General features: G+C 33.7%; 16 protein-coding genes across 20 annotated transcripts in view; 9 read left to right on the top strand and 7 right to left on the bottom strand.

Annotated features, from left to right (window-relative positions):
- The first annotated feature begins 11,754 nt into the window (after positions 1-11,754).
- LOC111517253 (retinol dehydrogenase 11) lies at positions 11,755-15,700 on the top strand. The gene is made up of 4 exons (XM_023173334.2): positions 11,755-12,018; positions 13,063-13,386; positions 14,874-15,202; positions 15,263-15,700. Exons 1-4 carry the CDS (start codon positions 11,841-11,843, stop codon positions 15,452-15,454), a joined length of 1,023 nt encoding a protein of 340 aa, XP_023029102.2. The 5' UTR covers positions 11,755-11,840; the 3' UTR covers positions 15,455-15,700.
- A 295-nt stretch (positions 15,701-15,995) lies between these two features.
- LOC111517252 (uncharacterized) lies at positions 15,996-28,501 on the top strand. Its single transcript, XM_023173333.2, has 5 exons — positions 15,996-16,152; positions 22,660-22,849; positions 23,141-23,459; positions 26,872-27,264; positions 28,323-28,501. Exons 2-5 carry the CDS (start codon positions 22,684-22,686, stop codon positions 28,450-28,452), a joined length of 1,008 nt encoding a protein of 335 aa, XP_023029101.1. The 5' UTR covers positions 15,996-16,152; positions 22,660-22,683; the 3' UTR covers positions 28,453-28,501.
- A 266-nt stretch (positions 28,502-28,767) lies between these two features.
- LOC111517227 (uncharacterized) lies at positions 28,768-77,244 on the bottom strand. Its single transcript, XM_074175476.1, has 6 exons — positions 77,024-77,244; positions 53,529-53,765; positions 49,627-49,865; positions 37,679-37,859; positions 36,090-36,454; positions 28,768-33,163 (listed from the first exon to the last, which is right to left on the bottom strand). Exons 1-6 carry the CDS (start codon positions 77,090-77,092, stop codon positions 32,974-32,976), a joined length of 1,281 nt encoding a protein of 426 aa, XP_074031577.1. The 5' UTR covers positions 77,093-77,244; the 3' UTR covers positions 28,768-32,973.
- Positions 40,780-41,464, top strand: LOC141482447 (uncharacterized). Its single transcript, XM_074175772.1, has 2 exons — positions 40,780-40,907; positions 41,025-41,464. The coding sequence occupies exons 1-2, from the start codon at positions 40,896-40,898 to the stop codon at positions 41,379-41,381; spliced, it is 369 nt and encodes a 122-aa protein (XP_074031873.1). The 5' UTR covers positions 40,780-40,895; the 3' UTR covers positions 41,382-41,464.
- Positions 43,887-44,636, top strand: LOC111517251 (uncharacterized). Its single transcript, XM_023173332.2, has 2 exons — positions 43,887-44,015; positions 44,230-44,636. The coding sequence occupies exons 1-2, from the start codon at positions 44,004-44,006 to the stop codon at positions 44,578-44,580; spliced, it is 363 nt and encodes a 120-aa protein (XP_023029100.2). The 5' UTR covers positions 43,887-44,003; the 3' UTR covers positions 44,581-44,636.
- On the top strand, positions 47,268-48,142 carry LOC111517250 (uncharacterized). Its single transcript, XM_023173331.2, has 2 exons — positions 47,268-47,425; positions 47,722-48,142. The coding sequence occupies exons 1-2, from the start codon at positions 47,414-47,416 to the stop codon at positions 48,067-48,069; spliced, it is 360 nt and encodes a 119-aa protein (XP_023029099.2). The 5' UTR covers positions 47,268-47,413; the 3' UTR covers positions 48,070-48,142.
- A 3,654-nt stretch (positions 77,245-80,898) lies between the features above and the next one.
- Positions 80,899-141,942, top strand: Syn (Synapsin). The gene is made up of 10 exons (XM_074175779.1): positions 80,899-81,020; positions 85,313-85,586; positions 96,407-96,622; positions 96,728-96,949; positions 98,234-98,344; positions 98,666-98,770; positions 135,239-135,461; positions 137,280-137,440; positions 138,018-138,276; positions 139,843-141,942. Exons 1-10 carry the CDS (start codon positions 80,899-80,901, stop codon positions 140,004-140,006), a joined length of 1,857 nt encoding a protein of 618 aa, XP_074031880.1. The 3' UTR covers positions 140,007-141,942.
- Positions 97,802-130,928, bottom strand: LOC111517249 (Tissue inhibitor of metalloproteases). 2 transcript variants are annotated; one of them, XM_023173330.2, is made up of 5 exons: positions 130,737-130,928; positions 109,401-109,521; positions 101,984-102,178; positions 101,533-101,735; positions 97,802-99,834 (listed from the first exon to the last, which is right to left on the bottom strand). In XM_023173330.2, exons 2-5 carry the CDS (start codon positions 109,516-109,518, stop codon positions 99,700-99,702), a joined length of 651 nt encoding a protein of 216 aa, XP_023029098.2. In that variant the 5' UTR covers positions 109,519-109,521; positions 130,737-130,928; the 3' UTR covers positions 97,802-99,699. The 2 variants fall into 2 exon arrangements, with proteins under 2 accessions (XP_023029098.2, XP_074031570.1); XM_074175469.1 differs by lacking the exon at positions 130,737-130,928 and adding an exon at positions 110,619-110,639.
- A 1,398-nt stretch (positions 141,943-143,340) lies between the features above and the next one.
- On the top strand, positions 143,341-161,052 carry LOC111517248 (uncharacterized). 2 transcript variants are annotated; one of them, XM_023173328.2, is made up of 6 exons: positions 143,341-143,906; positions 146,162-146,311; positions 151,170-151,352; positions 152,437-152,631; positions 156,049-156,334; positions 156,953-161,052. In XM_023173328.2, the coding sequence occupies exons 1-6, from the start codon at positions 143,579-143,581 to the stop codon at positions 159,354-159,356; spliced, it is 3,546 nt and encodes a 1,181-aa protein (XP_023029096.2). In that variant the 5' UTR covers positions 143,341-143,578; the 3' UTR covers positions 159,357-161,052. The 2 variants fall into 2 exon arrangements, with proteins under 2 accessions (XP_023029096.2, XP_023029097.2); XM_023173329.2 differs by lacking the exons at positions 143,341-143,906; positions 146,162-146,311 and adding an exon at positions 147,305-147,445.
- Positions 161,053-161,720: 668 nt separating this feature from the next.
- Positions 161,721-168,639, bottom strand: LOC111517247 (glycine dehydrogenase (decarboxylating), mitochondrial). Its single transcript, XM_023173327.2, has 8 exons — positions 168,307-168,639; positions 168,172-168,250; positions 166,139-166,305; positions 165,640-165,997; positions 164,737-164,897; positions 164,366-164,593; positions 163,137-163,842; positions 161,721-162,824 (listed from the first exon to the last, which is right to left on the bottom strand). The coding sequence occupies exons 1-8, from the start codon at positions 168,487-168,489 to the stop codon at positions 161,743-161,745; spliced, it is 2,964 nt and encodes a 987-aa protein (XP_023029095.2). The 5' UTR covers positions 168,490-168,639; the 3' UTR covers positions 161,721-161,742.
- Positions 168,640-169,743: 1,104 nt separating this feature from the next.
- On the bottom strand, positions 169,744-174,987 carry Sec61alpha (SEC61 translocon subunit alpha). Its single transcript, XM_023173325.2, has 7 exons — positions 174,814-174,987; positions 174,619-174,686; positions 174,366-174,431; positions 174,094-174,304; positions 172,218-172,677; positions 171,416-171,847; positions 169,744-170,815 (listed from the first exon to the last, which is right to left on the bottom strand). Exons 1-7 carry the CDS (start codon positions 174,818-174,820, stop codon positions 170,629-170,631), a joined length of 1,431 nt encoding a protein of 476 aa, XP_023029093.1. The 5' UTR covers positions 174,821-174,987; the 3' UTR covers positions 169,744-170,628.
- Positions 174,988-176,611: 1,624 nt separating this feature from the next.
- LOC111517245 (transmembrane protein 65) lies at positions 176,612-184,985 on the bottom strand. Of its 2 annotated transcripts, XM_023173323.2 has the most exons (5): positions 184,515-184,981; positions 182,770-182,895; positions 181,372-181,413; positions 179,066-179,133; positions 176,612-179,017 (listed from the first exon to the last, which is right to left on the bottom strand). In XM_023173323.2, the coding sequence occupies exons 1-5, from the start codon at positions 184,834-184,836 to the stop codon at positions 178,694-178,696; spliced, it is 882 nt and encodes a 293-aa protein (XP_023029091.1). In that variant the 5' UTR covers positions 184,837-184,981; the 3' UTR covers positions 176,612-178,693. The 2 variants fall into 2 exon arrangements, with proteins under 2 accessions (XP_023029091.1, XP_023029092.1); XM_023173324.2 differs by lacking the exon at positions 182,770-182,895 and having other exon boundaries at positions 184,515-184,985.
- A 2,716-nt stretch (positions 184,986-187,701) lies between these two features.
- On the bottom strand, positions 187,702-190,226 carry CSN5 (COP9 signalosome subunit 5). Its single transcript, XM_023173322.2, has 5 exons — positions 189,876-190,226; positions 189,394-189,628; positions 188,521-188,715; positions 188,197-188,467; positions 187,702-188,131 (listed from the first exon to the last, which is right to left on the bottom strand). Exons 1-5 carry the CDS (start codon positions 190,061-190,063, stop codon positions 187,947-187,949), a joined length of 1,074 nt encoding a protein of 357 aa, XP_023029090.1. The 5' UTR covers positions 190,064-190,226; the 3' UTR covers positions 187,702-187,946.
- A 2,736-nt stretch (positions 190,227-192,962) lies between these two features.
- Positions 192,963-196,231, top strand: LOC111517242 (sugar transporter SWEET1). Of its 2 annotated transcripts, XM_023173321.2 has the most exons (6): positions 192,963-193,222; positions 193,291-193,508; positions 193,854-194,136; positions 195,733-195,852; positions 195,907-195,982; positions 196,073-196,231. In XM_023173321.2, the coding sequence occupies exons 2-6, from the start codon at positions 193,339-193,341 to the stop codon at positions 196,090-196,092; spliced, it is 669 nt and encodes a 222-aa protein (XP_023029089.1). In that variant the 5' UTR covers positions 192,963-193,222; positions 193,291-193,338; the 3' UTR covers positions 196,093-196,231. The 2 variants fall into 2 exon arrangements, with proteins under 2 accessions (XP_023029089.1, XP_023029088.1); XM_023173320.2 differs by having other exon boundaries at positions 192,965-193,222; positions 195,907-196,231.
- A 2,588-nt stretch (positions 196,232-198,819) lies between these two features.
- On the bottom strand, positions 198,820-201,487 carry LOC111517241 (uncharacterized). Its single transcript, XM_023173319.2, has 2 exons — positions 200,915-201,487; positions 198,820-199,416 (listed from the first exon to the last, which is right to left on the bottom strand). Exons 1-2 carry the CDS (start codon positions 201,378-201,380, stop codon positions 199,061-199,063), a joined length of 822 nt encoding a protein of 273 aa, XP_023029087.2. The 5' UTR covers positions 201,381-201,487; the 3' UTR covers positions 198,820-199,060.
- A 3,972-nt stretch (positions 201,488-205,459) lies between these two features.
- The window catches only part of LOC111517240 (G-protein coupled receptor 143), a 5,859-nt gene continuing 3,862 nt past the window's right edge, over positions 205,460-207,456 (top strand). Inside the window, exons 1-3 of the mRNA XM_023173318.2 lie at positions 205,460-205,953; positions 206,985-207,096; positions 207,296-207,390. Coding sequence (XP_023029086.1) covers positions 205,804-205,953; positions 206,985-207,096; positions 207,296-207,390 — 357 coding nt within the window. The 5' untranslated portion in view covers positions 205,460-205,803. The remainder of the gene's footprint in view (positions 205,954-206,984; positions 207,097-207,295; positions 207,391-207,456) is intronic.

Raw genomic sequence — 207,456 nt, 5'->3', positions numbered from 1 at the left:
CAAACAAATGTAAATACTCAAATATAATGTTATTTCTCATGATTACTGCATAAATAACACACCTCTTCATATAAGCACTCATCAAAGGGATCTTGGTGTCACATTTGACCCTAAACTTAGCTTCTCCATCCACTATGACACAATAACATGCTCAGCCAAACGGATGCTAGGGCTCATTTATCGTAACTGTAAGAACTTTCCTAACAGAGACAGTTTTTTAACTCTTTTCAATGCATACGTCAAATCTCGGCCGGAATATGCCTCCCTCATATGGTCACCCATATACAATGTCCACATAAACAAAATCGAGTCTATACAAACAGGCTGCAAGTTATGTATATAAAACCCTCCTTTATGCTTATTCATCAAATGCTGACTAAGTTATAATAAACTTATAAAAGCTAGCCATCTTGAAGGAGGAGTCAGTTCTGTTAGTACGATTGTCAGAGTAACTTCTGTACAATAAAGTCTGTAAATCTAAATAAAGTCTTTTTAAAAAGTGGTTCCCGTGGCCCGAAACTATAATTGGCGCAGTCGATTGTAGGATAGTGGAAGAAAATCGATCCTGAATTTTCTTCAGTACCAACTGTTTGTCCACTACAAGAAACCAGCTTCGTCCACCAACCACCCACAAAAAGGACCGGATCGTCAGACTCAGCTACTACAGTCCTCCAGGAAAGAATACTGACACACCATCGAGGTAAGTCGAGTTTTCCTACCTGATTCCAAAATTTCCTTAAATCTTTATCGTAAATATTTGTGGAAGTTTCGGAAAAGTGATTATTATAATCAAAAAACGAAAGCAGACATCATTTTCTCTTATAGCAATTGAAATTGGTGACAGGACTATAGAAGTCACGTAGATTAAGAAAGACAATTTAAATACCGATTTAAATTGAAGCAATTAAGTGAAAAACGCCGAATCAAAATTTCATACATTCAAATCATTTTTCTCTTTCCTCACTCATAGCAAACAATAAATGCATAGTGTTCACTAAATAGTAAAACAAAGAAGCTAAAGAATAACTTGCTGCTACTTATATCATATGCTTAATAGACAGAAAATAATCTATTTATATCACACGCTGATATAAAGAGAGTATTCATTTCACACACACACAACGACGCTTCAGAAATATTCTTGTGATAAACTTCGCAATATTATTACCGTGATTCTTTTCTGAATAAATGAAGAAAGCAAACTCTTATCTTGAATAGATTCGCTGAGTAATCTTTTCCGATAAGATCGCGACAATAATACATGACCGAACCTGAAATTGAAGATTTAGTACAGTCGCTTGTCTCTCTATCCGTTTCAAATATGTCCACCGAAATTAATTATACTTTATTTAAAATTTATTCTGACACCATACCTTTGTATGATGGATCTCCAGACACCCTCGAAATTTTTATAAATGCAATTGACAAATTTCATAATAAATATTATAGCGCTGACGATACACTAAATCAGTGTATCTTGAGTATTATTATTGGTAAACTCAGAGATAGAGCACAATTATTGATTGGTGCAAGAACGGAATTAAACACATGGATTTTAATAAGAAATGAATTAAGAAATACATTTGGTGATAGACAAAATTTAGATAACCTTGAACAACAACTTTTTACACTTGTCCCTAATAGAAACGAACACCCCCTCGATTTTGCGAAAAGAATACAAGTACTGAGAAGTAAATTAATCTTTAAAATTAATTCTATTGCCGCTGTAGACCCACAGACTAAAGCGATATATATTCGTCAATATCAATCACAGTCTTTGAAAGTATTTATGAGAAATTTAACTATTAGATTACAAGATAAAGTAATTGTTCAAAAACCAGATAGCCTTGAAGAAGCAATGAATTTAGTTTTGGAAGATGAAAATTTTAGACAAACACAAAATATGGTTTTTCAGAACCGCTCAAGCACTAACGTTCAAAAACAACACCCACCAAAACAAATAAAACCAAATTATAGTAATTTCCCTGTACAGAATTATTCACACTTACAAAATTTTCAACAAACTAACTTTAGAAATCCTACACCTTCTACTAGTCAAATGCCAAATAGACCTTTTAATAATTATCAACAATTTAACCAAAAACCACAATTTCCAAGCCAACCCATAAATATCCAACCTAAACAAGTTCAACATAAATTTTTAACGAATAAACAAGTGTTTGGACCACCCCAAAATGTGTTTAAACCAACAAATAAACCTGATACTAGAATCATTCAACCAATGTCGACTACTTCTAGAAATCCTACGGTTAGTAGATCAAATATGCCTTACCACCCAGCAAATAACCGATCTTTTAGGCAACCCCCAAGACAAACCTTTATAAGTGAAGAACTTTACAACCATAATGATGACAATGAATACGACATGACACTAGGTTACCCCATTAACCAATACCCTGTCGAAGACCAATACCCAATTGAAGACCAACACCCTCCAGATCAATATCAATTAACTGATGAATTAAATGAATATTACTTTACTCCCCAAGAAACGACTGAAATAACTGACTCAAACACTGAATACGAAGACGAAAATTTTTACAAACCGCCTCCGATAAACAAGACGGTATAATAGAACTTTATTCAGGCTCTATAAATGGATTACCTTATATACAAATCCAAAATCCCCCTATTAAACTACTAATTGATACCGGATGTCATACTTCCATGTTAAGACCATCTATTGTAGAAAAATATTATCCAGACAGAATATTTAGAGAACCCTCTCAGTTAAAAACTTCATTAGGTGAAAAAGAAATTCAATATAAAGCTATTATCCCAGCTTTTGAAGAATTTCAAAGCAACTATGAAACGGAATATATTTTATTCCAATTTCATGAATTTTTTGATGGAATTTTAGGTTTAAAAGAACTTAAAAATCTTGACTTAAATATCGATTTTAGCAATCAAATCTTAAGAAATGAAATTGTACAAATCCCTTTCTACTATAGACAGCCTCACGAAACTTCTTTTACTATCGAAATACCACCATATGAAACTTTAATAAAGAAATACCCTGTCGATATCAGTGAAGGAGAAATAATAATTCCAGAGGGATTTATTGATAAATTATACGTACCTGAAACAATAACTTATGCCAAAAATTATCGCGCAACTTTCGAAATTTTTAATAAAACTAATAAAACTATCTCTATAACAATGAATGAACCGTTCCCATCCAACCAAATAAATAAAGAACAATTTGAATTTTATAATATTGAACAAGCCTTACCTGAAAATTATAATAATAATTCCATAACTGATATAACAAGTAAAATTAGGACCGACCATATGAACACGGAAGAAAAAAACGCAATTTTAACAGTTTGCAAAGAATTCTTAGACATATTTCATGATGAGAATACTAAACTTTCTTTCACAAACAAAATAAAACATGAAATTAAAACGACAGACGAAATACCAGTACACACTAAATCCTATCGGTTTCCTCATTGCCATAAAGAAGAAGTAAATAAACAAATAGAAAAAATGTTGAATGACGGAATAATACGACCATCATCATCATCTTGGAGTAGCCCTATTTGGATTGTACCGAAGAAAGCGGACGCCTCAGGAAAGAAAAAATGGAGAATTGTCGTTGATTATAGGAAATTGAACGAAAAAACGATTGATGACCGATACCCCATTCCTAATATCGAGGACATACTGGATAAACTAGGGAAATGTAACTACTTCACTACCCTAGATTTAACTTCAGGATTTCACCAAATAGAGATGGAAGAAAATTCTATTGACAAAACAGCCTTCAACGTAGAACACGGCCATTACGAATATGTCAGAATGCCGTTTGGATTAAAGAACGCTCCAGCGACGTTTCAACGCGTTATGGATTACGTTTTGAAAGACCTAAGAAACAAAATATGTCTCGTCTATATGGACGATATAATAATTTTTTCGACCTCCCTTCAGGAACACATCTCTAATCTAAAGCAAGTCTTTAAAGTATTAAGAGAAGCTAAATTGAAAGTACAATTGGACAAATCGGAATTCTTAAAACAAAATGTAGAATTTTTAGGACATATTGTAACACCCCACGGTATAAAACCCAATCCGAATAAAATAAAAGCAATCCAAAATTTTCCCATACCAACTACTGCTAGAGATATTAAATCATTCCTCGGTTTGCTAGGATATTATAGAAAATTTATTAAAGATTTCGCGCAATTAACAAAACCGCTAACTCAATGTCTAAAAAAAGGAGAGAAAATCCTTCATTCTGCCGAATTCCTAGAAACCTTCGAAAAATGTAAACAAGTTTTAACTAATGAACCTCTTCTTCAACATCCCGATTTTAGTAAACCTTTTATCTTGACAACCGATGCTTCTAACGTAGCAATTGGAGCTGTGTTATCACAAGGCCCTCTAGGTAAAGATAAACCCATCGCGTATGCCTCAAGAACTCTAAATCCCGCAGAACAAAATTATTCAACTATAGAAAAGGAATTATTGGCAATTGTCAATTTTACCAAATACTTTAGACCTTACCTTTTTGGTAGAAAATTTACGATTGTTACCGATCATAAACCACTCCAATGGTTATTCAATTTAAAAGACCCCTCTTCAAAATTAGTAAGATGGCGCCTAAGATTAGAAGAGTATGAATATAACATCATACATAGAAAAGGAAAAAAGAATTCTGTTGCTGATGCCCTATCCAGAATTGAACTACATCCATTAGAAAATTATTCTTTACTAGGAAATTTCGATACGGAAGAAGACCGTTTAGAAGATTTCGCAGAATATTGCGTAGATGAAAACGATAACCCTGAGATTGATGAAATTGCCAAAATAGTGCAAGAAATAGATGAACTCGCCAATGAAGAAGTCGAAAAACATCAATCAAGAGAAGAACCCCAACCCGAAAATTACCACACAGGACATTTTCAACCAGCTAAAGAAAAACAAAAACTCCCAGAGAAAAGAAGATTAAAATACTTTCAGACATAATAGTCGTACCAGCCCAACAAGAAGAACCGAAAATAAAACACTCAAATGAAACACAACATTCTTCGCAAGAAGACCCAATTTTAGAAATCCCAATATCAGAGCAACCATTAAATAAATTTAAAAATCAAATATTCTTAATTCAAAGTAACGACATAATTTCACCAAAAGTAAGTATAACTAAACCCTTTGATAAGACACGTTTAAAAATCGTAATATCTAATAGAAACATTGAAAACGATATAGTTAAAATCTTTTTAGAATATTTAAAACCTAATACTGTTTATGGTATAATATTTCAAGAGGAACTAAAGAATGTAATAATTCCGATAATCCAAAAACATTTTAGAAACTCAGCCTTTAAACTTGTTCAAAGTAATATACTATTGAAAGACATTTTGAAGAAAAATGAACAACAAGAAAAAATTAAATACCATCATGAAACAAAAACTACACATAGAGGCATAAATGAAACAAAACTGTCTCTATCAAAAGTATACTATTGGCCTAATATGATTCAAGACATAACAAACTACGTAAATACATGCGTAACATGTCAAAAATCAAAATACGAAAGGCACCCTAATGTCATAAAATTTAACCCAACACCAATTGGAGAATACCCGTTTGAACATATTTATGTTGATGTTCTATCACTTGATAGACTAAAATTCCTAACAATTATTGACAGCTTTTCGCGCTTTGCACAAGCATACCCCATACAACTAAATGCGACAGACATCTTAGATGGTTTATTAAAATTCATATCCCATTACGGTATTCCAAATAAAATAACTTGCGATTCTGGCACAGAATTTAAAAATAACTTGATTGAAGATTTTTGCAAACTTCATAAAATTATGTTGCATTACATCACCCCAAAAAACCCGAACAGTAATAGTCCGGTAGAACGTTTTCATTCTACTCTAATTGAGGAAATACGAACTTTAAAATTAGAATTTCCTAATCGACCAATAACAAAACAAATGTTGTATGCGATTCTAGGATATAATAATACTGTCCATTCCGCAACTAAATTCACACCCTTCCAAATTATTAAAGGTAATGTAGAACACCAGAGCCCTTATGATGTAACGTTAGAAAAGATAACCTCAAACTATATAGAAAAACATTCAAGAAATATGAAAATATTAAAAGAAATAGTAGAACAAAACAATGAAAAAGCCAAGAACCTATCTAAAGTAAATTCCAACAGAAATGATCCCCCAGAAATTGAAATTGATAAAAATACTTTTCTTAAAGAAACTCCTCGAAATAAATTATCACCCTTATATAAGGAAATTCAACCAAAAAAAGATAGTAACTTCAAAATTGAAACTTCTAAATCAAAATACCATAAAAGTAAGTTAAAGCCACAAAGAAAAATCATTAAGAAACAAATTGTTTCAGATGACAACGTTATACCTTCTACTTCTCGGAATCCTTGCGACGACAGGACAAGACATAATAATGACGAGGATAAATAACCCTATCCTTCCCTTTTCCCTTGGAAAAGCAAGATCCACTACACAAAAACATACGTTTATAAAATACATTGACTTAAAACAATTTGATTCTCCCCTAAACATCTTAAATAATAATACAAAAACAATCGCAGAATTTATCTTGATCAAAGACCCTTTATACCCACAACTACACCACATGTATAATCATCTGAATTATTTGCTAGACAAAATCAAAGTGAAATTAATCAATATTAAACCTCAAGAAAATAATCGATCGAAAAGGGCACTTATTAATATAGTAGGCAGAACAAGTAAATGGCTCTTTGGTACTTTAGATGATGAAGATGCAGAAAAATATAATAAAGCAATTTTCACTTTGGAAAAGAATCAGAACATGCTTCACCATGATTTAGAAAATTACCTAACTATCACAAGAAAATTTATGAATGAAACTACGAATAGCTTACAGCAAATTGTTAAAAACCAACAATTAATTGACGAACAAATAAAAAGTATTGTCTTAAATTTGAATAAGTTCACGCTATTCTTAAGACTTCAAAATTCTCTTGATACAATGATAATAGATTGTCAAATTATATTATCAATACTTAATAACATTGAAGATTCAATTTTATTTGCAGAATTAAACATCATTCATAGCACGATATTACCATTATCTGATATCGAAGAATTATTAAAGATAATGTCAAACCTTTACAAAGGCAGTTTACCAAACTTTAAAAACATTCAGTCGTATAATAAATTACTAAAAATTGAAATTAATTATAAAAATGGAATTATTATATTTGCAATTCATTTTCCGATACTTCTTGAAAATGTTTATGATTACTTCCATTTGTTCCCAATTCCAATACTCAACCAAGCTATCGTTCCTTTAAAACCCTATATAATTCTTAACTCGACTTACCATCATTATGAAGATGAACCCTGTACGAGAATTGAAAATACCTGCATATACCATGTTGACAACCAAATTTCAAAAGAAGATTGTTTACCGAAATTACTAATTGGTAAAACCGATCATCAATGCCAGACGATTCAAATTCAATTAGACCAGGACATAATAGAACCTGTCAACGATGCCTACATGATTATTATTCCCATTGATAAGATCATGATTGAGAAAAATTGTAAGGAGCATGGATACGAAAATATCAGACAACCACAGTTGATCCATATCCCACATAAATGTAACCTCACTGTTAGAGGCGAAGTTTATTCCAACGACGCCACTTCCGTTCAAGGAAACCCTCTACAGTTACCCGAAATAGATACTATCCAGCTACATCCTGAGAATAACCCTATGAAAGTTCCTGAAAGAGTAAACCTCGACGAACTAACCCGACTTCAGGACCTTGCTGAAAAAACCCAATTACATCGACTAGAAGCCTTAGAAGAAGACAGCACTTCTTATACTTTAATGTATATTTGTATATTCATAGTTATAATACTTATTACATATTTTATTTTATATTCCAAATATAAGAACAAATTCAAATGTTTTAAAAGGAAAAATAAACAAGAAAATATTCATTTAGAAAATGTTGATGAAAATAATGTTAACGTATTATTTTCATCTTAGGGATGGAGGAGTTATGTATATAAAACCCTCCTTTATGCTTATTCATCAAATGCTGACTAAGTTATAATAAACTTATAAAAGCTAGCCATCTTGAAGGAGGAGTCAGTTCTGTTAGTACGATTGTCAGAGTAACTTCTGTACAATAAAGTCTGTAAATCTAAATAAAGTCTTTTTAAAAAGTGGTTCCCGTGGCCCGAAACTATAATTTGCATGAAATATATTACTTACAAGCTAGAAGGAGTTTACCCTGAACAAGGCATCGACAACAGAATACTACTGAATACATTTAATCTAATATCCCTTCAAAACCGAAGAAACTACTACTCTATAATTTTCATTTATAAACTAGTGAATAGTCTGATTGACTGTCCCGAACTACTCTCCCACTTCAACTTTAATGTTCCACGAATCAATTCTAGAAATGAACTGACTTTTTATCTACCAAATTCTAGAACAAACTTATCACTCAAGTCATCAGTTGTTGCAATGAGCAAACTTTACAATCAACTCTGTGGAAATCTCGACATTTATTATGAACCTATTGGTCAAGTTAAGAACCACGTTGAGAAACTTTTACACTCTAGTCAAAATACATAAGCCCAAATTGAAAGTTATTCTACCATGTGAGCTCATTACTACTACTGTATTACTGCTGAATTATGTTTTTTTTGTAATACACCTGAACTATGTTTTTACTTGTAAGCTCTATATCTGACTTATGGCTTTTTCAATTACTCTCCTAGCTTGCTACACACAAGTGTTCCATCTAATTTTTTTCTTAACTCTTCTAAATGTTTACTTCATTTTATTTTTTGTTTACTCGTTTCAGGTGTTTCTAGTTGATAAATTAGTATTGTATTCATGTATATGTGTATGTATGTATATATGTATGTGTATTGAGTGTATATAGGCAGATATAAACTGTAACATGCTTGTTAATAATATTAATATGTCTTGTTATTGGGATTTATTCCAGTTTAGACATCAAACATTCCTTTTAGTATTATATTTCAAAAGTATTATAAGGATATCATATCACGAAAATCATCAACACTATCTCTGATACTGACTATAGAATTTTCGCAGCGAATTTTATTTAAGGAGCGTTTCGCTATACAGTAGCTTCATCAGTTGTCATATTCGAATAATATGAACGGTAACAATAGCACTCAGATTGTAGTGAACATTTCAAATGACCCCTTGAGAGAGTTTGTGAAACTTTTGGTATCCTGTTATGTATGGTGTACCGCCGCTAATGACATGATGAAGCCCCACAAGTGTAAACTTGTTAGGAATTATGAAGCGGAAAATCCAGTGGCTACGTAATATGATTATCATCATCATTCGGAAAGTGATACTGATGGTAATTGTCGTTGGTGATGGATCCCAAGGGAAAATTTACTGAACATTTATGAAACTTGATTAAAAAAATATTTCGTTTCTATAGGACCCAGTTTTGTAAATTATGTATTATAATAGTAATTATCATTAATCAATTTCCTTAATCAATATATTGATTTTCTATATTTTTTCCTGTGTTCACTCTGTTGAGAATTCCTTTGTGGAAACTATTAATTAACTACATTTCTCAATTATTTATTGAGATTACTCTTAGTTGTTTTTTCCATTATTGTCCATGGCTTCGTTTTCGTCGTGATAATCCAAGTTAATATTCATCTTTATGAGTATAAAAAAGGCGGGGAAGTTGGAAAAAAAGGAACTGTAGCCAAACATATTACAACTAGAAACAATTCACAGACATAAAAAATAAGGAAAGTGATTGAGACAAAAAAGAAGTTACAAGAAAATATAGCTTTCATAGTAGCTAAACCAGTTCAGAAGCAAAATTCCTTTCTCTTCAAAAATTTCGATGAAGTAGCTAAAAAATCTGAAAAATTCTCACTTACACATAAGTATTTTGAAAGATTCTATTCGATTCTAGACCAGGGAAATGACTTTTTCAATTTTCATAATAATGTGAAAAATATGCAGTTGAGGAGAATTCAAAAATACATTTGGACTTTATAGATCCGGAAAAAATTTTAGATGAAGGAAAGCCAACACCACTAATGGAAAGTATACAAAAAAAGGAAACACGGAAGGCATATGAGGCAGTTTTGGGGGTGAAACAAGGGTGCATTTTGAGCCTCGTACCGTTAAAGGAGGTGAAGAAATACGAGAGAGAAGAATAGTAAGTTTGGAACTTGTCGTGATAATAATAGTTGGATAGAAACCTGAACGATAACAATAACTGGAAAAGTAAGCAACATTACCCAATAAATATGAAGAATACGAATGGAAAGAATAGAAAACAGAATAAAATGGAAATAATAATATGTACATCTGCTCCAAGTTTTGAACCAGGATTTCAAATCAATTTTATTTCCTGCTAACATTTTAAATTTCCTTTTCTGTATTGATGATTTTCTGTTTTAGAAAATGCCTTCTCTGCGTTTATGACGTTTTCACCCACAAACGAGAAGTCTATGAATTCAAGGCAAGTAATCCGTTTCCCAGTCACTCCTTACGCCCTGGAAAATCCCTGCATTTCCCTAGTTACCCATTTCATGTGGTAAATCCATCATTCACCGATTGATTCGTCTAATGGCCAATTCCTCTATCGGCACTCCTATGATTTATTCTCGGCGAATTCAGGATGTGGGTCAAAATAAAGGGCAAAGGAAGCGTGTGCTTCCACGAATATCTCTCCATCTTCATGGCTGGGTGGTTTATTCTAATTGCAACAAATTAACAGCTTGGTACAATGGATGTTTGTGGATCCAACCAGAAAGGAATTTGTCATTCTTTGTTATTCATTACCATCGGATGGTTTTCATTAGTTTGATCATTAAAGACGTGCTGAATCATATGCCTTTCAAATTTCGAGTTTCTTCTAAGAATGTTTGTATAACCTAATTCAGTTTTGTTGACAATTTGTAAAGATTTTGGAAAAAATTTAAAGTATTTCAGTACAACATCTTTTCTGAGTAAACCCGTCATTTTTCTTCGTAAAGAATTTTTACTTTTCATTACTCACTTGTTGGTATTATTCGTGAAATATCTCATTTCTATTTTGTTGAGGAGTGGCTATGTTAATACATATAGACGTTGAAGCAATTTCCAATCCACTTTTATCAACGACTTTGTAAAATGTATATCAATATTGGTGAAGCAATTATTCAAAAGCTTACTGTCACCATAAATATTACTGCAGTTTTTTCCCAACACCAAATCGTTATTTTTAACACCTCGACACGTGTTTCGATCACCAAGTGATCATCTTCAAGAGGAAGATCAAACTGTTTGATCTTCCTCTTGAAGATGAAAACTTTTTCAATTTATTCATTCAATGAGAAACTTCTGGTGTAGTCAAAGCTTCTATAATAGTTATATTAAATTCATCATAAATATTTATGCAAATGCCTTGGAAAATTTCAAATTCAAACACATTATTTGTGTCAATGACCGTCAAAGAAAGATACCAGTTATTGAGTTCATTTCAACAAAAACATGCACATCCTTCGTTCTCTTCAATTAAAAACTCCGAGGAATATATCAACATCCTCATAAAGACGCACGATGGTTCTTCACCTCTCCATCAATAAGAAAGTATGTCATATCCCACATATCCACCTCTAAACGCCTTTGTATCAAGTCCCATTTCTCCGGTTTACGGTTTGGTGAACTCTTCACTTTCTTCGAGAGATTAATACTTTCACCGGATAGCGACTGGTTACAGTTGATGCTACGGTGTTCAAGAGTGAAGTGCTACAGAAAGATTGAAGATGATTGTGTATAGTTATCCATTTTATTTGAAGTATATCATCTTCGCAGTTGCGCTGGCCATTTTTCCTGTTTTTGCTCTGATTTTCCTCAAAATTTTCCAAAAGCTGAGTGCTGGCAGGGTGAGAAGCTTGGTTTGTTTGACGGGGAAAACTGCCATAGTGACAGGAGGAAGCTCAGGTGAGTTTCGGGCTTCATTTTCATTAACAACACTTGATTTTGAGAAGTCACAAGCTAAAAAATTGTTCAAGCAGCATCCGGAATATTTTGAAAGGTTTACTTGAGAATTTGCAATAATTCGTAGATGAACAGTTCAGTTTTTGCCAACGTTTCGGACTTCATTAAATCCATCATCATTCAATAGAGTCCGAAAGGTTGGCAAAAACAACATTGTTCATCTACGTAGAATTATTGATCCCTTTCCCAACTGATAAGCATTTGAAAATATTAATACTAATGCATGGAAAGTTTACTAACATGTTCTTTCTCAGGCAATACCAACTGTTTACTGCAGCTATTTGAAAAGATGTGCTTTTAAAAATTCCTACCGGCAATAACTGTTCTTCAATTTCTTCATGCTGGTTGTTTATTCGTGTGGAATTTCATTTGAAGTTCTAGAGTTTTATATGAAACTTTTCAATGAGCTTTCTCTTACATTTGTAATATGCTTGTATCTGCAAGAAAAATTGCAGAAATTATTGCAATTGTATAGTGAAATTGCAATTTTTACTCCAAAAATTATTTTTGAAACTTTGAAAAGAAAAATTATAGATATTTTAGATGAATTTTTTCAAGAAATAAGTAGAAGTTTGAGAAATCAAGTATTCTACAAAGTATTTTCCGATCAACAACCAGACTCTTCTTGTGTGTCATAGCAAATACGAGCACTATGTTCTTTGAAACATACTTCAACAGTTCATTAAGTTTGCCCAATATCTCAGTCTACGCAACAAATATAATTCCTCTGCTTGATTTTCGCATTGTTTGAAATTTGTTGTAATGCATAAAAAGTCAAAGAATGTCAGTTAGTGTCCATGATTTTCTGAACCTCTCAAAGGCTTCGAATCAAAATGAAACATTTCCTTTCCAGATTCGAAAAGCGATTAGCTTCGAAAACTTTACAAAATATCTACGCTATACATTTTCTAGACTTGCCCTGATTATTGCATCAATTCTGCTGGTCCACAATTTTCAACAAATATATCGATGCTCATTTTGTTCCAGGGGTTGGCTTCGAAACAGCCCTGTTGCTAGCCTCAAGGGGATGTAGGGTTATAATAGCGGACAGAACCGACTCTTCGAAAGCCAAATCCAAAATAATATCCTTAACAAACAACACCAACATTGAAACGAAGCTACTCAATTTAACATCATTACAGTCTGTGAGGAAGTTTGCCAAAGACATCAACGCCACGGAGGACAGGCTGGACATTCTGATTAATAATGCGGGGGTGGGAAGTCAGGGGAACAAATACACTGATGACGGTCTACATGCCACAATGCAGATTAATCATTTTGGGCCGTTTTTATTGACGCATTTGCTGGCAGGTAAGTGTACAAGGTTTTAATTCCGTGGAAACTACTTCATATTATGGAAAAAATTGAATGCTCAATGGAAGATGAGATGGATATTTGGGACAGAAACTCAATAGGATTGAAAAAAATCAATTGATCATTTAAATAAAGGCTGGTAGAATGTAAGAAAATAATAGACAACTTCAACATTTCACGCAGGCATTCAAAACCTTCCCGTTCAGAAACCATTTTCGAAAAATCAATTTCTTCAAATAGAATTAAAAAATATTGAATAACTTCTCCAGGAAATGTCAGTGATCATTCAAAAAAACTGACTGGATTCAAACCACAAACACACTTGTTTAAGGCTCGATTCTTAACCAATTAATGCGTTTTTCAAAATTATTGATTAAAAATAAATTTCCTAATGGAAAAAATCCACTTAGATTCCATTCCAATACAGGATGCAGGATGCTTATCATCCTGCATTGGATATTACAATATAAATACTGATAGACATGAACAAAAGCAAAACCTAAAGGAATTCAAATACAATTACCAAATGTTCGGAAGTTATCTTGAAAATAGGTTTTTAGTGGTTAAGCATAATGGAAATACCTCGGGGAAATATGAAGCTAATTCTGAAGTACCACAAGGATCCAATTTAGGACCCTTGCTCTTTGTTATGTTTATTAATGACTTGCTCCCAGTTCTCAGGTACTCAAGCTGTCTAGCTGCAAATTTTTAAGATTGTTGTACTACAAAAAATATCGAATCTATCCTGACTACAGAACAGTTAGAACAGCACAATTGAGAAATGAATTCAGAATATTGTCTCTGGATAATAGAAGAAACCAGAATATATTAATATTGCTATTCAAAATACTGAATCATGTAGTCAAATACATTCAACTGATGGATATAGATTGGACAGTTTCATTCAGCGCTTTCAAAAAACTCGTTACACAGTTCATAATAAACTACAATTGAGCATAAATTAAGTATTAGAATGAAAGCCATATAAATGCATCTATTTAAATTTATATTTAAAAGAAAAATTTATTCATGTAATAAGGCCTTGTATGCCTGTTTGAATAATAAATAAATAAATAAACACAAATATATTATTTGATTTCACAGAAATCTGACACAGTTTTTGTGGTTCTCTGCAACATCTATTCAGTGATGAAATTGTGTATAAATCCCAGATAAAAAAGAAAGCTCCGACATATTTATATACAAACCTCTTTAATGAATTAGCTGTTGAGGTTAAGACAGAAACTTCTGAAAATTTGGAAAGTCTGCCCTCGATTTTTATTGTTTCCCAGCTTCAGAATTGCAATATATCCATAATTGCATCCAGTTTCTGTGCATTATACAGGACAAAGTGAAAAACAAGACCGATATCTCATACTTTGCGTTCAGAATGAGTCAGAATAAACGTTTCATTTTCAATTAGCCACCCTGTATAGATATAACAGACTGATAATGGTTTTTGATCGATTTGTTTCGATTCACAGATTTGCTAAAAAAATCCGCCCCAAGCAGAGTGATATTCGTGAGCTCAGCTCTCGCCTTCTGCAGCAATTTAAGCGTGGAGAACCTCAACTACCCCAAGGGTCACCCCTTGAATCTTTTCCGCACCTCACTGATATACGCTAACTCCAAACTCGCCAACGTAATTGCTGCAAATGGCTTCGCCCAAAGACTGAAGGGATTTGGAGTCACAAGCAACTCCCTGCATCCAGGAATGGTCAATACTGACATCTTCATGAAGTCCGCCAAGTTCGTTGGTCTGGAAACAGTTGCAAGTCTGGTCCGGAGTGTCATTCTCTTCTTTTACGGAAAGGTTAGAACTGAACCTGATTTTTTTTTGAGAGACACACTATAGCGTTTTTTTATGTTGTAGAGTATTGAAGAAGGCGCTCAGACCACAATTCACTTGGCTGTGTCCAATCAACTGAAAGGGGTTACTGGTAGACATTTTTGGGACTGCAGGATGTTTCCAGCTCCACCTGGCGCTTGGAACGAAAAGTTCTGCAACGATATCTGGGAGGCTAGCGAGAAGCTGGTGGAACTGAAGATGGAAGAAAAACTGTAACTGTGTTAGAAAGTATACGTTAGAATTAACATTTCAGTTGAGAATATTATTTAATTTTTAGTATTACTTTTGATTCTGTCGTTAGAGTAAGGCAAATTCAGATACTTTTGAAGGCACCTGTACTATTCTACATAAAAGAGCAGCATACATGTATTAAATCTAAAGTGAGCTTTACATCTAGTGTGGAGGAACTCACTTTTACATTTGTGTTTTGTAGGAGTATTCAATAGAAAACATTTTTGATTACTTTTGTATTTTTTCTTTCTTTTTTATTCATACCTATAGTTTGAAATGTTCTCCCCTGTATCGTATGACTTTCTGATCAAATATTTTCTTTGTTGGGCCGGGTACTTCTGGCTCACCCTCGTAGATTAAATACTTTATCGGCTCCTTCTTGGATAAGTCGCCTTGGTTAAAAAACCATCGTCGCAACACACAACTCACGCGCACGCACGACGTGTTGCCTACCCTCGCTTCCTGCCAATTTTCCTGCGAGTCGCGCTCCTGCTGGCGCTGGAATTCAATGGGGCTGATGTCTCGGCAACGACCTTCCCGAAAGCCGAGCTCGACCTAGACACTCGTCAAGGACCGCGCTTCAACGGGCCATCGAGAGTCCACGTTCTTCGCTGTTGAAGAGTACGCGACAGTGTCCACTTGAATTTCGACCGTTTTGGACAGTGACATACTAGCACACATCGGTGAGTACCTTATGGGGGATGCTCGATTGTTTTTCTATGAGAATAATGAGCTTCTCTTTTTGGAATTTTTTTGGTAAAATAGTAGTTCAAATAAGTGGAAAACCGTATTCAAGTAATACTGAATTTTTCTTGAATAATTACCAATTCAAACATTAGGAAACTAATTTAACAAGCGAACTCATTGAAATATATTTGAGATAAAATAAATTCAACTAAGTAACAATCCAAAACCTTTATTTCCAAAAAATTCATTTCTCATAAAACTATGTCCTTTTCAATTTACATTCAACTAAGTTTTTGTACCAACAAACTGCAATTTAAAAAAAAATGTGATGGATTATTTAATTCCGTTTGGTCATTAAGTGAATGTTCCCAATTCTCAAACTAACTGGTTTTCAAGCATGCCAAAAGATTGAGTTCAAAATTTTTTTCTTCTGAATATAACACTTCATATTCGTGATTGAACTCATGATTTACAAATGTAGTCTCAATATTCAAGAAACTACTGCTATGTTCTTTCATTCTTTGGGAAACATTTCTTTCCGTTTGGCCAATATAACGTTTGGGCAAGAACCGCAAGTCTAATCATTTACTCCTGATTTTTAAACACCAAAGTTTTTTCTTCATTGGTTCCGAAACATTTTCTTGAATTATTAGTATTTGTTCTTTTTCAAAAAACAGGCGATATTTTTGGTGGATTAACCAAAGTATGAAAATGAAATTGTTATACCACACTAATAACAATCTTTATGCTCATTAAGATGCGAAAAACAAAAATACACATGAATATTTTTAATTTTTTGGAACGGATGTTTTTTCAACAGAAAGCCCTGTATGGATTTTTTTCATGTGCATATAATATTTTGGTTATGAAAAACCAATGATATTTTTTCTAAACTGTGAGTGATAAAGAAATTGAAATCATCAAATCAAAAATTTTTGAATTTCTGATGAATGATAATAACAAGTCTAATTTTTCGTTTCTTTAAAAAACAGCACTTTCAATGTTTTCCGTTATGAAATAAAGAATTCCACACAAAATATCAAAAAACGCAAAAAACAAAAACTTTTTATACAGGGTTTGTCATGTAACAATGGCCAATATTAACTTCCTTACTTTGAACGCAAGACGCTGTATATTTTTTAATTTTCAAAATTGACAATATCTTCAGTTGTTTCGAATTTATTGCAAAATTCAACTTTAGAAAATTATTTGATAACTGATATCTGCTTTAACAAATTCAAAAAGTAATCAGTGATACTGTGTGCTAAGTCTGCTAAATCAAGGAATTTCATTTTTTACATTTTTTTTACCTATACCCATAGGAAGATGTCTAATGACACCAAATCAGGGGATCGTACTGGCAACTCCATCAATCCACGCCTCCCTATTCGGTAGACAGGGATATATTCGATTGAGGTACCTACTGCTGAACATTCATTTGGTAACAGGATGGCACTTTGTGTCTAGAATGTTATGAAGGATTCAAAAACTTAGTAACCCAGTCGTTGGTGAGACTTCGAGACATAACTTTCATCCTCGCGGTCAACGCATATTCCATTGATGATACCTGCCGCAGTAGTAGTCGAAACATACACCGATACTGATTGGTTAATTTCTGAAGCATTCGATGTAGTACAAGGTGTTCTCTGATATTATTCTGATGCTATTTCGCCATTATCCAAATCTTCCTTCAAGACAGGTGGTCCATTCATTAGGAGCTGTTTAAAATACACTTTTCTTCAGATATAAAAGTATATTCTGAATCTTTGAGCGTGTGGTTCATCAGCAATCATTTTCCATTCCACTCGATCTTCAACGTCTGATTTCAAAATGACTTCTGGCAATTTTGATCATGTTTATTGTATATTTCTGAAAGAATTTCGATGTTAATTCTCGCGCACTTCTAATGGTCTTGAAGCTTTAACAATATAAATTTCACTACAAGAAACACGGTAATTTTAAAAATGCAATTTTTTGTTATTTCTTTTGTGTCGTTTGGTTTCGTTAGTAGGAGTATACTGTATTTACTTGTTTTGTAAGAAGTTCCAATTCGTTTTATCTTTTCAGATATTTCTGAAATATTGAGTCGGTAATTGTTGAGTTGCTGATTATTGAATTGGCGTTGCTGTTTGTAGAGTGACTTGATTTTCAATTAGCTGTTTATTATCAATTGCATTGAACGTTGAGTCGACCAACGAATCTGAAGAAGCGTTCTTTTTCAGATTTTATCACTGCTACTTCTTTATCAAACTTTTCAGCGCTGCTTTGCAAATTATTTTTACTCTGCTATAAAAATAATTCATTACAGTTTTCAATACTCGCATGATGGTTTGACGTGTAGTGGAGGTGATATAAATGTTTCCTTTCGATGTATTATTAAAATGATCTGACTGATGAACATGAATTTCCACAAAACAAACAAGTCGTCAATCAAAGAAGTAAAATGATCTGAGACTGCTTAAGCATTACATAAAGGGAAGGGGAAGTTGACCATCATGTTCAATCTCTATTGTGAACGTTATTTTCGGTTACTGTACCAATTACCACAGGTAATTATATTGTTGAAGTGTGTGTCACAAAGATGGGTGGATTTGAGGGCAGTATTTTTCGGTTCTTAGTAGGAACTGACAAGCCAAGATAGAAAAAAAAATTGAGGAAATATTGTAATAATTTTCACTCCTTCTTTCTTACTCTATACCTCGTAATATTGAAATGTGTTTGGCGAAAAAACTTCAGAAATGTAAAAAATATCTACTTCAGTATTCATTATTAGGGCTGGCGATATTCGATGATGAGAACAATATTTTTCTGAACTTCACGTGAGTGTATTTCAAGCTCGAGTCTGTATCTTTTATTCTCTAGTTTCGGTCGACCCCTTTCGTGTTATTAGTTCCAAAAACATGGGGGGAAATCAGTGGTTCAACCGGTTGCTTCCAATCACTTAGCAGCAGGTAGAGGTTTGTTGACATTATTATCACCTTGTATTCTTGGAAATCCATTAACTTATCTCTCGCCGTTGAGAATTTCCATTTTTGCCTTTGGATTTCGCCCACTATCATTTCTGCTGATGAGGGTCTTCTTCTTCTTATTGGCGAGCTCATCTTCGATGGCTCGCAGAGGTCGATAAACTTTACATTTTTCAACCGTTCATAATGAGTGAAAAATAGTGTTAAGCACTTTGGAATCAAAAGTTGCGGTATGGTGAGAGGTCAGACGTCTTTGTTCTATATGCTAAGCTGCCAGTCGCGTAATATTTCACGTTTGAAATCTTAATTATTGAAATTAATTTAGGAGTGTTCGTTTATTTATGATTGATGGAGTTTGAGGTCACGGAGGCTAATATACTTCCTGCTTCATCAAAAATATTTCGATGCGAGCGATAAGGTTCTGTTGTGATTTGAGGAATTGATCAGGTCTTTTGGAAAAAGCTCGGTTAGGTTAAATTATGTCAATTCAACTATTGAGGTGTATTGGTACTCAGAAAAAATACGCCAAAGAACTTTCCAGAGGTGTTCAGAGTGAGGAATTATCCTGCATTATATTCATCCATTCATCAATTTATGAATACGAAATTGTGAAAGTTTTCTGGCAGGCTTAACATGGCTGAGCTGAGGAATATTTGAAAAATTCAGTATGTTGGTGTAATAAAGTAGCTCATTTTTCCATCTGGTAAGATTTCCAGATCAAACATCACTGGATTTTTCTATAGTATTTGAAAAAAGGAACTCTATAATGAACCTGTGACACTTCCCGTGAAAGTATCTTTAGAAGAGTGACAAATCCCCAAACTTTCTTCGTTGTTTCTCAAAGTTCCAGACTATCACGGTTTCAATTCCTGCAAATGCCTAGAAAATACTGTTTGCGTCTCCAATCAGGCAGATGGCTCTTTTCTGTATGGAATTCAGCATCTTCAGGGTATGCCTAGATTAGCCGATCTAAGCTTTACAAAGCATCAGAAGTTGCTGAGATGTGTGTAGTTTTCTGGTTCGGAACAGTGGTCCAAGTTTTTGACAAGCAGCATTTGCGGTTCTACCAACATGATTGTGCCAAGACATATTGTTGTCTATTTCACCCCCAACAAAGTTATCGAAGCAGAAAGCGGAATTGTCTGTTCTAACATTACTGAATCCGGTTCGGAACATTTATCTTTTTGGAGAAATCCGATGCCTTGGTTTTGGTGTCATTGAATTGAACCTGGTAATGGAATGATGAAACAAATGTGCTGACATCAGCGAAGTAATATATTGGATTCTTTGTTTTTTCCAATAAGTCGTTTATATACAATGAAAAGAGGTTTGAGAACAATATGGATCCCTGGGGAACACCAGCGTCGATGGTATTTTGGGTTGAACTGATACCTTGAAAGACTTTATAGACTGTTATATAAATATGAAATGGAACAATTCAGTATTCCACTATTTATCGTATTTTTGTAATGGAAAATACTAGAAACTTCACTTCTTTTTTGGATAACCTGAAGATAAAAAATTGAATATTTGATTGATTGATAATGATTTTAAAATTTTGTCTTTCACATGATTTTCATAGGTATGATGTTGAGTTTTTATAAGTGGTGAATATAGGGGTTGTTAGTTTTCAAAGATTTTATTATTGTTTTGAAGTATAAAAAGGTGTGATTTTTCATCAATGTTCACCAAAAACTTATGAAAAGTTAGATATTCTTCCTCCCAAATTCTAGAACGTATGATTTTAAGTTGTTATCGAAGTTAAGTTATCGAAAATTCAAAATATGACAAAACATTCATTAGACCTGAAATGCAAATTCGATAAACTTGCCAGACAATAAACACATTGTTTTGAATATATTTTCTGAAGGTTTGATCTGCTCCTTGTCGATCAAAACAAGATAATCAAAATCTGAAAAAATAACGCCGTTTTACGAATACTGAACCTTGGATCCTGATAACCCACCTATTATTAGTTTGAGGTGCATAAAATCGATTTCTTTGTTTTCAATCTGGATTTTCAGGTTGTTGATCATTGGGTGGGGAATCCTACATGCTTTTGTTTTTATTGTCCGTCACACCTCGAATTTAATCTTGTCAATTAGGCCTGCTTGAAATGCCAAGGCTGTTTATGTATGATAATTTGAAAACGAGATTCTGAATTGGTGTTCATAGATCAATTTTATTTGATACATTTCACTGAAAATTAGTGTATCAGTTTTCGAAAATAAATGAAAATTTCATTAGGTAAAAGTACTGCATTCACAGTCATTGTCATACTCTGATCAAAAATGAAATGAAATCATTCAACAAAAATTAAACAATGAACTGCTTATTGATGAAAGGAGTTTGATGAGATACCAATAAAAACGTATTCTGCAATCAAATTACCATATTTTTTTTATATAGGTACATAAAAAATATTTTCCACAACATTTTTGTAGAAAATCTTCATGAGAAATCCAATATGAATTTGTAAATTTGCGGTTGAAAATTTTTTGTACAAGTTAACTGCGTTTCTTGCATGAATAAATCATTGCTTTTTTATTGAACTTCTCAGAACATGAATCAGAGACCAGTACAATTGTTATTCATGTCTGTTAATATGTTTATCTGATATCTCAACAATTATTCAAATTTTTCAATTATTCATCCAACTATCTGTTGCTTTTATACAGTCAATCAACTAATAGTCAGAAATATATGAATAATTTCTAGCAAAATGTTGTTGAACTTCTTTGTGACAGATTAGCAGCACACTAAATGATTTTCAACTGTTCTGCCTATTATGACCTTTCAAAATTTTCCTCACTATGAGTCTGAAAAAGAAATTTTAGGCTCTAGATATATCACTATAGTCTTATACTTTCTTATTCCGTTCAAAGACACTTTTTCTCAAGGACCGTTCAAAAATTGGAAATGTATTCCAAAAAGTTCATAGAAGACATACTATAGTATATCATTCAATGTTGGAAACTTTCTTGAAATTTTTGAGATTCACCTAATAATAAAAGCAGGTATTGTTTCATTACCATCAACATTTATTTCAAAAAAATAGTATATAGAAATAAAAAGACAACCTGTTTCTGGAGAATTTTCGTTATTATTGTTTATTTAGTTCCTAACGAATGTTTTCGTTAACTTCGAACGTACTGTATAAACACGTGCATGTATTTGAGCTATTTTTTATATAATTTATGATCAATCAAAAATAAATTCATTATAAATATCATTTACATTGACGAAAAGTAACGTAATAATGTAATTCAATTTGCACGATAGCAACACTATCATTAAATTGAACGAATCATCATCGTATATTCTAATTTGACTACAAAAACTTGATCAATATCAAAGAATAACGTGTTATTTAAGGAGTGTGCTGAGTTTAATCATGGTAATTAGCATAATCATTTAAGATTACATGCACTGTTGTTGTTGAGAATGATTAGAATCAGTTCACGATAAAAGTGATGTTAGTTTTAATGATACAAACTCATCCTTACTGCTGAATTTGATCAATATCATCATTTTTAGATCCAACTATAGTTCCTTTTTCCAATGATCCGTTCACTAGGAATTATCTTACTGACCCTCAGTTTGGGAGAACTAGTTCTGGGACATGGACGACTCATGGATCCTCCTGCCAGAAATGCCATGTGGAGATTTGGTTTCCATACTCCTATAAACTACAACGATAATGAGCTGTTTTGTGGTGGATTTGCAGGTATATTCTATAGAAACTCATAGTGCTTTGTATAAGCCTTCAGTATATTGAAACTGCATGACTTACTTTCATTTCATTTTTACTTGATGGTCTAGTTCTTGCCCCTACAGTAATATACGAAACAACTCTCCCTCTTTCTATCACCACTAACTTATAGCTCTCTCTAATCTTCCGTTTACTCCCCAAGTCAAGCGCACGTAAAGAAGTTCTACTTCAATGATAATGTTCAACAATGTACCAAAAAAATACAGTCAATGCTGAAAACTATTTTTCAAACCACCGTTTTTCTAGTGCAATGGCAGCAGAACAAAGGAAAATGCGGCGTCTGTGGAGATCCACACCACGTGGAAGACCCTCGTCCCCACGAAGCTGGTGGTCAGTTTGCCAAAGGCGTCACCAGCAGACACTACAGTGTGGGTCAGATTATAGATATAGAAATCGAGCTTACTGCTAACCATTTGGGCCGTTTTGAGCTGTTACTTTGCCCGAATAACAATCCTGCTCAAGAAGCCACGCAGGAATGTTTTGATCAGCATCCGCTGTATCTGGTGAACACCAAAGACGTTTTTTTCCAGATACCAGACGATGGAAGGAAGAAAGCAGTTTTCAAGTAAGACTAGATGATATAGATTATAGAATAGAACCTACCGGAAAGGCAGGAGATGATTATGCTGAAATCTGTTGAGCCCATTAGTATGCAATTGAAATGTTTTTTTAAACCTATTAGATTCTGTTGGAAGTTTCATTAAGTTAATATTTTATTTGAACTCTGAACTCTGAACAAACAAAATTGTCGAACTTGGAACGATACCAATCCACATGAGATCCAAAAGCGTCCAATACACCTCGAAAAAGTCACTGCTTGGTGTGGATTTTGGGATAGCGGGGTCATCGCTCTATATTTCTTTGAGAACGACGTTGGCCAGGCAATCACTGTCAACAGCGAGCACTATAGGTCGATGATTTGAACAATAACGACAATATCTGGACAATATCTCCGCAACCAATTATTTGTAAAACTGATCTTTTATACATTTCCGTTAATCTAACCATTTGTCAGACTTGAAGTTAACGAACTTTATAGCTTGAATTAAAATACTGACATCTAGTGTTGTAACATACAAAAGAAGTTGACAAGGCGTTTTAAACTAACGTTGCGACGAAAATTATTTACAGTTTTTTAAAGGATACCATCTGAAAAGAACATTGCTAAGGTTTTTGCTTACTTTCTTATTTATCAATGCCTCAATATGCTACGCAAAAGGGAGATTCAATAAAACTCTTTTTACTTTGTGAGAGAGTTTTGAGAATTTCTTCATTTATTTTTCAATCCTTCCTACACAATACATTGAAAAATATCTTCTTTTCTGTCAATTACTGAAATAGGTACATTCTGGATTTAAAAAAAGAAGATTTTGATACCGTTTACTCAATTGAATACAATTCCGGTAGAATCTAATAAACAAGTTACTTTAATTTTCTGGGAAGGCAGCTATATATTCGGGAATTTGACGAAAAAAAAAAACTAGATTTGTACTCAACCAGTAACATTCGACGGAATGGGTTACTTTGAAAAATCCCAAAAATAGTGAAATGAGTCATCGAAATGTACGATACTGATCATGAATGTAGTAACTCTCAATAATTCTGTTGAAATGAAACGCCTGTCGACACTAATTGAATGCCAATGAGCATCGAATATAACATTGCATTGATAATTCAATATATGAAGAGTGTTTCTTGCATATTGATAGCCGAAACATTGACTGGCGGTTAATTTAACGGGGTCAACGACGGAGACAATTATTGGGGTTTTCATACTCTGCTAAGATAGCTTTTTTTTAACTAAAAACACTTTGAAAGAAGACTGCAAAAATTCACTTACTGATAAAAATGACAATGGAATCATAAAAAGGTCACTAAATCGAGTAGTTCTTCATCTACAGCGTCGGTATTGTAGTTTTCCTTTCTGCGGGAAGGAAAAAAGGATTATTTAAACCATTTTCGACCGTTCCCTTTAGACTTTATAGTTTTTGAAGTTACATTTTCTAGTATTTAAATGTTTATTCGAAATTTTCAAGTAATATCGAACTACAGACAAGTTTGGATTAAAGAAATTCATTGAACAAATAAGTTAATTTTTGTCGTTCTCTTTCTTTTGTGAAAAATATCATTCAAAATAAAGAATGAAAAATGGAAAAAATTATCACCAAAGACATCTTTCAAATCCTAATTGCCAAATGTATAGATAATTCTCATACTAATGACAAAAAAACTGAGCTTATGTTGAACAACAAAAAATTATCATCAATAATTTCAAGTCATAAAATCCGAAGTCCAAATGTTAATTCCATTTAATGGATTAAGGAGTCATTCAACCCAATTCTAGTCCTATAACGAACATAAATAATTATCCCGTTCAATATGGAAATCGCTGCATGTATTTCAGAAATATAATATTCTTTATTAAACCAAGATGCAAATATCTCGCATTCCAGTATTTAAATTCATGATATGGAATGAGCCAGAGGAGTTTTGTTGATTAGGCAAATAAATTCGTGAGTTGTTATTTATACAGTGTTTGTTTCCATCTATTTATCTTGAAAAAATATATGCAGAATCTGAAGATATTGTCAAAATGAATTTTTGCTTGATTAGAATTACCAATTATATAACCAAATTTCACACAGCGTGATACTTAAAAAACAGCAATGAGTTGGAAATATCATTTATTTCAACTTTTGATATCAGTTATTCAGAATTTTTCACAGCAGTAACCCAAAAAAGGGAAAACACAATTAATGGTATTTTATGAAAATATAAATATTCAGTTTTATTACATATCTCTACTCACTGTCTTCTTTTTTATATTGAACCTTTTTTTCTCAGATCAATTTATACATCGTAGTCGTTGTCTCAATTTCGTCACACTCTGTCTTTGTTTTGAGAATTTCTAAAACAGTTCAATTTATACAGTATAATTTAAATCCTTAAAATTAATAGTACTGACATATGAGATACACTGTTACTAACCGAAACGTTATTGTGAGATTTGCGACAAACAACTTCAACAAACGTGGCTTTTAAAGGCTCATTTTTTGTTTTAATTAACTCAACTACCATAAAATTATATTTTTTTCCAAGCATCTTCTACCTTTACCTACCAACAAATAACTGAATTCAATTGAACCATGTACCACCTTTGTAGTTTTAGATCCTTGAATTAGATTTGTTGAAGAAGGAGGACATTTTTCTGGACAAAGAATTAAACATGGACATGAAAATTCGTATAAATGCTTTTTTGGAAACATACACATTGAACTTCCTCCTCCAATATGAAATTGAGACTCAGATAAGGATTATGATGTACAAATTGGCCTTAAAGTGTAATTTGTATTTCATATGGTGTAGCAGCCTACAAAACTATACTAAACTATTTTCTGATGTAGAAAAAGGATTTTACATTACCCTCTATTCTTATGTATGGTTTCCAATTCGAAGGTTGAGACTCATGATATATAAATTGCCCTAAAAGTGGTATTTGCACTTCAGACGTTGCAGCACCCTACAGAACTATTCAGAATTATTTTCTAATGTAAAAAAAATCATTTTATTTCACCCTCTATACTTATGTATGATTGCTTAAGTCGAATAAGCTGAAAACACTCACTCTGTCAGTATCAAAACACTTCAATTACCTTCGTTAATATATCAGTAACAATATTTGTGAATACTAAGTGAAAGAATATTATCTTGAAATTTGAAAGTTGTTTCTATTCTGAAAAAAGCAACTTTGAATATCAGAAGAACATGGTGACAACTATGAAACCAAAAGAATATTTATCTTTGAGAATCATTTCCAAGTAAACTGTTTCCTGAAAAGTAAAGACAGAGAAGAGCAAACCTCACTAAAAAACTAATCTCTCCTAAAAATCTCCCTCATGGGAATATTCACAACTAAAAATATATAAGCCACATAGTATGAGATAAGACAAAATTATGATTTCAACTCTCTTCTCCAGTTACCAAGTCCAACTCCCACCCTACGTAACCTGCACCCAGTGCGTCATGCAGTGGACTTACTACACTGGCAACCAGTGGGGCACCTGCCCCAACGGCACCGAAGCCCAGGGATGCGGTGAATCCGAGACTTTCAGAAACTGCGCAGACATTGCAATCCACTCCAGCACGGGGGGCGCCGTTCCACCTCTATTCGTCGAGAATCTGAACCCCCACCAGCTCTACTACAAGGACCATAGAAGACCCGCCCCTTACAACGTGGTGCCTCTGGTGGTCAGGGACCAGATGTGTATCCCTACGGGGTTGTACAAGAAGATCCCTGGTGTTAGGGATTGGTGCATGAGTAACTGCTTGAGGTATCCCCCCAACTGCCCCAAGGATATTTGTGAATGCCCGTAAGTGTTTTATTTTTTCGTATTATGTTCATCAGTGCGATAAGTCTTGATTGTTTTGGTACTGGTAGTGTATATCTAAGTCATCCAAATGATGACAAGAGATGATAATCTCTTGTCAAGGGATGGGACAAGAGATGAGAATCTCTGTTAAAGAATAAGAAATGATAATTTCTTGCCAACGAAAAGCTCTTGTTGAGAAATGAGACGAGAGAGAAAATTTCTTGTCAAACGACAAGACAAAAGATGATAATCTCTTGTCAAGGAACAAGACAAGAAATGATAATCTCTTCTTAAGGAATAAGACAAGAGATGACAATCTCTTGTCAAGGGATGGGACAACAGATGAGAATATCTGTTAAGGAATAAGACATGATAATTTCTTGTCAACGAAAATCTCTTGTTGAGGAATGAGACAAGAGATGAAAATTTCTTGTCAAACGACAAGACAAAAGATGATAATCTCTTGTCAATAGATAATAATCTCTTGTCAAGGGACAAGACAAGATGAAAAAAGAGAAACGAAACTTTCCATGGTTTTCAAGACAAGAGGTAAGAATATCTTGCCATTGGACAAGACAAGAGGTGATAATCTCTTGTTATGGAATTAGACGAGATGAGAATATTTTGTCAAAGGACAAGACAAAAGACGATAATCTCTGATCAAGCGACAAGACAAGAGTTGAGAATCTTTTGCCATCGGACAAGACAAGAGATGGAAATTTTTTGTTAAGAAATTTGACGAGATGAGAATTTTTGTCAGAGAACAAGACAAAAGACGATAATTTCTTGTCAAATGAAAAGACAGGAGATGAACATTTCTTGTCAAAGGACGAGACAAGAGATGTCCCATGACAAGAGATGAAAATTTCATGTTAAGGAATATGGCGAGTTAATAAGAATAGTTTTCACGGCTAACGGGATGTTCAATTCTAGTTTTAGTGTATTTCATAGTTTCAGTAGAAAATGAATAAATTGTTGAGACCCAGTACTTCGAAATTTCGAAAATTTCAGTGAAATCACTTTTTTGTGGCAAGTACTGATGATGATTTCATTTTCAGAAACACATGCGAGGCCATTGGAAAATACAAAGGAAAGTTGGGAGCTGACGTCCACTGTATCGATAAATGTTTGGTATATCCATCCAAAAATTGCCCAACTTCAGAGTGTGCTTGCTACGAAGAAAAATAAACGATTTTTTGTGAAAGGGATTCGACTGAAATAAATATTTTGCTACTTTTATTTGCTTCTCATTTTCAGATGTAGAAAAAACAACAAAGACCCCAAACCTAAATTTTATTCCATCTTGGATGAATATTATTATTATTATGTTCATTTTGGATGATTCATTCAGCACATTTCCCACACACAAGATAATATTGTTGTATATTTCTTTATTGTGTAGCTTTTACTCCGTAGACCACTTTTTAGTCTCGTTAAATTTCACAAAGTTTCATGGTTAGAAAGGAATAAGTAATCAAAATCGTTTCAAGCAACAATAACCAGTTGATGATGTAAAAATATATTTACAATATTCTCAGTTCTCTTTACATTTTTTCACACATTAACATTATAAATTCTATAATAAATGTACATGATTGATTCATCTATAATTAATTTTCACGTGAATCGAACTAGGGTTGGGAAGTTTAAACAAAAATTCTGCCTCTATCTCAAAAACTCACTTTCATTGTCCATAACCCCAGTACGATTCTGCATCATAAATTCATCCAGATATTTCTCGAATATTCTTTTTATATCACAATAATTACAAGACAGTACACTGAAAAAATTCATTCTAAATTCTACATGAGCATATAATCGAAGTTAGTGTAAATAAGCATGGAATTAAATTAAAACTAGAAATAGAAAAGCTAGCATAGAGTTCGAAAAACGGTTAAAATAGTAGTTTGAAAGATGAGAGTAGGATTATCGGTTACTTTCAAAAAATGAAAATTGATCAAAACAATTTGAATGGTCGAATACAAAAATTGCATTCAAACCACTTGGATTTACGTGAAATTCCTTTCATTCAACAGACACAGAATTAAACTTGTTATATAGAAGAAATTGGGGGTGAAAATGTTTTAATTTTGAATTTTTTCCCAATTGTCAGATGCGTTTCACAGTTTTGTAGGGGTGGCAACAGAATATTAACAGAAAAGAATACAAATACTCTTAATAATTTGATTTTGAAATTTTCCGATCAAAAATAAATCAATTTAAGGTATCTTAATGATATGAAATTCATCATTTTTATTAAAACTCCAGTTCTAGGAGTTATTTTCCTTCTTATTATTTTGATATGTTCAACCCTTATATATTTTTATCCAAAATGAAATGACATTTTGCACTAGGAGATTATTTGATGTTTCTATTATGGATCTTTCGAAAAAAAAAAATCTATTTTAATTGAGATAACATATTTCCATTTGAAATCAAATAGCAGAAATTTGAAATCGATTACACCTCTGCCTTCACCAGAATAGCAAGTTTATATCACCGGTGCCTTCGCCAAATCTACCATAGTGGTCTTTCGCCAAATTATAGCATCGGGTTATCAAAATATCATTAAAAATAAAAGCTTTTGTTCTGGACATATTGTTACACTGATTACTGAATTCTGCATACAGAACACATTATTCTTCCTTTTTTTGAGTAAAAAAACAATAAAAATTCAAAGTTCTTGTTAACGAAGTGATAAAGAAAGAAATGTCAAAACTTTGGTATGGTTATATCCAGTTTTCCTTCAGTATTGTGATAATATTCCAAGAAACTTATTACAACAACTTATTACATTGAAAAATCAAGACTTCCTTAGTAGCCGGCCGTGTTAATTTTTGTTTTTTTGAAGTTGTCCGACACAATTTTCATAAACAATATTTCAGACTGCCAATAGCTTTGAGTTAATGCAATTCGACTCATCAAATCTACGTAAAAAAAAGATTTTCGTTTTTTTGAAACAACTTTTCTTTTATATTTTTAAGATAACGAAAATATATGATGTGTTGCTTGTTCCACTGAATTACTCGCTTTTGTCTTGAAAATATTTATCTATGAAATGGGTTTTCTTTCGTAGTGTTTGTAGTACTTTGGGTTGATATTATTTCCAACCTTACAGAGGAGTACATTCCAGAAACTTGAATCAAATTTCAAACACAATCTGATTGGGAAAATTCATTTCAAAACTTACTAATGGGATTTATTTTGATTTTCAGTATACAAGGTTAACAAAACCTCAACACTAGCTCCTCAAGCAGAAGTTGATGAACTTCTTATAGACTGAAACATTCAATATTCTAAAAATATCACTATAATTGTTGTTAATGTTCTATGTTTTACATTACTGGAAAAATATTTAAAGCACGCATGAAGGAACATTGAAAGAGTTTCCAGAATGGAAAAATTTCAAACCTCCTGATGGTGGGTAAAGTAACTTCTGTTCGAAAAAATTAAAAGTTATCAACATTAGAACATTTCAGACCAATCAGTATTCGTCCAACTTTCTCGAAGATTTTCGAGTATCCATTTTAAGAACGTCTGTACGATTTTATCGGGTCAAACAGTATTCTGACTCCAATACAGCATGGCTTCCGATGTGGTAAATCAATTCAAAGTGCCCTACTATTCTTTCTAGAATGACTTGATAGATTTTGTTGACTCAAGCGAGGGTCCCGCTATACTTCTATATGACTTAAGCAGGGCTTTTGAGACTGCGTTAATCATACGAAGCTATGGACATTCTGGATCGTTATGGAATAAGGGGAAATTCACATGGGATTCATCTTTCCTCAGCAACAGAATGCAGTGTGTTCCACTCAAATTTGACAAAGGTGATGTTTATTCTGTTTAAAAAAAACTGTTCAAAATCTGTTTTTCCGTTAATCAGCTGTCGCCCCCAAACGAACGATAATTCTCAGAAATTGAGAAACTTGTGCGAGCTAAAAACCAACGAAGTCTTACCTTTTACCACTCCATCTAGTGGATGAGGTACTAACCAACTGCATATCCGAAATTTGCCCGATTCCTCTGAATAAGGAAGAAAAACTTTCTTATTAGTCAGTGGGCTATGTTTGAAAACTGGCAGTAAACAAATCTAAAGAAATGAACATTGAATGTTCAAGCCAGTCTCGGATATACCTACACAGTAGGTATGCAGTTGGTTAGTATCTCGTCCACTAGATGGAGTGATATTTTGTTGTTCGCTCCAACTTAGGAAGAGGATTGAGATATTCTGAAAGAATTCCGATTTTCAATTATGGAATATCACTGAATTCAGATCGATGATGGCCAATATCTTGCACTGATGAGTGGCTAATGAGCCCGAAACCAGTCTGGTTGAAAAAACCAGACATCACCAGAAGATGGCAAATGAGACTTTGCCGAAACGTTGTGAAAAGAATCCTTATGGGGATGAAATACACAGAACACGGAGCAAAACCCGAGAAAACAGCTCATCATACTTTATCCGTGAGAATCTTCGAGTTAACATATATATACAGCAAAATGGATTAACGGGGTCTCTCAGTCGAAAAATCAAAAATTAAATCTCTGTTCTACTTTGCCAAGCTTTCGCTTCTAATGGGAAGCTTCTTCAGGGCAGTAAAAATGAGTTAAAAACAATAAATTGAACATATAAACTGACGGAGAAGGTTGAACAGGTTTTTTTTTTACAAAAAAATCTTATACATGTTCCGTCAGTTTATATGTTCAATTTATTGTTTTCAACTAATTTTTACTGCCCTGAAGAAGCTTCCCATTAGAAGAGAAAGCTTGGCAAAGTAGAACAGAAATTTGATTTTTGATTTTTTGACTGAGAGACCCCGTTAATCCATTTTGCTGTACATTTCTCCAGTCGCTAAGATATATATATATATATATATATATATATATATATATATATATATATATATATATATATTGTTTCGTCCTTTAATGTATAATGATTATTTCCTCTACATTTTCTGTCATTTCAGGAAAAAGTGATTTGAATTTGAAATGGAAATCAATCAGTACAAAAATTACCAATATACATTGAAAGCTCAAATTAAGTTGAATAAATTCCCATTACTCGATATTTTCTTACCTGACAAGCATGCTTTTTGTCGCCCTTGAATAACTGATAAGTAATAATAATCAATGTATCTACTTTTTTCCCTTAATTTCTGCTGTTGATTTAGTATTTTCATCTGTATTACTAGTTAATCAAATTATTGTATCCGCTAGTTGAAACTAGATTGGAATTAATCATCTGATCGGACCGTAGACCATAGCAATGTTTTTGGAATATAAAGTGTTACTAATTACCACTCCATGTTGTTTTTTTTTGTAGCAAGATGGAGTAGTAGAATGCCAAAAATTTCCTTTCCCAAAAATTAGTTACTCCTAAAAATATAACCCTTTCAATTTGTAAAGTGCTACCCCATCGCTTTTGCTAATATCTACCGCAGTATTAGACGAAAAGTTAGGCATAAAAACTTGCAGACCACGGGGAAAAACCCTAAAAACTGCTTTGACATAATCTTGAAGTAGTCAAACAAATCCTGCTTGGGAAAGCTAAGTCTCGCTTTTGTGAAACTTTCAATCAAGTATCTGCCAGTTCCAATGAACCCCTACAAAACTGTGAATGCGACCTCTGCAACAATTATTCTCGAGTCGCAGTCTCTTATTGAAACGGTGAACACAACTAGCAGATATTATCGGGATTTCGGATTATTTGCCGCTGTAGTGACTGCCGATGTGGGAAGGAGGCCCCCTGTGCTTGTTGTAGCCCCTGCTGCCGGGCCTGGAGTGGACTATGGCGTAGTGGTCGCTGTGGGAGGAAACCGATCGGGCAGAGTTCAAGGTGGAACCTCCGGAAGTGTAGCCTTTTGGGTGTTGGGGAGCACCGTTCAAGGAGTACCTGAAAGCATTTTGGATTCATTTGATTACAATTTTCGAGTCATTCGAATAAGTTGTCAACTATATCCCACAGACAGATTCCATGTGCACCTAAGTGGCAATCGTTTTTTATTTGCACACTTTTATGCTTTTCAATATTCAATGTAATACTTCTAAGAAGATTTGGCAAATAAATACTATTATTATTACTTCCAGCTGCAACACCTTGAAAATTATATTATTATTATTCAGTGTTTGAAGGTGATTGACAATGTTTCATGATGAATTTCACTAGTTCGGACTTCCATTGTCTACTATATAAAATGATTTGAAATTCCTGAAACAACTAAAAAAGAAGAATTGAAAATGAATAGCTGAAAATAACAATTATATTAACCAAAATAAACCTGAAATGAAATAATAGTGAAATAAAATACTAGTAAAAATAGAACAATTGAATAAATGAAAATAAAGAAATGAAAAAAGAAAAAATAAAAATAAAAAGTGGAGAGATTCCAAGTCACGTTAGTTCACGACGTTTCGATTGTTAGTATCTACAATCGTCTTCGGGTGATGACTGGACTGATTCCTCCGATAGATGACTATTTATAGGTCGTTCGAGTACTTTCACTTATCCCCACTTTCCATTTTTCCGCTTCACTGGTTCAGTGGGAGATGACCGTTTGGCGGGAGTTGGCCATTTTTCGCTTGATGATAGGTTTCCATATGTTGCGTATCTCTACGCTAGCTCGGCTGAATACGTTGTTGGACAGCATGTATGCGGCTTCCTTGAAGTTTCTCCTAAACCAATGTTCCTCTCTGTGCAAGATCTCAGCTTGGGACCACTTGATGTTGTGTTGATGGGTCCAAACATGGTCTGCTATTCCTGTTTTGCTGGTTTCCCCTCGCTGGGTGTGTTTCTTGTGCTCGGCAATGCGAACATTTAATGGCGTCTTAGTTTCACCAATATAGGATTTTCCGCACTCACAGGGTATTCGATAAATGCAATTCTTGGAATCGCAGTCCGCGTTTGGTGGCCTGGTTTTCGTGAGGCTGCTACGGATAGTGTTACCGGATCTGAAGCAGGTTCTGATGTTGTACTTGGAACTAATTCTTCTTACCCTCTACGTTATTCCTCTGATGTAGGGAAGTACAAGCACTGGTTGTAACAGCATCTCTTCCTTGCGAGGCTCCTGCTGTCTTTTAGCCAAAGTCTTTTCTACCATCGCTTTGCAGTAGCCATTCCGTTGAAAATCATTTTTGATGATGCCTAGTTCCTTCTCGAGACCTTCCTTCGTATTACAGAGCGAAGCACGGTCTAATAGAGTATTGATGATTCCTCTTTTAGTTGATTGATGGTGGTTGGATTCGTGGTTCAGATACTGTCCCGTGTTTCCGGTATACAGATGTTTCCCACTTAGTGTCGGTGTTCTTCACCAAAACGTCTGAGAATGGCAATCCGTTGTGGATTTCCTTCTCCATTGTGAAATTGATGGAAGGTCTCACGCTATTGATGTGTTTCAGGAAGGCGTCTAGTTCAGTATTCCCATGGTTCCATATTATGAAGGTTTCGTCAACATATCTCAACCAGACCCGAGGTTTCTTGTGGGCTTCTTCAATGGCCAGAGTTTCAAACCACTCCATATATATGTTGGCTATGACTGGTGAAAGTGGCGATCCCATTGGCAGTCCCTCATCTTGTGTGAAGAATTCGTCCTTCAGTTGGAAATAACAGTTTCGTACACAGCATCCTAGTAATTCCATAATTACTTCTATAGGTAGATTCATTCTCTCTTTCAGGTTCTCGTCTTCGGATAGCTTTCTCTGTATGATTTGGAGTGCTTCTTCGACCGGAACGTTAGTATAAAGGCTTTCCACGTCGAATTCTTCACAAAAGACGATGTTTTTCCTTATAATGGTTGTATTATGGGAAGTAAAAATTTAGACAAATTTTGAGTAGCCGAATCTCTGGAGCTGATGATTGGTCTTGGTGGAACGTCCTTCTTGTGGATTTTGGGTAACCCATACAAGTGGGGGGCTTACTGTGGTGCGGTGTTAGCGATGATCTTTCTTTATCCCAAAAATAGACTTGGTGTTTTTTCAAAATCTGGTACAACTTCCTTTCAATTGATGCAGTAGGGTCCCGTACGATCTGTGTATCGTCCCTTCTGAAGAACCTCTTCGATCTTCTGTTCGTAGAGAACAGTATCCATCACCACAGTACCGTTTCCTTTATCTGCAGGTAGGATCTTGATTGTGTTGTCTCTACGTAGGCCATTCAGAGCTCTACGTTCTTCATTGCTGATGTTAGATGTTGGAACTGGTTCTCGATCTAGCTGTTCTCTGATTTTCCATCTGAATTCTTCTGCCTCGGTCTGGTCAATAAGGGAACTGGTGGATTCCACTGCCGTAATTATCTCCAAAGTGGGCACAGATGTTGGCGCAATGGCAAAATTTAGGCCTCTCCTCAACAAGGATTCCTCTACTCCCGTGAGCGAGCGGGAATCATTTTTCATATTAGACAAATGTAAACTTTATTCATTATTTTATAGGGGTGCCATATGTAAGTGCAAATGAGTTAACCTACAGTTGAGATAAGCTACAGAGTAGCTACAATATTTCTGTAATTTACTGTAGATAGAATCCAAATGATATCAGTTGATTTGAAGACTCCTTTCAATAATTTCAATTGAATTCCTATAAAAATCGAAAGTCAAACCATGTCCTTACCTCCACAAACACAAGATTTCCATCTCGGCAATACTACTACTATATTACTGAATTATAAAATAGCAACAGTTCGTCATAGTACCAAATGTTATATTATTCAAGATATCAACAAATTTTCCTTCATCTGATAGATATTCAATGTGTGAAGACTTCATTGAGGTTCAACTATGTCATTCAAAGAGAATTATCTCCTGCGCTGCTCAAAACAAAATCCCTACCTGGAACCGTACTGACTCCCATGCCAGCTCCTGTACGGATCATAATCCTCGATGATACTGGGTTCCTTCTCGATGATCTCCGTCCTGGCGCAGGCGCAAGTCATAGCTGAACACAGGAAGATGTTGATGATGAGCATGAGCAGGAAGAGAATCCCCAGCGCTACGCACAGCCACAGCAGCCAGGAGGGACGTGCTCCCGTCTCATCGCAGAGCTCCTGGATTCGAGGAGCGTCGGTCGGCTCCACGACGAAGACGCTGGTAGCGGCCATGAGGATGCCTTCATCGTTGTTCAGGGCCCGCGATTGGAGCAGGTCCCCAGAGCAGGAGGGGATCAAGCAGCTGCCTTTGCAGAGGCCCACGTCACACTAGAACACGGATATGTTTCTTAAATTATATTCTTTGAAGATATTTAGTGCCTATAAATCTAAGCTCACCACTAAGATTAAGGTAATAGCTGCAAATATTTGTTCAGGGTAATATTCTGGAAATCTCTTCTCGCGGAAAAAGTGTAGCTTATGCCAGACGGAAATACGTAGACTTAGAAATCTACGTATTTATGGACGAAATATGCTTGAATTGAAATATGTGAAGTTAACAAATGGGATGATATTTAGAAACAAACATTATTTGTCTTCGAATCAAAATTCATTAGGAAAATGGCTCACTTGAACAGGAGGCTTGGATTGAAGAAACGAACACAAAGTCGGAGAAAGTTATCAACATGGTTTCGAGTCAATATTTCGATGGGAATCAACTTGATCTATTGAAAAAGTGTTTGAAATTTGTTTTGAGTCCCTCGAGCAAAGTCTTAGAACATGTGATCAGTGTTGAAAGTGCAATTCAGTACTTACCTGAGGGTTTGTTCGGAAGGCTTGCAAAAAACAAATTTTTAAATTTCATTTTGAATAAATCTTTGACATTTCTTATAGTTTAATCCAACAGAGAGAGTTTGGGAAAGCTGAATCAGATTCACAAGGTTCAATCATTATTGGAACGCAGTATCTTTATATGCTTTTTTGATAACATAATTTGTTTTGTTTTAATTTCAATTCATACCTCTCTTAATTTATTTTTGAAGTTGAATGCCTTGTTTTATTTTTTATATAACTTTATTCTTCGTTTCATTGTTTGCTTCCTTCTCATCGAAGGGTTCCATACTCATTATTATATCATTATTATTGCGAGGATTATTGAAAAATTCAATAAGTAAAACCCTTCTTTATAAAAAGAGTACGAACATTTTCTCTTTGATGAAAATTGTTACCAGTGGAAATGAACTCCATAGTAGTGGAGGCATATTTATCTCACTTCATATACCGAAAAGTGGATGACTAATCATCAGGGTTCGAAACCCTGATGACTAATCAGATTTAAGAACCCATCTCAATAATTGTGTATCATATATTCAACATCAAACCCATAACTCAACCTGTCATAAGAACTGTGGTGGAATATAAAAACACACCTGGAGAAGCTATTGTTTAACGAAACATCTGTTGCGTTTTTGTAAAACTGTTTGGTGAAGATCTCATGATGAAGTATTTCTTGAATCTGTTATGAGAGTGTGGTGCGTTTATTATTTTTCTCACCTGAAAATGAACTTCGGAACTTTCAGGAAATCTGAACATTGATTTCAGAGGTGCATTTGCGATTCCATTTTTCTCGTCATAGGTGAACGGTCCTAGGATATTTTTGTCTACTGGGCAGCCCCTCTCATCAATGAGTGGGACACTATCATTGAGCTTGTTGAAGGCAAAACAGTTTTTAACCCTGAAATGAAGAAAAATTGCAATGTTCGTTCATTCACATCAAATAAGTTATAACATAAACAACTGAGAACAATTCAAAAAAAATGTCTAAGGCAACTGAGGTTTCTCAAGAAATATCACTTATTATTCAGTTCCATTCAAAATCATATCATTCGGAATTGAAATTGAGACTTTTATCAGTAAATGAAAAGGTTGAAATTTTCGAAACTTTTTTGAAGATATTTCAGAGAATATGATAAGTCCACCTCTACTCAATACCTGGTAAAGTATTCCGCATATTGTTCCAATCAAAAAGATTATATTTTTCTGAAACATTTCAAATTAATCAGATAACAAGTAGAGTTTCACACATATCTAGTCAGCAAAATTGAATTTATGAATCTTTTCAGCAACACAGAACTTATCTTATTCGACGTTTGGAATGTTTTTCATCGAAAAGTTTGTTTATCTGTTGAAGTCACGATCAGATAATTGCAAAATTCTGAAAACTTCAGAAACTGGATTGATTCATTTATAAATTTTACTATACAAAGCAACACAAAGTGACAACATTCAATGGTAATTTTGACCTTGAGACTATTGAGTGACTCAAACATTTTTTTATATGTTACACATTCATCATTGGCTTTTTATTGCTTACAACTACATTAAAATGTACTTCAGTGTACTAGTGTTTCTGGAAGTCTTCATTGATAGATTGTGTGTATGTTTCTGGTACGTGCACCACGGAAACTGATTTCCTACGTCATATTTGAGTTGGTGACATAATTGACAACTTCCTTTCGTCGATTTCCATCAAATGTACCAAATAATAAAATCAACGTCCATTCATTAAAACAGTTTTTTTAAAATCATCAATTTTAGTCAACACTCTGAATGCATTTTTGAGATTCTTCCAAACCTCAATTGATTTTCATATGAGCCATTCCTCAGCTGAATGACTATATAATCTTTAGAGGAGAGGAGCTCACATAGAAAAATAAAAATTTGAAGAACAGAATGGTATGATTTATTGAAAAAAACATTTTGGCTTTCTATTTCTCCATCTTTATACAAAAATGTGAAAGTTTGTCTCCCGATGACGCCATTTCACGTTGTGAGAAGTGTTGCAGTTCTCGTGTATAGAAGAAGGAATGGATTCAAATCATGCTGCTGTTTAGAAAACGGATTTCACTGAGTATATTTTGGTTTCAACACAATTCCAAAAGCTACACTCAATATTACGAATCCTAAAAATCCGATCATTCAGGCTTGACTTTTGATAACATCATGACTGTTCGCAACCATACCAGTGATACTTCAACATACCCCTCGTATATTTCACTTAATACCAATGCAATACCAACTATATGAAAAACTAAAAACTATAAGGTAAAGGGTGACCATGAAAGATTGTCGTGTTCAGTTGAGTATGACCAAAGTAGTTGTTCCAACACACCCAATACTCGTTTGTAGCTTTCCTCCTACAGTATATATGAAATTCTTGATGTTCATTAATATTCCATTCTGCCGTGAGTTTGTTATATAAGAATATGGTCGACGATTTTTATGGGTTCACTTTATGTCGACTGCGTATGTTTGCCAGAGGAAACAAGATGATGCAGAAATGAGTTCAACTTTCTGGGAAATTGTTCCAGCAGTAACTATTCGAAGCAATTTTTTCAATAAATATACCAAAATTTTGCCGGCTTACTGATTTGAACCCTCTGGATTCATTTGTGGCGATGTTTCAAAAACGAAATTTATTCTACTAAATTTCCAACAGTGGGGATTATTCGTGAGAAAAATGAGACTATATTAAGGGGAATTCAAGGAAATATTTTTCGAATTGTTACATTTTTATTAAAACAACGATAAAAATAAATTAAAAAACAACAATAAAAATTAATTGGCGCTCCGGGCCGACTTCATTGATTCCAGTGGCGCATTTGCTTTTTCAGCTACAGGAAAACCCGGAAAAACCTGCAGTACCACATCATCTGAAGATCTTGATCTAACAATGTCCTCTCTCTTATGAAACAAAATGTAGGGTGTCTCCAGAGGCTCCAATAAATTCAATGCATCGCCAGAACACTTCGTGACACGACTATCGTCAAACTTAAACCAGTCCGTTTCTTCTTTGACCAAGGCGTAATAATGACCAAATTCAACGCCAGAACCACAGTGAAGGAAATGAAAATAAAACCAAAACAAAAAATGAAATGACATTGATGCAGTATTGAAATTTTTCAGAAAAAAAATATATTGGGAAGCCTTCCACTTTGCTAGCATCACCTTTAGAGAAATTTTAAATCGAGTAAAATACCCTAGATTTTTTTAAACTGGATGATTTTTCACTATAACAATTTTGAAATTTTTTAAATTGTGGCAGGTGAAAAAGAACCCAAAAATTGTCGAATTCCATTCAATACATTTCAGTATGTGATATCGAAATATCTTTGGTCCTCTAATTGTCATAGTTTGAACGTTTGCAGTACATAAAGACAATGAACATGAATCAAACTGAAAATTTTACCAAAAAATGGCGAAGAAAAGTCTAATTCAGTCTCCTTCCATTTTTTGTAAAGTAATAACTATGTATTTCCACCAAACTATTGTCACTAACCAAAGGAATCGATATAATAAAAATATTGTGTTTGTGAACTTGAAACTTTTTTATACAAAAAACATCAAATAGAACAACCAAAAATAACCATTTTATATAAATAATTCTACACACGTTTTCCACAGATATTCAAAATCAAAACACGCCTATAACAAAAAGAGAAAATGCCCAATAAATCCGTTCGGGTCTAGTTGGTTTCATTTATTTTATTTCAATCAATTTTCTTGTGCATACATAGTCCTTGGAATTAATTCAAAGAATTGGAACTGGGAACTCAGCAAGACTAGAATAAGTCACGTAATTTTTGAATTTTATTGAATGTGATGCCAAACGACAAATTGTGGACAATTGCATCATGTATCAGCAGACCTATATAGCCCAGGTACTGCATACTAACAGCATTAGTTGCTTGATTCTACCGATCACATCAACATGAACTCTCTGGTAAGACATATAATCTTCAAGATAATTCTGTACAACTAGTTTTTCCATTATGGTGCAATAAAAACCATTTTTACCAAAAATTCTCTCTGTTTTTGAACCCAAACTCATTTTTTTTAGGTTGCTTTCACGTTCATTGTCCTCATCGCCTCTACCGCTGCCTCAGGCATCGGCCTAGGACTTGGCGCAGTAGGTCTGATCAACCCCTTGGCCTTGAGCCCCATCGGTCCTTCCGGAATAGTCACCGGAGCCGGTGCTGCAGGACCTTCCGGAGTTGTTACCGGAGCCGGAGCTGCCGGACCAGCCGGAATCGTCACCGGAGCTGGAGCTGTAGGACCAACCGGACCTAACGGAGTTGGAATTGCATTGGCACCCGCTTTGGGATTGGGACGCGTAGGACTTGGAATTGGTGGATTAGGACTTGGAGTTGGTGGATTGGGACTTGGACTCGGTGGTGTGGGAATTCACGGAAGATAGACTTTCGATTATTGATTTTTTTTGTTAGACTGGAAAAATGAATGATTTTTGATAGACTGGAAATATAGAATTTTTTTACAATACTTTATTCTTTTATTTGGTGAATGTTCGGGAAAATAAAATATATATTTTCTCGTGGTGATGAAAAAATAGAAAATCGACAAGGAAAATATGCAAGTCATTCAATTCGAATGGAAATATCAACAGAGTCCTGACATTATTAACTATTTACACGATTAGTAGGGATGAGGATGAATTTGTTCATAGAAAAAGTATATATTTCTTGTCGACGTTTCGAAATTTTTCAATTCATCATCAGGGCTTCACAAAGAAAAATTTTGCTTGCCTCTGGCTTCTATACAAGCGAAACAAAATTTTAAACTATTTCACATTTGGGGGTCGAGATTTATCATAAATGTTGAAGTATTTCCTTTATTTAAAAAATACCCATAATTTTGGGTGTCTTGGTGTTTGAGTAATTTTCTCAAACACACCACTGTTGCTGGAGAATGGATATAGGCTGAATCTCCAATATTATTTCTTTAAAATAGATACATTGTATCACAATGATTACCAATAATTTGAATAATTTTGCTATTCCTGCGGAAATATTATGAGATTTGATTCAATTCAACCCACTGCTATATCATGAAAGTAGAAACTTGATGTAATATAAAATTCCGGATCCCAGTTTGATTCATTGTAAAAATAGGAAATTGAAATAGTCATTTTACTGTTAATAATCTATTATCAGTATTGTTGTAAATATATTTTTGACTGTAGAATGTATAATTCTAGTTAATGGACAAACATTGTAATGCACTTCTCTAATATCTTATTATCAGTAGTGCAATTTTCGATATTCATCTACCGAATCATCATACAAAGATGGTTTTATTTTTCTGTTTATTTCAAAAGTTAATTAGTAGTCCATTGCAACTTAATTTTTGTAATATATATTGTAATATAGAAATTCGCTGAGATTTAAATTGAAAGAGCATGTTTTTAGGAGATTGGAAAAGGAAGTTTTCGGCTTTCTACTACTCCATCTTGATACAGAAAAAAGTGAGAATCTTCCAAAGAAAGGAAGGAAGCAATATTAATAATACATAGATGTGTAGATCATGCAAAGAAGTAGCTTTCAGACAAAAACTGGAAGGAAAAAACCCTCTCGAAATATCTGCTTTCAAATAAATATGAATTACACGGGAGAAAAAATAGTTTCCAAACAACTCACATGGAACACTGTCATCCTCAATTGCGGACATCTGATGTTTTGGAATGAGACACATGTCTTATTGCCTCTTCAGCATCACCCAGCATCACGAAATGGAGCATTCAACTTGTTCAAAAAATTACGACTCTTCATGTCTGGAATGAGTTAAATCTACTCGTGCCATCGATTTGATTCAATCCCAGCCATAGTACTCTTGTTTGAATTGAAAGGGGTTTACGTTCAGAAGAGATCAATTTTTAGGAAAAAAAGATTTTGGCTTTCTCCACCCCTATATTTATACATTAAGATGTTTCTCATCAATAATAATTTTGAGTGAATTTTCCAGAACTCTCTTTTGACGAAGAATCTGTGTTATGGCTTTCTCTAAAAATATTCCAGTTGAATTTTGGTTTTACACAAAGTCGAGTCTTACAAAATATACTGTTCGATTTGAACTATAAAATAAAAGCGCTTCAGAGAGGAAGGAAACTTGTTTAGTTCCTTTTCTTCTTCAGAGTAGAGCTTACTTATCGAACCCATTTTACAATTGAACTCCGTAGAATTGATGAGAGTAAATTGAAATTTTGGTCTATTTCATTATACAATATAACTAAAACTTCAATAGTACTGTCATTAAGAAAACTATACTAAAATGGTTTTCAGTATCAATTCCACTGAAAATGTCATACTGTCTCCCTTACTTTTGGTGATTACAATTTCAACTTCAAATTCCAAAATCATTCAGAGACGCACTTCTATTTTCAGTTTTCCAAAAACAACCTGAAATAATCAAGATATTTTCTGTGATTATTCCAGTTTTTTCATCTATTTCTCTAAATTCGCCTGAATTCCGTTCTATATCAATTGAAATTGTTATGATGTTACGAAATCGTTCAAGATCCCCTATTTACATTTTTCAAAATGATGAAAATGTCTCCCTTCAGTATCTTCTAATTTGCACGAGGAATCAGTTAATGTTTTATGAATAGGAAATATTTGACTTAAAGTAATATGTTGGTTCCAATTTATTGTTGAAGTAGAAAGTTTTAATGTCTATTTTAGGTTGAAGGTGAAAATTCAGACTATCTTCATATTGCCTATCGTATTATCTTCAATTTGCCTATCCACGTCTCATTATATGTCATACATGTCACTAGAACAAATAAAATGCATTATTTTGTGCATAGGAAATTTCGCCTTGAACACGATTTGATTTATTGAAGTGAGTTGCATACCAACCTAGGCCGGCAAAAATTCTAGGGTAAGTCACGGACTGTTTCATTTTCATACGAATATGATAGAAAACGATACTTTACTAACAATTGCATCAGCTAATCTGAGATCTATATATACCAGGATCAACATATGTACAGCATCAGTTACTTGATAAATCAAATCATATCAACATGAACTCCTTGGTAAGTTACCACAATAATCTGACTATTCCTTGATGATGCGTCAAGGTTTCTTGATATTTTCTTCAGTAAAATTGTTCTGAAAGATCATAAATGTCAAAAATTTCAGAAAAACTCCTTTCAGAGAAAAGTTTGTTTCCATAAACTTTGCCAAAATTATTCTTTCTACTACATCCCAAATTTTAAAAATGTAACAGTTGAATTTTTATCCGTCAAGGTTGCTTTTGCCTTCGTTGCCCTCATCGCCTCCACCGCTGCCTCAGGCATCGGCCTAGGCCTTGGCGCAGTAGGTCTGATCAACCCCTTGGCCTTGAGCCCCGTAGGACCTTCTGGAGTAGTTACTGGAGCCGGTGCTGCAGGACCTTCCGGAGTTGTTACCGGAGCCGGAGCTGCAGGACCAGCCGGAATCGTTACTGGAGCTGGAGCTGTAGGCCCCACCGGACCTAACGGAGTTGGAATTGCGTTGGCCCCAGCTTTGAGATTGGGTTTGGGACACGGTGCCGGTTTGGGACTTGGACTCGGTGGACTTGGGCTCGGGCTCGGTGGTTTGGGACTCCACGGAAGATAGACTTTGAAATGTTAATTTGATTATGAATAGGCTGCAAATATATTATTTTTAATGATGATCAGTTCTTTAAATTACTTTTTGATGAATGTGCTATACTGAACGTTTTGTAGAAATCGACCCATTAGGATTTCAATTGACATATGAATATATTCAAATGAACTCATTATGTCACAAGATCTGTTCTTGGTTCTCATATTCCATACGACCTCAAACAACAGAGTCATCATGAAGATGGGGTACAAATCTAGGTTCACAATTATTTTAAACCTTGGAACCTACTTGGGATAAGAAGTTCTACAAATTCACTGATCGATCAGAAATCTCTGTGTATACAGAAGTTTCAACAGACCTGTATAACAGAAATGGTTCTGTTATTGAAGTGAATTGATGATGATGTGAATTGATGAAAATGTCGATGAAAACATACTGAACTGGGATAAAAAAATATTTTTAATGATTATACTTCGGCCAATAATATTGCTCTGCTTTTGAAAGAAAACTTGGACTTGGCGTACACAACAAATAATGTCAATTTAAGAAATTTACTGAAAATCATGAAAACAAAACTTCAGTATAAGATAGATGAGGAGTATGCAATTCTACTTTTGGTTCTTGCCTAAAGCTATATATTGTCCAAACGAGGAAAACCTTCTCCCAAAGAATAAAAGAGCATAGAGTTGAATGTCAAGACAAATTCCACATTTTCAAACCATTTTTTGGTAAAGGGGCTTGAGCTCGATCACAATTATGATGATTTACATTTAGAAGGTAGAGGTTTGAAACCTAAACTCATAACTCCATATTTGTTTCAGGAAAGTAGTCAATCTGAAATTTTTACTTCCATTGATATAAATCTAAAAATGTCTATATGAATTCCTAAATCCTCAATCTCAAACTTGAAGAAAAGTTTATAGAAAATTACATAATATTGAACACAACATGAAAATTGCAAAAATAAAATTGATGTAAATAATTAAAAGCAAATTTTGCTTTAAACTACGGAAAAAATTCTGGAAATAAATTTATGTTCCAACTTTGACAAAAAAGTTTCCGCGATCAAGTTCCTCTTTCATATAAATAAAGATATACAGAGTCAGCTCGTGTTAGGAATCACACGTTAAAAGATAGGACCTTAGCTCGCACAAGTTTTGACTTCTGAGGGTTTCGACTTCAGATTTTTAACAGATTTTGAACAGTTGTTCATTGTTGATTATAGTCTGTTATCGTATCGTTTTAGGACATTACCATGCTGTGTAATATTCAGCAAAAAACCGAATTGAATCTTCAGCGTAGTACTTTTACGTTTGACTCGAATAGATTCTGAATATTCTCAGTTTTTTTTGGTATTTTTACGTTTTTCAGTACCTAAATATGTTTGTTCATCTGTTATCAATAATGGAATGATTAAAAACTTCCCCCTCTTCCATTTCGGGGCCACGCGAAGTCAGATATCTCCGTTGAACTTAATGTACAAAACTAGCTTCGTCAGTTTATTTATTCAATATCAAATCAGATTCCATTATGCTTATTAGAAGCGCGAAAAACTATTTCGAACGAGGAAGATGTATACAGCTCAGAAACTTTCAAAGTTTTATAAAGCTCAAGTCTTTGGAATATCGCTCAAAAATATGGAGCTCCTTCTCTAAGCATATCCTGAGGTTATTAAATACAATTGAGGAAAAAAGCATCAGCTTGATTGGAGATCCCCACATCAGAAGTAACCCTGATATTCTGGAACATCCCAGAAAGATTGGGATCCATCTTCTTTGTATAGATACTTCCAGGGGAAGTGTTCGGTCTTGGGTATCTTCGTGAAAAAATAATGGCCAAATATTCTTCGTTATTAGAACGGTCTTATGAACAGTAAAAACAATCAGAGCCCAAGCAACGTATATTTCAACAGGAAAGTTATTCTGATATTTCTCCGTGTTGAAAAGTTTTCAAAACTACGAACTGCGGAACATTTTTTCCAAATTCTTGATTTGCTCCCCTCGAATGTGAAATTTTCATTTTTAATCTGAATTCTCACAAGACGCATCCATGTTAGATAACTGATCATTTTCCAGTTGAGAAAATTATTCACATTGAAAGATATTCTTCAAAGATTTAATATTGAGATACCACTTGCTATCTTAATGTTTTCACGTCATGTTTTTGACCATCCTGTACATCCAGGTGAACTTTTGGTGGTGCTAGAGCATTCGTGGAAGGTAGGCCGTTTCACAAACTGAATTGATTGATTGTTGAAGTAATTGAGTTGAGTTTGAAAGAGTTTTTGAACACTCCTTTGAAGGAACCCTTCCAGGTGTTCGTACAGACAGAAAAAAAGAACTCACTCCATTTCCACAATTATAAAAGACCCATTTCAGGTAATGTGCGTAGTCATTGAATGAAAATGGAAGACTAGAGCAAAACTAAATACAAAGATCGCATTTGAAAAGTCGGCGTAACGACTAATAATGCAACCAAGGTTGAACGTCGGAAGACCCATAAATACCACAAATAGTGCGAAATACCACAACAACAGCTAACGCCCATTCCTTTCACCAAAGCGGATATGCGACAGATCTACATATAATACATTTCAAATAGTTATTACAGAGGTTTTCAAGGGTGTAGCATTATTCAGAAAAAATCCTGATACGACCGTTCGTAATGGTTCAATAATTATCAACATATCTCAGAGAAACCGTTATAAAAGCTGCATTTTTTAAAATGGTCATTCCGCTGTGTAATCAAGGTCGTTTACCCACACTTCGAGACCTATATATACCGGAAAAACTGTAACAACTTTATCAGTTTACTCCTGTGACTTGAATCAACAATCATCATCATGAACTCCATGGTAAGTATCTGAACATTTCAATTGAGGTGGTTTTCACTGACCAAACTTTTGGTTTACTAATACCCGATTCTTTCAGCCAATACACATATTATTTCAATTATTTTCATTTCACCTCCTTCTCAATAATGTAAATTCAATCCAATTAATATCTCAGTGACACCAAATATTCAGTTTCAACCAGAATTTGTGTCATTTGTTGGACAAGCCTGGCTCTGGAAATGTGATGGCGTCTTCATAGGAAAAGATGTCACCTCCTTTTCCTAACAGAATGCATTAACATCCATCACTCCTTCTAGGTTGCTTTTGCTTTCTTGGCCGTCGTCGCCACAGCATCCGCTTCCCACATCGGTCTTGGACTCGGTGGATGGGGAGGACTCGGTCTGGGACATGGCGCTGGAGTCATCAGCCCCTGGGCTTTGAGCCCTGTTGGACCATCTGGGGTAGTCACTGGAGCAGGTGCTGCAGGACCTTCTGGAGTAGTTACCGGAGCAGGAGCAGCTGGACCAGCCGGAATCGTCACTGGAGCCGGAGCTGTAGGACCCACCGGACCTAACGGACATGGTGCCATCGGTTTGGGATTGGGACTTGGAGGTCTCGGTTTGGGACACGCTGGTTTGGGACATGGATGGGGTCTTCATGGTTAGACGCTCTTGATAGGATACCTCTTTTGTATATTTTAAACTGATGAAAAGACCGATAATAAATAACTGTACATAACCTTACTTTCTTTCAATAAAGGATTGGCATATCGCCCCTAAAGGCTGCAAAACTCCGGATATTATTTTGAAGTGAAGTAAAAGGAAATGAGTTGTTTGTTCAATACAAGATATATCATACATAGTTTCGTAAGTAAGTGATTGATTCAGCTGTATTGCCGAATGCACAAATAAATTTTATTGTGAACGTACGACAGGGTCAAGACGATATTAGCAGTTGAAAATAGAGTTAGAAATAAATAGTTCAGAGATGGCTGAACCAACTGAAAAAATTTTCTATTTCAATACATACATTGATAGATATAAAAATTGATTGAAACAATGTTTGAATTTCGATAATGCTTGAAACATTATTGAAACATTGAATTATAAATTTTTATGAACTTTTATCGCAGGATCGTATGAACTATATATATCAAAAGGGCTCCACGAAGTTTAAAATTCATAGGCCAATTGTTTATACCTTTTAGCCCATTTTATTTATGCCAACGGAGATTGGGAAAAAATTTCTTAGTTAACAATTGAATAACTTTTTGAAAAATGGTGATGAAACTTTTTTTCTAAGGGACTCGATTCATTCAAGTGTTAAGAAGATACTAGATTTTTTTCAAATTTTTAAAATGACATTTTATGTTATAAAAAATTTATTTCTTTTGATAAACTCTCTTTAGCGGCACCGCGCTCATGCCGTAACAGCCGCGCGGAACCCTATTTTCAACGTCAAATTAAAATTATAAATAATGAAGATAGAGTTTCGGGAGTCCAGACTTTTTTATCGGAAATTTCCTCCTCTTTAACGAGCTTTTTTCAAAATTGCTTAAAAATTGATATTTTTTGAGTTATTGACGAAAAACTAAAAACCATTTTTTTGACTCTTATGTTGTTAATAACAATTGCAATTTTTCACCTGCACCAAAATCCTTCAAAAACATTTTTCTAGAGATGATTCTGAATCGAATTTTTTATTTTCAGGGCCTTTATCTCTATTTTTGTACTTGTTGATTAGACTAATGAGGCGCTGAGACAACAGAAAGTCTAGGAGGTTCATTATTAACCTCCCAATGAACAGCGAAAGTGTCTTTTTCATTGGAAGCAAGATATTATACTCATTAGAATGTGATGTTGCGAGTTTCAGATACTCACTTAAATATATATCAATAAATTAAGTTTCTATAGTTTCTGCAACTAATCTTCTTCCATAATTGTTAGAGGGAGGTAAAATAAAGGGCATGACTAATTGACAGTATATTTGAAAGATCGGAAACAAGTGAATTTCCAATACCTTCCACAATAGTAGTACCCCAAGGTTTCATTCGGAGATCTGACCATGAAACAGGTTCAGACACAATGAAATCTTCCGTTTTTAAATGTTTCATTTCTATTGAATCTTTTTGAAATTTGAGTAGGCATCGTCTAAATCTGCACCGGCATGTCTAGGTTTATCTCCTGTGAAGGCAGATGAAAAACGTAAGTATATGTACTGACCTGAATCCGTATGTGCCATCCGGCCTTGATAGTTCAGTTCGAAGTGTATAAGGACGATGGATAACTGCTTCCGTGATCTTCCTGTTGTCGTCAAGGAGCCGAAGAGAAACCAGAGACGTTTCGTTCCTCGCGTTCCTGAAGCCTGCTTTACCACAAGTAATGACGTAGAATTTGTCGTCTGCCAGCTCGAGAGTGCGGTGTATTCGGACTGCTATGGGCACAGAACGTTCTTCTGTTTTCTGAAAAGAATATGATTATGTTGGATAATTCTTTGAGATCAGTTGAGAATCACCACTATTCAGTTGGAAAAAACATCACCATTTTCGTAAATTTGAATCAGATGTACATTGGAACGTGACCCAGAATGTTTGTAACTACGATTTTGCGATCGGAATGGGTGTTATCTGTTTTCTGCAAACCTCTATTGAAGGAAATCTTGGGAGTGTTTCATGCCCAAGAAGAATAAACACAAGAATAGATTTGAGTTTGACAAAATCCGTACAATTTATCGCTTTCTTCTTTTCTTTGGAAGATTTCCACATTTTTTTTTGTATAAACATGTGGAAAAGAAGTAAGCCATTACTTTCTTTCTCAGCTATTGTAGTAACCAATAGAAACGAACTTCTCTCATCAGCAATCACATTGACCATTAAGAAATTCGCGTGATCACAATATAAAGACAGTATGTAGTGGTTCCACATAACTTGTGACACCTTGTTTAAATACCTCAGGCGCATAGATAAATAATCGAGCATTTACTGTCTTTATTTTCCCCGGCCCCGGCGTATACATGACATGCATCCATATTCTCGAAGCGTACCTTCTTAGTGACTAACCTCGCGCACTATCAGGCATCAATAAATAAAATTTTTCCTTTGTGCGGCATACCAAGATGTCCACTTAACTGAACCCACTTACATAACTATTGTCGGACGCATGGACATATTTAATACCGTATTATGACTTACTTATGTGAAGAGAGATAATTGGAACAGTTACCATGAATATTCAGTACTTATTTTGTATGCAGAATGTGGGGACAGGCGGCTCTATGACATTGGAAATTTTCGGTTGAAGAAATGTCCAGACTAATGTACATTTTTGTCTCAATGCTGGATACAGATCTACTCTTCATTGAGTGTGGATAAGAATAATAGAGTAGAAAAGTGGAAGACAGGGTTAAGTGGAAGAACACAGGATTGATTGGAAGAACACAGGGTTAAGTGAAAGGATACAGGGTTAAGTACTGTAGTTTTTTTCTTCCGAGAAGACTTAGCTGGTTTTGGAAGTTTCAAAGAAATGGTGATTTGGGAAAACAAGAGAGAAAGTGTCAGATTGTAAAGACAAAATTTCAGTAAAGCCTTCACAAGACGCATAAGCTACTTTTCCATTCAACCACGAACTGTTGTGATTCGGAGGATCAAAGAAGGTGAAGTGATTCCCTTCTTTTGTTCTCAGATTAGAAATAAATCTAACGCAAGCATTCTAGATTTTTGAGTTTCTCTGGATGTTTAGAATTTTTGAAATTACAAACTTAGGTCAGGTTGGTACAATTGAGACTAATTTATAAAAAAAAAGGAAAACTTCAAAAACCTTCAGAAATAAAACAAAATAGATAAGCTAAGTTCGGTTACGGATTTAACTTCACGTGGACATCTTATGTTGTCCTAAACTACACTTTTTTGTTATTTCATTGCCTCTAGATGCATTTTGCATAAACAAGTTTGGCCAGAAGCACACGAAGTCGACGACCCAGTCGAATAGCAAATATCTCAAAAAACGATAAAACCTCGTTCGATTTTACAACATCGTAAACGCATAAAAGGTGTCTCTTTCATCTGGTGAATGTTGGAAGGAATATCAAAACAATAAAATTTCACAATCGTATTGTTCAACCGAACCTATGAACGGGTAATAAAAGAACGTTCTGGCGGAACAACTGCTGATGTTACAGGGATATTTGTACTGCGTCAACTTAGAATTGGTGTTTTTATGATAACGAGCTTGCGACAGTGACTGCCTGGATGAAATTTACTTCATCTAAGCAGGCACTCTAGTTAGAGAAAAACCCCTTCCACATCCGTAATACGGGCCTTGAATATACTAACTCTTCGGATTTACAGAAGTTAATAATCAATTTGAATGTCTTTAAGGCATCGCCTAATAAATAAAAGCGGTTATAATCGTCTCGGTGTTGCATAATAAATTTATATGTAGGATAAATGAGTCATTTGTCACTTCATGAATATTGCATCGCAATTATTGGCATGAAAGAACGAGGTTATTGGGATATAATTTGTTGGTAAGTAAAGTCCCGCATGTAATGCCACGAGTATTCAATAATTGCCCTGTTCTGTATTTTTGTGATATGATTTTTATGATTACAAGTATTTTCATCATAAAAGACACACCAAAGCATTTTGTGTATTCCCAATCAAAAATTGAACCACCAAATATTGTATTCTAAATGATGAAAATGTCTTATAAAATATTATTTTATTTCGTGTAGAGGGACAATGAAAGATTTCAGATATAGGATAGAAAAAATAAGTTTCTTCTAATTTCCACTAAAATTTGTATTTGTTAGGACCGGTTTCGGTTTATTGAACCATTCTCAAGTAATCTGACGCATTCTCAAGTGAAGTGACTGCGTCAGATTACTTGAGAATGAGTCAATAAACCGAAACCGATCGCAACAAATAAAAATCTTAGTGATCCATCTACAACTGGATCTTTTTCATCTCGTTTCATATATATTTTATGAATATCCTATGAAATATTCGAAGCCTCCGGTCCTGCAGCATCATTCGCACACACCCTGCTCTGTGGTTCGTCGACCATTGTCATCAATAATAACAGTTCATTATGGTAGTTGGAAAATTCACCGTCAATTACTATTATCCACGTTGCGGTCACTATAAATTGTGAATGTTATATTCTGTTCCCTATAGCGGGTATGTCTTCAGGACGACGCAGGACAGGCAGTGATCAGGATTTATGAGAGCCGTTCAGGATTTACGGATGGACGCCGTAAATCGTTACGACAATGGTTATTTATGCGTCAACTGAGTGAGAGGACCTCATACACTGAAATTTTGAAATCATCATCAGACAGTTTGATCTTCCTCTTGAAGATGGTCACTTGGTGATCGAAACACGTGTCGAGGTGTTTGGTATTGGTAAAAAACCCCAGCAATATTTATTTAAAAAGGTTGTCGCCTGGAAACAGAGAGTTGAAGCTTACTGGCCATATAAATATAAGATATATAAGACATATTGAAGTGTTTTTAGAGCTTTAGTGTTTTTTGTGCCATCCTTCTCTCCTTCTTCATAGAAAAGATGATGACAGGGAGCACCTATCACTAAATAACCGAAATTTGCTAAACGATTGGAACAAGTTCTCCAAGTTTCCTAAAAAGAATGGATGAGACGGATGCCATTTAGGACCCTCTGTATATTTGGATCTCCAAATGAATAATGGGGTTCTGCAACACAATGACTGGGTTCTAATTTCGAAGCTGATGCTGCTTTCAGTGGGGTACCACGGTTTGTCAGTCATATTTCTAATATTCCGCATGTTATCGATGTTACAACATTCCACTTCGGTAGATTATACACGGGCGTCTATTGTACACGCCTTGTATATAATTGCAACGACTTAATAACACGTTATTCTCGGTTCCGATAAATACGTAGGATCTCAGGGCCGATCTCAGTGGGTGTTCACAAGTTAGTTTCTATCGCCTGTCATTATACGACAAACGATGCATGTATGTGGTGAAGAGAATACACCTATTTTCTCTTGAATTGAAGTGGTTGAATATTGTAGGACAAACACGTAACCTTCCAGTCACCCGTTTCAGAGAACACCTGTAGTAAATTCACGTTCGAAGTATACTTACATTGTTCACCAGAAGTCCGCAGTAATCTGGAGCTCCTGCTTGAGCTAAAAGGTTGATGTCAAGGTTGACCATCTTGGATCCGTCGCCATTTTTCATACAGGATGAAGTGCGAAAGTCCCGCGCGTGGACAGTACCACTGAAGGAACTGTTGAAGTTCACTTTGATGTTCATATGGCCGGCTTTGCAAGTGGCTGAAACTTGTGGCAGGAAATCCGTTTCGATCAGTTGGCTACATGACTGAAAAAAGAAAAATATATATATAAATATTTTATTTCATTCAGATCTAGTATATGTTATTAGAAAATTCATATGAAAGAGGTAAGAAATTATATGTTGAGTGGTGAGTGTTGAAACATTCATTTTTATTACAAATGTTACACTACTAGGTATACTGAAACAAACTAGATAGTATAAATAGAGTGAAATTTGTTCTAATCACTGTGATCGTTTATACTATTGAAGTTGTTTTCGATTATATTTATAAAAATCGATTTCCGTTTAAAGATTGACAGTTTTCTTCATATTAACGGGTTGGCAAACCCAACTTCAAAATTTAGCATGATTTAATACAGCTTGATATTTTTTTTGAAAACATTGAAAAAGTTTATCCCAATCTGTTGGCAAATATCGGCAAAAATCATAACACCAGTTATGATAAAGATGAGTCGTATAATATTCTAAAACGTATAACGCTAACATTTTGATAACTGTGTCATGATCATTTAACTTTTTTATTTCCTCCTTCACAATCTTCAATCCTCAACAGCTTATTCTCACAACAAAATCCTGACATTAGACTCATTATCTGCATGAACTTGACTTTCGTCAGGCGATAGCGAAAGTGATTCTTCGGAATGTTTGAATGATATGGAGGGAGGACTGATGGGAAATATTCAGTAATTACTACATGATTAACTAGTCAGGTGTATGATACGAAGTGAGAGGAACAGGAGAATATGTTTTATAGAAGTGTAATCGTTTTGTAATAACAGAGAGCAATAACAAGCGGATATCCGCATAAAACTGTTTTATTTGCAAATTTTTGTTGAAGAACTCATACCTGATATTGTTGTTGTGAATAACACATCTGAATGTAGACAGATCTTTGTTGCGTTGGAGTATATATGTTAACTATGTTCAAATTCTAAAAAACTACAAGATTTTATTTATTCAATCCACAGTCAATAAAATTGAAATGTAATTCAATCACTCTCAAGTCACATGACAACGTATATCATAAAGTACATAAGGCTACATTAATTTATTTTATTTCATCAGTTCGGGCTTCCATTGTCTAATAGAATACAAATTGATTTGGAATTCCTGAAAGAAATTAAAAATATCAACAGAAAAATAATAATTTGATTTTTAAGACATTGAGGCTAAATCTCATTATTTAATTAAATTTAAATCTTATTATTCACATAAGAATTTTGTAGAGTAATTGGAAAATTAATAGGTATAATGTAATTTAAATCTTATTTTTATCTGTTTTAATAATTATGAATGGTCTTGAATTTTTTTCCGTTCAAAAGCAAATAATTTTCCTACCTCTTTCATAAACCAACTGCATTTTATTACAAAAAATAAACATGTTCTACTTAAATACACTGGTGTAATGAAAATCTCACAATAAAGTTTACTTGAAGAAAAAAATAGTCTTTGATTCAAATGAAACATCAATTTCTTACAATACACAATTCATATTCATAGAGACTTGTCGTGAAATTTACCTTTGTAAAAGAGCAAGTTTCTTATCTTCTGTTTAGAAAATGTAAATGAAAGTTTGTTTTCGAAACAATTTTTTTATTATTCATTCTATAATTCATCTCAACTGAATTCTACTTGATTAAACTGTAACCGATGCCCCTCTTGACAATTTTTTTTTGATACGCCTCTGCTCGCACCAAAGGTTTTTGATTAGATTCAAATTTTCGGTTTCTGTAACCGAAATAAATTTGCATCTCATTACGTAGAACAGCCACCAAAAATAAACTGATCCCATTCTAAGCAAATTCGTGTGGGAAGCTGTTACATGATCGCTGACATTGAGAGAAGCATTTAGAGTTTTTACACCGATAGGTTTTCATAGACGATACACGTGAGGATTGTCGAAGGTAGTTATTAGCTGCTACACAAGGTAGGTGCGCCTGGTTTGTTAAAACCAAGGTTCTTAACATTCTATTGTTCGACGAAGGAATCTAATGCCGAGTTAAATTACTAACCATTGTATTACAACTTGTTGTACAGATTATGAATTCTGACTTTTGATGTATTTCGACAGCAATAAAGTTCATTTCTTTAGAGCATTAACTACATCCTCTTCCTAAATTGAAAGGGTATAGTTTTAGAAAAGAATAATTCTTGAGAAAGAAAGTTTTTGGCTTTCTACTTCTCCATCTTTATACAGAAAATGTGGAAAGTCTTCCAAATAAAGGAAGAAAGCAATCAATATAAAAAAAATTACATTTTACAAAGATATAAGGCTGAAAAATGGATTTTGGAAACTTTATACAACATCTCTAAATTTTTTAACTTCATTTGTTTGTGTGGCGGTAATTTAGAGAATTTCTACTTGGGGAATCTGAAAAAAAATCTATATAGACATTAGTTAGCTCAGTTTATGCTACTGAGAAAATTTCAAAATGGGCTGTATTCTTCGGTATTTCTATTCAAATGTTTAGAATTGAGTATCATTATTGAGAAAAATTTCAATATCGACTTATCCGATAACAATAGCATCTGCATTTCAAATCAAAATTTGATCATTTGGGAACAAGAATTGGAGTATTCTTTAATTCCTTCATACTTATCGTCAGAATCGTCCTTCTGCAATAATGGTTCTGAATTGATACGATGATGAATTTGGTTATCCAGGGACTGGCAGTGATTTTTCCAGTTCAGGCATGCGTCAATTTGGCAACCAAGGAATGTTACACAATTAATATCACTGGAAAGATAAGTATATAAAGGAATTGATATTGTGAGCTCTATTATTTTCTACGTGTGTTTCACTTTATACGCGTGGAACTTTCAGAAAATTTCTGAACTGAACAGGTGAATAGGATTAGATTCAACTTTTCATTCATGGCTACAGAAACCGAGTTATTCAGAGTCTTGAAAGAGCAATATGTTACTAATTCAATTTCTTTGTACACACAAATCCACTTTTACCTATCGCCTGTAGCTGAATTGCGATTTGAAATCGCAGAGAAAGTGAACGTTTCTTATTTAAAATCATCTTAGAATGAGTGTTCTTCGAACATGTTAGGAAGTTATTCCTCCTCAGCGGTACGAGTTGATTACTATAATTTAAACGTATGTAATTGTGGAGTGTCTCTTAGAAATGTCTTTTACACGGAACTACTACAAGCTATTTTGAATCTTGACATTCTAGAAGTGATGCCTGAGAAAAGTTTCACACAGATCATTACATAATTTCATTTTCAAGGTGCTTTGTATGTTTTTTGCACACAAAAAAACATTGTTTTTTGAGATTGACATTAAAAACGTGATAACAAATATGGAATTTCTATATTATTCAACAAACAATCACTCATTTGCTGTTTTTCAGTACATTAAGAATTGAAGAAATAGGCAGATTACCCCTCAATTTATTTGAACAGATTCGTTTCAACAGCAGAATCTAAAGATAATTCAGTTCGTGAATTTATAATTGGAAAATAGTGTGTGCATTGAATTAGTTTTCGAAAAACACAATGAAGTTCAAGCTCAGTAAACCACCATATCCTTAAATATTTATAAGACTTCTACATCTTGAGCGATCATCAATATAGCTTTCGGAAAAAAAGATCAACAGGCGATCTTTCATCGTATGTCACCCATATTTGGAATAACTCAATCGAGAAACATAGAAAGTCAAGAGGTGTTGCGCTCGATATTTCTAAAGCCTTTGACCGTGTGTGGCAGAAGGATTTGCTGGCTAAACTCCGGTGCTATGGCTTGTCGAATCATTTCTATGTATGGCTCTTCAGCTTCCTGAAAGATCGTTCCTTACGAGAGGTCATCGATGAATATTTCTCGATTACTTTTACCATCAACGGTGGTGTTTCCCAGGGATCCATATTGTCTTCAACCCTCTTTTTATTGTCTATCAACGACTTATTGCTGACGACAGCACACTTGTCTCTTCATTCCATTTGGATTCCAGGACATCAGCTGCACATCTTCACTGGCACCACGTGGGTGTATATCTTAATGAGGATCTAAGGGTGATTTCAAATTGGGGTGGAAGTAACCAGGTTCAATTCGATGCCAAAAAGATAAATGACTCCGAACCAGATATAATAATGTCAGGACACCAATATGTCTTGTAACAATCATGTTGCTGGAATTGCAAAGGCTTGCTTCTTGAAAGCTTGGAACACTGTTCAGAAGCAGAAAATTGTACAAACCTCAGCAACTTTTGCCAGGCAGACAATCGGTTGGATGGAGTATCAGTGGAGTTGACCTCTAGACAGCTTGTCAATGGACCACCAGTGAGGAAGTGATCGGTAGTTCAGGGGAAAAGGTCGTTGGGATCCGAGGATGAAGGGGATAAAGGAAGAAAATTGCTGGAAAACCTATAAGAATAATGTAAAAATTAACAACTCGAACAGAATCATGTTACAATACCTTGAAGCTGGAGACTGCAATAAACCAAGCTGTTTTGCTGTAAAAACTGTAGGTTAAATACTAAATATATTAAAATAATAATTTTGATGACAGAAGCCTACTACCGAACAATCATACCATTGCCTTTTTACGAAAAAACATCTGAAATGATTTCTTCTCACAAAAATTTTGTTCAAATCTGCCTTGTTCGAAAATTAAGAATGGGGGGGGCGTATTCACACAGTAAAAAGAAAAATGTAAAATCACATGAAAACGGTATATTATGTACTTTTACATTCGATTATGTATAATAATCACTTGATGTATATTTCATTACATGATAAATTATGTGGATATACTCATTGAATTCGTGAGTTTTTATGAAATTTTTGTATTGAAATTTCAATGATGTGCGAGTTTTACCGCATGAAATTACACAAAAAATGTAAATTTACTAATAAAATTTTATTGTAGAGCCTCCAATTTTGTAAAAGTGCATTGTTAATGTTTAAATTTCAGAAGTAAGTTCAAGTTTGATATATAATATATTGTTGCATTCTTCACTTCGGTTGAACTTGAGTTCCATAATAAGTTTTCACAATTTCTGCAGAAAAATGACTATTCAAGATAAATTCCATCATAACTTTTGATTGGCCATTATAAGCTAATCATTATTTTCAGTAGAATATGTTCCATAATATGTTTTTACAATTTCTGCAGAAAAATGACTATTCAAGATCATAATTATTTTTGATTGGCCATCATAAGCAAATCATTATTTTCAGTAGAAATTAATGAATACTGCTTCACAAAAACTTGAACCCAAGACTTACAAAGACCCTGAGCATCTTGTCGCATTAAAGTATGCGCCATATTTCAAACTGTTCCTCGAGAACGGACAGACTTCATAACTATAATGCAGTTAGACAATAATGACCTGACAACTGGCTATTCATCAAAGATATTCATTTCCTCGTCGGTAAATTGACCATTGGATTCGTGCTCCTGCTCTTCAACTAAATACAGTTACAACTGTTACTATTGTTTTGTGGACACACCTAGACATAAATTCCCTGAATGACCAGCTATTGCAGGAACTCGTGTTTAACGAAGTTTTAAATATGTAAGCAAATCGTAGATTATGAAATTTCATGTTGAGCATCATGAGGTGTTACCAATCCATTTTGATTTTGAGTAGAAAAACGTGTGATAGCGGAATGAAATCTTATCTTTTGTCAACGGCATCTACTAGTCTATGATGATTAGCCACGTGTACTGCGCCATTTTTTCAATGTTTTTTTTTAATTCAGTACAAAGGTATGTTATATTTTTTTTAGCAATTTTCAATTATCCTCTATTAATACTTCAGTAGTTTCATAATCGTGACCATTTGAATCGAATGAAATGGCAATGAATCAATAGTTTTGTTTTTAACTCATCGATATATATATATATATATATATATATATATATATATATATATATATATATATATATATATATATATATATATATATATATATAATAATCCCTTCACTCTTTAAAACAATCATAAATCAGCTTGATACGTGATAGAGTCATAGTTGGTCCTGATCTCTTCACGTACTCAAAATCGATCAATAATCGTGACGACATGATGTTATACTATGATCGGAGGATCATTACGAGAAATACAAACCACATTCACATTCATTATTTTGCAATGATGTTTCACCAAATGGAATCCAAATAACCATATCAATCAGTAAGTTACCTCATTATTCATTAAATTTATTGCTCATATAACTCGTTGCAACATTCTTCTATTCGCTCCGATGATAGAACTATAGCAGAACCGCTAAAGGAACGGTTTAATATCGAATTTCCTGCTGAGAGTTAACATTCCAGCTGAGAAATCAGAGATTATTCCAAATTACACAGCGTGGCGGGAAAAAATGTTATAAAAGCTCTATACTAATTAATTATGATCAGTTGAGGTGACTCCAGTCACTTTCATTAGGAAATATGAGATACCACAGAAATTATTTGCATTACTCCTTCAACTTCTTTTTTTCAGATTATGGAACCAAACAAATAATAAAATGTTCAATTCTTATCGGTAAAAAAAGATGTTGGAAAAACGAATAAATTAAGTTTGTAACAAACACTTCATATATAATTGAAGCAGTGTCAATGGTCCGGTAAATTTTAACTTTGCTTTTGAAATAACTGGAAATACATCAACAGCATTCCTTTCTGTTTTGTTTATTAAACAATTACCACTGTTCTGAATATCATAATGAATGGTTCTAATTCGGTTGTAATGATATTAGTTTCATTCTTTTTTCTCCATCTATCATTTCAGATAAAATCAGCCTCGCCCATCGTGAATACCATATTTTACAATTTACTATTGTGTAATGCACTAGAAAGGATACATGCACAAAAATCGATGAAGCAACTAATTTCGCGTCTCACGAATTCCATGTTCCCCATTCTAAACATAAAAATGGGATTGGAGTTTTGTTAACAATAGAAATCTATGGCCAAATTCCAATCAATATTTCTCTGTGTGAAAAAATAAAGAAACATTGATTGAAAATTGCTTTAATGATTACTTTCACTTCGAAAAAAAATAGTAAACATGTTCAGACTCTGTTTCAGTTATTCGAAATATTATTTGATTTTAACGTTTCTTACTACGATTCACGATTTACTGGTAAATCTGCAAATGAAGGTTTTTCTTTTAATTTGAAAAATAAACGTTAACGTTAACAGTTCATATTCATATATTATTCTAATATTCATCATTTCAGTACTACTGACTAATCATTTCATGGAGTGATAAGTGTGGAAATTGAAATTTGAGTGCTACGGTTGATGTTTGAAGAAAGTGCTGTGATATAATCACCAACTTTTATTACCACAACAGTTTTACCAAAATTAACCCATTTCTTAGGGTCGAATAATCAATTCGAAACGGAATATAATTGTGCAGCAACTTCATTCGAGGAATAAATTAATTTATTTGTTTCTTCGCATAATATTTCATGGAGGTTGTTGATATTCATGCTTGAATGATCGGTAATGAGATGAATAAATTATCTAATGTAAGTATTTAATTATTTTTTCACTGTATTATCAACAAACTCTTATATAATAAGTTTTGAAAGCAAGACGTAAAACAAATCATCAGCTATTTTCCTGAGATTCAATTGAAGTCGACATGAAATATATAGATTTGTCAAGAAGGACTTTACTTAACGGTTTTACACAATCTCTAAACGTTTTCCGCTATAAAATAGCTTCTTCAGAGTTGTAAAGGTGTAAAGGCAAGTAAAGACTTGCTGAAGAAGCTATTCTATAGCTTGTACAGCTAAAATTAATGATATCATTCAAGATACACCCTGTATTATGTTTCAAAACTAGCTAATGAACATCTTCTATTCGTTTCACGTCCATCTCATGAAAATAACTTCAAGATGATTCAGGACAACAAAATACCTCTGGTCTGAGTGATCGTTACAAAACAAACATCCATGTGATCGTCACAGTCCAACCATTTTGGTGGAGTGACATCACTGTATTTACAAGACTACCACATTTGCATATCAACTGCGAAATCACTGAATCGCAGTCATACGTGGAAATATTATCGAATCATCTGTTATTGGAAAAGGCGTTGACTTCCTACAGACAACAATCAGCGTCATCGCCGGTATATACATATCCAAGTGTTGTTTTCTGAAATTTCTTGAAGATGGCTTTCTTTCAGTCACTTTCACGGACTTACTTTCCATCCTCACTGTGTATGGGCAGGAAACACAAACGACTATTCAAATATCTACATTTATCTATCAACCTCCAAACATATCATTGAAATGTTTGTTCTGAACTAGTCAATAACGAGGTACTTGTTTATTTATGGATGTTTGAAGAAGAGCATCATTAGTGCGAGAAAAGAATTGCTGGGAAATGTGTCACCTATTAACACTGTTTCTTTGTTGAATGGAGAATTATATTATCCAGGAACTTTTGCCATAGCCACTTTTAGTAACTGTAGAAAAATATTTTCTACAGCTGGTATTCAAGAAAAATAAAGAACGATTATATTTTAGAGATGAAGAAAAGGGAATTGAAACTTTCTATGTTTTTTTCCACTTTTATTTGTAACTAGTGTTACTGCAGTTTCGTCCTATAAGGACATTTTCAAACTTATGCATTGAACTAACAATGGTTGATTACATTAGGCCTTATATAGCACCCTTGTAGGTAATAATTGAGGTACTTGGCTTAATTGAGCACCTAAATTTTGTTTACTTGTTACAAAACATAGGAAGTTTCAATTCTCTTTTCTTCATTATGATCTTCTACCACATAGTATAGATATTTTCTACTATCTTCCAAATGATTTTGATATATTTCATGACAAAAGGTGTTCGAAGTCGCCACCAAATCTGAAATCAAATAATGTTTCTTCTTTGCTGTAACTTTTCAAAATACCTGTGTTGATACATAAAGAGGTGCTTACTATGATATTAACCCAGGAACATTTCATATGTAGGAAAAAAATCGGGCACAGACTTCATTATTGTCAGGTAATGAATAATAAACATTTTGAATATTCTTCGAAATAAACTGGAGTGAAATTTTAAGAATTTCTTTCTTGCATATTCTTGAAACGAATATAAAACTGCTAATCACTCTGGAACGGCTAAGTCGATTTCCAACAGTAAAACAGCAGTGGATAGATGATTGAAATACTTTCCAAACGAGTTATCACTAAAGCCCCCTTTCTATTTTAGAAAAATTTGACAGCACTCTCTCGTTTCACATGGAATCTAATCAAAATTCATCATACTAAAATTTGTTTTTGGAAAAATCCTGAAAGAAAGTTCTGTGCCGTTATTTTTTCCTTTCTTTTGAAGTATTTCCGCATTTTTGTTCAAAGATGTAGAAGTAGAAAGCCAAAAACTGCTCTCTCCAAATAATGTCCCTGTCAATGATCAATAGAATGTATTCCAGTCCAGATTATGGCTGAATTTATAAGCAAAAATCAGTAGTGGATTCACAAATTTCTCAGTATGCACCTTATCTCGATTCCTTAAAAGGAGAGACCAGAGTGAGAGTGATCTGGTCTTTGCCATTGGTAGGTTGGCTATGTCAACTTCCCACAAGAGTTTTCAACAACTTGTAGCGAACAGAATGCGATATCGGATAATATTCTTTTCGAATTGCATTGTTTTCGACCGCCTAAACTAAGAAAAGTGAAGTTGTTTAAATACCTTCAGTAGTCAGTCGTGTCGAATTGTACTAAAAAATATTGTCAATGAAAAATATAATCATTATTCCAGTGTTATGAGAAAATTAGTGACATATTTTTCCTATCGCAATAGAAGACAGATCAACATGAACAAGTTGATCGATAAAACATATAATGACTTTTTTCAGATATGTTAAAACTTGATATTTTTTTCAGAGGTCTAGATTCATCAAATAATTCATTGGCTGGGTAAAATTCACACATATGAATACTTTCTTCTGAATCGTGTTTGCTGATTACATTTCAATCACTATATCAAGACAATAAAATAATTATCCGAGAAAATAAATATCACAGACAAATTTTGTTGACAACGTAAGATTCTTATTCTGATTCTTATGAAATTTTGAAAACGTCTGCTACCAAAACTGGAGTAGTAGTGTACAAAAATTGTCTCACAGCTATCTTCCGAGTTTGTTGATCGTTCTGAAGGTTTTTTTTAAAACGTTTCATCTATAAGTATGGCACAAACCCGAAAAATAGCTTCGACACAAATATTTCTGCGCGTGAAAGCTTACAGAAGCGTGTCTAGATGAATTGCCTATTTTAAAGTATTTTGTGAAGGTGATTTTTTGCGGTGACCTTTCGAATCTTCCCTTCATTATATTTGAACAGATTTTTGTTGTTCTAGGTCTAGATTCAATTACTTTGTAAGTTGTGGAAGTTCCAAAATAAAAAAAAAACCGAAAACATTGACTTGTCCACAAAAACTGTCTCTCACATATGTAATACACTGTATTTCCTTCATATGACTTTTGAATTAGTTATTGCCAGGACACGTCACCTGAAGTTAGTTTATTCAAATTACATCATTTTGGGCGGAAGTACGGGTTTTACAGCATCGAATGGCCGGAGAACGAGAGATAAGTGGATTGAATTAATGTAAAAGTCGTTTTTCACACGGTCGATTCATTTCCTGAGAGTTTACAGGAAGTAGTAATCGACGGTACTGGTCAAGACTTGTCATATTTTAAAGTTACATAACTAAAAAACTACAGCTCTGTATGGGAATTAATACATCGTTGACATTCATTAAAATTCAAACGATCATCGGATGGAATATTTTCATACTATAAAATGTACTACATAACTGAGCTGACTCTGAAGAACTTATTTTAATCCTGTTCATTTTGATAATGTATCTGGTGGAGAATGTCATGCACGTTGCCCGTATTATTCCATGCTGAGCATTATTTATGCAAAGAGCACGTATACGAGCAAAAGAAACAAAAGCAATTTGAACAATGTGAGTTCAAGTATAAGTTATCACACCTCACTTTAATCTTATGACATCTAATTCTAGATAATAAGTAGGTTGTATGATAATATACCTATCGAAACAGATTAATGTTGCGGAATAAACTTTTCGCAATTCTATCGGGTATTTTTATGATGAAAAACTGGTATCACTTTTTGTTTCATCTCTCATTCATATTTGTCATTATCATTTGAACTTCAATTCTTCATTTTGTTTTCATGATTGTTTCGAAATACTAATTGGATTCAATTCTTATTATAATTGTATGCAGAACAACTTCTATGAACTTGAAATTTTTTAAGCGTTAATTAACTATGATTTTCTTGGATTTCAGTATTTCATTCAATACTTTCAGTCTTGAGCATAACACATATATGACGCTAGTCTTATTGTATTTACCGCTTTTCAGTTGGTACTGAAATTTTGGGATGTACATGGTGTAATATTCATCGACTATCTTGAGGAGGAAAATACCATCAACAGTGAATACAAAATAGCGTTATTGGAGCCAATGAAGCCAATTTTGAACAAAAAATGCGATTTATTTTTAGAGTCGGCAGTTCCAAAGGATGGAGTACTTTTTGAAGATCACACTAGAATTCACATTATTGATTTAGATGGCGAAACAGTTTTTCTTGAATGCATATTTTGGTTCTAGAAAAAAAGCTGAAACCGACTTTCCTTAAGACGGGCGTGACATTTCCTGGCCTAGATTTTCAAGGGCCGGTACTTTTATGCTGATATCAGCCCTGTATCAACACACCCATGAGATTACTATCATTCTCAAATGGTCGGTCTCCATCATTAGTTCTCGTTCATCACAAAACAGTCATATGCCGCTGCATATCATGCTAATGCGAATTGGACAACTATAAGTAACTGTACCTCGAGTATTAATGATTTACATGGTGTTGTGTTTAATGTTTTTCCTGAAGTTTAGCAACTGAACGTCTTTCACGTGAAGGTGCACGTTTCGTGGAGAAATTACCCGTGAAATTCATGGTTTATCTCAAGCAGTACTGTTATTAGTACAATACGTAAACTGCAATGTTCAACATCAGAATTTCATAGTTGTAGTTGAGCGTTTAAATACATCTGGTCTAAAAAGTAGAGTTTGGTAAGTGGAATATGGGAGAAACGTTTGTGGTGGATGTTACATGTTTGAACTCGTTGTCTAAAATTAATGTAGGAATTGGTTAACATATTAGATAGTATCAAAAGTTTTGTCCATTCTTATGCAATGTGTTTTTGTACCTTTATATCAATAATCAATAAGTATTCATTATACTGTGGTATATAATGATCGACAGATGATTTTGTACTCTACACATTGATGTAGCTCATTTATTGGCTCTTTTCAGCTTATTATTATGATGTCGTTGAGCAATTTTCCAGTCAATTTTTCTATATGAATTCAGATTGAACCAAAGCACTGCCAAAACTGCCCAAAAAATCAATCAGACATTTGGCAATGATAGTATTAATAAATACACTGTTCAACGTTAATTTGCGAAACTTCGTTCCAGAAATTTTAGTCTTGAATGTGGGCCTCGAAGTGGTCCATCAACAGTAACCTACGACGAGGATTTGAGCTCCCATGCGGGTTTTCATGGTTTAAAAAATTTCACATTGTATTGTCTATAATTCTTCATTAAATTTCTATGAAATAATTGGTTACCCGCTGTTACAATAAACTTTCCTTATTAAAAATGAGAAGGGCGTATTACATCACCGCGTTTTTCAAAACCCGTTGAAAAGTACACCTTCTGATTTATTGTGCGAAAATATCACTTCCTTCGAGCAAGTGCGGTTTCTTCACTCTCAAAACCACGCATCTCCTTGTCCTACTTACAGTTCTGCACGGAACGATTACGTTTTTCAGTTCCTTTCAGCATTTTATCTATAATTAGATATCTGCATTGACAGAGATATGGCGCTATAAATCAAACTGCAGGATGTTTCTTTCGGTTTATATGGGAATTATCGGGAAAAATTTAAAAATCTAAGGTTGTTGCTTTGAATCTTAGCTGGTCATCCGAAGTGGGAATGTATGAGACACCCTTGAACTTGCATATATTCCTTCAGCTGATATACACATTAAAACAATGGCCTCTCTTTATTACTGCTCGTCACTTCTTTGGAAAGAGCTGATGATGAAACTACATCCATTCCTCGTGACTCTCCATATCTTTCCAATTAGAAGATTACTGTAAATACTCTAAATACATCGAATAAACAGTGATTCAAACTATCTATAGATTCCAAGGAAAAAAATCTAGAATTACATGCTTGGTTGATTTTTTTATTTACTCAAAGTTCTGTGATCAACAGAAAACAAATCACATTTTTGATTGGTAGATTTTTTGTTAACTGTTAACCTTCCATACTATATGGTACGTTCTACAAAATGCAGTATTATCATTCTACTACAGAAGCATGCGACATTATTATATAGAGGTTGATTACAGATACCATTCTGAAATTCAATTACTATTGTAGTGGAATGTAATATGTTTTCAAACTCAAAATTATTTATAATCACTTTATATGTTGAATAAATGTTTCATTGAATCTGTTCATAGTCTTTCGTATCGGAATATAACTAACCAATATGTTTAACGAATTCATCGTAAGTTTTGTTATTCTTCACCATTTTTCATGGTATTTCGTATGTTGTAAGGTTTATCCAAAAATTAATTCTACGTCTTCAACGTCAAATGTATTTTAAATAATTTATATCGATTTCCATTTTTCTATGCACATCTCGTTCCGAAATTCTTTCTTCGAAATTCAATCCACTCAAAATAAATTTGGACCAGTTTTCTATAAAAATTCCATAGTTATTCCCCTTAGCTCTTCTTCTACACTGACGTTGGAAAACAATTACCAATTTAGGCGTTGATTGAGGCAAATATATATATACGTATAGAAAAACTTTAAAAAACAAAGTTCCTGAAATAGATTGAATCAATTAAAATCCACTGTGTCAAGATTATTGAAGAAAACATAAATTTGGTATATTTAAATGTATAGGCAAAACCCGTTTAATTGCTGTGGCACGATTTTTGATGAGGAATAGCAGAAAAGTGAAATGATACTCAAGGATTTTACATTTGTTGTCGTTATTTCGTTATAACATGTTAATCATCATCTACTTCATTTGATGTGTCAGATAATTTAAGAGAAAATTCGAAATTTAAATAGGTTACTGTTGTACAATAAATGTGCAAGAATATTTTCTATTGTGTTCATACACAAAAAAACCTTGGCCTTCATTTTCACAATGCCTAAATACTAATAGTATATTTTATAATGTAGAAATAATGAATTATGAATAGGTTCTTTTAGTTTCAGCTTCAATATAATCATTTAACGTTTCGTAGATAAAATTCCTGAATCAGCGTGTAAAAAATTAGCCAAAAACTTGAAAAATATCTCAGATGAATGCCCATTTTTCAAACTCAATTTTTGTTATTCTTGAGCAACACCAATGAATAAAGTTTTAGTTTAAAATTGAAAATCAGTTGATAAAATTTTGAGGTATGGCTGTGATAAAGAAAGTATTTCATAATCGTCAATAATATCTAAATTCACCATGAAACAGCTAATTTCCATCAAACTCACTTTCATACAAAAACATTCTGTTATCATGTAATATTATCTCGAGACATGCTGGAATTTATTGTTGGTTGAAACAGAAAGTTCCATTCAGAATGCAAGCAGACAATATTCCCAACAACGCTAGATAATTGACTTTGCAATACCAACAGTTGGCATTTGTACTGAACATGTGACTGAGATTTACTCCAGTGGAATCTCATACAAATGTATGCGCGATTGTTATAGTCCAGTCAAACTGGCATTCATTATATCAGTGCTGCAAAATAAATCAAAATGAAGGGTAATTACTCCAATTGTCCAGAATTGTTATCACGTTTAAGTGATTTCTAGATGGAGATTCGTCCACCAAGGTGTACGTAACAATTCTTACTATGAATTTAAGTTATATATTCAAAACCAGAAAATATATGAACTTTGAATGGAAATATGTTCCCTTAAGATGATGTTTCTCGAACTAGCATTGTTTCTTTCTCAACTGCTTGGAGAAAATTCATAATTATAATCTTCGAGGTGCTCCGAGAGCGGCGCGCCTGTGCGAAAGTAGCGATTCACATTGGATTTGAACCGCTGGAGATTAAATCCACTTGGAAAAACGTTCTCAGAAAGTTTACTCCACATAAACGCCTGTTGATCTTTGTTTCCGAAAACCTTATTGACGATCACTCAAGCCTTCCAAATATTTGAGGAAATAGCGGTTCAAAAAGAAGTATCATTAAAACACCATTGTGGAATTCAAACATAATTTTGTGGATAAAACAAAATTTCCTTCATTGAAAATGTTCTGTTCTGTAATTTGGAAGTATATTCAAACAGGTGATAGCTCATTTCCCTGATATTTCTGAAAAGATGAAACGCATTTGTTATGAATTCAATTAAGGAATGAAAACAAAAACTTGGTCGTAGTTCATCAGTAGTCTAGAAAAAAACAGAAAAATTCAATAAACATTTCCTTTGAAATCAAATCTATTTCCGAGCCACCATCAACCGCGCTATTGAACTGGGCGTATGCCTGGAATACAAATCATAAAAGTTAAAAGTTGCGGTAAATTATGGCAACACGGAAACGAGTGCAAGCAGCTGGTGGAGAAAATAGTTCGCCGATTTTTTTAATGCTAATCTAATCCATCAACTTTTATATTGTCCCGCTCACTGACTATGATAAACGATGATTGTGGTTTCTTAATTATATTACTTAACTGGAAATACAGATTCGTTTATAATTGTTGCACTAGGCCAATCGCAGTTTTTATCGATTTTGTTGCAGAAATCAGAGTTTTGTTATGCATCAAGATTGATGTAATGATTGATGACATGAAAATTTCAAAGTGGTTTAATAAAAAATAGAAAAGAATTAATGCGGGTCAGAAGTATATGTAAGTAGGTAAACAGGTAGATTTTATTATAATACAATATCAATTGTGAGTAAACAGCAACTTTCATTTTCATCCTTTCATGAACAAAAATTAGCAGCTTACCATAGTATGTTCCATAGACTCATCTTCAACCGGAACATCCTTAGCAAAAGACTATTCAAACAGGTCATTAACAAGAATATCCCACATCGAAAATAGTACTAATAGCAACAAAACACTCAATAAAAAATAAAACAACAACATGTCATATAAGACAGGTCATATGAAGAGTGAGTCAAACTTTTCAACAGTTCAATCTTCCTATTGATATAAACAAGAAACGTAAAAACCTCAAAAATGTTATCACAGAAAGACTCAAGTCAATCTTCTGATCGTTATCATTTCTAAAGCACCCCACTAATGAATAATTATATCGAATCTTTCCAGATAATTGGTGAAAAGCTTAGTGAAGGAAGCGTTTAAACCAAACAGTCGGACATCAAAGACCCTATTGCCCTACTTCCACTTGCAAACGCTTTGAATGTATAATCGTTCGAACCATCGGAGATCCTCATTAATTAAGTAGGATAATAATTCTACCGTTATTTCACAAACGGAATGGATTAATGGAAGTGAATAAACGTAGACTTCAACAGACGAGTTTAAGTTATTTATAATTGAAGAGTTGTCCTGCAAATGAGTTTGTCGACTGTGTTAATGATAGTTTTGAAGTAGGCATTTGAAGACATTTCTGATGATGGTTTGTGTTTTAATTATTTGACATAAATGAAAGTTGAAAGATTCCAAAACAAGCACTTTTCCTAAACATCGGAACTGTAATATTCTTCTCGAAGCGCGCTTTACCAGTTTTCTTTATCTCCTGAAGTAGTCAACTTGGCTGGTGTTTGGAAAAAGTTCTTTTTTGAATTCATTATACTCGAAAAGTTCTAGTTTTACCTTTTATGAAAAAGGAAGTATCAGAAACTTCATTCTTACGAGTAAAATGGATAACTAGAAGGTGAACAATTGGATATGACTTCGAGTTTATGCATCTTGTAGTTTAGAGCATAATGATCAATTTGAATAATTTATAATATAGTGAGTATCAAACAAAAATATTTCCGATTTATTCATGGAATATCTTTATACAATTATTTTCATTCCTTGCTCCCAATATGCTACAATTTCAAGTTAGCCAAGTCAAACAAAACAAATTTGTTATTTCTTTTGCATCATTATTTAAATAATAACGTATCTTATATCTCCCCTTTGTTTTTAGGCTACAATCATCTTTGATCACTTTTGATATCCCTGAAAAATTTGATGTAGTTCATTAAATATATGTATATAATATATGAGTCTATAATTCTCTATCAAAAAGTTTCATCAGTTGAAGTCTTAATTGAAGTCAACTTGAGAATATCAGAAATCTAATCTTCAAAACAACCAGTATCTAGTTTGTTTCTCTTTCACATCGGCATACTAGTATAAATAAACGCTATAATTAATAATTACTAACAGATGTTGTATGCGGGTCATTAATGATTCTACTACTGAGACAATATTGAATTTCGTTAGTTTGATATATCTTACATCACCAGTCATAAACCTTAAGCACCGAGTGTGGTAAATCTACCAATCCAATCAATTATAATACGGAACTTTCTTTCTTAGACATAAAAATCTGATCAAAGTGAATTACGTCTACGCCTTACACGGAATACAATTATAAAAACCAAAAATGTTAATCCCGTATCAATTATCATCAATCTATTTGTTGTAACCGTAACAATAACTGATGAAAGACTACGAATAAATACCACAATATATGCTAACAGAAGTGAAAGTTGACTCACAAGAAATTATCGCCGAATGGGTTCAACGTGTAACATTGATTGAGAGGTCGACAAATTGCGTAAAAATATTGGTAAATGTAGTAATATCAGCTTGTGATGGTTAGTGACGTGATGGTTTGATCTTGCCAGTTTAAATTTCAATATTGAAAACGTAGGCGTCGATTGTTGCACAATAGTTTTTCCATTACTATACATTTCCTTTTGGAAATTTTTCTAGTTTTCATAGCCAACAGAGTCAATAAAGATTTGATCATTCATTTATTTAATTTCTAAATTTTTCGTAAATGAATTATTCCATTTTGATACCACAAAATCGAAAAATTTACATTTTGCAGCGAAGGCCGCGAGTCTACAGATGAAACGTAAAAGTAAACCTTCAGAATTGAGCTACCTGAAATATATCTGCTGACATACTGGCAGTAGTCGTTGTTATTCGCTAAAGTCAGTAGAAAAACGCAGCAGAGTAATTTAACCTTTGGAAAATCATAAAAGTATATAATTTCTTGATGAAGGAATGAAATCCTGCAGAGGATTCACAAAACAAAATTTGGGCCTGGCATTAAATGGCAGTTCTGCATAGTCTTATAAATGTTTCATTCTCTCTTTTCGTTTATTTATTTGTTGACCTGTTCGCGTAAAAACGAATCATGTCAGGTGACAGAGCAGACCACTTTGAATCACGACGTTTGCCTAACCATAAGTACTGCTAATCTTACTTCGATAAGTACTGCCAACCACTGTAATGAAGAATACACTTTGATACTAGAATACCTTTCAATTGGGTAATCAACTGAATTTGGTGTAACATTATACTATAACATAGCATATCGAGATATAACATTCTCTTGCATAATTTTGAGGTGGTTTAATAACTAGCAGCTTGGTACAACACCTGTGGATTTTGTTTGTGGCTTAGAATACTTTTCAAATTATTTTAGATTCACGACTAGATGCCTTCAGTGCTTGAAAAAACTTGTCGGTTCTCTGATGAACAATGGATAGTTTCTTTTGGGAAGGATTGCTTTGCACACGACTTTACATCATGCAATTCTGTCTGAAAGATGGAGAGGGTTTTTCAGAGCTAGAATCTGGTTGTCATTCATTCCCCAACCTTTTCATATATCTTAGAATCTTAGACTAACCAGAGAACTCACATTCTCCTCGGAATCCTGGCTGGCCGAAATTGAGGTGAAACTCAGGTAATCATTGGTATGATAATCATCTGATATGCCCAGTAGATGATTGTTGGTTTCTAACTCCATTCATTTTTGAATCCTCTACTACATATCCAGCTTGCCGCTATAGCTTTGTACAGAATTTTGATGACTTTTATCGGTAATCACTCTCACGTATTCCACTTTCCGTTTATTCTGAAGCAAATTCAGATCCAAGATAGAGTGGATGTAAACATTGACATGCTCTACGCACGTGATATTGAAAATCCCAAGAATTGGCCAGGGTCGTACTCAGAACCAACATCTTGTTGATCGCAAATGCTATATCATACTTAGGAAAACTTTTTTATAATAACGAGTGAAATGCACAAGTTTTGCAGTTTAACGGGAAAAATGCAGATGATATGTGTAATATAAAAAGATTTTCATTGGATTTTTCACAGCGCACTCAAGCATTATATGAAAAGAGACGTAATTATTTCTTTATTGATAATTTTTATTTCATGTAAAATCAAAAGGAATATTAATCAAAATTATTCAACTGGATGAATTTATCTCTTCATCAGTAGTGTCATCCTCACAAATCTCAATTATCAGTGGCTCGATTTGTGCCTCTATTATGTTATCAAGCTTCCACATCTTTGTCTCGACTTCCGATATCACATGCCGAACACACTTCTCCCATTTCTCCGCTGTGACTCTTTTCAAAGCCTCATCAAAAAGTACTTTGAGATCTGCAAATTTGAACGTGGTGTTATGCTGAGCTACAAAATTCTTCACATCCGCCCATATTAACTCGATGGGATTGAGCTCACAGTGGTATGGAGGCAGGCGAAGGACAATTTTGTTTTGGCCTGCTGCCATCTCATCGACTATATATTTTTGGTATTCAAGCTTGCGCTCTTTGACAATTTTTAGTAGCTGTACTCTTAGCATTGAGTCTTCAAAGCTAATATTCTTTGATCGCAGCCAATTTTGGATTTCTTCTTCTTTGAAGACGTTGTTGGAATCTTCTCTAACCGTCACGAATGATAAGGTGCATTGTTCATTACAATAACAGCATTATCCTCCAGATGGGGTAGAACTTTGGAAAGATTCACCGTTCATTTTTTCGTGATAATCTCCAGTTTTCTTCGACTCGAAACACCACAGCCCTTCAGCAACAAACCCATTCTCATTGCCGATGTGATAAATAAAAAGCCGTTTTCTTTTACCTGAAATTATGAAGAGGTATGTAAGTAAATGAAACAAATACGCCGGTTACTTTTTATATATTGAGATTGAAGCAGGTCTTAATATAAATATAAGTTCACCTGATGGATTTGTTAATCCGGTGGATAGTCCATCTAGAAAGGCCCTCCTAGATAAGGTCACAGTTTCATCGACCCATACTTAAGGGGTAGTATGACCAGCATTAACCCAGGTTTCATCCATATAATAAATTGTTCTCTGTTGTTCCCTATAATATTTAATTTTGGTCAAATACTCTCTCCTCCATAACACAATTTCCTCTCTATCCAATAATAAACTACTGCGCCCTCGTTTTTTCCATACAAAATTCAAATGTTTCAATACTTTATGGAATGTTGGCCGCTCAAAACTTGGCAATAAAACATCTTCATTTATTTCTGTGAGTACTTTGTCTATCGTGGGAATTTCATTTCTGAAAAAGTACTCATGCACTTCCCTCCTGATTGTATGTTTATCAGCATCATCTATTGATTTTATACTGGTTTGACTGATTTGTATTCGGTTTGGAAAATGTATGATTTTGTTTATATTCCCGTGAAACACTGTAAATCGAAGCGCAACACACTCCAATTTTATCGTAAACTTTCGATACGACTTCGTCGACAGTCGATGTCTCAATTTCTTCCATCTCTTTCTTGAACTCATTTAAAATCACTTCTTTCATCTCTACACTCAAATGTCTTTTTTTGAATCGTTTCCTGGCTGAACTCAGAGGATAGCTCATAGTGCCATTAGCAGTGTCTGTACTAGACATCTTGGAAAACAATTTTAAACAATATACTATAACGCACACCACACAAACACGCAAACGACTGATTACAACCCTGTGCTGGTACCGAACTCGTACCAAGAAGGCGAATTCACCAATGAACGCTGCCCTTTCCATCTGACACTCGGCGATCACATGAACATCACGCTTCGGTTTTGTTTTGTTTTACTCTATCTTGGATTTGGACAGACTTTAGAAGGATTTATGTTAGAAGAATAACAGAATTCTTTGTACCAACTATTAAAACTGTGACCATCATTATTGATATTTTTGGGGGAGTATCCAGAATAGTCACTAATATGATTATGAGTTTCTCTTCTGGAGTAAAATTTTTTCTGAATCCTTCGTTTTTATATGAACTAAGTGGTTACTAATTCTGACTCACGCACGGTTTCAAAAACATCTTAGTCATATATTATAGTTCATATCTCGTATCGTAACTACAGAAGGCTAATTACAAAAATATATTTCAAAAAATGAACCTAGGAAACCTTCCGTCCTTCTGAAAAAAATGTGTATGTCCTCTTGATTCCAAGCGAATCATTTTCATGCCACATTACATCTAGAATTACTAAAGTGGAATTTTATTTGTAGACAGTTACTAAGAAAATAACCATTCATCGCCGATGACACATAAGTCGGAGAACATCCTAACTTATAAAATATATATGTACGTTTATTCTTTACCGATTCAATGTAAATATGCATCATTGTATCCAGTGAGCTCGAACGCATAGTATTTGCGTCATTTATATACCTATTCCACCAGTCGCCGCATGTGAAACATCGAAGGCCGATTGTCTATTGTGCTGGAATGTACAGGCGTTATTGAAATTCCTTTTAATTAATTTATAATGATTGGTCATTAGAGAAAAGGTAATTAGTGGTAACAGAAGACAATAAACAGAATAACTAATATTTGTTTAGAGATAATCTGGTCTACTTTGTTGTAGGTTGTTGGGTATTATTATGACTAGATTATTGTGGAAACTGGAGTTCAAAGAGAATGAAACTCATGTTTTGATACAGTTGATTCAGTCTGGAAGATTATTGCAGAAATGCAGATGACCAGACAAAGCAGTCTTTCCTAATTCTGTGCTATATTCTGAAATGTTTATCGAAATTCCTGAAATTTCGGCTGTCATAATAAATAGTAATTCGTCCATGAGCTAGTTTTTGATAGTTTTCTCGCCATTTTCAGATTTAAAACGTTTTTGGATACTTTTACATTATTGAGGATCTAAATTACAGTTCAACAAGTAAAACACTTTCACTTCCTTGAGTTTTGCTTTCCTCAGAACCGAATTCAATAGAAATGATTGCCAAATAAAAAATATTTCATCTAGATGTGAGGTTGAAAATCAACTTTGGAAACTATGAACAGAAAAGTTGTTTTTTGATCTTCCTTTTTGGGAATTTTCACCATTTCTAATCGGGAAAAAATTGATGGAGAACTTTATACAGGCATAGAAAAGATAAACTTGTAGTTTACTCCAATAAGTTACTGAGTGGATTCAACATATGGATTTTTTTCTTTCTATACTTACATAAAAATTCTCAAGACTTTTGTTAGACTGTGGAAGGCTAAAACTCTTGAAAATGTCAATGGAAAACCTTGTCTCCTTCTCAAAAAAGACTTCTATTCCATTGAAATATGTAGAATAGTAAAAATTCTAAAGTCATTAAAAACAAATACAAGATTGTAACAATAAATTAAAATGAAAGTAAAATTATATTATCTTCGAACTGATTCTGAACAAAAGATCCCGTACCCCAGCTGTAATTGGAAGTATTTGGAATGGTTCCCATTGAATTCTTACTTTTTGATATATCTCACCTCGTACCTTGTGCATAACACAAAGATGACGTCTTTTTTTTAACTACCTCGAGAATCATTCCCGAGTTATTCGTGAACTATGAAAGACTATTTCACATCAACCTTTGCAATTACAGCAAAACAAAGTAACTCTATTGCTGGAAGGTTTCAAAACGAATAACAACGTAATTGTTCCGATGCTCCAACAATCAGTTGCGAAAAGCTTTACAATCATACCCAATTAAGGAAATACAATTGCTTATATTAAGTAGTCCTGCAAAAGTAATAATAAATAACTTGGCATTGTTGCACTACTGAGTCACAGTCGAACATAACCTTAAAAGGCGAACTTTCACGGTTCTGGAAACTGCGGGGGAAAATACAAATGGAAACTGTTGTGTTATCGAAAAGTGTGGTACAAATCGGGAAACTATCAGCGTATCCGATCAAAAAGTATAATAAGAAGTTATGAACGAGATACCTTGTGTATGCATCCAACAATCGACAGCACGAGTAAAATCCTTGAAAAACTGTCACTTTTCGCGTACATTTCGTTCGGATTTTCGAAAACAAACTAGGAAATATTCACTAGATTACGAATATCACATGTTAGTCCCACGAATCGTCCCAAATTTGACAGCGACCGCGCAGTTTTCTTCGAAATAACTTACTAACTGAGCGATGAAAGTTTCAGTTTGCAGTCTGCCGCACTGTTGAAATCTTCAGAAGACAGTTTTGAGGACCCTCACCTGTGTGGATGCTCGCAGGTGGGAAGGCGGGAGTCGATATTTACTTCTGCGGCGTGCACCGTGTTGATTATGCTCCAGAGAAATTAGTCAATTTCTTGATAGAAATGAGGTTATGGCTATTGAAGGGTAGTTTTTTTATTTACTCAGTAGTCCATGCCGTTGACACCGAATAAAAGTCATTGGGTGATTATTACTTGAAACCATTGAAAAATTTGAAAAAAATCTATTTTTCCGTTAACCAGCTATTGCCCCCCCTACAAACGATAACAATCAAAAGTTGAAACTTGTGCGAGGTAAGGATTAAGGACGTCTTATATTTTAACGTGTGATTCCTAACATGGGTTGGATGATAGTAAGTGAAAATCGATCGTCCAGCCTCGCGGTTTGAACCACTGGTTCACACAGCGGTCGATTAAGTGAGTGGAGCAAACCACCCACATTAACCCACCAGGCTACCGTCCTACAACTGTTTATATATTTTGAAAACTGAGATATGTTTTATGTTTCCTGATATTTCAATTATTTTTCCGGAAATTGAAGATAATTGATGGAATAAATCCGATATAAAACTGCTTGTTCTAACAAAAATCGTACATGTAGAATTTTACATAGCAACTTGCTTCATTATCAATAATTACTTCATGTAATAACTAACCAGAATATGGCGATTCATATTGGAAAGTATGCGTTTTGGAGGCCAATAAAGACCACACATTCGATATGGTCGAAAGAAATTGCAAGATTCAGGATTCATCAAATCATAGATGAGAAATATTCAACATTACACGTTAAAATTGAATTAATGTTTGTGAAATATTTTATTTTATGAGTCCTCGAAAATATTTCAAGTTGTATCATTACTCTACTTTTATATAATTTCAGCTCACTTACCGTTTCAACAAGTTAATATCATACCACCCACAGCCTGAACGGTTTTGCGGTTCATTCACTATTTATTTGTATTGTTTCGTTCCATTAATTTTATATTCTTTGAGAACACGCGAAAAAGATATTATAATCTCTTACACCAAGAGTGTTAGAGAGTTCAGTTCTCGAACAATTACTATTTTTAGGGTAGGTTACTACATTCCCTTTTCGTATATTAGATGTAACAATATCACCATAACTCTATCTGACCGAAATGCAAAGCAATATATCATATCAAACTGTTTCTAGATATCCCATAATTATCATTTGTGAATGTCCACTGGAAAAAATATGCCTAATTAATTATGCTTTATTGATTAGAAAAAAAGGATTTTGGCTTTCCACGTCTCCATCTTCATACAAAAAAGTGGAAATACTCCAAAGGAAAAAGAAAGCCATTAATTTCGAAACAAACTCTTCACAAAAATTACTGCACAATATAGTCTCGACATTTCCGTTTGTTTTGACTAATACAACTGGAGTACGACAGGCTTGTGGATTTGGCTCTGTCGGTTTTCTGTTGGATACGATTTTGGACCCTAATCTTTCGTGTTATTTGGTAACTCTTCAATAGGCATTTAAATTGATGAAACAAGTACTCATAAATGAGATTGTTGGAGTATTGTTAACTGTTAGGGTTTTGTTTCGTAGTCTGGTTTGAGTCACTGTAATTCCGATGGGATTCATTAGATTACTAGTTTTATTTGTATTTTTTGTAATGAGTATTGAATAAGAATGGTACAGAATGTTTTCATTTTTAAGTTAGCCAGCTATCGTTTCAAACGGAAGTATAACATCGGGAATTGTTAGAGATGAGGATTAACGAGGTCTTACGTTTTAACGTACAATTTTCAGCCAGGGCTGTAAACTTTCAATGGCATTACAAAGAAACTGTATTACTGTTTCTGTTCAGATCCAGAAATGACGAACAATCAATAGAACAACGGTGTGAAGTATCGCGAAGTCACATCGTCACCATGACAACGTATATTATCAGGATTCAATAATGATCGAGAAAAGTGACATGTATTTTCCGATCGAAATGAAAAATAATTAAAAAAATAGTAGTCAAGGGACCCGTATTCAGTGTCACATTTTTTTCCAAAAAAATACTAAAGTGATGTTATTTCTCAGTCTATCAAATGGGGAAGAGTATTTCTAAAGGGAGTCAAAAATTATAACATTATTAATAAATAAAATATTATTTTCACCAGAAGGAAATACTATTTACAGACGTCAAAACGTTACAGAAACGTCATAGATGTATTTTTAATGTGTTTTGTCTTTTGTAACTCAACATAGGTGAAAAAATGCTACTAGTTTTTCAATTTAAATGAACTCGTATCTTCAATCAGCCTGAAACCCGAACAAAAATACATCATCAGTCTCTTATATTACCCGATTTCAATAAATAATGAATTATTATCAGGGAGCTCCTCTTTCCAAACAGTTTTTTATGTCACGGGCCATTCTCTATTACTCACGTCCAATTTATCCTGTTTTCTTTTCCAAAACTACCCGCGAACGACACTAGAGGGGATGCGTTCCATTATCGATTAACTAGTTCCCAATTCCCCCGTACCAGGGCGCGAATGTCAACTCCCTTCGACCGCCCGACATTCAGTTGTTTCCGTACATTCAGCGAGATCTAGGAATCCGTGATATTCCCAAATTCGTAGGTGAATTCAGTGACTAATAAACGTCCGAAAGCTCTGCTAATCTGTAAGTAGATATGTGACTCACAATACTTTATTTGCAATAGTAAGAATTGCCTATGATTTAACGAAATATCTAGTGGAAGTTGCTTGTGCAAAAGCCACTACGGTTCAGTGCCTTCTTTGAAGTCCTGACTCTCAGGAATCTCTCGAGGATCTCTAGATATCCTATCAGAGGGAATAAAAGGATCACTCGATCGATAACAACTTTTTTCCATTTGTAATATCCCTCAGGGTGTCCTAAGCACACGGCTCTTATTGAAATATGAAGTGGGTTTAGTATCTGGAATCGGTAAGTATCTATCCTCGACCCTTTTTTGCTTCCTTTCTGGTATTGGAAAGGGATTTACTTGTTGTTAGCCTTGGGTGATAAGGGTTTTCTTGTTGATAGAAGGATTTGAGCAGTCCTTTTGGAGAAGAAAAAATATTATTCTGGTGTGATGAAGGTTGGATCTTTGGCATTTGATAGATGTTTTTTGTTTGACACTAAGTAAGACGTTTTACAGGAATTGTTTTTCCCGAAAGACCTTGCCAGTGATTTATAACATCAATATAAATTACATAATTTTACGTTGTACTTCAAAAAATAATTCAAAATGAACGAATGAAAAATATATTAATAGGGAGTAATTTTTTATTTATCTTGGTAGATAATTTATATTGGACTGTTGCAACTGTTGTGTGGTGCATATAATTTTTATTATCGGATCAAAAGCATCTCCTGTTACCTGACACCGTGTAAAACACTCGTTGGATCAGTCCCGTTTGAGACCAAATATCATTTCAATTTGTTACTGAATCTACCAGCAGAAAAATGTAAAATTGTACTCCTGCATAACTATTACAAATGATGTATTACATTTTTTTGTAAGTGGAGTGATTGGCAAGTCTCAGTTTTTTGCTTAGTTCTTCCATACGAACCAAAACACACCAACAAATTTGTTCGAATTTCTGAAAAATTGAATATGGTAGGGGCTCTCAAAACTGTTCGTATACCTCAACAAGTGTTGGACAATCCGAAAGACCAGACGACAGTAAAATATGTGAGGATTGAAATAAAAAGTATGTTGGCCAAAATGAGTGGACTGTAATAGTTCGTTACAAGGAACATATTTCATATATTCGGTTCCATTGACCAGAAAAATCTAGTGTTGCTCAGGTTGAGTTTAGGTGTCAATCAGGTGGCAAATAATACTAGGATTATAAAGAAAACACTTGATTGATTGAAAGAACTTCATTAAGTTAGATAATGATTCGACTAGATACATATACAAACATTACCATAGCTGCATCTGTTTGTTTTAGTTGTGCTAGAAATGATGATGTTGTTTTCAACTGAAGGAAGATACTCGAAATATTTTTGAGACTTTTTAATGAAACACCAGAACAGCTATGAAAATAATGTATCTATGATAATTCATGATTCTGATTTGAAATGAAACCAGGTCATCCAATTATTTTTCAACAAGCTCGCTATTCTGAAATATACCTTTTACTTATCTCATGAATTTTTCAAAGCTTCTGACAAGATATCCAAAGCCATGTCGAGCTGCCAACCGACATTCTTCTCCCTGCGGAATAAATATTTTGAATTACAAAGCATGTCAGCAGCATACCTGAAAAGCCCTATTTATCACAGCAGGAATTTTTTTCAGAGAATCTCATCGTTTTAAGTGATGTTCTGAAATCGTATATTCAGATTTAGATGGTTGAAAATACCTGCCAGGCTTCCTTTCCTTCTCTGTTTCTTCTTGTTTCTTCAGATTTGTTAGCTCTTGCTCACTTGAGTCACAATAAACTATATTCGAACCATTTTTAATACAATGTGAATCAGTGAAAATAAATTGACTGATTTCCCCCACAATATGTTACAACAAACATTTTCAACACTGACTGATTCTGAAGTAGAAGTAGAAAATGATTCGAATGTAAAATATAATGACTTCTCCAAGTTGAAAGATAATATTCCAGCCAATCCTGATATGCTAATTGCTGTACAATTTTTTCATAAATAACTAGAAGGAACAATCAAAAGATAATGAATAATCTGATATATTATTCTCTCTTTCTTTTTTATAAGGTAGGCTAGCTTCCCCAAATTCGATTATGTAACAGGAAAGGGCCCAAGAGACGGTGATATTTTCAGTGGGAATCAGTGAGAAAAGCAGAATAGCTTTCTTGAGATATATGACTACTGAATATAGTTACTCTCTTTTCCTCTGGGTCCTGTTAGCTCCCAAATATTCATTTTATTCTTCGCAGGATCTCTGTTAATGATCCTGGGAAGTATTTCTGAATCCCACGACAAAATCCAGAGGTGAAGACAGCATTCGGAATATTTTTCTTGTGCTTAACTTGCTCTATATCCTAGCTCTGTACACTGTTGAATTCACAAAGAAAGGCTACAAATATGTATCCAAAAAAATACACATTCATGAAGAAAATTCCTTTTCTCCGGATTAATTTTCCTTTTTCTTACAAATTCAGTGAAAATTAACAGTAAAAGTATAGAACATTCGACATATCTCGAAAAGAGTCATAGGAATAATCAGTTATCTCCCGCAATGTGATGAAAACGATGACAAAATTGGAGGGTTGGCAACTTTTACAGGGTCTTACAGCACTGGACAAGACAAGAATATTTTTGACAGGTAATTATAATTTTCGGAATCTAATAATTTTCAGATAGTTCACATAAATTCTGAAATTTGAAAGTTTTTTGAGTTTATATTCTTGTTTCCTCTTGATCTACGGTCCCAGGATTTTATAAAATTTTCATAGGCTCCAGTATCTGAAAGGAGTACACACCTCATCAACTTTTGAAGCTTTATAAAGCTCAGATCAGACCTTTTTTGAAGTAGTTTTTGGAGCCAGGGAAGTAGTGGATAAATTGAAGTTCATTCAGAAATTTTTCTTTTCTCAATGCGTACGTATGATTCAGTAAAATTCACCCTTTTTTAATTGTATCCACTTTTCTCCTCTAAATTATTTTGCAGCCGTGACAGAAAACTGAAAATCTAATCGGGCAAGTTTAACTTGAGAACAAGATAATTCAATTTCCAGAATGTAAGACTGGTTTAGTCCGCGTCTCTGCAAGAACAGAAACGCTTTCATTACAGACACTTCACATTCAGAAAAGGCAATTCGCATCCCTTTGAAAAATCGATGTAATCCTGCAAACTCCTTCAATTCTATTTCAATCGGTGTGAATTCTGCTTTTGACAGGCGACATGTTTGGAAGGAGGGGAACTTTCAAGACTGACAATGTAAAAGATAGTAAAAGATATTCGATAGCTTGATGAAATGTTTGTGAATTTAGTTTTAGAATAGAATTCTGGTCGATCTCTCTGTAAATGAATACAGTGATTAGAGTATAAGATATATTTCCTTTTTTTACAGTTATGAATTTTCCAGAGCCACACTTGGAAAAACCGTTTTCATAAACAACTCTCAAGTAGCAAAATATATCAGCGTTATTTTCATCTCCAGCGACAAAACTGCTTCAAAGGACTCCTTAATTCTATATGCAATGAAATTGTACTGAAACTGGAGGTCAACAGTTCATTAAGGAACGTAAAATTCAATACTTTATTTGAAAAAATTATGAGCCATCTCAAACAACGAAAGCTCAGACAATTTTCCATGACACACTTGCACTTGAGCAGAATGAAACCCTTTCAGTATACTTTCATGAAAATACGGCATTTTACCCCTTTGTCGGAAAGTAGCAAAGGACTAATTAACCTTTCATGTTCCTAAAATGGAGCTATACAATTCCATTGTATGTATTATTCGCATCAACTGAGTGGCTGGTAAAAGCTCGCACTCTCTGCTTGAAAACTACAATTGAAACACCTAAATTGGATGAGTCTCATATAACGAAGCTGCATTTTAGTTATTCATTTGTGCCATCAAATTTCTTTTTGAGTTTGTTGACTCATAGACCTACTTTCAATTAATGTATTCTAAAAACACTTTATTGTGTGATTTTCACTAGATAGTTTTACAAAAACGCAACACGTGTTTCGCCATACAATGGCTTCCGGCCGATTCCATCATACTACTTTCAATTTCTCGAATACTACATTGATTTCCATGGAACTACTCCATGAAAGAAGTGTTTTTCAGAGACAAATTTCAAAATTCTGAAATACTAAATGTGACAGATTAGAATTATTAAAATGTGAATGGAACTATTTCTGTCGCAAAAATTCCACATGAATAAATTCAAAAATTGTAGATTGACTTTTCCGGAGCTTCTGAAAGAACCAACCATAAATTTTTATTCGCAGAATTTGATTCATAAAAAATTAAAAAATGTATAGAATGACAGTTTTCTTTTATGTGAATTATTCAGCCATTTCACGAATTATCGGTCCCATTTTGATCCATCATCATTAGATTTTTTTATGAGTCACCTGAATTAATTTACAAGCAATAATTCATTCTTAACGTTTTATGATTACTTGAAAATGTTCAAAAAAGTTCGATACGACATTGACCTTAACATAAAACAAATTTCAAAAGTTTCGGAATATTTTTCACCAGCCCCATTGAAAACATCCATTACCTATTTATTATGGTACAATGAATAGGAAAAGATATTTTAGATACGCTCATATTTGAACAAATCTTGTTTTCATTAAGAGAAAAAATAGTTATTGACAGTTCAACATTTTATCGATTTTCATCAATCCATTGAAGATTAATTACCTTCGTGGTGAATTATTCTATTGTAAATATTTTAACAGTTCCTGTATAGAGTAGAAATGGACAAACCATGGTGTGAAAGTCGAAAAATGAAAGAGCCGATGACGATATTTCAATATTAAATGGAGGAGGGTGAATTAGACCCTCCTTTGCATCCCTTTTGTTCTTCCGTTGCTGGAAAAAGCGTGATAATTGGGAAACGGGATATTCCGACCCAATTTACATGTAATCACCAAGTCAACATTCCGAATTCCAATCGGGAAATGTAAAGTGGGAAAGAAAATATTCAAATGGCACTATTTTTTTTTCGTGAAAGAGAATGCTTTCAGTAACTATGGACCCAAACATACTAGAGCTAGAGCATACTTAATTCAGAAAACAAAAAAAATACAGCAGTTTTGAAAAATTACCATTTTTTTTGTTTTAGATTTTTATATTGACTATGTGCATAACTTGTGAATGGAATTATTGATATTAGTGTGGTTCTCATATCTATTCGCTCTATTATTCCCCCGTTACATTTCTTGTTGCAAAGACAATTTTTTAACTTTTGACATTGAGTTTCATGAAACTCATTGTAGAATGCGTTTCAGATGGATTTAATAATGTGTAAATTGTTTCATCATCATGAATAGTATAATCAATCCCCTATAATTTAAAATTTTTCAGAGAAATCCAATCGTCCCTTCTCTGCGACCCCGTTCCGTGGTGCGTGATCCTAGGGGAGCCCCCGAGAGCCGGCAAGATTAGCGAGTGTGGCAAATATTGCGGCCCTACAGCCAACGGCCCCACCATTTCGTTCAGCAGCTTCCGACAGTCCTTCACATCGAATGTCAATTACCTGAAGAGGCGCTTCAGCTCCGGGGACCTGTCTTCGGAGTGCGAGGACGGAGATGCCCCGGTCGACCCCTACACGAAGCCTCCCGTCACGTCGCAGCCCCAGGTGAGGTTTCTATCACGTTTAAGTATAACTTCCTGTCGCGGCGAACTTCATACCACATTAGAATTAATGAAAGTTACGCTTTTAGCAGGGTTCTGATAACTCATTTTTATTATGTTTGTGAAGCACACGGCCGGTGTTGCCAAGTCGTGCTTGTAGTAGTGAATTGATATAAAAAACAGTAGAAAATACATTATATAGATTCATACTAGATACATGGAAATTTCCACTATCCAAAATCATTAATTAATTGTTATAAAAAGTAAACTGAGTCATCAGAAATTTCAACTCCCAAACAGTACAACAGTCGAAAGAGAAAACAGCACGTCTACTGCAAAAATAGTAGACCTGGCAATATTGAACACGGCGCTCTTATAGTGCGACTTCTTCTTCATCTGCGGTGAATTGATTCGCATTTTTCCACAGTCTAAATGCATTACGGCTATTTTGTAAAAGTTTCGTAGTATGTAAATAATACTGTAATGTCTACTTCAACATTTTATGAGCTGAGGGAGATGCAATTTCTTCTGTGATAGATGAAGCAATATAAGCAAGTGAAGCTCACTCTCAGACCTATCCCAAGTATCGATTTCATAATAAATGAACTTTAAAATTCAAGAACAAAAATTATAACAACAAATACATCCACAGATACTCTCTATATTAACATTATCGAAGTAAACATCCAACAATGGGCGTATTGGAGACAATCTACAAGGATCATGATGTCAAATAATCATTCTGATATCTCAAACGTCGTGAAATGGTATCTTTAGAGCCGTACACTTTGCTAGAATCAATACTTCGGGGGCTGTAGTTGGAGAAGTTGGGGAGTTCGGAAGCTGGGGAAGCGATAAATTTTGTGACAATCGGAATCTTCCACGATTACAACTGAAATGCTACGAACAAGAAATGGAATCGAAATTTCGAACCGATTGTATATTCGAAAAGTGAAGGAAAGACAAAAGGTAAAGCACAAATGGAATTACAAGAATCAGGTTCATGAAGCTATGATACAATCAGAATCATTGTTTTTTTTCCGAATCGAAATTTATAGAACCTTTCTCTGTGAAAAATTAAATGAAACGTATCGTGCTCAACGATATTGCGCAAGGTGACCGTATTCACGTGTCCCCAAACACATACAGCGGAAAACAATAAAAAACCAAATCATTATCTCACACGGTATATCTGATATATAAGATAAAACATCGTGTCAGGTTCACCATTGATAAATCAAGAATGATTCGGCTGGATTTCATAATTTTTAATGGAGTATTTTGATTCATTATTTGAAGTTGCAGAGAACATAAAACGAAATCCTCTAAGAAGTTATATTTTCCAGCTTATTTCATAACTTGGCTTGAAAAATCAACAAAACCAAGTTTTCATTTTTATGGAGTTCAAAAATTTCGATGCTATAATTTGGCGAATGAATCGGGAATAAATTTTTAATATTTTGGCGAAAGACACGGTTTTTTAAATTTTTTAAATAATCGGTTTCATTTTGTATAATTTCATTATCCTTCTCTCCAATGCAGAGAACATGAAACGAAATCCTCAGTGGAGTTATATTTTCCAGCTTACTTCATAGCTTGGCTTGAAAAATCAACAAAACCAATTTTTCATTTTTACGGAGTTCAAAAAATTCGATGCTATAATTTGGCGAATGAATCGGTAATAAATTTTCTATATTTTGGCGAAAGACACGGTTTTTTCAAATTTTTTAAAATAATCGCTGTCGTTTTGTATTATTCCATTATCCTTCTCTCCAATGCAGAGAACATGAAACGAAATCCTCAGTGAAGTTATATTTTCCAGCTTACTTCATAACTTGGCTTGAAAAATCAACAAAACCAGTTTTTCATTTTTACGGAGTTCAAAAAATTCGATGCTATAATTTGGCGAATGAATCGGGAATAAATTTTTAATATTTTGGCGAAAGACACGGTTTTTTAAATTTTTTAAATAATCGGTTTCATTTTGTATAATTTCATTATCCTTCTCTCCAATGCAGAGAACATGAAACGAAATCCTCAGTGGAGTTATATTTTCCAGCTTACTTCATAGCTTGGCTTGAAAAATCAACAAAACCAATTTTTCATTTTTACGGAGTTCAAAAAATTCGATGCTATAATTTGGCGAATGAATCGGGAACAAATTTTCTATATTTTGGCGAAAGACACGGTTTTTTTCAATTTTTTCAAAAATAATCGGTTTCGTTTTGTATTATTCCATTATCCTTCTCTCCAATGCAGAGAACATGAAACGAAATCCTCAGTGAAGTTATATTTTCCAGCTTACTTCATAACTTGGCTTGAAAAATCAACAAAACCAATTTTTCATTTTTACGGAGTTCAAAAAATTCGATGCTATAATTTGGCGAATGAATCGGGAACAAATTTTCTATATTTTGGCGAAAGACACGGTTTTTTCAATTTTTTTAAAAATAATCGGTTTCGTTTTGTATTATTCCATTATCCTTCTCTCCAATGCAGAGAACATGAAACGAAATCCCCAGTGAAGTTATATTTTCCAGCTTACTTCATAACTTGGCTTGAAAAATCAACAAAACCAATTTTTCATTTTTACGGAGTTCAGAAAATTCGATGCTATAATTTGGCGAATGAATCGGGAACAAATTTTCTATATTTTGGCGAAAGACACGGTTTTTTTCAATTTTTTTAAATAATCGGTTTCGTTTTGTATTATTCCATTATCCTTCTCTCCAATGCAGAGAACATGAAACGAAATCCTCAGTGAAGTTATATTTTCCAGCTTACTTCATAACTTGGCTTGAAAAATCAACAAAACCAATTTTTCATTTTTACGGAGTTCAGAAAATTCGATGCTATAATTTGGCGAATGAATCGGGAACAAATTTTCTATATTTTGGCGAAAGACACGGTTTTTTCAATTTTTTAGAAAATAATCGGTTTCGTTTTGTATTATTCCATTATCCTTCTCTCCAATGCAGAGAACATGAAACGAAATCCCCAGTGAAGTTATATTTTCCAGCTTACTTCATAACTTGGCTTGAAAAATCAACAAAACCAATTTTTCATTTTTACGGAGTTCAGAAAATTCGATGCTATAATTTGGCGAATGAATCGGGAACAAATTTTCTATATTTTGGCGAAAGACACGGTTTTTTTCAATTTTTTCAAAAATAATCGGTTTCGTTTTGTATTATTCCATTATCCTTCTCTCCAATGCAGAGAACATGAAACGAAATCCCCAGTGAAGTTATATTTTCCAGCTTACTTCATAACTTGGCTTGAAAATCAACAAAACCAATTTTTCATTTTTACGGAGTTCAGAAAATTCGATGCTATAATTTGGCGAATGAATCGGGAACAAATTTTCTATATTTTGGCGAAAGACACGGTTTTTTCAATTTTTTTAAATAATCGGTTTCGTTTTGTATTATTCCATTATCCTTCTCTCCAATGCAGAGAACATGAAACGAAATCCTCAGTGAAGTTATATTTTCCAGCTTACTTCATAACTTGGCTTGAAAAATCAACAAAACCAATTTTTCATTTTTACGGAGTTCAAAAAATTCGATGCTATAATTTGGCGAATGAATCGGGAACAAATTTTCTATATTTTGGCGAAAGACACGGTTTTTTCAATTTTTTTAAAAATAATCGGTTTCGTTTTGTATTATTCCATTATCCTTCTCTCCAATGCAGAGAACATGAAACGAAATCCCCAGTGAAGTTATATTTTCCAGCTTACTTCATAACTTGGCTTGAAAAATCAACAAATCCAATTTTTCATTTTTACGGAGTTCAAAAAATTCGATGCTATAATTTGGCGTATGAATCGGGAACAAATTTTCTATATTTTGGCGAAAGACACGGTTATTTCAATTTTTTTAAATAATCGGTTTCGTTTTGTATTATTCCATTATCCTTCTCTCCAATGCAGAGAACATTAAACGAAATCCTCAGTGAAGTTATATTTTCCAGCTTACTTCATAACTTGGCTTGAAAAATCAACAAAACCAATTTTTCATTTTTACGGAGTTCAAAAAATTCGATGCTATAATTTGGCGAATGAATCGGTAATAAATTTTCTATATTTTGGCGAAAGACACGGTTTTTTCAAATTTTTTAAAATAATCGCTGTCGTTTTGTATTATTCCATTATCCTTCTCTCCAATGCAGAGAACATGAAACGAAATCCTCAGTGAAGTTATATTTTCCAGCTTACTTCATAACTTGGCTTGAAAAATCAACAAAACCAATTTTTCATTTTTACGGAGTTCAAAAAATTCGATGCTATAATTTGGCGAATGAATCGGGAATAAATTTTTAATATTTTGGCGAAAGACACGGTTTTTTAAATTTTTTAAATAATCGGTTTCATTTTGTATAATTTCATTATCCTTCTCTCCAATGCAGAGAACATGAAACGAAATCCTCAGTGAAGTTATATTTTCCAGCTTACTTCATAACTTGGCTTGAAAAATCAACAAAACCAATTTTTCATTTTTACGGAGTTCAAAAAATTCGATGCTATAATTTGGCGAATGAATCGGGAACAAATTTTCTATATTTTGGCGAAAGACACGGTTTTTTCAATTTTTTTAAAAATAATCGGTTTCGTTTTGTATTATTCCATTATCCTTTTCTCCAATGCAGAGAACATGAAACGAAATCCTCAGTGAAGTTATATTTTCCAGCTTACTTCATAACTTGGCTTGAAAAATCAACAAAACCAATTTTTCATTTTTACGGAGTTCAAAAAATTCGATGCTATAATTTGGCGAATGAATCGGGAACAAATTTTCTATATTTTGGCGAAAGACACGGTTTTTTCAATTTTTTTAAAAATAATCGGTTTCGTTTTGTATTATTCCATTATCCTTCTCTCCAATGCAGAGAACATGAAACGAAATCCCCAGTGAAGTTATATTTTCCAGCTTACTTCATAACTTGGCTTGAAAAATCAACAAAACCAATTTTTCATTTTTACGGAGTTCAAAAAATTCGATGCTATAATTTGGCGAATGAATCGGGAATAAATTTTTAATATTTTGGCGAAAGACACGGTTTTTTAAATTTTTTAAATAATCGGTTTCATTTTGTATAATTTCATTATCCTTCTCTCCAATGCAGAGAACATGAAACGAAATCCTCAGTGAAGTTATATTTTCCAGCTTACTTCATAACTTGGCTTGAAAAATCAACAAAACCAATTTTTCATTTTTACGGAGTTCAAAAAATTCGATGCTATAATTTGGCGAATGAATCGGGAACAAATTTTCTATATTTTGGCGAAAGACACGGTTTTTTTTCAATTTTTTCAAAAATAATCGGTTTCGTTTTGTATTATTCCATTATCCTTCTCTCCAATGCAGAGAACATGAAACGAAATCCCCAGTGAAGTTATATTTTCCAGCTTACTTCATAACTTGGCTTGAAAATCAACAAAACCAATTTTTCATTTTTACGGAGTTCAGAAAATTCGATGCTATAATTTGGCGAATGAATCGGGAACAAATTTTCTATATTTTGGCGAAAGACACGGTTTTTTCAATTTTTTTAAATAATCGGTTTCGTTTTGTATTATTCCATTATCCTTCTCTCCAATGCAGAGAACATGAAACGAAATCCTCAGTGAAGTTATATTTTCCAGCTTACTTCATAACTTGGCTTGAAAAATCAACAAAACCAATTTTTCATTTTTACGGAGTTCAGAAAATTCGATGCTATAATTTGGCGAATGAATCGGGAACAAATTTTCTATATTTTGGCGAAAGACACGGTTTTTTCAATTTTTTTAAAAATAATCGGTTTCGTTTTGTATTATTCCATTATCCTTTTCTCCAATGCAGAGAACATGAAACGAAATCCTCAGTGAAGTTATATTTTCCAGCTTACTTCATAACTTGGCTTGAAAAATCAACAAAACCAATTTTTCATTTTTACGGAGTTCAAAAAATTCGATGCTATAATTTGGCGAATGAATCGGGAACAAATTTTCTATATTTTGGCGAAAGACACGGTTTTTTCAATTTTTTTAAAAATAATCGGTTTCGTTTTGTATTATTCCATTATCCTTCTCTCCAATGCAGAGAACATGAAACGAAATCCCCAGTGAAGTTATATTTTCCAGCTTACTTCATAACTTGGCTTGAAAAATCAACAAATCCAATTTTTCATTTTTACGGAGTTCAAAAAATTCGATGCTATAATTTGGCGAATGAATCGGGAACAAATTTTCTATATTTTGGCGAAAGACACGGTTATTTCAATTTTTTTAAATAATCGGTTTCGTTTTGTATTATTCCATTATCCTTCTCTCCAATGCAGAGAACATTAAACGAAATCCTCAGTGAAGTTATATTTTCCAGCTTACTTCATAACTTGGCTTGAAAAATCAACAAAACCAATTTTTCATTTTTACGGAGTTCAAAAAATTCGATGCTATAATTTGGCGAATGAATCGGTAATAAATTTTCTATATTTTGGCGAAAGACACGGTTTTTTCAAATTTTTTAAAATAATCGCTGTCGTTTTGTATTATTCCATTATCCTTCTCTCCAATGCAGAGAACATGAAACGAAATCCTCAGTGAAGTTATATTTTCCAGCTTACTTCATAACTTGGCTTGAAAAATCAACAAAACCAATTTTTCATTTTTACGGAGTTCAAAAAATTCGATGCTATAATTTGGCGAATGAATCGGGAATAAATTTTTAATATTTTGGCGAAAGACACGGTTTTTTAAATTTTTTAAATAATCGGTTTCATTTTGTATAATTTCATTATCCTTCTCTCCAATGCAGAGAACATGAAACGAAATCCTCAGTGAAGTTATATTTTCCAGCTTACTTCATAACTTGGCTTGAAAAATCAACAAAACCAATTTTTCATTTTTACGGAGTTCAAAAAATTCGATGCTATAATTTGGCGAATGAATCGGGAACAAATTTTCTATATTTTGGCGAAAGACACGGTTTTTTCAATTTTTTTAAAAATAATCGGTTTCGTTTTGTATTATTCCATTATCCTTTTCTCCAATGCAGAGAACATGAAACGAAATCCTCAGTGAAATTATATTTTCCAGCTTACTTCATAACTTGGCTTGAAAAATCAACAAAACCAATTTTTCATTTTTACGGAGTTCAAAAAATTCGATGCTATAATTTGGCGAATGAATCGGGAACAAATTTTCTATATTTTGGCGAAAGACACGGTTTTTTCAATTTTTTTAAGAATAATCGGTTTCGTTTTGTATTATTCCATTATCCTTTTCTCCAATGCAGAGAACATGAAACGAAATCCTCAGTGAAGTTATATTTTCCAGCTTACTTCATAACTTGGCTTGAAAAATCAACAAAACCAATTTTTCATTTTTACGGAGTTCAAAAAATTCGATGCTATAATTTGGCGAATGAATCGGGAACAAATTTTCTATATTTTGGCGAAAGACACGGTTTTTTCAATTTTTTTAAAAATAATCGGTTTCGTTTTGTATTATTCCATTATCCTTTTCTCCAATGCAGAGAACATGAAACGAAATCCTCAGTGAAGTTATATTTTCCAGCTTACTTCATAACTTGGCTTGAAAAATCAACAAAACCAATTTTTCATTTTTACGGAGTTCAAAAAATTCGATGCTATAATTTGGCGAATGAATCGGGAACAAATTTTCTATATTTTGGCGAAAGACACGGTTTTTTCAATTTTTTTAAAAATAATCGGTTTCGTTTTGTATTATTCCATTATCCTTTTCTCCAATGCAGAGAACATGAAACGAAATCCTCAGTGAAGTTATATTTTCCAGCTTACTTCATAACTTGGCTTGAAAAATCAACAAAACCAATTTTTCATTTTTACGGAGTTCAAAAAATTCGATGCTATAATTTGGCGAATGAATCGGGAACAAATTTTCTATATTTTGGCGAAAGACACGGTTTTTTCAATTTTTTTAAAAATAATCGGTTTCGTTTTGTATTATTCCATTATCCTTCTCTCCAATGCAGAGAACATGAAACGAAATCCCCAGTGAAGTTATATTTTCCAGCTTACTTCATAACTTGGCTTGAAAAATCAACAAAACCAATTTTTCATTTTTACGGAGTTCAGAAAATTCGATGCTATAATTTGGCGAATGAATCGGGAACAAATTTTCTATATTTTGGCGAAAGACACGGTTTTTTCAATTTTTTTAAAAATAATCGGTTTCGTTTTGTATTATTCCATTATCCTTCTCTCCACTGCAGAGAACATGAAACGAAATCCTCAGTGAAGTTATATTTTCCAGCTTACTTCATAACTTGGCTTGAAAAATCAACAAAACCAATTTTTCATTTTTACGGAGTTCAGAAAATTCGATGCTATAATTTGGCGAATGAGTCGGGAACAAATTTTCTATATTTTGGCGAAAGACACGGTTTTTTCAATTTTTTTAAAAATAATCGGTTTCGTTTTGTATTATTCCATTATCCTTCTCTCCAATGCAGAGAACATGAAACGAAATCCTCAGTGAAGTTATATTTTCCAGCTTACTTCATAACTTGGCTTGAAAAATCAACAAAACCAATTTTTCATTTTTACGGAGTTCAAAAAATTCGATGCTATAATTTGGCGAATGAATCGGGAACAAATTTTCTATATTTTGGCGAAAGACACGGTTTTTTTCAATTTTTTCAAAAATAATCGGTTTCGTTTTGTATTATTCCATTATCCTTCTCTCCAATGCAGAGAACATGAAACGAAATCCTCAGTGAAGTTATATTTTAGCTTACTTCATAACTTGGCTTGAAAAATCAACAAAACCAATTTTTCATTTTTACGGAGTTCAAAAAATTCGATGCTATAATTTGGCGAATGAATCGGGAACAAATTTTCTATATTTTGGCGAAAGACACGATTTTTTCAATTTTTTAAAAAATAATCGGTTTCGTTTTGTATTATTCCATTATCCTTCTCTCCAATGCAGAGAACATGAAACGAAATCCTCAGTGAAGTTATATTTTCCAGCTTACTTCATAACTTGGCTTGAAAAATCAACAAAACCAATTTTTCATTTTTACGGAGTTCAGAAAATTCGATGCTATAATTTGGCGAATGAATCGGGAACAAATTTTCTATATTTTGGCGAAAGACACGGTTTTTTCAATTTTTTTTTTAAATCGGTTTCGTTTTGTATTATTCCATTATCCTTCTCTCCAATGCAGAGAAAATGAAACGAAATCCCCAGTGAAGTTATATTTTCCAGCTTATTTCATAACTTGGCTTGAAAATAACATCTTCTCTTTCGCCAAAATATTAAAAATTTATTCCCGGTTCATTCACCAAATTGTAGCATCGGAATTTTTGCACTTCATGAAAATGAAAACTTGGTTTTGTTGATTTTTCAAGCTCAATAAAGAAATAAGATAAAAAATATAACTTAATTGAGGTTCTTGTTTTATATTCTCTGCATTGAAATGTTTCCCAAGTTTCTATAACTAGTAGAAATAAATGAAATGTATAGAATTTTCTATAACACATTCAAAACCAATCAAATTTATAGCCTTCAAGATTTCTGTAGAATCCTTATGCTTTCTTGAAAGTGACGTTATTATACATTTTTGTTTTTTACACATACATATTCCTTCGGGAATAATCACGTATCACAAATTGCGACACGAAAATCCCGGATCGGCTCTCTTGGCAGAAACAGAACCACGAATATCGCTGGAATCTGGAGAATCTCTCGAAATTATGGTAATATGATATTGCATGGGTATAGCGTGCCAAGAATGTGGGACACGTATATGACGTCTACACGTTTTTCGTTGTGCTTTTCCTCCGGCCAGGAATACCGATCTGGAAAAGAACACACTTTCCCGATCAGGCCTGAACAAGGAATCGATTTGTAGCCCGTTGATTGAATTATTCATATTGAGATAGTTGAACCAGAACGTGCTCTCAGAGCATGATCCGATTTTCTTGAATATACACCTCTGTGGAATTACTTCGAGAGATATAGAAAAACATGTATGCATCATTAAACAAAATGGCGACGAACAATGCAGTTACATTCCAAAAGTGCTCATCGCATAAATATTCAATGCAAGGATGCCCTACTTAAGAGAATCATTTTAGAATTTGAAGTATGTTGCTTCTCTTCTCTGCGATCTCAGCAATGTCTTTGACTTTGACTGCGTGTTATCCTGCTAAATAAACTGTAAGTCTATTATAACGACTGTAACACCCTGGCCCTACTAGACTCGTACCTATCAAGTAGAACACAGTCTGTAAGGATTAGGAGAGCGATATTGAAGGTCTTCAAGGTTCGGTGTCGGGACAATTCATACAAAGTTCACTCTTTACTGATAAAGCAATTATATCCTTATGTTACATAATAACGAAGAAAAATGACAAATACTCGCATCGTTAACCTTATAGAAAGTTCTCTGTCTCATTCATTTCAGATTATGAAGGATAAATATACCCAAAAAGGTAATGAACTCTGTTTTTTGCTACCGAAAACAAATTTTCATATGATATATTTCATATAAATAATATAAATTCATACTGGCATTGAAAAATTTAAATATTATTAATGGAATAAATTATACACATTCTCTTGCAAACAGCAAACTATGTGTGGAACGGAGTTCTACACATAGCAGGATTTACAAAAACTTGATAGCTTATATCTTGCAAGATATTACATAATTACATACTCTATGCTCTATATACTCGATTCACAGAGTTGGGGGTTCTTTAGCTGTAATATAGTGAAGTAGTAAAATAAAATTATTGAAATTGACGGTAAAAATCGTATATGAAAACAATGCTTTCATTCTGTTCTAGGCGCCGCCTCCTCCACCACCTTCGCAATCTAGCACCGCCTCCGATCTTTCTCTCAATCTCCGACCCAGCTCCAAAACCACTTCTGCTCCCAGTTCCCCTGCTAAGTCAAGAGAAAGCCTTCTTCAACGAGTTCAGTCTTTGACGGGCCAGGCCAGAGACCAGGGAGCCTCAATCTTGGGAGCTGCAGTGTCCAGCGCTTCAAGGGTAACGTCATCGGTGAGCAGACTATAATTTCTTAAACATTTCCGATCTGTCCACCTGTATCGATCTCTTGAAGTTCCGGGATAAAGTTTTTATTCATCATGAATAATTTCTTTCCAGGTATCGGGCAGATACCTCACCCTTCTCGTGATAGACGATCAGAACACCGATTGGAGCAAGTACTTCCGAGGAAGGAAGATTGGAGACTATGAGATCCGTGTTGAGCAAGCAGAGTTTAGGGAAATCACAGTGACAGCAAATAGCGACTCTGCTTATGTTTCGATGGCTGTTATCAGAGGGGGTACTCGTGTTGGAAGATCTTTCAGACCTGATTTCTTGTTGGTGAGTTTCAAACGGTTTTTCAAAGGTTGATATATAAAAAATCTTGATATAGATTTCACTATCACAAAAACATCCTCTAGAGGATGTTTTCCTTAGTGAAGAGTTATTGGTTTCATACCAAACACTGCTCTATATTTTGCACTCCACTATTATAGATTATTCGATAAGTATATTTTGAATCTACAGAAAACACTATCCTCGCACCAGAACAAAAACATTGTATCTCGATGCGCGTTTCGTTAACCCAGTTAGCATCATCAGAAGATGATGAAGACTGAGTTTCTAAATCTTAAATGAGTATATTCATTGCATCATCATCTCAGATAACGTTAGTCATCAAATGAGGTTCAATGAGTGAATTCTTATATTTTAGTGACTACCTGTTGGTTACCAAATATTTATTTGTTTATTTGCTACTATGATACAGTATGTATATGTGGTATGGTTTCCATTTTCAATCAACATGTAGAAGAGTGAACAACGGGTTGTTTGGGATGGGATTTTTATCGCTATTCGTAGATCTCGTTCCACATTTTTCATTTACTAAATTCCAGAGGCCTCTAAAAACCTGCTGTCATGTATTAAATAACAATTTCGAAATTGTTTTACATTGAAACTTTCTGATTAATTTCTGACTGAATAGTTCAATACATTACTCTGGAGTTTTTCTTTTACTCATCTGATTTTGGAGTGAGAGAAAGTTTCGAATTACTTTCCAACACATTAACATATTTTCTTTCACTAAACCAGCTCATTTTCAATTATGGTTCGAATCCTATGAAAATATATGGCCTTCCATCGCTTCGTTTTAGAAAGTATTCGAATATTTTCTATCAAGTGAAACACAATAAGTGAAATGACCTGAATTGCATAGGGTCAATTTATTAATAAAATATATTTGTACATCCATTCAATGAACTTTCAATGAACAATCATTATTAGGTACAAAAATAAGTTTAAATACTACAAGCGTCTACAAAAAGTTAATATATAAATATGAACTAGATGTATATACAAATGCCAAAACTGGAAATCCGGAAACTAATAAAAACGGATATGTAAACTTCCCTACACTTTGCCTGCTTTACGTATTTTCAAAATAATACCCCACGGCATAGAAACGAATTCAAATATATCTTAGAGGAAGTAACTGCAACTGTGGTCCTGCGGAAGTTTGCAACTCCGACAATTTGATGGGTTATAACAAACTCGATCTACTTATTTCCAACTTTGGCCATTATGCAAATAACTTATTTGCACAGTGTATTTCCTTTGTCGTTCTAGGTCAGACAGAACTTGAAGGATGCAGGAGAGGACCACAAAAATCTCCTGCTAGCGTTGAAGTTCGGAGGAGTTCCAAGTATCAACAGCTTAAACTCCATCTACAACTTCCAGGTGAGTATACAAGTTTGAAACATCGAAGAATCAAAATTTGAACTACTCTATGTGATTATTATTCTTAGTCCATAACTTTGAGAAATCATGCATGCTGCATTATCTATTCATTGTAAAGAGTAAATGAACTAGTTTTCGCAAGTGGAATACATGAAAATATGTTTACGAAATGTCAGATTTTTAGAAATACAAATTCATAAGTTGTCCTATAAATAATAAAATATGTTAAAAGCTTACAAAATAAATAACAAATACAACATTCAACAATAATATATCAGATTCACAGGAACCAACAGAATTGAACCACACTTTTTTTTCTAGGATAAAACATGGGTTTTTGGACATCTCGTCCAACTTCAGAGACGTCTGGGAAGAGAAAACTTTCCTTTGATAGAACAAACTTACTATCCAGATCATCGTGATATGGTAAGTTTCTTTCATTCAACTTGAATAACAAAAACAAATAATACATCATACCAATTCAACATTATAGAGTGTAGCATTTCACATCAATTTATTGGGCGAATTTCTCATGACTTATCTGCAACCTATATGTAGTATGCATCCTTTTGAAATAGAAACTATTTCTTCTTTGTGTATGAAGAAAAGCTCTCTGAAGACAGATGGGAATTTTTGTCTTGAACATGTGAATCAAACAATACATTTAGTAACAATTCGTAACATTATGTTGAAAAAAAAGACGAGTTTTTGCCAAAGGGTCGTATACCAAAGGATCATTATACCACTTAAACAATGTTGTCGCCTGCTAAAAAATAACGTGTATCAGTTATGATATTTCTTAAATATCTGTCAAAATTATTAATGATTTATGTAACTGCCTGCATTACTTATTGATTACATTTTCATATCGTGATATTCAACTATTGTTGTCCTAATAGCTGGCCGGTAACAATATAGAAAAAGTAACTGTTGTCCTAATCATTATTGAATTTTTATAGTGAAACATTTCCACTCTGGTCAATTTAATCAGAAAATCTCATCAATCAAAATGTTCAGATCATTTTTGTGCACTCATGCAACTGCCTCCAGAAATAATGTCCAGAATTTCTAAACTCCTTAATTATGCCTGATTTTCTGTAATACAATTAAGCAAAGTGGAAATGTTTTACTAGAGAAATCCAATAACGAGTATTAATATACTAGATACTATATAATATATACCAATGATGATTCCACATTCGCCTCTTGTTAGATACATATACCCAAACGTTTGCTCTATCAAAAACTAGGAATCTGTACCCAAAATCCTCGCTGATATTAAATAACACATTTACACGTATGTACAATAGAAGAGATAATTTTCTCCAAACGGTATGAAAACTGGATCAGATCGTTCATGGATCGAATATTGGCTTACTGTAGCGATGGTAGGGATTTAATTTCATCGTTCTTCGCCAATCCTTTGTGCATTTTGACAAAGCTTGAGTCCTGGCCCATACGCAGGCTTTGGGTTGTCGAAGGCATATGCCCTGAAAAATTAAAACAGAAACATTAGATAATGTAACTTTGATGAAGTTCGGGAAATTGGTAAAGTTTTAATGAAGCCCCTTTGTAAAAATGCAAGTGAAGAACGATCCGAACGTGATAAGGTAGCGTTGATGTGAATAGCATTATTACAGACAACGTCGAAGAAAGATTTTTAGAGTGTGAAAAATGTTTGTTGATAGAGATGAAGCAAATATCCGCGTAAGGGATCGATTGTCTTAGATAAAAATAAAGGTTTGTATTTTTTTGATACTATAAATCGCCTTGCTTATATCTGCAATTTTCAATGCAAGGCAACCAATCGAAAAAGGATGCCAACAACAGAGCATTCTTTCCAATACCATACAGCACTGTTTGAATCTACCACTGAATTCATCAGTGATGAGGATCCTTGTTCATCTTCGATGAGCAAGATTTGAGTTTAATGTCTTTTAATTTTGGAGTTCCATATAGCAAATTCTATTTATATCTAAGTGTGTTATCTAACATAAGAATATCGCATTGTTATTCAATTTCAATGAAGACTTACAATAATTTGAATCAACTAAAATGTTATTACATTACTAACGCAATCTAACGAAAATTATAGAATGAATAAGACATATACTATGTTCAAACAACTAGGTTGCTTTTGTAAACGCCATGTCTTGATAAACTTTTTTGTTAATGTCGATGGGTAAGGAGTCAAACATTTTTTTGGTTACTTTTTATACGTTTAAATACGTATATTTAAACGAATATGACGCCTGATATTGAAAATAAATAAATATTAGGTAAGTACATACATGAAATGAAATGGTGCCTTAGGCTATATAGAAAATATTCATAAAGAGAATGGCTAAAGGACTTTAAATAGTCATGATGCTTCCTAGGTGGTTCGAGGAATTATTGACATTCCCTACCCAGAACACGAGGCTAATACTCAAAGCTAGCCGATGCCGTTGACACCAAATGAAAAAATCAGAGTCTTCCTGTGAATACCTGTGGTTCTATGATGGTTCTACTGGTTCTACTGATTGCTTTGAGTTGAACTACAGTTTGCAAATAACCACGCAAATATCTGTGTGAGATGCACTTTGCTTTATAGCTTTCTCAAGCAGAATTACTGATCAAAAATGATCACTTGATCACCATTTCTATTTTTAATGCTTTCAAAAGATAATAACTACGATCAAAAGTTATTCATTAAGTTTTTCGTAATTTTTGTTCGATTATGAGAAACTGAAAGCCAAAAGGCGTTTTTCGATAAGAAAAACGAATGTATTCAAAAAATATTACCTTTTCAATGTCAATCAAGAGATAATATTAGCGCTTTGAACCACAAGGGCTAATATTCAACGTTTCCGTTAGAAATGAAATGGACGTTCGTTTTTCATACATATTGTATTCTTCGAATACAGATATTGTATTCCTTCCAAGCAATGAAAATCTCATGAATTCCCTAAACATTACCCGTACTATAGTATAATTCACCACTACTCTTCGTTTCAAAATTTCTAATCAAGTATAATTCCTCAAGAAGACAAAGGAAACTGACAATTAGCAACCCCGACCCCAACAAATGGTTCTACGAGCGAAATTAGTTCAATTTTCCCACGCTTCCGAAATGAAACTCAATTACATCAGACCCGAAAGGCCCGCAAGAAACTCTTGATGCGGAGCAATATAAACGGGAATCTCACCTCTTTCTCCTCGCAATGGCTCCTCCAATTGCAACTATCCCTCTGATGATGGCATCTTCTCCCGGGAACGCAGTGTTGTATTCCACAGGAACAGCCGTGGCCGTACAACAGTCTCAAGCCCTTCCTCTGTCGTCTAGTCAGCGATTCCCAGGGCATGATCATGCCGCACATATTCACGTGGGCTCTCAGACTGAAGATTCTGCCTGGAATAACGAAACGTTATTGAATTTCCATGAGATTTGAAGGTTGAATGGGACGCTAGTGGTTTTGGCACTGAAACGCCAGCTGGCATAGATATAGTTTTTAGTTAGTTACAATTCATTACCCAGGATATATGTCTCTGGCATTTTTTCATGCGGAGTTCAAGAAAGTTAATAAAAATAAATCCCATTTACTTTGTTGTCACTATATATTTGGGACTTATTTGCACTTGTTTTATTTTCAAACTTACCTGAGATAACGTATAGCTTGCCAAGTTCCAGTTGTACGCCACACATTGAATCATACATGGGAGTGTTCAGCCTTCCTGATTTGAGAGCCAGGACGCCCTTCTCGGAGACTTTGAATTCTTTTCTCACACGGACTTTGTATACTTTAGAGAATGTTTGGTTGAAAATCCTTTCCCTCTTGACTCGAGCCAAAATTACTGGAAAACACGAGAGTAAATTACTAATATAATCAGGTTTTCTGACATAATTATCATTATGTATTTCATAAAATGTCGCAATGGTAATGAATGAATTAAATTACTCCCACGAAGTAAACTTGATGGAATATTCAACATTACGGTGGACGAATAAATGTGTATAATGAAAAAGAAAATTATCAATACAAGCTAGTGATGCATATATTGCTAATGAAATAATGATGATCATTCAAATATTAATCAGCTTGAAAAAAATAGTTCTCTATGTTTCTCGAGTATCCAATTTTGTTTTTTTTTTAATAATGAACGCATTTTTGCTTATATTGCTCGGTAAATAATCATATAAAAGTATGATACTTGTATCGGTCTCATAATTGATGAATTAACATCAATATTTCATCAAAACCACTGATATTTTAGTTTTCTATGATCGACCTTAATCTGTTTTTCATCGGCGAAACCTCAAGTGCGCCTTGAATACGTACTCTCTAGTTTTTATTTGCGATTGCAAATAACGTCAGCGCATACCCACACGTAATTCCAAAAATATTTTCGGGTACATGCATCTCCGGTGAGCAACGCAATCATCGATGAATTCGAGATCATGAAATAAAGCTGCGTGGGAGTTTTGTATGGCCTGTGTCCTGCTGGCGGATGGGTGTTGTTGGAACTGATTTGATTAAGTCATTGGCGTGGTGGGCAATTTCGAGAAGAACGTTGGGTAAGCGGTCTAGATTTGTCGCGAAACATTCCGAATTAACGTAGGAAAATCTCGCCCACTCGACTACCAAGCACTTAACATTTTTGTATGAAACGGCATGGATTTTCATCGAGTATCGCCCGATTTCATTACATATTATTATTATCATTTGAATGACTCCACTGAGACATCGTCATCAAGAACCCCGTCAAGCACTGAATAATATCGGAGTTTTGACCCATTTACCTTCCATTGTCATATCGGTAGTTGTTTCGTGAAATTATAGCCAATTATCTTTGAAATAATGGCCCATTGGAAATGATTATTTATATTCTCGACTTGCTTGAAATGCGAATCCACCCATACCTCAAATGCGTTGTCCCATTTAGTTATATCATTCATGACAGCGATAATGATCCATTCAAATGATGCAGATAATGAAATGTGGTTGGCATGTATTAGAATCTGTGTGCGATATGTGTATCCGTTGTCACACAATATTTCCGAAAGATCGAATGACATGCCTGAGGGTTTCGATATCGATAAAGTCTGAAACAATAAAATTGCACAGGCTTGATTCTATAAAAAAGCAGTACGTTACACTGAAACGGAAAAGAGGACCTAGAAGAATGATACATACTTGAAGTAATTAAGTCGAAGAGAGAAAAAACTGATTAGAAGTTTCTATAAAAATAGAACGAATACATTTTGGGAGAAACAGAGTAGATGGCTAGACACAAATTATATTATTACGTGATTTCACGGAAGACCAAACAAATCTCACTCTGAGATACACAAAAAGTACTAAAATGCACCAAAGATAATGTTTATATTTTAAGAAGACCGATATAAAACATGAATTAATTGAATATCGTCATAATTAAGTTTGGCGAATTTTAATTTTTCTCAAAAAATATTCATTTACTCATTTTATTTTTTCCCCTTTAAAGTAGTCCTCCTCAGATATACTATACTTGTGCCAGAATTTTTTTCAATGATATGAATGATATGATATGATATGATTTTTTTGGTATGTCTTAGAGCACTCTCAACCTCATTTTTTGAAAAATCGAGGTATATATTCCTAAAAATTGTATAAACATTTTCTGCCAGTTGAATGTTCCTACATTTATAAGTTAGAGGTGTTAAAACTATTTTTTTTTGCTCTAGAAATCTTTGAGAAAAATATTTCTTCGTGAATATTCAATCAATTCTTCTTCGAATGAATGAAACATGCAAAATTGATTACTTTGTAGCTCAATGTACAAAGTCAAATCCACTTGGCAGTAAACATTTCTCCAATACAACCTCAGATGTAATAACACGAGAATGCTTATAACCCCTGTCAATAAACAACGCTCGACATAAAAATGTTTAATAGAAAATATCAAAGAGCCAGCTTTCAACATAAATCACAAGGATTAGAAGAGAGGTCCTCGGATTAAGATCCATCAACCTGTCATACGAAGGAAGATTTATCTCTCAAATGAAAATAGCGTCTTACTATATTTCAGCTTCAAAGTACGAGGTTCCTTAGATGCTTAAGCCCCGACTAGTTAGAGAATTATCCCTGCAATGACGTTCAACAAAAAAAAACGATTTTGCTTCGGTTGCTGCAAGCTCAATATTTCGCAGAATTGTCCTGTGAGGGATGACATAACAAGGACCATAAATAAATAAGTGGAGAACGTGAAGTTTGGAAGGTCGACAAAGAAGTTTTCTTATTTTGTTTCAAAATCGAGTCTGTTGCAATAAAACTCGGCAGTAACTTGATTTTGCAAAGTCTCTTTTCATTTTCGAGGCAATAAATTTAGGAGTACATTGCAGAATGAACTCTGTCAGGATTGAAACATTGCGTTACAGTCAACAGGGATAAATGTCTTTCAGTAAGGTTATAAACATTTACTCAACTCGAACATAGGTGAATGTAGATGAAAAATGTACACACTCCATTGATTTTTTGTGTTCCGGACGAATCGGTGAAATTCCGGTTGAGTTTGAGTAGAAGCAACAATGTCTCTCGAGAGTATATACAAGGGATTTCAGCGTATACTTTCATGTAGCTGTAAAAAGAGAATATCAAAGGATCGTTAGATAATGCCATTGTAAAAAGCTTTACTCAGAGGTTCTTGGGATTTCCCAAGTGAAACCATTGAAGTGTTGGATAAGATAGTGAATTCCCAATTGCACTTTTGGAGAAAATTGTATTCAGTGTATAAGGCGGTAAATGTTGTAAACTAGCTTCAGTAAATAAAGGTTGCTCAATCTGGATAATACTGAAGAATTTGTTCCCGAAGTGTGAGACGGAAACTGCCTTCATATCGATTTTTTAAAGGGTGTAAAAGCTATTTTCTGAGTTTTTTGGTCATAGATTGTTAGTCAGATTGTTATGTCTGAAGTTTCAACTATAACTGCGGTTCAGATACTACATAACTGGTTAGCTGTCAAATTGGATATCATCACATTTTTACCTAAATACAGGACTGTAATTGCAAATGCAGAAATTTGGAGAACCACTTTGAAATAGAAAACTGTACGAACGGCAGCAACTCTTCAATTTCACAAAATTTGAACCAAACCGCCTACTGGATTCTATGGAGGACAGAGACATCCACTTGAATGGAGCCCAAAACATCATAAATACCATTGATAACTGGGAACATGGATGGAAAGTTTTTTGGATTTGAAGTCTGAAAAATAGAATTTTTTCTCTGCCTATGACTGCAAACAGAAACCAGAGAATTTTCGATGACCTGGATACAAAAATCAAGAGATGTTAAGTATGGTGCTTACGGTGGTCATTCCAAAAATCTTCTTCGGATAATTCACTAATTTTGAAGCATCATCATCTTCATTTACACTTGTTGTCACAGTATTCATATGTGTACTGAGAAGAATATGCGATACATTATATCATCTATATTTAACACAGTTGAAATTAATATAACCAATCTGGGATTTTATTCGCACAAATTGCCTAGTATCACCATTATTATTTATTTTCACAGTGCATACTTCTTATTCCTTGGCTATGAATTCGTATGAAATTAAAGAGCATGGCAACTCGTAAAACTTTTTATAGTCGATTCCGATTATGGTCATCGGGCTATGGATGTATTGCAATTAAAATTTCAGTCGTCCGGGTGGCATAAAAAGCCGTTAGCATAAATTTGCATCGTGCAAAAAGTAGTGATTATAATTATTGATTTACCGCTTTAATCCAAATAACAATTTATGTACACCCAGTCTCGGTGCGGTATGGCATTGAAAAACTCAGGGATGAGACAGTTCTTTATTCTCGATTTCAATTCTGAGATTAGTATGAGAAATATGAGGATTCATTACTGTAAGTTGTAATTTTGATGAATCTGTCGGCAATTGTACGTTAACATGGAAATTTCACATCAGATTATTTATACCAAACCTAACAACCTAACCTAACATATAGAACATACAGGACGTTCCAATGAAAACATGTCATCCTTTGTAAAACAGAGACACTTCAATTTTCGTTTGAGAGAGTAAAATTTTGATATAAAATCTATGTAAGAAAATTTTTCCCCTTGCAGTTACCCCCATTTTTCTCAATAACACATCTAAAGAGTATCTTGCGCTTTGGTTCTCCTATAATTCGATTCCTAATTGTTTAATTGTTGTAGAGAGATTCAACTTTTAACGTTTCAGTTGAAGAAAAACTACAAAATTCGCATTCGTTTAAATACTGACAAAAATTACCAACAAACCACAATAACGGAAAGAAAATATTTCTCAAAATGACCTTCATCGAATAGAGTCGAGTTTCAAAACCTCTCCTTGCATTATTCAAGCTGTCCGGGATCTGCATCGAATATTCCGAATAATTATCTTTCAGATCTCTTCTAGATGAGTAGGCTAGTAAATAAGAACACAGAAATCCAAAGGTGTGAGATCAGGTGATCTAGCTGCCCATTTTCGACCCAACACAATGAAAAACGTTAGTCCAAAACAAAAACCAAAAAGATTCAATGCAAAATATTACCAAAATCATCAAAATGTAACGAGTTTTTACAATTTTCACAAACATTTTATCTGAAATATATTTCCGTGTCCCAAATTTTTATGTTTCTATACAATAAACGACGGGAGAAATTTTTATGATTGTTCCATGACGGCAATTTGTATTTTTATTAACGTTTCGCTAATACAAATCATTACTATTTCCGTGAATGAGTAAATCAAGTGGTTTCCTCGGTTTTCAATGTTGTATCAACCTTGTATAACTCCGAATTAGTTAATAGTTCTATGTCTCGAAGGCTACAATTTTTCCAAATTGCTCCTTTACGAAATCAAAATGGTTTAGTGCTCGCATGCTACTAATTACGGCCGCAAGCGTTGGGTTTTATAAAAATCCTTCGTGATCTTTATTAGAGATTGTGTTCCGGATTTTTTCGATTAATTGATGCCTGGAAGAAACCATAATTGTTTTAATTTTGTTTTCATAGCCTCAAAGTACGAAAGTTTGACTTTCTAATACGTCAGAGAGAATCAAAACGAATAATAGGAATTATGTTAAGGTTTCCAAATGAAAACCAGAATTTCATAAAAGATACATTGATTGTGAAACAGTGTATCGCTATATAATGAGTCAAAAAAATGGCAAGCACGCCTTATTAAAAAATATTGAATTTGTGACGGTTGCTGAATGAAATATCTATGAATCAGTTTTCTTACAAAGAATCATTTTGATAGAATTTTCAGGGTTACATTGAATCAAAATATTCTTCATCGTCTGAAAAAATTAACTCTTATAAACAATAGCATTTGTACTATAAATAAAATGCAATGTGTGATAATATAAATTCGATAATAGATTCCAAACCATACTATTGAATACAGGTTTGGTTACTGTCCCTCAATAATATGAGTATCGTTTTATTCGATTGTGTCAAACCAACACAGATGGAGTTGTAGTGTAAGAATAAAATATATTTCCTACTTCGAATCAGCACTCCTGTTAATTTCCATTTCAAAATATGTGTAGAACAATGAGACAGCAGCTCTATTGAATTCAAAATCTGAAATTTCTCTCATGAGCCTAATTGGATGTCGCATATTACGTATCGATAAGCTGGCAATTTATGTCATACTGTCGAACGGTCGTATTTATGTTCTAACGGACAGATTATAATGAAATTGATTTGAATTTACAATATCGGCATTAAAGTAATAATTGACAGCATAAAGCATCCGTAAGAGCATGTTTTATGTCATGTTTATCACATTTTCGCTAACAATGGGCACCGGAAAGGTCAAATCTAATCAATTCTTTGGTTTATGAGTTTGGAAAATATATAAAGTGGATTTACTGGAACTCATTATTGTCATTTCATTATCGAAAAATCAGTAGATACTAATTTACATTTTGGAATCAATTTCTTGTTCAATATTCTTCAGTTTCACTTTTTAGGTTGAATGGAACTACATGCTCCTCCATGGAATATCAAAATTCAAATAGCAACAATCGAATAAATGCACCAAAAGTTCCCTTTGTTTATTTTCATCACGTTGTGGTTTTGACTGATCATTCTGAATGTTAAAATAAATCGTGGATGATTATCCCATTCATATCTTGTATGAAATTTTATGCCATTCATATCTGATCAAAGTTATTCATGAGTCGCGAAAAATAATCACTTCGAAACAGTTGGGGACCTCAGATGGATATCTCGCTGAATGTATCTTTCGTTGTGGCAAATCCATCAGCAATGCATATTTGATTCGTTACGTTTATCGTAACGAGAATCTTCTTTGTGCGTTGTTGTATCATTTCTTAATTTTTTCTGGCGAGGAACAAAAAAAAATGTTTGCATCAGTCTGACAGATAGATATTATAAATTTGAACAGAAAATTCACATTGTTAGTCTGCGTGCATTTGAATATTCTGAAAATATTCACAAGAACTACTTAAATATAATTGTGGGACGGAAAATGCCAAGGAATACTGCACACAAACATTTCGAAAGGAAAAAAATCTGAGACTGAAATAAACCTTTTCCTTTCATTCAACATTACTGAATATGAAAACATTATTTGGAGAAATATTTTGAAGATGATTTGGGTAATTACAATTTCTGAAAGATTTTCACAAAAGAAGTTACCAAATGCTGCATGGATTTGGACAGAACTATGACTAATCTATACGAAAAGTGGCATCAACCAATATTTTCCAAATATCAACGATTATTTCATTTATCAAAACTTTATTTCATGATAAAACATTCAATATTCGGCCTATTTTTTCAAATGAAAAACTGTGATTTTTTACGGAAATAACTATGCCTAAAATTGCAAATCAAGTCAAAGATATATCCTCCAATTCAACAACAAGATTCTTCAGAAAAAATAATTAAAAAAACAATCGTTTTAGGTCTATTATGTCATTATGAAAATTTCCTACAATCATAAGTTTCTTCTTATTTTTTTCTCATATCAGTCATTGCTTCAAACAAATATCACGTTTCGACAAAGCTTTTGAATACTCACCAAAATCCGATTTACAGAATTGCTCTTGAGGATGACTTGGCATACAAGAACAACCCTCTGTATACAAGATAGTACCACAAAACAATGCCAACGTCAGTAGTAACACGCCTGACTTCATAACCTGCAACAAAAATACATAAATTTTGTTGTGTCTACTGTTTCGATAAGTTTGGTGGAGGCAGTAGCGTTGCATATGATTTATTTCATAGGAAAAATCCAGAGAAAATATAATTTAATCAGAAAAGAACAATGATACAAGTGAAAATTTAAATACGTGCTTCATCATCCGAAAAGTCCACAATGTCTGATATTTTGTTAGAATTTGTAGCAATAGAATTGTAAAAAAATGATTAAATTGATAATTGCAACATGTTATGTTCTCAAGCTGTATGCTATCAATATAAATTATATTTCAAGAAGTCTCCAAAGAAATTCGTAAAACCAACCACCGAAGACGAATTCTCATCACACATCTCGTCAAACAGGTGAATTCTTGGCAGTCAAAACATCGAATTGATGACTCATCCTCCGTACAATCCTGATTTGACACCCAATGACTTCTTCTTTTTTCCGAATATCAAACGTAAATTGAGTGGTTAGCGATTTACGAGCGCCGAAGAAGCAACTGAAGCGTTCAAAAACCTTTCTTGAGACACACCTATGTCTCAAGAAAAATGGAAAAACTGCTACGACATATGGTTTGAACGAATACAAAAGTGTACTGATCATCGGGAGAAATATTTCGAAGAACAATAAAGCAATTTTTATGAAAAAATGTTTGTTATTATTTGCTAATCACGAAATATAATTAGTCCTTCTCGATCTATTTCTGTTCCATTAACCTGATTGAACATGTTTCCACTATATCACTCAATACGTTTATAAAAATCCATCGAGGGCAATTTAACACGTGAGTTGCTTCAACGGGATTTTCTAAGGTTGAACTATGACAATAATCAGCTTGAAATTAGTTTCTCGAGTTCTAAGAAAATAGTCGAATCGATTGGACATGAAATTCTGCAATTATTTCTATACGTCATGTGTAAAATTAGTTTATGCTGAATACCAATATTTGTTTCCAGATGAAATGAAGAAAAACTTGAAAAGTTTGAGCTGTTTTCCATTTGTAACTATTTCATGACAGATAGTCCGAACTTCACGAGTGTTATAATCATCAGGCTTCACTTTTCTATAAATCCACTATTGATAAGGTCATACCTATTCTTAAGAGACCACCTTCATCGATGACACTAAAGATTAAGTAATCCTCTCACATTTGAACCAATTTCTTTGAATCGAAATAGTATTTAAAACTGCCACAATCCACGTGCAACAAACCATTACAGTGTGACGACATGAATCCCAATAGTATAGCTAGAAAAGCTCTTACTCTGTCATTAAAACACCGCTCGTGTGATGACAACATTGAATTCCACCTATTTTTAAATATTTGTTTACAAACAATGTCGGGATATCTGTTGAGAATCTCAAAGTCACCTGGCACCTATACAGTTCAAATTGACCGGTCTAAAAATATTTCCAGAAACATTTCAAACACTCAGAGAGGAATTTGTGACAAATTAAAAAATATTTATATCTCCAAAATTTTATGTATTTCTTCGGAACAATTTTACTGTGCAATAAAACTTTTGGCTACGTACTTTGCGGCAAATGTATGATGCCAGCAGAACTTCATTTAAAAAGAATTGATAAATGAGCAAAGCAATCTCTCGAGCTCTGTTGACAAGGAAGATCATTATTTTAAATGGATTAAGTGAGGTTAGACGCTTGGGAATGTCTCCAAACGAAAATGGGGTGCTCTTTTCCATTCCTTCAGAATTTATGAACTCCTATCGTTGCTCTTGCAGATTTTAATGTTTGATTTGTTGCAGTTTCAAACGAAGACGGAGAATTTGATTTGAATGGTCACAAATTTCATTGAATACCAATTTCTATGAGGGTGAATGTAGTTTTAGGTTCTGATGATGATTATTCATGCTTGAATGACTAGGTAGTTTGAGAACTAGTGAAAAGATGTGATGAAAACATTTCAGAAAAAAACGTATGTATTTTTTTTTATTTTCTAACGTTTCTCCCACTCTTTAAACATCAGACTCAAATGTACTCAAATTTCCGTCTCTTGAGCAAATACTTCACTTCATGGACAGTTCGAAGTGACAAGGGGCCAAATCTGGAGTGTACAGGGGCAGATTACTCCTTACATAGTAAAATTGGGCTTGAGAGTAGTACTAGATTCCAGACAAACGTAAGACAGGATGGAAAAAGATCGAAAACTCAGAAAACTTGATACCTAATGTTCTTGATAGACACTGAGGATTTGAGCTTTGAAGAAATATTTTTCTTGAACACTTCTTAATATATCTTTTCTGCAATTTTTCAGTATTCCAATAATTAGAACAACAAAAAAGTTTAACACAACTCCACGGTAGTTGAGTCCATGATAAAATATGTGTCTTTGCTTCAGTAGCTCAGACTGTTGGAAAGGGTGTCAGGCTAGAATGGCTATTAGGTAGCAGAAAAAGTCGTTACATACGTATTTTCCATATACAAATTGTAATGAAGTCAGATATTCAATGGTTGCTATTAGCTAAAGCACATTTTAAAAAAATGTAGCAACAATTGAAAGATTTTATTCCAAAGAGCTACCTTCTTCTCAAATTTGTTAATATCTGATAGTTCTCCGTATATTTCTGATTATATATCTACTACAAACTACTCAATCGGTTGTCTATTAACTGGAAAAAATTCACATAGTATATTCTTTCATGTGCTGAGATAAATTCAGATTACAAAAAGGATTGCAACTACATTTGTCTTTCTTAAATGATCTAATCAAAAAGTGTGCAAAACATTTTCAAATCACTTCTCAAAGAGGTCAAAACGTCATCATAAACGAAGTCAATAATAAAGAATATAAACAGCAACGGGTCAAGGATGCTACCTGTCGAGAAACCATTCAATATTTCGTGTGATAATTCGTGTCTATCTGAATGTCTACAGAGAAGCAAGATCGATCATCTGCGAATATTTCTTTTTTTGAATCGGCTGAGGACAGTTGTATATCGAACAGCGATCAATTAATTAAACTACTAGCGAGAGCGAGATAAATCTGCAAAATCTCAACAACCTACAAGAACGGGGCCAAGCAACGCCAATTAAACGAATATACAGGCGCCACAATCTAGTTGTAAAACGGATAAACTGGGGACATAAAAGGAATTGCCAATGGTCTAGCTGGTATTGCAGTTATCCACTATACTTGGATACCGGGTGGCTTTTTATAGCGGTAATTGAACACGCCGATTTCGGTGGATTACCTTGGATTCGTTGGAGTGACTAGCGTTTTGACAAATGGACGATCGACGTATAGGGTGAACCAGTAATAGGAATGAAATATTTTAAATGTGAAGACTTGAGAATAATGTATAACTCAGGCCATCCAAAACAACTAATTAACATATGATAAGTTGGCAATTTATTATCATTTATTATGTAACCAAAGAGGCAAATCAAGGACTATCACTCAAATGAGAAGCTTGGCAGACTGCTGAACACTATTTCTGGCTATTAGCCTTGTTAGTGGACAACACTTGGTTGCCAAAATACAGCTAACAGTCCGTAATTTTCCTCTTTTGGTGTTTTCAATATTTCTGGATCGCAAATAAAAATTGAAATGATAATCTGCTCTTGTCGACTATCATAAACTAAAAATACATCATCGAAAACCTGTCGCCATACGAAATAATGAAATTAATTAGTTTCTGGTCAGCGATATTAGCTCGGTTCATTTGTTTTAATGGTCGTCCGGCCAGTATTGTTTTAATTGATAACAAGTTCGAATGATAAATGAAACTGCAGTGCAGTGAAATATAAACGGTGGTTAGTTGGCTAATAGTTCGAATGTTAATTTCAATGTGCACTGAAACTAATGGCTATTTTATGTATCAACTACTGTCGGTCTCTGCTGCATAGCAAGAGAAAAGCAGTGGCCAATATTCCACTCCATAGTTGGCTTCCTCAGAAAAAATGCCACTTACTCTTCCCCTTCTGTATATTGCGCGAACGTTGTTCTACCATAAATATTATCATGAAAAGTTCAGTATATGAATTGTAATAAAACATTTTACTACATGAATCAGAATAGCTTCCTTTGCAGAAATACTATACGAGAAATGACAAAAATTAATTTCAATTATGAACCGCCACCAGTTTCAATATAAATCAAGAGTCTATTCATGTAGTAGTAATTTTGTTTGAAATCCCAACCTAGCCCAGAACCCACGCCACTGCCGTATTTCATACTGAAATGAAAAATTGAACACTTGAAAAGGTACTTGACGGATGAGATTTGTATAAAGCAATGTGTGCTTGGCATTCGCGTTTTGATAAGTCTCCTAGTCTCAATGTCAAGACCAGTCTGATCGGGATCGGCTTTTGTTTATCCATCGTGTTCATTTTGATGAAGCTCGACGGCCATTGACAGTTTCAAGGATCCAAATGAATGAAAACTGTAGCAATGAACAGACACCGAGATTTTTTTTGGTTTATCTTTATATGAAATAAAAGTGCATAAGGATGAAGATACGGAGAGATTTCTCACATGGGTATTCAACTACCAGTTTGACGAAGTTGACCTGATCATATTTATGCACATTACTGTTTGATCTTTGTATTAATTATTCGATTTTTTCTCTTTCGTATTTTTCTCTCTTTTAATTTCTATTTCGTGATTTTTTTTCCAAATTTGATGAAGTTTATGCTCTGTTTTCATATCTCTTATAGATAATCGCTATCCAAACTTAGATATAATATGTGTGAGGTTGGTTTTTCTCCATTGCATTGATTTTTTTTCTGGATCACTCTGTTGTTTGAGACTAACTTTCATTTTTTCCTTATTATATCCATTTTCAGCTTTCGACTAATGCTGACCATTTGTTCAAAATCTTTCATATTCTCAAACTACATTTCACCTTCACTAACCTTGGTCTGAGTATTCATTTTCAGTTTATCCTTTAGTATTTTTGATATATTCGTATTTTTAAGTTTCTACTTCCTCATCATGCCTGCGAAATATTCTGAATTTTTTGTTTATACTTCAAATATAGTGTATACTTACCATAAAAATTTGTCTGTGGATCCCACAATGTATCTGTTCTTTCTTAGCAGGTTGACATGCTATTGTTATACCCTCTTCTCACCCATCTTTTCTATTTATATGTTTCATATTACTTCTTTCACTGATCAGACCATTCTTTATCATTTTGGATTCATTTTTTCTAAATTTTTCGGAACTATCTTTATTTGTTGTTTCCTCTTGTCACTCACTTAGTTACTAGTATATGTTGCAGATGATATAACAAATTATTAGACTGCTAACGATGCGATGTAGTATTAGGTTGTGTGAGCAATATTTGAAAGAAGAAATCATTTGGGCTGTTAAAACTTACTGAGGTTTTAGAAGCTGTCTGAATTTCCTCCAGGTGTTCTGTCTTATTGAGAGAGAACCATCGATATTTCTAAATCCGAAGGCTTTAGAAATATCTGAAACGATAGCCCTAGACTTATTGTATTTGTCGATAATCATTAAAAAAAAATGATTGGCATATCAAAATAAGTCTGGAAACCATTCTGATGATCGCTTAAAGTTGATGGAGCACTCCAAAGTTGTCAGAATACACTGACTTACCGCTTTCTCCGCATTTATCAATATCACCGAAAATAAATCAACCTGTTTGTAGTTATTTCGAAAATTATTTCAGTATATACTGGACGCCAAGGTCCTAAAAGGAAGTCTCTTTCCCTGGAATATGTTGAATGACTTACAAAAGAAGCAAAGAAGCCATTAACGTATATTTAGACGCTGTCAAATGTTACTGACTTCTTCTTTCACGATTACCTTCATTATTTGTCAAATATAATATCAGATCAATAGTGTTCAGCATGAAGCCGCCAAAAAACGATAACCGACCACAGACGCACTGTTCAATCATGCGTGAGGACACGTCATGTGATACTCTGCTATTCTTTATCTATTGTGAAATCACTTAAGCAGAAAGGATTTATCTGAAGTGGTCACATTACGCTGAACGCATGACAAAATCTGCAAGAATGTTCGATTAGACCAAAGAGAAAACCGCAGAAGGAATTCGTGGTTGTCTTTGCGTTCTAATCGTCGTCTTCATAACGTTTACATCAACAAGTAAAAACGATTCTATTCTGGTTCTGGGAATTGGTGTTTGTGACAACCAACAGGTAAAGTTTCAATAGTTTTTCTAACAATTTTGTTATGTGTTTCGGCGTTGAAACTAGCAATTAGCATGAACAATAAATAATTTCTGGAAAAAATCAACAACCACATTCAAAGAAGGGGTAAAATTTCTTTCAGCTCGAAAGTTTCAATGGCAAATATCCCATTAGAAAATGGTATGAACAAACAAACTTTGATTATATCATGATTAACGAAACGTGTGAGAACACTTCAATGCCTGCTGATTGGAACCTAAACCATGATGTGTGACTTCCATTGGCACTCAAAAAACTAGAAGAAATCAGTAAACCTGACAATGTCACTCAATAGGCCAGCTCTCCCACAGAATTTGAAATATTTGCCTAAAAAGAATTTAATCAGAAGTATTACTCAATATGAACTTCTCAATAAATATGGTAACACAATTATTATTACATTTAAAGGTTGAAACTGTGAGAAGTATTTCTGTTGAATTGATAAACTGGCTATTTAGGAATATTATCACTTTTCAATAATTATTAACGTCATGAATTGGCGGCATAACACTATAGTTTCAATGTCATACAAAATTTAAAGGATTTTAGAGATATTCAGTCATATATTACGTGATGCTTTCCTTGAAAAGCTAAAAAAAATACTATTTCATTACTATAGTTTAAACGAAATTGAGGACGAATATGTTCTGCCCCATTCTCTCTTTTCTCAGCTTCTTGCTTCACAAACCTTGGTACAAATTCTTTCCTACAATTATTTCAAATAAATTCATAAGACTTGAAACTCGGAACGGAAAACTTCAGACAATTTCGATACTTTAAATAAAAATTCAATTGTAATTCTTGCAACCCATCAAAAGTTGTTCGACAAGTTGTAGAGTAAAATTTCTTTTCCACTTTTTCAATTACATCCACGTCGTTATTTTCTGTATCGAAATGCCAATATATATTCGTATTCCATAAAAGAGTTTTATTTCGATACATTTCGTGCTTGACGGCACGCAGACGATATAGATTTTCCTCCATTTTCTTTTTGCGCTTCTTCCATCAACCTGATACTTTCATTGAAACTGAAGAGTGGTTTTCTTGTTTATGACTTTTTTAGAGGCTTCATTATTTCAGGTTTTTCTGTGGAGGTGTCCCTTGGGCTGATTAATACAAAAGCTTTAATATTTGTCCGAACAAATTAACTGGAAAGTAGAAAGTTGATACTCCAAAAGTATGGGCAAATATGTATGAAAATCAACTTGAAAATGTTTGTGGAGTGTCATCACTTTATTTGATAGGGAAACGGAATAAATTAGTCTTCAAATTATGAAGTGTTTTTTATAATTTTCATTGTCCTGCTTTTTGTTCTTATAGTGACCCTCGTCCGAAAACAATAGACAAACCCGAAATTTAAATAATCAGTAGCAATAAAATGTCGGCCAGAATATAATCAGCATACTGAATGGTGATTAGATCTAGGTCAGGTCTATCTTTTTGAATTGTTGATTTACGATCTTCGACTTCTAAGAAAGGCCAGACCCTCAAACAGAGATATAATTATATATCTGGCCTCCTGGAACTAGAAACGGATTAAAAGACCACCATTGATAAATAAATGTGCGTGTAGTAAGATTTATGGTCTAGATATGAAAGGTGAGGGAATATCCTTCAGTGTGCTCCAAAACAGGTTGTAGTATGATATGTTTATTATTTATATACTGAATGTTTCATGATATTTAGAAGATGTTGCTATTTTTGATAACGAAAACCACAAATATTAACAACTTAATTGCCAAGTAAAACTTCTTTACGCGCGCTTCACCGCAACCCGCAAAGGTTTATTGTGGTTCACACTCGAGTGCAGCAGTGTCTCCCTCAAGCCACTCTCCAGAGCAATTATCTGTTCGAAAACATGTTAGTTGCCTGCGGAGAACATTCAGACCGCATTCCATTCGCGAAACTTTCCAAAATAATGTCATCATTATTTCACCTGCCAGTAATTTCTTAATAGCTCCGCATGTTCGCAAAAACCGCGACGTGATCTGCGGCTGTTTCTCAAATAAAGAGACACTGATAAACTGCCTCCATCATCCGCAAAGATTCGCATCCTTTTCAATCAAAATTGCTGCGGCCTCTCCTGCCGTCCTGCTGCTTCGCGATCCAACTACCTTCTGTTCGCCGCTTACTTCCAGACTCTGGTCCACAGACGGCCATGAATCATGGTAATTTGTACTTTACGATTAAAGGTTTAGTGGGTCAGCAGATATATAGTTTGTATTCGCGAGTGTACCGGGTGGTAGTCTGAATTGAGACAGAATTACTTGAGTTATTTCCATTTTTTCCGAAATTATATAAGATGGCTGAAATAAGTTATGGAGTTCCACAAGGATCGGGTGTAGGTCTAATAATCTTCATATTTGTTAACGACCTATTGAAAATTGTCCTAGAGAGTAAACTAATATTTATAGGTATAGTCAATTCGAGTGGCATAAAAACTAAATAGTTGCCGAACGTTGGTAATTTCTTTGTATGGTATGAGCGGCGTAGTATAATTCACGAGGTCTAATCATTATTTTTATGTGAGAGGTTTTATATGGTAGTGAATTCATCAGATTGAAAATAAGAACTATACTGGATTCATAGGTTTTCTCGGAAACCGACATTGACAACTTATAGCTGTTTCGTTTTGAGGGGCATTTTCCAAAGATCTGGGGATTTTTAATGCCAAAAACGTACATTATACCTCAATGATATACCATTTTTGAGTGTGTATAGCTACTATTCTTCAGAATATTTGCTGGTTCTACAGAAGAGAAACAATCGTTGAAGATTATTTTTTAATAATGTCATGACAATATCTAATCATCTATCAAATCATATTGAAGAAAATACAAAACACTACAGGAAATGTGGAAATGTTGACTCCTTTTGAGTCATATGTTCAGGCCTGAATTTTATTGTCAATTATTCTTTAAAAACGTTTACCACATGTATTTTTTTGTTATTTGTATACGTGTTTGTCTATATAACTCACTGTTTAACTTGTTCATTTTGTTTCATTACCTGCTTTGTCAATCAGATTACTTATTTCTTTGGATATTAAATGTATTTATTATTATACAATTGTCTCCAGTACCTCGAAGGATTATTGGTTTTCTCCTCCTTCTTCGTTGTTTTGAATTTGAGATCGTTGACACTAAATATTAATTTAAACGGTTATATTCCTCATTGACATTCGTAAGAATATTTAAAGAATGCAGAAAGGAAATATAATTTCTACGATATAAGGACTGTCGTTAATCAATATTTTGTATGACATATTTTCCATTTTTACCATATGAAGTAAATTGCCTCTACATTAATTAGAAGTCTCTACATTTCATGATAATAATCAGCATACGCCAGCAGTGTATTCTCTGGCAGATAACAATAGTATGAGCTGTTTATACACAGCGATATCCACCTATGAAAACAAAAATACTGCAACTCAGCGCATTTGGCAAAAAACAAATGCATCGTCATATCAATTACGATTTAGACACCGTTTAGAGACGTCACGTAGACGAATAACAATCCATTAGGAATCTCAGAAAGAGAAAAATTCATGATAATAAAGGTGGAGATTTCTTTTCCTTAATGGTGCCCCTGATAATTCATGGGCAATATTTTCATAGACACCCGTTATCTCGGAAACTCTCAACGCCTTCTTATGAATTTAAAACGATTGTTGAATTATTAATGCTCTAGATTAAATTGATTTGCGACTTGTGAATAGGAAGTGGGAGCAAAGTATTTTCTTAGTTGTTATGTTTCAAATAGTGGGTTCTTATAAAAATGTGACTTCCATTACAAAGAATTTATATTTGGAATTTTGTTTGTTTTTCAGTGAATAGAGTTGTTCATTCGTTTTTTCTGTATTACTTTTAGTGCAGTGGTCTAAAACACATTTCATATATTGAGAAAATATTCTGTCAGTTTTATTTTCTAAAATAGATTGATAGAAAAATTTATTGAGAGACAAATCCTGAATTGAAGTGATTTGTTGTGATGATAAATGTTTCACAAATATTTCTGAAAACAAACGGAAAATATATTTTTGGAGATCAACGGAAGCCCTGAATAATCCACTAAACAATTTATCTCAACTATCCCGGCCATCTATCAGAATCTGTCATGAAAATACTAATAGAAATGAATTATGCTTTCGAATTATCTGACGCTGGGTTGATTTATAACTCTGCGACAAGGGTTTTGTTCAAAAATTCGTGTTTTGAATATGTTCAGATAAAGCCAATGTATCTGAACGTTTCAAATATGTTAAATGATACAGGGGTTCTTTCTTTTTGTTTTTACTATTTCGAATTAGAGGCAATTGGGATGCAAATGCAAAAAAATGTGCGGAAATAAGTAATATATCCAGGAGGGTTTTCGGTACATTGAAAAATTTGAATTTTTGCCAAGCTTCAGATGAACTGAATGAGTTTTCAAAATCAAAATATATAGAAAAAGGTTTGATTGCCAGAAAACAGCCATTTTTCGCAGTAACTTCGATGACTTCGATATCAAGGACAGGATTGAAAAATATATTGTAATGGTGATATATCAGGAAAAATGGGTAGGTTAAAATATATAAACTGCTAAAAGTGTGAAATAAAATGATATTAAAAAAAAGGATTTTTACAAACATGCTTTTATCTTGCTCGGAATAGAGGAATAATACTAGCTAAACTTATTCTATCCTCCCACTTACTGAATATCGTTTTTATTTATTATAATTTTGTGTTGTATGGATTTGTATTCAATTTATAGCTTTGTTGAAAGCTAATTCGTTTTAGTGTATTAGCATAATACGCTTCGGTGAAAGCTTGTTGATAGATATATTTTTTCATTATATTGAACTTTGTAACTGCCTTAAGGTGTTAATCCATCCGTCAGCGAAACACTTGTGAATTTTGTGATCGTAGCTGATCTCAATTAAATCACAGTTCCTAACAGCACTTCATCGTTTTCTTCTTCATACGTGTGCATTCTTTCCTCTCCGTGTACCTAGTTCTAGGTAAAATACGTACTTGTTTCAGTATAAGTTAGCTAGAATGACGTTACACTCGACAAAGAAACCTTCTTTCGCAATGCATTACCATATTTGTAAGTGGTATAGAAAGTACCTGCGCTTTCTTCACAAATATCGATATTCCAAATGCAGTTAGCCAGATTTGATACGGTTAGTTTATATTGGGCCGATACGTAATGTTGAAGTGGGTTGCATCTAACTTACTGTTAGTAAACAACCTGTATTACCGACTTTGGCAGCAGGCCAGAGATTTATTCTCAGAAAGAAAGATCTAATTGTGGCGAGGGAACGTCTAAATAACTTCATTATAATGTTAATTATTTTAACGGCTGTGCTTATCTCGGATTTGATCGGGCAAAAATACTGCATTGTTTCAAGAACTCTACAATTCCAGCGACAATTATTTAGCTAATGAGTTACCTCTCAATAGATTCGTTGAATCTCGTTGATTTCGATGGTTTTTGATACCGTTGTCGCCGTTTTATTTATAATCAGTGCTACAATAGAAAGCATTCATTATTCTGAAGATTTGGATCAACATAAATTTGAGTTTTTTTTTTGTGAAAAATGACGGTTTTGAAACTTGGAGAGCAATTCGCTGGACCAAAACTCTACCAGTCGTGAATAGATGCCTATTGAAAACTTATGTTCATGATGATGTGGGTGGGTGTCATAAAAAAATGAGAAGAAAAACCTATTACTATGCCTATGACTACAACTTCATAGGTTTTACGGAGACTTGCAAAGAAATAGACCAATCTAACGAGTTTCAAATAGTCAACAAGGCAATACAAATCATAAATAAGCTGTCTGTCTGTCTGAACGCGATAAACTCAAAAACTAAGGCACTTATTGCCAATTATTTTTCTTTTATCGTGCTTGAATTCATCATTCGCGAAGTGAGTAATTTGAAAAAGCAGACGACGTGAATTACTCTCGAGAATGATCGAGTGACGTAACATTAATCTTTTTTCTTTCAATAAATCTCGTCGCACACACACATCACATCCTCTGGTATGGAGGCTACGTAAATATATACATAAAGTGAAATATTTAACGAGCAGATGTTTGTATAAACTATGTAATTGCAACAAAATCGGTACTAGGTAAAGCGGACGCGTGTGTATGAAACGAAAAGCAGATGTTCAAAAATAGTTTTTGCACCAATCACTGTCTGCATGGCGTTACTGGCGTGAAATAATATCACACTTTGAAGTTTCAAGGTCACTGAGTCTCAGTGGAAATGTTGTGTGTTGATAGAATCATATCTGGGTTGGAGGTACAAGGATTTTGAAACCTAAACGGAGAAGAAAATCAACAGGAAAGTGGCAGCAGTAACTATTTGATTTGGATATAAATGTTTGCCATCTAATTGTTATTAGCTAGTTGTCTTTAAAGATATTGCTGCAAATCGGTTTCCAAAAAAATATAAGTTACTAAGCTATGGACATCAGACTTTCCCGATTTTCAAGCCGGGTGTTCTTTGAAACGAGTTTTACCAGCTCTTTTCATCTGACTCACATACTTTTGTATAGGATCTTCCCACAGTGCTTCCGAACTTCGACAATTCATAACAGCCATCTCGTTGAAGCTACATCTGCCAAATTATTGGTCATTGATTCAGTCTGTTTTTTCAAATCACCATAGGCGGACATAGGATCCAACAAAACGTGCAAATAATAAAATTGTTTTATCGGGTGTTCTGTTTGGCAACGTATTCGCAATGTGGTGGATAAATTTGATCCACTGGTTCAGTAAACGATGGACCAACACCCTTACGTCGACGAAACGCAAGATCTGCTATGAACATCGCCGCTGTCTGTGAGAGTGTGCAGAAGAATCCGAGGCCTCGGCCATTCTCAGACCACGATTTGGCATATTTTGCGTCATGACTTGGGCCTGCATCCGTACAAAATTCAACTGGCCTATGAATTGAAAGTAAACGACCATAGATAACGACGTGTTTTCTCTCAATGAGCTCTGGAACAGATGGCAACTGACCGTAATTTTCATCAAAAATCATTTTCAGCTATGAATGGGTGCGTGAACAAACAACATTGTCGAATTTGGGAAGATACTGATCCACATGAGATCCAAGAGCGTCCAATGCATCCCTGAAAGTCACTGTTTGGTGTGGATTTTGGGTTGGGGCGTCATGGGTCCATATTTCTTCAAGAACGACGTTGGCCAGACATAACTATCGCATATGAAAGACCATATAGTAGTTTATTTCATAAATCTCACTCTTCAGTATTGTTATTGTTTCGTCATCATTATTCGTATTGAAAAGAACAGAGGGTTCTACTTTTATGTAATTTTTTAAAATTCTATCAAATTCTTTAGTGTAACAATGTTCACATTGAATATAAAATTTTAAATTATGAATGTGGCTTCTTTTGAAGCGATAATAATGTAGAATCAAAAAGAATCAAAAACTTGTTGAAAAAATATTGAAATAATCTGTTGCTTGACGAATAACAATTACTCATTCAGGCAGAGCATGTTTCACAAGGCAGCACTGCTAGGAAAGGGGGGTCGAGCAATACCTCAAAGGAAAAAGCTTTCGATTCGTTATCAGATACATATATGTACGACCAAATTTCAGTGTTCTACTTGAAACAAATCTGAACAGTTCATCATGTTCGGCCAACATATTTTCCATCACCATACTCATAGCTCCTAGCGTCTCAAGCGTCATGCTGAACTTTTACATAGTCCTCAACTTCTGTATTCCATATGAATCAGAATTGTCTCTATAGCACGACACTAACTCCGGCTCACTTTTATGTGATAATCTCCTCAATTGAAATAAATCTAATGGGAGGTTAGCCATGAAATTAAGCAGTATTAGGCGATGCACAACCGCGAGTGATTGATGTAATAGCACATAAATCAAGTTTCACCGGAGAATGACTATGAATATTTTATTCAAATGGATTTCTTTGCTTCTACCCACCCTGTCTCTCGGACGAGTCTTGTGCTTCTTTCGGCCCAAAAACCAATCAGCAAAACAGCTTCGAGTGTTATTAATTTTCTTGTCGGATGTTGGACTGAGATAGGAGTCGATGACGGGTCGAAGTTTGTGTAAAACTTGGCTTAAAGTAACTGGTGAATGACCCGACTGAAATCACATATAAACTACTAATCTGATTTGATTTTCTATTCAGTAGATATAATTTTTTCAAAAAGTTCAAGAAAACAATCAAGTTCTAAAAAAGGACCAAATTGTAGGAGACTAAAAACAGAAAAAATCATAGAATACATCAAGACCTGGAGTCTGGATGAAAATAGAACAGTGATCCTACAGTATAACACGAATATAAATCGACCAGTGGAAAATCAAGTTCAATAATACATTCTTGATATGTGATGTGGCTGAGCTAGACTAAACCATATTGTTGATCATAATAATGTAATGCGACAAATTATAATGTTCTTGTTTACTCGAGTGTTTGATGGATTGTAAAGGATACCAAGATGTTTTTGTTTCGTTCCTTTGATAACAACAGAAAACTTGACACATTTTCCTCTGTATAGCTGATATATTAGAATCGAAGCTCAAATTACTAAGCAAAGTCCTAACACTCAATATCGATAATTTCATCCAGAAATTCAACAAAATCGATGAAATGAAAATCAAACCATCAAAAAACTATTACATTTCACCTTCATGAATTCCTAACAAACCATTACTTCAACCAAAGTAGCTCAAGATGTAAAGGCAGTGTCTAGAAAGATAATTTCAGAGTTGAGGTTAGGTTCACTCAAAAAATAAATCCTTCTTGAGATTTGTCAACCCAAACATCAGTTCGATCAAGTGCATTCTGGGAAACCACTGCCGTGACCCTCAATTACCAAAATACATCCGAAATTCTTGTTAGATTCAATCAACGTCGGTAAAAGAAATATACAAAATAGTTTAGAAGAGTTCAACATTTCACCACTTCAGTATATCCAGCGAACATGTGCACATTTCTGGAGAGTAATTTATAATGTCTTCTGTAAACGTCTTTCTGTTTATATTTGAACAATTCATCAACGAAATTTTAATTAAAAAGCTAATTTAGATCGATGTGTCAAGAATGTATTTTTGTTACGGGATATGCTTGCAATACTGAATCATTATTATCATTTTATTAAACAAATTAATTTTTATCTTTGTTTGTTAATGTGCACAAAGTTAGAATTACAATATTTTAATATGTACAGTGACGTCTAGTAATAGAATCAGTCATGAGATCAAATTATTGTAGCAAAAAATAATATTAATGGTTTAAATATCTGAATATGAAGTGTATATGCATGCATATAATGAATATGAGAAACACTAAATTTAGTCACATAGTTATGATATTCGTCACGAAGGTTATTTATAAGTAAAGAAATAGCGAAATATGTTTTAATGAATGCATTTTGGAAAAAAATGAAGGTTTTTTTTCTAGCTGCTCAACGGTGTAATCAGATTTGACCTTAACCCTCATCTCATTTGCCATATTTAGGTCATCTTCACTATTTCAAACGGAAACCCATATTTTTCACCACAGATTTGAAAATAGTGGAGAATTTTACGTTCGAATATGATCTTGACCACCTCCACTTTTATGACCTTAACCCTGGGCCATTATGGAAAAAATCAGAACCATTAGTAATGGTCAATATCAAATCTGATCACATCATTGAATAGACAGGGAAAACTTCTTCATTTTTTCCTGAAAATTCTTTTTTGGAAATGCATTCCTCAAGAGTTATTCCGCTATTTCCATACTTTTGGGACACCCGGTTGATTGTGTATATTGATTAGAGTTTCATGATACTGACACTTCACTGTTCATTCAAAATAAAAGATGTCTGAATTCATTGGTTTCACCAAGTTGAAAAATACATTAAAAATAATATTATAAATACCTTACTACTATCTAATTTTCCAAATAATCTTCACATCCTCAAGATAATTTGGAATACATTCATTTTCAACGACTTTGTTATAGAAGTCAAGAATTTCAATATGTGATTTATAATGAATTTATCTCATTGAACAAACATCGAAAAATAATGTATTATAATAATGTAATATAGCAATAATTTTATTCGTATGTCGATTATGTGTCAAAAACTGCAAATTGAAAATTAAAGTACATTCATCTATTGTACATATTGTATATAACATTCAAATACAATTTTATGGTGAAAGAAACATCAAAGTTCTCAGAAGAAAAGCAATCATTCCAATTTGTACGTACAAAAACAATGAAAATTCAATTGCAGATTTTTCCAGAACCGACTACATCTAATCAATATCAACAGAATAATACAATTAGTGAATATAAAACTAATTATAATAATAGTATTTATTGATAGTTCTTTTCGCGATACCCATATCTACTTGGCAATGTAAACACATTTAATAGATGTAAATGATAGGTCTGCTGCTGAATAAAATTTATAATCGTTAATCAATTCATATTACGAAGTACGTAATGTTTTATAACGATGAAAACCGATCATTGCCTTGATCAATTCTGATTGATAGAAATGGGTATTATACTCGTATTTCCATATTTCTCGAAGCGATGAAATACTTGATGGATTTTTTATAGTTATTATGGATCGTTTATACTCTCGGTTATTCATTTCCCAAGTCATTCCTCAGTTGAGTGTAAACATTTGTATGTTAAAACCGTTTCGAAGTCATTTGATGCATTAGCTACGTTGTCAAGTTTTTACTAAAATCTCATTTTCTCACTTTAATAGAAGAAATTTTTGGAAGAAGAAAAATTAAATAAAAGAAGTGGCAAGTCTAGATTATCGATTAAAATGTTTATAGAGTTTACAGACTTTTTCCCAATCAATTATAATATTTCCTTGCAGATAAAAAAAGGACGTAAACAAAAAACTTTTCAATTTAGGTGAATTTTTGTTAATATATTTGTTCGCCAAAAAAATTGTTAGGTCTTACATTTTAGCGCACGATTTCCAGCAGAGGCTAATAAAAGAAATAACTTTGTTTTCACATCAAACATTTATTTTGCAAAAATAATTTTCAAAGCCCATAGAAGATGTTGTCTCAAGGGCTTGACAAAATCAATGCAAACGGTGCAATGATCAAAAACTGAAGTTTATTTTACATATTACGATTCAGTGGAAATTTCTGAACGTCCTTGACGATTCAAAATATCTGTATCTCCAAGAAGCGAATCTAGGACAGTGCATCACGATTCCCGTGATTTTTATGAAATGACCCTGCCAATGTTCCCTGAAAGACGACACAGGAAATCGCCTAAAACTCCACGTATCTAGGGCACGGGTATTTCTACAATGAATATTATTATTAGTTATGCAGCCATTTCTTTCTCTCACCGCATCAAAAACAGCAATCACTATAAAGTCCAACCGAAACGACATAACCTCCTACGCATTGTATTTGCACAATGATTTTTCGGCACGGCCATTGAGCAGAAACATTAAAATTCGGCTTATTCTGGATCGTGACATCAGTGCTTTCAGAATGAATGGAATACCAAATATACACTTATCTCTGTTTTTGTTTATTATTCTCATGCCATTCAATTATTTCACACGCATTCCGTGGGTGACGCATGTTTGAACTGTTGAGGTCAGGGCAATCGAGAAATATACAAACAATTTCCCAAATTTGCTGATATGCATAATAATTTTTGTGGTGTCCTTGAAGTTGTTCAGTTAGGTTGGCCGCAAAATAACGGATAGATAGGAGGTTCGGTTTCTTCCGAGATTATTATTTCATGAATCAATCTAAAACAAGCACTTTTCCCAAATACCAGAACTGCAACACTCTTCTCGACGCGCGTTCCTCCAACCAGACTGGAGGTAAAATGAACGTTTGTTTCATCTCCTGAAGATGCCAACTTGGTTAGTGAAACGTGCGTCGAGATAAATGTTGTAGTTCAAGTGTTTGGGAAAAGTAATTGTTTTGGATTTATTCTACGCCAGATGCTGCAATAACAGCTTTTACATTCAATGAATGAATTGGAAAAATTAAAATGTCATCTCTTGCCTTCTTTCTTCCTTTCTCATTTGTTCAACGCTGGATTTAACTCATATTTATCTTCACCCTATTATACACGCATTATTCAAACAATATTCGGATTGAATTGAATTTATCCAATGAGTGTAAATCGTTTGGTTTATCTTCACCAATTGAAACATAAACAAAAAGTCAGCCATTGAAAGAACTTTTGATTTTCAATAAATTCATTTATTATTACTATTATATTGAATGATCAACAAAGTTTCTAGTGGAGACGTAGAAAGTCGAAAAGCTTTTTCCAAAAAAATATCTGTGATTTTTTTTTTTCAATTGAAAAGTCAGTTTTAATTTGTTCAAATGTAGATCAGCAACAAAAACTGACCTGTTTCCGAATTTTCACTTAATTCTGCCTATTTAACTCGAATCTACACCTCACTTTATGAGCATATTACATTTATTGAAAATATTGCTTTACTTTTTTATATTATCAGTATTTATATTTCAAATTTATTTAATAAAGTATATTCTAAGGATATATTCATTGACTCCTTGGATAGAAAAACATGAAATGAAGACGAACTTTGGAAGATACACTTTTTCATGTGACTTTTTCATAGAAGCTCAAGATCGCATAAATAAGATTATCTTTTCTTATATTTTCCCACTGGTTTCAACGTTTGTGGGGCATTACAATTTGGGGTTGGGCATTCTTGACATCATTTGTCACACTTTCTCATAGGATAGCTTTTTGTAATATGAGAAGGTGTTTGGTTAGCAAAAGCCGTGACATTATATTCGTCACGTAAGGAAGCAGAGAACAAATAAAGGGACCCGGATGTGTAAACAAATAATTACAAGGTTGTAAAAAAGTATCTCCTATCGTGACACCTATAAATAATGTTTTCGATGAATATTCAAAACTGTTATAACAGCTTTTTATGAAAAGTTTTATAATTAGGGTTTTTGATGTATCACATGAAACATTCCATTTATGGTTGATGAAAATATCAAGTTAACAAACAGATGAACTTGACCGTATCATTCACAATGTCTGAAGTATGGGACTGAAAAGGATCCGCTATTCAAAGTGGAGATTGAGCATTTTCAAAGATGTCAAGCTTGACTCGCTTTCGAACCGAAAAGAAAGAAGAATATACTTTCCATTTAGTAAAACGTCCATCAGAAAAACAGTTGAATCATCATTGCATTAACCATTCGAAGTTACATAGTGCCAAAAATAATGCGAATGTCAAAGTATTCGTATTACATAACAATTATTATTAACTTGACACAGTGCAGTCGAGGTCAAAATCATAACACATGCATCCACGCTCAATTAGGTCTAGTTCTATATTTGCTGCTTCGTAACAATTCCTATGTTTTGAAGTGTATGTTGACGGGGAAAATTCTTCATTGAATGAGGTTTTGTTAATTTTGAGATTGGCTTGTTTATGTTATAAGGTTAATGTTTTTTAGAGACCTTGGTGAATTAAACCAGATTGTCTTGTTCTTGACATTCCTAAATATTAGAAATGAATTCGAAATGTATTATTCAGAGCATTTTCATAACTTATCAAATATCATTTCAAACAATATAATTCCATTTCTCTTTTCTATTAGGATAAAAGAAATGATCAATGGAAGCTATGTGTGAAAAATTGTGTCTTCTACCACCACGCCAATCTTTCATTTGAAAAGACAGTTGGCCACTTTTGGAAAAATCATTTCCAACCCTGAAAGCTTGAAGTCTCCAAGCTTTGTTATTCTGAAATTTTCATTACTGACGCGCGCATGATGTTTATAAAAAAAGTAATGAAATAATAATAAAAATCTTCAAGCTAGTAGATATTTCAAGATTCAATATAAACGCGACTGATTTCGGAAACAACTAAATTCCAAGATGAACATTGAGAAAAAATCAGTGAAATCAAATTTGAATTCACTATAATATTGAAGTGGCAAAATCAAGTTACTTGAAAACTCCATACTAGATCATATTTGCGTGGAGCTTTTATAAAGTTATTCAAGACAGATTTTATTTTTATAAAGGTACTAAAAGTGGTAGGTACTTTTGAATATTCAACAATATTCCAAGTTATATGTATCTCTGGAATTTTTCATGATTTTGGGGATATTTGAAATTTTTTGGAAAGAATATTCTGTCTGGTTTCATAGAATATCTGAAAATATGACGGTGGTAATAACTGAAATAAAAATTACTCTTGTTCGTAAAATGAATTAGAATTTCTATACAAAATTCAAATACCTCATCCAGCAAATATAATTTTTTCAATGACATTATTTTCAAGTACATGTGCCTGAAACCTTGATATTTAAAAAAATATCAACTGATAAAGTAGAATTTATAACTGACTGATTTAAAATTTTACACCGACAATTGATTTCAGTGAAAATAACTTCTACAAATGAAATTCACTCAGGAAATATAATTCATAAAAGGCAGCTGGAGATCAAAAATTAAAAAACGGATCAAAATTAACTACTGAAAATAAAAATATGAAATGAAATTGCAGTTTGTTCTGCAATGTATTCAATCAAAATTTGTTTCACCATCATCAGTAATGTGAAAAATATATTATTTTTACCACTGAAATCAAAAAACAACATTTTCAGCAGCATGGACAATGAAAAGTTGATTTCGAACTATGTAAAAAAATAAGATGATTAAAAAAATTACTATTCCCAAAAAAAAAAACCAATCATCTCTACCTACAAGAGCGTATGAATGATTAATAAAGTTGAATTGAAAAACCCAATTCACAATTTCAATTTTCTGTCACATTTTGTCGAAGAAATTTCTCGTGATATATATTTTTTGAATCCACATAATTTTCTATTTCATGTATTTTTCTGTAAGCACAATCTGCGAACAAAACAACACAACGTTTTGGTCGAAAAGTTCCAACATCAGATCCACTTATCAATTGACGTGGATAACGGCAAATTTTTCAACGAATTCGCAAAAACTTCAATAGTATCTCATACTCACTTGATCTTCTATCCAAAAGGAACCAAACTCAAGCGAAGAAAAAGTAAATAAGCCGTCCGCGAATCTTTCGCAACCACTTGTCACGCAGCACGTGCTGTTCGCGTCGTGTAACAAAAAAGCCAATAAGCCTCTACTCCACCACGAAATACAAACTGAACTGGACGGATTCGCGCTATCTTCACGCCATACGTTTTAAATAATCCCACCTAACCAATAATGTTCGCCGGAAACTCGTGCGGACGTCCGAGACTACATTCGATGATGATGGAGGTAAGGATGACGGTAAGTCGGTCGGTTACCCGCAAATTTTCAGTTTTATCGCGTTTTGTACGACCATTTTCGGTTAAAAACATTTTTTGATTTGCCCGAAATAGTCAGAAAAAACATTAATGATACGAAAAATTGTTATCTCCTCCCAGTTTTGGTAATAGCCAGGAAAGTAGTTATATCTGACAGACATTCAGCAATGCTCGCCTCATAAATTGAAGGAGTACAGAGAGAAGAGATCAATATATCTAATACTCGTACAGTTGTGAATCGATATAATCGTCAATCGGACCTTAGCTGACCTTAGACTTTCTCTGATAGTTTTTGTTGGCCTAAATATTAGTTTTACGTCGTGTGTCTCTAAGATTCTCCAAATCCGGTCTTCAACATTTTCAACATAGAAAAGTAAAGCTTTTCCCTTGGCCAGCCTGGCTGGGGTCTGGCGTTTTCTCTTCTGGGTCGTATGAACCACTCGAATTCTCCTTCGCTGTACTAATTCCTTTTGAAGGCATTTTTCAGGAGACTGCGTTCCTCTGGAAGACTCCCAGGTTCCTCTTGAGGAAGGTTCTCTTCAGTTCCACACCTTTGTTATTGAAAGAGTTTGAAAAATATTCAAAGGCATTGTTCAACCAAAAGTTTCGAGTGTTGTGTTGGTGACATTCTTTGATAACAATGCCGAGAAAAATTTGAAAGTTCAATATGTATATCAAATTATACCTCTGAGAGCAGGTGTGTTACAGTTTTTATTTCTCAAACGATAGAAAGATACGAGTGTCTACAATACCTGTGAAAAAGTACATGATATGTATTAATATTACTATTGAGGCAACTCTCAATGAAAACCTGGAAATGTATAGAAAAGTACCAAAAGGAAATAACATAAAAATTAATAGAGAGAAGATATAAAGTTAAAGAAGGAAACTGACGGCCACAGAAATAAGTCAAAAAAGGAAACCGATGGCCACAAAAATAAGATTCATAACTATTATAGAAGATGATACTTAAGTAGATGAAATTCATAATACGACATAAAGACGGTTCAGCTGGTTTGGAAAGGAATTAAACACGAGAGGATAATTAGATAACACAACTGTCATACCTGATAGAACTTTTTGCATTCTATTTTTTCTATCTTTTCTGTGATGTATTGATTCTATCTCAAGAAATGCACATCATGTTACGGAATATTTAGTAGAACAGCTGCAGAAAAAATACAATACATGAGATCGAAGATGACGAGAGATAAAATTTTAAAAAAAGTATGCCGTCATCACCCTTTTATCTCCATGTGCATGTGCAGGTCATGAAGTTGGCGTCATATATGACGTCGACGAACGTAATCGAACCACTGACATGTTATCTGCACATTTTTTCGTTCTTCTCGCATTTCGACCTTTCCTCTTGAATCACTGTAAAATAGAGGAAACCGCACACGGTTAAGAATGAGTTTATTGTTACGATAAGAGCCAGTTCTATTCGGAAATATTAGCCATTCACATAATTAGCATCATGATTGATATTTACTGATAAGTATTCTAATGAGTTGACATATGATCGGATGTATGTTTGTACAGGCCTGTTTGATTGTCGAAAACTAGGTAAACATAGCTGAAGGATGGGAAATATTTGACCACGATGAAGATGTTGAAGTGTTTGTTATACAAGTGCGTCATTTTTCTCCGATTTGTACTAGACAAACTTAAATCAAACAAAGCAACATATTACAAGAAATTATTGAGTTGATTGAATATTTGAGATACTCATAGATTCCTTCAATCCTCACATTTTTCATGTAATTGCTCTTTGAACCGGCGAATCTGAATCACTTAACCTCAATTATATGTCTTCAGCTGAACACCCAGGTTATTTCTTTCTGTCTGTTTCTTTAATATTCAACTATTAGCCTGTCACATATATTCCAATCAGAGGAAGTCGTATATCAAATGCCTTGAAGTGAAATATTTTCATCTTGATATCGACAATTGCTCACCATCTGGCTGTATATGCTTTCATTTAAGGATTTCCCCATGACAATTCGCAAATCCAACGGTCCAAATGGATAGGCTCGAATGAAATTAGTGATGAAATTTGATAGTCTGGTTCGGATTGGCCCTCGACAGTTTGAGAATGTATGCCTATGTAATAAAAACGAATCTGACTGGTCAACCGTGTTAGGAATCACACGTTAAAAGGTAAAACCTCGTTAGTCCTTAGCTCGCACAACTTTCTCAACTTCTGAGAGTCGTCGTTTGTATGGGGGCGACAGCTGATTAATATTCAGGAAACTTACTGAAACATGTGACTTTCTGATAGTCAACTGTCGCCTTCTTACGAACGACAACGAATAATAATGCACACTCAAAAAGCGGCCTAAGTTTTTATAAACACGACAGTCTAAATTTATCGGAAAAAATAAAATTGCTTTTTGGAGGCGGGATTATTTACAAAAAAATAAGAGATTTGTTCCATCAATGTACGAAATTGTACCATTGTAGGTAGAAAAATATAGCAGAAAATTGCACTCGTACGCCACTGCCCCAGTATCTAGGCAGCACCCGAAAGTTACCTGAGAAGAAAACAATGCCTTCAATTTTATCTTGCAAGTAGACCACGTCAGCTCCAATAAAAGTCGTGTAAATGCGTACTCAGAATCGTATATTGAGTCATGTACCTTACCTACCTTAAGTATATTTGCATTTAATGATGTTTGTTAAACTGCATGTTCACTTTAGGATGACGACAGAACGTATGACTTCTGTAGGAGCTGAGCATGATTCAACTGGACAAATTAAATCAACGCAAACATGGAAATTGAATCATTTGGGAACGTAAGAAAACAAAATTCCATTTTCACAAATGATAATGATGCAAATGATGAAGAATATTCTGTACTGGCAATTAGGTTATACGCGTTTTCTTTAGAAAACAATAATGATTTCCAGTTCTGGAAGTATCTTGTTCTGCACTAATAAGGAAGTGTTTCCTTCCACTAATAAACATTCCGATCATTTGTCTGTTTTGAGACGATGACAACGCGTTTTATGTAAACACCAATTATCGAATAATTGTCAATATGCATTTCTGTAATATACGTCCTGAATAAAAAAAATATTTGATGAGTATTTCTCTAAATGTTTGTCATGAATCGGAAAAAGCTGAGCTGGCAGTAAACATGCAAAATTCAAAATACTTAATAGAAAATTGATCTCACAAACTCCCCAAAAATTATGGAACGCTGAATACGGGGGCATATGATAAATAATGATTATCGATCCTGTAGCAAATACTCGAAAGAAACATAAAAATGTTGGTTAAGATGCATATTGATTGGTGAAAAAAAATTATAAATAATATTTGAGCATATCAACAAATGATGTCTATAATTTACCACCAATGGACTTTTTTCTTTTACGCATGTGATAGTTGAAATTATAGTTGAGTTTTCGACTATTAGTAAATGTCTCTTCTGCCACAGTGTATTTTTTTTCTATTGTAAATTGATCATGATCACTGTAATAAATCAGGAAAAACTGCTCATCAGATATGACCTCATTTTTGAACATGATGCGTTTCCCTGATTCTTATCGGAAATATCGATGTTGCGCGAAATGCTATAATGATTCAACTTCTTCATTTAGTAAACATACCTCCCACATCGTTCAGTGAGATCATATGCAAAATCTGCACACCATTCATCTTATGACGATCTCAAATAGCAGGTGTATTATGCAAATTATCCATCATTATACATTGATCAGTTTATAATACAACTCAGTAATGAAAAGTTGAAATTGTAGCGATTATTTGTATTGCTGTGAAATATCACTTTCAAGTTGAACTATTTGGGACTTCATTACAGAAAAAACTCCAAAAGATTCATGGTATCCACGGGAAGTCGGTCTTAAAGGATAGTAGTTACGCTCTCTAGAAGTTTAATACTAACAGTCCCCGAAAATACCACTTACATTTTTATTGATAATTATCTCTAAGGGAATGCAAAGTTGTGAAATGTTTCTTCAATACTGTTCCGTTCATGTACCAGAACATCCATCGTATCGTTAGGATCAACTGATGGTATCGGTCCCTAATGTTGTTTTGGCAAAAAAAAACTGTTTGAGCAGGAGTTCGTGGAATTTTAATAAATTATCTGTTTTTAAAAAGTCTTGTCAAGTGGTACCTGTAAATGTACAATTCTTTCTCATTAAGAAGAGTGACACATATTCCTCTTGTTTCAGATGACTGCATCAACATTCCCCGTAGTTCTGAAAATAGGCCACGCTCACGGAGGTTTAGGAAAAGTAAAAGTAGACAACATAAACGATTTTCAAGATATGGCCAGCGTAGTAGCCGTAGCTAACACCTATTGCACCGTGGAACCGTACATTGATTCCAAGTACGACATTCACGTCCAGAAAATCGGTCACAATTATAAGGTGTTCATGAGGAAATCCATCTCAGGTGAGTGAATATCTATCATGAATCATTCATATAAATGAATCTAATCATACCGAACTCTTTCTTCATTTTTAAATATACCAGTATGATAGCGTTTATATGGAAGAAAAACATGATACTGAACGATCATTGGATGGCATACTTGCAATTCTGAAGAGTCAACTAAAATATTGAAATTATTCATTTTCTTGTAGAACAGTCAATGTGTCTAGTTGTTTTCAGTGTTTATCCTTCCACAATCTGAAAAATAAACAAGTAAAAATCAATAGAGATCTGCTGAAGTGTAATATAAGACAAACAAAAAATTTCACCCCTAAAAGATACTGCATAATAAATATAGTTTAAAAAACTAGGAAACACGCTTTTATAGCATATAAAACTAAAATGTAAACAATAAATATAGTTTAAAAAAACTAAAAAACTCGCTTTTAAAGAACATCGAACTGAAGAGTTAAAAATATTTTTTAAATAAGCTTAAAACAATAACGATATACCAAAAAATATAGCACTAAGCAGCGCCCAGGCTTTTTTCACAATAATACTAATACTTTTCGTTCGTTATTGTTTTAGGCTTATAATTTTTTTTTAAATTTTTAGTTCGATGTTCTTTGAAAGCGTGTTTTTTAGTTTTTTAAAATTATATTTATTTTTTACTTTTCAGTTCCATATGCTATAAAAGCGTGTTTCTTAGTTTTTTAAAGTATATTTATTTTTCACTTTTTAGTCCGATTTATTGTCAAAAATAAGAATTTTTTTTTATTCTAGTCACTAGTATTATAAATCTTTAACAGACGGCGCACGAATATAAAATTCCTCTCAAACAACATAATACAGTACGAGGTCTTAAATTATTTAGTAATAGTGAGATGCAGGTTGTATAGTATGTCTCCAACAGAGGGCGGACAGTTGTAAAATTTGTTTCGAAGTAAAGAGAAAATTTGCAGAAATAATTTCAAAAAACAATTCAGTTTTGATGTTTTGATTGTATGTCAAGCACCTTAATTCTAATTTTTCGATTTTTTAAAATAATTAAGTAACTGAATTTTTTAGGGAAATAATTTACGATAACGTTTTCATTGTTGAAATCCATATTCTGGTTTGCTTTCAACTAATCGAATTAGATTTTAAAATGTATTTTTCGTTTCGTTCAAAACTTTTTCTGTATCAAATCACGGGTTAATGAAAATATTTAAGTCTCATCTGTAGTACAAAATCTCGCTAACACTTATAATTCTTAAAATCCATTTTTTATTTTGTTTTCTTTTCTATCAAGGAGGTTACGTACAGCGTCATCTGCCCGCGAATAGATCAAGCAGGTTACGTACAGCGCCATCTGCTCCCAAATAGATCAAGCAGGTTACGCACAGCGCCATCTGACCGCGAATGGATCAACAAATATCACGGAAGTTACGTACACCGCCATCTGCCCGCGAATAGATCAAACAATAATAATGTCGATAATTCTGTCAATACAGATCCCTACCTTGGGATGCTTGGGAATTACAAGCAAACGAACACATACATACAGTGAAACTAATATAAAGCGTTTAAATAAAAAATAATTCACTGAAGAGTCCTGTTAGACAGAACTTGTTACCACAAATGGTTGAAGAAATAAAATTTCAGTTCTCAACTTTTAGAAAACAACTAACGTTTCCAAAACCAAACAACAAAAAATTCACTGATGAAAATTATCTCAAATGAAATCATATATATTTCCTTTGATAAACGTTTGTTCATTTTTCATATCGTATTTTAGCAAACTTAAGCTTCTCAGCGTTTCATACTATAACATATTTCTTTCCATTGTAATTTGTACAGGTTGTTGGAAGACGAATACAGGATCAGCAATGTTGGAACAGATCTCAATGCCTGATAGGTACAAGAACTGGGTAGATGAAGTTTCAGACTTGTTTGGAGGGTTGGATATCTGCGCCCTAGAAGTTGTCGTGGGAAAAGATGGACGGGAACATATTATAGAGGTAGGTAGTATTTTTCTCAATTTGGGAAATTGAAGCATATATAATAAAATGACATTGAAACAACTCTGGAATTTGTCGGAAATCATCTTATTGAAAAATTGACCAAACACAAAAGTCAATTTGGATATTTCCAAGTTCGTTTAAAATAATTCTGGAGAAAATTGTAATCCCTATAATGAATGCACCTGAAAATAGATGGTGTTTTCGTAGGAGGAAATATCATCGCCTTTACTTACTCGGGCTTGTCTTTCGGATAAACAAAATATAAAAATGTATCATACCACTGGCAAGAAAACGTGAATTTTTAAACAGCGATCAGTCTTAATTTCACTATGGTTTCAGAGCTTACTGATTTTCTAAAGCTTCAAGTGGGTCTCAAAAAAATTAAAATCAGCTTTTGACATATCGTATCATAGTTTATTTTTATTGACCAAACCCAACAAATCTAAACTGAGTTTGTCTCATGGATGTTTCATGGTTCTCACATGTAATATCAAATGATCGTCATCAAAACTTTGAGTTTTTTCTAGAAAAATATGAGAAAGATGGTACTTCCTACTTATTCTCTTGAATTCAGGTGAATGATAGCGCGCTGACTCTACTGGGTGACTCCCAAGAAGAAGACAGAAGACACATTGCCGATTTGGTCACCTCCAGAATGCAAGCCATCTGCAGACCAAGGACCCCTCCTCCAGGTGAGGAACCCGTGCCCCCTCCGGTGGGTCCAAGAGGTATCCTAGGCAGTTTGAGTAGTTTGACACATTCTGAAACTCCACCTCCTAGCTCGACTTCCGACGTACCTTCCTTGGGGAGCGTCGGTAGAAGAGACAGTCAAGGTAAGTAAGAATTCCTCTTTTGCGTGAATGCACAAAGGAAATCATTCGTAAAGTCCCACAATTATATTGAAACACCGTTGAGAGTTAGGATCTTTATTCATAGGGAAAACAGCTGGTTGAAAACAACAAATTTTCAACGAAGACAATCGTTATTCTTCAGGTAGAGGTAACCATCGATTTGATCAGTGGTCTTGGGTCTCATAATTATTATCTGATGAGAAATTTCAAATAACAGAAAAAAAATGTGTCAAACAAAACAGCTTTTATAAAAACTAGATGAAAATCAGATTGTTTCAATAATTTGTAAAAATTGGATTATCAATTCAACATTTATTCATGTAATATCATCAAAACTGCAATGATAATAACAATTCAATGGGGTTTTCAGAATAATACGCAAAAAATTATAGGTGTGAAATTAGTAAAATGACTCCGGTGGATATTTACGTCATTTTGACCCTCTTGGAAGCATTGATACGTTAAATAGTCGACCTTATGATCTTGTAATCATAATTATCTGTTGAGATTTTTTGACGCATCAGGAATCTGAAACTTCTGTTATCTAGTTGTTTGCAGCAATACTTGATCAGAGTTGTTTTATGTATAGTAAGTAAACAGAGAACTATACAAAAGTGGAGAATTTTTACCGATTGTCAAATTAGTTCAGGCCTTCGATAAGAGATGTCGTGTAGCATAATATCCGACTATCAAAATAATGTCAAATGATGAAAAAGTTGAGATTTATCATGGTTTTATCACTTCTATCAATTACTCAAAACAGTACTGCAGAAAGTTCACATTCGTCTTGAGCTCTCTTCGTGAATTACCAAACCTTTCGAGTAGTATCCTATAATTATGATCAAATTAGTAATATCTTTCGATGAAAGATGTCGCTAGGAGAAAGAGTTCGGTAATTTCACTCTCCATACATTCTACGGAGTGTACTTATAGTTCGGATAGAGTTCTTTGTCGATTTTTTCACAATCTAAAAAATATATAAACTGCAATGAATAAACTGCAATGAATATTTTTCACGAAGGAAAATGTACCTATTTATCAGTAACTTGACGTATTTGATAAGTTTGCCTTTAAAAAATGCTTAACGTTTCAGAGACTAAAGTTTGTCTCCGTCTTCAGAATTGGAAAAAATCAAATGGTACACTTATAGTTTTTTTTTGGTTTTTTTGGTTCCTTTCATTTTGAAAAGTTTTTTGATAAAACAATTTCTCAACAATATTTGCCACCTCCAATATTTCCGAAGCGACAGATTTTACTATTGGAGAGATACCATAAAAAAGTTCACTGGAATAAAATCTGGAGATCGAGCGGGCCATTCTATAAAACCACGCCTAGCTGTTCACTATCCCGAGGACTTGGAAACGTCTGGTGTTCTTCTTCTTCTTCGGTATCCATACAACCGTATGAACATCGTTCTAAAAAAGTTAGAGACTCCATTATTTCTAACTACCAACTCAAAAACCTCCTTCAATTTTTTTACAGTAACGTTAAATTATTGGTTTCATCACATGTGTATGTGTATTATTATCATTAATAATGACTTTTCAGCTTCCCAGTCAAGCACAATTAGCAGCGCACCCAGTACAGGACGTCTTCCAGAACCTCCACCCAGACCTTTCCAGAGACAGGGCAGCCAGTCCTTAGCGGAGGATACAGAAGATACCATGAAAAACCTCAGAAAAACATTTGCCGGTATTTTCGGAGACATGTAAACAATTCCATTGTGTTAAAAAGAAACACTTCATTTTCAATGGTTAGGAAAGAGAGGTACCATTTGAAACTCATCGCTGAAATCGACTCGTAAAGCTAGCCACTCACGTGTGTAAAGGCGTCCGTAGACGAGATGGGTTTGAAATGTTGCGGTTTTGAATTTTGCTAAGCAATATGTTGAAATATGATATGTTATTCACTGCCTTGGGCCTGGTACCGTCGGTATCTCTTGTTATGTTAGCGTAGTTGTTGATCTGGATGTACAACAGTCATGTGTTTTGATGTTCGTTAAAGTTAATAGGAGATTTTTTTATGAACGGGGTGGAAAGCTTATGTGAAACTAGCAATTAATCAAGAAGGCTTCACTCAAAAACAAAATATTCGGGATTGGTAAGACCAATGAAGTAATTTTATTTTGAGTAAAGCTCTCCGACGTCTTTTTCTCTCCCTAAAAGTAGGCTATCAAAACGTATGAAATGACAATATTCCTATGTCCTAATTTCGCACTTGTAAATGTCTTGTGTAGTGTAACCATTTTTCTAGAATTTTCAAAGATCTACCGTTTATTCATCGATGGATATATGGCAACGAATTTCCGTTTATATTATTAATCTAAAGAATTGTATTCACAGAATAGTGCTTTGACATTTCTCTTCATTTCTCAGTCAATTCATCACAACCTTGATATGTTTGTTTCCCGACATTCAATTCATGAAAGATTTATACTGTATTTTTACTCAAGGCCAAATATTGATTCCGTGAATATGATACTTTCGTTCTTGAAGGGCAAAAGTTTCACGAACTCTTCAGAAAGGTTCATTCGAGATGATGAGGTTAGATTGGAAAGTGAAGCCAGGAAAATTGATCGAAAAATATGTCGGATGAATGTGATTTTTTTTTTGCTGAATTCTATATATTCTGCATCTTATGCTGTTTTCGATCAATATTCTCTAGACCGAATACTATGAGTTGTGAATACTGTGGAATCTGTCAATATACGAATAGGCCTTAAATTACTAAATTAATGTAATGATAAAGCCATAGATTTTACATGATATCTAGTTATGTAAGTATTATGTAGCTTCATTGTTACCTCCAGAGTCTGTGGTTGGTAACGTAGGAAATTGTGGTAGTTGAGTTCTTTAATAATTTGCTTTTTACATTTGTTCTCCAATTCAGATATAGCAGAATATGATATTTTCGAAAACAAACTTATCAACAGTCGAACAATCTTTCCTCAATTCCATATCATAAATGTGGAATGGAAAAGAAATGCTTCAGAAACTAGAGAGAAAGGTTCAAATTCGTCCTTCAAATCCATCAATATGCTATTTTTCCTTAAATATTACTTTTTCAAATGAATACCGATGTACATATATGACATTTTCCACAAATAACTTGAAAACATATTTATAATAATTGCATACTCGATAAAACAAAGCAATAAACAACAATTGTTTACAGTCTGATCGGTAATAAGACATTTGTTATTTTGAAGACGATTCTTTTCAATAGGTTTCATAAAAAACTTCCACTGAAAATAATTAAAAGTTTCTCGAAGAATAAATACTATGTGAATCGTACCATATCATCATCTGGTAATAAATTGCTTAGTCTGTAATATTTGTTAATAATGTTGTCGAAAGTTTTATTGTAAATATTATGTGTCCTCCATTTTAGTAACCATCTGTTTATCAATACTCAATTTGATATTTGAAAATACTAATGATCTGAATGAAAAAATATTCAACGATTTAGATATTATGGGCAGGGTTATTGCTCTTCAAATTTTATTTGACTCGATTTTGTTGGAATAGAATGGGGGTAACAAATCCTGAGGTTGTGTAGTAGAACAGCTTGTGAAAAGTTACATTTGGGCATACTGTATAGTGTTATATTGATGGATATTTAAAGAAATAAATAATAAATCATTCGAAAACCTCAGTGTCTGATTTATATTGCTTCAAGTCGCTGAATTTTTAATAAGTATGGAAGAAATCAACTTGGAAGATTCGAAATATTATTATTTCGATTAACAGTTTATATTATATTGAAACTGATTTTTTTCCGATTATGGAAGTGGAGAGTACCGTAAAAAAATGTCGATAAATATCAGTGTTTCACTAAAATTTTAAATATAAATTTTAGAAAGTTCAATATAATATTTTTTTTCGACCTTTGATGAGTGAAACATATTGAATCGTTACAAATAGGGCAAGTACTACCCATACATATTTGTTTCTTAATTTTTGTCAGATTGTCCAAAGAATGTCATAAAGTAAATAATACCTGCGCATTCGCCAAAAAAGACAAAGTTTTGAAAATAGTTGCCAGAACTGAGCGAAGCAATCAAAGAAGTGTATCCACAAGGAATGAGAAGTTCAACTGACTGAGGAGTTCAACTGAGGACTGAGAGTGCGACTCTATAAACTCATTTAAAAACGGATGAAGAAACTTCATTTGCTGTGAGACCATCTAAAATTATGAAAATATCATCCAATTTTTTTTCCATAAAAGTTCACGAAATAAGAGACACATATCCATCACATACATTTCTACACATAACACTGCTCAGCAATTGAAGTGGATATTATGAAATTCTCCGATAGTAAGTTAAAATTCCGAAAATGAAATAACATGATTGAATATTTATTGATTCGTGTTTTGATATACATAAATGAAGGAAAAAATCACAAAAAACTAGCAAAATCCCAGGCAGACAGGGATTGAAATTGTGAGAATTATGCATAACTAGGCCTTGAGAGTCAAATGTGATTGAAGAATAATGTCACCAGTTCTAATTTAATTTCATGTCAGTTTTATCGTTATTCTGAAAAAGCGTTTTATTGCTGTAAAACTCTGTTTTGTTGGTCCAGGTTTCAGTTCTACTTCAATTTTTCCCCATAAGATGTTTTCTGTGAAAAATATCGATGGAAAAATATTTTTAGCGAAACGTGTTCATTGCAGTTTATCATAAATACATAATATTTCCCGCTATTTTTAGAAGAAATCGTATTGTTCTGATATCTGCCAAATGAAAAATGGATTTACTCTTTTTCATTTTCCTGCAGCCACAAGGACTCTACAACAATAAATATACTATTATTATAAACATCTGCGGGATTATTCAGCTAATTTTGTGAACCTGCTAGAAGCAGAGATTTATACATATGACAACATTGAATTTGTTCCTATGGTATTATATCATTACCGGCTACAACTATAGCCGCCACTAGCTGTAGCTGATTTGTAAAGAAGCTAAATTCACGTGTGGTTATTCCCACAGCTGTAGCCACTTGTCCTGCGGGAATCTACATGTGGACTTAGCTTTATTACAAACCCACCTGTCACTGATGACAGCTACAATCAAAATCAACCTAGCAATCTATGAAAGCACCTACATCGAACCGTCCCCAATTAAACCCATAATAAACAAACGAAACCAGGCTAATCAGCAGCCGATTCGCTATCAGTTCGGTCGCCGTTTTCGATAACAGCTCGAGCAATTTTAACAACCGCGGGACGGAAATTGTTATCGCTAGTACCACCGCCACATATCAACTTTCCGGACGGTATGACCGTATACAGAATCGAGCCGTTCGAGAAGTGCCATCGGGAAATGTTCGGAGACCTGGTGCTCACCTGTCAAACGCCCATACAGGGCGAGCTGCCGCGAAGGCTCGTCCTGCCCGTGACGTACAGCGTCGAGGTGCGACGGGCGTCGGCAGATTCGGCGACCAACACGAGGATTTTGGAAAGTGAGAAGAGACGCGCTTCTGCTCTCGTAGACGAACTCCTCATGGACATTTATTACAGTGTGCACAACAGTACGGATTACAATTCTACGTCGGGAAAGTCGCACAGGAGCTCGTGGGTGGAAGTCGTCAACTTGGAGGAAAAAGGTGAGTTTGGATTGGATGGTAAATATTCGTTTTGAGGGCAACCGGCGATTTTGAAAAAATGTTTGAGTGTACTTACGTATTTTACGAATACGACAGAAAAAAGCGGCGCTCTCCCTTATATACAAAGTTACGGCCCTTCAAAGTTCAGAAACTTTTCAGCCTTCTTTTTAACAAGATAAACTATTTGAAAACACAAGCATTTATTCCCTAGGTCACCTTTACACCTTATTTCTCCTTCCTTGACACTTTTCACTTCAACAATCAACACTTTTCCAATAAAAATGTTGAAAAAATGTACGGAGCAGCTTTTTGGTTATATATCTGTGTATTTTACGTTTATTAATGGCATGTTTGGTACTACTGATGGTGTCAATTTTCCTAAAGTAATTCAAATGTTTTTTCCTTCATTTTTTATATCGAAAATTGATTTTTGGTGGTGTATAACGAATTGAAATAGTAGGCGGTGGCAAATACCAACCACTTTTTTCTGAAATGTCACTAACAACTAACCTAGAAATAGAAGAATGTCACCAGAAGCATTCGTTTTTAAATTAAGTTTTTTTTAAGAAAAATGTTGATTGTTGAATTGAAAAGTGTCAATTAAGGAAGAATAAGGTGTAAAAGTGATCTTGTGAATAAATGCTTGTGTTTTTGAATAGTTTATCTTGTGAAAAAGAAGGGTAAAAAGTTGCTGTTTCTAAATTTTGAAGGGCCGTAACTTTGTAAATAAGGGAGAGCGCCGCATTTTTCTTTCGGATTCGTAATCTACGAATCAAAATACGTAAGTACACTCAAACATTTTTTCAAAATCGCCGGGTGCCCTCTCAAAACGAATATTTACCGCTGATGGTATAAATTAGTTTTAGGATGGGCTATCATTTACCACTATGCTAAAAACTCTGAAAGAATATTATTGTGAAATCGATCATGATGAGACACTATTTAAAGCACTGCTAGTGTACTATTTAGGTGTTTTTTTAGTTTTTAATTACCGTGATTGCCAACTAGAAAAAAAGATTAGGGGTGATACTAATAACAGATGTTTTTAGAACAAAAAAGAATTTTTCCTAAGAGATCTCTCTGTTTTAATAGTATCACCAGCAAATTTGAACTTTATTGACATCTGCAAAGTTGTAGATGGGGTGAAAACTCCACTTATTTAGTAGAAACTCTAGAATCAACTAGTTGTCTTGCAGTAGATGATACCGAGAAATATAGAAAACGATATACGAGCTTTGCTTTGCAACCTCGTTGATTATTGATTTTCGTGTTTTGTATCTTCTTATCGATCCCATAGGTGGCGTCCTCGTAATGGAAAATATCAATACTCACCACTCAAACTCTACATATGATGTAACTGATGCATAATTTGTAAATGTTGTATTGAAATAAGTTCCTTCTATAAAATCATGTTCTACTCGCCTCTTGTAGGAAATACATTTATTTCCCCTTTGTGAGTAAACATTTTTTGATGTGTCTCAAATCAAATTCCAGCTTGTTTTACTACTAATTGACAACAGCTGTCCTTCACTAGGATGACCGTATCATGTACCAACCGTATTTTTCTAATAAAACTTTCAATTAATGAAAATTCAGCGAATCCTTATTGAACTTCAGCGGATGGTACAATCAGATTAATATTAGTGCTAATGAAATTGGCCCACTAAAAATATTTTCGGGTCAGTTTTGTTGATATCTGTAAACAAAATTTGACTTGAATAAGTTCGTCCACCTGTTGGAAATAACACATCACGCTGATCAATATTGTTTAAATTTATGGGGTACATAAATTATACAGTTCATCGAACTCAATTGACTTTGACCTGCTGTATATTTTTCTTTCGTAATTTAGATAAACAAATTTTTCATGAATGAATTAGTGATACTAGCTCTACTGGCTTTAAACTTGAGTTGTTTTTATTATTTCCATGTAAATAGGTCATTTTTTCAAAATTTTCATTTTTATAGTTTTCAATACCGATTGTTAGTATGGCCCGATTTCATGCTTCACAAACACAATATAAAAAAGTTGATATGAGTCAACAGATAACTCAACACAAAATGTATAAATTCTAAGGCTGTGAGAAGTGAGCCAAGTTAGCTAGTAGGGAATGGATGAAACCGAAAAAATACTTATTCAGCTGTACTTACTCTATATATATTATGTTCACGAATAACTGTGATAATGTTCATTATAACGTCTTCAATGTGCAAAAATAGTAAATCTCATCCTTGTTTTGGTATTTATTTTTCAGAGGTCGCAGAACTGTCATACATCATGACATGCCTAACAAATTATACAGAACGGATGGGCAGCGTCTTGGTGCGCCAGTTGAAACGTCGCGACGCCTTGCGTCGTCAGCAGGAAGCGTATTGCGACGTCATCACGAGGAAGCTACAGGAACGTAAGTATATAATCGATACTGCAAAAAACGACGGATTGTAGAGTATAGTGATGTTGGTTGGCGGGAAAATATACGCATGATGATAATAATAATTGAATTTTTTGTCGAACCTGGAAATATGAACGTGTGTATTTTGAACAAAATATTACAACAATATCCTTTTTATGGCTGAAACATTAAGTTGATTGCAAATATTTTTTCATTCAATCTAAAAATTAAAATTTCAAATTCATTTTTGCGTTTCTTGATAAAAATAGAAGTTGAGACAAAACAGGAGAAGTTGAGGATTTGCATAAATTAATTGTGAAATAAGTATCTTCACATGTTCTATACTAGGAAATCGAGATGGATATGATTTCATTAATCCCAATATCATAAATCCGGTCACCTAAAAAGCCAACCCAATTAATGAACAAGACAAACTTTTGTAAATTGAAGATGAAAAAAAAACGAAATAATTCAAATAATAGGCACATCTTTTGATACAGTTGATGTGATAAAGCAGTGATCCAATTCTTTATAAAAACACAATTAAGAAAAAGATATATGAGAGTATTCAAACCTCTTAACAGCCGTCTTTCGAACAATATTTATATCAGAAAAAAATAACATATTTCCAACCCACCCACCTATCTACAGACATAACGTTGCTTTCGTGAAACAAAGAATTTTTCAAAAAGCTCAGTAGCTTTTCTCCAATAAGCATAGCATATTATGAAAGGTGAAAAATCGTATCTTAAAATGCCTATACCGACGCTTCAAATAAATGTGGGCGATTTCCACCCATAAACGCACCCCGCAACAATACCCTGTAGAATTCCGATTAATACTCCCAAAACCTTGCGTAAATAACACTGCTTCCCCCAATCTACGCAAACTCGGGTTTCGATCTTTCAGCGCGACCCCAAAATGTACCCCTTTCGCCATCCTCGTCCAATCCTGCGAATCAAATAAGGATCGAAAGCAGGACGTAGCGTTTCTCTCTAAAAGACTTACACCTGATAACTCGTGGATTTGGCCAGCAGTCAGTTCGTCAAGAGATATGTTCTGGTGCAAGACATGTACCAATGAGCGGTTTCTTCAGTTCCATCAAGAAGGTTACGAGTGCTAGTGTTGATGGTGAAGGCAGTTCCAGTGAGTAGGCAACTTCATATTGATCACTCTGGTACAATGTCAAATATTTGTTTTCAACAAGACCCTAGTTCGGTCTGGTTGTCGAAAATATTAGGCATAATCCTCCAGTTTGAAAGCCGTGGATTTTTGTAATTTCTTTGGCTTTCAAACTCGAAAAACATCGATACTGAATAATCAATTTAATAAAAAACTGAAACATAAATCCAAATATATTCCCTGAGCGAAAAAAAAACTTGCATCTAATAGAAAATTCTTCAAGTTTTTTTCAATTAGGCAGATAATCGAACAACCTCAAACAGCTGTCGCCGCAAGACGATAATTTTTTAAGCGAAATATAAATAAAAACCTACAATATTGACATTTGTTGGATTATGGAGCAATAACTTTTGAGAAAACCTGTTATTTATTATAGAAACTACAAAATTTATTTTTTCGATCCAAAATAGAGCCACGTGATACTCCAATAAACATTGAAACTTAATTATATTTTACCTTTCCCATTCCATCCACCTAATAAAAATTTCAATTAACAAACTTTTTCCAATCATTCGACTACAATTTCAGTGATACTATATGCATTTACTATTTTTATCAATATATCGTAGTTGGCGCATTCAAAGCAAAGCAAAAGCAAAAATCTTTTTTATTAAAATAAACTATTTACATGCCTACATTTCATGAGGTATTCGAATGCCCTTACTTAGATCACAAAATAATCAGTAACGAGTAACCGTCCAAAAACAACTTCAAAATACTGATCAGGAGAAATTATCATTTGTTTTCGAGGAAGTGAATCGAGACGACTCAGAAAACAGTATTTGAAAATGTTACTTTACTCGGGGGATGGATTTTCAACGATCATTACACTAAGGTATCAAAGATAATGAATAGTATTTTTTTTTGTATGGAAAATGTTTCAATATGAGCCAAAAAAGCACCAGTTGATTAATGAAATCTGATATGAGAGTATAATTAGAAATATATCCATCTGTATACAAAAAATGTGGGAACTTTCTCATCTGGTTAAATTGGATATGAAAATTGTTTCTATTCTCCAGCTCTTGTGTTTCCTCTTCATTATATAGTTATAAACAAATAAGAAAATTTATAAATAGTTTACCTATCTGATTTTCACCCAGTAAATGAATGTGCTCGCTCTCCCTGAAAGTCTATCAATGTTTTCACCAATACTTTTCCTTTTATCAGCAGCTATTATGAGAAAGGAAATGATGGAAAATTCCAATAAAGGAAAGCCGCCACAGCAATAGGAACAGAATTCCATTCGGTGTTTCCAAATTGGTGGAAAGGCTTTGCCTGTTCTTCTCCTGATAACGGACACAAAAAGATCGATCACTAAACAACAGACGGTCTCACATTTCCACTTCTGAATCATAATGGATGATGCCTGGAGATTGAGTTCCATTCTTATATCAGCGGCACAACATCAGATGGAAACTTGTGAATAGAATGATGAACAATACAAGTAGACTGGTATTCAGTTGAGAGGCTTTCAATATTCGCTGAAAATGGATTTCTATCAGTTTCTGCCTCCATTCATAGAATAGCTTGCTAGGTATATATACTAAAATTATACAAGACTCTAAGTATAAACGAAAGGGAAATATTGCTCTGACTTTAAAAAAACAATTCGGATCATTCGCTTGGAATAACACTTCGGTGAAAGCAAAAATAAAACTGGATACGTTTTATTTCGTTTCGCATAAAACTGGCGTCCTGCTTCTTTTCGCGTGTTCCGTAAAAATGTTTTCCTTTGCATTCCACGATAATTTCAACAGCAAACTGTGCGTGCAAATAGGTCGTTGATGGTGAATTGATCCGGATTTATATAGATTAAAGTGGTATATTCTCTGAGAAAAGGACAATAGAATATAATACACAAAACAAAGTCACAAAATTCGTGTTAGTTAAACTATTGATTGATAATTCAAGAGCAGTTGGACCGATTTCCAGAATTATTGGTTATAAAAATACCGTCTTCGAATATCGATTATAGAATTTCGAAAATAGGAGACTCTTCAGAGAATAGACCACTCAGGATTATTTTCAACTGATGGCATCATATTTGCAATCGAATGTATCCATTATATTCTTCGCATGTATTCTGAAACGAATGTTATCACAAAATACTTACTCCCACTAATAGTTATTCAACATATTATCCTTTTGGCATAATCCGCTCGAATATAAGTTGAAGCATCCCTTTTGATAGAAATATTTATCTTATCGTCATTTCATTACATTTTCCTTACACTTTACCGCACGTCTCTGGTCATCATCGTCTTTTCGCGGTTTATCAGATACAGGCGAGACTAGAAGGAATTTATTCGGTGTCAGATTACGTCGCAAATTCTCAGTTGCTTTTGATTGATATATCTTTGGAAGTGAAATGGGACCTGTTACGACTTCAGTATCTAATTTTCCGAAAAATTCTCCTCAAACTCAGGCATTCGCGAAATGATTCCAATGCCTTTTCCTATTAAATATTTCACTGAAGAATATAAATGTCGAAACCTTTCTTTCTCAATTTTTTTGCATTGAAAAAAAATATTTTCTTAAAATTATTGTTTACATTCATAGCAGTTGTAGCCATATTCGCATTTACGTGTAATGCAAACTCAGAATTCGTATAATGGAAGATGTTTTCTGCAGTTAAACTGAGTTGAAAACTGTCAAAAATCCCACTTTACTGAATTTACGAAATAAACTTTGTTTTTCACATACTTGCAATATATTTTCAATCGATAATTTTTATTATTATTGTGGAAAAGCTGAGACCAGATTTGTTTGTAACTCATGTTCTGAAAATTATGAGTGGTGTTTTTTTATTGAATTATCTTATTTCAGGTGATATGAAGTAAAAGTAGCATTAATATGGAGAAATTTATCAAATAACTGGTGAAATTTGAAACTTTTTATATTTATAAAACTGTTAAGTTGAAATGCGATGAATTGAAGTAGTGGAAAATCATAACAACACGATATGCCCACTGACATTTTCACAAGATAGAGAATCTATTTAAAATCTTTATTAGGTCTTCATATATAACGTCAATTTGATTGCCTAAGTCAAGTCACACCATTAAACAATTTCCAGCCATCCAAAAGTCATTGATCTTTCATCCTGGGCTCAAATAACCTAATAATTTCCAAATGGAGTACATTTTTATATAAATGCAATCTAATCCATTTCTCAAATTCAACGAGATAAGTTCCATGTGGTTCTAATATAAAGAAGCAGAGAGGGATAACATATATCACAGTTCTTCGAACAATTAAATCTCTCCGCAAATAACATTTTTCGAAGAAATCTTAACTTCTCGAATGGGTCGTAACTTTTTATAGGCCTATTCGAATAAATAGATTGAATTTTTACCGCGTAACTAAACCGAAAGTTCAGAGTAGATAAGTGAATGTTTAATTATTTCGCTCCAACTCCTTCTGAGTTCCACTGCACTGCAACCATTAAAATGGAAGGTATCATTAAATGGAGTACAAATACCGACCCGCCGTTAAACACCAACTTTATGTCGATAATCATAATTCCACACCGAAATGGATAATAAATAGATCATTTATTTGGAAAGTACTGCCACAGATAATAGCATAACACTGTCAAGTTAAAAACAATATCAAAATGGGCTATCGCATTATCGACTCTACTAGTAGTATAATTTTCAGTTTTGTTCTTGATGATTTTTTGCAGGTCTGCCTCAAAGTGCAGCTCCAGAGGACATGCGTTTTATGATCCAGCCCTTGCCAGGTGATACGGGATTTTCACAATGGTGCGCCGCTATGAAAATGGTCGCACAGCTTCCTGGTGGAATTCCCCCAGAGTTCAGGAGTCGTCTGTGGTTGACCCTGGCAGAAAGACATTTGGCAGCTAAAGGTAAAGTTGAATCATTTGACAAAAGGAAAAGTGGGATCTGAATGATATAATATACAGGCTAATTCAAATCAAGTGCGTACTCGATTGTTTGAATTAGGAAATTTTGAATTTTTATCCTAAATTAAGATTAAAGAAACCAAAATAGATGAATTACACAGTTTTTTCTTTTTGTGTAAAATATATTTTTTTCCTCATAAAAATCCCTGTATGCGATATCTTCACAGTCAGGAAATACCGTTTCAATTGTGAAGGAATATGATAATTTCAATAGTAAAATCGTAAAATGAAAAGCAGAGCTCTTTGTTAAGAAGTTAGGTACTTTTGATTCCAACTTGACAATCGATGAACACAGCTGCACGTAGAAAAAACAACGCAACGCTAAAATCATGCCGCACTACAACAAGCACTCTGCTTAATAGTCAGAGATCTCAAAGTCGCGGGATTCATAGACCAGTGCAGAAGCCTATTAGAAAAGCAATAAAGAAAAATTAATAACGGCATCAGGACTATTGGAATATGTAGAAAATGATGTGCTCCTGATTGGAAAAATGGACTTATATTCATGAAGCTACCGATAAAGTTCGTCAAATTAGGAAGAGACATGACATAAGAACATTATTCACAGCTATCAAACAAATCTACAAATTTTCAATACCACCTGAGAATACGATACCCAATGAGATACAGGCATAAATAAAATACCATAATACCATGTTCCAGGACTAACATCCTTCAGACTGTCCTAAATATCATCAAACGAAATGAGTGAATTATATCCGCCACACATCTCACAACAGAAGCCACATTTCTGCAAGTCACAACCTCGTTTTTGCTCACCATGGATGAACCTGAGGATACTCAGTCCTTGCTTGTGAGTAGGCAGATTAAGATCTCAGTACCTACTTTCCAGTTCTTGAATATACTAAAAAGTCGAAACCGAAACGTCGAACAACTAAAAATTTTAACTGCGATTCAAAATGTATTTCAGATACTGAAGTAACAGTAATAGTAGATAGTTTTACCATTTTTCTAACCGAAGATTTGATTTAACAAGAAATTTGATTTTAATTTAGTTTTTTTACAGGAGTCAACTGGCCAGAAGTGGAAAGAACTTGTTTCAGCGAATGGTCTCATCCCGCAGATGCCGAATTAGGAGTTCAAATTGTTAAGGATCTACACAGGACAGGCTGCAGTTTATTTTGCGGGGAGAATGGACAAGAAAATCAAGCCCTATTGAAAAGAGTTTTACTGGCTTACGCTAGATGGAACAAAGCCGTAGGTAAGATTAACCACCATTTTTTGCAAATAAATGAGGTACGTTTTTGACAATTTGAATGATGAGTATGTGTTCATGAACGGTAGATTAACATCGTTTTATATCAAACTCAAAATTGACATTCGATAGAAGTGACCGAGTTCTTCGCCATTTTATTATATAATAATGGTAATTTAGGCCACGGTTGCAACGAGGAAGATATTTTCATACTGCTACATTTTGGATTGTTAGCAGGTGTGCTAGCGAACATGAAAATATATTATTTCAATTCGTTGTCAGCAGAAACATTTTAATCCATACAAAGTGTATTCCCTTGTTTTATCTCGAACTAATTATTTTTTCATCATACCCAGAGTTTAATTATTCAAGCCAAAACACGCCTGTGGACTTTCCAATCGGGACATTAGTGGGAGAATTTATAATTCACTCATCTAATTTAATTATATTCTGTGCCCTTTTACACACTCGCTGATTAGAATTTCCAGTGGGTTTTTCTCTGCTTCGGCTGGCGACATATCTTTGTCATCAGAAAATGAAACCTCTGGGAATGCGGAGGTACGAAATGTTTTTCCTTACTCGAAATACTTTGATTATAAAGTACGATTTGGAGAAGATACAGTCACATAACAAGAGAAAAGACAGGAATTTCGTAACTAGAAAAAATCAGAGAGAATTCAACTAAAATGATAATATAAGAATGTAGGCTTTCACGGCTGGCATCAATGTTTTGGTTGGTTCCCGGGTTTTTGTCTTCTTTGGTTACAATCTCATACGTTTCAACTGCTACTGCGGAAGTCATCTTCAGTGGTGTGGTCGAAGTACTCTTCTTGACGTATCAACTGAAACGTTGTCATAGAATAATTAATCTTACGGCAAGAGAGATATAAAGAGTGTAACGTAAAAACCTGATGTGTTCCTTTTTAGTGCATGTGAATGAACGTCTATTTGAAAAAATGATTTTTCCATCAATTTAGTACCTACTTCTATAGAACGGCTCTTCCTACTCCCCGGTCGTATATAATCCCCTCATTATTTATGTAATATTCCATCGACGGACGCCATATAATGAGGTCGCTAATGGAGAATCGATAATGTTGTTCTTTGACGGGAGAACGTGCATTTAAAAAAGAAACTGAAACAAGCAGCGAAACGTTTTGTTGAACACGGACTCCAGTTTGATCCGACGTTTAATATCCCTTTGTTTTCGAAGAGCTCCGATCAAGTTGAAAGGTATAGCAAATACGTTTTTTTTCGGTTAATTATGACTGTTATTTCGTGCGATGCTTTGCAGGATGTGGGGAGCGTATTCCTGCGAAATTATCCTGTTATGAGTTCAGCGTTGAACGACAACAGAATATATGGATATACGTCTCCGCCCTCGTCTGCTGTTTTACGTCCATTGCCCCTATTAAACATGTTTTATTAACAAATTAGCAAGAGCAGGGACTGTTTTGGGTTTTGATGGAGGCGGCAGTGTAAATTTTGTTTTCTCATAAGAAAACAATCCTTCAATTCAAATTTGACCTTGAATATCAACAATTTATATATGATATTCAGAAACCTCATTACCTTAATAGATGATTATATGATTATTGGCTCTGGGATTTAGTTTATTAAATCTGTGAAAGAGTTTTACTCAAAACCTGATTTGACTAGTGAATGACACTATTCAAGAATAATTATCCAAAATTAATATTTCCCTTGTAATCAATGATTCATCTAGTCAATTGCCTCAAAAAAAAGTTACTATATGTTTTCTTCAGTGTATATCATCACTTCTATATTATTCGATTCGCCCCGATTTTGCTTCGCTTCCATTCTGCTCTGATCCTTTTAGAAAATTATATTTCCCGGAAGAAAAGGTGGATTTATCATTCGCTCGCAGTATTAGAACTAACCGGTGCTGGAAGAGTTTACTCAATATCAGATTACGTCAGGATTTCTTAGTTGCTTTGATTGATACTCCTGCCTGAAATTTGAAGGAATTTGTACATGTTACAAACCGCGTTATGTCCAAGTATGCACAAAATTGATTGAGAATGTCGTTATTTTTCTTGTAAAATATAACCATTACTCTATGGGAGTTTACTACATATTATAAAATAATGTTTGACCGCCGCGCTTGTCTTTCCGAACACATTGAACTCAAAAACAACCGAAGAAATGTTCACATTACTGCGATTTATATAAATTATTCGAATTAAAATCCGTTACTTTTTTCCGCGGAAACTAACTTCTTAGTAAATAAACAACGAGAAATATCGTATATGTCTCTATATGATCATTCAAAAATATTTGTGTTCAACTCAAAAAATAAAAGTGGTAAAAAAAATCTGCGAGTTCCAGTTTTTTCAATCCGAAACGTGTAAAAATAAAGACCATTGAGAAAGCAACCGCTAAAGGAAGCCCCGATCGCTTTGAAATAGGATTTCCTCATGTTAAAATTTCTGATTAACATGAATGTGGCAGAGAAGTTTTTGTTACCTATTAGCATACTCAAAGTTGAAACTTGTGTTTAATTTGAAAAATAAAAATGGTGAACGAAATCTTCAATCGATTCATAATGGTTAAAATCAAAATCTGATAAAAATTCGTCAAAAATTAGGTACAGTCAAACGAAAAAAGGAGACCCAAAAATTTATAAACAGACCATGTGATGCATCGGAAAATATATATAAATAGGAAGTACAATCGCTTTGCAAAATTGGCACATTTTTGTAAAAAATATTAAAAAATTCCGAAAAGTCTACCGCTCATCAAATTTCATAACCAATTACCACTCTTTCATTAAATTCAATTAATTTTCATATTATGCGTCATTTGTATTGATTTAAAATGTCATTACATCAATCGATTCTTCGGTATTGAGAATTTCATTAAACTTTTCATCTGTTTTTGAAGTATTGTTCGTTTCTGTCAGAAAATATTTCACAGATGAATAATTTTATAGTCTTTATATAACATCAAATACGTCAATTAGCGATATTGTACAAGATGTCTTGTCATTATACAATGTAGAACATTTTCTGACTTCGAAATATCAATACAAAAAAGAAATGTTTCATTATAAAAAAATTGGAACTAGTATGAGCATTTTTATCATCGATAATAATTATTTCCGATATGAATAATGGCTTCGAATATTTTCAATTTCTGCCAGTAATGAAGCAGATTGTCGAGGTATTAAGTGATTCTTCTTCTTGGAATGAAAATTTCATCGACTTTTCGTGAGTTATTTGTACGTTCAACAGAAATTATCTTGATGTTATCCATTCGAATGAAACAAGGAATTTTTTATAGTATTATATCTTCTATACAGGAGTCATTATAGAGGAAAATTGTAGAATATGTGAAATTCTTTCGTACGCTATTTTAGGAATCCATCAAATATAAATCCAACTGATTCTATATTCGTTACAGGCTACTGCCAAGGTTTCAACATGCTGGCAGCTCTAATTTTGCAAGTGACTGAAAGATGTGAAACCGACGCCCTCAAACTTATGATTTACCTCGTAGAGGGAGTTCTGCCGGATTCCTATTTCGCTGATAGCCTAAGAGGGTTGTCCGTTGACATGGCCGTCTTCAGAGAGTTGTTGAGAAGTCGACTGCCTCGGTTATCAAAACACCTCGACACTCTCCAGAACGCTGCCAAAGATGGAAGCAGGAGCTACGAACCTCCTTTAACTAACGTCTTCACAATGCAGTGGTGAGTTCAAAAATGTATAAACGTGATTGAAATCCAATCAATATAAAAGTTGAAATTTAATTTTAGGAATCAAGTAATTCACAATATTTTTGAAAAACTCACATTGTCAATAGACGCAGAATAAATTGCACCCTATAATGCCACCCTATATCTAACAGAATCTGTAAAATATCCATTCAGCGACAAAATGACATTCCGGGATCGATCAGTTTTTTCTACTTGGAGAATTAAAACTCTCAACCACTTGATAAAAGTCGTGTCTAACGAAGGCTACCCCAAGAATGAAAACATAAAACTTGAATTTGTTTGCGAGTTTTCTCCCCTATTCGTTTATGAATCCAGCAAAGCACAATATAAGTTACTATTGATTGCTTTCGATATTTCCATGTTTATGGTGGAAATGTGTTTCAGTTCAAATATACAAAAAATTCATTATTGACCTTTGAATCAACAACATGGGAACATATTTTGCTATAAAATGATTTCGCTACAAAATCTATTCCATAGCAAACATGTTTTCTTGTTATGAACTCTTGTTTTTTCATGAGAATCATTAATAGAATGAAGTGAATCGAAAATAATACGCAAACCGATATCACAGCAATAAAATTTTTCCAGGTTTCTCACTCTCTTCTGTAACTGCCTGCCGCAGCCTACCGTCCTCCGCGTGTGGGATCTCATACTCTTGGAAGGGAACGAAATCCTCCTGCGCACAGCCCTAGCCATCTGGCAGGTCCTTGCAGAACGTATCCTGAGCGCCCGTAGCGCCGACGAATTCTACTGCATCATGGGCGTCCTCATGAGAGAACTGCTGGAGTTCGGTCTGATCGACGGTAACTCCCTGATCAAAGCCGTCGTGGCGATCGGGCCTTTGACAGAACTGAAAACGCTCAGGGAGCACTACTTGTACAACATCAACCCCTGGGGAGCCGCAAGTCTACCCCAGACCGTCGAGAAGCAGCTGAAGCTGTACCCCAGGCACGCTTTGGCCTTAGACATCAGTTCCTTGAAGAAGCAGTACGCCAAGCTGAAGCAGAGGCAGCGGCAGGCCCACATCATCTTCAGCGCTGCTATCTCCAGGCAGCCGCCCCCAACACCACCGGTGACGATGAACCACTTGCTAATCGGGAAAAGCGCGCTGGTTCCGGCGAAGCGATTGGGCCCTCCAAAGGGCTCCATTCCTCCTGCTAGGCAAGTCCCCAGCACCTTGCACTGGAAAGACGCCCCCAAGCAGACGTCCAGCTCCAGCTCCAGCGATACCGAGCTCTGCGATGAAGAGTCTGTTGAATCTTCTGACGAAGACGTCGTAGATAATCTTCCCCAAGACTCTGGAACAGATCTTATGAAAATCGACAATAGTGCCAGTATAGAAGATACTGTTAGCCAAACCCTAGAGACTGAACTAGCTGATTGCAAGGAATCTGACGAGGATAATCTAGACTTTGAGCAATTCCTAGCAGATCGTGTCAAATGCCTTAAGGTGGAAGACCCGGAGGAGAGGATCAACTGCGCCAGAAGAAACAGCGAAAGGGCGCTGCAGATCATTCAGGAAAACTCGCTGATTCTGCACAGGATTCTGCAGTGCCAAAGTAGACTATCACCTTCACCGCCTCTGAAGGTAGACGAAGCAGGTACCGCCCCTCCGAGTCACAGTTACGATGCACCACTGCCGAAGGAGATCGATAAAGAGGACATTACTTCTTCAAGAGATTTAAACCCACCTGAATACGGTTCGAGGTATACGAGCATTCTGGAAAAGAGCAAAAGCCTTGATGAGAAGTATAATGCTCTGATTCTGAACAAGCCAATGTCAAAAACTGCTGAGGAATTAAACAGAAACGTTGAAGATACAAGTGACGTCCTATCAAATTCACCTAGAGAGAAAAGTCAGCATTTTTTTAATGATTACAGGATCGGTCAGGAGCCAAAGAGTATGACAAAATCATACGAGAATTTGCCTGTTGTTCACGAAGAAACAGTCGATAATACTAATACCGACAAAACTACTACCAGTGATTTGGATTTCATTCGGTATGACAAGGATCAAGAAAGTATACAGTCAGATCCATATTTCCCCAGAAAATTCAACTTTAATGATGGTTACAGTTTTGGTCAAGATGAATCTAATATGACAGATAAATCTTCCGAATATGTTTCCGAATATTTATCGAAAATAAATCAAACTGTTCTTGAATCAAGAGAATCTCCTTCTCAGTTTTGCGGTTATGACGAAAGTTTCAGCAAGAATACCCCTTATATTTTCCCATTCGTGAATAGCCCAAATGTTACTAAAATCTCAAGAGAAATCAGTGATATAAATTCACCGAACAGTGTCACTGATGAAAATATCAAAGAAACTGCAGACTCTGCAGTCAGTTTAATCGATTCAGACTTCAAAAACTACTTGTTTCTATCGAATGAAGAGATTGCCAAGTCTCCTGACTCTCCCAGACACCAGCAGAAGGAAATAACACCTCTAAGGGAAAGAGTTTATACAACTTTTGATCAGCTACTGAATCCTGAAGCCGAAGATAAAGACTCTGGAGTATACTCCACGACAGATTTCATTAGATCGATGAATGATTCCAGAACAACAACTGAATATTTTGTTTCTCAAACACCAATCATTGTTTCAGAGGATCATAACAAAATAGCCATGGATAGTGGATCATTCCCAAATGAATGTACCGTAAAAAGTGTATTTCCATTGCAGATTTCCACAAATGGTGAAGACAACAGTTCAAATGGTTCTATTAAATCTCCGACTGTCTCAAAAAGTTTCTCGAGCGAAACCAAGCACGGATTGAAGGCTGTTGTAACTTTAGATGCCACCGAACATGCGAAGCCTTCTGTGAAACATGGAGAAATTCCCACTTTCAAATCCCCCAAAAGGTCCCCATTGAGGTCACCGCTCAAATCTCCTCTAAGATCTCCCAGCAACTGTTTCAACCCTTTTCCGGTTCCCCTCAGCTCTAGGCAGAGTAAGGAGGTTCCTTTGAAGTTGGGCTTGTACAAAAAGTGACGGGTCGGTTTTGGTTATTTGCTTTGCGTGGAAGACTGCTTTTTTGACTATCTGTTTCTATATTCAACTTCATATGAGAATATACTGTTGTATAATAATCTTACTATATTAGTAAACCGGATACGTTGTTGTGGAGGTTGAATACTCAAGATAAAATGAGTTTAGTTCTACCTGGAAATTAGGAGTTTGGAGTTGAAAGATTTCCATCAATGCGTGTTGTCTTTTGTAGATTTGTGCTGAGTCTATTTGAGTAATGAATGGAATAAGGTGTTTTTTCTTCCCGATAGCATTATTTTTCTCTCGTCTGTAATTGAATAATCATTCGAATAATTTTAGAAAAATGTTAGGAAAAAATGGAGACACTTTGGAATCCAGAAGAATCCGAGAGGGGTGGAAAACAAAAATGTAGAGCAACAATCAATTTCAATTCAAAATAATCCATTACGAGTCGAGAAAAAAAAAGATATTTTCATTTAACCGTTGCCTTCGCCAAAATGTAAAAACAGGTACTTTTTGCATTTTTAATTATTTCTATAATAAACATTCAATAAACACACCTATATCTTTATTACAAACACTTTTGAAATTTATGAATAATTTCAAAAACGATAATTAAAGAATATATCTGTGATATTACTTATTCTAAAAAATGAACTTGAGATTGCAATTGTACGAGGAGTTTGTTATTATCTATATCAGAGTAGAGACAGAAGGTTACATTTTTTATTATGAATAATTTCAATTTGAATGCAAGTTGTCATATCAATCACCATAGCTTTAGTATATCTGCATCTGTATAAACCATACTGACTAGAACATAATAAATTATTATTATCTAAAACAGAAATAGGAAAATACTGATTCAAATCACATTTTTTACCATTTCTGTTAAGTTGAAATACCGCAGCAATGTTGATTTTTTCTATAATTGAAAGATTCTGTACAATTTCACATAAAATTGTTGAAATTTTCCTTTTAACAATTTTTGATAAATTACACTTATATCATCAAAACCACCAACTTTGTTTAAATCTGAATTATTTTTAAACCTCTCAATTTCCAGAATGTCTACTGGTTTCAGAAACATGGACATAATGTTTGATGGATCATTGAAAATATTTGCGACCACTGATGACACAGGATCCTTCCCAAAATCTCCAAACTGTATCATATTCAAAATTCAATTATTTCACTAAGGTACTGGATTGATCTTAATGCTCCAGCTGTTCCACTAGTTACAACTTCAAATTTAAAATCGGGCTTACATTCGTCCAACGTAGAAATTTTTAAATGACACCTGCTCCTTCGCCAAAAATTGAACATTATTGTGATTTCAAGTTATAAAATGTATAAATTAGGAAAAACCATCCAGTATAATCAAATATTCAAGCAAAATGAATCAGAATAATATTTTCACATGAGGTTTGATTTCTTGAATACTCACGTTCAAAAAAAGTTTAGATCAATGAATCAAAAATTATGTTGAATTAAATTAACAGTTCTATTTAGGAGTTGAAATATCTTCATTCCATTCATTGATGAAAATTCTTAGAGTTAAGATAGTTTTTAAAAAGAATCCTCGTTGATACTATTTTGCGCTGTGCCAGGTCCGTTCGTTCTTGAAGTATTTTGTAGAATACAATGATATATATTTCCTTAAAAATTGTTATTCGATTATATATAATGTTACTTGATGGTTTCAGTGCTTTTTTTACCCTTCGATTTTGAGGCAGAAATCTGTGGTGGTTTCCAATACTGGCGAATATTATTTGTGAGTATGTTCCGAGTTGGGTTAATTTGAGAAATGTATTTTTAAAAGAAATAATTGCATTTAGGAAAAAAATTTTGTGGCCTTGAGTGATGAATTGAATTGTTCGTTGAAAGTTTCTGACAAATATATCGTGAAAACTAAAAGATCGCGTCAAAAGACACTTCACATTTATTCTTTGTGGATACTTTATTTCCCATCAATAAAAAGTGTAGAAGCGACAAATGAAATCCTCAATTTTATATTCTCAAATTACATTCTCTTTCATAAATATTCCATTCATTTCAATATTGAGGTGATGATTGTAACGCTTAAATTTTTAAATGCAGAAAATTGTGGTAAGTTATTCATTGTCTATAAAAAAAGTGGAGATATACTCTCATTTATCACTCATTCAAGACTAGATTTTTTTTCTAGTGTTATTCTAAAATTGATTGAATACTAAACCTTGTTTACATTATTATTTTGTGACTTATATGTAAATCTCATTCGTCTTGAATATTTATAGCTTTTCAGAGCTTCTAAACTTGGAAACCCCCTTCTATCCCACAAAAGTTAAAATTAGTGCAACCAGTTAATTGAAAATCTACAAAACGTTGAGTTCGAATAATTTAATAATTATAAATAAGCATCCAAAATAGGTGGACAAGTGCACACCAAATGTTTATCTCCATACATATCGTCTATTCTCGCTACAGAGGGCCAAAATTTCGTTTCTGGCTTTACGAAAGGAGCCGGAAAAGCTGCCTGCTCCCTGGAATATGGTCGCTCCCAAGAACTGCTGATCACCTGCTCGGCGGTATGAGGTGCCATCTTCAGCGGGTTGATCCGTATATCGGACCTGCCCTCCTCTATATCCCTGATCTCCTGTCTGATGGTGATCATGGACTCGCAGAACCTGTCCAGCTCCTGTTTGTCTTCGGATTCCGTAGGCTCTACCATCAGAGTCCCCGCCACCGGCCAGCTCATGGTTGGAGAGTGGAATCCAAAGTCCATCAATCGCTTGGCTATGTCAGCAACCTCTATGTTGGCAGTCTTCTTGAATACTCTGGTGTCTATGATGAACTCGTGGGCGACCAGGTTGGAAGAGGAACTCTTGAAGAGGGTATCATAGTGAGGCTCCAACACCTTGGACATGTAGTTGGCGTTGAGGATTGCCACCTGGGTTGCTTTTCTGAGGCCCCGCGGTCCCATCATCTTGATGTAGGCCCAGGAGATGGGTAGAATGGCGCTTGAACCGAATGGGGCCGCGCTAACTACCCCGAACGAAGTTGAATTCTGCTCCCCCAGGGGGTTGATTACTGGGTGGCCTGGGAGAAAAGGGGCCAAGTGAGACTTGACCGCGATGGGACCCATGCCGGGTCCCCCTCCGCCATGGGGGATGCAAAAAGTCTTGTGAAGGTTTAGGTGAGACACATCGCTTCCGTAGTCTCCCGGCCTACAGAGCCCGACCTGCGCGTTCATATTGGCCCCGTCCAAGTAGACTTGACCTCCGTTTTCGTGAATTATGTCGCAAATATCCGCTACGGTTTCTTCGAACACGCCGTTAGTTGAAGGGTAGGTTATCATCATGCAGGAGAGCTTGTCTCTGAACTTTTCGGCTTTTTGTTTCAAGTCTTCTACGTCTATGGTGCCATCTTGTCGCACCTTGACGGGTTCCACTTGCATGCCGGCCATTTGGGCACTTGCGGGATTGGTACCTTGTCAAAAATACCGTTTTAGTTATAATCTGCATCAAGATTGGAATATTAGAAAGTAGAAAGAATTGACTGGTGAATGCAGGTTAAGTAAACAATTATCTCTCATAATTTCAGATGAGAAAGTAAAATTAACTGAATTTACATGAATGAAGTTAAACATTGCAGCAAAAATTAATACACTATTCTATAAAAAAATTATAAAACCCTATGCTGAGCTGAAAGCCTATCAGGACTTAGAAGGAATAGACAAATCAAATATTTCTTAATCAGTAAAACAATTAAAAAAATTTCACAAACCTTCTTGATACTTACCATGAGCACTAACCGGTATTAAACACACTTCTCTGTTTCTTTCCCCTCTCGCTTCGTGATAGCTCTGAATCGCCCTCAGCCCAGCGTACTCGCCCTGGGCCCCACTGTTGGGCTGAAAACTGATCTTGTCGTACCCCGTGATGGCGCAGAGGTCTTTTTCCAGCTCTGCGAACAGCTGGTGATAGCCCAGGGTTTGCTCCTTCGGCGCGAAAGGATGTATCTCCGTGAAGTGCCTAAAGGAGCACGGCATCATCTCCGTAGTCGAGTTGAGCTTCATGGTGCAAGACCCGAGTGGGATCATGCTGTGCACTAGGGAGATGTCCTTGTTCTCCAGGATCTTCATGTACCTGACTATCTTGGTCTCGGAGTGGTGGGAGTTGAACACGGGGTGAGTTAGAAACGATGACGTTCTCTTGAAATCGCTTCTTGAAATTGATCTTTGTCTGACCGTGGGGTTGTCCAAGAGATTCTCTATTGTTTCCGAGCAGCCGAAGACGTAAAAGAGGTCGTTCACGTCTCGGGAGGTGACGGATTCGTCTAGGGAGACGCCCACAGATCCATTTTCGTTGTAGCGGAGGTTAATTCGTTTGGATTCTGCGCGGGATTTGATCTCGGCTATGTCCAGTTTGGGCTTGATGGTTAAGGTATCGAAGAAGTATTCATTGGGCAAGATATTTCCGTCCTCTTGGAGACCATAATGTAATATCTATAGTAGTAAAAAGTATGTTGTAGTAATGTAGTGAACTACCATGAAGTTTTTCAAATCGTCATCGAACTAACATTGTGTAACAAGAGTAATGGAAATGATGTAAATATTAATAAGGAATTTCATTCGAAAAACACAAATTTGAAATAACTGGAAAATGTGCTATGCACTATGCACACTGGAAGTTATGAAGTATGAGTAGTAACTCTCACCTCGGGTACGGTATTGCATTCTGAGGTTTTTGCAATATACCATAAATGAAGTCGGTTTTTATTACACTAAACAAGCCAGTAATATAAATCAAACATAATGGCCATTGTGAACCTGTCCATATATCCTCGTATTTTAACAGTTTTTAGCTCATGCATTTTGGAAAGTTTTACACACAACCTTTCATATCACATGGATTTCAGTGTGATAAATTCCAAGTTGAATTTTGAATTGATTTATTGATTTGGATTTGATATATTATTCATACAATCTGGACAGGTACGTGAAATCATAAACAAATCTCATCTCTTACCAAGGTCATATTGTGAATCTTGGTGGCGATATCCTTGAGGCCTTGGGGTCCGTGGTAAACCGCAAACATGGCAGACATGTTGGCCAGAAGAGCCTGAGCAGTGCATATATTACTCGTGGCTTTATCTCTCCTTATATGCTGCTCCCTAGTTTGTAGAGCCAACCGATAACCGTCCCTTCCAGCTGCATCTCTGGTAACTCCTATCATTCTTCCCGGCATCAGTCTAACCTAAAAGTTGCGTACAAAATGCGATTTAATTGCATTTTCACATCTTGGTGACTCAAGGTCCAGTTCTTTGGCCATTTAATATCAGATATTTACAAATACTAAGTTACAAGCAATTATCCATAGAATAATATCGTTCATCTCACCAATGACTGACTGCAAGCAAAGAATCCAGCATGAGGTCCACCATAACCCAATGGTACCCCTAAACGTTGAGATGTACCGATGGCTATATCTGCCCCAAATTCGCTTGGAGGCCGCAGGAGAGTCAAGCTTAGTAAATCTGTTGCACAGCAAACCAGGGTTCCTGTAAAAATTGTGTTATCGTCTCTTGAACAGCTTTTTTTGCGAAGCAATATGCTTTTCAAGTCCTCAGTACAATATGAAAATGTGGAGTTGAATAAAATCTCTCATCAAGCTTTGAGGAATTTATTTCTTTCATGGTATCAATACTGCAGGACAAAAAAAAGACATAGAAGTTCAGTATCAATATAAACACTATCCATGATAATAATTATAGAATTTTCTCAATAGATTTTATTCAAAACACGTTTCGCTACACGGTAGCTTCACTAGTTACTGGTATCGGTAAATAATTTAAAATGAATTGAAAATTGAATATTTTCAGAGGAGACTACCCTTTTTGGGAAGAAATCTTTTTGGTGACAAGCGTCTTGTCTGAAAATTTCAAAGTACACCGTTGAGGTGAGTGACGTTTTATATCAATATTTTTTCATATATCACATTGTTCAGCATACTTATGAAAGAATTTTTTTCAATTTCATAATGAATAGTTGTAGTACAAACTGAATGGGAAAAAGTAATTTCGTGTAATGTTCATTTGAGAGTAGTTATTTCGGAAGGACTTTCTCCTTTCGTGTAATTCAACTTTCAATATGAAAGCATTTGTTTGGAAACGGTTTCTTCTTCTAGTTTGTATCTGAAAAAAACTTATATGTATATGTACACATTTTTTTCAAGATGGAGACGTTGAAAGCCAAAAAGCTATCTTTCCAGAAACAAAATACTTTTCAAATTAAATATCTCACCATGTGAATGCGCATTTTCACTCAAAGCACTGAAATCCTGTACATTTCCTTCAGTATCGGGATACTGAAACAAAACTCCGGCAACGTCCCTATTGGAAAAATCAGCCTCGAAAACATCCACGACCTCCACGGTGAGTCCCAAAGACTCGCACCTCGTTTCTACCACCGAAATAGTCTGAGGATGAAGCAAGCTCGATACCAGCAGTTTCCTCCTCTTGTTTTGTCGGAAGCACAAAGAAAGAGCTTCTGCAGCGGCGGTACCCTCATCGAGGAGGGAAGCGTTCGCTACTTCCAAGCCAGTTAGCTCGCTGACCATTGTTTGGTAGTTGAGGAGGCCTTCCAGGCGACCCTGCGCAATCTATAAAAGAGTGTTATGATTTATAAAAGCAAAAAACTGATAATTTCATGTTAATTCGTGAGGAAAAAACTACCATAAAATTTCCACGAATATAAACTGTATGTATTCCTGCTTTTACCGGGGTTTAAGAATAATTCTCACCTCAGGCTGATAGGGTGTATATTGCGTGGTCCAGCCAGGATTTTCGAAAATGTTCCTCATTATGGTGTGCGGTACGCAACAGTTGTGGTATCCCATTCCAATGTACGACCTCCAAATCTTGTTTTTTTCAGCTATTTCACGTATTCGGTTGATCAGTTCGTATTCACCTTCAAATAAAACAAATAAGAAGTAAAATATTCTCTACATTTTAGTAAGTTCATACAGACTAGCCCGAAGTCCTTTATAGAAAGTAAATAAAAATATTTTTAGTTCATACAACACTCCAAGTTGCCTAACAACAATTACGTTTCACTGGTTGCTAGACTATACACAGTTTTTTGAATCATGTCATATCCACCTCTCTGGAATATGTTTCATCATTGTGACTTTCACCCCGGAGTATGTGTTTGTGGAGTTACTTCCGAACTTTGTCTGCAGGTGGTAATGCACTAGTTGGAATTAATTTTGTTTGTACGGGATATTCACTCCGTCTGAAACTCTTGTCATTCCAAAGCAAAATTTTATTGACACTAATGTGGAAGCCTAATGAAATGAGTGTTCCTATTGGGAAATGATTATAAATAATAATACATTCAATAAGAAAAAGTGATTAACCATTATCATTTGAAGTACCGTTGAATTTTTTTATTTTTTCTGTGAATTTCATTATATTTCATAATCATTGCACTATATTACCAAATATTTTATCATACTCATCTCTAGAGGTGCTTTTATAAATTACCAATTCGATTGAGAGTTTATTTGGACAACTGACACGTGTTTTCTGTTATCATCACTATACGACGTTTTTAACAAATATTTTCCATTTCTTTCTATTTATCAAGAATTTCGAATTGAATATGCATAAATACGTTCGTCATTGTTTACCATCAGAATTAGATGTTTTGAATTATCTCAACAGACCCCCTGTGAAGCAACATACTTTCTTATCGCAATTGACCCCCAGCAATAACTCAAGTTGACTAATCAAAAAAAAACAACAGAGTTGTGTAAAATATTTTCTTTCAACATTCAATCTAAATAACTTTCTTATAGCTAATACATTTTCGACAGGTTTCCTTATTCGACATGGCTCCTGTAAAATGATAAATAATAATAATGATAATGTACTTGAATATACAAAATTCTGAATAAGAATAAGTGATTTATTTTGTCATTCTCAAGGTCAGTCGTGACGTCGGCACTAGATCTGACAATTTTGGTCAGTAACGTCATCAACGTATCAATTTTGACGTTAATAGTACGGCGATTTCCTTTGGTTCGTAAAATAATAAACGGTTATTTCTCCCCGAAAGATCGATAACACGTTAAACATTCTCTGACAACTCATATATAGAGTGTCAACTTTCATGGCGTGAGATAACCTGTGTCAAAGCTGTTTTCGGGTTTTGTTGGTCGTGGTCTGAAGATTTGTTTCGTTCAATAAAAGAGTTCAATTCATAGTATCACAAACAAAAATAGGTGTAAAGGCCCCCAAAAATAGGTGTAAAGGCCCCCATTGAATCAAGAGATACCTCCCCCGAAATGAGAGATTCTATATTGCTACGCCACTGCTATGTTCCAAAGTTATTACGAATTTGAACATGATTGAAACTTTGACATTTAATTTCTTCCCAATTTTATTCACTTTCAAGATATCTAACACTACATGTAAATATGGTAGATTTAACAGAAATCAAAATGAGTGGAATTTCAGAGGGATAATTTTCAAGAGAGCAGTGAATTCACATTTCTTCATTATGTCATCAGGAGAGCAATTAAAAATAGTTCAGAGTTCAAGTAAAAGTAGGTCTCCACTTACTCCTCATCCGAACTTGATACTTTAACTGAAAAATTTATTGTGATACCTCCAGATGTTTTCATTCTGAAAACCCTTATTTCGGGCTTATGTTTCGCGAAACAAGTTAACATCTTCAGATTATAAACCATAACTGATTTTCATTAAATATACCTTAAGTAGCTCTCGATGAAAAAGAGGTGAACCAAATATTGCATACTGAAATATCACTTACCGATTGGTTCCTCAATGTCCAGTTGTTTATTCAGACTTATATTTTTGGGAACAGCTTTCTCGGTCAACTCATCCAGGCTCTGAAAATGAATCAAGTATCGGTCATTTCCTTTCAACAATATGAATATTAATTTACCTTATATCCCAAGGTATCCAGCATTGTAATGATGTCACTTTCCCTGGGGCCGATATGCCTATTCGGAAAATCATCTTTCGTGGAGAATAACGGCCCCTCGGTTTTGGGGGGAACGGCACTCAGGAGACGTATCGGGTTAGCGAGTTTCGCACATTTCTTTGTCCGAATAATAACTCTATACATATCGGAAATTTAACCTAATAAAAACGTAAATCTTGTTTGAATGAGTGACTATTGCAAACTTACAGATATTTTTCCGAGTCACAATTTCAATAAATGTTCGAGGGTATAGGTCATTACTGTGAAAGAGATAAATCGAGATAGACAAGACACGAACGAAAACATTTCTCAAGTTTATCTCTTTATATTGCCTATGAAGAAATCTGTCAGGTTTTCATTAACTTTCTTATGGATTTTTTTCTTGGGCAAATAAGAATGAAACTTGTCAGTTCTTCATTAGAGGGAATTTACAGGCGATCATAAAATAAAATATCTATAAATAAGGGAAGTAATTTGCTAGATCCAAGTTTTCTTAGATGCTAATACTGAAGTTGAATACTGGCGACTTTACAGATTATCAAGTATTTCACTCTCGGAGACTGATTTTTACAAGCTTTATATAAGCTTCACCGTGTTAGGAATCACACGTTAAAAGGTAAGCCCTCGTTAGTCCTTAGCTCGCACAAGTTTCTCAACTTCTGAAAGTTGTCGTTCGTTAATGGAAAAACAGATTTCAAACAGATTTTTACCTGTATGTATGAATGTTTGTTCACTTGCAAGTCCCAAGCTAGGGATCTGTATTGACAGAATTATCGACATTATTATTGCTTGATCTATTCGCGGGCAGATGGCGCTATATGTAACCTGCTTGATCTATTAACGGGCAGATGGCGCTACTCGTGACCTGCTTGATCTATTCGCGGGCAGATGGCGTTGTACGTAAGAGAAAAAATCGATAACAATTATGATATATTGGAATTAATATAAATAATAAATTAATGAAATCAGTTGATGAATATTTTAAAAACAGAGACAAATTATTGTAAAATAAGAAATGAAGTTTCAACAATCTAGCATCAGATACACATAAAACATGAATTGGTCAGGAAATACTCAGGTACTTGAAATGTAGGTAGGTACTTCAAATTGTTAAATAAGGTATATAAGACATTCAATATGTAGAATTTATTTAGTAAATACACAGTCGAAGAAGCCATTGTGTGGCAAAACACGTGTTGCGGTTTTGTAAAGCTTTTTAGTGAAAATCTCACAATAGTTTTTTGGATATAAACCAAAGAAATATCCTGCACTTGGTGTATAGAGTAAGGTTCTTTCAAATAACAAATTCAAGTGCAACTTCCACATACGATTTACGTGCAAAGCATAAAAGAGGTTCAAGTATTGTGAATCTTGCAAGAGCAATAAAACAAAAACAAATTATTGAGAAATATTCCTGTATTTAAAATAAATTATATCTAACAACAAATAATATATGAGCAATACACGACTGTACTGAATGATGGTGAATGAAATGAGTAAAAATAGAACTAATAACTAGAAACGGCATGGACATCCACACAATATAAATATCTTTTGTCCTTTCAACGCAACGCATTCTAATGTACAGTGAAAAAAATTATTTACTTTTCGATCAATAATTACAAAAATGTCTGTCTCACTTTGTACAAAGCGAAAAACTTGTTCCGAGCAATTGAAACAAAACATTAATCTGATCGGGAATGAAATCCTGTCTAATCTCTTTAGACATACTCAACAATTAACAAAAAGAATGTGATTATTTCAGTTTGAAACTCAAACCCCTTCTAAAATGAAATTATAATGCAATAAAGTATTGGAAGAAAATATTGAAAAAAATAATCAACGGGAATATAAATAAAAATGAAACATAAGAGAGCAGAAAGAAATTGATTAGAATGTTTCAATTTTGAATACTTTTTTTCTATTGAAAAAGTCATTTTTATTTAGGAAATCAGAATTTTTCATCAGTCTTGGGAGGGCTGGGATTCTCCATTACAATTTTATTTTTTTTCAAATTGTTGAAAATAAAAATTCTCCCCCAAAAAAGTAGATGAAGAACCTATTATTTTCTTCTCGCTCGCTGCTCACTTTTGTTTTTCTTTCAATTTATATACATTATAGTTCTCTCCCCCTCTTTCTGCACTATTAGCTCAATCCAATTTGTTTAAAACTACAAAAAATTGTTCTCTCTGTCAACATGAGAAACAAACAAACAAAACCCCACCCCGACAACAGTGAATCTTTGCTCGACTACAGCAATCACGAATCAGTCGAGAAGCCTGATTAGAAGAGGAGAGCGCCCATGCCGCCCATCTCGCTCTGCTCCTTGACAAAGATCTCGAAGTACTGGTAGATGATGGTGACGGCGAGGAGGATTCCCGTGCCGGACCCGATGGCCCCCATGAAGTCTGCGAGAACAGAGAGAGCACCAATACAGAGGCCTCCGAACGCAGCCGCTGTCGGGATGTACCTAAAACAATAACCATACATTTGATTTCATGGAATATCACAATATATAACATCTTACACAACAACAATTATAATCGAAACAATCAAAATTAGGTAGATGGTCACATGATTTAAATTATTATTATATAAAGCACAAATCAAGTAGAATTATTTCAATATCAAAACGCCTGAAGGGAAATCTCACAAGTCTTACCTGAAAAATCTATAATGATGATAAATGTAGGTGTTTAAAGAATTCAGATGTTCAAACTGATTTTTAATTTTGAGAAAATATGGAAGATTAAATTGTTCAACTATTTAACGTACAGTTCAATCTTCTTCTTGAAGATGATCACTTGGTGATCGAAACACATGTCGAGGTGTTAAAAATAACGATTTGGTGTTGGGAAAGAACTCCGGTAATATTCATTACTACACCAAAGGTTCCAAACAGTGCATCTCATAAAAAATATTTGAAGGTACCATCAATAAGTCATGTATTCTGAGACAACCCTCAAACTATAACATACTGAATTCAGTTTGGTATATATATCTAACGTAAAAATTCCTGGATAATCAAAGATTACAAAACGATCAAATTCCATAGATTTCTGAAACGTACCTGTTCAGCTCGTGGATCATGGAGTTATCTCTGTGTCCACGCATCACCATCTGCTGCTCCTTCAGTTGCTTCGCCACGTCCTTGGCAGAGCTGCCAGACACTTCGATCCACGTCTTGGAGAAGAATGCGCACGAGCCCAGCATGAAGACAATGTAAAGTAGGGCATGCACAGGGTCTTCCAGGATGTGGCTGACACTCTCCGGGGGCGACAAATAGTAGCAGAGGCCGCCAATGGGGTAGGAGCGAGCGGGGCCCCCGCCGCCCACATCTGCCCACACACCCAGCAGGTTGATTAGAAAGTTGCCCTGGAACTTGACGGCCAACATCTGTGAGATCACATACAGGTTAGAGACAAGCGCAGATTGCAGGATGATGGGGATGTTTGAGGTGTAGAACAGTTTGATGGGGTAGCTCGAGTACTGGCCACGGTACCTGCAACGACAAATATTATATTCAGAGATGAAAATAAAAACAAAAATCATGACATATTTCTATTCCTTCCAATTCCCTTTTATTTATTATTATTAATTATCTAAATTTCTGAATCTCACCATAAGTCTCGAATTACTGCATTAGATTCCTTACAACATAGAAAATATGAGTTCATGTTTTGTAAATTATTAGGTGAAAATGTAAATTAATAAAGTGTTATTTTTTTAAATAAAATTTAGCCAAAACTATTTGAAACACAATTTTGATGAATTTTAATGTATTTTACTTTTTGTCTCGTTTCATTGGTTTCAAATTCATTTTTATTCAGTTGAATGTATTGATGTTTCATGTAAATAAATAAATAAATTACCTAGCACTCTTGATGGGTAAATCTACTCTGAATCCCTGGAAGTATATCACTATAGCAAATACAAAGACTGTAGCCAGAAGATTCATCAGATTGGGTAGATTTTGACGGTAAAACGCCTCCCTGAGTCCTCTGATTTTGTCCTGTCGGGTGGTAAGCAAGTGGAAAAGAGCGATGACTGCTCCCTCGAACTCGGTTCCGCGTCCAGTGTTGACAGTTGCTGGAGAGAAAGCCTTCCAAATGATAGTCTCGCAGATGTTAGTGGCGATAAAGAGGGAAATTCCCGAACCGAGTCCGTAGCCTTTTTGAAGAAGTTCGTCTAGCAGCAGCACTATGAGACCGGCCACAAAGAGCTGGATGATGATCAGAAGACAGACTCCCGCTCCGATTTCTGCAGGGTCTCCATACATGCCGGTCATTACATAAACGATCGCTTGACCGACAGTGATAACCATACCAAACACTGGGAATAAAATACAGCTTTGAAATGAGAAAAGCTCAAAGGTATAAATTACGCTTGTAAATAAAACTTGAACTAGAACAATGAGATATTGGAATTATACAAATAGAAGTACAAGTTTCTTCCAAAGCAAAAATAGTCACATTTGTGTTTTGGGTTAATCCATCCACAATTTTGAAATATTTTTTGGCTACTTTTATTATATTTGTACATGTTAATTTCAAGAATTTTACTCAGAATTTACCACCTTATATTCTTAATTAATTTTAATTTGTTTCAATTCATCAAATTCAATTCTCTTATTACTTTTGAAGTGTGCAAGTAGGACATTTCTACCTTTTCCTAAATTTGGTTCAAATTATTACCATCAATTTGTATAAATTCTAATTTATTTAGATAATTATCCTTTGACCATTCTTAAACCTAATTATTCTTCATTAAAACCACTATTTACTTTCTAATGATGATGTTTTCTACAAAATTATCCATTTTATCTCATTTTAATTATGTACATAGTTACTTTAATTATTTCAAAATATCACACAGTAGAAATGTTTGACTCATGGTATTAGTATATACCAGTAAAGGTTGAAAATATACATTTTTCTGAAGAAATAGTTCATCTTTTTCTAAGGAAGAATCTGGTATCAAATCATTTTCTATTCCATCTGTAGTTCCATAGTAAAATCCTTAGATTATACCATGAACAGTATGAAATGCTAGTAATTCCTATATTTCATAGAATACAGTTCCCATCAATTTTAAAGTTCTGCAAGGAATGATGGAAATTGTCTAATTCCAGTTTTCTGGCTAATATTGTAAGATAAATGAAACATAAAAGTCAATTAGAAGATAAAATGTAGGATAAAATATTGACAGTGAATTGAATACCTCTGCATTCTGTAGTTTAAAAAACACTGAAGACATTTTCAAATAATGTAGACAAATTACCACCATTTTCAAATTACATATTTTAATGAAAAATACCTGTTGATACTTCCATTCTCTTTGTAAACGGAATTGAAATTATAACTGTTATGGTTTAATTATGGAAGAGAGGAAATGAATACTTCCAATAGCTTGAACTGATTTAAGCATCATTTAAAATTTTCCTTTGTTCAAACATGTTAGTTTTCTTAGGAAATGTACTTTAATGTTACAGCTAAATATAATTTCAGCCAAAATATGGTGAAAATGAAAAAAAGATATTCGGAAATGATTTTCTAAAAAAAAGATTTGCTGCCTTTCTGTTGTAAGTTTCATTCTGTCTATACAAAAATTATCAAAGTTAACCAAAGAATGGAACAAGTTTCAAGTTCCTAGTGCTTGTGTAGATCCTAGGACATCTTTACAGTCACTCTATTCTGACCTCAACAAATATCACATAAGAAATGAGCTTTTCAAATGAATATAACTTACATTTTTGTGCACCATTAAACAGAGCCCTGTCTTTAGGAGTGTCGCCTACTTCTATAATTTTGGCTCCAGCCAAAAGTTGCATTATTAATCCAGATGTCACGATTGGAGATATGCCCAATTCCATAAGAGTACCTCTATTCGATGCTAGAATTACTCGAATCCAGTAGAAGGGATCTGCAGAATCTGAACTCATTATACCAAATAGAGGGATCTGTGAAAGAAAATCAAGGATTTTATAACAAGAAACTGATGGCAAGTGACTTTTTTCTTACCTGGCAGCAAACTAAGAAGATGAATAGAGTTATTGCGGTCCATAGTACCTTCTCCCTGAATTGAATCTGTAACAGAAAAATGCCACATGTACTAAAACAGCTGGTGAGATAATGTGAATTGAAACTTCCAAAATTTGATGATCTTTCAATACAGATTCATGATTTCCAATGATATTAACACTGGCCATATGTTTTTTCAAATAAAAACAAGAAATTCAATGAAAATTTTTGGAAAAGGAGGGCGGCTTCTTACTTTTCTTTCTGGCTTCGCTATTTCAGGCAGAATACTGCAAAACGGCTTGATCACCTCCAGAAATTTAACTGAAAATTGAAAACAAATTGGAAATTAGAGTACTTTCAATGAAAAAAATCAAAAATGTATATCAACTTTAAAATTGTGTAAAATCAGAGGTTATATTATAACTAATATTTGTAAAGAATTACTTACTTCCCATCTTGATGGGTTTACTAAATGCTCTTAAACTCTAAACTACAGTTTCGATATTTAACAAACAACACTCTCTCAAGATGTCACGTCGCTTGAGTGGCCAACTTTCAAAGAAATTACGGTACTTTCGCTAGAGAACTTGGCTTACACGTCGTACACGTAGCACAACACACCGATCACGTGACAGATGATGCTGGCGTCTCGTCGGGCTCAGACATTTCAAAAATTCCACAGAACACAAACATAGCAATTTGAATTTGACACATTCACGAGTTGTATATATTGTGCTTCTTTGAATAGAACCGGTGTAAAAAAATCAGAAAGCAAAGGACAAACTATAAATTGATGTAACCGTTACTACGTGGTAGGAAATCATAATGAAGAAAAGAGAAATGAAACTTTTTGTTTTTTACCACTTTTATTTGTAACTAACGTTACTGCAGTTTCGTCTTATATGGACATTTTCAAACTGCAGTAACGTTAGTTACAAATAAAAGTGGTAAAAAACATAGAAAGTTTCATTTATCTTTTCTTCAAAATGACAAACTGGTAGCGAAGGAGTCACTGACAACAACATAAATAGGTATAACTGGGTAATTTGAGAACGTTTTTATTAATGAGATCTTGCTGTAATGCTGATAACAAAGAGTTCAAATAGTAGATGGAAGAAAAGATAACTTCTATATATAAATGAATTATTACAATCACCGACGAGTCACATATTGCTCCGATGATTTCGACTCATTTCGAAAATTAGTTTTTCTCGATATGTCACCGTCTTTTCAGAACATTGCTTAATTCGATTTCAGAGTTGGTAGATTGTGCTGAATAAAAATATTTATGTTGCTCCATAGAAATGACATGTATTAATATTACTTAGTTTTTACTTAAATGCCAAAATAATTAAAATTTAGTGATTGCAATAAAATGTCAATATGGAAGCACATATCAACAACCTAGATAAGTCAAACTGATACTTCTTGATACTTCATCCCTCATCAATGGCAGTGAACTAAAGTTGGAAAATTAAAATACGTTCGCCAATTTACATGGCGAGGAATCAAAAATAGGTATAATTGTCTATTAGGTTGTTCGGATCAGTAGCCACATCGCATCGTTTTCATTACTTATTTGTGCCAGTTAATGCGCATTCTTTCGTCGACCCAATCACAGATTTTGTGACCCAAAAGTAAATAAGGTTCATGTGTAACGCTAAAAGTCGATGATTTTTTTCGAGTTAACAGAATTTTTGACAGCTTTCGAAGTTTTTATCATAGAAATCATATTATTTTTTTGAAGTACAACATAAAATGACATCTAGCGAAACATCCAATAATTTTTAGGAAAGAAAGTTTTTGGTTTTCTACTACTCCATCTTGATACAATATGTATGTATCAAGATGGAGTAGTAGAAAGCCAAAAACTTTCTTTCCCAAAAATTAATCACTCCTAAAAATATAACCCCTTCAATTCTTCCAATAATTATTTCCTTGATTATTCTTTTTGTCAGAACGTTTACCCATACTCTACTCTAGTTTTAGATTTCATATACTGTAACCTTCTTTTTAATGAACGACCTGGTACCTGGTCATATCAAAATTATAGTTCTGTTTTGAGCTTACATTTGATAAACATCATTTTTCCTTAATTTTCTGACAATGCTTTAATTAATTTCCAATCAGATCACCGTATATAATAAATTTACATCCCTATGCTTATGCATTCATGCTACCTCAGATTCATATTTTCTATACCTGGATGAAACCAGAGCCTCATAAAACTAATAAAAACAGACATGTATCATTTACTTTCATTTTAATTTATACAGATATTGATAAGCAACTTCTCAGGTAAAGAACAATTACAGGGAGAAGATCCCTAAGAATACACATTTTTTTTCGATTCATTCAAGTATTTCATTTGATTTACAAAATGTTTGACTGAGCTTTAGGAAGAGAGCCAATTATTTTATTTCTGGAAGATTTTAATGTCATTTTTGTATAACTGTCAAAATTATTCATCAAGAAATATCGGATTCTTACAGATAGCAAGAATAGTTACACAGAAATATATCTAGTACCATATATTCAATTGACTTCTTCCATTTCGCAGAAAATTTTTCAATCTATTGTGAAGATAGAAAAATAGTGATTCTAAAGATCTAATTGAAGAAAATGGCTAGTTACAATGAAATTTTCTGTAAAAAAGAAAGAAAAATCAATATATATATATTTTGTACATATAGTATTAACAGTTTTTACACATGTAGGTCATAGGAAAATGGAGGGAATTAAGAGAAAATGTTATTTTTCTAATGAACTCCTACAAAAATTGCTCACATCTGCTCTGGATATTTTTGAATATTACAGGAAACTATGTTATTAGCAACATATGTATCTGAAATTTGTATTAAATAATTTCAGAAAGTAACAAGGGACAACAACAAGAATAATATTGGAATGAGAGTTCAAACTAGCAATGAGTGCAAGACAATAACATTAATTTGACTCGTCTACTTTAGTTTTTATTATTATGTTAACCTCTTTTTTTTGTTTGATCGATATTTATATTTTTTTAGATTCCACTTGAACGTGGATTCTGAAAATTATCTTCACAAGGAAAACAAAATTAACTAAAATATTATCCCATAAAGATAACTCAGAGCAATAACATAAGCAACTGAAGCAATTCGTACACTGAATAAAATGTAGTTTAACGAAAAAATTTTGTTGAAAGAAATATATGTTGACGTATAATTTGATATCAAAAGAGTTGAACATGGTATTTTTCATCTGAGTTGAGTCGTACATGGTCATATCCTACAATATTTGTACTTCTAAAGATATCAGGAACTTAAGTCGACGAGAGTTGTGAAACTCACTCATAATGAAACAATACAGAAACATTACAAATATGATGAAAATGTTTCTGTCACTTCCACTTTTAGTTCTACATCCATGATTTCATAACTACAAATTGATGGGTGATTTCTTGTGAAAGTTTCTGACTAATTTTGAATAGAATTATTCATGTAAAAGTAAATAATGTGCTATTTAGAATCGGACCTCAATATGATATTGAGAAAAACGTTAGCAGTGATAGCTGAAAGCAATGAATATCCTTCAAATATGGTAGGTAAATTAATCAGGAAATGTAATGTTAGGGAGAAGCTTCCTAGATCTTCAATTATTCAAAAAGACACTGATTCAAAGTTTTTTGTTCTTCCGTATGAACCAAGATACATAAACGGTTATGAAAGCATTTCTTAAAATCACAAGAAAAGAGCTTTCAAAACAACAACAATATACAGGAACATGAAAAGTTATGGATATATAAAATAGACTGTAAAAACTGGCAAAAATATTTAAGGCAAACAAGACTAGCTACTGAAACTAGTTTCAAGGAACGTGCAGCAAATATTTGTTCTCAGAGACCAGAAAAACACGCCGCCAATTTGTAACCATGAAAGTATCGATGTGTGTCTAAAAATGAAAATATTTAGAGTTAGAACGTCAACTGGTAAAACTCGAGAAAAGTGTTGCAGTCTTGATGATTGGGAAACAGTGCTGTTATGAATTTACTCTATTTTACAAAATGCCAAAGATCTGCTACTTTCAAATAAAAGTCGATGAATCATTGGCATATTTAGCACATTTTACTTGCTAGTTTGTCTTTCATCCCTTTTTCCGTCCAGTATTATTGCTAATAATATTATAGTTAAATTAAATTAACACCTAGTAGAAAACTCGAGTAGAACTACTTTTAAAACTCTGAACACAATAGCTAAACATATATCTTATTCACTCAACTCAATATGTTGGGAATAAAAGCTGTGCTGCAAATCTTTTTGAGCAAATAATTCGCAACATTTGCTCGTCCCTCAACCGACTACCAGAACATTCTCGGTATCCTTTTCCTCCTTATCCGAATTCTTGTTTTTTCTGAACAGCAGCGGACACATACCCAGGATACAACCCAGCGTAACGCCCAATACTCGCCCCGCGTTGGCAGAGTTTCTAGAACAAGGCATATCCAGTTGAATGGGAGACAGTCTGGGCGGTCGGAAACCAATTCTGTTGGCCAACCTTTCCACGTAAAAAGCAGAGCCTATGCCTAGAATGTCGGAAATGGTATTTCCTAACGCTGCAGCGCCCATGGTGGTGAAACAAAAATAGGAACCTAGATACAAGTCGATGTAGTCGCCCTGAAATCAAGTGATTATCGAGTGTTCCAGGAAATGGTAGAAACTTACGAAAATTAACATGAAAAAGTTGTCCAGGAATCCAAAACCGATGAAGGGGATAGAGTTAGCTATAGCGACTGAAAAACAAAATTAATGAACTGATTGATTCGGCCGTTACTTGATGAAGATCCATAGTAATTTCACAAACTACACTTAAACGATTTGATCTCCACTAACTTTATTGAAAATAATCATAACATGTTTCGCTAAAACATTAGCTTTTTCAAATGATTAATTTATCATTAATCATTTGAAAAAGCTAATGTTTTAGCGAAACATGTTATGATTATTTTCAATAAAGTTAGTGGAGATCAAATCGTTTAAGTGTAGTTTGTGAAAAAATTAATGAAACCAAAAGTTTTATCGCACAACAAGGTAAATGAAATTACTATCAATTCAAGACCATTTTCGATTATATGATTTTATCAGAAGCAAGTAAAAACTTTTTTCCATTTAGCCTGTACTGCAAACTTCGAAGTTTCGGGGCAAGATACTTGTTTCAACACCTCATCAGCACTGTTTTGGATAACACCAAAAGACGAAGCATACATTTCTTTCATAGCATTACGACTTCATATCACCGGAAGAGACAAATCTGCTCTTGTTACGGTGCTGACGAGATGAGACAAGTCCAGAAACTTCGAAGTACACATTTGAGGATGATAGTGTTCATGTAGGAGACATTTTATATCAATACTGTTTCATATATCACATTGTGGAACGTTCGTATGAATTGTATCTGTTCAAATTCCATACAGAATGTTTGTAGTACGAATGAGAAAAAAGACTTCGTGTAGATCAATGTTCGTGCATGTGAAAGTAGTTGTTTCGAACGGGTTTTTCTTAGTTTGTATCTGAAAATATTTCTTGAGTATGCTATACATATCTTTATGAAAAGTATTTATTCTAGTTATTTTTTTCTGCTTCTCTTTGGAAGTTGCACACAAGCTGAAAAGTTTTTTCCCGAAACCCACAAAAGTGGGTGAACGATCTCACTCAATGAAAAATAAACACTTATTTAATTAATTTATCATTAATCATTTGAAAAAGCTAATGTTTTAGCGAAACATGTTATGATTATTTTCAATAAAGTTAGTGGAGATCAAATCGTTTAAGTGTAGTTTGTGAAAAAATTAATGAAACCAAAAGTTTTATCGCACAACAAGGTAAATGAAATTACTATCAATTCAAGACCATTTTCGATTATATGATTTTATCAGAAGCAAGTAAAAACTTTTTTCCATTTAGCCTGTACTGCAAACTTCGAAGTTTCGGGGCAAGATACTTGTTTCAACACCTCATCAGCACTGTTTTGGATAACACCAAAAGACGAAGCATACATTTCTTTCATAGCATTACGACTTCATATCACCGGAAGAGACAAATCTGCTCTTGTTACGGTGCTGACGAGATGAGACAAGTCCAGAAACTTCGAAGTACACATTTGAGGATGATAGTGTTCATGTAGGAGACATTTTATATCAATACTGTTTCATATATCACATTGTGGAACGTTCGTATGAATTGTATCTGTTCAAATTCCATACAGAATGTTTGTAGTACGAATGAGAAAAAAGACTTCGTGTAGATCAATGTTCGTGCATGTGAAAGTAGTTGTTTCGAACGGGTTTTTCTTAGTTTGTATCTGAAAATATTTCTTGAGTATGCTATACATATCTTTATGAAAAGTATTTATTCTAGTTATTTTTTTCTGCTTCTCTTTGGAAGTTGCACACAAGCTGAAAAGTTTTTTCCCGAAACCCACAAAAGTGGGTGAACGATCTCACTCAATGAAAAATAAACACTTATCAGTTTCTGATTATCGGTAGAGTTCCTTTTTAAAGTAAGACTATTGTGCGATTTTCACTTGACATTTTACAAAACAGTAACAAATGTTTCGCTATAAAATAGCTTCCTCAGGTGAGTATGAACATGCATGAGTAATACGATAAAGTGTTACTTGAATGAGTTATGTTACATTTAGTAAAGTTCCTACTGTGTTAAATCCAAAAATTGCGATTCAGAATTTTTTGTTTCTTATGTTTGTCTTGAAGAAAAACCAGCTACCTGAAATAGTGACAACTTTCAGTTTTCAGAAATCTTATATTTGAAACAAAATAGTTACAGAACATGTGTTACAAAAACTTTCTCCACATCATTGTATTTTCAATGAAAATACCTCACCGACAATTTTTAAGATGAAAACACATTAGGTATTAGTTTCACCAAAAAGTACAAGCTATGTAATGGGACTTAGCTTTTCCGAACAACTGTTTGGCATATGAATTTATAAAACACATTTCATGACTACTCACTGTCGAATAAGTTTTTAGTTGAAGGTCTGGGAACTGAGGCAGCTGTAAAAAACAATCAAGTTAGAAAATAGAAAAAAATACAGTGTATTACGTGTTAGTTTTCATGCAAATCGGCGGAGTTTTGATAATGTAAATTTTACTTGACATTAAAATACCTACAGTATAAGAATAAAATATGAAGTTAAATTGACGAATTTCTAAGAAAAGACATGTAATTTCTAAGGTGAATTTGAATACAGTATAAATTGAATTGTTTTTGCATGTTTCAAGTTACTCGAAATATTTTATTAATTTAATTTGAACAGATTTTAAAACAGATTTTAAAACTGTGGTTTGCAAAAAGCAATCAGTTTTACCGTAAAAAAATTGATCTGAAAATGACCCAATTCACTTGAAAGTAATACGTGATATTCTTGATACATTAGCCAAAAAATATACAATGATATGAAATGTGATAGTGAATACTATTTTCAAGTTATCCTTTCATTTTGGGTGGTTTTTGCAAAAAAAAAACATCAACGAAGCATACAAAAAAAGCAAACATGCAATGTTGAATTATGATCCGTTAATGTCTAAATGCGTAAGTAAAAATTTAAAAAAGTTTCTACGTAAGTAGATCTAGCTTATGATATCCATAATATTGAAACAATAAATACCGTCAGAACCTGTTTATTTATTTTTTCTTTTAGTGTAATTAAACCGTGAAAACTCAGTTTTCAGCAGTGTTTTACGTCTGAGATAAAATTAAACTCGCAAACGGTGAGTTATAAATAACGATTTAGTGATAACTTTGGAGTTTGGTTTGTTGCAGAAACCATGATGTTGATAAAGTTAGACAAATTCATTCAATACTACCGGCAATTCATGAAACTTAAAACATCGTAAAAGTGTTGAAACCAATGAAAATAAAATGTATAAAAGTACTTACCAAGTTGAAAATTTCATGTGATAGATACATTTTTTTTACATTTTGATCATTTCTGTTTTTCACCCAAACAGCTTCTCGGTTCGGCAGGTTGGTGCAGTAAATAAGGAGGAACAAGAATTTACAAATAAGTTCATGAATTCATTCGAGTGGGCAATAATTAATCATCTTATAAATATCACTTACTGAAGTTGACTATATACTTTTATCATAAATTAATAGGTATAAATACTAAGAAATAAATAAATAGATTGCGATGAACCTAAGTTATTGCTCTAGAAATAATAACTGATTGATAATGAATGAATTGTTCTACAACTAAGTACTATGCTTTAAAAAACAAAAATCAGCATCCCAATTTCCATATTCTTCTTACCATACCTTGCACAATATTTTAGAACCAAAACCAAGCATATTCCCAGCATGTCGGTTAGTAAATATCAAAGATCTAAAATCAACAAAAATGTTCCTACCCATTTTCTTTTTAAGCCAATCCTCAGGAAACGGACAAAAGGATCCTGTTGGATCTACGTCCCCTAATCTGGGCAGCTTGCTGGGCCTGCCATACTTGCTCCTCCACCTCGAGGCTGCCAGTTGACCTTGAATGACATCCTATCTTCATGTTTACATTTCTCAAAAATAAAGGCTTCGTCTTAATATGGCCTAAACCAAATACGTGAATATATGTATACTCAGTGCGTTCATAGATTTTGGCGGATTCGCCGATTCTACGAGTTGTATACTAGATATATTACCAGATATAATTTAATCCACAATATCCAACTGATATAATTTGTTTTCTTTTTACCAATAAAGGTTCATTTGCGAAGCATCCTACTTAGTAATCAGATTCTAAGCCCGATATATATGAGGTCGACTATGACGTAAATCAGATGATATGAAAACAGGACGGCAATACAAGGCCTATTAAGCTTATCGATGTTCGTGTGACGTCAAGAAAAAGCAAATCCCTCTTATTGACAGGGATGCGACAAAACAAACTTCGGGAATGCATCGACAAAATCGGCAATGCAATACTGAATTGAAAAAAATAGAATTCAATGAAACTATGGAACAGAATTTAAAATGATTTTTTGCAATATTATTTAAAGGAACCCACATTGTCCTTTTTACCAGTTTATTTCAAGCTTAATATCGATTGGATTTTTTTTAATAGATGCCCATTCTTCTCTTTTAGAAGTAACAACTGATTATATTGTATTTCCTGTTATCAAAATAAACTTTCATCAAAAAGTTCATAACAGACTTTGCCATAATCAATGAGAGAATTGCGATAAATTTGCGGATACACAATCTGACCAAATAATCTCCTGGGATTCAGATTCGGCTGATATAATTCCCTCTGCAGTGAAAGTAATATTATCCTAATCTTATCAATTCTCTGGAGTATCTCCTTAAATATAAATGGCATAATTTCATTAAGGATTACTTTCTAAAATAACTTATTTTCTTCATGTAAAATGCATATCTATTATGAATGAACTGTTCCATTACTTGATGAAAATTAAACAATATTGATGATAATAATTACACAATTTTCACAAACATCTTTATTTCTAGACACGTTTCGCTAGCATAGTAGCTTCCTACAAATTAAAATGTTTGTGAAAATTGTGTAAGTTTTATCATGGATGTATTACCAAAGTATTATATTTTATATTTGTTGAAATTGAAAAAGTTTGTGTATAAATTTTCATTTATATATCCAACTTTTTTGAGAATTGTTTATATGATTTGGTACCTACCACATTTGTTCAAGGAAAAAAATTTTTGATTTTAACTTTTTCGTCTAGTTTGAAATTCTGTAAGTAGGTATTTTTGAGAAAATATTCAATATAATCTGGATCTGCCTCTAAGATTCGAATTCAATGTGCTGGCGGATATAATAATTGAAATTTCCGATATAAATGAATTGAAGAAAATTATTCATTTCCCAATCACTTCAAAATATAAAAAGTATTTTTTGTGGAACGTTCTATGTTGGAAAAAAAATATGTGGCATAGTACCTATTCTTGAAAAGTTGACTCGACTGATATAATACTGTTTGTGACACCCAAAAAAAATAGTGCTGTTAACGAAACTGAAAATTTAGTGCAATTGCTTCAATTTTGACAACACACAATTACTTTTAACTGCAAAATAAAAAGACACAAATTATATCACGAACGAAGTTGTACAAAAACCTGTTTAATTTACCTTCATACTCATCTTTAATCACCTTGGATTGATATTCGTGCAGGGCACTCATCAAAATATTCCTTTCTTCGCCGTTGAGTCTCAGAATCAATTCTTGTGCCTGTAACTTGGACAAACCCTGTGTCGTACTGGTGGTCTCTGCGTGACCTGCACTACCCGATATCACTGAACTTAAACTCAATTTACAATTATTTACATTTGAATTCATAAAACTTGTACATTTTACAAAATTTGTTAATTTACTTTGTTGGGGATGCAAGATAGGTATCAAATTATTCAATAAATTAGGTAAGTGTTTAGTTCTTGCTATTTTTATTGCCATTTTAAGTCTTATTTACTAAAAATTATTTATACTTTGGTAAATCTGGACATCACGTAAATTTAGGTTAAAATAAAAATGACCACATAAACCATACACAAACATAAGTTAAAAACTAATTTGGAACTTGAAATCTTGAAAAATAGATTATTGACAGATGATCGATGACAAATGAATGACGTTGATGATTAAGCTCAAAACAAATTTTACACCATAGAGGAAGTAAAATGAGTTCTCCCCATTTCATGCTTCCAGTTTTGTAGACAGTGGCAGTGTTTGACAATAAAGCCGAATGAAATTATTGTGTTTCATGTGCAAAATTGTGCGATTTCATTTTAAATTATGCAACTTCGGCGATTATAGAAAACAGGTATGTATTTCTTGAATCCTTCAAATAATTCATGTGGTCCTCAGATATCTCAAACAATGGAACATTGAATATTTGAAAATAGCCTACAATTTCAACTCGATTCGACCTTGAATTCGAATGACTTTTTCCAAATGCTACTAATAGTTATCTTTCAGAAAAATCCATGATACGACCAATAAATTATCAATAATAATGCAGTTGACTACAGTTATAATAAATTATCGATAATAATAGAAACATTACTTCAAATTTCTACCTCTTGATCAACAATTGTAATAAAAACAATCATCAAATAGCATCGGACAGGTACTTAAATTTTGACAACTGAAAAGCCATCTCTGTGAAAATCTTTGGGTGGAAATAGGATCAACGGCCCCTTTTCAAATAAGGTAAACTCTTTCAGTTTTATATTATTTTAAATTGTAACCAATTTTTAAAGATTTATTCGGGTTGATGTACTTTTAAAATTATTTTTTTTAAAACTGAGACATAAGCGAATTCCTATTGAGATTTTGAATTTGACATATTATATACAGAAATTTTATTGTCTAATATGATATAATATGATTTGAAATCACTGAAAGAACAAACAAAATTAAACATAAAATTCAATTGAGCAATAAACCGTGAAATGAAAATTGCAATAGAATAAAAATAAGCAAAAAAATAAAAAACTCTGTTTTCTGTCTCGAATCTTTGTAGAAAACACTTGAAATCAATTATATATTATGTCAAATTTCAAATATTTTGACATTGAATGACAGGTTCAGCCTTTGCTACAATAAGGATTCTTTGATTCCTTATTATCACTCCAAGTGAAACGCGAAATTAAAGATTATTCATAGAAGAGCTTGTCAAAGTATTCAATACCACAGAGTACTTAATCTGTGTCAATACGTCAACGTTATTTTTGGCGTTACTTGGTTATTCTACCAAAAGATGGAAACACATTCGCTTTTTTTCATTTTGTCAATAACACGATGCAAAAAATGAGATTGACGCAATTTTGTATACAAGACAAGGTATTTTCGGGCCGGGGCAAGAATCGAAACCTGTCCTGCGTGTCAGATCTTCAATTTATGGATCATAATGTAAAAAAACTTTCACCCTATTCACTTCACAGTGTCAACTGCCTTAGTTAAGGTATACGTTATACTCCGCACCTCTGTGAATGAAATGCTGAAATTTAATGGATTTTATTGAATCTTTATAAAGAATGCCGTAGGTCGAGAGTTTTTCACAACATACTTTACATGGGGAAAGGGTACGATAGATCAAACTAGAGATATTATATGCATCTTGTTCTATGGATGCTGGTTGGAGACGAAAAAAAAATCGCCATCGATACAGCACATCATATTTTAATTTATATTCAGTTGTTCGGCTCCATCATTGGAATTTTGACGTGGTTCCAATTTGATTAATATTGAAAAGTTTTTTATTCTATGGAATAAAAATCCATAAATGTCAGAAATAACACATTTTGCCTTCTTCAAGTATTCAGACAATATCAACAAACTATGTGGTTTCATGGTTCAAAATTTAAAATACGTTTCCTATTTCCAAGAAACTACAATGGAAAGGTATACAGGAAATAATCATTTTTTAAATATATAGATTCAAAAGGAGCTATTTCAGAATTGATCTGAATAATGAGAAGAAACAAATATGGAAGTTTAATAAATAATTCTTTGATGCCAATTAAAATTTTACTGTCTTGGAAAACCGTTTGTCATTTGGCGACAGTCAATTATTCCCTGAAATATGGATGTTCTAGATTTGAATTAATTTGCCAACAGAACATTGAGCTGTCTTGTTTGATGACCACATTTCTATGTTGTGTGAATTTCATAGTGGAATTTTTTTTTATTCTTTTTTAACAGTCTGCAGAAAGGTGCGTACTTTTAATTTATGAATAGAATTTTTCAAGTGAAGGCTTTGGTTTATATAGATTTTTAGTTGATTCTAAGAATCGTAGATGAAAAATATCAAGTCTTGATTTTGTAAATTCCTTAATGGTTTTAAAGTTGTATTTGAAAGTTCCTTATATACTAAATAATAATGCATTTTTGAATGGTTAGGTGAAAAGTAAATTATCTGGATGATTTGTGATTACTTTTTTCGAATTATATCAATCTGAATATTGCACGAAAATGTTTCGTTAATATATTATAAACTCAAAAACAGAACAATGGTGAACCTTTCAATTTTGTTGTGTCCTAACACTAATTTGGCAGTTGTTGTCTTTCAATAAATAAATATAAATGATTTTTTGAAATTCAGATTTAATTTGTGTATTTGTCATTTGTTGGTGTAATTTCTATATAGATTTTATAAGAATGAGAAAGAGTAATGGCCCTAAACTGCTTTTATTCAATATTCTGATGTTTGGTTCAGCAGTTACCGTTTTTCAGTTCACATCTCAACCTGATTGATCTAATTCTCATTTACTACTACGATATAATCATGAAGAAAAATTTAGAATGAAATGACACAAATCAAAATAATAGTATTTACTAGGACTTCTGTAATGTAAACAGATTAATATCAGGTTTCAACACTTTTGGTGATAAAATCTAGAATTTATACAATTCTGCAAAATACATAATACAAAAGTCAGGTTTATTAGTAGTTCTATATATAACTGTAATTAATCTAAGAACCTTCTTTTATTGAAATTACTTGTTATCACAAAGTTTGAAAACATACGAAATAGATAGGACCAGGTTAAATATAAGTTCAACTACTTCATTCCATTCCCTGTAATCGGGCTGACACTGTTAAACAACCTATCTTTGATCATCTGAGCCATAAGGCCGTGAATAATTTCGATTGTAGTCTTGCAACTGTCTTTAGTGGCTTTGAGAAGCTTATCCTCCGTCCTTTTATCATGGGGATCAGGTAATCCCACCATGAATCCGCCACGCCCTGCAACAGTTAAGGCAAGTCAAATAATGGCTTGAAATTCCATATTCATTCTAATTTACACAAACCTATAATAGCAGCTTCAGACTGCTCCAATTTCTCTGACAAGTCGAATATCTGTCCGGTGGTGTAGTCAGCATTGGTCAGTAAACTAGAAGAACTCAGAGTGTTGACCCAGTATTTGTTCCAGAGAGAATCCAAAAGTCTCCTGTCCAGAGCTGATTTGAAATACGACACTTCGAGTGAATAGTACTGTTTGCAGTGTACGCCAAAGTCTTCTATCTTATTCAGTGGAATAGTCTGGTACTCGGAAGGTTCCTCATTCGCAGGTTTGTACCCCTGAAAATTATTTATTGTAGCAAGCAAAATGGTTTTCTATTAGGAAATTTCACCTTGGGGTATGTCCTGAAGGCTCCTAGACAAACTTTTCCTGCTGAAATTGTACGAACTGGATCGATAACTATGGCCACAAAAGGCTCTTGGAAATTTTGATTCAGCATTTGTGTGCTTACGTCTATTCCAGATAACCAACAACCATATCCAGGATGGCTGTGATACCATCCAATTGCATTTTCTTGTCTTCCTACCTGAACAAAAATTATTAGAATACTTTGCTTTACGTTGAACTATCAGAACTACACCAAAGAGAAAAAGATTTTGTTGAGTCAGGTCATGACGTAGTTTTATGCTATTTTACTGTTAGGCCGGCAGAACAGAATCCAAATCCTTCATATTTGAAAATCTAGAATTTGCTATAGTTTTAGGCTTCTTTCAACTTCATTTTAGCTTGAAAATTATTTTTTTTAATTCTTCAAGTTCAACAGAAATTGAGATATATTGAGGATTTTAAATTAACTTTCCACTTCTCTATGATTTTCGACCTTCTTCAATCAGTGGATTTTGTCTTTTTTACTTCCTAGTAGAAAATCAGACACAGGTAAGAAACTGAGCCTGAAATGAATCTGAAATTTTCAATATATTTTGATATTCCCATACTCAAAATAGTAAAATATTTAATTTGTCACACTTCAAATGTCTGGTGGGATACATTCGTATCCTTCTCATTCACAGTAAAACTAGCCTTGTCTAGGTAAAGAGAAAACATCACATTGAAAAAGTGAAAATAAGATCCAAAAAATAAGTTGGATCATTGATTTTCAATTGGAACATTCATATGCGTTGTAGGATTTCTGTAGTAACAAATATTAGCCAACATATCAATACAATACTCTAATTCAAAAGTAATATCTTAGTTTTGGACTTACAAGTTTGGCGGCCTCTATGTAGGAACTCATATACTCATAGGCTTGCGCTTGAGCATTCACTCGTGTTTCAGTGCCTTCTACTGGTAAAGCAAATGAATCCATGACAAACATAGTATTTCCATCAACTTTCCCCAAAATCAGACCCATCACTTCCAGAGTACCTCCAGATCTAGCATGCATCACCATTTTTAGAAGGGCCAAGGCAGAAATTCTTATGTCTTTAAAAAAATGTGGGCTGAAATTGTATACAAAAATATTGTTCACTTCATATAACTGATGTCGAACTAAGCCAAGGTGGATTCATGCACCCAGTTTCAAGTAGTAAGAAATCATAGGCCTTGTATCATTAATTGGGTTGTTAGTTTCAGTAGTAACAAATGAAAAATATGAATTATTAAGACTTACAACTTGAGACATTGGACTAGACACTATTGTTTGAATACACCCTTAATCTTTCACAAAGACCACAATAATTCTCTTACTCTTTTTCCCAAGGTTTTGCTGCTAAAATGTCTTGTTGCTGTTTCTTGTCATAACGATAAATTTCATCCACAGAGCTCACCACTTCCACGGCATTATTCAATTCCCAATTTTTTTGGGCTATCTGGGATTGACTTTCATATTGGGATGATGGAGGTTCAACGGAACTTGAGCTAGTTGCTTTCGACATTTTTGCTTTTTCCGAAATGTTACCCTCGAACGATGAGATAATTATTATTTTTTCGATTTTTTCGCTGGTTTTTCAATGTTTTATTTGCGGCATTCCCAAAAAACAAATCTCAATCTCTCTTAGCATGTCCATAGACAACAAAACATGACAAGTTGGCAGTGTTGCCAATAGAAATTGCATAAAATACTCCAAAACTTGAGACAAAATACCTACTAATATTTTACTCAAACATTATTGAAAATCCTCACAAATTCCTCGCATAGCTTACTCTGAACTGGCTTCAGAAAATTCATGATAAATGTGAACTTCATATACAATTTGAAAATATTTACTATAAAAGAAATAGATAAGTAGGAGTTCTGGTAAAAACATCAGAATTTATATTGTATATAATATCAAAATCTACTTATATTAAATTTTAAAATATTCAAAAGTAACTCACTCTGTAATAGGTAGCATTACCACAAAACCACAAAATTGTATCGACAAATCTTCATGTTTTTTACAAGAACCTTCTTATTTAGCAACATCATGAGAGCAAAATCAACATGATGAAACCACGAATCCGTAGGACGAGTGGTTTTATCTATTGCTGGTTGTTAAATTGGTATTGCTCAAAAATAATAAAGTTGAGTGTTGAAAAAAAATGGATATTTATCAGAGACAATTTTTAGGAGGAGTGGTATTCGTAAAGATTACTTCCTGAAATATTCTCAGCTGTAAGCGTCGGTGTTAGAACAAAATTACGATCATCAAATTAACTAAATTTCATTACCTGTAAAGCGAGAAATTTCAGCAAGAACATTTGTTTTTGAAAGTACAATGTTTGAAGATATGAACGTAAATGACTAACCCGTATTTGTCAACAATAGCCGACTTACCTACTAGATACGGCTAGATATGTGATTCATTGAATTATAGTGACAATTCATGGCCCTTCAAAGTTCAGAAAAGGGCAACTTTTCAGCCTTCTTTTTTACTAAATAAACTATTTAAAAACACAAGCATTTATTCGCTAGGTCACCTTTACACCTTATTCCTCCTTCTTTAACACTTTTTACTTCAATAATCAACATTTTTCTTATAAAAATGTTAAAAAATGTACGGAGCTGCTTTTTGGTTACATATCACTGTATTTTACGTTTTTAAGGTTAATGACATGGTTGGGTTGGTACGACTGAAGCAGTCCATATTCCTAAAGTAATTCAAATGTTTTTATCTTCATTCTTTAGATCGTAAATTGGTTTTTGGTGGTGTATTACGAATTTGAAATAGTAGGCAGTGGCAAATAACAATCGCTTTTTTCTGAAATGTCACTAGTAACTAACCTAAAAATAGAATAATGTCACCAGGAGAAGCATTCGTTTTTAACTTAAGTTTTTTATAAGAAAAATGTTGATTATTGAAGTGGAAAGTGTCAAAGAAATAGGAATAAGGTGTAAAGGTGACCTAGTGAATAGATGCTTGTGTTTTTAAATAGTTTATTTAGTGAAAAAGAAGGCTGAAAAGTTGCCCTTTTCTGAACTTTGAAGGGCCGTAACTTTTTAAATAAGGGAGAGCGCCGCTTTTTTCTTTCGGATTCGTAATCTACGCATCAAAATACGTAAGTACAGTCAAAAATTTTTTCAAAATCGCCGGGTATCCACATAACGAAAATTTACCTTATTGTGCTTTGTCTCTTTGGTTATGATTTCGGAAATTAGTGTTGAGTGATTTGTGGGTGAAATACGTTTAGTTTTCAGTTCAGTTATCCAAGAGATGAAAAGACATTTCTACAAAATCTCTCCGAGTACATAGCAGGTGAGCAGTAAATCTTTATCATTTAAAAATAGACAAACATCACGAGTGAATGGAATATGTATGTTTATATATTATACAAGAATATTTATCCGCCTACCTACTAACTGTCTTTTCATTTTAATAATTTTTTATATTCAATTATAGATTGTTTTAAATGTAAAACAACACCTCGGAGGAACGCGGGGGAAAAGCCGCGAGTCATTGAGTAACTCACATTTTTTTTGTGTCATCGGCATCGACTACCTCGGTCATTAGCCTCGTGTCCTGGGCATGCAATATTAATAACTCCTCGAGCCACCTAGGGAGCATCATGACTATTCGCAGTACATCAGCCATATAACGTTGCAGAACTCACTTCAACTAGATAAAGTCTTTAGAGAAAATCTTCCGCTCGTGAGTCGGGCGCAGTACTACTGCGCCAATTCACCGCTAGGGACATAAGTCCTTTCCAAACATAATAAGCTCAAACGCATCCGAAATCAGTAATTATTATTTTTCAATAGTTTTGTCTCATAGTTTTGCGTCCGAGCTTTTCTTACTTCCCCACCCCTCATGTCAATTGCATTAAACATTTCTGTCACGAATATTTTTTATCAAATTTTGATAAAATTCGCAAAAATAACAAAATTGGGTATGATGATGGTACTATTAGCTATTTTTGTCATTCTCAATCAAGATTACGTGACGTAAGCACGAGACTTGCCGTACCATTTCATTTCACATGGTTAAGCTGAAGACGAACAATTTCTTCAATTTCCAAATTCCACGAATGGTAACATTCGTCAGCACTTGAATAATTATTCTGTATTCAACTCCGATATCCAAATTTTACAAAAAATGGAACTGAGAGATTTAACGACCAAAGATTCATTTAATAAACAGAATCGCAAGGGATACGTTTTTTGGCAGATCTGAGAGTTCTCAGTTTCAGTTTGACATCATAAAAACATTTAAATTTATATTATCAATTTGAAGCATGTTCCTTTCTTTTGTGATAGAGACAATGCCAAAACCAGAGAACGTGCTTTGTGGCCTAAACCCAGTCTGTGGAATGGACTGAATGGAGCACAAATAACAGATGGCAGGTGACACAGAACGTTTTTTTTGTTTGAGTGTTAGATTATCAGATATGGATTTGAAAATAAATTTATATTTTTCAACCTCTAAGTATAAATTCAGTTCATGGCCAAAATAATCTTGACACGTACCTTAGCTATGTTGTCGTGATAACGCCGAAATTTTATCTTGTTTTTTTTTGACTTATTCCACTAATTTCAGTGACATCCTGCCTTTGAAGCATTTAAAGAGCAAATGTTTGTAGGTACTCGAGCATTTACCCAATAAACAGATAATTTTTTGGTATGTATATATAGAAATGAAGGGAATTCACTGAATTAATAATGTGATAATTTCAAATTCTCTTTCAGTTCTTGTCATAACTTGACACAAAGCCTGCCCTTTGAACTTTATAAATCATGAGGGGTTTATCAAGAATTTTACAGCCGCACAAGGAAACTGTAGGTCAAATTGCCAGCGTTGTTACAATAGCCCAGTTTTTTTCAGGGGCTTTTGTTTGTAAGGACATATATAGAAAAGGAACAACACAAGGCACCCCCTCGACTCCTTTTATTGGGGGTCTCGTTGTGTAAGTAACTGTGGCATATAACAGGATGTTATTATAAAAACTTTAAGTATTAGACTGAAACCTTGCACCAATCTAGTATATGTTGATTTATCTTATTACTCCTCATTAATTCTTAAACAATTCTGATAAGAACTTCAGAATAATCATCAAGTAGGTAAAAATATTTGGAATTAACATCATTTAATTAGTTCCTGTCTTGCTCGATATGTTCTAGTTTATGAGACAGTCTTCTCTTAAAGTAGAACACATATCACCCCAAATATCTGATTTAATTGTAGGTGTTGGGTTTCCATCGCCACTCTTCCATTATATATAGAAAATAATTAATTTACTGACTCCTTTTAGAGGTATGCTGATGCTCAAACATGCCATACTTCTGAATGATCCTGCCATGCTACAAGTCAATGTAGCAGCCATCATCCTGAATATCATCTACACATCTTTTTATTATGTGTACTCCAGTGAAAAGTATCAGGAAATACTGAAACCCCTTGCTATTGGCGTTGGCATGGTGGCAATATTTTTTGGTTATGCAGAGATAGAAGACCCGCGCAATTTGGAATATCGATATGGTCTGATTGTCACTTTGCTGATGTTGCTGCTTATTGCCTCACCTCTTCTAGATTTGGTTAGTTGAATGAAAGTAACTCAGCTTTATTCACTTTCCTGCCATATAGTTTATCTCTTATATACTTGCATTGAAACTTTCTTTGACAAATCATTCCAGCTGTAGAAAACATTTAATTATTGACTTTGATGTACCTTTTAAGTAATCCTATTTTTTTTAAGAAAGTACCCTGCAATCATCATTCAAAAAAGGTTTTGGTGAAAATCCCTGAATTTATGATATGCAATCCATATTTTTATAATAATATTTTTTTGCCCAACAGTTTTCCATAAATACAGCAAAAGTTACATACATTCTTAGCAATATTGGATATAAGGAGAGTTCTTGTTTTCTTTAAGAGAAATATTGAGTAATTGATGACTTCAACATCAGGTCAGTTTGTGCTCTTTCGCATATAAAAGCATTATTTTGCCCGGATAACAAACTTGGAACTTGGTACAAAGATATTATTAAATTGTAGATAGATTATCTTCATATTATGGTAGTATAAAATAGTCCCCATTCAGTAGCAACAACAAATTATTTTTATTTGTAAACTTCAAAATCGTTTCAATACAATAAAAAAGTAATAAAGTTTTTTTATCTTTGATGCACAAAAATATCACATATATAAATGAAAAGTATGGCTAATCATCCTGCGAAGCAGAAGTTTGCATTTGATTATATAAATCGCCGCTGAATATTTTTTGTTGATATTCACAAGTTATTCCTGGCATTTATGTATTATCACTCCTCTGAATCATAGAAGTTTCAAAAATGAAATAAATAAGAAGGGATTCATTCCTTTTTCCAAAATGACTTTTTTTTAATTTTTCCTATATATTTCAAATATACTAAATTTTGAATAATAAACTATTTTTTTCAATATACTAAATCTTTTCATTGAAAGCAGTAAAATTTGAAGGTCTTCAATTATTTTAATTACACATCTCAATATTATATGTCAAATATTAGTGTTGCCAATCAAGAAATGATTGAAACATATTGGTCAGTTTTATTGTGGGTTCTCTATTATTGATAAAATGAAAAAAGTGTTGTTGAATTATAATTATATCAATGGACCTTTCAAGTATTTCAGTGTTTTGGATAGATATCTAGAAAATGTTGTGTGCTATTTCCAGTGTTTTCTTCAAGAATTTAATAAAGGGAACGTCATCTAATTTTCATTTGAAATTTATATATTTTCGTTTCACGAAGAATATTGTCCAAATTTTTAGAGGTGTTACTGACAAGTTACACCTCTATAAACAAATTTTATTCAAATACGGTAATATTTCTGGTCAAATTTAGGAATGTATCCTTGCCATATTGGATTCATTTCAAAAGTTTTTTCTTTCATTTGGGAAGAGTGAAAACACATGAATGTCATAAGAAATTGAATTGTATATGAATGGTTTATCTGCTTGGACTATCAAGCAGATTAGTAGCATAACACAAGTGTTAAGTCACTTAGATGCTATTTTATACACAATCCTTACTTTATGTACTGCAATTACTGTCTTCATATCTGTCTCCTCATTAGTATTTTATTCTTATTTTTTTTATTCTCTGTATCGATTAAATAAATATATGAAAAATCAAATTATTGCATTTCAGAAACAAATTATAGAGAAAAAAGATGCATCATCAATTCCTTTTCCTCTAACATTTATGGGAGCAATCGTCAGTTTCTTGTGGTTGCTCTATGGAATTATCTTGATGAACGAGTTTATGATGGTGAGTAAAAAAATATTCGAAATACTTTTTCTATAAACATCTCTTGTTTTCTAGATACAAAATGCGATTGGATTCGTCCTGTGTGTGGGGCAGTTAATCTTGATTTTCATGTATCCTGCAAGGCCTGAAGGTCAGAGTAGCAAAAGGAAAAAAACTGTCAAAAGAGAATAGAGGGAAGTTTCTTTGATAGTAATAATTGTAACATAATTTTACATTCCAGGTGATGTTGCTCCTGAATAAAAGAATAGAAAGAAAAATAATATTTTTGCGATCCAGTTTGTTGCTGAGATTGTGCTTTATTATGTTATTTGAGTGGATAGAAAATTTGTTGTTATATTAATATGTGACTGAAATTTAAAATTGAAATAATTTGTTATTATCAGCTTTTTTTTTGTACCAGCCGTGATACTTGTTGACTCTCATAGGTTGTTATCATTACATTTGTCTAATACCCTATGTCTGATTACAACTTTCTTTGTGACTAGTCCGATAGGTTTATATATTGTAGAGTAGCAATGACATCTTCCCTTACGAAGATGCCGACTATAGAATTGATAGAAGTCTCAATTTACGAATATCAAAAATAAGCAAGGCTCCCCAAGGAGGTCCATTACAAGCCAATCCATTACTGCAAAGCAGCTAGTCAAATCCAGAAGCCAAAAACAACTGATTTTATTCATTCAGGGGAAACTCCCGATTATATACAATATCGGATTGTTAACACTATCTTAACTTTGATCTAATTTACTTATCAATTAAATATAAATTAAAACAGTTATGATAGTGAGTTGCATTGAAGCACAAAAATCGATTCAAATCACAGAGAAATTAAAAGTAATATTACATATACTTGTGGTTTACAAATCAATATTTTGTATCTTATTTTTTCGAGTATCCTCAGAAATATGAAAGAGATCAAATTCAGTCTTGCTCCTATTCGTGACTATTTTCAATAAAGGAGAATACATTCCATAGTTACATCTATGGTAATTGACAGCAGTGTATGTTTTTTGAGAGAGATTAGTTTTTGAAAAGAAAGCAAAGTCGTTTCGAAACTGCTCTCGCATGAACACTGAATTATACTTTTTTCTTATTTCATTTGAACTTGAAAATATTTTGTTATGGAAGTGAAAAAGATATTCATAAGAATTCTATACAAAATATGAAAAAGCAATGATGGAAATTTCACATACATAAAAATGAATAAGAAAAAGTTATTCTCGTATAATTCAGTGTTCATAAGAAAGTTGTTTCCAGAATACTTTTTCTTTCCCGTGAAAGTAGTTACCTATATATCTAGGGGGTTTCTATCTAATAGTGATATCTACACACAGGTAAACAAACAACTTTTTTTTTATTTTATTACACAGAATAGTTCTTATAAACAAGAAAACGCTCAAGAATTTTGAAACAATCGTTTTAAAAGGTATGTTGTCAGTGACAGCTGCAGATATTTCAATATTTGGCGCGCATGCTCATTTTCATGTTAACCAAGTGCTTAACTGCTGTAAATTTAAGGTTACCATCTACCGAATTGCGCGGTTGAAAGCGAACATGATTTTAATTCCTGAGTTACAATTTTATGTATCTGAACGATACAAAAATTGTAAGTTCTGTGGTATTTAGTGGTATTCTGTGTTAGTGGAATTTTGCTTCATATGTAACGACTTTATAGTTCAGTTGGCAACACTGACTCTTGGTTATTAGTTGAATACTAGCGACCTCCCCCGTCACGGGTGCAATGCTGATACTGAATATAAATTCACCCACTGAAAATTTTAGGCACGGGGAAACAGAGATGTAAAAGATTATTTTGTTTTATGTACGCCCTGGGCTGGCGCCCCAGTTGGAATATTTAAAAACCCTTTCTCATTGCACATCTAAAACATGAAACAGTTTCGAAACGATGCTCTCACATCTTCTGATGAAGCTAACTATTTAGGAAAATGCACGTCGAGAGATGGTTCAGGCGAGGAAGTGTTTTCAATTGATTTATTATAATTATTTTTTGAACGACATTTTTTTAAGGAAGAATCAATATTTCATACTGTTTTTTGAGTTTATAACCTACCATAATCTGAAAAAATTGAAGATAATTTAATAAAGAATCTGCTGAAGTGCCGCGTTGAAGTTGCCGCGTAATATAAACCACTGGAAAGTCCAATTAGTCACTAACTTATTCATAAATTTTGCCTAAAAATTGAAAATTATAAATACTAGAAATGTGCCAGGTATTGGAAAAATTTAAAATATACAGGGTGTTACATTTTCCAACCTCAAATATAACCAGAAGTGTTAGAGAAAGGACATTATTTTCATTCAATAAAGCATACTGAAAAACCTGGATATGAATCCTATTATTTCCCAAAATACGGCTAACTGACGGTGATCACGCTGGCCATATGAATTGTGTAATGTAATGCGAACTGATGGGTATGGATTAATTCAACATTTATTTTCCTATTTTAAGAGCATGTTAATTTTTACAATCAATTTTTTAGTTTGCCATGGGTTTACTCTTCTTGTCACAAATTGATTTGTACGTTTGTAGTAGTTTTTAAATCCACTATTTCAGATCGGTTTTACTGAATATTTTTCTGTTAGTTTTTCGTTCATGTAGCATACTCTCAAGTATTAATTTTAGTACCTTGTGTGAAATCTTTCACGAGTTAAACATATTTTCAAAAACTTCAATTATATTTTTATTAAAAACTTTTATCGGTTGTGATGGATAAAAAATAAACCGTTTTGTTTTATTTTCGTAGAGGCGATGACTTCTTCCCTTAAGAAACCCCATAATATGGGGTCGAATATCAAAGTTATAAACGAGGCTCCCAAAAAGGCAATTCATTATTCATTGAACATTCAACCTTCGACATCGACTGCCGAACGAGATTCATCCTCGTCAAAAACAATTTCTATGAAATAAAATAGTAATCAACCATTCGAGGTGCATTAAAATCGGAGTCAGGTCGAATTTTAATTTATTAAAAAAGAATAAATACAAATGATTTAACTCGAATAATTTCATACATTCGATTGAACAATATGAAAGGAATGTTGAGAAACGAATGCAACGTGAGGTGGTTTGAATTGTACTTGCCACATCGTTTTTGAGGCAAACTACATAAGTCATATTAATGTAAATGTCATGGTTTTCTTCTCAGTCTATGTATAAAATTATAACTTTTTGTATGGTTATTTATATTCACTGGAATATTTTAACACATTTTCCGTTGGCATTTCTTGCATATCCTTCAGTACAGGTATCCGGTACATTTACATTATTTCTGTTTCCCAAGTCTGGAATTGTGTTGTTCGACTGAGGTTTTATATGTTCATCGTCTCCTTTGGTTCTATTAATGAAATTTGAATTCGATTCATTTTTGCCTTGAAAGATATTTCGATCCACTTTTTTCTGATTATACGATTTCTCTATTTGAGAAAAGGTTTTTTCGGTCGCTGTACTTGATTTAGGATTCTCGTTTCTAACATTATCAGGAAGAGGTCTGATTTTGAATTTTGTGTTTGTATTGAGACTCTCGTCTGCTTTTGAGTTGAAACCTGAAACAGAATTCAATACATTTTCCAATACTAAATTTTTGAAAGAAAATATCAGTTTTCATCATATATAGCATATATTGTACACATGTATGAGTAGAATGATGTGTATGCAGTTAGTTACCGATTTCTACATACTAAAGTGCAAGTGTGTGTATAAATTATATCCATGTTCCAATATATTGAATATAACTTCATTCAAAAAATATTCAAAAATGATTCAAAACTTTTTATTCCTTCATTGATAGTGCTAATGAACTTCTTATTCATCATAAAATGACCATTAGCATGAATTAATTATTAGATATATTCTTCTAATTCCGACCACTTATATTGAACTGCAGAAAACCTATATTGTTTATAAATATTTTTATAAGAAATATTACAAGTCGTCAATACCATTATAGTCAGCACTTTTTTAGTTTAGCACAGTTTTCAAGTGATCTTTTTATAATTGAAGAGAACAAAATCTGGGCTGGTGACCATGTGCGAATGGAACCTGAAGTACCAAACATTTCGCCTGTTCTTGTGATGCACTGTTTGAAACCTTTGGTGTAGTAATGAATATTATTGGAATTTTTTCCAACACCAAACCGTTATTTTAACACCTTGTCATGTGTTCCGACCACCAAGTTATCATCTTCATGAGGAAGAATAAACTACTTTTCATTCCGCTTGAAGGTGATCACTTGGTGATCGAAACACGTGTCGAGGTCTTAAAGATAACGGTTTGGTGTTGGTAAAAAACTCCAGTAATATTCATTTCGTCTGTTACTGAGGCAGAAATCAACAGTGGTATGAGATTTGATTGAGGACGAAGATTATATCTCGAAGTATCAGCAATGACTTCAACAGTGAAAACCTATGTTCTTATATGATGTTTTTATAATTCTTCTTTTTTTTACTGTTTTTTAGATTTGTCTCAAATGTATGCGGTGAAAGAGAAGTATAAAAATATTTCTCAGAAAGTAGGTTTTGATATCTTTCGAAAAAAATTTAAATTTTGAAACATATTCCATTTCTATTCTAGTTCTACTTTCAGATAACATATGTTTTATTCAAGAGATATTGCATAGATGTTGTAATCAGATAAATATAATGGACAAGCAAATGCTGAACAAATAAATTATTTTAGGTGGATATTTTATAGAAACTCGATCCAAGTAAATCAACAGAAATGAGAATATATGATATCGGATTAATTCCTCGAACTATATATTTGATAAGAGTGAGTAAACACACACAGACACGAATAATAAATATATAATTCAAGAACATTCGATATATAAATGATTCATTTTTTGTGGAGTGATTTGTTGGGTTCATTATATTATTCAAAGTATTCAAGAAGAAAAATTACATTATTAACAACAACCAAAAAAGACCCTTGCATTTTGATTTTGAATGATGGTTTCATAATATTATTTTTCATGAATCCTACATTTTTTTCATTGAAGGTTGTTTATAGTAGGTTTTCCTTGAAATAATTTCATGTATCTACCTGTATCAACCGACGACCCCCGATTATATTCGTTGTAGTCTCTCCTATCGGAATTCATGTGATTTGTGTCTTCGAATAGAATCGGATTCCTTTCCGTCACTCTGCTCAAGTCAATGTGTTCAATAAATGGTACTCTTCTAGATGTGCTACCACCATAACCATTTACGTTTTCTGTGACCGGATATGTTTTAGGTCTATTTCCGAACTCGCCATTTCGATTTTGTCCATTTTCACCAAAGTGCCTTTGATCATTTTCTGGAGTTGCCTGATTTCTTCTTTCAAATACGTTTTCTAAGATTTGTCGATCGATTTCTTCTTTACTCGGCCGCCGGAAGTTATTTTTTAAATGTATGCAGCAAGTCCCTCTGACGTCATTTGTTTCAAAAGGAATCACTTCACATTTGAACTGTTCACTCATCGATTGTATCACTGAAAATGTAAACAACACAACTAACTGCGATAACATGTCGATTTATAATGAGCAAAACTTGACCGAGAACAAAATCGAGACGGTATGAAGGAAAAGTTATATAACGTAATTTAAATAACGACAATTATCTACAGTCATGATCTGCGGTAGTTTTCCAACTTCCTGTTGATCTTTCACTTCCATGGGAGTCTCTATAATTAAAGTACTTATTTTATTTTGTTTCGGGTAACTGAATCTACATTATTCACATTGTTATATATGTGTGTATTATTGTTGTGATTATTAATTTTTACATGTAGGTAGGCATGGTTGCGTCGACCTTGCGAATTTTCATTCTTCACCTTGTGCTACTCGGCATGATTATGAGTTCGTGGTGTATTGAGTTGGCTTTTGTATACTGAAATCAAAACGGAGAGGATTGCTGAAAATACCGGAAATATAAACTTTCTCCGTGACATTTTTATAAACTCCCTTGATAACGTTTGTATGGTGTTTCGACAGAATATATTATTTAGGCGCTATGCATTAACTGGGTGACAACTAAATAATCCTACAGAGCGCCATTCAGTTGTTCTTAAGTAAAAAAATTGAATATTTGTTTGAAGGTGGTTGACAATGTTTCATGGTGAATTTCATTAGTTCGGTCTTCCATTGTCTAATATGATTTGAAATCCCCGAAAGAACCAATACAATTGAAAATTAAAATGAATAGCTAAAAATAACAATTATATTGAATGAAAAACCCTGAAATTAAATTACAATAAAATAAAATACAAGCAAAAAATTGAACAATTATGCAAAAAAAGAAAATAAGAATTAAAGAATTTCAAGCCAAGTTAGTTCACGCCGTTTCGATTGTTAGTATCCACAATCGTCTTCGGATGATGACAGTCCTCACTCGAATTTTTTGCTTGTATTTAATTTTATTGTAATTTCATCCCAAGGTTTTTTGCTTAATAACATTGTTATTTTCAACTATTCATTTTAATTTTCAATTGTATTGGTTCTTTCGGGAATTCCAATTAGTTTTATATCATAGGTACTTAGACAATGGAAGTCCGAACTAATGAAATTCAAAAAAATTGAAATTCGAAACGAAGGTAGGTATAGTTCATTAGAACTGATATTTGTAATGAAACCCTATTTTGATTCACTCATATTGAATCCAGTTACCAATTTCATATAGAACTCCTGCTGAACCACTTCAAAAAATACAAAATTGTACTTTGAATAATGTAAGCTCAGTTTTTTTCAAAATGGCGCCGTAAGAGCCATTTTCCCCAAATTGAATTGGGTGGCACTATGCCGTCATCTATGAAAATATTATCAAATAACTTAATGTAAACGATTAAATTAAGGTTTACATTCGAATAATCATATATTATCAGATGTTCAATCAAGAGGAAAATTATTATCGATAATTTTCAGTTGTCACCACGTAGGATACGAGAGTGCATCTTCAATTTGATAAAAAAATTAAGCAAAAAAAAAGTTTTACTGACAAAAAATAAGAAAATCCCAAGTCTTTGGGCTGCTTTCAAACACCCTGTATGTCCGACAGAAATCGAATTCGTCCATGACAAAAGCAAGGACTTTTCAAACTTATACGGTACCCTCACTATATTCTAATCAATTCGTTATAGCCAACACTAAAAGAAAAAAAACAAGTGAATTAAACGAAATTTATCAAATAAATAAAATTTAATGATGATAATAAAACATACAAACAGAAATGTGATGTCGAGTTTACAACAGAGAAACTAAATACTTAATTGTCTTACTGATTCATGAAAAAGGAAGTTATGATTATGATTCAAATTGAAATTCTTTAAAACTAAATATTCTCGGACGATGATGAGAGATCGATTTACATACATTTGAAACAAAAACGGTGTGACCAAATACGCAACACATCCAAATATCAGCTATGGCAAATAAGTACATGAAATTTGTAAAAAAACAATTAGTTATTCAAAATTATACGGTCACTCACCTTTTTTTCTTTCCCCCAGATGTGACAGTCTTCATTTTCTTGTTTGCGTTTCACAAAGAATAAAACGAACGAAACTCTTGATTGAATCACGCTTTTTGGATAAGCTCCAAAATAAAATAAAATTTTAGTCATTTTCCAAATAATTTCCAACTAAAAACTCAACTTTGAATGTGAATAGGTAAATGGCAAACACTGAGCCCAATCTGTGAACCGCTTGAGTCGCTGGTACGAACACACTTCTCTTAAAACTCTTTTTCTTCTTTTTAAACTATTATATATTGACTCCTCGCGAGCTTATTTAAAAAAATATCATTATTAATACCTATTATTTGACTGTCCTATTCTAATCAACCCTTCAGTCTTTGTCTAACAATGTAGACAATGCTTCAGAGTCATTGTCTATAGATTTAATAGACAATGCTTCAGTACTCCCTTAATTGTTGTGGTTGAAAAAGAAATCTAGTAGCAAAGCTAGTAGACTACATATTTCCTCACTTGGCTTTTCAGTACCAGATGGCGGTCATAGCACTGTTCGAAAATCCGTGCGATGTTTAGAGCCCAATTGAGAGTCTAAAATGTAATTTCCAAGTACATTTCAAGTGTTGATTGTTTTCAACCCTAAGATTCAATTATGGGATTGGCTTTTGAACTTTTTATCATAAACAGTTGGTTTATTCCAAAGCGGATAGTATGGAACTTCAGCTGATAACCTATACAACCTTAGTATCTGAGAATTTATTTTAAATCGGTTAAGGCTTTCGCGGCCAAGATTCTCAACTATCTTCATTCGGGTTTGAAGGCCATCGTAGTTTGGAACTGTATTTTAAAGTTTCGCCAGCACGAGTGGCTGGCTTCTTCAGAGGTTTATTCATCTTGATGATTCATTGATGACATCGGTGAATCTCTGATTAGAATTTCTTTGATGACATATTTCTGCGATACATGTCGGTTTGTAATGAGTAAAACTTGACCGATAACAAAATTCAGATGGTATGAAGGAAAAGTTATATATAACGTAACTTAAATAACAATCTGCCTTAATGCCCTTTCAAAATGACTACAAACTGAATGGAAAAAAGTTGGTTTTTGTATGATGAGCTACATTATATTTTATTTGCATGAACTACACATCTTGGAATTGATTCTTCTTTTCAAAATTCCTACATTTTTTGTATAAAGATGAAAAAGTCAAAAGCCAAAACCGTTTACCCAAAATTGATCTCTCCTAAAAATATAACTCTCATTTTTTTTTGTATAATTCAATGTTGTTTCGAAACTACGTTTTCTTTCTTGTAATTTGATGCTTATATGGAAATACTTAATTGTTTCGAGAGAACTTTTCCTTCCAGTTTGTGTCTGAAAGTTACTTCTTTGCATGATATACATATCCTTTTAAGGAGTTTATTTTTAAATCATTTGCTTCCTTCCTCTCTTTGAAAGTTTCCCCCTTTTTTGTATAAAAATGGAAAGTAGAAATCCAAAACCTTTCTATCAGATACGGAAAGAATTGCTGATGAAAACCGGAATTATAAAATTTCTCCGTGAAATTTGTAAATTTCCTTGAAATGGTGTTTCGACAGAATATGTCTAGCTATTATTTGGAAGCTACACATTTACCGCGTGACAACGAATTCCTTGTACACGGTAACATTCAGTTCTTTCTATTTAAAAAAATTAAATCGAAACGAACATATAGTTCACAACAGCTGATATTTCAAATGAACTATACGTTTCGTTTCAACCGGAATCGGATAAGCCGAAATAGGTTTTTAATTGTTTTTTCATTAGAATTGTCAGCTTCAATGAACTAAACGTTTGTTCCAAATTCCGAATTTCTCATACTAGAAACAACTGAATTGCATCATGAGCAATGAATGTGTTGTCACCAGATAATTATATTCAATAGAAAAACTTGATAGGTACTAGAAAGTCTTTGAACGAGTATAGTCAATTTTTGTCAATCATGTGTTACCCAAAAATACTAATTCAAATCCGAAATCATTAATGATTTGAGTATTTTGAAGGTTATGTTATCTGCTACAAACTCAAGTCGATAACTGCTGATTGCAATGTGCAACACATCTGCATGTATCAGTTCCAACCAGTCATAAGAAAAAAATCGATACCAGTTCTCGATTCTTCGTAAAACAAGTTTTATTTTATTTTAGTTTATCAAGTTACTATCGCGTTTGAGATAACTACGGCTAAGTTCACTCTAACATTTTATATTTGCTCTTTCATATACGAGATAAATGAAAATTTCAAATAATTTCCCAACATTTTGATGTACACTAGCATTATTGTACATCGCACACGTCAGAGAAATGTGACTCGTTGATGAGACACATCGGCCGGTTTTTTCATTGGCTTCATTGCGGCTTCCTTTCCGAGGTGTATTTTATTTTTTACTTACTGATGTGGTGTTGACTATGTAAGGTTTTTACTTAGTGGATTTCTGTGGATAAAATGGCAGACCCGACTATCCAAACGTTCTGTTGTCATCATGCGAACGGCACAGATATAGCCGTGACGATTATGCAAGAATTCAATACAGATGCCTACAACATCGTCTGCTTGTTATCTGCAACACTCGGGATTCTCGGAGCTTTTTATCAGGTAACATATATATATATATATATATATATATATATATATATATATATATATATATATATATATATAAAAGAAAGTGGTGTTAGTTACACTATTTATAACTCAAGAACGGATGACCGTTCGACCGCGTTTCCATGAAGTCACCAAGAAGTCACTATAAAACGTGGTATAGCAAAAACGCATCTGACATGTGACATCAAAAGTCCCGGTGTAGAGTGGTCAGTATCCCCACCTGTCAAGCGGGAGGCCTGGGTTCGATTCCTCGCCGAGGAGATACTTTTTTTATTTTTATTTGATTTATTTTTATTCATTCATTTATTCATTTATTTTTTTATTTTTCACGCCAATAGAGATTTTATTATTTACTTATGATAAGCTATGGTTTCGCTGATTATCTACTTAGTTGAATCTATATATATAAAAGAAAGCGGTATTAGTTTAGTATTATATAAAAATTTATTGCTGTTCGAGAACGGCTGAACCGATTTGGCTAATTTTGGTTTTGCGCGGCATTAGCAGGGTTAGCTGTTGTATTTCGTCGGTTATTTGCCACAGGTAGGTACCCACAAAATCGTAGGTTTCATATAAAAGGCAAGGGTTGGGTATTTTTATCAGAACTTGAACATATCATAATATATAATGACGAAATGTATTTTTGTTCATTAAAATAGATAACTTTGGTGAGTAATTGCAGGGTATCGGACAAACAAAGAATACAATCTAGTAGGAGCGCTAAATAAAAACATGAAACATAAGCATAGACTAAGATTATTGTTTATTGTTCAATAAATACCCTGAAATTTTAGAACAAAAAGACAATTTTATAAATACATGAATCCTCAAAAACGCAAATATTCAGTCTTAGTTCATTTGACTTTTTAGACTAAATTTCAAATTTAATCAATGTGTTTTTGGAATATAACTGTTTATTTGTAGGTATATTATTATTGACAATACCTCTTTCACTGAACCATATTGAAGATTTTTTTAATTTTTTGTCATAGTCTTCAGTTAAAGTATAATGATTTTTCCAGATATTACCAAGGGAACAGTTCTCACACCATCATCAGTGGCTTTCTTTTTCTGCAATCAGAGGGAGAAAAATCATTATCTGGTTAGCTGTAGCTGATCTTTTAGCATCTCTAGGTGAGAATGTAGTGGGTAACCAAAGCCATATGAATGAATTTACGACCTTTTCGTTGTATTTTCATATTTCACTTGAAATTAGATCATAATATAAGCTCGTCTCACAAATTGTTATGCATGGGTTCAGTTGAATTTATATTATTGTAGTTTTTACCAGTAAATTGAATAATATTTATGTCGTACATTCTACTTTTTTTAGGTGTTTTCACAAGATCTACTATATGGATTAATTACAAAAATATTATGCCAGCTATAGATGACAACTCTAGTGTTCTATTTTGTGCAGTATCATCGGTAAGATAACGTTGAATTGTGAGTTTAGCTTTTCTATAAATGAACACTGATGAAAAATTTGGAACT

The sequence above is a fragment of the Leptinotarsa decemlineata genome, unplaced genomic scaffold, assembly GCF_025532065.1.
Source record: "Leptinotarsa decemlineata unplaced genomic scaffold, Ldec_3_MD MMD2_tig00001064_RagTag_RagTag, whole genome shotgun sequence".
In the NCBI taxonomy this organism is placed as follows: Eukaryota; Metazoa; Arthropoda; class Insecta; order Coleoptera; family Chrysomelidae; genus Leptinotarsa; species Leptinotarsa decemlineata.
Note: the sequence above shows the minus strand (reverse complement) of the source record. Positions and strands in the feature narration are given on the sequence as shown.

What these genes read in the sequence shown, in the direction of transcription:
- LOC111517242 (XM_023173320.2), top strand. Translation starts at nt 193,339, where the DNA reads ATGAGGGGTTTATCAAGAATTTTACAGCCGCACAAGGAAACTGTAGGT. An exon ending in CCTCACCTCTTCTAGATTTG is followed by an intron (nt 194,137 to 195,732) that starts GTTAGTTGAATG and finishes ATTGCATTTCAG; the next exon opens with AAACAAATTATAGAGAAAAA. An exon ending in TGATGAACGAGTTTATGATG is followed by an intron (nt 195,853 to 195,906) that starts GTGAGTAAAAAA and finishes CTTGTTTTCTAG; the next exon opens with ATACAAAATGCGATTGGATT.
- LOC111517252 (XM_023173333.2), top strand. Translation starts at nt 22,684, where the DNA reads ATGATCCGTTCACTAGGAATTATCTTACTGACCCTCAGTTTGGGAGAA. An exon ending in GTTTTGTGGTGGATTTGCAG is followed by an intron (nt 22,850 to 23,140) that starts GTATATTCTATA and finishes CCGTTTTTCTAG; the next exon opens with TGCAATGGCAGCAGAACAAA. An exon ending in AAGGATATTTGTGAATGCCC is followed by an intron (nt 27,265 to 28,322) that starts GTAAGTGTTTTA and finishes TTTCATTTTCAG; the next exon opens with AAACACATGCGAGGCCATTG.
- LOC111517227 (XM_074175476.1), bottom strand. Translation starts at nt 77,092, where the DNA reads ATGTACGCGAAAAGTGACAGTTTTTCAAGGATTTTACTCGTGCTGTCG. An exon ending in TTGTTGGATGCATACACAAG is followed by an intron (nt 53,766 to 77,023) that starts GTATCTCGTTCA and finishes TTCTTTTTTCAG; the next exon opens with TCATGTAGCCAACTGATCGA. An exon ending in GCGGACTTCTGGTGAACAAT is followed by an intron (nt 49,866 to 53,528) that starts GTAAGTATACTT and finishes TATTCTTTTCAG; the next exon opens with AAAACAGAAGAACGTTCTGT.
- LOC111517241 (XM_023173319.2), bottom strand. Translation starts at nt 201,380, where the DNA reads ATGTTATCGCAGTTAGTTGTGTTGTTTACATTTTCAGTGATACAATCG. An exon ending in GGGGTCGTCGGTTGATACAG is followed by an intron (nt 199,417 to 200,914) that starts GTAGATACATGA and finishes ATTCTGTTTCAG; the next exon opens with GTTTCAACTCAAAAGCAGAC.
- Syn (XM_074175779.1), top strand. Translation starts at nt 80,899, where the DNA reads ATGGTAGGGGCTCTCAAAACTGTTCGTATACCTCAACAAGTGTTGGAC. An exon ending in ACTCCATCTACAACTTCCAG is followed by an intron (nt 98,345 to 98,665) that starts GTGAGTATACAA and finishes TTTTTTTTCTAG; the next exon opens with GATAAAACATGGGTTTTTGG. An exon ending in CGGTAGAAGAGACAGTCAAG is followed by an intron (nt 138,277 to 139,842) that starts GTAAGTAAGAAT and finishes ATGACTTTTCAG; the next exon opens with CTTCCCAGTCAAGCACAATT.
- CSN5 (XM_023173322.2), bottom strand. Translation starts at nt 190,063, where the DNA reads ATGTCGAAAGCAACTAGCTCAAGTTCCGTTGAACCTCCATCATCCCAA. An exon ending in ACATAGAGGCCGCCAAACTT is followed by an intron (nt 188,716 to 189,393) that starts GTAAGTCCAAAA and finishes ATTTTTGTTCAG; the next exon opens with GTAGGAAGACAAGAAAATGC. An exon ending in CCTTCAGGACATACCCCAAG is followed by an intron (nt 188,468 to 188,520) that starts GTGAAATTTCCT and finishes AATAATTTTCAG; the next exon opens with GGGTACAAACCTGCGAATGA.
- LOC111517249 (XM_023173330.2), bottom strand. Translation starts at nt 109,518, where the DNA reads ATGAAGTCAGGCGTGTTACTACTGACGTTGGCATTGTTTTGTGGTACT. An exon ending in CAAGCTATACGTTATCTCAG is followed by an intron (nt 101,736 to 101,983) that starts GTAAGTTTGAAA and finishes TCGTTATTCCAG; the next exon opens with GCAGAATCTTCAGTCTGAGA. An exon ending in GCCATTGCGAGGAGAAAGAG is followed by an intron (nt 99,835 to 101,532) that starts GTGAGATTCCCG and finishes TTAATTTTTCAG; the next exon opens with GGCATATGCCTTCGACAACC.
- LOC111517247 (XM_023173327.2), bottom strand. Translation starts at nt 168,489, where the DNA reads ATGTATAGAGTTATTATTCGGACAAAGAAATGTGCGAAACTCGCTAAC. An exon ending in GGACATTGAGGAACCAATCG is followed by an intron (nt 166,306 to 168,171) that starts GTAAGTGATATT and finishes TTTTATTTGAAG; the next exon opens with GTGAATACGAACTGATCAAC. An exon ending in AGATTCACAATATGACCTTG is followed by an intron (nt 163,843 to 164,365) that starts GTAAGAGATGAG and finishes TTACTACTATAG; the next exon opens with ATATTACATTATGGTCTCCA.
- LOC111517245 (XM_023173323.2), bottom strand. Translation starts at nt 184,836, where the DNA reads ATGGCAATAAAAATAGCAAGAACTAAACACTTACCTAATTTATTGAAT. An exon ending in TTGGCTTAAAAAGAAAATGG is followed by an intron (nt 181,414 to 182,769) that starts GTAGGAACATTT and finishes TGTTTTTTACAG; the next exon opens with CTGCCTCAGTTCCCAGACCT. An exon ending in AACTAAAAACTTATTCGACA is followed by an intron (nt 179,134 to 181,371) that starts GTGAGTAGTCAT and finishes TTTGTTTTTCAG; the next exon opens with TCGCTATAGCTAACTCTATC.
- Sec61alpha (XM_023173325.2), bottom strand. An exon ending in TCTTCTTAGTTTGCTGCCAG is followed by an intron (nt 174,305 to 174,365) that starts GTAAGAAAAAAG and finishes TTTCTTTCACAG; the next exon opens with ATCCCTCTATTTGGTATAAT. An exon ending in ATGATCCACGAGCTGAACAG is followed by an intron (nt 170,816 to 171,415) that starts GTACGTTTCAGA and finishes TTATTGTTTTAG; the next exon opens with GTACATCCCGACAGCGGCTG.
- LOC111517253 (XM_023173334.2), top strand. Translation starts at nt 11,841, where the DNA reads ATGATTGTGTATAGTTATCCATTTTATTTGAAGTATATCATCTTCGCA. An exon ending in ATTGACGCATTTGCTGGCAG is followed by an intron (nt 13,387 to 14,873) that starts GTAAGTGTACAA and finishes TTCGATTCACAG; the next exon opens with ATTTGCTAAAAAAATCCGCC. An exon ending in TTCTCTTCTTTTACGGAAAG is followed by an intron (nt 15,203 to 15,262) that starts GTTAGAACTGAA and finishes TTTATGTTGTAG; the next exon opens with AGTATTGAAGAAGGCGCTCA.
- LOC111517248 (XM_023173328.2), top strand. Translation starts at nt 143,579, where the DNA reads ATGACCGTATACAGAATCGAGCCGTTCGAGAAGTGCCATCGGGAAATG. An exon ending in AAGACATTTGGCAGCTAAAG is followed by an intron (nt 151,353 to 152,436) that starts GTAAAGTTGAAT and finishes GTTTTTTTACAG; the next exon opens with GAGTCAACTGGCCAGAAGTG. An exon ending in AACGTCTTCACAATGCAGTG is followed by an intron (nt 156,335 to 156,952) that starts GTGAGTTCAAAA and finishes AAATTTTTCCAG; the next exon opens with GTTTCTCACTCTCTTCTGTA.